Below are 285987 nucleotides of genomic sequence, written 5' to 3' on the forward strand. Positions count from 1 at the left end.
AAAGCTACATAATGCATCCTATGCTGCTTAGCTGTTAATTATTTCGCAGGGAGTTGACAATAGCTTTTGCATTACGGAGGAACTGCTGGATTTAAGGAGTTTCAAGGGCACAACAACGGGGAAGGACAAGTTTGAAGCTTTGTCAGATCCACCACAGATAAGTTCATGCTTTCCTGTTTGATGATGAAGCTAAATACAAATCCATTCTCTCACTCTGAGGTCGCTGCTCAATTGTAGTTTCGGTTTTATAACCTAAGATCAGAAATTGACCAGTTTTTGACAGAGAAGGACCGAGTCACCATCTATGGTTGGCAGATCTGGTATTTCTAGGTGATCTTACTCTTATAATTATGACGCAACGTCAATAGTGTGCACTTCCCCACGCTGTCTGAAATCAAAGTATTTTTTGCAGAAGTCAACCTTTCAGCTAAAATGGGGGAAATATGTGTCTGTCATCACATCTCATGACAGAATTCAGTCAGCGCTTCCCTAGATTTTTCTGTCATTGAGAAAGAAATCAAGCCGTTCTCGACTCCTTTCCTGATGGAGGGAGAAGATGTGGAAGTGAGTCTGCAATTAGAAATGATGGAGATGCAGTGTGATGATGAAGAATCAGCATCAGCTTCTCTTCCTACCTGACTTCTACCGGAGCTTGGAAAAGGCAAAGTTTCTTCTGTGTGTTTATATATATATATATATATATATATATATATATATATATATATATATATACACAAAAAGCATAATTTTTCTATATACCACTATAGACTTTTGTATATTTTTCTGTTTGTGGCCTTCAGTTAAAAATGTGTGGCCATCCCTGGGTACCGGGTGCATACGGTGCAAGACGTGCGTCTCTCTATTTAATCAGGTTTTCACATTGTGAATAGACAATGCATGCATGATTTAGGACTCTCAGATGCAATTATAGTAGCACTGCCATCTGTGAGAGATTTGACTCCCATACACTAAATCACAGTTTTGACAACAATTACAAAACACTACAGAACTTCAGAACAATGTGAAATAAAACAGCTGGTAGTTAAGACCTACTGTCAAATTTTCCTTGGCAAGCCAACATTTAGTCAGTTTGAATTGAACTCTGCTGTGGTTAATTTGGGCAGTTGAGAAACATTAATTGACTTTAGTGAGCACCAAATCAATCGATACGGGTCCGCTGGTAGGAGGTTGTCCTCGAACCACTTCTAAGCAAATCAAAACGCCTGTGTGTGTAATTGTTGAGCTGGATACAACATTTTCTCTTTGGAACACAGACGTCAGCTGCTCACCTGCTTTCATTTATGCATTGTGAAACCAAACCAGACTAAATATAAAACGACCCAAAAGTATTGATTTCACTCTTATCTCGACAAACTAGGCACCACATTGCCAAACATTCTCCTTTTGGAAAAGGTTGAAGTTATCGGCATTGACGGCAACATGTGGAGTGATTGCTCATCATGATAAAGTGGAACAAAATAGCAAAAGAGCTTGTTCTTGATTGAACGATTCACAGAGACTTCCCCCTGCATCGTCAGTGCAGGCTCAAATGGCCTCCTTATAAAATATCAACTAAATGGAATGTGCTTTGTTTAGTCAACTTAATTGAATAGATTACATTTAATCCCGGTTATCATGGGCATTCAAATCATAAACAACATCTTTTAACGTAATTACTGTATAAGAGAACATGAGTAACAGCCAGCACATACAGAGTTTGTGTGTTGGTGGGATAGGTCTACTACAGACTGAACTATTTCAACTGTTGGTGTGATTGCCATTGGTAGCATTGCTATTGGTGGGATTGCCGTGACATGTGATGTCCCCCTCAGAATTTATTGTAAGAATTTTGGTGAGCGTGTTGCCATGCTAATTTTAGCATGTAGCTCAAAGGACTGCCTCACAGAGAAATGTTGAAAATATATTTCTGCCTACCTGAATAATGGCCCCAAACGTAAAATAATTATTGAAATCATTCTCATAATTTTGTATCTGTCCATAAACTAGAATTCAAAAATACAAACTGAATGTCCAACACAATGGGAGTTCAAAGATACAACTGAGCATCATCCTCTTTACAGAAATGTATTTAGTTTGGTCCAGTAGTGAGGACACCTGCTCTGCATGGCTGGAGAAGGAAATGCTTTTATCAGCCATAAGATTGCTTTTTTTTAATTTATTTTTTACACTGTGGAGGGTTCAGCTGTTTGCGGTCACAATAATATCCATCAAAGAATGCATTTGAGGTCCAAATTCAAAGGGAAGGAGTTTCATCCTCGATTTGGTTGAGGGTAAATGTATGAATGCGTGACAGAAGTAGAGGGTCTTATTACTGTGTATATTGCGCCATCTTTCAACCCACCCTCCCAGATAGCTTATGTCATGCTTTGCAGCAAATGGCCTGCTCACATCTCCACATCAAAAGACCTGCGAGCACCGACACTCTTCCACTCTGAAAACCATGCGATACTCTGTGAATTAGGCTCTGGCATTGACCCAGTGTTGAGGTACATCCACACTAGCGAGAGTTAACGATGTTAGTTCAGTAAAGGGTTGCATAGACTGTGTTACACCGTTAATATCATCCACATTTGCTTATCTATGGTATTGAAATAAACCGCAAAGGGATTTATTATTATTAATAGTAATAATAATACAATAACGCTACATGTTTTTCTCCACAAGCATTAATAATTAAAATGAAATGTGTTATACATGTATTATGACTGTGAACTGGATTTTTCAGTTGCACCCCAAACATACCAAGAGTTAAACATTTCTACACTCTTAATTTTACATTTGTGAATTTCTGAACTGTTTCTTAAGTCTAACAGGAAATGATAAACCACATAAGTTTATATAACAAATAACAACACAAGCAATTCAAAACATAAAGAACAAAGGCACAATGTATTATCTGGAGCCGCATCTGAACCATATGCACTGTTCAAATGAAAAGGTCTGTAAATCTGTAATGTCAGCTTTCACAGCATCCTTCTCTTCTCCATCTAATACTTGGTGTGCACTGAAATGGCCAATCAGAAGCTTAGACATCAAAGTACAATATCAGTCATTTTATAGACTTTCCACATGGATATGTTTCTGTAGAAAGGCAAAATATTCACTAATCTATACTCGCATGGCTCTTTGGAGAGAAGAGTTGGAAACAACCCAAAAATCCCGAAAGCACACCTCTCCCTTTAACCTCAGGTTGGAACAAAAACCCTGCATAAAGAGAAGTGGACAAATAAACATTCAATTCACTTCAGTTTATTTTGTATAGCCCAAAATCACAAATACAAGATTTGCCTTGGAGGGCTTTACAATCTGAATAACATCCCTGTCCCAGAACCTCACATCGGATCAGGAAAAACTCCCCCAACATACAGCAACATACTAGCAGCAATGTACTTGTTCATTATGCACAGTTTGAATGTCTTCTGTTTCAAGACATCCTGACCTCCTGCGTCATCAGCAAAACATTCAACCATCTAGCACCACGAGAGAGGCAGTAGGCAAGATGTCACAGTTCAGCTCCACACCCTCCTCACTTTATTTGTCCCTCACTCCCTCCTCGTTAGTCTAACTCCCTTCACCTGTTCCCTCAACTGCCTCTGATCATTAATCAAGCCCCTATATAGACTTCCCCCTCCCAGACACACCTCGCCAGTTTGTTTTTCGTCTTTTCATGCCAGACTCACAATGCACCCGTTCACAGACTGATCTCCTGTTGCCGTACCTAGTTAATAACCCGCTAGTCTGATTGAGAACAAGTAAACACATCACATTTAGTTGCTCAATAGATTTTATTTAATATAAATACTTTACCCACAGAAATGACCATTTGTATATCAGTTACTGCATCAAATCTCTTACGTCTTGCACTGCTTTCCCAATCGCAGACTGTCTCTTTCACTACATACTGCGGCTGCCAAGTGTGTACTGGTGTATGTAGTATGCATCCAATTGGGCAGGCTACCTCATCGTATAGTGCAGCTTGAACCTTTATTCTCTTGCTTTGAAAGCTGCTGCGCAGAAGATTGTGCGTCGGAATAGCCAGAGTGGGCTTCCACATTAGTCGACACCTTGAATCTCATGAAGTGCAAGGGACCTCCAAAATGTCAGAAGACACACAAAATGGATACTATAGAGTAAAACTAAAGGTGAACGCTTGACGGAGATCTGATCAACTGCAATGGGCACCTGAGTGCAAGATAAACTGTTCAGGAGTTGGCCTTTCTGTATCCTTCTATGAAACAAAGGTCTGCTGAACCGCCTCGCACTCTTGCTCACTTTTGTTTCTCTCTACCTACGTGTCAGTTGGGCACACGCCACAGAGATGATGATTAGTAATTATTAAAGGTCAGTTGGAATTGCACAGTGGTGGCCACTGGGTATTTAAAGTGGTTTGGGATTGACATTAAGTGTATTTTATTCTTATCAGCAGACTAACCCTAACACCTTTGCAGACATTGTTATAACTTTCTGTGTGCCTGTATGGGAAAATTTAAGAACAATACACATCAGAAACTTCATCCTTACGAGGTTCCTCCTGCAGAGTAAATTAATGGAGTAAATTTAGAAGCACCATGCTGGAATAATTTATATTTGAACGAGACAAATGTTTTTTGTTCTCAAAATGGCTTTAAATCTTTAATGCTTTAGGATAATACTAATTGTTACTCATTTATGTGCCTAAGTCTGTATTATCTAATGTCATCCATTGAGTTAAGTGAAGTGATTATGTTGGAAAATGATTATTTGCCGATTAATATATTATCACCTTAATGATCTCAAGGACTGGTTAATATACATCATGGTGATTATGGTGTTTGATTAGGCAGCGCGAGCATCTCATTCCAAGTGGATTAATTCCAATTCCTCAACAGGGATCATTAATGCCACAGGTAAAGGCCGTATGCATAAGGTTTTGTTTTTCTGATCCATTCCATGTTTGTTTCTGTGCACTCATAGGTCTTTTTACCCTGTCGGGGGTCAGCATCTACATCAAATACTCCAACCTTGCCATGGAGGAGTTCCAGCGTGTGGTTCCCCCAGAGAACCTCGCCCACGTGGACGTGTCCTTCGGCTGGTCCTTAGCCACGGCCTGGCTGTCCTACAGCCTGGAGGTGGCCACTGGCCTGCTGCTCCTGCTAGCTGCCAGAATAACTCAGATGAGGGGCCGCTATGACTCTGGTGTAACCATTGCCATGTTATAGATTGATGTAATATGATGCCCAAGTGAAGCCAAAGGCATCCACAGGACAGTATTGTATTGCTGTTGGTATGTGTTTTTTCATTACATTTTTTTAACATTATTATTGCAATGGCCAAAGCAACTGAATGCAGATTAGAGTTGGATTCACGCTGCAACCATAGCTACATGTTTGCTAGATGAGTGATGCAGTGTTGAACGGCCTTGTACACCAGGTGCCTTTCATCCTCTCAATATAATTTTCTGTCTATTGTCCCATTACAGAGTGATATTCCAAATGTGACCACACAAACAGAACACCCATTCATAATATAACTTGTGTAATTCAATGTTTTTCAGTCTTTTGTGTCATATTCCAGCCATATGTGCAGTATGTATAGATGATAACATTGTCCACATTAGATGCAGCCATGGGGTTTTCTGTGAGATGTGTCTTGTTAAATGTGTGTGCAGATGCACTGCCCTGCGATATGAACGCAAGCAACACAAGAAGTGAAGCTGTATGGGATAATTTCCTTTTAGGATAGGATGTGTAATCCTATATAAAATATTTTAAGGCAGACTTCTGCACATCCTCTTTGTATTGCATTTACATATTGTTTATATCCGTGGATCGGGGGATTTCATTCAAGTGAAAACATAGCTGATTCTGCAGCAGATAACCACCAGGCAATGGAGCCACCTCGACTTTAGCACAAGCAGTCTAGCACTGGTATAGTATCTTGTATTTCATGATCTTGTATTTCTAGCACTGGTATAGTATCTTGTATTTCATGATAGAATATTGGCTGCATTGTTGATCCATGTGTTAGAGAAAATTAGCATTTCACAGCAATTGAAAAGCAACTAGCCTTTTGCTGATGTCGAAGACAACATGTTAGTTAGTGCCTCCAGCTTTCAAACTTGCTATACCACCTCACTGGTGAAAGCATTTATCATGGAAACAGGGTTGAAGATAAGTGCACTCTTGGGGATCAGTAAAAAAAAAAGAATATTTGCACATGTTTCTGCATGCTTGCGGTAGTTAGAGGCAGGATATTGTAATATTTGTCTGTGGTGTCCCGTTCTAGAAATAGGACTTCACTCTGCACACCGGAAATAAAAAGACTAAATACAACGTTTCTCTTTGCATAGATGTGAAAGTGAACTGTGTTCCTGTTCCCTTCTCACAATCGTAACAAACTTTATGTATAACTGTGACAGAAGAGCAATGAAACATAAATCCAGCTGAATTGTGAACGCATACAGTAAGTAAGCAACAGAAAAGAAAACCACACTGATCAAATGATGCCTGCGACAATAATAATGTGTAATCGAATTGTATAAAATGTATTGAGGTTTTTTGTGTTGTGAGATAAGATCTTCTGAAACATCTAGAACGTGTTCTCACTCAAGCGCTTAGTTTTTGACGTGTTCTGGATACAACACAGATCTGAGACAACGAGTGGTGTCGACCTCCCCACAGAGCTATCGGTTAAATTGGGGCCGCTTGCCCCTGAATGTAAATGAAGCGCATTAGGAGTCAGACCAGAGGGGAAATCACATGTGTTAAGAATTACAAAGACTACCTGGGAATTTAGAAATGTCTACCAATATGCTGCAACAGAGGATGATATCGGCATATTCCACATATATTAATAGGAAAATGCTTTGTTTGGAGTAAGGCGCAATTTTTAATATTCAAACGGAATATGAAGTTTAGATGAGCCATATCACATTCGGAATATTATGTTCAGAATAATAGTGGCATATGAGTGTGCATGAGTCAATGGTGTCTATAAATGTGACTGGAATTGAGAATAAACCATTTAATATATATTGACAACAGTCACTAAACATAACATTACTACTTTGTATTACGACCTTAGTAATAAAAGGTATGAATGTGCCAACGCATAACATAGGTGACAAAACACAAGCGAGGCAGTGTAAATAATTCAGGTTGCAAAGCTTCAAAAGTAGGCTTTGGAAATGTTTTCTTTGTTGCAAAAAAATTACTTTGACTTTATTTAAAATAAACACGAAGAAAACACAGCTTTTCAAGAATGCCACTGTTATTTACCAAAACAACACAACCCAGATGTTTTTGTCGAAAAAGGTTTATGAGTCGCAGGCCAAAATGTTAGATGCACTTTTGACTAATCGTTTTTTTAAGAATAATTTCCGGCCCTAAAATGTGTACTCGCCACACTTCTCTGCACTGACGGGGGAAAATAGTGCAACGTCTTTGCCGAGGATTAGCATGGCAAAGATAAACGTTACACCATTAAAGGGTGTGCTTATGTTTGCCTGCATGCGATTTGCAACGTGATTTACCGTGCCGCAGACATCAAAATCCAAACCATGAAACATTGTGTCCACTCAGCTGTTTGTTGCCAGCGTCCTGACTTTAATCAGGTCTCAGAAGGAACAGAGAGTAGAGATCTATAAAGGAAGGACTAAAGCACAGCGGCTCAATCTTGAAGCCCCCTTTTATATATTAGGCCTGCTGAAATCCCATTAAACTTTTATGGAACATAATAATTCAATCCACTCTGGCAGAGGAACACCAAATATGGTGGTAAGCCATAACTCTGTGGTTTGTGCTCTTGGCCTTGACGGAGTGCAGTCATTTTGACTTGGACAACGTCTAGGCTCCTGGTTTTAAGAATTTATTGAAGAAACACAACCTGTTTTCATCAGAAACACTTTCCACACCCAAACTATCTCATTGGGAAACTTCCAAACATGCGATCATTCAATACATCAACCCTCTTGTTTTGTGAGATGGCTTTTCAGTTGTGTGAAAAATGTGGCCTTTTCTTGAATCTTCGACTTTTCCTCACGAAAAAGAGCCTCTTCAAACTGTGTGTGAAACCAGGCTTAATTAGGCTTTCAGCTTCACTGTGTGATTGCTCAAACACGCGGGGATACTTGTACTCGCCTCAACAACCGTCGATGGGCAATGAACCGTCGCTTTTTCTCCATTTGTTGCCATCAAGGGTTGATTTTTTTGACACATACTTACACACATTGTGAAAGCTCAAAGAGTCAATTGGACCCTAATGTGTTCATATTACAACATACACAGCACATCACATCTTTTACGGAATAAAACATTGCCAGAGGGAACATTTAGAAGCCATGTTATTTTAAAAAAAAAGGTTATCTCAATGATGATGATGGTGATGGTGGTGCTTATAGAGCACTATGCCAAAAAGCTTCCGCTCTTGAGTTCGCTGTATGAAACAAGTTTGTTGTACAACTGCGGTCAAATCCATCAGATCTTTCTTTTAAAACCACTCACTCAGATGTGAAGTGAATGTATCACCGAGTCCAAGGGCAACAATCTCTCTTTCTGAATGTAAGACTGATGATGAAGGACGTCACCCTTGTGGTGTGGAGAGCCGTGTATTGATGGAGCTTCCTTAAATGAAAGCACAAAACCGTACAGAAAAAGATTGATATGTGTAGTAAAGGAGGATTTCAGATGAATAGGTCCATTCCAAGTTTGGACTCTTTAGATTTTTTATCAGAAAATATGACATCATGTTGTATGAGCCAATACGGATTGTGAACTCACATCAACACTGACTGTGTTTGTGTTTATGTTAATTTCACATAAAATGCTACAAAAGATATTCAGCTGCCAAAATTGATGATATCTAAGGGGTCACTGAGATTGCAAGGATATCATTATGAATAAACCAAGTATATTCTTTTTGATGTGGAAACTGCAGTTGTTACATAAAAGCCTCTGAACGCTGGAGTATACATTAGTGGAAATCATAGAACAATACCTGACCTCTGGACAGAGAACTAAAGGAAACCTACATGCATTTACAACTTAATAACTCTTGAATGTATGTTTTGTGTTATATATTCTTACTGGAAATTAAGAATGACTGTAGCATGTGTCTTTTGGATATTTTCACACCTTCTCCTTCCAAGGCAGCAGGGTTTCAAGAGTCCAAATGATTAATCCTCCTACACGTTCATCCCCGTGTTCTGATTCAGACAATCGTTCTTCTCTGTTGCGCTCATTCCTAAACCTTTAACCACACTTCACCACACAACATTCATTCGGTTCAGAGGTGTATGGGACTGAGATCTCAGGATTGAGTACTCTCATAAACCGAGGAGGGACTCAATCCGAGAGAAACCTGAATAAGATGTGTTTTCTCGTACCTGGGACCCACTTGAAAAGTTAATTAGAACTGTCCCTTGCTCAGTAAGCATCAATAGTAATGGCATCATTCTAAAAATTGAAGATGCCATGGGTCTCGTTTTCATTTGTTTCCTGCAATGAAAGGGATGAAATGAGAGGAGCTCACACACAGATAAATGCGTAAATCATGCGACACATACAACACAGTGGAATCTATTAAAAATGAGGACTAAACAAAGATTTGGACTAAAGCATGGGGTGAATGGAAGGATGTGAAAGAAAAGCTTGATCAGGTTTTTTTTTCCCAGTAAAATTACATATTGTCAGGCGGGCTTTAAAAATGTTACCGGTGTCACATGGATTCCATGTTTGTATATTTAGCCTTGAATTAAAAACACTCCAAAGAAGAGCTTGATTTATATATTTTTAATAATCTTTCTGTCTGCAATGTTTAGTGATGTTATCACAGCAGCCACACAACTTATATACAGTGATTATTTTTTTTTAAATTTCAGTCACTGATGTTCCTGCATAATTCTAATTATTGTATTGTTGTGATTTCTTTACTTCAGATTACTACAAATTATTATTGACCCTTTTACAGCCATATTGTGTGCCAAAAATGAACAGAAATAAAATGTTCTCTGTCCAATTATACTTCAAAACATGAGTTAGCTAAGTACGTATGCCTATTTACCCAACTTCTACCTGTAGAGTAAGAGCAAAGGTTTAAATTAAGATTTTGAGCATCTGTATGTAGATATGTATCTAGTGTAACAGAAACTATATATTGTCCCTTTCAAATGCATTGAACAGACTTGGGTTCAGCTACAGGATGCCCTTACAGCAGGAAAAGGTTTTAATGTTTCAGGGTTGTATTGGTTGGTATTTGGAGACCTGAATGTCTTGCATCTCGACAATTTTCTGATGAAGTCAGACTTGGGACTTGGATTGAAAAGCTTTACAAACAGGTAACAAAAGAAAAACATTTCAATTACTTCAGCCGAGAGGGAGGAGAAGTGGAGAGCCTCCGTCGTGGGTCTAGTCATTGCAAATAGCAATCAGGACAGAGAGAAATGCTGAGAGTGGAAGGAAGGATCACATGTTCTCCTGTCTGAATAGAAAAGTGACACATCCTGTGCAAGAAAATGGAGAGAGGCCAGTGGGGAACACATATATTTCTCCACCTTTGTCTCCCTCTCTCTTCCACATTCCCTGTCTTACTGGGTGTATTCCAGTGGAGAATGACAAATTGTTTCCTTGGAAGCTAAATGTATTCTTATCTCCACAGCGCAGCTTTCTTCAAGCGCTACCAAATTGCCAGCGACCACAGTCCGTATGAACTTACTCAGGTTAAATGAAGCCGACACATGATACAAAGAGGGCCTGAAGTAAATTACCATGAGAAACAGGCATTATGTCTTCCTGCTTGCTGCCTGGAAATATCATGCAGCGGGGTTGCATCAGCTGTAATGGCTTCATGCCTTCCAGAAACAAAACCCCAAAAAACACGACACACATGGCCGCAAATTTGATCCAAGGCACCACCTGAATCCTGAAATTCCCTGCCTGAGCCACAGAGCCAAAACATTTGAAATACTCCAGGAGAACCTAAAATGTTTGTTGGCAGCTGCAGATAAGAAGATGGAGCAGGTAGTCTAATCGAATGCATGCCGAATTATCCCAGAGCAAGATACTGAACCCCAAATTGCTCCAAAAGGTCATTGTGTAACAATTATGTCCGCGTGTGCGTGTGTGCATTTAGATTAGATCCTGATCTGCAGGTTGACACCTTGCATGGTCGCCTCTACCATCAGTGTATCAATAAATGTGAGTTTTGAACAAGAGCTGAAATCTTGCTGAAGCGCATATAAACTATTAAACTTTTTTTTTTTTAATGAATTCATTAAGATTAAATGATGAATCATTGAGGTTAATACGTGCTGCATGCACATTTAAAGAAGTTACTTCCCAAACATAAGAGAGACACAAAAGAGGAGGGAAGAGTAGATCATGCCAACGTGTGTGTTCACCCAGCAGACGAAACATTAAACGAGAAAAGTTCATCTCCAGGAGCATAAATATGCAAAACAATACAGAATGATGAAGACTTTCTCCTTCAATAATGTTGATACTTGGGCTGCCTCAGGCTTGTGTTGGACCCTCGCCCTGAGACGTGCTGCTATAGGCCCAGACCCCTAGAGGACTTCCTGTGACACTGAACTCCTCTCTCCTCTCCACCTCATGCATTCTTTTCCCATGATGCATCTCCCTACTTTGCTTCTTCCCGGAGTCTCTGTGGTTTCTCACCTCACAGGTTTCCGTGGATAGTAGTTATAGATGTACTACTGCCATGGCCCTGCCTGACAACCACTGCTACTGTTATTATTATTGTATTTGTAGTCATATTTCTGGTACTTTTACTGCTCCAATTACTTTATTATTACTCATTATCCACTGCTGCTGTTATTATTAGTAGTCATCATTTTTTATTATCATTGTGCTACTCCCTCTAAAACTACTTGCATTATGTGTATCTATATCACTTTGTCCTGGGAGAGGGCTTTCATCTCAGTTGCTGTTCATATTTTTTTTTCTATGTTTTCTTTCCCCTTTAAGGGTTTTGTTGAGTTTTAGTTGTTTTTTTTCCGATGAGAGGTTTCAAGGCAGAGGATGTTGCATTGCCGTACAGATAATAAAGCACTCTGAGCCAATATTGTGATTTGTGATATCAGGCTATACAAATAAAATTGAATCCCATTATATTTTAAACTTGTGCCAAAATGTTGTGTTTTCCTTGACATAAATAAAATAATTTCTACCAAAAACAAGTGCATAAAAATTCATGAAATGCGGTTTGATGCAAACAAATCCTTGGTGACTGAAATTGTAGCAAAAGCCTGTAAATATACTCATTAAGAATCAACCCAGAGGTAAATGTACCACAAATGGTTTCTTTGTGATGAACAGGAGCTCAGCCGACACTCATCACAAACTCATTATGCATGCAGCGAGCCTGTGGGCGAGTAATCGTTCATCCAGATGTAAAATAGTCACACTGATGCGATCCTCCTCCTCCTGATCTCACTGTCCGGGTGATTCCAAAGTCCACTAGGTGTCAGGATTTGCCTATTCTCTATAAATCACACTGCACAGGCGAGCCAAACCATGACGTCTTTGTTCATCCACATCCACACTTTTATCTTGTTGGTACACACTCAAGGTGCATGGGAGCTAACTAGTGTTTGGCATGTTTCAACTATTTCATAAAAAAAAAAGAAACTGATAAATAGCATTTTTTGAAACCTATTTTTTTCACTTGTACAAAAGATAAACATGTAAAAGAACATTGTATCATACTGAATGTAAGGGGTCACACTAAATGCATGCTTATGTTATAAAGACTTCTGAATTAAATGATTGACTACTTTACAGGAACAGTGTGCATGTAACGTTTAGTTGGTTCCTGCCTGATTAAATCCACACCCTGTGTTGTTTAGGCCTCTATTACAAACTGTTCATCTCGGCCTGCCGATTACAAAACTCCTTCTGGCTGGCATAAGGTGATACATGTCAGGTAAGGAAATGCGGAGGTCATTATGCTTCCAGTAAGGCACAACAGGGCGTGTGCATGTGTGTGCGTGTACTGTTTCCTTCTATTATCTTCAATCACAGTAAGGTCCTGTGGCCTATCCTGTGGTGGCTGCAAGTGTAGTGTTTAGTGTAATTAATCAGCATTCCAACAGTAAGTTTTCTTTGTGTGAATGAAGACAACTTACTTAAGTCATTTTCGGATTCAGAACCAAGTCAATGCACCCATCAGGCCTGCGAATGGGGACTTTTGAATTGTCGACCATCTGTTCTGAACCTTCTCTGTACACTTGGATTTTTGTTTGTTGGCTCGCACTCAAATGACCCGTCATTCATTTTTGCTTCCTGCTTTTTTAGAGAATTACCATCAAATATGTCACTGTCGAACAGAGAAGTTTTGTCTGAAAAGTTTGAGTGTATTCCGATCACAGATACAGTTGACTGAGGGTTTTTCATGTGGAAGCTGTGAACGTCCACGTCTCTCAGGAGGAAAATCCCTTTGTTTGGTGTTTGGAATGCCTTTCTTTTTTTTTTACTCATCTAGATGTGGATGCAGAACAAAGACCCACTCTGGTCCTTTTTCTGCATGAGTGGGTGAACAACATCTCCCTCTCAAAGCCGCTTTGAGTCATGTACTTAAATGGTAAACAAACAAACCAAACTATCATGCACTGTTTCCAAGTACAGAACTCCTTTCCACTTACACGGCTAACATCTTCCGACTGCTACGTCTGCTGAGGGCCAATTCTGGATGTGTGTTAATTCCGGCAGACATATTCCTGCTTCCAGAAGCAACACCGCTGTGGGATGGTCGCTATGTGCCCTTTACCGTCTTGTTCCACTCGGGCTGCGCCCTTCGGTAGCAATGCAAGGTCATCCTCACTGCCATTCAAAAGAGGGTCCCTAAACACCTCGCACTGCCTCTCAAGCCTGTCGTACTGCTTTTCACACGTCACACTCATCTTGTCAGGCTTTAAGTAATGCGGTTGTGCCCTTTTCAAAACGGAGCACAGAAAGTGCCCTTTAAAGCGTTTCTCTACAGCCGTGACTTAGGCGTCAGCGCGTCGACATATAGAAGAAGGTAAGTTTGTTCAAAACAGGTGAGCCTGAAGAGCATAGATGCTGCGTTAGCATCAGTTATATCAAAAGCACAGAACAGTAAGAGTTGTTCTTGATTGAAAGAAAAGCAAAGAACGGCACTGAAGGCTTTTCTTGATGGAAAATATTATGTTTTTGTTTTTTTTTCCGAATTGGCTTTGGCAAGAGTTTGATTGACGGATGGATCTTCCAATCGCCTGCCATGTATTTTTTTTTAAGCGCCTGCCCTTTTTTCAAACACTTTCCAAAGACGGCTGATCAGATGGTTCTGGGTAAGAAACCATCTGGCAGGTCAGGTTCAGGGTCACAGGCTTTATGAAAATGCACTCCATGGTGCAGCCAGATGTTAGAGTAAAGAAATATGGATGCCAAAACATTTAAAGTTTGTGTTTCCACATAACTTTCCAATTTTTCTCCCTGCACTTATTTCCTCCTTTCTTTGAAACAGAGGAAGCCTGGCCTGAGTGTATTTGTCGAGACAGCAACATTTCTTCCTACAACAAAAACAAGATGGGGGTCACAACAAAGACAGTAGAATAAAGTCTTTTTGAGCAAAGTGGAGCTCGTCTGCTATGATGAAAGTACAGATCAGTGGGTCAAGGTTGACTCAGGCTGCGCACACTCAACCAATCCTTCACTGACTCCCACTATTTAGTCAATGAACTCTGATACAAATACTCTCACAGATGGTAGAAGTAAATGATTAACCCTGTGTCTTCCTGTTAAATTCGTCCTGATATGGTGGGAACTCGACATCTGCTGATATGACAGGTCAAACACCAGACCTGACGCTCTTGTCTGGTTGCTCGGAAAGAGGAAACAGTTCAAACGAATCATTGAAGTTGTGTCACTGACAAAATTCCACGTTACAGTTTCTTATCAGGCAGGTGGCCATAAATCATGTGACGTTGATAACTGGGTTTTGTAAACCGAAGCCATAAGTACAGTTTCTGAGCTTAAATTGAACAGAAGTGTGTTTTGATTGAATCGAAATCTAAAACATATTCTGAAGAGGTCTTTAAAACGAGACCATTTTTTCGAGTGTCTGTCTCCAGTTTGTGCTTGTATTTCATACTTATGCTCCACTTCCGTTCAGGTACTATAATATATATATATATATATATATATATATATATATATATATATATATATATATATATATATATATATATATATATATATATATATATTATTTTTAAACAAAAGAAAACATGATGTGTTATTCAGCAATGTGTCTACTAAAGTACTTCAAATTGGCCTCTTCTCAGCAGTTTCCCAGCATATTATTGATAATTTTGCTATAACGATCAGAGCTCTTTTCCCTTGCTGCTTTAAATACAAAATAAACGAACTATGATCCATTTAAAGTGCCCCCAGAGGTTTATGAAATGCTGATCATGCTCAATCTCATGTGACAACTTTATTACCCCTGTTGGTGAGGTTGGGATAATTTTGGAAACTACTTTACAGAGAAGGAAATAGGCCAAAGAAAAAACAGATTCTAAACAGGCTTAGAGTTAAATTTACCTCTTAAGTTCTTTCCAGATAATGTGGAAAATGTTTGCCCTTTGATCTCCACTCAAAGTGATGCATCCTGACTTCAATGTGCTGCACCTTTACACACATAGTACCACAGCATGCCTGCATAGTATTTGTGTGTATCAGGTGAAGTACTTAGGTGAGTGTGTCCTGAAAGAATCACATCATTCTTGTAAGTGCCTGTGACAGTCTGTCTGTGTCTTGAGGGGGTTTTACTCAACAGGTTACCAGAAGAACCTGTTTAAGCTTTAATATTTACATTGTTCTGTGGTAGGACCTATATTTGCGGGAACAGATCTATATACCTGTTTATATATGTTTATTGGTGTTGGCACCTGATTTATATTTGTTTTACACATGTGTGATGTGTGAGGATGCTGCAGATTCACTGACATGTTTTGTAAGTGTTGAACGTTACGTTTTTACAAATCTACGCTCTCAGTAGCAGTTTCTCTGTTGAAGAGGCCGCTACTTCTCCATTTCTCTCTCTCATACATCAATTCTACATTAAGTGTCGCTCCTCAGTTCTTCAGTTTGTCATTGATGAACTTTGCTCAGTCGACCACTCTGTGCTGCAGAACTTGGATTTGTAAACACCATTCTTCTTCTTCTTCATCAGGATTACAGTCGTCCTGACAAAATGTAGTTTGATACATAGACCCAGGTTGCTGTTTGATATTTTCAGTGCTAGGACATGTAAAAATAAAAACTATCAGCGTGAAAGAGAGGGACAATAAGTGACAGTATGTGTGTCAGGGAGGTGATTAAAAATGAAAGCGCCTCTCCCTGGTCTCCCAGCCTGCCGTCATCTGATCCACTCATGCAGCTGTCTGTTCACACTATACATTACCTCAGAGCAGAGGAGCTTGGGTTTCACACAGTGTGCACCAGGATAAATAAGGTCTGCTCCATTCATTGTGCAACAGCAGCTCTTTCTTCACCATGTAGGACCACAGCAATGATTTAAAAATGTGCTCCAAGAGTTTCCAGCTCAATGCATTGTTCAGGCTCGGTCTACTGTTCTTTCCCCATCACAGGGTGCATTTACGACTATCTACTTTTATCTCAGTGTTCCCGACACAGTGACCCTTTAAGATAAGATAAGATAATCCTTTATTAGTCCAGCGGTGGAGAAATTTGCAGGGTTAAAAAAGTAATATAAATATATTAACATACAGGTAGATTTAAAAAGCTCTTCCAGTTTGGTGTATTCAGGGTAAATTTGACATGCAAAACTTTAGAGGTTGGCATTATACCCTCAATTTGATAATATATAAGCAGTTTTTTTTAAACCAAACGAATGTTCAAAGATTATCTGTGTCAAGCAATAATGTGTTTGAATTCTGTGGTGACAACCTTGACAGTGTAGAAAACATATTTAAAATAATGTAAGAAACGGCATGCCCCGGAAAATAGCAGTACAACTCAAACAACATATACAATATACTCATACAGAAGGAACTGCACGTTTGAGCCCACAAAATGAAACCCGACTGATGTGATAATTGGACAATTGATCAACTGTCGACCGAATCGAGTCTGAATGCGTGGTTTCTTTCTGCAGGCTAACTGCAGCTCAGATCTCAATTCTGACTGGAAAAAAAACACAGAGCTGAACATCATTTACTCCAGCTGGAGGTTCTCACTCCTTTGTGCCAACCTTCTACTCCTGCCTGCGAGTTGTGGGTCTTCACGTGTGTGTGTGTGTGTGTGCATAATTTTATCTGAGCCTGTAACTGACTAAAAATGCTTGAATGACTCAATAAGAGGTGAACACGGGGCTTTGGCTGGCGTCACTGCCAATCTGCTCTGGTCAGGGTCGGGCACTGTGCTCGCTGTACCCTGTCAGGCGGCCTGTTTGCTCAGCGAGTAAGGGCGACCGCATGCTATGTCACCTGGTTGCCATAGTAACAGTGTGGTCAGGCTTTCCTGTAAAGAGTGAAAAAACAGATCCATACCCTGCTTCGCAAAGAGCCCCGAAGGGTTTGGCTCAGAGGAATTGCTCCTTTTTTTTTCCTTGTGTTTAGACAGTTTTTACTTCTTCATTCTCAAAGCACCATGTAGCCGTGCTTAGTGAACTCAACCAAATAAACATCGTACTGTTGATATTGCAGTGACTTCGTAAGCGTCTTCTTCTTGATCAGAAAGGTAACTTACATGTTCCACTGGTTCCACAGAAGATGCAAGATCGAGCTGCCCCTGTGCACACATTCAGTGTTTACATGCTCAGACTTTTCTCACATGGACTTATACTGCAACTTCTGAGGTGCCAGTTATCTTTTGTTTGTACGAAATTATCAATCGGAAGCCAAATATCTGAAAATTTGTCCTTGTTTGCATCAAATTTGCTACAAATTAGCAGCGCGCTACTTATTACGATATACATTCCTCATGATATGATCATGTTGTGCTGCAGCTGCACATGCAGTGTATTCTGTTCTGCCTGTGTCTGACCTCATACTTCATAATGGAAAACATTCTGACCTTTTCCCACAATAAACAAATGTTATGTTATCCGTGTGTGCATAATGTGGAAACAGCAGCCACAGCCTCTTTTGATCGTCAGACACCTCTGCAGTTTGATCGTCTTATGTGTCTTTGTTTGTTTTAATCTGTAAAAAAACCCTGTTTTAATATTGCTGTTGTAGGAAGGATGATTTGTGAAAAAAAAAGAGGTTTATCCAAGATAAATATCAACCTGGCCTAACCTTTAAATGTCAAGAATTCCAGAATGTTTGATAGTATTGCAGTATTTCTCAACATAATATAAGAAAACTAACTACAAAAGCAACACCTGCACTGTACAATAAATTCATGTCAAAACCACTCAGTGTTTAGAGATGTATAATTGTTCAGTGATTATGCAAGGCCAAAATGAGAGCTGGCTGACTATCATGTCCCATTTGTAAAATATTTCTCCTTTTTTACGATCTCATCTCCATTTAAGAAGAGCTGCTCTATCTGTCTGTGAACTGCTGGACCAGCAGGCAACATTCATAGTGATAAGGACTGAATATAAGACGTGACATTTATATCCTATTATGGGTATAAAGGACAGATAATGTGCTAATCTTGTGTACATCTGTTAAAAAAAGAAGAAGAGAGGTGACCCATGGAAGAACATTCTGTATGCAATGTGCAGTGTAATGAGGCATTTCCCTATGTCATATCTGACTTACTGTAATAAGGGACATTTGAATAGTGTTATATGGCTTCCAAATAAGGTTACCAATTTGATTTCCTGGAAGCCCGGATCAGGGGAGGCAGTGTCCAAAAATATATCGAGACTTTTATCAGACTGTCTTGACCCAGTAAAGCAACTTTTTCTTGGGTTGGCGTTTCGTGAGAGCTGAGTGGCTCTGTGGTGTTGCAAGCCTGTAGTTTATGAGAAGCTTCTGGTTGTTGTGATGTGTAAAGAAAAAAACGAAGTTTTGCAACAGACTTTTCCAGGAAGCAGGGAGAGGGCTTCTTCGACGCAGCTCACCTGAGTCAGATTAGCATGAATATATGACGCTTAAATCTTTGATGCCCAAAGTGTCAAGTGTTTCACTCTCACTTCACACACTTGCCGTGTGAGATCATGTCACCGTATCGGTCTTTCTCGCCACCTCCTTTGTGTCTTTTTTTTCTGTTTTCTGCCTCCCTAACCACACACACACACACACTAACACACACACGCACACACACACACACACGCACACACACACACACACACACACACACACACACACACAGTTTTGTTTTCATGACTTTGGGGACATTACATTTACTCATTTCCTGGAGACTTACCCTAACCATATAACCGCCACCAGCCTAAATTAAATAATCTTTATCTTAATCTAAAACTATTCGTAAAGTCTTCACCCTAAAATATAATGATTTACGTAACGGGGACGTGCAATTTGTCCTAAAACACATGGCCTTTTCCCACTATGTTAAGAGGTTTATGTCTCCACAAGATGGATAGAACTCACGCCCACACATGTTCACACACCAGATGAAGAAGTAGCAGACGTGAGAAAAACTATGCCAGACAGGAAGTGAGTGCATCTCTTGTCTCAACCAAAAAACTGCCATTCTATCTTGGAATTACATGCTCTTCTACTATTCTTCTAATTATAAAACTTTACTGTATTGTTTATGGATGACATAATCAATATCTATGGCATATGTGAGAAAAAAATTGAAAACTATCTATAAAAAAGGTAGAGACTGAAATGAAAAGCAAAAAATAAAGATGTTTCCATGAGGGGGATGAATGTGTTATCATTATATGTCACTGTGTGTTGCTCTTAGTAATGTCATGGAAAGAGTCTGTGTTCAAGTAAAAAAAAAAAAAAAAAAAAAAAGTTAAACTCTATTTGAGGGGCTTAACCACCTGACGTTGATAGACCACCAAATTCCACCATAGTACAATTGAGTAAATCTTACAGGAACTGTGAGGACTCATCGCCATGTTTCCCTCCATCAAAGAGATGGACTCATTTAATCTGACTGGATGCTGCTTTTTACCTTTATCTGACTAAACATGACACAGAGTTTAGAGGAAACTAATCATCTGGCAGTCGTGTTATCATAACCGCCGCAGCAGTTCATACACAGGAGTCCCAACAGTGTCACTTCCTATCACTGCTGTGGACAAGAGGGGGGGGGGGGGGGGAGGGTCTGTTCACATGCACGTCATTAAAGAAAGAGAGAGAGCTCTTTCAACACCAGTTTTTTATTAGAAATAGACACACTTAAAGACTTTAATTTCCAATGAATGTTCAGTTAACTGTGTAAACTCCTCTTATTACTACACTGGACACACACACACACACACACACACACACACACACACACACACACACACACACACACACACACGTATAAATTCCAGATGAGTGATTCAGAGTTGCATGTTCTTAAATCCTGATTCATTTGTTTTTTCCAAGCACATGTTTCAGTTGAGCTGCCTTTAAATTGCTTTTATAAGTCTGTTTATTTTTTTTAATTTTTAAACGCACAAGAGCAATTTAGGCTGACTTCAGCTTGTGTCTCTGTTATCGAAAGTGGGGATGAGGTTTTTGAACAAATGTAAATCGCCCGACGTGTGAAGTTATATTACTGTGTTGTCACTTCCCATCACACGCGTGTCAACGCTCTGCGTGAGCTTCAGAGTGAAGTCAAACTGCTGTGGGGAGATACGCAGAGGGTGAGGGGGCAAAAGGTGAGGCTTGCTTCAAAAGAGAACAAAAGAGAAAGAGAGAGAGCTGAAGAGAAAGGTTTTGCATAGAGCTTGCATTTGCCTAAGGCACACAGGTTGTGACCGACATGTGAAGGGTTTCCTGACACACCACAGCATGAGTCACACTTCTCAGAGTCCACAATCAATTCCTTGAATTGTTACTAAGAGAGCTACTCCCCTCCCCGTCCCTCTTCTCCTCCCATTCTTCTCTCTGTGATCATCGTTTTTTTCATTCATACCAAGTGTGTCAGACCAGCTATGCTGATAGCGGCTAACCCTTCATGTTACCAAGAAAGGTGTCGCTGCTTTTCATCCCCATTTCGAATAACTCGCTGCTTTTCATCCCCATTTCGAATAACTCGCTGCTTTTCATCCCCATTTCGAATAACTCGCGAACATGTGCAGTTTTTTGTGACTTGTATCATGTCATTTTCTCTTTGATTTGATGAGAATTCCTTTTCCCCTACATTTGCCCAGCAAACTGATAACGTGGGTCTATGTTACAGAGCAGCAGTGGTGGTAAGAGCCAAGAGGCTCACTCACGTGCACTAAAAGCACGGCTGACCATGTAAACAAAGCGACACACACAGAGGGAGAGCTGCTCAGGTAGACATTACTGCCATATTATGCTATTAAGTACATTTTGAATATGTTTACCTTAACTTGGATACAATGTTGAATGGAGTACTTTTACTTGTCCCATGTCACTAACCCTGTTTGTGATTTTCATGGACCGGATTGCAAGACACATTCTAGTTTGGGGACCTCATATTTGAGTCCCTGCTTTTCATGCAGAAGATGAGATTCTGTTGGCTCCTTCAGAACGTGACCTTCAACACACACTGGGGCAGTTTGCAGCCGAGTGTGAAGCAATCGGGACGAGAGTCAGTACCTACAGGTCTGAGGCCCTGGTTCTCGGCCGAAAATAACTTGCACTGTTCGGGTTGGGAGTGAGTCACTGCCGCAAGGGCGGGAGTTAATTTATCTCTGGGTCTTGTTCACGAGTGAGGGTAAAGCAAAGCTCTCAATTTACCAGTCCCTCTACATTCCGACCCTCACCTATAGTCATGAGCTTTGGCTGATGAGGATGCCTCTCTTAAGAGGTTTTCCAGGTACGTCAAACTGGTTAGAGGCCCTGGGGTAGACACAGAACATGCGAGAGAGACTGCATGTCTCATCTGGTCTGGAAACGCCTCTGGGACCCCCGTGAGGAGCTGGAGAGCGTTGCTGGAGAGAGGGATGTCTGGAACTCCCTCCCCAGGTGGCTGAGTACTTCAACTACTACCAGTTTTTTAACAACTAACACTATTCCCTCATTTACCATGCTGGGATGAGACAGAAACTACCACATGAAAAAGTTCCAGTGCCTTGCAAAAGCAAGACTTTGATAGTATCTCATAAAAGTATTAAGGGTTTCCTTTTTGCCAAAATCACCCCGTTTCATCAGAATGGAAGTAAGGCTCAAATACAACACAATGATCAACTTCCAGTTAATTACAGCCCCACCAACACAAAGTGACCATTCTGGAATATTTTGAATAATTTTCAAAACATTAACGGTAAAAATCCTCTACTTCCCCTCTCTGCACACAGAATTAAAAAAGTTCCAAAAACGCAGTACAAACCAGTGCATAATCCAAACCACTTGTCATATTCAGGGTTGCGGGGGTGCTGGAGCCGATCCCAGCTGACATTGCATATAGAGACAGACAACTATTCACACGTACATTCACACATACGGCAATTTAGAGCCTCTAATTGTTCTAAACGGCATGTCTTTGGACTGTGTGAGGAAGCTGGAGAACCCTGATGGAACCCCAACAGGGAGAACGTGCAAACCCCACACAGAAGTGCTAGCCACTGCACCACCGCACTGTAAGCCAAATACACATAACGCAATTATGTGCATCACTGAGAATGATTTTCCCAGAAAACTCACAGTAGGGTTGAACATCTACCGCTGTGTTTCTCAGTAATCCGTTCACTGATGATTAGAAAGATTGACTAGTCTTTCAACCTTCTGCACCTGTGCAATCAGTCACACTCACAATTTCACATGTATACACGGAGCGATTTCAGCACTTCCTATGCTATGCAAATTGAGCAAGTGTATTTCTAGTTAGAGGCAATTTGCAAGAGTGTGCACTGTGCATTATTAGCATCGTTGTGCCGGAATATACTGCAAATGCGGTATTTTGAAATAGTATTTCCTATTTTGAGCAATTATTGCATTTGTTACAGCAGTTCCAGTTTTTCTGTTGTTGCACTTCCCACATGGATGGATATTCATGACGACTGCAGGCTGTAAGTGGACGTGATGTAAGAGACAGTGACGAACTCGGAACATTTTGTTATGGTTACAAAGGACTCATTTGAGTGTAAAGACTAACTAAGCGCTGTTAGAGATAAGCATCGTGGCAGGATGTGTGTGTGTGTGTGTGTGTGTGTGTGTGTGTGTATGCAGATGATGGGAATAGTAATCCATCCCTGTTAGTCACTGTGTGTTCTTTGTGAATCAACCTGCAGCAGCTTAACAATGTACTTTATTCATTTGATGATTTCATGGGATATTTTGCCGCAAACACGAAGACGTTTCCTCGGAGTGCGATAAATAATTACCAATTATAGTTACAGACCCATTACTCGCCTTGATGATGCTGTACCGAGGGAGCTATTGGACCTCGCACCCGATCCATGCTAATTGTTATTGAAACATGGTTTTGTTTGTCAAAGAAACAGGAAGACTGTGATTTTATGACAGACTGGTAAACCAACTGGAACAACCACCGACACCACAACGCAAACGAGCAGAAAAACCAGAAACACTATTATGCCATTATGATAATTGCCTAACTATAATTACATATAATGAATGCATACAGTTATCCTTACACCCAAGAAGATTATTTAAAAAAAAGTTAATAAAGAAGGAGAGATGGTGTTTTAAATCCAAGTTTCCAAGTCCTCCAACTCTCCATATATTAAACATATGCGTCATTCCAGTGAAAAGGAATCTGCCTGCGTGTATCCGGTCCTCTTCTGACCTATGAGCTCATTTTTCTAAACTGCGTGTTTACTAACCATCATCGCCATGGAAATAGCATTCGGCAAAGTTGAGCTATTCAACACATATTGCTTAAGTTAGATCTGTGCTTTTTATTTTCTCTCAGTTTGTTATTGAACAATATTTCCTCATGTAGGACCGTGGTGTTTCCAAGACTATGACTCAATAATGTTTTCCAGGAGAAGTTCAGATCCTTTTCTTTTCCTTAATTTAAGGACATTAAAGCACTTTAAATGTATTTACAGCAACACTATGTGACTTTAATACTTCACTGCTATAGTCCATCTTTACTATGAGGCCCACTTTCCCCTCCAGAAAAGACCAAATTCCTAAAAGCTTTTACTCAACGAGGCCCAAAAATATCTTTCCAGTTCATGAAAATCTTTCAGCAGCACAGTCGAGCTGTCAAGTCTCATTCCCCCTCTGCAGGAAGGTCTGCGCTGGACTGGTGAGAAAAAAAACAACACCAGTGATGTTTTGAAGAAGAAGAGTTAGTCTCTGTGAGAGTTGATCCCATGATGAGATTGCCCCTGGCCGTTTGTATGCTTCATTAAGCTATCACATTCAAATGAAGCTCAGGTCATAGCCATTGGTAAAAAAACACTCCCCTATCCATTGGCCCTCCCATTGGACCTGCACTGACAACTGGAAAGAAGAGTCTGTGTTCTGTTGGCATCCAACTGAGCCAATTTTAACATGTTGCGTCAAAAATTCAATTTGTTTGAAAGATAATATATTTTTTTTACCTGTGGTAATCGTGCTGTCCGCGCCACATTTTCTTGTTTTCAGATGTTAAATATGAAAAGTAAAAATGACCTTTTTCAATCAAACTTAACGAATGTATTTGATCTTTTGCACATTCCTATCTTTTCCCAAACTTACAATGCTTTCCTTGGCGCCACTGCCCGGGTGTTTGTGGTGGATAGCACCATTGTTAATAAACCTTTGCTACAGAGTAGTGTACATAAATCCCACTTTACCTGAACCTGCACGTCAAGCATCAACGTTCAATTCAGCTTAAATCAAGCATCTTCTTGTAAAGCTCAATCGGAAACTCAACCGCTTCACCCTGCCGGCGTGCTTCACGCCGACATAAAGCCGCTAACATGCGCCGCACACTTTGCTGTGGTTAAATTCATTAAAAATTCTACTACTGAACACGCTCGTCATAGCGAGGCAAAGCACCAGGATTGGAACCCATTCATAGTAGAGTTTCCCCACCAAGAAAATAGTAGAAAGAATCAAATGTTTCCTCCTCAAGCCAAGCGGGCCCATAATGGTAGCTTTTATTGTCATGGCAGTGACATTTGAGGTTGAGGTTTGTTGTGTTGTGAGAGTCGGCGTGCGGCGAGACGCGCTTTGGAGTCGGTGTGTGGGCTGTGAGGCCTGCAGGGACACGGCCAACAGTATCAGATTGTTCCCTGCTCGGCGTGCTGCGTTTCCAATGGAAGTGTGCAGGAGCTGTTTCTGTAGCGCGCTGTGTGCCGTGCGGTTTCCTGTGACGCGAGAGAGTGTCTTCAATGGACATCTCCATGGCAGCCGCTTGTTTTTCCTGGGACAACTTTCATGTCCTGACAGGAAGTCTCTACTGAGAGCAGAGTGCAGGGGTCTGCCTCAACTCTTATTTTTTTTTAGTCTTGTGTTGGATTTTCCAAAAAGGATTAGAAATACAACACCGGCTGGTTTTTTTTCTTTCTCGTGTCTTTGCATAGGATTTATCTGAAGATTTCTCCACTGTGACTTACTGCGTGGGTCATTTGTAATCATGAGTTAAAAAGCTCATATTTTTATCGGGGAAAACAATCATGAATAAATGTCATCATGATTCCCAGGTATTTCCCAAGCCTCATTGGGTAAAACTCCTGAGTTGCATAATTATTTGCATTGTTGTTTGCAGATGTACCTATGTTTAGATACGGGATGACACTTGCACACAGAGTAATCACAAACCAATACATCCACTTGTCCATTGCATGTATGTTCCTATCCTCCAATAATGTCATAAATTATATTCAACTTTATTAAATATTATACAGATCCACTCACTGAACACTTGTGAAGGATGTTTGTTTGCACTTCTAAATCAAATTTAAAATTGGAGGTTGAGAAAGCACCAGTGAGGCTTTGCGAGAGCTTTGAGCTCAGGTCCTTCAGTGTGACCACTGAAAGGATTAATAGCTTATCAACACAGGCATTTTATTTTAAAAGAGTGTGGTTATGAATTAATCTTTGAATGAATACAAAATCGTGCCTCAGGTGGTTCTTAACCTCCACGTCATCCATTACGATCATCGACTTTACATTAAGCTGGGTATTATTTCTTACTTCAAACATCTATACAAGTCTTATTGACATAGTGAACTGTACTGTTTCACACACGTGAGTGGTGGAAAGTATCAAAGTACATTAACTTAAATACTGAATTTTAATAAAAGGTTTTGACACTCATCCTTTACTGGAGTTATTCTATGTTTGGTGACTTCATAGATTCATAGAGCCCTACATCTTCCTAGTAACGGAGTGTTTCTACTCCGCGCTATTGCTACTTTTAATCTGAGTTCTTCTACCACCGTTCCGTTTGTCTTTCATATATCAAATGTACAATACCCTTTCCTTTGGGTTTTTATTTGTATTTTTTCCAGATCCAGTAACCTGCCGCACTATTTGCTGACGCACCAGTCAGGAACTCCTGGAGGTTATTCGGGTAATTTCAGGTCAGCGGATGACCTCTATTACAGGAAAGACCTGTTCTCTCTACCCGGCTGAGCTCCGGTTTTGGTCTTCTGTTGTCTTATCTTAACATTTTTGGCCAATGTTTACACACACGCACAATTAGAGGTCATAAACACACACACACACACACGCGCACACACACACACACACACACACACACACACACAGAGTTGTCATTGTATACTAAGTAAGTGGCTTGATCGACTGAATGGTTCAACTGTGTGTCAAATGATTAGACGGTTTCCAGTAAAGCTTCTGCTGCTGGCTTATGATCCTCACGTGATCCGAGAATGTGGTTTTGGAGGATTGTGTTGTTTTTTATTTCAAATGGCCGAGTGTTTAGTCACATCATGCATCCTCACATTATTGCCACACGAGACAATTAAAAACTTTGTTTGAGAATTGAGCTGAAAAAAAATCTAATTTGACGAGTGCAGCTATAAATCTTTGGTTTAAATGCCGTCTGATTCCTTCTCTGTCTATACACCCAGCCCGGTCTCACCACAGTATATAAATGACAACAATCTGTGTCATATAACGTGCAATTTCACGCCTTCTATTCTGTACTGACTGCAATGTGAACTCATACATGTGAATATGCTACGCTCAGTCGCTTCCTGAGAAGATTTACATAGCGCGTCCTTCACCTGATAACAACATGATCAGGTGGTAAAATTAAATTGAATATCTGTCCAAGGATTTGAAACATATCTCTTATTCTTCGGACAACACGTTGGTTGATGAAGGCCAGGACTGCTACAGCTAGCTAATACAAATCTAAAGGGTTGAAGAAAAATAAAGAGGAAACAAAAGACATGAGATCAGATTAACTTTGCATATTAAAGGCTAAGTCTGGCATTATTTTAAATTGTTGTTACTGTCAACAAATGCTATGAAAAGACAGAACCATTTATTGCCATGTAAGCTTTCACATACAAGGAATTTGTCCTGGCGGGAGGTGCATCCATTTTACAAGTGTAAAGTATTTAGTATTTAGCAACAGAAGTAAAGAATGTATTTGTTGGGGATTGTTTCAGCAGCAGATTTCTACACGAGGAAAGGAACACCCAGCGCAACAGAGGGGCTGATTAATGTGTTTTTAATAGTTATTGGATAACAGTGGAGCTCAAAGCGAGGTTTGGCTGTACAGATAATACTTCTAGTTGGTTGAATTCATTGTTGGTTTTGGTCTTTTCATGGGGTTTAGCTACAATAAAAAAATGTACTGGAAATCCCACTTCCACCTAATACTGACAACACTTTGACAAAATACAGCTGAGTATATTAAGTTTGGCCATAATCAGCCGTATCATATCGCATCAACATGCATATTTTACATATTTAATCTGCTATTGTTTGTGTGATTCGGGCAATGTGCTCGATCGACCCAGCTTCTTGGAAGTATATTTGTGTCTTTTCAGCGGCACTTTGACGTCTTTACAAACGTAGCATATCTCAACACAATAATCACTGTGCATAACACATTTAGACGCACAGAAAGAGACAGAGATTACAGTGCATATTAATTCGATAGTGGCATGCATGCAAAATCAAATTCAAAGGAAACTTCTGGGGAAACACGAGTCATGCCCCCAGGGTGATGATTGTGTCTGCCAGCTGTTGCTTTCTGTTTAACTGGGTTTGCCACATGAAGACCATTACGTCCAGGAGTATCAGAGTGCTTTTCTGGTGAGTAACCTTACTGATGCCCAAGAACCATCAGAGGAAGTCCCTCAAATATCGCTGGAAGTATTTGAACGTTTCTGAGGAACAAATGCTTGGCTACTCTTGCATAACCACAAGGTTTAACAACAAGGAAGTTCCTGTGCTCATTTTTTTCCTTTACATTTTCACTTCTCTTTAAACATTAGGGAAGTACTTTTAATAAAATAAAATACCATGTGTCGTTTCCAGCCTGTAGTCCTGAACGTTGACTTAACAGACGCATAAGGCGACTGCGTTATTTGGTTGCCATGGTTGTGGACAAGCTGTACTGGATGAGGACAGCAGCAGCGTAAATGATGTCGTAGTAAAACCCGGAGCAATGACTTGACAGAGACACACCCTGTTCCAATAAAAGACTCTATTACACACACAGTGGTGTGATATTACAACAAAAGAAAAAACGGTCATGCGTAGATTATGGTTTGAAAAAAAATGCTTGCCACTGTTGTCAGTCAAAAAAAGTTATAAAAATAGAAATGTTTTTGACACGTGAGGAAAGTTACGGTTTTATAAGTCAACAGCTTTCCCATATACAGAGTAAAAAATCCCTGCAGTGTATTTTATTGCTGCTTATCAGTTTAAATGTATGACAAAAAGATAGTCAATAAATGTTAATTGTTTGAAGTGTTTTCCACTCAGATAAGATGAGCAGGAAGTGAGTCAGGGTATCGCCACAGTTATTGTAAGAAGTTTTTAATATCAGCTTGGTGCTATTTGAGAGCAGACTGCATTTCTTTGTGCATCTTGTGAAGGCGCTGCAGTGTGTAGGTGCCCTGTGCATGTTCATGTTGGAGCTACAACCCTGTGTTTGCAGAGTGTTTTGAAGTATTCTGTGGAGTAACCATCCACCATAAATACGTCATTTCACTGCGTGACTCAACGGGTGTTTCCCGGCAGTGCAGCAGGACTGTGAGGGATTTCTCTTCAGCTGGCATTGTTTACATTTCGTAACCGCTCGACAATTACAAGCACTCCAACTGTAATTTTTAGTTTCTGGAAATGCAGTAAAGAAAGAAAAACTAGCAGCGATTTACTTGAACTTGCAGGACTTCAGTAACTTCCCGGTGTTGTATTATTAGATGAAAGCTAAACAAAAGAGCGTCATCTTTTCACAGTTTTTACAAATCTCTTTTGCACCTTCCTACGAGCTACTACTAATATGAATGAACTACTATAAATGGTTTGTAACATTAGTTACTGTGTAGGAGTGGAAGTGTGACGCAGCCTGATGTGGCTTTTGTGTGACACAGAGTAGGATTTCTACGTCAAGCCCATCCTCAAAAAGTACAACGTGTAACATCGATGAAATTACCAAGGAAATCAAAATATTTCAAAGGGGCCTGTTGCTCCTTGTGTGGCTGGTTTCACTTTGATGACTCAAAGTATTTCTACGTTACTCCATCCTCTTCTTGTGAAAACGCATGTTACCACTTGTAAAAAGTACACTCAGTGTCCTCTTTATTAGGTAGACTGGTAAACATGAATTCCAATGTAACACAACAGCGCTGCCATGAATCCGTTTTGTTTGACACTGTTAGAGAGGTTTTAATTGAACTATGTTTATGATTGAAGTTGTTGTTTACAGACTGCGTTATATTGAGAGGTGTTTTCATTTGCAGTATGACGGGGGAATATTAGAAAAACATGTCAATAGATCACTCTACCATGCATTATGAAAACATCTTTTTCAATTGTATCACAAATGTTTCAGATTTGTGTATTTTCATCACATTTGCGGTCACAGTTGTGGTAAATAGGCGAACACATTTAGTTGCGCATAATGGTGATATTGCCTTTGAAACATAGATCATGAATTTTTTTGCATCTCCTTTTACTTTGGAGTATTAATAGAAATAGATTTACTAATAATGGTTCAAACTTTGTAGCTTCTTACTTTTCAAAGGGGAACAGGAATAGACATACAAGCAGTGTCTAGTAGAGTCTAGGATAATTCAACTTTAACAATGCAAACATCTTTGTGAATTGCTATTCTGAGATCTGAGATCTGTGAAACTATAAATAACCATAGTCATTTTTAGAAACTGCCTGAAAATCTCAAACACAATACTATCAATGGTTTCTAGTTTTGTTACATTCATATTCATTCCAGCTGCATCTGTTGTTTCTCTTCTCTGTTTGGAGACTCGCCATCTGAAGCAGAGCAAATATAACAGTCAGCACAAAGATCCACGCTCAAAGAATACGGTGAAGATGGAATAGCAGATTTATAGTATTACAGCTGGGCAGAGGCGTGGAGCACAGGGAAGTGGAGTGCTAACAGTAAATCTGGAGGCCTGAAGGAGGAGCGTGCCCGTAGAAGCGTCTCAGTGGGGGCGGGACATGCGGGCCATGGTGACTCACTGCTACTCACTGGTTGGCTCTCAGAGCTGGCATCTGGAGCTCGTTGACAATGACTCCAAGGCAACCAGAAGTTGTGGAATTGTAAACACACTGAGAGACGGGAATGACGGGCAGGAACTAGGCTTTCACTTTTTCTCCGTCACACGCACAAGAGCCGAACAGGGCTGCCAGCCGCCTCACATGTTCGGGTTCAAGGGAGCAAATAAGGCAAAGTACACACGGACACAAAGTCGTATACAGAGAAGAGCCTTCCCCTTTTACACAGTGTGTGTTTAATATGCAAGTTTCTGCAGCATGAAGAATTCATCAAGCTATCTATTCCAGATATCAAATAGTCAGAGTTTCAAAAGTGGATAAAGCATAATAAATGATCACAATACTTTCATTTATTGCAAATTGCGCACTTGGTCAGGTTCCTGTGAGAATGTTGTTTTAGAATATTTGAGACGGGAAAACTATGAGATAATATGTCCCCTATATTGCAGAAAGCTGCACTTCATTTTGTTAAATCTAACTGGCTCTCACAGTGTGGCCCGCAGTAAGTTGTAAAGCCTCTGTGACCTTCCTTGGTTTTTGCATAATAAACATATTGGAAGAATTGCAAGACACCGTAGCAGCAGTTCTTCTGAATAACCAGAATAACAGAATGTGCTATCAGAAGCAGAAGTTTCCCCTAATTTCCCTTTCAGTTCCGATGTGTCTTTGACAAGTAGTCAAAACCTTGAGGAAGCAGATGCAAAGTCTTGCAAAGACCTACGTCTATGTAAATCTTCTAATCTTATAGATGTAGAATCGTAATGTATCTGGAATTGTTTTGAATATAAGTTTTGCTACATTATCTGACCTTTTCTTGTCACTGTCTTTGTTTGAGTTTCTTTTAAGCATGCTTCCTGAGAAATACAAGTAAAGTTAAACAAGTGAGTATAATGTGTGTGTATCAATATCTTTCTGTAGGGTTTGCCATCTGTGGCAGTGTACACAATTATTTGTGCTGTCTACTTGAATAAACTGGGGTCCACAAAATCCAACTTCCTGCTTGGAATACGACCAAGAGATAAACGTCAATGGATTTTGACAGTCGTATTTTATTATGGATTGTATTATCATAAATCCATTACAATAATATACACTTCATTGTGCTAAACTAAGCCTGATTAAATTTAGGGGCAGTGGCTCTGGGACCTATTTTTTGGGAAATGATCTAATCTATGTACTCTTCATTTGTACAACCATTATACTTTAAAGACTCAAAAAAAAACCAAATTAATCTTGCGAATGATAAATGTAGCAGATTAACAAAAACTGGCTGACAATAAGGATAATTTATGATTTCCAGAAACACTCTTTCAGGTTACACAAACCACAATATAATATATTTTTAACATTGTAGCAAAAAAAAGGAGACAGGTTCAAATGTCACCTTCTTGACATTATACACTATTTAGACAATTCTGATGTACTTCATGAAAAAGTTTCTGCTTCAACCTTAAACAGTCTTTGAATCACCTCTCCTGAAATAGAAAACATACGTACAGATTAAAGTAGCATGTTATCATCCCAGCATCAGCTCTGTGTTTTGTGGCAACTGTGTGTATAAGAGGAGAAAATGCTCGTTCTCTAGAATCACGTGACAAAGGACTACCAAAGAAATTCTCATGAACAAGTCTGCAGTCTTTTAATAGGCCGCCACTGAAGGTCGGACTAGTTACAGCTGGCTTTGAAAGTGTTACAGTCTGCCTTTTAAAAGGTTGTTGGTATTTCTCAAAAACCTTATAACTTACAACAGAGTTGATTGACATATGCTCCCAACAGCTCATTACATAATAAACTCTAGAAAGTGTGTTTATAAGAGTGATTTATTGTTGACTGCAGTTCTGCAGCAGCCTGCACTCAGGTTGTTTTATTACACCAAAAGGAATGCATTCTGTACTTCCAGTCGAATCCTGCACTCGTCTCCTTAAAAAAAACTTAACCAGAAATGCGGAAAAATTATGTTTACAAAATCCTTGGCGTGTGGGGTTCCATGTAATTCAAGGAGGCATGTTTCATGTTTTAAAAGGAAAGCAATGGATCATATCTGTCTGTTTTGTCGTCCTGTTGATGTTACGTTTATGTGTTGTCTTTATTTTGTTTGTGCAATAAAAAGTTTGTTTTTTTTAAATAAAAAATAAAAAAAGAATAATGTAACATGTGGGACATTATGATGAAGTTATTGTGAAGTAAATACGGGAATATTATTTCATCTAAAAAATAAAAAAAATAAAAGCGATGGATTTAAAAAATGGCCATTTTCTGGAGGATTAATTACATTTTTAAAAGAGCCTCTGTATTGAAGTCGAAGGTGCTGTCAAAACACTACTCAGGAAAAATAATAATGCCGGACCACTCACAGAGCACAGATCCCCTCAGAGACCCCTTATCTCTCTGAAACCTGCTCATTGAGCTCCTCTGCCCGAGAGGAAAGAACAAAGTGCTGTGGAAGCAGGTAGACCAGGAGCTGATTCTCAGAATGATGGTGGAAATGGACGTCACTGCAGATTCCTGTTCATCCATAATTTTAACAGTTTGCCCGAAATGTGCATGTGTTCCTGGCTGTAGCTGCTCTACATGAAGACTTGACAGGATTGTGTGAAAGAAGCCACATCTAGGGTGGTAGTTAATTAATAAGTCTTAGTAGAAATCCTAATCAATAAATACATTTTTGTTTGGATTGATTCGTGACCACGTTTTGTTTGTGGTTGCAGACACGACTGATCAACACTGTCAAATACAGTTTCAATTCTGACCTTACTAAATCTTTAGAAAAGTGTTGAAGTGGTAATCACGTTTTTGCTGAAGGTCACAAAAATAACAAAAATTACCATACAGCATTGTTGTTACGCCAAATATGGAGATGTGACATGATTTATATGACAGGAATACAGTATGTACAGTATGTAATGCTACATAATGATGCCAGAGAGGTTTTAGACATCTTATGAACAAACTGTTCATAGCAGACTTATTTGGGGTTTGGGAAGGGTAATCATGCTGTTTAGAAAGCACAGCCAACACTGGTCACACATGTCGATCACATGTGTGACCATGCATCATTTTCAGACTTCTAAAACATGTCATTAGTTTAAATTCATGTTTACAAGCACTTTGTATATAATTAGTCAAAGTCATGAAGTATCAAGAAAGCCCGGGGTCTCCAGGAGCCCCACACAACATTTGGATAAGAGATACTGCCAAATTAAATCATACCTTTGACATAATAATAGACAAAATTGACACATTTGTTTTTAATAAAAGCAATTACTTATGCCACGAAGAAAACCAGGCACCCTTTTTTTGTTATAAAGTAAGAGGGCCATGGAGCGCATGCTGTGTTGGGAAAATAATAACAATAATAAAGTTGTTGTGTGATTTGACATCTTTCCTGATTTGCACTGCGTACTAATTGGCATGAAAACAGGTTGTTGAACATGTTGTTCTAGAAAACTGGCAGCACCCAGCATGATTACCAGCAGTAGCCCGAGGTAGTTATAACCGGCCTCAATGCACGATATTATGACGGGCCCTCGTGCGCGCTACTTACTAGTTATGAGCAATACCCTCATCGCCTGCATTGTGTATGTTCACGCCCTACTGGTTTACCTAACAGGTGAAGGGCCAATGAGCCAGACTACAATTACAAAGGGATGCAAAATGACAATAAAGAGATTTAAAAAATGGACAAAAAGAGATGGAAAGACATCTTAAAATAGGAGCCAAGACGGATGGAGGTTGTTTCCATGTTTTTGCTCAGGAGCAAATGGCTCATAATAAGGCCATGTGTGCAACAATAAATACAACTTCTCTGCGCTGAGGAACACATGTTGACACGTTTCTAACTATATATTTATCTACAGGGCGGGGGACATTTCTGGGAAGTTCTTGTAAGAGGCATGCATGTTAAAAGCACATATTATTATGAATGTGCATGTGGGAGCATGTTAGGTCACGCTATCACCTAGAAGCCATTGAGTCACAGCAGGATAAAGGAGTCAGCTCATTATTCTCTAAATAGCTTTTTACAGTTAATGTGTGCTGAATATTGTCCTTAAGTTACTACTATCATATAGATCTGCGGTTTGAAGAAAGTGACATTTAGACTTTAAGAGGAGATCATTAAATACAGTAAACCTGTCGCCTGAACTCTGTAGCAAGTTAATAAAAATAACAGAAGGTGATGTTATCTGAACTTAACTAAAAGACCCATGCATACAATGTGGAGTGTGATTCAGTCAGTTTGCTCGGCCTGTGGAAACAAGGTTTCAGTCATCATCCAATAAATCAAGCAGTGAGATCTCATTTGATAGAAAAATAGTGCCCTTTTATTATAAATTAATGAAACATTCATACAAATATAAATAAGTGCAAAGTCCTATTAGTCTGCTTGCTTCGTCAAACACATTTCTTCAAGCATCCACAGCCAGTGGTTTGGCTAGCAAAAGTGCATCTTTATAAAAGACAGCACAAAAACATCTTCACTCATGTAAACTCATGAAAATAAGATACATTTGGACTCTTCTCCTTGTTGGGAAAAGACACATACCATGTTTAATACATTCATTTGCAAGTCATGGCATTTATTTCTGTGCCACAAATACTACTACATCTTTTGGCATATGGATATATATATATTTCCTCACCACTGAAGGCGTATTAAGCAGTGGTACTGTTCTCTCAAGTAAGATCCTCTAGGATTCAGTCATGTTGGTGTGTCAACAAGCTGCTGTCTAGTTCAGGCAAGTTTGGCGTGAACCCTTCCTCTCAACTAAATATCAGAAACATGTCGTCGTTTTAAAAAAAAAAAAAAAGTTTTCCCATTGTGGCTGGTACAAATATGCACCCAGAAGGCCATCAGTGTCCACTGGCTTTGCACTCTAAGTTTCCATTGTCTGTGGATTTCCAGCATGGTTCAGAGCTCACAGGATGCTGGAAGGACACGTGCAATGTGTCCACGATTATCATCGGAGGTCAGCAAAAAAGCCAGCCTGGCCGTAAAAGCCGGACCGGCTTTTAAAGATGGATGATTTTTTTGAGGCTGTGTGTGTGAGCCCGCCGGCCTCACAGCTCATTTGGGGTTAGCAGCAGCAGAAGGAACATGTGTGTCATCAGACTGCAGACTGCTGACTGAGTCTCACTTGGGTTTTCAGTAAGTTGTCTGTCATCGGTGAGGCAGAGGAGGACGGCGGGGCTCTCTCTCTCTCTTTTACATTACAGCAGTGTTCTCTTTCTCTCTGTTTCTTGGCCGTCTTTGTGAATCAGGCCCCGAGTCTCTTCCTGAAACACAGACCCGGATGCCCACTTTTCTGTGAGGCCTACACGTGTCCTTTCAGTACAAAGAACTGCTCCTTTTCACAAGCTCGATGTCGGTCTCAAACCTGCTTCACTGATACTCCTCAGACAGCGTGTGTCATAGCTGTGCTGAAACTCATCCGGTTTCTTTAAAGTCTTTGCTCCTTCAAGAGCATCAGACCAACACCTCTAGATAGGAGCATCATACTCTTGGAGGAACTCCTTCAGAGGATTAGGAAGTTGGTCTCTTTTAGTAGAAATGTCCAAGTGTCCGTTGACTGTTTTCCTGCACAAGTGCTGCAAGGTGGATAAGCTACAGGAGAGAGGTTTGACGAGCTCCAGAGGGATCTTCTCCCCTCCGGAGAAAATGTAGTACATATTCCCACTGCGAGTGTTCACTTTGCTCTGAGGCATGTAGAAATGGACCAGCTTGAGGACGCAGTCAAAGTGAGGAACAGAGTGAATGTTCTTAGGGTCTGTCTGCAGGTAAAAAGAGGAAGTGTCACATTGGATGCGCAGGTTCTTGGTGCCCGACGCCGTCTTGACGCTGAGGGCGAACAGGTGTCGGTTGTCGGAGCTGTCCCTGACCAGGAACGTGCCGGTGGTCTCGGCGGCCAGCATGGCGTTGGCCTCCTTCCCGGTGATGGCGGCCCAGTAGAAGCCGCTCTCCTGGAGTTTGTGGAGCGTCGCGAGAACCATTTGGTACTGCGTCTTGGAGGTGAAAGTCTTGTACCGTTGAGGCAGCCGCATACCGGAGTCCAAGAGGCTGCTGCTCATTGCGGTGTTAAACTTGCTGTAAGTTACCATGGCGCTGTGCCCGTTCTCTAGGCAGCCTGGGGAGCACTGGGTGCCACACAGACAGGAGAAGAAGAAGGCGGGCTCAAAGGGAAGTTCAGAGGGTGCTGATGAGGTCAGTCTGAAACACCTGAAGAGACAAGAGAGGGCATGTTAGTTTGAGCTCAGGGCGGAAAGCGATGATAAACATCAAAATACAGTTTTAAAGCTTTAACAGTGGCAGAGCCAAGATGTGTTTCATTCATGTTGAGGACTAACACTCCTCGGCTCCAGCAGCTCTACTGGAAACGACTTTTCCAGATGTGGAAGATATGTACATCATGCACTTACACATCAGCGCCATGACTCTTTTTTTTTTTTTCATTTTCTTTTTCATGTAGAAAACAAAAGATATATGACTCCTCTCGCCACTGCTTTAAAGCAATTGCGGCATTAAAACTGCGTGTTTAGAGAAAATGTCTCTTATGTAAATTCCATCCATTTCGGGGAAACTTTGTGCGTGTAATGTGCCCTCGGGACGCGGTCACTTCCAGTAAAGACATTACGCAATTTAAACGCCACGAACGGCTTCTCTGAACCAACTCCCTCTCTCCGAAAAACACGCAAAACACGATGTATCCAGGTTTATATCGTGTGCATCGATGAGAAGTATTTGCGTTTAAGAAGAAAAGAAGATTAAAAATAAGATCCTCACCTCTCAGAAATTTGCTCCGTGAAAAATGAATCCAAGTGGAGTCCCCGTATGTTTACAGTCCGGACAATACAGATGTTTTGTACAAACTTCTGACTTTTAAAGTAGTTTTCTCTGAATGTATCAGCTCGAGCGCTGCTCTGTGGAGCTGTGAGTTTATAGTGGAGAGGAGAAGAGAGGCGTCATTATAAATGTGAGGAAACTCCTCCTCTCTCTTGGCAGATTGACAAACGTGTTTTCTTTTTTTCCTTCTCCTGCTACGAGAAGCCTCCTCCCCCTGCTGTTTTCACAAAATGAAGTTAAGGAGGAGTTCCAAGCAATACTTATTTACCATCGGTAACCTAGACTCTGACTCCTCGGGGTCTAATAAACACTTTAAATAATACAATCTGGTTGTATTATTTTATTTGAAGAACCAGCTATAGAATTAGATGTTTTATTATACGCTCTTTTCCTCTTTTTTTTTTTTTAGAAGTAGAAGTTCCGCTTCAGCGTCATGTATGAGGGAATGATTCAGGTCTTGTATTCGGTTTCCGAGAAATTCACAGCAATAATAGCTCACATGCTGAGCAGCAGTGCTCCAGAGAGGGCGCCAGATCTGTATTTCCCAATAGCAATGGTTGGTTTCCAGGGGCAGCAGACTATTATTTAGTTCGAGTTGTGAAGTTGTATGCCTATTATTTGTTGCAGTCATTCTGAGCATATTTTATGATTGTTTTTAAGTTATAGCCTAAGATCCATAACCAAATCAAGTAAGGGCTCTTTGGTAACATGTCGTTAAATATCTAAAAGTGCTTTAATATTGTTCCCAGTTAGTTAGTTAACTATTGTATTTGTGGCTGTTGGAAGAAAAAGGTATTTACGCTTAATCAGTTACTGTTTCACTGTTATATTCAGACTTATGATTTGAACTATCTCTGTTTAATATTACACACAAACGTGGCATGTCTCCTGATAGCCATGAGACGCTGGAATCTGTATGTCTCTGTCTGAAAGAAAGTGCAATTCCTTTGTTATCATATCATGCCGAGGCCAATCTAAAGACATCATGGTGGGATGAAGCCATGAAGATGTCATGGTGGCCTCGGTGTATTGATAACCATATGCTAGATGATATGAAATTTGTCTATCATGTTGTACTTCTGTCTCTGCTCCTTCCTTGCAACAGATGATGATTTCACCACCAGGTGTCGAGTACATTTTTCTAACAGTGTCTTACACAAACAAGTGCCTGCACAGCAAACATTTCTCAGACAAAAACATACATAAAGCTTACATATAACATTAGTAGAGGCTGGTGTATACACAGGTAATGATTGGCCATGTTTCAAAAACAGTTGATGTAAAGTAGTATTTCTGTTATAGGGGAAATTCAAATTGTTGATACATACTATACATTAATAAACACTTAAAATGTCCTTATAGGTGCTTAAAACTATATTAGTATTTTAAACCATTTATATAGTATGTATAGAAAAGTAGAACCACTAAATTAGTGTGTATTATAATAATCCAACCAGAAAAAAAAAAACAGTTTTAAGAAGTGAAAAAAGTAGTATTAATCATCAGGATTTTTTATTTGATTTCCTGGCGCTCCTCGCCCACGACCCCACCCGTATAGTGAGACTTTCTTTATCACCACTTTATAATAAATATTGTATCAGCATGAGCCTTTTTAAAGCAAGCTGACTTCAGATCTTCAGTTGAAAGACTATATAGTCCTGTCTTTTTAAAGGAAGTCTTATCTTTGACAACGGGTGTGTGACTGATTGAGTGCTCATATCCACATCAGATCCCTCCCCACTGACTCAGCTATGACCCCCATACGCCCCAGGTGCTTATTGTGCGGCGCTTTAACTCCATGCTCTGGTGAAATTCTGGCTTCTCCATCTTCTGACCAACTCACTCGTTGCAATCATCATGTCGACGACGGCCTGTAAGTGGAAATCAGACTGAGCTCAGAGTAACTCTGAAGCTTCTCTGTGCGTTTTAACAAAGGCAACAGACTGATGCCACAGAGCCAGATTGGGTTCTGGTAAAAGCCAGCTGTCTCCACAGAGGTGAGTCAGGTGTAGTCTGATTCAGGAGCCCAGCAGGATAGGGGGGGAGGGAACTCACCGGGATCGCCTCGTAACGGTCCGCTTCTTTTCCAGAAAGTCTATTGTGTCATCAGCGTGAGGCATGTATTTAGCATCCAAAGTCTCCGCTGGGACCATAATGTGTGTCAATGAACGGAAGAAGTGAGGGAAGAAAAACCCCACACCATGCTTTGGCTCGCCATCTCTAGGGGAACCACTACTATAATACTGTGTATTACAGTATGCTGACTTGACTTTTAGCATCTATCCTGTAATTTCCAGAGGCAGTTGTACTTTTCATACAAATACACTTCAGTAAGGACGAAGGCACTGGAAAAAAAAAAAACACCTGTAAGTGCCCCCAGACGTCATGAGACATATAAAAAAGAAAAAATCAAATACACAAACCGAAGAGAGTGTGTACTTAAGCAGAAGTAAACCCTCACATGGTTGTTTAGTCGAGGCGTCCGACAAACTAAGTGACCTGGAGCTGAAAAAGCTGAGGCTGAGTGTGTGAGTGTTGGCAGTAACAGATTTGTCTCTGTAGGCGATGCCTGTGTGCGTGTGTGCCTTTCTGTGACTCGTCCAAATATACATATTTGTGTCCTAATACTCCAGGCTTGGCACGAGAAGTGGATGAGTTTCAATTCACACTCAAAGTCAATAAAGTTGACTTTTATTTAGCGGATGAGGCCTCACATGACAGCTTTTTGCTCTTGCTTTGTACAAAAGGCAGCTGTTTAGGTTTTCCCACACTGACTCAGAAATGGACTCTAGCGCACGGTTCTCGTAAACCCATCGGGTACATGGGGGTAGAAGCGGAGCTCTCGATTGGATAGAGGGGGTGAAAGGCATAAAAATGTTATTCAAGAAAATATTAGGGAGGTCCTCGGTCGAGTAGGTTTTCACTGAACAAGGAGATCTTCTAAAAACTCTGCGCGTTTTGCCAATTCCATGGAATTGTTTTGTGGTGTTGGCAATTACACAGGCGCCCATTATTGTTTGAACAGCTGAATATAGTGATGAACACTGAGTTCAGGTTGAGTCAACGACGTCAGCAAATGTTATTTATTGAACCTGCCCCTACGGTGGGGTGGAGAGGGAGGGGGGGGGAGGGGCGGTACACAATCAGTTTTACTAGAAACCTTCAAACAATACTGAGTAAATGAAACGGCTGAAAGAGGAAACAATATGTTGTTAGTATGACATGGGAAATGAAACTGTACTATTCAAATCTTTTATATTACTGTGGAACTGCTACGGCTGATTAGAGATATGCAGGTAGGTTCCTGGCATATCATCCAATCTAATTCCTGTTAACCCTGTCATTATGTACAGTAGCTTCACATCCTGCCCGTACAGTAACTGCATAATGTTACAATTTGTCCGCTATTGAGCATTTCCTCTCGCAGCTGTATTACTTTTAAACTTCCTTGTTTCTTGAGCAAGACCACGACTGTGTGATTACCAATCATCCAGTAATAATTTCCTGGTAACACTCTCTTTCTCTATTTGTGTTGCTCAATGTCCTTCTTTGTGTAATTTCTTTGAATTATGGGAAATGTCATGTGTGACTACCACAGATGAGAAGCCATGAAATCCCAAATGGCAAAACAGTGTTTTACAATTCATTCTTGAAAAACTATTCACAACCTCAAACATGTCCTTTTTGTCTCAGTATACACTGTGTTCACATACTTTGTGTTCATGGGAATCTCTTTGAAGTGTAATCTCTCTCTGGTATGTCGAGTGACATGTCCTAGGAACACGTTGTCACTCTATTGTAGCAACACTTTGTTTTTTATTTTTCATTTCTCAATTATCGCTGAGCAGGAAGTGAACACACCAGTGTTTCAGAATTGGGAGGAAAAAAAGTAAAGTGAAGTAAACGAAAAAGAGATGATTGACATACTATTCTTATACATTGTACTGTGAACACTGCTGTATTTTGTGTATGTCAGGCTGATTAAATATGTCTCCACCCCTTATCTGACACAGAGATTTTCCCCCAAATCCATAAGTGGAGGATTTGTATTTAGTGGTCATAAAAGAAGTGAAAGCTGGCAATGAAGTGGAATGTGAAATAAGGCGTGATATGCTTGGCATGCTTGGCACATGCCGCACTGAGAATGGACAAATGAAATCTATTTATGAGACATCTCTCTTCCTGGAAGAGCAAAAAACAGAACACAAAGCCCTCAAATGAATGAACCTTTGATGCCACATTGACCTTCAACAATGACATTGAGCAATCCCAACGAGGTTATTCTCGGTAAATATGAGGCCTTTTGTTTACTACCTTAGTTTATATCATCTGTTTTCAATATTTATTCATATTTTACAACTGATACTTATATCATATTTAAAAGCATTTAGCTAACTAAAAGAAGTAACACTTAAAAAAAACGATATGTATAAGAAAAATATACTTAAAATATCACAAGTACTCATTTTTCAGAATGATCTCTATCATTTTTGTTAATAAAAATGTATTGGATGATTAATATAGATGTCTAAATACGTAAGAAACACTTTAATGTTATATCTGGTCACGGTGGAGCTAATTTTACCTCCTTCATTTATTTCAAATGTGTTCTTGAGAACCGGACTTGAGTACTTCCCATTACTGTCAATGTGTCAATCTTTCTCTCAACAGCCGTGGATCTTCTTGAAAGGAGCATATTACACTGCCAGGAATGCTCTTTGAATAAATTACTTGATTCTTGATTTCATGACGTACTTTCTGGCATTGTTTGTCACTGGGCCTGCCAGCAAATGACCAGCAGACTTTTCAACTCTGGGCATCACTCCAATATTTGCATATCACCACTCTGAGGCCCATTGACGGGGCCAGCGCAAGTTCTGCTCCTCTCAAGGTTACCAAGAGGAGGAGGAGGAAGAGGAAGCTTTTGATGTGACAGGAAAGCTGCGATAAAGCAACGGTCTGCTGTCTTTCCTTTGTTGTGTTTTCCTGGCATAACCTGCACTGACAGGAACGCCTCGTGTTGTTGTGATAAGTTGCAACTGGAAGAGCACGTGGGTCAGTTACCAACATTTCAGCCATGTGACAGTGAGCTGGGAACTTCAGCCGGGGCTATTATTGAGACCGACATCACAGGACTAACCCTTTCTTTCCAAATCACATATAGCTGACACAATTGGGACAATGCCTATTATACCATTGAGTGCTAACTCATGACAATTGAAACAGGAATTGCGCAATATGTATTTAGTTTGACTGCACAGTCATGGTGTTGAGGAAGAAGTTAAAGACAGAAGTGAACACCACAAAACGTCATTGGGGTCTGGCATCCAGTGTGTCATTATTTTCCACCATGAGCCGGGTTGTGCTAGATGTGGTTGCTAAGCACATGGCACTTCAACATTTACTGGAAAGTTCAGATTATAGTGTGTAAATCAACTGATCCACAGTCACACATCTCATTCTGTCTAAAATGATAGATTATTAGTACATTAAGTACGAAGTATTCTTCTTAGCTGTTGAGATCTGTGCAAAGCCTTTATTTACTTTAAGAGGAATAGTTTGACATCTGGGAAAATATGCTTAAACTCTCTTCTGCCGAGAGTTAGCATGTATACCACTTTCATGTCTGTACAATAAATATGAAGCTGGAGCCAGCAGAAGTTTAGTTTAGCTTAGTTTAGAGTCTTAGACTGGAAACAGGGGGAAACGGTTAGCCTGGTTCTGTCCAGAGGTAACAAAACCGCCTGCTAGCATGTTATTAATCTACTAAACAGAAAACTAAGTGTAAAAGCCATAACTTTAGGGTTTGAACCCGAGACAGTATATTAGTCTGAACCAGTCGCCAAGCATCTATTGAATAAAAAGGAAATATTCCCGCACATAAGACATGTTGTTCACATACTGGCTGTGGATTTTGTTATCTTTGGACAGAGCTCGGCTAGCAGTTTCCCCTGTTTACAGTCTTTGTGCTAAGCTATGCTAACTGGCTCCTGGCTGCCGCTTCCTATTCACCAGACAAGCATGAGACCTTCTCATCAAATTCTTGGAAATAAAGTAAATGAGCATCTTTCCCACAATGTCAAGCTACTCTTTTAATGCATTTTCCAACTTGTGAGTCATGTGCAAACAAACTAATTTAAACCCTGAAGAAAACCATCACGCGCAAGATTACAATCTGCAGCTCTTGGATCTCTGCCCTTTCCAACTGAAATAAGCACGTGAAGTCATACCATCCATGGTGTTACAGGCTGCATCTGGAAAATGCACATCTGCCACGTTCCCCGAAAACTGACAGCATCCTGATCGTGATCAACTGCCTCCTGAAACATTCAGATTGCATCATGCCAGATAATATGATTGATTAACGCTGCCCGCCTATCTCGGCTGGCCGGCCGCTGCCGCCTCCATCCCTTTATCAGTATCAAATGCTTGAGACAAAGAGAGCCAATGACATAATCGGGATCTTAAAAATGGACTTTGATTCCCACAAACCCCAGAAATAGCTGGCTGATGTCATTGGGCAGATGGTAATGAATCTGTCTCCACTATTATAGCAGGTTGGCTGAGGGATGCTGTTACACACACACACGCACACGCACGCACACACACCTTGTTTAAATGCACTCCAGCAAGACTGCACACAGCCAAATAAACTACTTGAAATTGTTTGCATGCATTCAGTATTCATGTGCATATAGAATAATACGCTGGTTATCCATATCTGCATCTACACTCGTGAGCACATGGAAACTCAGAGACACTGAGTTACTACACTTCCTCTATAACACAGGAGTAGTAACTTGATCCTGAGCCGTGCCAGTAAGTCTGACATTTCCGGATAGATTTAGTGTGTATGTGCCACATTCACACAACGGTTTTGTGGTTACTGTCCAGATAAGAGTGCTGACAGCAGCCTGTGATGTGTGCCAGGCAGAGGACAAGGACGTTTCAGAGGCTCAGAGAGGATTTACCTGGAAGATGTCCTGTAATCCCTGAGGAGCCTGATCTTGATTTAAAGCTAACCCCCAATAATAAGTAACCTTTTCCTTCATACTCCACATTGTCTAAAAGGGCCTGACTCAATCACAGATGTTTAAAGATACTACCCAGGATGCATCAGTTAGAGAAAAGCTTTGATCCTATATTATTCCCTCACTCGGTAAATGATTCCACATGCCTAAATGACGAGACCTTCGATGACTTTGCACGAATTGCCTTCATGGCAGACACAATGAAGTCATATGAGGGGACTATAAACTGTGCAGCCTTTTGTTCCTGGTGCAGGTGTGTTTCTGAGGGCGCTCTTTCATCTCAGTCATCTGCAACTGTTTGTGATAGCTTTTACTAAAATTGCAGCTGTATAATTGGTCAGTATATATGCATATGTATTTCTTCTTATTTTACAGCCCAGCTCTCGTTGTTTCAGATGCAATAATCCCATTTTCATTGTAGATGAAACAACTCCTCCACATTGAGGTTTGTGACCTCTGCAAACAGCAACTCAGTGAGCCCAAGAGGCCTCACAGAGGGAGCCCCTGTCTTAAGAACTTCACGTACACTTCTAGATATGTATTCTGATTGCAAGCATCACACAGAAGAGCTCAATGCAACGTTTTACTTTCTCTCTGAGACCCAAATGCTGAGGTAAACTCCTGGAACCGAGATCAGAAAAGAGCACCGAAGGTCTCTCACACTGCCTCACTTATCAAGGCATTTAATTTTGTCCCGTTCCAGTCGGGCACTCCCTGTAGACAGGAAATTCTTCTGGAGGCGCTCCAAACCACGGCCTCCTTTTCCATCTTTTACTAGAAATCTTGGAAGGAGAGTACACTCTGTCCCAACCTCCGACCTGCATGTAAACAAACAATCTGCCTGTTCCAGAAATCGCTCGAGGTTATCCATCTACAGCAGCTCTCATCTGAGATTCCTGCAATGCCTGTAATTACTTATCAGCAAAATAAGATAATATACAGGAAAATCATCAAGACATGAAATAAATCACACAAAAATAAAGAAATCTGCCTCTTTTCGCACCACATTGGGAAAGTTTCCTAGAATAAGAGCCACCCACAGTTCAATGAATATGCAGAAGAAAAAAAATCCCACAATACCATTTTCCCACTGGGACAAAGAACCTTTTGTCAGCAAGTTCACAACCAAAAATATTGCACACAAGAAAAAAAGTTGATTCTTCTTTTCCAGTAAATCTAATTGATGTGGCACTCAGACGGCGTCTGTCTCTCGCCTCGATTCAATTCAGGAACAAATGCTTAGATTTAAACTTAAGGTGGCTGCTTTGTTTCTCATTTGTAATTTAAGAATGCCAGTAACTGCAGTTACAAGGCTCTGTCTATCTGCTAAATCATTTCCAGTACTTTGTATTTGTTGCACATGACAGTGTACAACTGAGTCATGAATCTGAGCACGCTTCAGTTCCAAACAAAGAATCGTAACAAAAGGTTTGATAGAACCGGTTTGTTTTTAATACTTTAACACGTTCATATTTAGGTCACCATGTCAGCCACTTAAAGGTCCTCGGGCAATTGTGATAGCTTTTAAATTTGCATTTGACAACAACAGAGATTCAGAATGTCTTAAAGTTATCAATACACCAGAAAATTAACATGCAAACAGCAGCTGCCTCTTTTTTCACAGCTGTAATGTTCTGGCGTACAAATCAGTCGCATATTTCAAAATAAAAGGAAGTGAGGCAATAAATCTTCATTTTCTTTTCTACTCCATCCAGTTTTAATTACATGTTTTGCAAGATTTTGTATGCAGGCAATATTTTAAAACTTATACAATAACTTGTTTGTGGGAAAATTCTTTGAACCAGATCAGTAAATTATATATATTACGCATCCCAGCAGTATTTTACTCGCTGCACTGAACGCAAGCTTTTCCTCACTCTCAGCTGACTATGATGCTGTGATATACTGTACATATGTTGCACAGTTATATGAGTGAGTGTGTGAAACACAGAGAGAGAGAGAGAGAGAGAGAGAGAGAGAGAGAGAGAGAGAGAGAGAGAGAGAGAGAGAGAGAATCAAAGAGGGAAAGGGAGGGCGGGTCTTTGTTGTGGTTGTCTTTATAACTCCCTTTCTCAGAAACCCTTCCGAGAGGATGAATCCAGTGTTCCTCGCCAGAGCAGGAGATTCCTAAAGTGATTTCGGCAGGATTTATTCTTCCAGTAAAGCAACAATGCGTCAGTCAACACAGCAACGGAAATGTGCGTGCACCTAAAACACTCTGATACGCAGCATCTCATAAGAGTTTGAGCTGCACTTGGCTCCAGTCTGTCTGTGTGCCGTGTTTTTTCGTATTTGTATGAACATGACAGAAGTGTTCAGGGAAATCTAATGGGAAGCTGTTCTCTGAATCGGCCTGAGGGCTTGTTGCGAACACTCATGACTCACAGCATAAACACATTTTATCCTTAAAATGCCAACTTCAAATTACCGCTCTTCTTAAATGAACTTGTGAGTTGAATGCAAAACTAAAAATCTGAGAAACCTGCTAAAGCAAACGTCATACAGCTGTGAACTGGTTTGAAAACGGCCACCATGGCTGTGTTGCATTACGTTTTGCGTGTTTGTGTGCGCACACACGCAAGCCTGTGTGTTACATTCCATGCCTGCGTGAGCCCCATACGAGAAAAGGCCCTTCTCGTACTAGCTGAGGTCAGGTCCGGACACCGTGGGGTGCACCCTTCTCCCGCTGCGGTGGGCTGAGAGGCAGGGGGAGGCCTCCAGTGCTTCTGGGAAACAGTCTGGGCCTAATTGGAGCCTGACTGGTCTCACATGTCTCCACTTACTGGAGGAGACAGAGGATCCCACTGCCTGGCCTATAAGAGCTGCAGCAGGCCCAGGCCTTTCCCCCTTCATCAGCACAACCACACAGTAGTGGATTCAGCAAGCAGGCCTGACATGACAGCATGACTGAGTGGTGTGGTCGGGGCTGTCTCAGTGCAGTGAGGTCAGGTCGGCTATATTGAGCTTCACATTATAGTTTTTTTTAAAGAATATTTGACCTTTATACAACCCTTTGGGTACAGCTTGTTCCAAAGACATCCCTATTGTTCCTTTTCAACTCATCCTGGTACAACTGTGCTTCAAGAAGTACATCACATTCTTCCTTCATATGCACAAAAACCTCAACCTCAACCAAAAAGTCGTAAAAAAAAGTACCCCGTCTCTTCATGCGCCGGTGTGTTCACGCTGCAGCGAGAAATACGAGAAGTGAAGAACAGCGCAGATGGTGAAAAACAAAGACTACCACACATTCTCAAAACTTTTTTTTTCTTGCTTGCTGTGGCACACTGCCTCTCGTTTCCCATCAGTCACGGTCACCTCCCTGGCCCCACTGCAATTCTCAAAAACGTCATTATCATCCTGTTTTACAGCAGCAGTGCAAAATATTGTTTATCTGTGCAATAAATTTTTTTTAAAAAGTACGATCTACTTCCAATCCACCAAAATGATACTAATTTAATATCTGAATATGCACGGCGGTGATCAAATTTGACAAACACCTCGCTATTAAAGCATTTCAATGCAGACTTTGGGCCGGACAAAAATAAACTTGACTTCAATTTCCAGCATAATTTGGTTTTGCTGGGAAAAAGGATATTCTAATCTTTCAAAAGATCAAAGGGCTTTTGAAAGCAATTCTCTGCTCAGATAAACACGTCTTAACTTGAATAGTCAGGTATTCACAAGACGGACACATTTCACTTCATCACTACCATTTCAATATTACCTAGAAGCCTCTGCAGCTACAATGTATGTGTCAGTATGATTTGAACCATTTACCCAAACTACTTGTCATTTCTGTTTCCTCGGTGTGCCAGTTACACATGTAAGATGCTGAAACACTCGTTTGTTTGCGTCAGTACATTTGTGCAGACTGCTCAACATTTTATAGAAAATATGAACATTTTCACAACTGAGATGTTTCGACAGCTGCCGCAACCAAGTGGTCCACCTCTTGTTCACATTGTACAGACGTTGTGTGTTAGTGTCTTAATAAGGTGTTTATTCTTTTCCATGTTGGTGACAGCAGCAATAGACAAACCTCCACAAGCTTATGGAGATTTATTTAATTAAATGTAACCCGTAATGTCTGAGTGAGGCTCAGTAGACACAAAGATGCATGTGTCGGTGTCCTGCATGCCTGCTCCATTGAGAAAAAGTCATTTCTATTGATTGCTTTTCCAGGCATCATTTAATATGATACACATTCACTTGTAAATATCGACCTTTCCCTGCTGCCTCGACATTTGTGCCATAAATACTTTAAAAGAAAGCTTTTGAAAAGATATGAAATGTTATGAAGCTGTAAATAATGGCTGGACTGAAACAATAACTTTTTTTTTTTGTTAAGAGGGTAAATGTGGTTGCAATAATTCAAACTTCCGAAAGTTGTGCATTTTGTCAAAACAGAGGGGATGATTTAAGTGCAAGTAGTATTCAGTATTCATGGGCATACCGCCTGTTGGCTACACAACCAAAAATTTAATTGGCGATTAATTGGGCTTGACTGTAATTTGACTTTAATTATTAGGCAGCGCCAAAAAAAACGAAGCAGAGCATTAAACTTTCTTGTTTGCTTTCATATTAAGCAAGATGCCTCGACAGCGTTATCACATACTGCCACCTGCTGGAGTACCTTTACTACTGAAACATGAGCAGATGACATGCAGTTGTTTAAAAGACATTCATAGCCAGCATTGTGACAAAGTTGTCTTTATTTCAGCTTGATTAAATGGCAATGATACAAACCTCAAATCAAACATTGAACAGAATACCAAAAGAAAATGGACAACTAATAAGAAACACAATGAAGACAAAAACACCCACTATACATATAAGTATGTACAACTTTGATAAATAAACCAATACTGTCTAAAATGATGATTGTTTTTGCATTTTCTCTTATTTCTCTAGGATTAGAGCGCTGAGAGGAGCAGAGAGAGGAAGAGAACGAGGAGTGAGGATAACGACCAGCAGGCACACGCGAGACAACTGTGGACAAGAGTAGAAAAGACAACTATTAAGGGCTGCGCTTGCAAAATTGTACCTCAACGCAGTTTTTTTTGGCTACCTGACAAAATGACATGTCACTGCCTCAGTGCGACCGACCGTCCCGACCTCCATCTTCTGGTTCACCACAGTACATTCCTCATATGACTAGTAGTTCTGTATCGTTTCACATCACACTTTGGATCCTGAGACGGGGACAACCCATTCTTTTCCAGGCATAGCGTCACGTGTATTTGTGTCGCTTTAAAGCCTCTACAACAATATGTCATATATTATGTCTTATGCATAAACAACCTGAAGCACACAGTACAACTATGAATGAGGTCGGGCTGACGGCTGGAAATTACATGCGATTTGTTTTACCATTAAATAGGTAACGCTCCACAAAGAAAAGATGAATTAAAAAGGGAATAAACAAAATATTACATTGACTGGGAGAAGAAAATGTTGTATAACTGTCGCTAACCAGCAGCTTTTCTCATCACATTTCATCTAGAGTGCCGGCACCGTGCAGCAGTGAAGTAAACCGTCCCAACAATGAAATTCGGGAACAGTAAGCAGTTTTCTGTTTAAAACAAAATAAGAGAAAATGTAGGGAAAGAGAAAATATAAAAAGGGGCCACCCGTTCTAATTTCCAGACAACCCAAGACCTCGAAAAGATGCCCAGGGTGATGAACACTCGTCCTTTTAAAAAGACACTAATCACCAGGATGCATCTCTCCGACCTTCAGGAAATGAACAGTAAGAGCCAGATCCAACCCGGAGACCCCGTCCAGACACCGTCATCGGCAGCCGTTCGTCCCCACACTCGTCACATTTACAAAAACAGTTCAGTCTGGGATACAGATGAATGAGGCTTTCATTCCTCACACGGCTGTCGCGTTGTGAACAGAAGCCATGTCAACGCCGACATGGAAAGATTCAGAACATCGTAACAATCTCCTGAGTGGCAACTTTTTTTTTCTTTTTATAAAAACAAATGTTTTTTTTTTCTCTATAAAATAAGAAAACGTTGGCAAATCAAGACCCTCCCTCCCTCCCACACCCTCCTTTGCAAGACCAATTTTTCTACAAAAGCACACGTATTGCCCTAACATATTAAAGCACATGAGAAAAGATCTTTCTTTTCTTTTAGAAAGCGAGGAATATTTTGGTTGGAGTGCCACACTTGGTCAGACCTGCTGAGTTTAAAATGATGTGTGCTACTGGGGAACGGCACGAGTGTTTGCGTGTTGTGTATGTGCACAATGTATATGGGAATTGTGTTAGTTTTTTCAAAGCATCTTCAAAGAGGATTTTGCTGAGTTAAACAGCAAGGATTCCTTGAGAGAGCACACAAAGCTGAGAGAGAAAGAGAGACAGGAGGTTAAGAAGACGCTTTGGCCACAATGCTCATCTAGAAACCCAGCATGCTTCCTGTTTTTTTGGCCTGTTGAGTCCCAAAGCCAGACTGAAGCAGACCTCAACCACGGCGTCTGCACCGACCCAGACAGGGCGAGCAGATGCCTGGACCCCCTGCTCTGTCAAGAGCAACATCTGGAGTGCTGAGCAGCTCTAGTGCCTCTTCATGGACGACACCTTCTTCTTCCTGGCTGCCAGCATCTCGTAAAAGGGGTCCCTGCTGATGGCAGCTCTGTGGGCACAGATGCAAAAGGTTAATGTCAGTGAGCGACGCATAAGTGTGCAAATTGCTGCACTTACGCGGCTTAGACATGGCACATTTGCATGCAAGTAGAAAAACTATATATTATTCTAATTTATGTGTGAACGTGTGTGATTCAAGTGCAATTAGGTTGTAAAAATAGCATATTCAATACCAGACTGATGACTAACGATCTTTATTTTCACGTATTTAAGAGGAAATTCTCTGGATTAGCGGCACTTGTGCTTTTATCCAATGTTTTTCTCTCTACGCTCTTGAACCTTAAAACCTGTACTCTAACAGCTGGTGGAAGTGTGAGACAAATCAAAGTCAAAACTTGTTTGAACCAGTCTGCTCCAATTAATAAAGATCTCGGATTTTTGGAAAAAATTGTAAAAATCTACAACCATTGATTTGAGAAGGACGAGCGGTGGATAGACGTGAGGTGAAGACACTTATGTGTGTGGTTGATTACTGCAATTTGAATCAATCAGTCTCTCTCCGAGTCATAACTCTTATCTGACACAGACATTGAAAACGCTTCTTTTGGCTCCAGAACTTGCCTGAGCATCACCTAATCCATACAGTTGTCTGTATCTATGGGTTCACTGGGTGAAAACAACAATGGCTAATAGATAAATCTGCTCATTTTTAATGGTACCAAGTTGCCAGAATGAAAAATAAAACAGGCTTACTCAAGTTGTAGCAACAGCTAACTAACTGATTAGATGGAACCATTGTACTTCCTGTTTGCAACCCCCCAGATTTCTGGGAACTGTAGTTCCAACACTTATACAAAGACTACAAGTAGGATTATCCCCCAAACATTTAAGCAAGACCAAATAACATAAGAATTACTTTGAAAATACAGAACGGGCCTTACATGCAGGTCACAAACATGCACTGTATCAAACTATCCCGTCAAGAAGTGAAAACCATTCATTTAATTTACTTGATGCTGTTCATCCATTCCTCTTTTTCCTCAGCAGTGGGGGCAGAGATACGGTAGAAGGTGTGGTTGCCCTCCACAACGCGCCCGTCAGCCTCAGTCTTGCACGCCTTTATCACTTGGTCCTTGTTGTCAGGAATGAAAAGCTCAAAGCAGTTCTACAGAAGGATGCAGTGAAGAGGATGCAGGTTAGAAGTTATAGAAAGTATGACACTCCCGAGAAGCATTACAAATGCTATAAACTGTTATCTCCTGTAGCTGCAGATCCATATAGGTCTAACATCGAGATTTATAAATCCCTCCTTATGCTATACAGCGTTATATAATGTTGTGAGTAAGTAATGCCAACAAATAAGGTTGTGTATGTAAATGCAACTGCCTACTGAGCAGCCAGTCAATAAATGTCTATCTATTAAATACATCAGTTTGATTGATTTCTCGCTCAGCCTCAATGGGGTGCATTGTAAACACTACAACAGCGGAAGTTCAGCTAAAATAATTATAGTTGTCAATTTAAAAAAAAAATGTACCATCCATTTAGAAAATGGGAAAATCGAAATGTCCGGCCCGACCGGGTGTGTAATGACAGGAGGAACCAGTAGAGGGAGCTGTACTTACAGGCTTCTTATCCTCCACCTCCTTGAGGCTCAGGTTCTCCAGTGGGATGATTCCTCTGGGCTCTTTATCCTGCACAAACATACAATATGCTAGTAACAGTGTGCTGCACACCGGGAACGACCAGAACAGAGGGCGCAGATGACTCTCTGGGGCGGAGGAACTGAGCTGTACTCACTGTGGTGTACTCAAAATAGTAAAGACAGTTGTCTGTGAGGATGAACCACCTTCTCTTCCAGGTTTTAACTCGTCCCCCTGTGGAGCAAACAGCAAGCGTCAGAGAGGCTCAGCAAGAGAACAGAGAGAGAAACGAGCACCGAAGCACCAGGTCGAGCAGCAGACAGGCAGACAGATGTATGTGCGGACAGACAGATGACGGCTCCACAGGACTCCTTTTACCCAGAACATTCCTATTCACCCTCATCCACCATCGCAGCATGCTCTCACCATCACCACAGCTGCAAAGCCTTCGGCTCTTTGGTTGTTATTTCAGTAACTGGTCCTGGCTACCTCACAGTTAAATCTAAAAAGTTAATAGGAGCCCTTTTAAAGCTAATTGAAGTTGATGTGATGTGATACAATAAAGCTATGTGTCTATGAATGTCTTGCTGTGTCTTGAAATCTTTATTTTAGTTGCTGACTCAGGAGAGCGATGATCAATACGGTATAGTATATGTATCTATGAAGGCGGCTTTGAGGAGGTTTACATACATAGCCACACTTCTAGTTACTCTACTTAAATGGTAGTTTTATAAGTTCAGTTAGCGCAGAGCACTCCAATACGAGGGGTGAATGTGGAAAGTCAAGAAGGCTCGGGGATTAAGTTCTCTTTCACGTCCAATGGGGGGTCTCCGGTTAACTCTGCTCCCTGCTCATCTGCAGCTGACCTCTGACCCCCTTTGACACCCATACTTCCTGTGAGGGGAAACCTGATCACAGTGGCAGATGGCACTGTCACACTGGGAAGATGGGATGCCAACAAAATGAGAGTGACAAGAAGACGAGTGCCTGGAGCTATGCACGGTTTCTCTACAGGCATCTCAGACTTAAATTTCCTGTTTAGGCTTTAAGTAACTTCTCAGTCATAAAGGAGAAGTGTCCAGTGAGAGGGGGTGGGGGAGACAAGCTTTCTTTTGATCATGACATGAAGACCTAAGCCTTGTCTAGACTAGGCTATCCCACCACCGATGATGGAAAAAAAGCTTTGTGAAACTCATCTACCAGGATAGAGGAGGCTTTGAGGAGGTTTATATACAGACATGTAGAACACACGTGAATCATCATATAACAGCAGTAGCACTGTATATGATACCCCATCATATCACCATGATGGGTCAAACACTTCAATCTATGCTTGTTATAATCTACAGACGTCATCGTCACACGTTTCACTCGACAAGCGGAGATGGAGAGCCCCTCTCCGCATCTCCACTCGTCAGTGTGTTGCAACAAAAAAGCAGACGAACAGAAAACACAAGACGCGATGGCAGAATCACACAGTTGACTGGCTCGAGGGTTGATTGGGTTGTTTGGAGTTGTGAGTGGTTTCATGGTCACGTGTGTTGATGTCACTCTCAAGAAGGAGAGGTGACCTCCTCCTGTGCAAGAATATCTGGGACGAGGCGGGACGTCCCAGCTGATTGTTGCAGAGATGTGTGCACGGTGCTGGGCCGGAGTGGAGCTGAGCGGATGGGGGAGAGGAAGGGGGCACCCATGGAAGACGGGACTGTGGGAGGCTGGGCAAGTAGAAGTTTGAGGGAACAGGCTTTTAAATCAGATCTAGTTGTTGATAGATGTATGATTCCTTTGTAAATTATACATTTTTCATTTTCGGATGGATTAGCAACCGGTTCTCTACTTCAGATGGATTTTCTTTTACTTCTACCAGGGCTTTTATTTTGTAATTAGTAGGAATTATTTGTAAATGACAAGAATGCACAGTCAAACTACTAACCATGTGCACTTCAAGTGTACTTTAAGCATGCCTGATTCCTGTTTCTGCACCCTCCTCTGCCCACGCTTCTCTTCCACAGTTTGGTCCAGTCCGGTCTAGCACCACACCGTTACCCTTCAGATCCATTTACAGCATAAGATAAGAGCAGAGCCACATTGTTGAAAAGGTGCAGTATTCCCTTTCCATGCAACCAGAGAACAAACAACAATTGACCAATGGGTAAAAGGGTTCATGATCAATTTGGATTGTCAAGCAACAGTCCTTTGTTGTGTTCGCTGTATGGAAAAAAGGTATAATGCAGCTTCCAAAAAAAGAGAGATCAAAGAGAATGACCACCACAGCAGAGAGAGAGAAAAGGGTCAAACTGTTCAGTAGAGTGGTCACAAAGCATCAGCTCCCCGAGCCGAGCCCACAGGGTAGCAAATGAACCCGGTGACCGCCCGGCAACCACCCACAGAGATAAAAGAGAGTGGACAAACCACCAGCTCAATGACAGACTGAACAGACAAACATCTGGAGTTCAAATGAGTCGATGGAGAGAGGCAAAATTAAAAAAAACATCTACACACAAAAAACCTGCGTGAACGTATAATAAAAAAAAAAATAAATGAGGAAGAGAACGAAAGCATGGCCGACCACCAAAAGCACCCGAGAGCTGAGAGATGGACTAGTGTTTGGGAAGAACAGGTGTACATACCTCCTGAGGAAAGACAACAGCCAAAATCATGGGAACAAACAAACAAACGAAGAGGAAAAGAAAACAAAAAAAATAATTAAATAATAAGGAATTATTGCACCACAGTCGTGTTAATCTAGTTACAGGGAGGCTTTGATGCACTGCTTTACAGCTTTCATTTTATATTTTCTGTATTCAGACTTTACATCTGCTGTTATTATATCAGCCCACATGGGGGAGTTCTTCTCAATGTCACTGTAAAGCACTACATGAAATATCGCCTCCACTTCGGTCCATTTCTGTTGTACCCCGATTGTTTTACTCAAATCTGCCAATTAAGAGTCATTGGAGATAAAGACATTCTTCCCTTTCTTGTAGTTTGTTGTAAAGATTCACAATGATTCAATTTTACTTTTAACAGTCAGGCTTTTTTTTTATTAAATTCATTGTGAATCTGTACAACAGAGAGAGATCTTAGAGGAAACGGAGGATGAAGAGTTCAGGGGACCCGGGTTGTGCTTTTCTGCTTGTAGCGTGAATGTGTAACCAGTAAAAGTAACGACTCACATCCTGTGAATCACTTGAAACGATACAGGTACGTGTGTGTATGTCTTTGTGCCGGCACACACGTTAAAGTCAGATTATCGCAAAAGGTTTGGACAAAAGGGCATTAAAACAAAACAAGAAAAACAACACTGCTAAAAAAGAATTAAGAAAAATAGTTATAAATACTAAGACAAATTCTTTATTGGTAAAAGATTACAAGGTGTGCTGGGAGTCTCCACAATGGGACAAAATATGCGTTTCAAATCTCCAATAAATTAAGGATCAAACCGACCACTGTTTAAAATTTTTATTTTTTAAAAGCCCTTTCATGTTTTAGTGCATCGTGCATGTTTGTGTGTATGCATACACTTTATTTACAAACTACAAAAGTTAGTTTTTGTGCGTGTGCCTGCACGTCAGTGTATGAATATGCTCCGTTATAAATATTTCAAAGGCCTCCACATGTCTCATGGCTACATTCATAATACATGAAAGCCAAAGATGTCTTCTGATGTCTCGGATCTACTGTGTACAAACGTATCCACACATGCTCACAGACACCTTAATACACACACACACACACACACACACACACACACACAACCAATATGAGCTGCTTGGAAAACACAACACAAGGTAATCTATTGGCACTGCCAAGTTGACGAGAGCTCTATTATTTTTGGCAGATCATCATGTGCCCAAATAACTGTGTTCATGTATTTCTAGTCACTCACCCAGTTTTAGCAGCCAGCCCTCTCTGTCTGGGTTGAAGAATGTGTGTGTGAGGTCGTTGCCGTCATCCTCTGGGATTTTGAACGGCTCATTCTTGATGCTGTCATACAGATTCTACAATAAAAAATGTTAAAAAAAAAAAGAAAAAGAGTTGACCATGAATCCAGAGCAAGTTTGAGATTGCAGGAGGAGAAATCCTTCACAAGGAGAAAAATAACTTGAGTTTTAAAGCCATACTGACCCTGAGCAGGTCCTCGGGTAAGTCTCCGCCATCATTGATTCCTCTGTTCATGGAGATGAATCGTTCCACGGCAGGCTTGTCCTTAACATTCGGGTTGTGGAGGCTGGTGTTTAGCATGATGATGGCAAATGACAGGATGTAACAGGTGTCTGTAACACACACGCACACAAACGAGATCACACCATAAGACAGGGAGGAGAAATAGGTTGCCGTTTATCTTGCAAACTTCTGCCAGTGTTTAATTTTGTGATTAAATATGAATGTAAATTAGCTGAGCTGAAAGGACTGCACTTAGGGGACCACAGTCCAAGTGAGAGGCACAGATAGGCGAAGCTTCGTTAGCGAGGAGAGTGGGTGGGTGGGAGTGAAAGGCTGCGAGTGGGCAGCAAAGTATGCATGTGCGTATCTGGATAAGCACTCTAATTGTGTGTGTGTGTGTGCGCGCGTTTGCTAAAAGACAACGTGGCCAGCACGCGGCTGACGCAGCAGCACTTTATCTGGCCCGTTAGGCTGTTGAGAAGACCCATGCATTATTCACAACCATCTGCATCTATGTTTGAGGCTGGCGGCTGTCGGCTATGGGCATTGTTTCCTTAAAGCCAGACACCCTTCCAGAGCACAGTTCACATCAGCAGACTTTCTGTCTGCTAAACAAAGCAGTTGAGATGTGATTTCCTTTGGCATGCCATTAGATCTCAGTGCAACATGGAAAATGAAGTGCATCAGGGAGACAAAAGTTTATCAGAGTCCAACAGAAAGTTACAACTAGTTATTATTTTCATTCTAATAAGAAATTTGAAACTCTATTCATTGATATTGCTGACAAATGTGGATATACTTCAGAATGTATCAACCAACAATTGAGGCAGAAGACAATTCAATACATTGAAAGTTGGGCGGTATGGCGTGATGGTGCTACCTGTGGACTGGAAAACGCCAGGGTTGCACTGGCAGTAGCGCTGAGCAAAGGACTCCATCATTCGGTCGATCTTCTGAGCTTCTCCCGGGAGCCGAAAACTCCACAGGAACTGTCTGTCAGGGGAAACAGCTCAGTAGTCAGCAACAGACTACGAAAAGGCTAAATGAGTTCTCTGAAAAGCATGAGACTGGAAATGACAGCTGCATCTTAAGGAGGCTCCTAAGATATTGACTGTATCACACATCATTTATGTAAAGAAAAGGAGGGGCCACGCTGGGAATTTCTCGTCAAGGACTTGGTGAGTACGTAGCAGACCTGAAGATGCTGGCTTACCTTAGGGCCTGAACCAGGTTGAGGTCTGTGAACTCATGAAGCTCCACGAAGGCATGAAGGACTTCGAGATTAAAGTCATCTCTACAGGAGACAAAACAAGGCAAATGTCTTATTGGTAAACATGTATGAAAGTTATTTTCAGATTATGTCGTGTTTTTATAAAATGTCAGAAAATGGTTAATAATGTCCATCACAAGCCCAAAAGTTTTGTCTGACCCCAGTTCAAAACCCAAACATTATCAATGGCCGATCTTAGGTGATAAAGAAAGAAGATGGGATTGGGGAATGTTTAGCACTTTAAAAAGAGTACGACACTAATTTAGCACTGCACTGAGATAACATTGTCAGAAACTCTAAAACGATCATTCTCTACAAGGAAATCTATAAAAAAGTTGATTTTAAGGAGTCATTTGGTGGATGCTGAGGGAAGCCCAGACTAATCTATGCTTATAAAAGGTGCTGTGTGTCTGAGGACTGAAGTGTGATCTGACTCACATGGTCTTAAAAGGTCTGCGATACGCTTCATACTCCACATCGCCTCCCTTTAATTTATCATCTAATCTCAATCATGACATCATTCTCAACCTTCATGCCCTTCAGAGTAAATGATCCGCCCTGTGGGATCATGTGGAGGCTCTAAGGGGCTCTCGCTGACAGAGTCATGTCCAGTCACGAGCGTCATTCCCAGTGGACGAGTGACCAATCGTGTTTCAAGGCTCTCACGCTGTTGCGGCCCCTCCTCACAGAATCAAAAACACGTGGAGAGCTAGATAATGAATGAAACGAAGAGCATCCATCAACAGCCAGGAGTCCATTTCCTGGTTGGACCTCAAAGACCACACCCTGGCTTTAACCGTGCCTGCCCTGCAGCCCCTTTTGTACAACAGGCCAAACACCATTACCTGAGTTATGTGTTCCCTCTATCGGGGATGGCCTCAGCTCTTGAGTAAAATCTTGAATTACCCTAAAACATGCATTCTTGAGTACTGAGTCTCTTGATCCGTAACTTATGAATGAGTGAGATAATCATAGACAGATGGAGGCGATTAAGTAACGGACATCAGCTTGAGAGAACGGTCAAAATGTGGGACCAATAATCCGAAAGGATGGGCGTGTGCCTGACTAAGAGGAAACGGCAATCCGGAAAATATGCACTCGCTAGTCATGCTTTTATCAACAACATGGATGGGTGCTGGTGAGTTACGATGGTTAGATAAGAGGGAAAGTCTTCATCCTGACCTCTCTCCGAGGTAATCTCCAATGGCTGTTTTGTTGAGGCCCTCGCCCTTGTAGAGGAATTGAGCAATGTCGTCACTGGTATTCTTCAGCAAGTCGTTCTCAATAAGGAACTGGATCCCCTAAAAAAGAGACAGGGCCCCAGGTCACTTCCTGCTACTGAGAACATGTGGGATAAATTACGTTTCTGAAAAATCACAACAATTTCTTCCACTTACCTTTTTGGGGTCCATGTTAAATTTCTTACGCCCCATGGCCACCTGTTTATTTCTCTGCATATTTTTTCTGGAAAAAAAAAGATGTAGGTTGTTGTTGGTAGATCTTAATAATGTTGTACATTAACAAAAAGGGCTACAACTAACATTTCTTCAGTTTTTTTCAAGCATTTGGTCTATAAAATGTTATAAAACTGTACAGTATATTATCACAATTTCCCCAAACTGAAGATAATCTCCTTAAATAGCATTTTTAGTCTGACAAATGAATATTTTGATTTCATATTTTTTTTCCCCATTAACATTTTCCATTTGTTTGGCAGTGGCCGGCTCTGCCTCCATATTGATGACAAAGCATTAAAACAATGTTTAACATCATGCATATGGGAACATGTCATTTCTCAGGCCTCAAGTTATTCAGGGGTCAAACTGCACTTAAAAGAGTCGGCCATCACCATGGTTACACCTCCATCACCCACCGGTGAGAGGTCAGGTCACCATTTCTTCCCACTGATTCACACGCAGAAACATTCCTCCGGCTCTCGTCTGCCAAAAGTTCAACACTCGACAGCAGCGGCAGAAACTGCATGTATTTCATTCAAGAAATGGATCGAAGAAAGCTTTGATTGCAAGAAGCTGCTGCTACCGTTTAATGGCTTTTAGATCCAGGAAGGATTATTCGGTAGCTGATGGGATCCCTATCCACTTGAGTAGACCAAACATCAGCCCTCCCTCCCCCGGGTCCACCCATTGTCTGCCTCTGCCCGTACACCCGCTGCATTATTCAATGAGGCCTCCCGTCATGGGGGTGTGCCTGATGAAACATTTAAACTGCCTTAAAAGCAGAGCCAATTTAAGAAGCGTATTTGGTGAGACGGGATAGCCCGACCTGCCCATCAAACATTAATAATTGACAGTTTAATTTGCTAAGTTAATAGAAGGCAAACAAGCCAATTTTGGCAAGACAGGGAGGGAAATCTGTCTTTTTTTTTGGGTGGGAGGGGGGCACATCCCTTTTTCTTACCTCTCCTCCGTGGATCCCAAGTTCTCAATCTCACTCGTCACTTCTGCTATCTCATCCTTCAGCCGCTGCAGAAAAGACATAAATGTTAGTCCTAAAATGTCGTGATAATGAATTCAACATCTGCCTTCTGATTTCCCTGACACCAGCAGGTGTGGGCGAGTGTGACCAACACAAACAGCATGCAAAGTATTTGTATTTGCTCTAACGAAGAGTGCCAAGGGAGAGGCCATCGTCTCTGAATCACCTGTATTTATCTACGGGCCAGGTGGCCTTTTTATCACATCCAGCAACAACAAAGAGAGCAGAGTCACTTCCGATGAGCTGGAACATCTAGTTCTCCTCAGTTCCCTTTCACCAAAAACAGACAGCAACTGTCTTTCTCACATATCAACGCATGCGTTTCCGTATGCGTGTCCTCTTGAACAATCCTCTCAGCCTGAATTCGATTAGGCAGAGAACATTCATGGATAACCTCAATACAAATGGAGTAAGAAAGCGGAAAAGTGGATTATATTGTGTGTAGCGTTTTAGTGATTAATGGCCTTAAAGGCAGATTTAGTTGATCAAGCCAGGACCGCTGGTGCCAGACTGGCGCAATAAGGGCATTACGGCGGGTAGAGGATGGAGAGGGTGACGTCAAAGTGTGGAATAATAAGAAGCCCTGTATACAGAGAGGGTTTATTATTGACCATGTGAGGCCGCAGCTCCTCACGTAAAAGGCTACAATCGTCGAGTCTCTTCATTTAGATCCAGCTACAGTGTTAGTTTATTATTCATGCATTATGCACTCGTGCATAATATCAATTATCTTTAAGCCAAACCACAAAGGGAACATCTGTGTTTTCAATGCCTGCGCAATCACAACACATTCCTCAGATGCTTGCCTCCGCAAACAAAAGGCGGTGTTCATACAGGGAAGTGGGTGGTTGTGTTGGTGGTAGGACCAGCCCAGGAGGGTGTAGGACTTGAGAAGGACGAGAGGGGTTTGTGTGCAGAAAACAAGAGGGGAGGAAAGGACCGGGACAGCAGTGGTGACCGAAGAGGGGGGAAGGGCATGCTCATAAAAGAGAGGGTGTCGGATCATGTCTCTAATGTCGGTCCGTCAGTCCACTGGAAGTTAAAGTTGCCCACTGGGACATCTGGAAGCCAACTCTCTGCCGGGTCATGACAGTTCTGTCAGCCATGTGTGTCATTCGCTGACAGAGCCGGTTATTGAGTGACAGAACCGACCTGAGCAGCCTGCTTCAGTAATCAGCTCTGCACTTTGGTCCAGACAACAGCCAAAAACATGATCATGGGCCATGGACAGGAATCAAACAAACCCCTTTAGGGAAATTCGCGCCAAGCTGATTTGAATCCTGGCTCTCTTTGGAAATCGGCGAGTACAAGAAGGATATTCGAATGGCTGCAATGAGCATTCTCCTCATGAGAGCTTCATTCTATTTGATCTGTGTGCTTATCTTCATTTTATACTTATGTTATGTTCAACAGCACATTTCAAGAAAAGAAAAACACCCATAAGAGACACAGAACGTCTACAAAATGCAAACGGCTAAACGGTTACCAGAAATGGTTTGCTTGAAGTGAGCCTTTAGCAGGAAATACCTCACATTCCACTTGGGGTGAAATATTTTCAGGACTCTTTTTTTTTGCTTCACCAATGTTGTGTCATAAGATTTGTACAAACAGCCCCCATATCCCGTTCCAGTAATACCTGAATGTCCTCCATCAGCTCCTGCTTGCGCCGGCGGATATTCTCCAGCTCCTGCTTCTCCTCTGGGGTGAGGTCGTCCGGCACTGGGGAGAGATGAGAGAGAGTGGATAAAGGGTTAGTCGCCGGAAATGTAATGCACCTTAATCCTTCTCTATGCATATCTATCGCCTGAGGCGTGTCTCTCAGGGTATCTCAGTGCACAGAAATAACATCATAATTCCCCTTGATATCAGAAAGGGATTGAATGCCCACGGCAAGCGGCGTGGAGCCACAGAGGGTGTTTTGAAGCAGAAAACAATATACATATACTGTATATATGGGCTGAGGAGGAGGGACCGATTTGATAGCAAACAAACACTGAGCGTATGAAACATCGACACCAAAATAAAACAAAGTTTGCAGCAGGAAGGAGCACTTTAAAAAAGACTTCACTTTTGTGAATGGATATAGTAAAAATACAAATTTCTATATAAGCTTTTTTAAAATGTCTAGAGGGAAGTGATTTCTTCCTCTTAGTGTTTACAAAAACGTGTTTGCGTTGGCTGAAAAAATACACAATCTAATGTTCTCACCAACTTTTTAGTGAAAGGTGAATTCTCCTGTGAAATATAGAAAAAAGTGTAAGGAGCCAACCATTTGACCAGTCTGCAGATAAATAACTGCTGCAAAGCGCTGTTTGGAGGACGCTTGCACTGAGAAGGTGTTGCAGTAACACAAGACAAGAGATATTTAACACAAATTGCAATCAAACCCACCGAACCCCGACAGTGTCATGAGTGGCTCAAGTCCCAGCGGTTATGTAGGAAAATCATTCTACTCTTTCCCTGATTGCCCCAGTGGCCAAGCACAAGCCACCTCCCGTGACCTCTCCTCCGCTCATTACTTCAGCAACAGGGGTCAAAGGTTAAAGGGGTGGAGACCAGGGTTAACTGTGTGGACCTCTGCAAACGATTAACAAGGTAATGGTTATAGAGAGATGGAAGATGAAGACGGAGGATTCTTTAACACATGGTATTATATTACTTATGATGCCAACAATGACCTGAAAAACCACCTCTGCCTCAGACTTTTTCTTTACTCTCCTAAATTAAAACATTCATTCAATATTGGGCTTTCAATATCCCAAGAAAACTGCAAAAATTCTCTGATTAAATGTGAGCGGCTAAACTGTGAACGCAGGTACCTGCAGTAAGAGGTCAGTGGTTACAAAAGCTAAACAAAATCTGGCACAGCAATCAATAAAGCGAGGGAAGGCCAGCCATCCGGAAAGTATGAGCTTCGTTGTGCATTCATAACTTGAAATTTAATGTAATAACTTCACAATTAGCAAAAAACGCAAGATCAGCTCGTTTCATATTACCATAAAGAAGATTTTATCCAAGCGTAAAATCCTAAATAAATGACATCCTCGAAAGAAAATATGTGATGCATAATGGAGAGCACTTATTGTAATAAAAGCAGGTATGCTAACCTCAACATCTTGAGGAAAACACCCATGACATTCACTGCAATGTCTGCTAATATTTAACAACAATAGAAGAGCACAAGAGCATTATAGCCGGCCGTTTAGGAGCGACAAAACAAAGCCACATTGTCTTCCCGACTCGTTTTCAGACGGCTGGGGAGCCAGCAGTCCACTCGAGGTTGACCTTTCACAAATACCTCACAGCCTACAGTTACCGTGACGAACCGGCCTTGTTCATCGGATCCCAAATGTTCAGAGTATCCATGGAAACTACGGTTAGATTTATACAACTGTTCTCATTTACGAGGAGAGCGGACGCCAAAATAAATATTTGTACAACCTTTGTTTCCTTGATAGCGGCTCATATTGGGCAAGACATGAATGTTTTGATACAGGCCAAGACGCACAAACACACACGCACGCACACACACACACACACACGACAGGTTTGAGAATACGGGTTCTTCTAGCATTTAATGATCTCGCCTCCCGATTGACTGGACAAGTAAACCCAGAGCAAGCCGCGAGATCAACGGCACAAACAAGAGCAACGTGGAGGATGAGCTGAAAGCTGGACGTTTATTCCTCTTTCTGGAAATGTGATGTCAGGTTCGGCGGCGAACGAACGCTGAAGGGAGCCCCGCCAAACAAAACAAGACAGCCGGACCCAACACAACTACTGCCTTTAAACAAAAAAAAAAAATAGGACCACAAAGTGAAAGACTGACAGGCGAGAAGAGCGGCAGAAAAGAACTATACTTATTTAGCAATTTAGCAAAGGAACGTTATCATTTTAGGATGGAAATTATATGTTCCCTTGCATCCTACAAGAGCACAAACAAGTAGCTTAGGGAATAAGTATTTTAGGCCATCGGCCTGTGATTAAAGGACATTTCTAACTTGACACCACATGTCATCTGTTGTCCCCCACACGATCGAATTTACTTGAGAAGCCAGCCAGCTACACACATCACTCCCTTTCCGACTGCACCCAAAATAATCAAGACCACTTCAAGAAACGCATGTGCCAAAGGTGGGCACCAAGTGGGTGTCATTTCCCAGAACACAGCAGATGAGGGGGAAAACCCATCCACTTGAGTAAATGATGAGCGCTGCTTGGTTCCCTTCGGTCTGGGCGAGCTGCTTGGCTGTCATTTGGTAAATGTCTTGCAACGGTAAGGCGAATGAAAAGAGGCTGTCATCGGTAAACAGACAGGAAATGGCAAAGACACAAGACAGACAGAATAAATAAAGTCAAGAAAGAGAGATGGAGAAAATCTGAATCTGTGGTGGAAGCCAATCACCTTCAAAAAGATAATACATAGTAATAATAATACATAGTATCATGTCTCTCGGATGCAGTGACACGAGTACGAGGAGCAGTTTATAGGAGAGGAAATGTGGTGTTTTTTCCCCTCCACATGCACAACATGAACCACTCCTCATCTGCCCTGTCTATATCCGACTTCAGGAGCCTCTCAGAAGCAGAGGAGGCCTACGGCGATGAGACAGGTGTTGTATGTAGTGATTTCCACGAGTTGACAAGAGAAACACCGGGCGCCCACATCTTCACTCCTTCAGGGATTCACGATGCCCGGAAAGCAGGTTATTCAGGGGAATCACATGCACACGGAGGCGTGCAGGCAGTGAGTGCAGCCAGGCACATAGACCACGCTACAGTCACGTGCACGCACATACACATACATGCTTAACACCCTCACACACACCGACGCTCGTGGGCCGACACAGTGCGTCTCCCGTCGTGCCTGGCGCCGTGTCAGCTCTAAGAAACTTGCTTTTTGTTTTTAGCATTCAACACTAACACTATCTGCCTGGAACTGTCCAGATTGTGGTGTTCAGACTATATCCATTATATTCTGGCAAAATGCTTCAAATAGAGAGACCATTAACCAAAGTAAGGTTTGGGAAGCACGGCAGAGCATTGACAGTATAGTGGCAAGAAAAGTATTCAGAAATGAACTATGAATAAAATGGTGTGAAGTGGTGCAAAGTGCCTCCAAATCCGTTCCAAATCCGGGACAGTGTAACCTGATCTTTGGCCTGCTTTGCATTGTCCTGGACCTCATTACTACTAAGTGCTGTTTTACCTAAATTTACAACTCAAAACACTCAACACGTTCCCTTTGAGTATACTCATGGTGCCCAGTCTTGGATCGGCAGATCCTTATCCCACTACTAGAACTTCTTACAAACCATTTGTGCATTTAACATTAACTCACCACAATGCTTCATTTGAGCCCTAAATCCCATTTAACATTCTAACAACGCATGTCCTTTATCGTTTGCTTTTAAGAGAGTCTGCCGAGTTCCTAGATGGGCAAAGTAGTTTTTAGTGAGGGCTGGGTCAGCGGAGAGCTCAGGGGAGGTGACACCAAGGGAGATACCAATTATAGCTCCATCTCCCACAGCGGCAGAGCCCACTAAAACACATTGCCATCCTGGTAGAAGAGACAGACGTCTCATTTCCACCCAGATCACTGAAGAACTCTCTTCGGAAAATAAGGAAATTAGAATTCTTGAGTGCTTAGGATCCCCCCCTCCTCCCTGCAGATGTGACCCAATTTAGGGAGCTCTTCTCAGCTAAAAAAAAAAATCTTATTACCTAAATAAGCTCCTCACCTATGCGCCCACTGACAAATACTGGACAGGGTCCCAAGATACACATTTAGGTGAACTTAAAAGAGACATATCTACGTATGCTTCACATAGATCAGAATAGGGAAATGACACAGAATCTATTATCTCTACATCTATTGGACCAGATGGAAATATCAATGCATATGTTATGCTACAACACTGTCGATGATTTGCTGACTGAGGGAATATGCATAGAGATGCACATGCCACGTGTCAGTGTGCCTGTACATAATTACATTTTGATGAAGTGCATGCACCAATGGAGGCAGATGAATGACACCGAGAGCAGAAATATCTCCCTGCACATGGTCCTTCATCTGTTCTGTGTCCACAGCTTGTTTTTCTCTCCTTCATATTTTTGAGAAAGAAACAGCATCCATTGGTTTCTCACGCTTGACATTAGGCCTGATTACCCTGATCCCTTACTCTTCATCCTGTAGATTCTCACCCCTGATTTTCTCCTTTGTACTCTCTTCCAGTTTCTAGCCAATCCAACCATTTTTTTTCAGCCCTCCTTCCCTCCCCTTGTTCCCTGAGGTTGTTGTTGCTGCTGTACAGCTTTTGTCCTTATAGTTACATGGATAGTTCACGTTAAACTGCAAAATGCACCCTCCACCCTCAAGGTCCCTAGAGGCTCCAATCAATCGACCCCTATCCTAAACCAATGAGAGTGCTAGCTGTAACAAGACGCAGTCTACTTCATGATGAGGTTTAATGCATTCAGCACAACACACTCACACACAATCGATTATATGAGCTGGGTACAGACAAAAACAGACTCACAAGTAAACTAAGGTCTATTAAAATGGCTCGAATCTTTGTGATCTTTCCTGCTGTTTGAACAACAAAGGGTGGTTTAAAACGTAAACATCTCATCCGCTGATCTCTGATCCGAGACTGAATCTCATTACTAAAGAAAACCCCATGGGGACTCCCCTCATATATACTTAAAATGTGCGCGCGCGCACACACCCACACACGCACACTAACAAAGGGCAGCACTTGGCTGTAAAGGAATGCCAGTCTTTAATGTGGGCACAGGCCCATACAAACTTGTTCACCTCTGACCTTCAGATGCTTTGCTGCCCATCACAAAACCCAATACTAGCCCAAGATGGACCACCAGTTATGGATCAAAAAGCCACAACAAAGCATCCAACCCGACCTGGCCTGAGGGTAGGAGAAGGTGAAGGGCGACAGAGGAGAGGTAACAGGAGAAGGAGCCTTGTGTTTGGCCACGGAGGTGTGGGACGGCGAATGGCAGGAGAACACAGAGACAGTGGGAAGAGCAGTGGGACGATCACAGCTTCCCCTTTGTGTCTGCATTTGGCCTCTCAGGACATTCCTCAACAAGGCCCAGGCAGGGGGACTGATAGCTTCAGCATCCTTGGCATTTACTTGTTACATTATTTGTTGGTTATCTCAGTTCCCTTTTTGGCCACTGACGTCCATTATAAAGTACAATTGCAGTTGCTGTTCATAAAGCGACATCATATACAATCCTGAAGAGTCAAACAAATATATATGCCTTTTTACCAATTGGTAGAGACACACCTGACCCCCCCAATGACAGCAGCACACTGCCCAGTCGTGCTCAACCATCAATCAGTGGAGCTCCAGTCACCGGCCTTAACCACAACACAACAAACCAGGCTGCAGAAAGAGAGAACGGCCAAGCTGACGATAAGTCAGACCACAAGCACTTTAAATTATTTTAATCCTATTTTTTTTCGCATCTGGGTAGAATGCATTATGCCCAGCCTCGCTAATTTAATCTTCAATACTGTCAAAGTGCAGTTGGGGTGGACACATAGTCAATGAAATCTGACCAAAGCCTCACATCACAGCAGATGACGAGCTACACACCCAAAAACCTGTGGAAAACAACGCAAGTTCAATTCAACAAATGAAATAAACACATTCGCATCAGCAAACTTAAGCGCTAACCTGTGGGAGAAATCCTCCAAAGTGTCAATCTTGCGTCCTTCCAAAGAGCTCCCACTCTCTTCCTTGTTATACAAAAATAAATTTAAAAAAAATGACCCAGTAGTCCGTTTTTCTGTCAGCCGCTGTGGCTTAACGCAGGCCGGCCGGACGTCCACATGACAAGTAGCAGAGAGAAGGAGCCTGCTCCTCCAGTCAGAGAGATACTGCCGGGTTTCCTTAACTGTACAGCTCAGCTATCGGCTCCCAGCATGCTGCCGGCACACTGACAGTCCATTTGGGGAAGGAGCCTTCCTTACTGCCTGCCTCCCTCCCTCCCTCCCTCTCTACCCACTCTTTCAATTTTACTTTCACTGCCATTAACATGGAGGCTCCACCCAGTGGTCATTCCTTTTTCTGCTTCCACACACACAGAAGAGACACACACCATCCATCCATCCATCCATAGACACCCACACACACACCAATATAAAAAAGGTCTATATCACAATTACCACAACTTTACTTTCAATACACAGGATTAAATATGTAGAGTTGAAGTTGATCAAAACATATTGCTGTTTGACACCCAACACTGCTGCATGGATGACACATTTTTGTAAGCCGCCAGGGAAGTTAGCATGGTACAAAACAATAGGATTTGTCCATCAGATTCTGGGTTAACACAGAAACACAAGTTATTGATACTTACACGTTCTGAAGATAACATGAGACTATACGCAAACTACACCACAGTCCCATTAGTATAAACACAAAGGGGCTGTGAAGGCGGACTAGTCGGAATGAAGACGTTTTGTAGTCTCATTTAGCCACAGTCCTCATTAAGTAAAAGCTTTAGATTTTATACCGCAGAGCCGTTAAAATCTCCTACACTCGCTTTGACCACAGACCTTATTTCAGGCCTTTAACCAAAAATCCATTCACAAAACACACATCAACTTTGAGATGAGGTTTTAGGACTCATTCTCTAGCACTCTCGTTAGGATTACAAGATTAACCCCCTGCACAAACAAACAGTGTTTCAGATGGTAGTATGTATATCATGAGACCCAGAGGCCCAACGGAGAAAACATAAAAGTCATAAAGGGGCACATTATTCAAATAAAAAAAACAACTATATATATATATATATATATATATATATATATATATATATATATATATATATATATATATATATATATATATATATATATATATATAAAACCACGTTATTTTTAGAGATAGAGACACACACACACGAACTTGATGGTGATCACAGTCTGAGCATTTACTCTCTTTCATGTTAACACCACAGTGAGGAGCTATGAGCTGTTTGGTATGAGTCATCACTTTTGAGCCAGGTCTCCTCTCTCCTGACCCGTCATGTGAACAGTCATGCTATCATTATCACCTCCAAACCTCCATCTTAACAATGGAGCGCGTCCTAAAGACAATTCTGTAATTTCCTTTTCCTGTGTTCAGACTACTGCATGAGCGATTCCAATGAGGCACGTCGTAACAATGCAGCATTCCTCCTCATTGGGGCCCGAGTGGCTTGTTTTTACAGCATGAGTGTGAACACAGACACACACATACTTGCCCCGGGTGCGTCTGCATCACAGAGCAGATGTGAGCACTTGCCTCATGTCTGTCTGTCTTCATGAGTCAACCTGGAGCCCTCTGCTGTGCAGGCTGCTCTCTGCACCTCTGACTAGTGTCAATATGGGATTCATGTGTTCACAGGGTTTTTAGCCAGCAAGTGATGATTTATAGCCTGCATTTGACTTTTAGGAAAGAACCATAATCCAATGAAACAGGAAAACGTGTAATCTTGTAAAATATATTAAAAACCCAGCAGATCTTTTTAATGGGGAATGTATGAAATCCCAGAGCAAAGTTTATGTGCCAAAGAAAATCTAACCATAAACATAGATGGAGCCCGTATTCACTTCAACAGCAGTTCCCATCCCTTTAGGCTCGTAAAATGAAGCAATGTGTTCTCATTACTCCGCAATATAGGTTTAGGCCTCAGCATTAGCAGTACAACCAAAGAGGGATTTTTCCTTCTCAAGTTGCTTAATGAAAAAAATATTTAAGTCCTTAAGCGCTAACCGGTACTATAAAAAACCTTCTAAAATTTTTTGTTTTTTAAAACAGATATATTTGTTCCTTCTTATCTCATCTTTTCAACCAATGCACTCCACAGTTAAAACTGTCCCTAATTTTGGAGTGTAGTCTGTCCCACAAAAACAACCTGGTAGTGCGTCATTAACCTGAGCCCGGTCAGGTGTACGCCACACGATTGAGTCATGAGATTCAAATGGCTGTTGCTCCCCTGAGAAAAACATCAACATCCCATTAACAGTTCCCAGTGAGTGTCCTAGCTGGTTCAGGGATGATGGGACCAGAGAATGAGCTGGAGAGCGTATAGCAAGGCTTGTGACCTGTACACACAGCTTCATTGTAAAGAAAACATACAGACGGCTCCCACAGCATAAACATCCTGCAGCTGCACACACACACACACACACACACACACACACACACACACACACACACACACACACACACACACACACACACTATGAACACAAAAGACCAGCTTATTTAAATAATCTCCATTCTATTTTATTGGAATTATCAACATTAATTGTTTTAATAGGAGGCTTCTCAATGTTTTTCCTCAAAAGCGGAAGTGCTATTTCTACCCACAATGCATGCCTTTGTCCTCCAATGTTGCTGGCCTTGATTCTTATCATGGCTATCCTAATATCAACATCCTCTCTCGCCACTAAAATACACAGACACACGCACACACATCCAGAAACACATGATGGGAAAAGCTGAAAGAGACACCAGTCTTGCTTTTCTCTTTATTTCTGTCTCGGTGTTGAGGGCAAAGAGATTGAGAAGTGAAGATAATATAGCCCACACACAAACCGTGGGATGCCATTTCCTGTCAAGCATATTGTCAAACTCCTGACTTCCTGTTTGCGAGCTGTTCTCATAGTTCAGAGGAGGCGTGAAAGCTGTAGCTAGACCCGCCCATCCTGTGAGAAGTGAAATAAAATAGCCATTCCTCCGTCTTCGTAACTTTAATTCGTAAGCTCTATTACAACATTCATGTTCAACCGAAACCTGACTGGTGCAAAAAACAAAATGTCGATACTACTCAGCGTCTATTGTTGACCTCTTTAACGAAGTTTCTCTGGTGCCAGATGTTTTTCAATAGATGCTTTGTTTTTTCAAGGAAAGAAACAACTAACTATGCCAAGTTATTTTTTTGACATGAGATGTGATAAACAAGACTAAAACCTGCTTTTCCACATCAGGAGCAAAGTGTGTCAGTAATATGCGGATGTCTTCAGTTTACTACAAATAATGCTGAGCAGACTATGCAAGCACAACCAGACCCTGCACCAGAGGTTTGGTAGGCAAATTAGCACACCCTCTCAAAATGCTTTCTATATGAAGCTCCTATCAGGTGCCATTTTGAATTTCTGGGCGCTATCAACAGGACTGATCACATAGTTTTGTCCTGCATGAAGAGAATGACTCCAGGCGTGCCTGTACCTGCTGCAAAGAATCCAGCAAGTCACTCGAATAAGTGCAGGGAGAAAAATGTACTGAAGGCTAAACTGTCCAAGAAAGAAAGAAAAAAGCAGCAAAATTTAATTATTATCCAAACGAAGCAGAGTGGCCATGCTCTCTGCTATCTACTGCAACCCCTCACACATTTTCAAGTTCAGGAAGAGTTGAGCTATTTGTGGCACATGGAGGATACAGCTTCTCACAGGCCTGCGTGACGACAGGCTTATGAGAGCAAATAAAGCCCCTGTGCAAATACCTGTCAGCTGTGTTAAACATGGTGATATTATGGGCTAGTTAGGTATCAAGGGAAAAGACAGCGATAAGTTTATCAAAGTGATTCAATGTTAGTCTATTATAAAAATGTCTGAAAACAGTGAAACACACACACTCCAGAGGCCCATGTAAAGTACTGAAACTGATTGTTTTGTCCGAATAATACTTTAAATTCAAAAATATCAAACTCACAAATGGCATAAAAGAAAGAACAGCAGACAATCATATTTGAGATGCTTGAACCAGCAAATTAGGTTTTTTTTTTCATTGATTAATGTCTTAAACAATTACTAAATTATCAAAACAGAATAATAACCGTTGAATAATGATTTAATGGTCTTTTAAAATGAATTTTCAACTAAAACATGTATTTTTTTATTACACTATGCCTTCCTGATTTTCTTATTATGAAATAATATGTTTTTGGGCTGATGCCTTCTTTGGAAAATGTTTGGCTTTAGCAAACTATATAGACAATTAGTATTGATGTTTTTGACATCTTGTCATATGATTATGTCATCCATAAACAAGGAAACTACGCATTGGTTGCAGTGTTAAAAGTTACTCTGGCCGGTTGCCAGTAAGCCATTGTTTTTCTGCCTCCTTCATTGACTGGCATTACCGCCCTAAAACATTTCAGCAATGCAGCCTATACAATGTGTTGCTGAGCTACCAAACCAGACTCACAACACCACCTCTCTGACGGCACACACAGTAAACACACAAACGTTTGTCCCATTGCATTACAGCCGTCAGTGTGCAAAACAATCACCGGCTTGAGAGGAAAGATGGGCTGCGAGCGATTCAGAACGAAGACGAATATATGATTATGGGGAAGAGGATGACAATTATCAAACCACTGGGGCCTTAACGCCAGGCGGGGCACCTCGTTCTGGAGGGCCCATTAGAGCTCTCAGCGGCCCTCATTAGGGACCCATTAGTGACGACTACTTAAACTTCCCAGACCTAAGTGGCAGAGACAAATGAACTAGAAGAGAATCGACTCTCATCCCCGTCAACACAATGCAGCTGTGTGTCGGCCCAGGATTCCTCTGCGGGGCCACTGAGGCTGAAGAGTGTGCAAGTTCTCACTCTCCATCAGCAGAACAAAAGAGCAGCAGTATATAACAGGATCAGTCAGTCAGATGTTCACTGTTCTCTAACGAGATTAATAGTGACGTAAGGGTTGCTAATTAATGCTGGCAGGCTGGCCGGGCCAAAAGAGATGAAAGCACCCGCAACAACGGATTTATGTCTTGACTACAAAGGCTGCACACTCATTAACATTTATGAGTAGCAAAACACTCTGTGGTGACAATTAAAAAAAAAAAACAGTGACCGCAAGTAAAGGAATTACAACCGTCCACATTTCCAATTAAAACAATAGTACAGCTTCTATGGGGAATAATAGGCTGATTTAAAACTCATAACATATTCAGAAGGCAGGATGAAACACAACTTCACATGAATGACAGGGTACTTCCATGCTGACGTTGGAGAAGTGACGTCAGCTCTCACACCTGTTGCTGCTGATGGCTCAGCAGTCACTGAAAAACGACACTGAGGCAAAAGCTAGTAAATTGTGTTCAGCGTCAGAGGCCAAGAAAGTGTTGCTCAAGTGTGTACACATGACACCCACTGTGATCACCTTAAAATGCACTTTAGTATTTCTTGTAGCAGACCGACACATTAAACTGAAGCAACTGTATAATAACAAGTCAACTTAAACTGGCCAATAGTTTTTTTCTTTTCTTTTTAATGCATTTAACTCAAAATGAAGTTAGTTTGGGTTCATCTGTTTTTGTTTTATCTACTATTGCAGACTGACACTATATAATGTACTTCATGTTGTGGGCTACTTCATGTGTGTTTTGCAGTGTACAGTATTTTTAGAATACCTCAGGGGCTGATACAATATGCACCAAGTTGACTTAGTGACTGCTACAAATGGCAGAGTAAACACTGTAAACAAGGCCACAGCACTCACTCCTCACTCCTGAGATTCACCTTCACGCATTCACCCTGAACACTTCTCATAAAAAGTAGAAGATATTCACACGAAGAAGAAAAACGTAGTTTATTGACTGTTTCACTCACCGACAGCGTCTTCTGATTTTAACACCATGCTGCTCCGTCTGGTAGCTCAGAGTTAGAAAAAAAAATACAAAAGTCTCAATTGATTTTGGACCGTCAAAACTTTGACCGGACACAAGTATCGACGAATATATTGACCCTTTTTTCTGGAAGCCTTTTTAAAGCTGAGTTAACGAACACTCTCGGGGCTGGTTTCGGCGGCTGTCGACAGCTCAAGGGAGCGGTTACAAGAGACAGAGGACTTTAACCAACCGATCCTTTCTGCGCGCGATCTTCCGCCAAGACGAGCTGAATAAAATCAACGAGCTTCCGGTGAAGCCCTTTCACAATAAAACCGTTACGTACGAATCCTATGCAAACGCTTAACCAGGCAGATAGATAAACTGATTTCTCCTGATCTTAGTAAAGACCAAAAAAGATGGGCGCTCTCATTAAGTTTCATTTATTTTTGTATACTTACATAATATATTTGTTGTGTTTTGCACATTTCTGACTGGGCTAATTAGAAGATATTCTGTTTGCATTAATACTGAAATTGTACTTACAACCTCTTGAATGTTTTTTTTTTAAAGATAGTTTAAAAAAATATATATATATTTTTTTTAAAGTGACGTTACATTGGATTTAAATACAGGCACGGGGATGTGGCACATGCACAGTAAGTTGAATAGTGTCAAATAGTTGCGTTGCGTTACGGTGCGAGTTATGCTCACCCTGTGTGTATTACACATACTACATCTCAAATAAGAATTTAAATAAAATACTGAAATTGCCAAGAATTCATCTTTCATTGTCACATTCAGGCTCAAAATCAAGCAAACACATGTGTCTTCTCGGGAAACTGGAGATACACATCCTCATGACTTACAACCAGTAAAGTTAATTTAGTGTTTGCCTGAATATGATCATACCTTTAAGCTCTTATTTATTAAGGAAGGGCTACTCCCATTCCGGTAACAATGTCCTAAACTGTTACTCATAAAGAAGGTGCAGTAAACGAGCCAGATGACGTGCGTCTGTCGCTTGCGTCTGCACCCTGTTGGCCTCTCTCTCTCTCTCTCTCTCTCTCTCTCTCTCGCGCGCGCGCGCGCGCGCGCGCACAAACACGCACGCACAGAGTTGGGACAGGGTTGAGTGGGGGCAGGGAGAGATTGTGATTGACACACACAGGCACTGCGGTTCACTGGTGCTGATCTTGCGCTTGTTGCTGCGTTTGATTCGCCACATCCGCTGAGAGCACACGCACAAATACAAACTATTCTCGAGAATATAGCAACAACACCTTGCTGTGGCGAACACATAACAAACTCTTTGAAACACGTGTTGAATATTCAAATACAATCACTGTATTTTCCAGATAAATCTGACAGCAATACAAAAACGTGTTTTTGTCTGGCCAAAATACATGCAGATATATTTGTGGTTATGTGGATGTGTGATTAATAGTGAAACTGGTCATCAGCATGTTTTAATGTCTGATTTAACTTGCCAGGTCCCAGCCTCTGCTAAAAAATAAAAGCCTCATCTTCTTTTGGATGCATTACTCTCGTTGTACAGTATGCCCGTGAATAAAAGGTGCATCTGATGGCTGTTCTCAGGAGATATTTCTTGACTGCATATTTTAGGAAAACTGATAGAGCACACATGCAGCATAGCTGCCCGGCTGTCCATTCCCTTGTTAAAAGTGAATAAATCAGCCTGCTGTTTGTATAACACCTGCTGGACTGTGCTCCTGTCAGATAGGAAAGGGCTGAGCCTGTCCCTGCCTGTTGATGAACACAGGAGAGCCAGGAAGAATGTTGCGCTCTCAGCCAAATAAAGAGGCCAGGGGATAACACCGCCTCTCTGTTATTCTTTTCACCTCTCCACTGATGCACAAGAACAAAAATATGTGGCACCACATAAACCAACACAGGACTCAAAGACCAAATACTGTGATTCACCCCTTTTCTGAAGACCATATTGGCAAACGACAAACACAGGACACCTAAAGTATAAAAGCACAAACGCAGTAATGAAAAGGCCTGAGTCTGCATGGCCACTTCATCTGAGGGGCTTCAAGCTGTGGCTCATGAATGCCTCAGTTGTGCTGCCCAAACTCAACTGACAATGCAGTCTGTGTGAAGTGAACCCCGTTCACACAAAGTTCCAATTCATTGTTAACAGTTCATCCATTCCCCCCCGAGCACTGCAATAAATCTTCGCTAAAGAACCCAGAACAAGTGAAACCAGAGAGCCGTTTGACCTTTAAATGAAAAGATCATCGGTTGATATCAACACATTGTTGTCTGCAGCTTCCTGGTCCACACAAAGACATGTAGAACTGATGTCAATGGAGAGTTCAAGTCAAAGCTCGTACTCGACTGTGACGCGTAACCAGGGTTTTGTTCTTGCTTAAAAGATGCAGCTGATTATTAGATTTAATGAGATGGAGAAATTCCTCAAAAGGACAATGTGTTCTCCTGTATTCATCTCTGTTGTTTATGAGGGTTTAGTTCACACTTTTCTGGCTGCCTCAGTTTGAAAATAACACAAACACCTGAGTTATTAAGTTAAGGTTACACATTAAAGTAACACCTCAAAAGGTAACAAAAACATGCAGTCAACACATTTCTGAAGGTTTGAATAACCAATTTTGAACTGGATTTCATAATACTGGCAGGCGATACTATTATTTTGCCCAAGTCTGTATTGTTCTTTCAGGCCATGGGCATTTTGTTGTTGTGTTGCACCTCTTTGTGGTTGTTAGGCACCTCTTTATGTTTTTGTTGTTTCGAGACAACAAAACATAGAGAGGTGCCTTTTGGTAATTTTTGTAAATATTTTGGTATTTTTGTAGTTTTTCTTTGTGTGAGTGTGATTGTCTTGCCCCCTTGTTTGTCATTTTGCCATCATTTTTCGTCTTAGTAGTTGATTTGTGTCTCTCTCTCTCAAAGCCGGGGGAAAATGAATGGTCAAAATGCATTAAGCAGAGGCCAAGATATCATAACTTCTAGTCTACTTTCAGTCCTGTGAGCCAAACTCCAAAAGCAGTAGATCCCACACTTCACTTTGGTGTCTCTGTTAGATGGCTATATTTAATAAACCTCCATGTCTTTCAAACTCCAGGCCCCCGGTTTATAACGCAAGATTTCTATTAAAAATGTGTCTATCATTCTTTGTCCAGGCAGAGAAGACGTCATGACACAGATAAGGTGATGTTGATGTGAAAACTTTGTGTAATGACCCAGTGATGAGAATCTTGACTGGGTTAGGGTTAGGATTTGTGGCAGGATCAATGTGTTTAAATAGCCTGGAATAGATATAAATAAATAAGTCTTTAACCATCCTATCAGAAGGGATGCCAAGACTGACCCCTGCTGATCATCTGCTGTATTTACAAAAACCTAAAAAAAAAAACCTTAACTGCAGAAAAACAAAAAAGGGCATTGATGAATTACATCGAGACACACATTGCAAAAGTATGCCAAAATGATAGTGATAGTTTTTATTTTGTTCTTCACTATTGTCCTCTTTCATGTTTTGTCATTGCTTTTATTGTTTGTCTTTACCACAACATTTGTTTTATTATTATTATAAATGCTCCTTAACAACCAGACAATATTACATACTACCCACACGGATGCCTCATATTTACCCCATAACATAACATCTAGTCAAGTTAATTCCTAGTAAGTAACTTATTGAGAAATAGGAGGTTAAGTTGTGCACACCTGCTTGACCCACATTAACAGCCGGCCTGAAAAATGTCTGTTACCTTTAAAATTACGACATACAGGGCAGACATTCTGTGGCAGTAGCTGTGGCTGCCGTTGCATAATGATTCATTGGAGCTAATTAGACCTTTGGATCAATCCATCCTATAATTTTCTAAGAGGGAGGAGTGTGCAGAACCGATCGAATAATTACTGACATGAGTCACAATACAGGACTATACTGTAGCTTGCTCATGTGTCACCTTTCTTATGTGACTGCGAGAGTAAAAGACTGTGTGTGGCCTTGCAATTACAAACACAAAGCTCTATTTAAATAAACAATATGCTTGTATCCTCGACAGCAAAACAATTCACTCTCTTATCTTTTCTTTTGTAGCAGCCTGCAGCAGAACTCAGACATTAACATAGTATACATAGATAAATATGCTCTCAGAAGATGTGACTACGCATATCAGTTTTAGGTGAAGCGCGTGAAATGTAGAGAGCTGAAGTAGGACAGCCTGTCCAGAAGTCACTCTTCCTCGGACTGGACTCGCATCATTCTGCACTGCATACATTTCTGCAGTTGACATCACCCCAATCAGAGCTTGGTAAACTAGGCTGACAGAGCATTGTTCATCCGTAATTCATAATGCATTAGGCCTGACGAACAAGCAGTCGTAGGGAATGCCAAAATAAAACCCCTTCTGTTCAGATGGAGAGTGTCCCCGAGGCATGAGCGCTTGACGAGTTGGATGCCAGCGTGTCTACACATTTACAGTACATGAATAGTTGGTCATAAATACCAGAGATTGTACTGAAACACAATCAAAAACATTGTTTTCTATCGTTCACCAGTGAACTTGCAACCACGCCTGTTCATTTCATGGCATTTCATCAAGATAAAAACCAAGAACTCAGAGAAGAACAAATCCTGCCATGCAACCATGAGGATCTTATTTGGCTTAGAGAGCAGTGTGGATTTCATCTGCCTCTGTCTTGATTCCCACACACGCCTCTTTGAAGCTTCTCGCTGGCAGACACTGTCTCGTTACGCATCTAAAACACGCCGAGCTGTGCATTGCTAGTGGAATGCAGCTCACACGAAATCTAATAAATCAACATTATGATGATGAATGTACACAGAAGCTTACTGATCAACAAGGCCTTGTTATCAGTGAGCATTACTTTATCAACGTTCAAAGTTAGAGGTTTAAATCACGTAATCCAATAGCTCCCAAATTTGGGTTTGCAAATTAAGTATATTTCTTTTCCATAATATTCAATTTTTAGTTTTATATTGAAACACTGAATACATTCTTACATCTTTGTGAGTATACAATAGACATACATAAGTCTATACAATATATCATAACATTTATAATGGTAAATATACATACCATATAGTAATTTATTTGTATTATGCCTATATAATATGCTATCATAACCATCTAATATCATAACTAAGGGATAATGTCAGACACAGAGGTGGTCCTTTGTAAAACTATTTCGTGCAAATAGGGTGTTACCCTTTTCTGTGGAATCTTGTGGTTTTCTGATCTGTAAATACTCCCATTGCTGCCCAGTTCTGTATTCACAGTTTCACAAATACTGACAGTAAAAATCTCACAGGCAATCCGCTGTCTTCCGCCTGTATTTGAAGTGTGCAATATCAGTCACAGACTATGAAATGCACAGCATGTGATGCTACGCAGTGATGCCAATCAGGCCCTGGAAACGTCAAACTCTCTGTTCGACCTCTACAACTGATATAAAACTCCAAAAACACAAATCCAAGTTAAATTAGTTGGGATTTTGGAGCGGCATTGCTGAGCAAAAGGTACCTGCCGCAGATCAATGGCATGTTTTACGGTTTTGTAATGAAACAAGTTATCAGTTTAAAATCACGTTTACAAGCACATAGTCAGTGACAAAGACAGTGACTTGACTATCAAGCTCACAAAAAGAGCCCAAACGTTATAATATATGTTAAATGGCACAAGCCAAACAGCTTGGGAACCACTCCCTTAATCACATTAGCATTAACACTCACTGCCACTGTACTGCATCACAACCTCCTTTACAACAAGCTGATATGGCAAATATTCTCTACACTCTCTGCGGCTGACGGGCTTGTTTGTGCTCCCAAAAGAGATCCCTTTGTCCTAGGTGGCCTCTTGAGTCCAAATGGAGTCATTTCTATGACAGAAAAACCAGACGTAGCCCTGTGAGCACACCTGCCGCACAGCGCAGACGGCCCTTGTGGGCGCTCTAAGATTAATTGGCTAAATTACTATCGGCTACGCAGTCCATTATCAGTCCCCAACTGTGCCCTGTGAAGATTAATTAGGCCTGTTGAGTCACACTCAGTGACTGTGAAAGTAAAACTCACAGAAACATTTAGAGTCTGGAGGAGCGCTGACAAAACGCTGGAAATGTGCTTGATTCATTTAGATGCAAAGGGAGAAAGGCTGAGAGGGCTGAAACAATCATTATGTGTCCCCTGAGGAGCACCAAGACCTTGGGAAATAAAATGTACACGAGGTCAGGCAGCCGGTGAGGCAGCTCAGTGAGTTTTTCAACTTCTCACTCGCAGGGCTCTCAAGTTTTGAAGACAGGTTAGTGTGACATACCGAAATGCATGACAGTCACGCTCAATGCGTGACACTTGAGAGCCCTGCACTCGTGTTTGCGCTTGTCTATTTCTCAGGAGTGATTTAATAATCCCGCCGATACAATGTGAACTATCTGGACAACCATTTCATGAGTCACACATGAATCACTCGCATGATTCACGATTAAAAACAGAAACACCAACACGAACAGAACACTGCCCAATCTCTTCCCACCACAAGGGGTCGAAAACACAATGGCTGCTGTCACGACATAAGCGTTATTTTTTTTTATGATAGGCTCAGCAAAAAACTGACAGCTGGAATTAAACCTTTGGGAATATACTGCTCTCAGACTGGAGGCTGAAAATTCAAATGACAAACGAGTGTCATTGCTAACTAGAACTCTTCCCTCAGCTCTTTCTAATATGTTAATGTTTTTTTGGTTAGCTTGAAAAATATCAGTGAACCTCTGTCCACATTCTTGATAGCAGAACAATCCAGATTACCCCGCCACACTTGAATATCCCAAACCCAAAAAAGTTGCCTCTTTTCCCGCTCGTCTGTGCTGATTCATGAGTTTTGAAATCACTGAGACAGCACCGTTTCCCCTTGCTACGCACCCAGTCAGCTGATTCACCACAACCCAACAAAGCTGCTTTAGTCCTGTCAACACGGTCTGCCAACAACACGGTCCCCAACACTCCCAGTGGCAGCCAGTGCACCACCCTGTAGTGGAGTGTGATGCAGTTGCAAGACTTAACTACCAGCCCTAAACAAACAGACAACACACACACACACACACACACACACACACACACGCACACACACACACGCACACACACACACACACACAATCCAGATCCTGCTATTACTACAGTGTGAAAGGATACATTTGAGAACAGATGGTGAGTTAAAAAAACAAACTCCTAAGGAGGACAAGGTCTCAGCCAGCTTGTCCTCCGTCGGTCATTAAACTGGGAAGCACTGAGAGTTGTGTATCCCGGTGAAAGAGGTGATCTCCAGTAAACACAACACTGCCGTCCCAGTTACCAAAAGGTCCCATCGACTGGGAACAGGGACAAGAGAGACATCTTCATGGATATTGTCACTCTGTGTGGTCACCTGAGGTTTCAGTGCTGCGATACGGGCGTGGACCTGCTCCATGTGGGATCACCAACAACATTAGCTTTCTCTTTCTCTCTTCATGAGCGCGCCTCCTTAACAAGAAGCTCACTGTATTTCCGCTCAGCTGTTCTCATCTCTGCTGGTAGGAGCGTGCACGCACCGTCAATCAACAGGTTTATATTGACAGTGAGGGAAGTCTTCCACAACTAACGGTAGTGACTTTCTTCAAATGATCCATTTTTAGCCAGAGAGTTCAACGTAATGCAGAAAACTAGTTCTAAATCATGTGCTTTACCTGGAGGCGGCTGCAGCGGCTTCACAGCTGGACATAAGAACGTCTGAAGGCTGGACACGCACAGCTCACTCACAGACCCCATAGCTCCAGCGTGTAGTATATATGTCCGCGTGTGAAGGTTTCTCTCCCTTAGTGCGAACGCTCCCTCCTGACGACTCAGGTCGACATAAAGAGAAAAAGGGAAGTATAGCGGAGGCCCAGGCTCCCTACTGTGGCTGCCGAGAGTCACTCCGAGCTCCCAGTTCTTCAGTCCATGCAGATCCTCCAACTGTAAGGTCCTGTCCTGTCACTCTGCTTGACACAAACGCCCCTCTCCAGCTGGACGAATCCTCCACTGCGCCGCCGATCTCTCAGACTCACCTACTTTCTCTTCCCCCTTGAATAGAATGTGCAACTTGCTAAGATGCTGAAATCACTTCTGCTTTCTCCCAGTTCCCCTTTTGTGCTGGTGTCTCAGCCACCCTCTATCCTCTATCCTCTATCCTCCTCTGCTCTCTCTCTCTCTCTCTCTCTCTCTCTCTCTCTCTCTCTCTCTCCCTCTCCCTCTCCCTCTCCCTCTCCCTCTCTCTCTCCCTCTCCCTCTCCCTCTCCCTCTCTCCCTCTCCCTCTCCCTCTCCCTCTCTCTCTCGCGCTCTCTCTCTCCCACTTGCACTCCCTTGCTACTTTCCATACTAATTCAAGCAGATATTCTTAGACATAACACAATGCACACACACACACACACACACACACACACACACACACACACACACACACACACACACACACACACACACACACACACACAAATGGAACAGTCTGATAATATTCCAAAGTGTAAATTACTGCAATGTACCTTCGAGGCAGATATCGGTTTTCAACTACTTTTTTTGTTGTTGATGTAACCAAGTTTGCGTTATCAATTTCAGAAACAAAAGAGGAAATCAATTAAAGAAGCAAATGAGGAGAAAGTTTCAGTGTGCATCAGGATGATGGCGAGTTTCAGCAGCACTTTGCTCTGTCTGTGCGTTGCAGTGTTTGAGGTCCATCTCTACCCTCCGCTACTTTTTAGCTTCTAGTCACTCATCATTTTTGGCTTCAAAAGCCCTGTACATGAAATCAAGATTGCATGGTTGCTTGGCAACGGGGTGGAAGAAATGATTTGCTCCTAGGCACAAAACACTGTGAGCCATTTGTTTTGATTAGATGATATCTTCATACCTATTGACACCACACAGTCACATTTTTGGGGTCTTGGAGTCACACACACACACACACACACACACACACACACACACACACACACACACACAATTTCATTTTCACACCTCCCATGAAAGAAAGCAGAAATGTTTACCTCCACTCTAGACCCACTGCCCATCTGAATTAGTCTATCAATTACACAAGTGTCTCTCGCTCTTTAACACCATCCTCTCTCCATTTTTCCCAGTCCGCTCTCTCTGCCGCCGTCAGGGTCATGCATGTCCCGGACTCAGGCGGCAGATCCGACACGTACTGCATTGCTCCGGTCTGCATGGTTATGACATCGCCGCTGATCTAACAATCATTGCCCAGTTCATTGGCAGAGAGCCGAGTGCCTCACAGTGACCCCTGCATGAACTCTGAAGTCAGTCCTGACCGTTTGATTATGCTGCGACTGCACATCACCCGGAGGAGCACCCACGCCACCGGAGGAACACGGTGAAGTCAGCACAAGTGTTTGTTTCCTCTTTTTTTCAGTATGCATGCATATTCCTCCCATTTCGCTCAGCTCCATCTAAACTCTATGAATAAATGTGTGATGTCAACACTGAGCACCTGCAGAGAATAAAGAAGTGAACAGGTGGGCAGACTGACTGACAGACAGCCAGATTGATTATGAGGTGTGTAGAGAGCTCTTATGAGCCTATACCTGGTCCTCCCTGCTATCAAGGTCAAAAATATACATCAGTTCATTTCTGTAAAATGGAATAATGGAGTAATACATTGAACTGTCAAGTGGCCATGCATGAGTCCACATAGCAAACTGTAAGTACTCTCATGAAAACCATAAAAGGCAAAGTACCCGAAGCAATAACAGTCCATTTCAATTAATTATGCCTGATATTGCCCCACAAGGTCTTGCGGGTTAGTGCAACACACAGTTCACAACCAAATGCAGCGGCTGTCAGCCTTTCACTGTGAATGCGATCAACAGTCAGCAGGCAAGCTGCTGGGGAACCAGGTCGCTGTCTGCCGCCGTCACGCCACCAGGTGGTCAGAGTGTGGAGCAACCCGTTTACGCTTCAGTCACACGTCAAGAGAACCTCATCAAACAGCAGATTGAACCCTCTGTGAAATGCATGTATAGGTTGAGCAGCTCATGCTCAAGCATTGCAAGCAGAGAACCTTCAGCTGCTTCGGCAGACAGTCTACTTGAGGTTTCTGGGCGAAACCGCTCATATGTTTGTCTTCAAGAATTCAGGGAGGAAGACAAGTCTCCTGTGTGATGAAAGAGTTTTCACACTTGGATATAAATGCCACAGAGAGCTTGCTGATCTGTGTTGGTGAAACTCCTACATGGCAGCGAAGTGTTAGCATCTCCTCCAGTGACTAACTAGCTGGGTGGGAGCAGAACAAGCACCTATATGCTGGTGCAACCCAGCTGAATGCTCTCTGGAAACAAAGCTTTAGAGGCTAAATATGGATTGAATGCACTAAGTAATATCATCCGATAGCCCATTATTCTCTTCAGCTGTCTCAGGGCTGCAATAGCCTCTCTGTCTGTGCTTCTCTTGATCTACATCTCTTTGGGATTGATGAACATTTAATGATGGAAAACAAAGGGAGGATGTTTTTATCAGCTTTTTTTTTATGACAATGATTATTTTTAGGCTGATATATCTTACATGGAGAAAGAAAAAAGACTGCAAGAAGAACTGCAGCACATCTTTTGATTTTCGCGTCACACTTTCTTTTCTTTTTTTTTACACGGCAATATGATATGTCTGCATAAATCCACTGAGATTTGGCCGCTGCTGCTTTGACAGTTTTTCACAGAGTGCTTTAAACGAGAGAGGAGCTTAGTGTTGGAGTAAACCTGTCCCATCCCATGGATAGAGAGTAACAACGTACAGTAGGAGAAAAAGAAGGGAAAAAATCGACATATAACAGGACAGTAAAAGCAACTATATTACAAACTGAGAGTAGACACCCTCGACCACAGCAACCACACGTACCTGCCGCTCGAGTACTGCGCCTATGAACCGGCACACGTTTCCTTTGTGTGCACAAACTTCATGATGCGGAGAGAGACTGAGCTGCATTGACAGGTGCAGGCAGATGGCAAAATAGCACGAAAGGAAAAACAAAGATAAAACAAAGTCATTTTTGACAAGGTGCAACTCAAAGCCTTTGAAGTGAGTCTTGAAACAGAGCAGCACCCAATGAATCCTAAAACAGCTGGCTTAGGGCTGCAGCATCTACAACGTCACAGGAATAGAGTGCAAAACACAGTATGGCAATCCTGTCATACGTTTTGGTAGGTGACGCTTTTAAAAATACACAGATTATGCTGCAACGCTACAAATGCTTAAGTCTACGTTATCAAAAAAGATGAAGGAAACAGAGCGGTGACAAAATAAAATATTTTTAAAAGTCTGTTTGAGTCGAGTCTTGACAGCCAATGGATTATTTTTATCCTCTCTCCTTTGCGGACCTCAATTATGCCAAACAGTCACGGTGCTCAGGGACAGAAGAGATGATGTGATTTATACTTGCACATTCAAGTCCACAAGCCGCTGATTTGACTAAGGAGGTGTCATGGGCAGTGAGAGTGATATTTGAATGCACTTGAAGCTTCGGCATGTGCCCTCTCTTTTGCCTCACTTTAGCAGATGATTACATAATCGTGGACTGAAAAATATCCTTCCTGGGAGCCAGAGCAAACATGCTGCATGTCAGGAATCACTACTGAACGCTGTCTGATGTATTAAAAACAAACACAATCAGAAGAAAAGCATTATGGATTGGTAAGCAAAGCATTAGTACACGATGCATTCTTTATTTAGATTAGATTTTAACTTTAGATTTTTTTTTTTATCTCTTCTATGTGACTCACAGAGAGCGATGTGGGGATCAGCAACCCTCCCTTATTTTTCGAGAAGAGCATCAGTTTTGCAATGAGGCCATTGCTGGTGGTTCTATTTTGAGATGCATTAAGCTCACAGAAAAACTAAACTGCTAAATAATTGAGATGAAGCCTCTATCATCACCTAAACTGAGCCATCCAACAGCTCATCGTAGCCTGAGATCATCAGAGGGGTGGTCACCCTGTGGATGATGTCACAACTTTGAACTTCCTGTAAAAGCTTTTTGGCTTTATGTTGGGTTTTACAGGAAGGCATTTTGTGAAACTGTGTCATTGAAAGAGCCAATATGTGCCACATGCAAGGATAAATATGTCAGTCGTGTGTCTTTATTACAGGAACTTTTCCATCTTAATTCGACTGTGTAGACATGAGGATGTCTACAGTGTCCTTCGTGCTGTCAAAGCTGCAGTGTGATACTTAATAATGCATCACACATAATATGTCTTTTTTTTTATCCATTTGGCAGCAAGCACTAATGAGTGTACTTGTTCTCAAGACGTCTTATACACCCAACTAGTTCCTTTTCCTGTGAATACTTTAAGTTAATCAACATGAGTATCGAGCACCTTTACAACATGTCATTATAACATGTGCTGAGCAGTCAGCTATGCTGCAATTCTGGTGCAACTGGTGCAATATAAATACATTTTATTCTGTCTGTGTGTATGTATATATATATATATATATATATATATATATATATATATATATATATATATATATATATATATATATATATATATATATATATATATATATATATGATTGCTATTGTGAATTGTTTATTGTTTATTACATTACTTTCTATTTAACTGTCTCTTGTGTGCACTTTACCTGTCTGCTGCTGTAATCCTGCATTCTCCCCACTGATGGACTAATAAAGGAATATCTTATTTGATCGTATTCTAACAGTCCCACCAGACAGTCAGACTGGCAGCAGTAAGAACATCTAGCAGAGCATGAACACTGTAGACAGCAATGCTAAAAAAAAAAAATTTAAACACCCCCACACACACACACACAGGTAGCCTACTGTCTGCGTCGGTCAGGGTTGGAGACGTACCGTGATTCTCCCCCTCCATCCTAGTGGTCCTGATGCTGCTGCAGGCGTCGCAGCCCGGGGAGGTCTCTCTTTCTCCCAATCCTCCCGGTCTCGTTCCCTTTGCCTCTTCTTCTTCTTCTTCGCTCAACTTCCACGTCTCAACTTGCTCGCAGGCTCTCCGGATACTCGAGCTCACTCCAGGAGGTGGTACTTTCTAGTGTGTTGCAGTGTCGCTCGTCCCCAGCTGCCTTTCAAAAAAAAAATGTGTCGATGTTTGTTGGCTGGCTGCTGATACGCATCCGGAGAAGCCGGTGCACATGTTAGCCCCGCCCACCCCAGATGTGATGTCACGCTCCAACTTCCTAGAAACAACTTGGACACGAACACTTCACGTGTTATGCTGTTCATTAGTATTTGCATTAGTGGATGTGAATGTGCTAATATTGTTGCAAATATACCTGAATGTGTCTTTATGATATCCTAAAACGTTGTACAACACTGGTATTTTTATGCATACATATACAATACAAATATATGTATGAGGTTGTACACAACGTCAGTTTTATGCCTAGCCTTTTTGTGTCATTTTTGGGGGGGAAATGTTTTTTTTTTTTAAAGTCCCCTTTAATAATAATGTTGTTTTTTTAAAGCTCAAGAAAGAAACGCTGCTCTTTAGACCTGCAAAAAAACTATTTTCTGGCCACTTGGGGGAAGCAAAAGCAAGCTGTGAACACAACATTTCACCAACTTCTCAGTAAACAAGTTTAACAGCTATGGAGCAACATTTCAGTTAATTTGGAGTTTTGTTTCTGGCCATAGGCGAATTAAAGTCCAATAACCACTCCAATAGCTCCACTTATGTCTCCACCGACAGCTGGGTGAAATATCTGGCTCTTAAGCTGCTAAACGCTCCACTATGTATTGTTCACCAGCTCAGCGCCAACCGTGTCAGTCTGCTGCTGAGCGGATGGTATACAAATGATGGTTCCACAAAAAGCTGCCTGCTGTGTTTGAAAACCCCCATGTGAGCGGTGGATGTGAACCGCGACAGAGTTGTGGGACAGAAAGCGGAGCAACGAGCTGGAACTCACAATAAAGCGCCGTAAAGCCGAAGGAAGCTGCAGATTCTGCTGATGATCCGTAGGTTCATCACTGCAAGTGACCCCTATCACGTTATTATAATTGTTCTAAGAAAAATATTGATTGCAGCTGCTTGAATGTTTCTGCATCTCTTGGCCTCTGGCTAAGCAGTAATGTCACAGGAGGAGTTTGGCCTCAGCTTTCAAATGTATCACCAAATGCAGTGTAACCTCTAGACAGCAGTTAGTTATTTCAAACTTTTTGTGAATCACTTTTTGTTTGTAAATGTGACACAAGTCTGTTGCAGCTCATCTATCTCAAATATGCATGTGTATGATTTACTCCCCTCCCTATAAATCACAGTAACAATGAACACATGTGATTTAGCTGATCATTCTCATAGGATGTTGATACCTACATTGATGCAAAACATCAAATGTCCTCCTTTCGGCAGTGCTAAAAGCTATCATAACAAGATATGAAACCACAAGAAAAACAGCAGGAGAGAGAAAAACACACAGCTCACAAAAGTCACAACTTTATTGCACCTTTATAGTTAACTATAGAGTGGCAAGAGCCACTTTCATTATGAAAGATCTCTTCCCTGGTCAGAAAAGGTGGTGCAAAATTTAGAGCCATCAATGCAAACATGTGAACCGTCCATTCACACTGATAAATGTTCCTCTATGTCAGTTTGAGAGTCGCACTGTCGGATTTCACAGCCCACAAACGCGTTCTATGGAAATTATTTGACTGTCCTCGTCTCTCTTGTACTGTACACACTACAGTTACATAGGGAAGCTCTTACAAACACATTATCTAACACATGTGCAGATTAATTCTCAAGTTAACATCGACCAACCGATCAGAGTATTAGTAGCACATTAAAGATCAGTGTCTTTTCTTCTTTAAATTATATATTTATAACATTAAATCTCATACCTTTTTTTTTTTTTCAATAGCCAATTCAAGGCAACATCTCTAGAATGAAAAGAAATGCATGGGCAAATCTTTACAGCGTTGGAGGGAAACTGGTAGCACAAGATGGACTGTACAGGCTTCTACGCTGGCAAAGCATTTTGTCATAACAGTTAGTTTTTCTACGCATCTGTGCCTCGGATTGGTGCAAGATGTCCACACCTGAAATACTTTTGTATAAAAAAGTTTCTACAGGATGTACAGGATGCAAAATGTTGGTCCCGGGAGAGGGACAACTCTGATATGAAACAGGGGAGTCTGGGATGGGATACAGGATGTCTGGGTTCCTGAGTCTCCGCCCAGTTTCTAGGTGACCAGCGTGAGGATCAGAAAATTGCATAGAGATATAAGATACAAGGGGGAAAGAACTCATTGTCATGTGGCAGTCCCATCAGAACACAGTGTATAAAATGTAACCCCTCTATTTCAGTACATTGGTGAAGAACAGTTTGTGAACGGTCAAATCTCCACACGGAGCTTTTGAACGCTGAACTGATGAGGTGAGCTACATAATTAAATAGCTGCACAGTAGAAAACAACCGCTCCCGTCCGAGTTTCTCCCATCGACCCCGACTCTGCAATGCACATTGCACTAGTTGTCAGAAAACAGTAGCGTCCAGGTACACGGAGATAAACTTGTAGCGTCCAACTTGTTCATCAATGACAACACTTGCACCAATGATACAATTCGGCGAAGCATTCTTTTGTAGTCTAAAATGTATCCACATGAAATCTGAAATGAACTGAATTTGTTAAGCAAAAAGGGTCATAACCAAACGAGAACAAAAATAAAAAATGCGCCTTAGTAATTCCTTTAAAAAAACAAACAATTTAGACATGCATCTTGAGAAAGAAAAGTGGCAATTTTAAAGCTTGATTTTACCAATATGAATGTAAAATGTGGTCCCTAAAACAAGCCACGTGGCACAGACACTGCAGCAAAATAAAAATATAGCGGATAATGGTATAAAATAGGAAGATCAGTAATCTAAAATAACATGTTATAAAGATTCAACCCCTTTTTCCTCCAGGTGTTACGGACCACTTGCTCCGCCTGTCTTGGACCTTCTGGAAGATGCTGCCGCCGCTTCTCCACTTCTCTCTCATAGTTTTTTAGATCTTTGCAATTTAGTGTAGAATAATTTCAGGATACGGTTAAAATGTTTTTTTAAATATCAAATTAACTGAGCCCTTATGTCGGCAGAAGTATGCTCTGAGAGTGTACAGTATCGAATACAAGACAGCCAAGGTATAGCAGATGTACTCTCATCATTAGCCCACCCATTTCATATAAGGTACACTGTATATAAATGTCGTAGCTCAAGATTGATGGGACAATAACCAAGACTCAAATGATGTCAACATATACATATTCATTGGCATGGAGGTGTAGGGGTTTCAGTTAAATATTGCATGCTCGATTTACCTAGTCTCCTATTTGGATTAAAACGGGAACACTGAAGCCTGAAGATAACATTTTATGTTTGTTTCAAATTGAGCTAAAACGGGCCATCTGACTCTCAATGCGCTGCTTTTGAACTCTTATTGTAATCAGAAATTTGGGTCTCAACTTAACACAAGACGGAGAAAAAAAAAAAAAAAAGGTTCAGACATTTGGTATACAGTATTGTTGTCTCCATTTCCAATCAGCACAACCTCAACAGCAAACTGGATTCTCATCGACGGACTCCAAAACCCCTTTTTCCTCCAGGTGTTACGGACCACTTGCTCCGCCTGTCTTGGACCTTCTGGAAGATGCTGCCGCCGCTTCTCCACTTCTCTCTCTTATAGTTTTTAATTTTCTTTACCTGTTAATTTGCACAAAAACAGAAAAGTTGAAGAAGGACATCGACAAGGAGCTTAAAGTTGAGCAGACCGAAGGGAAAAACTGATTTAAGATCACATTATTCGTATATTTTCCTCCTCACCTTTCCCCTGTCAAAGTCTTCATCCCACTCATCGATCACTGTGTCACACCTGGCGTGGCGGACATCCTCAGCTGCATCTCTACTGATAGCAGAGACCTCTCCATCCCAACTAAGAACTAGAGACGACAAAAAAACTATAAAACTGTGTGTAAAAACATTTGTGCGACACATTGTCACAGCATTGCTGTACAGGAGGTCAAATCCACACTGTCTCACCGTTGGCTCCGTAGCCCTTATCCGAGGCGTTTTTGAGCAGCTCCTCCACCACCCCACTTGTCTTTTTCCCGTCAAAGGCTACATGAGGAGCGAGGGTCGGGGCGTCTCCTGAGTCGCATCCATCAGCCGCTGGCACCTGGTGGCGTTTGTAGCCGTCCTTCACTTGGCGGTCCCAAACTACCACTGAGGCTGGATTAAAATAAAAAAATCACAATAGTCACATTAATGAGGCTGTAGTGATGCAGCAGGTTTTGGCAGCTGACTAATCAATGCCTATTATTTTTGCATTGTATGAATGTGTGTGTGTGTGTGTGTGTGTTATTGCCTGTGCACGCTCACATACCTGTGCTTGGTTTACTTATTTCGCAGTTCTCCATGACCTTTATTTTGGAAGGGGGCTCCACTGCTTCAGGCTTGTCGTTCTGCCCGTCTGAGCATCGCCTGCTCTCCTCCCACAGTTTGACATCTTCTTTTAGCCGCCTCTTCTTCCTTTTCTTCATCTTTAATTTCTTTTTTAATGTTACCAAATCCCCCGTATCATTCTGAGCGACTGCGATCTTCATCTCAGGAGTGCTATTGGATAAAAATGTAGTTAATGCACGTATTGCACTCTCGCTGTTACTAAGTTATGCATGTCCTCTTCCAAATTATGAGCTCAAAATTTACTTCTGCCAACAGCCATACATAACTTTAAGAGTTGTACACTTCAACCCACCTCTCTGGTGCAGCGCATGCTGAAGTCGTCAACTGCGTAGCCTCCATCAGTTGCCTTCGCTTTTTCTTTTTTTTTTTCAACTTTACAGAGTCCCCTCCCTGTTTCTTCTGATTCGACTCACACTGCGTTGAGGTTGTGGCAGCTGACTGAGGCTTTTGCTTAGACTGTTCAGGTTCTGGACGGGATGTAAGACTCCATATGCCACTCTGGCACCAATCCTCTTCCTGGTTTGATGTATCCAGGTGAGACAGGACACACTCCTTCTCCTTGACAGTCTCGCCAACTTCCGGCTCCTTCTTTCGCTTTTTCCTTTTCTTCTTCCGCTTCTTCTCGCTGGCCGATTCCACAGGCTCGGCCTGTTTTACGGCAGCTGGGGATGCCACTGGCTCTGCGTCGCCCGCCACTTCAGAATGCCGTCGCTTCTTTTTCTTCTTCTTCTTTTGGTTGACCTTTGGATCTGGAGTACTGTTGAGGTCTGGTTCTTGGACCAAAGAGCATTTGGTGGAAGACTTGGGGCCAGGACTGTGAATCCCATTGGTTTTAGAAGAAAGGCTGGCATTTGGTTTTTGCAGTGTAGGGGGAGGAAGGGACTGTTTCTGAGGGCTGTGCTGTTTGAAGGATCCACTTAAGTGGGCAAAAGGCGATGACTGGACTTTAGATAAATGGAATGGACCAGCTCTGAGAAGAGAACAGAAGAGTTGGATTTACTCTGCCACTTTGCATTTGAGGAAGACCATTGTGTTTATGCATTTCCTACATGATGTTCATACCTGTGAGTGTGGGCAGGTGAGGCAAAAGTGAAGGGGTTAAGTTGATTTTGATGCGTGAGGTCACTGGACAGCTGGCGTGGTGAAGAGGGCAGAGCATCAATGCTGCTCGGTCTCCGTTTGCGAGCCTGCAGTTATCGACATAAATAAAAACTTGGTGGTCTAAAAAAAATAGCCATGAATGTGACAAAAATAAGGAAGAGAATCAAAAAAGGAAGATTTAAAAAAAGGTATGGCAGGAAAAGATGAGGGAGGAAAACAAAAAGGAAAGGGTATGGCAGAGAAGAATTAGAAATGGTTAGAAAAAAAGAACAAACTGAAGGAAAAGAAGACAAACTCTAAACAAGTGCCTCCATGTGGTTGATTTAACAGGAACACTGGAGAAGTTACACACTACATACAGCTGAAGACCTACTCCAAAATGAGTTTACTTGCCTTAATAAAATCTACCTATTGAAACAAGGGTCAAATTTGGGATTGCAGTGAGGCAACAGGAAACCAAGGTATCATGAACTTTCACGAAGACAGGCGGTGCTGCCGTGGATGGGAATGAAGTTCACCTTCTTGGCTGAAAGGGCCAGTTTCTTGGCAGGTGGCGGTGACATGGTGCTGGTGGCTTCAGACGTGATGTTGTTGAGAGCCGGGGTTTTTATTTTCGCCGTCTTCTGCTCCTCTGTGCTCTGAGAGCGCTCCACGCTCTTGGCTGGAGACGCGGTGCCATTAGAGCCTTTCCTTGGGGTGGAGGGAGTCTCTCCTACTGGCGCACTTTTGGTACCCACGGAGTCCTGGCCGAAACAAAGGCAATCGTGCTCTGGTTATCTTCTGAAATCAATGACTAACATTGATTTTGAATTTTCTTAGTATACAATATAATCCGTTTTTGTCAGCGTAGCTGTTTTTTTTTTTACATACTTTATATATATATATATATATATATATATATATATATATATATATATATATATATATATATATATATATATATATATATATATATATATATATTTTTTTTTTACAGTTTAACAATAAATAAATTCTTTCAAAAGTAAGGATGAATAAAATAAATTGACCTTGCTTCTTGCCAAGCATTGTCATAAAGAAAAACAAATGTTTAAGCAAGTAAATAACTTGCAGACACTATGTTTGAAGGTTACAAAGAGACTGTAAATTTGAATAAAATCAATTTTTCCTGACGTTATCAGATGACAAGAAAAACTTCGATGACGCTGCCTTTGAACCAGGATGAGTACGAGTCTGTGCTTTCCAACGCAAATGTTACCTTCGAGTCGCTGGTGTCGGCAGAGGAAGAGTCAGACAAAGACTTAAATGAGGTAGACGCCGACATGCCCCGGCCCTCGCCACCTTGCTTCTTATCTCCCTCCGCCCTGCTAAGCCCGTTGTTGGAAGGGGTCGGCGTGATGCTGCGGGACTGCACCTGGCTCTGGGGAGACGGTTTCTTCAGCTTCTTGAAAGGCTCATCAATAACCGTGGGTCCACCTGGCAGCTTGGGCGGGCCATTGGAGGATGACATCCAGTTGGAAAGTCTGGGCTGTGGCTGAGAGTTCACACCGTTCCTGGAAATGGGCATGCCCAAACCACCGTCCATGGACTGGATCTTACGCAGTTGTGCAGGCTCCAGTTTCTGAAAAGAGGAGTACTGTAATCAGAACTTGCATTAAAAACTGGACGTGCACCTTCAGCCCATGTCTAGTACACGTCTTGTGTAATACCTTGGTGATCTGCGGGGAGGAGAGCGGCCCGTTCAGGTTGGCCCTCTTTATCTGTTCAGACGACACGCTGTTCTTCCCAGGATGCAACATCGCCTGCTTGGTGGTCTGTCCATCTGCATTTTTCTTGCCTTCCGGGATCCTTTAATACACAAAAATAGACTCTGCTTTATTTAATTATAAATCCAGACAACACCTTATTTGATCTCTTGCAGCCGTCCCCAGCGTCTTACCTCAGGTAGAAAAGCACGTAAGCCTGCTGGTTCAAGACCACTTTGATGTTACTGCAGTGCACCATTGAATCATTCATCTGGTACCACTGGCCGTTGCTCGCCTAAGAAGAAACAAAGAAGCCATTCCAAACTTTAAAACGGAGCAGGCTGTGAACTATATTACTAAAATCCTTATTCATTTACACTTATACCATAAAAGTTTACATTTCTTTCAATTGAATTTCCAAGAAATACATTATATTTTGTTGTCTTGATATGGAATAAATGACATACAATGCAATATACCAAAACAGAAATTATTTTGAGCTAGAAGGTAAAAAAGATACAAAGTAATGCTACTGAAGTCATGTAATATATGGAATATTTTCTTCTCGGATAAAGTGTAGTGACAAAACATTACATTTCAATTAACTGACACTTTTATCCAAAGCGACTTTGAATAAGTGCATTCAACCATGACTACAAACATATAAAAAACAAGTTGTTAAGCCACTAGGTTTGGGCTTATTCATTATTTATAACCATTCAACATATACATTGGTTATACTACATCGGTTTTGCATCATTCCTGATTATAATCTACCAGGTTAAATGCAAGAAAATGTTAAGAAACTTATTGGAAAATACATTTATTCTGACGATTACAGAACCTTCTGTGTTTTATTTGTCTATTTTATGCATTTGTGACTTCGTTATTTTTTTTTTTACATTTCTGAACTCACCTCGTCTCGCGGTGTTTTTTGTCAGATGTCGACATGCATATAAAAAAAGATGTGCATCTGCTCTTCTCACCTTGACATAGCAGTAGTAGTGGCCAGCGTGACAGCTGTAGCCAGAGTGCACCAGAACAGCGTAGAGCCCGTACATTACAGGATCGCCCGAGCTCTGAGACATGTAGGGGCGGATGTTCAGAAATTCTGGGTAACCAACATCCTGAAAAAACAAAGAAAAAGACAGAACGATGAGGTCACTGAAGAAACAGACGGCTCTTTTCAAAACCGTTGATGCTGCGAGAGTTCTTTGCTAACCTTTGTTATTTTCCCTCCGCTGAAGTTGGCGAACCTCTTGAGTGAAAGAGTCAGTACGTTGGATGTTCGATGGACCGTGAAGCGCTTGGTCGCTGGCACTTTCTTTTTGCACCTGGCGAGAAAAAAAAAAAGGAAGTCCAATTTTAATTGTATTATTAGACAAAAAAGTATTTTTGATGTCCTGTAGATTGAAACTTTGGCTGCAGTCAGAACAGATAATGGCACTTACTTGGCACACATGTAGGCATTCTCTCCACATAGTACGTCTGGTTTAACAAACAGTTCCAGGGCACGCACAATGTTTGCCGCTTGCTGACAGACAGAAACAGAGATGCATGGTGTTGCTGAGGCCAGTTTACACAATATATATATAGATTATATATTTCCATGGAAATTAAAGTTCTATTGAGATCTTGAGTAACATACTCGAATCTCCAAAGCGATGTCCAGGTAAGGGTCATATGTGTCTGACACACTTTTACAAATAGAGCACTTCACTGAAAGACACAATTAGAAACAAATGTGATTCTAACATTTGTGATCCCTAAAACGTATTTATTTGAATAAAAATTAGAAAAACAAAGCATTGCACTTGTCCTCTAGCAAATGGCATTATTTACACCAGTGTTATCGCACATTTAGTCAGTCTTCACAATATGTTACGTGATCACACGAAATGTATTATTTGATTTGGTAGCAGTAAAGGTACATTCAGAATAACTTCTTAGTAACAGAGACAGCCTACTACTTTGGATCTGCATGTGTGAACGCAGTCATTTCTCTACATCAAGCTGTTTTAGCAATATAAATATAACACTGTCATTAGTCTAGTCTGACAATGAATCAAATATGCAATACCAAAAGCAACAAATGTAGAAATTGTAGAAAAATGTAGAAATTTTTAAAAAAAAAAGAGAGGAAAAGAAATATAGAGGCAATATTTTTCTTTCTGTGGAAAAAAAAGTCAATACCTCTTGACCTGAGGTAGCCTCCAAAGATCTGGTGAACCAGCGTTGTGGCCTGGGTCTGCCTGTCAAGCCTACAGACAGGAAGAGAAGGCAAAAATCATTAAAAACGACATTCAGAAAAACACAGACATCGATCCATTTTCTGCGCTTATGGCAGCAGGCTAAAGCAAGAAAGTCCAGATGTCCGACTTCACTCAACTGTTCGGTGCTCAAATAGCGGTCAGAGCTTTCCTCTGAGCAGCTCCCTTACATTCTCCTGACTGCTTCCCAATGAGCTCTCGCCCCGGGCCTTGGTCCACTAGTGGACCTCAGTAAAAACCAGGCAATTAAAAAATACTCATACTTTTAAAGCTTTTAAGAAATACAATAAAGCCTTACTTAGGGTAGCCATTGAGACAGGTTTTCTGCATTGCATCGATGGTGTACCGCAAAAATTCATGGGCATCCTCTTGGCTCCCAAAGCGAAAATGTCTGGCAATTTCTGTGGGGGACAAGAGTTGACGTTAAAAACGTGTAATTAGCACAATGCTAACACACATTTTTGTTGTGTGTGTGTGTGTGTGTGTGTGTGTGTGTGTGTGTGTGTGTGTGTATGTATGTATATATATATATATATATATTTTTTTTTTTTAATTAGTCATGTTTGACAGCCATTACTGAATTCATTGCATAAAAGGTTATAATCCGAAGCCTTGTGACCATTTGACACTCACGCACCTCAGACACGTAGTTCAATGAACATGACATCATCAGCAGCTTGCAGTCACTTAGTGACTTCATCTCAAAGCCTCACATTAGTACATGAACACATTACTGTAGCTCTGAACCCTTTTCTGCTACTGTTATTTCTTAATGGAAAGATGGGAAAGTGTGAGCTGGTAGAATAATGTGGTCATACCCGCATTCCCAGGATAGCATCTCTGCGCATTTACAACAATGAGTCACCCCTGATTGGGAAAGAGGAATAACACACCATGCTCTAATGGCCAGCGGGCCCCTTCTGGCAGAGACAGCATCTTGATGATATGAACTCCGCTGGCATTTGATTGGGTGGTTGTGGTTATATTTTGTTTGTGAGATCCTGGGGAAATTTCAGGATCAGTTGCAGTCAGATCTTTTGATTTTAGTGCAATGACATTGCGCTCCATTTGTATTTTTTAAAAGGAGGCGTGTTGAGCAAGAGGCAGGTTGTATTTTCATAATATGATATTGTTCTCACTGTGGATGGGACATTTCTAACTGCTTGATGGATGTAAATAGAAAGCATAAACACACACACACAACATCGCTCAGTCCTGGTTACAAGGAAGGGAAACGGTGGACTGTATATTTTTGTGCTAAAGCTGCTCCTCTCAGCCCGCAGTCACAAGGAGACAGAGAGGGCATCGGGGAAGGGTGAAGGGGGGGGAGGGTGCGATAGAAAAAAAAAAAAGAGGCGCAGGAGGTGGAGACATGATTGCAGCAGCCCATAAGGAAGAGGCAGGCTGGTAGGGAGGGAGTGCTCCTGTGAGACTACAGCACAGCACAGCACCTCACCATGTCAAGGTGCAACTCACACTTCATCTCTACTCGCTACATGGTGTTCGTTCACAGCCTGCCTCCTCACCGCTCCACTTTTGCACTGCAGTTACCAGCTGTTGTCACACGGGACACTGTGGCCAGTGTTGCGTCATCATGACTCTGGCAGTATTAAAGTCCAAAATCAGGCGTCTGTGACCCACAAATCGCTCAACTACAATCACACAGGGTTGAAGGAAACGGGTGGCCTTACTTTTCAGGTCTCTGATGAAGGAGACAGGCTTGATGGCATTGCCCGTGTTGGCAAAGGCTTGAATGATATGGTTCTGCATTATACAGATCATACAGAAGCCCGACTGGTGACCTGAAAACACAGACAAATGTATCAGAGACACTCAGAGATCCAGTGTAGGAATGTGTTATTGTGACGGTATTGGGATTCAGAAAAAGATAATTGTTCATAACAAATGCAATGTAGATCACTTTTTTTTGTAAAACTTATGTTCATCAAACACAATGATGAATGATTTTACAGCTGGTAAAATTCAAATATAAATGTTGGATTAAAAAACAAAGTTTTGCAGAATTAAGCTGATTGTATTCAAATAAATATTACTTAAAAGCACAGCTTATTTTACATTTTCAAACAAATATTCAGTATTTTATTAGTCTTTAAAAGTAAAAACAACAAAAAAAAAAGATTGGAAAAAAGGATTTGGGATATCATATATTTTAATCAATTTGAAAGACATTCTTTGCTTTTACTTAAAATCCGAGTGAATAAATAATTTTAAAGTATTTCGGTAAGCAAAATGATACATACAGTTTGTGAATGACTACATAATGGATGTGGAGCCTTTATTGAGTAGCTCATAACGGTTAAGGGCAAAAACGGTGCTGTTTTAAAGGCTTAATCCTCTTAATGCTTTAGTCACCTGTAAAACAACAGTTCCTCAGATAATAAGCCTTGATAAAGTGAAAACATATTTAAGGATATGCAACTGCAGCATGCTTCCACTAGTCTGAGCCAACGTGTAATTTAGGGAATTACTATTTTACAATTTGACCTACAGCCCTAAAACTTTGAGGTCAGCAAGTGTTTGCCTTCTTGGCTTGGTAATGTTGGAGAATCACAGACTGCTGAATGTTTCAGAGCTGAATAAAAGTCTGCATGAAAAAAACTGGCCAACCAAAGCAGTTGTTTTTGTTTTGCTTCTGCAGCTGCTTTGTTTTGCAATCGACATTCAGCCACATGTGTCTGCACAGAAGAGTGACGAGTGAGATTAGAGCAATAGTAACTTTGTGGGTGTGCGTAATGTTAATAAAATATATACAATTGAATGAGTGCAACTGCTCTGATTGCAGCAGCATTAATGGGTATGTTTCAAATACTCACAGGCACGACTGTGCTCCTTTGAGAGTAAGTAGTTGGCGAGTGGCGGGGTGTAAGTGAGACACTGTACTGTGGAGTTGAGGAAGCAGGTGTTCCCGAGGTTGTGGAGACCGGCTCCCACCCTGTACACACGCTCCCATTTAAGGGTGAGCTTGTTTCCTGAAAAGAGCATCTTCTGTGGTGCAGGGATCCCATCGCTCTGACCGCCAACTGTGTTCTCTGAAACTGAAGGAACAGTGCAGTCACTCATGTATCAGGACAATAACACAGAAATATAGCTTTTATGGCTAGCAGGCGAGGACAAAACGGTGAATATGGACAATGTCATAATCTAAAATTGTCTCCAACTTGAGAGCTTACCTTGCCTCTTTATCTGGGCAGGCTCAGTGGCCCTCTGGCTCGTAGCACCCTCATTCCTGGGATTGAGGATGACATACTTGTTCTTAAGGCTGTCCAGTTGATAAGAGAAACCCTTGCTGGCCGGCTCAAACTCTATCTTCTGCAGGAGGACCTTCTTGGCAGAAGAAGCCAACAGTTTGTTGAGGTCACCCTCATCACCCGTCTCCTTTCGACCAGGTTTTAATGCCTCTTTGAGTTTATCCACTATCGGCATTGTTGGAACATCACTGCAGAGAAAGTTGGATTGAGTGTCAGTGTCATGAATAAAGGAAACAATCATAAATCATCCTATTCGGTTCACCAAATACACCTCAAATGACTGTTGTTTTCTACAACATGGTGAGTGTTCTGTGAATCTGTCACCATGATAGTGTTAATAGCCTTTGAGCTGAATTAGAGCAAAAGTTAACCTACAGTTGATCCCCCCCCACCGACCCTCCAAAACATGTTTTAATTTATCTCTCAAATAATCACTTAAGTGCCCAATAACGCCCTCTTAAGGCCACATATCCTGTCGCGACTCCACAAGAGATATAAGGACTGTGTGCATCCGAGGTGCCAACTGGGTCTTGGCAGCTGTCCCCACAGTTATGAAAGACAGCAGGCGCTAGTAACATAAGGGAGCGGCGGGTGAACGAGATGAGAGGACAAGCATTAGAGCACATGAGGCGTAAACAGTTGCTGTTAAAGGCCAGAACAAGTCTTATCATTTACTTTGATTGCATAAATGTTGTCATTGTTATCTTCCACCAATTAGCATGTATGTTCAGTAAAGCTGTGCACCATCAAATGTTGTCACCTGGACTATCAGTGATACGAGAGATTCCAAAAAATGACTCAAGATAACAAAAATAAAAACATTTGCATTAGTTGTCTGCTGTCACTTTAAATACAGGAGTAGCTGAGCGCACCAGAAGGACCGTTTCAGTGGAGATAACAACAACAACAACAACCATCTGCAAGAGTCAGCCCATTGAATGACTTCTGATGCATTACTTTCTACAAAAGGCAGCAGACTGGCAAAATGTGTTCGATGCTGACCGAGGAGTGAGGCGATAAATCATTCAGTCTCCCGTTGTCTCCATGTACTCAGAACGCAGCCGAGATGCCCACAAACACAGTAGACCATCCTCAAAAGGTGAAAGCATTACATCATGAAGATGTTACAGTAGTACGACATGAAAACACCGAAGGCATGGAGCACCATGCTCATCAGAGTCAGCAATGACGTCATGAAGAGGGAAGGATGGCTGAACATGCATTGTATGCACAAGGGCATGCTGACCTTCATGTGCTGCTGATCCAGATAAAACTAAAAACGACACAGCCCACATGGACACAGATAACTGCAGTGATGCAACTGTGAAACCAGGCAGCAATATTTATACATTGACCACGACGCAGGTGTTTGATCAGATTATTATGTCGAGACATTTAGCTATTTCATTCCTATGTAGCACACAGAAACTTTGTAATGTTTATCATCTGGAATCTTACAAATGTTTGTACAACATTTTGACAAGTGATACTACCCATTCACCCTCAGTGTTAGATGGATGTTAGTTGAGGCTACAAGGGCTAATTTCCATGCGTACGGTCTTGTCGAGCACAACTTTCAGATCCCCACACTGACATGCTTATTTACATTGGTTCAGTTGTCAATGTTTTCTTTAACTTACACAAACATCTGATAACATCACAAGCCAAACTTCAGAAAAAAACTGCCATTAGCCTAGAGTTCCGACAAAGAAAATATTACTAAGTGTAAATAGCACATCATTTTAGGACCGATACATAGAAATTGTTGGAATAAAAAGTATTCTTGCAATGTTGTGGTGCATCAACTACAGTAATACAGCAATATTAACAAGTTATCATCATTCTTATACATTTTGGACTTCATTTCAGACCAACCTCTTTTTGAGACAACATCGAGCAATAAGATACCTACTGATCCATGTGGACAGGCGACAAAAAAACAATAGCTCAAATGACTGGTCAGTTACTCGATTAGTTGATCAACTGAAAAACAAATATTGAACCATTTATGCTAACTGATTCACCTTGAAAAGACATTTTTCAAGTAAAAACAAAAACTGGCTATATCGTCAAATCTGTGAGAATGTATCACTTTTCTGTTTTTGAAACATTGTATTATTTTTTTCGCGTGATAATAGACTAAGTCATTTCGAGTTTTCAGAAAAGACGTGTAATTAGAAGACCTAAAATTTGTAGACAATTGTGCAGAGAATTTTTTCTATTTTTTTGGGTGGGGGGAATTATGTAATCAACTCAATTGTGTAGCTGACACAGATGAAGCTGCTGGAGAAGGTAACGTGTGAATGCAAACGACAGCGTGCAAAAAAAGCAAAGCCTATTCGTATCCAAGCTCAAATCACAAAGTACCCAGCCGTGGACGCATTTTATAAAGAACACCTGAAGGCAGCACAGCTATTGCTGTCAGTTCTATATAAAAATAAAAAATCCCTCCATTGTTGTTGCTCGATCAAACAACTAACGGTTCTTCACTGCTCGATGTCAAGTGGTTTACGGTCTTCCTGGGTCGCAGTTACCGTTATGGACTCCAGCAGCAGCCGAAGTCAACTCTTAGGGCCACTCATCGTAGCGCACATGCTAGGCGGCTAACCTCGATCACAGCTAACGGTAAAGTCAACTTGATCGGTCTCAAGTTTGGAGACAAAACACCGGCGTTGCTCACTTTACTGGATATCGGTTTATCGAAGCAACGACGACGCTGCTCGTTGTGTCGTTTGCGGTCTTTTTCACGGCTTTGACACGAGCGGCGAAGACAGCGAATTAGCCACCAAGCTAACTTAACGTGGCGAGAGCCTCAATGTGGGTTAGCGCCTCAGCGTCCGGGTGGCTAGCAAATCTCCCGGCAGCCATATCCTGCCTGTTATTTACACGACCTCGTCTTGTAAATAAATGACAACAGATAATACGGACACCACACATGCGTTTGTACGCTCACCTTTCGTTCAATCGCGTTAAAACGTTGACAGTACAGGGGTCCGCTTCCTCAGCTGTAGCTCTTAGGTCTGGTATTTTCGCCCATGCTGCATTGTCAAAGGGAGGTGACAACAATGATTGACGGCGATGAAAGTCCAATCGCAGAGCAGGTCACGCCTTAGCTGAAGGGTTCAGCCAATCAGCGCTTGAACTGACGCAGCGCTGTCGGGAGAAAACCACAAGCGACTTTCAAGGCAGCGCTGTTTACCATTCATGCTATCGGCGGGATATATATGTTTACAGTTTTTTTAATGTAACAACAAAGAGCGCCCATAAATCCTCAATTGTGGTCTGCTGTTGTGTATGTATTGAGACATTCTCTCACATAAAAATACCTCGTGAATGAAATCGCTTCCTAATTCCCCTATTGATCCTGATTTTACCAACAAATAAAAATATTATGGTTGCAGATTTAATCCATATTTTAGGAAGCTTATGCAGACCTAAATTGATGTATAAATCGTGTATACATAATCTATAATTACTGTTGATAATAATACTATTGGAGTAAACTAACACAGTCAGTCCTCTTACAGTAGCATCAGAGAAAACATCGCGGTTTGTTTTAATCTTTGAACGTAATAAAATAAACGCTATTTACTGTAATTAACTTGGAAGAATTTCATAATCGTGATGTCCCGAGTGTCAATTCGATAATTGCGTATTTGTGCACATGGAGAGGCTCGTGAAGGAATGTCTGTGAAATGTCACGGGTTGTTGTCTCCACTAAGCGGCAGCAGATTGCTGTTTTAGTCTCACAAAGTAGTCGCTATCCCAGCCTTGATTAAGTTTCTGAAATATGAAACTGAAACATGACACGAACCTGTGTTTCTCTTGCCTGCTGTACTTTGTGTGCCTCCCTTTAATCTTGTACCCGTCTGTGTATTGTATACAACTAGCAAACGAAGCTATGCTGATTTTTTAATGAAGCAGAGTCTTGTCAATCTGCACACAATGATATCAATGTGGAAATAACAATGCAACGCATTGAAACAGGGTTTGACATTTAATGTAATAGTCAAAATGCACAGTATTGTTTCAGCTGGACATGCATGCAAAAATCATCTCAAATGTCTCATGTGAAACCAGCACAAGACATCATACTTGACTACAGTTTCAAATCAAATTAAAAACCCTTTTACATTCTCATATTAATTATCAAAGTCGCATGGCATTTGCTCAACACTTTTGTGGTCACATCAAAGGCTCTGCAAGTAAATGGATGATTGGTTACAATATCTTTAACCAGCTGTCCTAAAGGACAAGCAGTCAGGCAACAAAATGTGTATTTTGCTTATATTGTTAAAATACTTGGTCTTCTCTTTCTACAATACCAATGATGTCACAAAAAATATCACAATGTAGGCTTTTTTTTAGATAGAATATCAATAGAATATGATGAATCATATAACCTCCTTAAATAAAATAGGCTCTTGAGCTTAAGCATTACAAAGAGCTGTAATATAAAAAAATACAAAATGGAAGATTCAATCCTCCTCAGATTTTCTTCATTAGAGACAATATGACTGTATGCTGTGACAATTGTGTTCAAAGTGCATTCTTGTCTATTCAGGATTATTTAAAGAAAACTTTAGCATAAGCGCGCTTAGTCGAAACAGGTTTGTCACATTTAAAAAAAAAACAAATAAAAAAAAAACACAACAACAAGGGGAGGAAGACGTTTGTATACTCAGCACAAGAAGTAATCTGAAGCAGGACAGGCAAGAGGTGGCCGTTCCTTGTGAGAGCTCTGCTCTCACAAATCAGGTAGCCAATTGCCACTTAATGTTAGTTATGAACAAACCGATTCACAGAATTGTTACACTTTGAGTTAAAGGTATGCAGTGTTGCATTATAGAAGTAAAGTTATACAAAAAATATACCTTTGGTTAAAAAGGTAACATAGCTCACGAACAAAAAAATGCTTTGAACAGTAATACTGAATTGTGATGAGTATCCCCTTATTTCAGCTGAAGGAGAAGTGGTTTTTGAGGAAGTGCTTTGGATTTAGGGGTAGAAGTGTCTGAAAGTGCTGCATTCGTAAGACTGTTGATTAACATAATGAGGCCTGGAAATAAAAACAACCTCACCAGAGAGCACTGGCCCAAACTTTTTTCTTAACAAAAAAAATTAAATGAATTTATTTGTGTTTTTGGTGTTTGTATCTTCTTATATTTTAGACATCTTTAGATTATTGCACAGTGGTGGAGTTAAGGATCTTCGATGTCCAGGAAGTCCCTTTTCGGCGGTGCTGCCCCTCTGTACCAGGCACAAGAGTCATCACTCCTCTTAATACAAGCAAAGTGTTTGGCCTGCCCGCCATTGACCGTCTTCTCGATCACCCAGTCCGTCCACAGGCACTCGGCCGGGCTGCTGATCGTGCAGGGGATGGAGGTGCAGCGGGTGATCTGAGAATTGGAGAAGAGACAGACATCAGGGATTTAACTTACCACAAACGATGCATCTTTCAACATTACTTAAATTTGCAGTCATTTTCTACCTTGCATTCGCAGCCCATTTCATAGCGCTGAGGCAGGCTCTTCTTCTGTGTGGGACTCAGGGTCTCCCAGGGCTCAAGGAAGTCACACAGGGTGATGTGCATCTTCCCATCAGTCTCCAGTTTGCCTGAAGAGGAAGAAAAGTGCATTTGATGACATGTAAGATAATGTGAAAATGTATTAAGGAAAATACTCGTTATATTTCATAATGTGTGATTTGAAATGTGGTAAAAGTTGTACCTGTGATAAGATACTCCTTGCCATTGTGTTCCAGAGACACGCCACACACTGCGGACGTGGGAGCTGTGTAGATGGCGTCAATATCCTGGGTGGGACCTTTGAACATCTGACAATTCCAGCAGAGAACAGAGCATTTAGACTCATATTGCACAATACGTTTTTAACGCGGAAACGTTAGCTTCATCCAACATACCTTGATTTGTTTGACATCATACTTGAAACGCTTCACAGGGTTCCCGTAGATGTCATTGCCGACGTCAACCTCCTGCTTTCCAACTACCTTTGCCCTGATAACTGGAGAGAGACAAACAAAAACACACATTTACATGTATTGTATTTATAGCAAAAGTTTAAAAGTCAAACGCCATTGTCATCTAAAAAACGAACAGGATCTGGGGCCGTCTGTATCCGATCCGGGCCCTGCCCAGGTTTGGCATGCTGCAGTCGGCAACAACACATTGCTGTGGCTTGGATCTGAGGAGTGTTCATGTGCCAGGTACTGAAGACAGAGGCAACATGAGTGTTTCATCAGCTGCAATCAGAGGGAGGAATGTGTGCTGCCTTTCCCAGGCTCCTGGGCCGACGCAGGAGGAAGCCAGTCAGCAAACTTTGAAAAGCTGAACTAGAATGCTCCCCTTCGCCCCGAGGCCTCTCTGCCGGCCTGCCTCTCTGTCTGGTTAGAGGTGCTGACATGCAAATCAACCTCTCTCCTTTTCGTGTGCAGTCTTTTCCCCCTCGCTCTGCCTCTCTCCCTCTGAGGTGCCAGCTTCCAGCTTCAGAGAGGTTTGGACGGGGGGGGAAAAATACAACAGTTGAAGTGGAAAAATATCTTCAGAGCCATACCGAAGAGCCTTTGAGCTGAAATACTGAGTATTCAACACAAAAATATGTTGTTTCACAATCACTGCTTCTGTCATGTGAATCCAAGTGTTGAAGAACAGTATAGCATTAATCATAAGTCAGTCATAGCTAAATACCTTGTTTATGACATTATTATGCAGTGATCACTGCATGGTCGCATGACTACTACACTGACAAAATCATATTAAAATCAAGCTTTTAAGCAGAGGAGATGAGTGACAGAGTTAATGTTCACCATATGTTCTCCCTAAAGTCCCAGTTTAAGTCCTTGCTTTCTCAAGGTGGCAGATACCACCTTAAGACCATCACCCATTCCTTACCAAATAAGATGAAGACTTTTTATTTGCTTTTTATATGCCGAAGGTATGAAGCTGCGAGCCACATGTGCCCTAATTTGATGACAATAGAGGCTTACAGAACATCTCCTTTTAAGGGTCTAAAGAGTCACCCCTTAAAAAAAGAGAAAGGAAAACAAGGAAAAAAGGAAAGTGTGTTTGCACGGATGGAGAGAGTGATGGAGTGATGAGGATGGTTGCAATCTACGAGCACGGGAACAGAGGAGAGAACCGACAGGAATAGTGGTCACATTGCAGAGGTAAAGCCTAACAGTGTTACAGGCAGGAGAGTGGGAGGATTTTGTTTGTGCAAAATACTGACTTTTGCATGCTTCTGTGTGCTGCAGAGCTGGTGTGAAGTAGCAGACATACCGACAAACAAGCTGTAAACACTACTGGCACAATTCAGAATGACAAAATGCACCATGTGGTCATCTCCACCAGGGAAGATGGTTTACAAATCACAAATGCTAAACTTAGAGCGAGTTGTGCTGAGAAACTCTCCAACTTCTCTGGCTACGAAAAGGATTAGTGGTAATCCCCTTCACCCGAGTGTGCAGGATCACACACACAGATCACTTCTCCCTCTACTAGTGTAAAGTAGGGCAGGTGAAAATATGCACAGTACTTCTACTCCATATATTTGAGCACTTAGGCTTTGAAAACAACTTTGTGAGGGTGCGGGTCAACTCTTTAAATTACAGTCAACATGCTAGAAATAGACCCTTCCTTCAAACATCATGAACAATGAAATCTAAAACAAGCTCTGGCGCCCATTGCACTGAAGCACTATTATATTACGTTTTGCTTGAGGTGGCGTTTTTGAAGTCATTTTGACCAAATTGCCTGGACTGATATAGAGTCTAATTCTCACAAAACATGATTAACTTTTCCTGGAACAGGCTGACAAAGCCCAAAAATAATCATATGTTTCATAAAACTTGGGCCTAAAGGAACCGTCTAATTTGCTAGTTACTCAAACAATAAACACATTATTTTTTATGTAGTATCGTGGTCATTGGAGCGCTTTATAAAACAGAAAGAAAAAGAGAAGAAAGCAAAAACATGCCATGTAATTACAGGACCTGTACATCCATTTACCTCTCTGAGAAAAGAAAGAAAGAAAAGAAATGGAGTACAGAATCAAAGTGCCTCCTTCGCTGAAGTTTTATCCACATTTGTGTACTTTACAAGATGTACAGATCGATCGGTGCATTATCACCAGTGACGCTGCAGTTCAAGGCAGCCACACACAGTCAATCTGGTTTTAATGTTTACACAGCTTGCAGCGCAGGGCTGTTTATACCAGGAGTTACGCTAGAACCCGGGCTTCATTTCAAGATCTCAAATTTGTAACTTTTCTTGTTCACAAAAGTGGCACAGGTATACTCTACGATGACAGAGAACCGAAATAAAGTGGAAACACATAACGAGCGCAGCATATGACCGTCTGCATTCCTCTGCCTCAGCCAGGGACCCAAGGGATGGATTTCAATTTATGAGGGGAGATTTTTTTAGGGTTGCTGCTCCATCTGTTTTGAACAACACAAATGGAACTACATGTTTACATCAATAGCTGGTCTGGTAAATTGTTTTAGTTTACTCCAGTTGATAGAGAGAGAAATAAGTTAGGCTCTAGCAAATGTAGAAAGCCGAGGTCAACTAGGGCGGCGTTGGAAACTGAGGCGTGTATCTTTTCCTCTAATCTTCGCTGCATTTTTGATGTTGCCTTGCACAACGAGAATACTTCATGAAGTACAACAGATCTCCAAAACGGACGTAGCAAGGGGCCTAATGATGCAATGAGCTCGCACAAATGTGTAGTTTCAGCAAACATTGACCGTACTTCCCCATTTTTAAAAGACACTGTTCTTAAGTAATTTTCAACAGACACTCTGATGACCTTATGGTCAACTTAAGTGACACTTTCACTTCAGTTAACTGTCTGAAAGTGAGTATGGGTTCCTCAAGGCAATGGCTTACTGTGCATGGAAATGCCATACATATCATTGTATATGAATACCTACATACATACATACATACATACATACATACATACATACATACATACATACATACATACATACATACATACATACATACATACATACATACATACATACATACATACATGAGGCTATGTATATTTTTCCTAAATCTAAGTGTTGTTGACTAAACCTAACCAGGTGAAAAGTCCTGATACATGCATCCACCACAACCTCCTCCCTACACATACGTTGTCGCTCCTCCTCCTCATCCTCCTACTACTACTACTACTATACTGTAACTTTGATTTATTGCAACACAAATGCCAGTTGCCTACAGTCCAGAGATTAGACAAGAAACAAACATTTTAAAATAAATTGGAAAACCAGAAATAGTTCAACTCAAGTTAAATGTCATCCTCCGATAACTTTCTTCACATTTTAAGTGTCTTTCATGAGCTACCTTGCGGCCTTTGAGTAGTGCCAACTTCTAATTTATCTCAACAAAAAAGGTAAAAGGAACGTCTGATAAATCAGGACTTTCCTTTACAGTAAACGCTCCAGCAGGAAGGATGATGTGGTTTCTTCACCCTCCAAAGCAACGGAATCCCATGGTAAAGAGAAACCTTTGAATAAGTCAGCGTCTGTATACATACCACACGCACACTCGGCCATGCTCACAACCGAGAAAAAAGACCCTCAGCAAACCACCAATTTGAATAGCTGCACAAGCTGGTCACTGTTGAGACTCTCCTCAGCTTCAGGCCTGTGTTAAAGGCAGCAACAAGCAGTGTTTTGTGATAGTTACAAAATATAAGAGAGGGAGAGGATTCATGTGACCTTTGAGAACGAGCACATTAAATTGCTATCTAGTTAGTAAGCAAGTGCACCATAAACCTCTAAACCCGGAGTTGATGATGGTAATTTATTTTCCATAATCCTGATGCACATTACTTGATCCACAGTGACTTTGAGGCAACAATGTGGCAAAGATGGTTTTGCAAGCAATCATGTAAAACCTGTTTGTGATACTCAGTGCTGGAAGAGGTGTTCAGATCCTTTATTCAGCCCTGCATTTAAAAGCTTACTCCGGTAAAAGTGGTTATGTATCATCAGTCAAGTCAATTTGTATGTATGTAGCGACAAATAATAACAGAAAGGGTCTATGAAAAGTAAAAGCTATCATTCCCCGTCAGTGTTTGACTTCTATGACTAATATTTATGATTTTGTGGATAACTGTTGCTGATGTATTAATGTGCATGAGGCACTTCACTGCTGTAGGTGTTTTAGGTTGTGCTCCTCTTAATACTACTATATTATACCATTATATATTGTATTCTATTAGATTGCCATGTATTTGTAGTGTCAGCATCTTATGAGAACTTTGTATTACTTAATAGCTAACGTTTTATGATCGGAGAAAAACAAACTTGTTTTCAGCTTTGTGATGCATTTTCCAGCTGATACAAGAAGTTTTGTTTTTTTTAAGTAGGAGAATTTTCTCACCACACACACACGCACACACACACACACACACACACACACACACACACACACACACACACACACACGATTACCTTCAGTTTATCGCAAACATTCAAAATCGTCACATCTAAAAGAAACACGGTTTCCACTGGAGAGGAAGAGTACGATAAATTGTAATCAGAAAAGTAACTTAAGCTCTCAGACAAAAGTATATAAAGCCCTCTGAGATGAAGAGTGAAAGTATAAAGTAGCATAACAATACTCAAACTGGAGTACAGTTTTTGTGTAAATGTACTTATTAACATTCAACCACTGATTATATTAAAAAGTAGGCAACTTAAATGAAGTAACAGATACACTTCTGTCACTAGCATGACTCAAGATTATCACCAGATGATTAGAGAGCGAGAAGGAGGGAAAAGAGAGGAGGGCAGTGGAAAGAAAGACTGAGACAGAACATTCCATCTTCCGATCCCTGTAATTGTAAACACGGGAGTATGGGAAGTTTCCACTCTCAGCCTCCACGATGTCTTAGTCAAACAATGCATGAAACGATCCTCGACATCATATATTGAAACGAATTAAGGCTGAATGCTTTATATTATCGAAACTTACCGACGTCTGAGTTGCAAAACGCCTGCTGAGGATGCGCTGGGGAGCAGCTGCAGGCTTCTGCTATTTCTTCCACTCGCCACAGAAACAGGATGGCCAGAGTGACTAAACAACTGTTCGCCGTCCAGGTCATCTTAGAAAACTGAGGTGCGGGGGATCAAATAAACAAACGAGGAAGGAGCAGTTGAGCGGTCCGTCCAGACTAAAGGAGAGGATTCAGAAATGTCCGCAGCTTCGAGCGAACGAGAGACGGCCCACTTGTCAGAGTGTGAGATGCACAAGGCGTGCGAGGGTTGTCATTCCTGTGAAAGAAAAAGACTGCACTCAAACACTGAGACTTGCTCCTGCAAAAATCTGTTTTCCACTACCGTCGGGAGCAGCCGCGTTTTATGAGCGCAGGCAGGCGGCAGACTCCTCCCCCCGCCGCGGGCTCAGCCAGTGAGCTGCGGCGGTCAGGGGCCCGGGGCTGTGCGGCCCACCCGCACAACACACCGTCACCTTGTGTCACAATAGGTTGGACACACACGCGCACACGTATCCCCACGAACGCGCGCACACACACACACGCACACTTTCACGCATATTTTAGCAACTCACTGAGAATCCCACCCAAAATAACATTTAAATACAACAATAACCTAAATAAGTTATGACCTCACATCAAAACCTATCTAGTCAAAGAAAAAAATCATCTAAAATCAGCTCGGAAAAGGTGTGGGCTAATTGTGTCATCATTTCATGTCTGAGGTATTTTCTTATTTTACAATCCTTGGGAATATTTAGTCATGGATGTATGCGGTTTTGCCATTTCAACAAAATGGGAATGTTATACTGGTGATGGATCATCTGGGTCTGGGGAGTAAGGACTCAGAATAATTTCAATCAATTTCAATACCATTGTATTTAGAAAAGTCAACATCACAACTCCCAAATTTTACAGAATTACAATGTGCACACCACACAACATCCTCTGTCGTCAGACCCTTGATTGGAATAAGGACGCCCCTCAATATGTGCTTCCCAAATACTTTAACATTTAGAAAATCTTCTTTTAATTGTATTCTTGCCAAGTTGGATGACAAGATTGACACTCTCGTGTTTAATTAGTGAATATGAATCTACAGCCAGCAGCCGGTTAGCTTCGCATAACAACTTGACTGGGACCAGTATCTTCCGAGTGGCCTTGCAACTGCTCAGTAAGAACTAGTCCACCATCCAACCCAAAGAGAACCGGCTGCTCCGGATAGCTTTTACCCAACATACAAACCATGAGTAGTGCCAAGCTTCTCCATTCCCTCTCAGTGTTCTCTCGATGGAAGTAGATATCAGGACTGACCTCCGTCTGACCTTCAACTGTCAGCCACACTGTCTGTTGTAACGGTGGCTTTACAATGTCTTACGACACTTGTGGTGACACTAAGTTGGACAATCAAACCGTTTTTCGTCCGTCATTTCTCGTTCTTCCCTTCTTTTTGTAGCATCTCAATGGTGTTGCAACGTAATAGCCTTCAACCTGATTGTTTTGTCCCCTCGGCGACAGCAGAAACAGGCAGGAAAGATAACCCTGACGTCTACATGTCGGTAACCCTGTTAGCAAACGGCAGTTTCAGACATTTAGACTCAGCAGTTATGGAGCAACACAATCATTCACATGGGGTCGTGTTTCTTGCCACTGCTGAGATTAAACCCAATTCTCGGGCAGTTTAAACTCTACCAACTGAAATATCTGGTTCATTAACTGTTATGTGTCACTAACTCTGTCTGTCGTTGAGCAGGTCGTGAGCTGTGGGAATTTAGAGCTTATCCATTGAAAACAGCGGCTAAAAGTCTTGCCATGAGAGCAGTGACAGTGAAGAAAACAGTAAGGCTGAGAGCCAAACAGCAAAACAATAAGCTAAAACTCTATAAAGCTCCTTAAAGCCGTTCTGAGCTGCAGATTCAGGTGATAATTCCCTGTGAATGTATCACTACGACACCCCCCAATGTTCTCACATTGTTGCCACATTGGCATTTGATACGTTGTTATTTAAAGTTAATTAAAGGGGCTTTAAACATATATGTTGTCACTTGTTTTAACATTTAATGATGACTCCTAGTTATTAAAATACTGACGTGATTCCTGCGAAGTAATCGCCAGCCCACGCCGCACAGTTATCTGCGGTTTTTATTCAGTGAGAGTGTTTATGCATGCAGTTTCAGTAACTATTAAACACTGTTTGTAACAGATGATGGAAGTCGGAGTGGAGGAGTGGAGCAGTGGAGAGAAGTGACATCATCCCCCCTAAATTTAATAGATTCAATCTGGCGGCGATTCCCCTAAGCTTATGCTACCTAAGCCCCTCCGCTCTTGTGTGAGAGAAACATTATGCTATAGTCAAATTCTTTAGTTGTTCCTCATCCCTTACTCATGCACAAAAATAGACGGCTCTTTAGTTGGAAAGTTCACCGCTACAAAAGCACCGCAGGAAACTGAGGATCTCAAGAGTTTTGGGTTTTGTGGCCTTCCGCGTTGAAACGAGAGATCACAGCGGGGGCACGGCGCTTTTGATAATGAGAGCTAATGATGAATAATGAAGAGGGAAAGAGAGAGGACTGTATCTTCTGTGGCTTCCTCCTCTCCTGACATCATATTTGGCCATCGAAAGTCGGTCTTCTGGCCACTCCGGCAAATATTTCCACTCTTTTCCATAGTTGAGCATTTTTGCCTGGTTGCTTTTCCACAGGTCTCTGTTAGCCCACTTGATGTCTGTGTAAAAACAGGCGGGGAGAGAGAGAGAGAGAGAGAGAGAGAGAGAGAGAGAGAGAGAGAGAGAGAGGAAAATGAATCAACCAATTAAGTGTCATCTTTGTATTGGCCAACGTCTGTGCGTCATCTTGGCGTACATTCACTTTTAGGAAAAGAAACAGTCAGATAAGGAAAATTACTAAACTGTTGGAAATTTTGCAACCCAGTATGACTCGCAAGCTGAGTGGAAGTCACTCGAAACAAAAGACGTTTACGATGACAATAACACAGATGTGGGGGCGTGGAACAGGAATTAAGACACATGAAAGGAAGTGACACATCCAAGACCAAATGAGTAGAAATATGCCTCCATCTCTTTCCACAGTTTACTAAAACCATCAGAGGAACAGCAGACGCCTTCTTCTTGGTAAAACCTGCCGCCCCCTGTCCAAACAGTCGGCTTCCTTTGCACTGAGATGCTGACTGATGTGGTGGTCTCTGCTCAGATCACCGCCGTGTCCCCGGCTCCTGAACACATTTCAAATGACCTCACAGCATGACCATTCTGAGCTATTTCCCACACTGCAACTCTCCCTTTAGGTTTTTTACTCACCAGTTAAATTCTGGATTATTATATCAACATTTGGTTTGAATTTGTTGAGAGAGGGCGGATTTTTCAAAGAAGTGCAATGTAAGCAGGCCCCCCTGTGTACTTTACCCACTACAGACTCCAAAAGGGGCTCAGGAATGGCCATACATCCCCTAAATTACAGACTTGCAAGGCCAGGAATACTCTCAAAAGGAAGTGCCCGGCAAGACAGAAAAAGAGGGTCTCATTGCGGGAATTGGTGGGTGCTGTGGCAGTGACCCACATCCTCTGACTCCCACCCCCTCCGCCCTGTGCCTGTACACATCCCACATGACCTGACCAACCCATAGCTTTTTTGACCATTCATTCCCTACTGCGTGTCCGCCCTCCGTCCTCTCGACCATCTCTGTTGTAGCTCAGGGGTAATTCCCATAATTTTCCATTCATCAGTGCATTCGTATTCGTATTTTATTGAAGGCTATGTGAGACAATGAATCAGCTATAGCAAACTCACCTCAGGGTCAGGAGGGAAATATCTAACACAATACCATAGACTCTGAGGTCAAATGGTCTTTAGTATGTCACAATGGCTGCAGTTAGTCACCATGAGTCTGCTGCTAACGTCCACCGAGCATCATCAGTGTTTGAAGTTGGTTTCAGTGGTAATGACATGACACCGGAACTTTCACTTTTACGTAACAGAGCCATTTGGGGAAGCAACATGTCCATTGTTGTACAGTCCTTCCCGCTACAATGCTACCAGGGAACGACTTGGATGCGGATGAACAAATTATACAGCGGAGCAAAGAAAAAGATTGTCGCTGATCAAGCCAGGTGGACGTTATTGTTGATCGTAGTTAAAGCAGCAGTAATATATTTTTTAGGTATGGGCTGTTTGGGAAATATATCTACACAATAACCAAAAAAATATATAATCTTTTGTATTTTTGAATCAAATTCCAATTATCTTTTCTTCCTGTAAAACAAAACATAAAACGCGTTAACGTAAGCTATTACCAAGCAATTTCAACCAATTACATCCATCCATCAATCAATCTGCAAATTTATTGATTAAAGTCACACTTTTTAGCATATTATCTTTCAAAAACTCCAAAAATCAATCAAGTCTTGGTCTTCTTTGTGCGTCACTCTGCATCGAGCACTTTGATTGGCTGTTAAACCCCACAGGAAACAAAAGTACCGGCTTGCTAACTTTGGTGTGTATGTGATTTAGTGCTGGCAGCGTATAATTGGCTTATCAGTGCTTTTTGTTGCCGAAAACAGCTGCCTGCTGCTACTGGAAGAGCCGGATGAGAGTAATTGTAGGCCTTAAAATCAAAACAATGAAATTAAAGACGCTAAAACACTTGGCTCGTACGAGGGGAACTGCACAGTTGGGTAATAATTATATGTTTGCTCAACGCTATTTGTTTCACACGCCATGTACTCATTTGATCCTTCGTAGATATGAACATAATTATCAGTGTGGATTTAGTATATAGTATAAAGTACGGTAAAAAGCTTCCATTGTGTGTGATCACAACACACTTCATGTTTTCAAACATGAAGGGAACATTTTGGGTGGGCGTTGGAGTTTAAGTTGTTAGATGAGATTAATACTTCTTCATGAAACTCACGATACTGAATTAAAAAATGTGGGACAAACCATACAAACAAAGCATTTGCGGGAGACAGGGCAATTATTTGTGGGCTAAAATGACACAATAATGAAAATACAGCCAGATGTTACTCGCAGCAAAACAAGTGATGACATTGCGCACTTTCCCTCCGGGAGGAACACATTGTGAACGTAACCTGGCATGAGATTTACTTATGAATCACTCTGGCTATGCAGCACTCTCTCCTGCGTCTAACGAAGCCATCGCTATGAGTTTGTAAGATTCTGAACCGTGAGTGCACGTGGGGGAGTTGTCTTTATTAAGTACACACAGCGATAATGTAATATATGAACTACGACGCATCTAATCAGTCATCTTTTGTCACGTTATGCTTTGGCGCGCACACAGTCAGTCACACTTCTCAGAAACCGTGTCACCGCGTGGCTGTTTCGCCCACCTGTCCAGGCATGCAGGCCTGCATGTTGTCAAAGTTACTGTCAGTTGTGTGTGTGGAGACTTGAAGACAGTCGGAAAACCACATTTCCTTTGGAAAGATTCCATGATTCACGAAGAGGAAACCAATATCAGCATGTATCAGATCCCTGTATACACAAACCTTTCCGCACGATCCGACATGTTTTAAGTATGTTAACTTGTTTTCATTCTGTTGGGGAAGAGGTTAAAGATGAATGTGACTTTAAACTATCTTCACATAACGGATAGCCAAATCCGCAACGCTGAAACATTCTGACAGGTCAAGAGGTCAGGACAGATATCGTGTTAATTAAAGGAGTAGCTCAGCAGTTTGTGGTATAGAACTCGTTCCCCCGAGGAGTCAGGTAAGGATCAGTATAATCTCATGTTTGCATTTTAGTTAGAAGGCTACATCAAGCATGTTGGTTCCTCTCATAAACAGGGTGACACAGCTTGCCTGGCTTCGTTTGAAGGTAACACAACCTGATCACCTCTTAAAATTCCAAATTATCACATATCTTATTGTTCTATATTTAGAAAACACAGGATGTAAAAATGTAATTTCAACATTTTACAGTGAGTTATGTGCCAGAATATGTCTTGCCAGGAAACCAGCAAGTCCAGCTGATATTTACCAAAATGTTCCTTAAAACTGGATTAACCAGCTTTAACATTTAGCAGAAATACCGTAAATTCTAATCTGTAACACATTTTATTTCCTTTTTTTCTTCTGCACAAATACATAATATTGCTCACTGACACGCTTCCATTTCACTACTCGACTTAATAAATACAGATGAACTTCTCTCCTGCAGTGAGCTTTATAGCAGCAACATGGCAACATGACAGCAGACATAGATCATAGATAAAGCTCAGGAAAGAGAGCAATGTTCTGCATATCCAACAAAGTGGAGCTCTAAACCAGTCTGATGATTAGTCTAATTTGGCCCCCTTACACTTGGACGAACCCAAAATTAAGATTTGTATTTTCTGAAGAGAAGACATGCAGAAACGGATCTAGATATCACTTTATTTATTTGCTGTTAAACAAAAGAAGAAGGAAATTGTACTTGATATGAAATAAATCACAGTGAAGTGAAACATTTGTAGCTAATCAATGATAATTTATGGAAAACAATTATAATAATCACACAGTTAATATTGTAGCATCATTGCAATCTATTGAAAAATAAGCAGACAACATGATCAGAATACATTGAGCCTGGCCTGCATTTGGATCAGACATACTCCGGTCTCACGACAAAGCGGTAGCTGTACTGGTCATCAGGACACGGATAGGCAGGAACCTGGGTTGCATTCACAGCCATGTTGTTCTTGAAGTCCTGAACCTGGAAGATGTACTTGCCTTGGCACATCAGCAGAAGACGATTATGAAAGACAATGTTGCTCCATTGAGAGACAACGCTTTGAGGCGCCAGCCTTGCTGAAGGGAACGACTCGCATCTCACTCCTCGATTTGAACATTCCTGTTGGTTGCTGAAGACATTTGACGCCCAGTAAATCTTGTTGGTCTTAAAGATCAGACTGTTGTGGACAGGTGTGTTGAGAACGATGGTGGTAGGATTGTATTGATTGTAATGATTGCGATTTCTATTGTCGGTTTGGAGACGAGGTAGAGCAGCGCTCCATGGCTTAGCGGTGTAGATCCTCGGTCGGTAATCATCGTCTTCTCGGTTGAACTTTGGGTTGGATATCAGGTTGCTGAAAAGCAGAAAATTAAACTGGAAGGCTTTCAGGACGTTGTCACGATACACACTCCTATGAGTGCTGTAGAGAGAAGAGTTGGACTCCAGGTCATACAGGGCCTCAACAGGAATCATGGGGAAGCGAATGAGACTCAACAGGTCCACCTGGGTTTCCAAACTGGTCGAGTTGCCCTTCTCTGTGATCCAGCTCTCCACACTCTGAAGCACAAAATATTCATCGGGCACCACCAGGTCTGAGCGCAGCAGAAGGGATCCGAGAAGCTCAATGGAGAGTTGGGTCCAAGCAGGGGACATGGTCAGATTTTGGTAGTTCCAGGCTAGATACTGAGCACAGTTCTCTTGGAGGACCCAGTCCTGAGTCTCCGTGGCATAATTATAGAGTGACACCTGCGTGTGGAATGAGGCGTCCTCTGGGAGGATTTTAGAGAACAGACGGCCTGTGTCCTCCATCAGCTGCTTCACCCCAAACGTATACGCCATCCAGTGGAGGCACTGCGCAGAGGAGGAGTTCACATCCACCTTGCGGGTATAGATGTACCTAATGAGATTGTAGAGTATTTGTTAGATTCTTCGAGATGTATTTGTGATTGTGCTTTACGTGCTTAAAAAAATAAAAATAAAAATTGTAGACATCATAGCAGTTGACTTGTACCTGATGAAAGAGGAGAAATGTGGTTGGCAAGACTGGGCGATGTCGACCGTGATGCCGGAGATCCCCTTTGAAGCGTTGAAGAGTGGGAATTGCAAGAGGATCGACTTGTGCGCACAAATTGTTACATTAACCACCTCCGGGGTCCCGTCTTCCTGCGTGTTTCCAGTCAGACTCTGGACCGAGATGAAGAAGTCACAGCTGTTCCCGCTGTCAAACATCTGGCCGCGCTCATCCGACAGGCTGATGCTGTGGTCCAGCGAGTACAGATAATCAACGTTGGTCACATTTGCGCCTGCAACCACAAAAATCAGTGGGATGAACATTTGATAGAGCAACGAAGGGCCCGAAAAGAGTTCCCGTACGTACTCGTTTCACAAAGAACTCCAACGTCCTCTTTGTGGCTGCAGTCCGTGGCTCCCCAGTTTGTGAAAGCACACGTAGAAAGATACTTCTCCGTGCCTTTACATTTCAGATCATCCAGCCAAATAGGTCCTGACGCTATGATGTAAATTGAAAGGGAACACGTTTGTTTTGGCAGTAACACATTGAACAGTGACTTGAGTTTGTGGCGTCGGTATCAACTCCCATTACAATCATGTCACTGCCCTCTGCTGGGGGATGAATGGAAGTAGAAAGGCACCTTTTTTGTAGATCTTCCCGAAGACAACGGAGTTGGCTCCGGGGAAGCCGAGCTGACGACACACCACCTGGGCCTCCGCCATGTCCCAGTCGTCATCACACACCGTTCCCCATGTCCCATCGTGGTAGATCTCCACGCGGCCGTCGGCAGCGCCGCCGTCAAACAGCCTCACGTCGCCTTCCTGCGGCACAGGGTTTCTTTGTCTACCTGCATGAACACACAGACCCTGGATATTAAGCAAGGCCGGGACAGCAGAGAGGTCATGTAAACATTTTGGATAATCTAAAATCTGTGTTGAGCGGGCATGGGCTGAATATATTTGTAAAAGCACAAACAGTTCTATCATGAAAACTAGTGTATTATTAAGACTGTGTCCTTTCAATGATATGCATTTTTGGGTAAAAGTGGAAGAATATTTCATCGAACACATGAGATAGGCTTCAATTTGACTCACCAAACAGTTGCCTCTTCGCTGCACTTCCAGAGACGTGGAGGAGCAGCAGAAGCCACAGAGTGAATATATTTCGATGCACAAGCATTTTCAACCCTCGCCGTCAGAGTCTGATGACAAGGAAGAGGCAATGAGAGAAATATGCACTACTTTACCTTGCAATCTAAGATTATGCCTGCGTTGGTTTTGAAGGCAACAAGAGTAGAAATGTAGTTTGGTTTTTGGTCTTTTTGCATATGAAGCAATTCATTCATTGAGATGAAATGCATGACATTTTAAGTGGCAATACTAAATGACTAAACCCTTATATTTAATGGAAACACTTTACCTTGTCCCCTCTGGTTCCAAAGCGATGTCGTCCAAAAAATGTGCTTTCCTCTTCTGAAGTCTGTGAGACAAATATCACTCTTTTAAGTCCTGCTGAAAACTGGGTTCACTTCTCCATTCCCGCTGCTTTCCCAAAGTTTCGTTTTGCATTAAGCAAGAGTGGCTGTTGCGCAACGATTTGAGGTACGTGGAAGTGTCCCAACTTGTTTGAAGACAGTGTCTAATTCAATAACTACTTTCTTAAACAAGGTCACATGACTTAAAACGACAAGTCAGAAAGTAAGAATCAAGCTTTTTTTTTACTTCGTCATCCCACCACAAACATGATACAGTAAAGTTTTCACCAAAATGTCCTTCAAATAATGTTTATGCAGAATAAAAACGTTTTAGTTATTTCATTGAACATGTTTGGTGTACACAATGTTTAACATGAAACAAAGAGGGGGAAAAACCTTTTCAGAGTGTATGTGCATGTATTTTTTAAGAAAAGAAATCACAGTCTGATAAATCAATTGTTTGTACATTCATCATAAGAAAGGCTACAGTACTGTTGAGGGCCACATCTGTCCCTGGAAGGAGACGATCCACAGACACACTGCAATTGTTTGTGCTGACTGGCACTTTCTCAAAACAGGACCCTATTTCGCAGTCTCAGCCAGTTGTACTTCTACTTGTACTGAAGAAGACCTTTAACGGTTGGATTTGTGTCTCGATGAGGAAGCAGTGAGTACAGTTACTTCAACAGTGACTGGATTGTAAACAAAATAGAACAGTGCAGTGGCCTCAAAAGCGAGTCTCTCAGTCTATATGAACTCCACCCCCTCATATTTCACATCTCCAATCTTGGTTTCAGGTAACAGGATGCGTCCTTTGAGCGTAAAGGCCATGATGTACGTCGCAATCTTTCCGCCGTTTTCCTCCGACTTGAGAGCCAGAATGATCTCGTCGCTTTTATGTGGGATAAATTTGAAGGAGGAGAATCCGTGAGTGGGGTTCAGTGGACCCAATCGGCTTACAACGATGTCCTTGAAATCTGGTGAGCAGCTGAGGGCGAGGTTCGTGCCACGCCGCTCGTCCGCAACCTCCTCGTAGCGCTCCGTGCTCGCCCGGCGAGGGAGGAAAAACCAACGCTGCAGGGTGTCGCTCCACGCTGCCGACTCATGGATGAGATACCCTGCGAAGATTTTGAAGAATACAGTTAACTGTAAGCAATGAGAAACAAAAAAAGAAAGCTGTTGTAGGCGAGAACAGATTTGCAGCCTCACCTGGAGGATCTATGCCTGCAGCAGTCTTGAGAGATTTGTACACGGGAACCCAGTTCTCGTGTTCTACGTCCCCTTTGAAGCCCACTACCTTGACCCACTCTGGGTTGTTGTTAACGAACTCGCCCTCGGTGGTGGTCCACTCTTTCCCCAGACCGCCGACATACAGTTGTTTGTCCTTCACCGCGAGCCACTCCGCCTTGAATCCTAAAGGGAGAATAGCGATTAACCACAAAATGAATAATCCAATTCACGCAAAAGACCTGAATTTAAGTTCAATTAGAAAAGTATTAATCAGCAGAATACATTTAAAGTATCAGTCACAGCAGAAAATTGCCCCCTGTGAGGGAAATATTATCATACCTTGTATTATTAGATTGTTAATACCGTAAGAAGCAAAATATCACATGTATTATTAACACTTAAATTGTGATACTCAATCGTTGCCATTTTTATGAACAAAAGGATGACTTTACCGTGAAGGGCCTCAAACAGTCACATCAAACTATGTGAAAAGATCTCTCTGCTAAAAAAAATAGACATCTGAAAAGTTTCCTTAAAAGCTATCAAAAATACATAGGGGTAAAAAGTATCGTATTTCCCTCTGAAATGGAGTAGAAGTATTAAGTTGCATCAAGTTGAAATAATCAAGTAGAGTATTAGCTTGTGTGTCGCGAGTAATGCTGACCTTTGGCAACGCTGCCGTCGCCATCTGGCAAGATGACCCAGGGCACAATCTTGTTCCCATCAATGTGGTAGACAACGCCCGTCCTGTCATCGACAGTGTAGAGTTTCCCATTGAACGCCACCAGCTCAGACAGCTCCATGCCCCTTCCCTTCTCCGACAGGTGGCTTTCCAGCAGCACCCTGTTCTCATCCCATTGCACCGCTACATTCTCACCACTTTTGGACACCAACAGATGACCCTTCTGCATGTAGCTGAACCACGTGAGGTCCTTGTCACTACGGGATTTTGTGTCCAGGTCGGCAATGACTGCAATGCGGTACAGGGTGCCCTGTGACGTGTGCTCAGGCGGACTGAGAGGGTAGGTGTCATTGTAACGGGAATCAGACTGCTGGGTGGTAGTGTGACCGGCCCTGTGCGGGTCATAGGGGCGGGGGCCCAAACCCGAGGATAAGTGCATGAAGAGCGCCAGGAATAGGGCCAGGAAGAGGGCCACCACCACGATGGGCTTCCATTTAAGGCGGATACGAGGGTCAGTGGTGTTGGCCATGGACGCCAGCATAGGAAGGCCTCCGACAGAGATACGCAGACTGTTCATCAGCTCATTCTGCTCCGGGGGAGTGACGCCTGGGGGAGCAGGCATGGAGGACAGAGGCCCTGTCTGACCTAAAGCAAAAAAGAGAGACACTGTGTCTGAGAAACAGGGCAACAGGCAGTCAAAAAGGAAAGAAACTTCATCTATTGATACACTGACAGTTGATTGATAGATGATTACAGCTTCTTCCTGTCTTCCATCTTTTATTCAAGTTCCCAACATAGATATACAAACCAGCTAGACTGTAAACTGATTAGCTTGTTTCACTATTTTGGCCTTACTTAATTCTCTTCATCAAGTTGCTTTGAGATGTATTTTAAACCCACTTAAACATATCTACAATCTTAGATACAATAGTTTAAGGTGCCACCTGTGCACACTGAGACTGGATAAGCGAGGCTATTGTGTTACGGCTCGGTCTAACTTGCAGGAGAGACTCAAACCAGAATCACCAGTTTAAAAAAACAACAAAAAAACACACACAAAGAAGATTTTATCACAACTGTTGTTATAATGCACAATCATTTTGTATAGTTATACTACTGTGTTATGTATCAGTTCTTTTTGTGTATTCATAAAGATAATCAAAATATCTCTTATGCTTTCTATTCTCTCCCCTCTTGCCCCGGTCTCCCTCTCCTTTAATGTGTTTGTTTTCATTCTCATATCTGTGTGAACGATGTGCTTCAGCTTTGTCTCTTGTGTACTTTATAACTTTTATAATACTGTGTAATTTGACTATGTTGGTCTAGTCATCATAAAACTGCTGCGGGTCTGTTAGTTCTGAAAGAGGATCCGTCTGTTGTTCTTTCCACTGAAAAAAAATAGAAATTTCTCCCCCTTTAAAAGAGTTTTTTTAAAGGATTATTTTATTTTTTTGATTCTTTGTAACCACACCACTGAAGCTAAATACGTTTAAATTTATGTTTCACTGTAACTTCAAAGTCACACGATGTAATTTTTGTTCATCAGCAGCCACAGCTTTCAAAAGGATCATGTAACTTCTTAAACAATGGCAACCGTGTAGAAGAGTCATAAAGTCAACAACTTTGCATAAGTTAGGCAAAGTTTATCATCTTAATCAGGGGTGTGGTTTAATATGGAAATGTCTCCTCATATATAGGTCCCCATTCAGGTTTTACTAGATCCTTTTGATAAGTAACAAGTCAAAATGGAGCTGTATGGACAGAGCTGCAATATAAAGCAGAAGAATTTCCGTTGGCAGTAAAAAAGTTAAAATAATACCTGCTTAGCCCTTTGAGAAACCCAATGGCTTGATCTAAATGTCCCTTAATCCTGCGACACACAACATGAGCAAAAACGAATGCATAATTAGGCCGTGACTTGGGCCTATGTGTCCACAAATAGTTACAAACTAAAGAAAAGTAATAACATAGAAGATATTTGAATGATCCGATAACTTGTCCAAACACAACTCTGACTTAGCCTACAACATTAAGATGATACAACTTAATCCAATGAGACTCACATACTCTCCATGAACTGTTGGTCGATAAAATCTGTCGTCCCGGTGTCAGGCAGATCTTTCATTGAAGCCTATAATATGAAATCCGGTATAGCTCGTAGGAGTGACCACATGCCAGGTTAAACATTACTTTACAGGAAGCAGAAGCTTTGGGTTGGGTGGGTATCAAGTGGCCACCACGTCACCGTGGAAGTTGGGAGGAGCCCAGTGAGTGACAAATAGGGGAAGGCGTCTGTGAACAGGTATATCAGGAAATGCACAGCGGGCTGGTGTAGCACATGCCAAAGTCCTATTTTTATTAGATATAAACCTCAAATTATAAAGACATGCACTTTACAGATAAATTGATTGACAGAGAGTCAAATCTGTGCTGTTTCAAGCTTCTTAAATGCACACATTTGCAGGTTTCATTTGTCTCACATGACAGTATAATAGCTTTGAGTTTTGGACCGTCGGATAGACAAAAGAAGACATTAGAAGACAGCTCTTGGGTTCTATAGAATTAAGAGTGGACATTATTCACTATTAAGGTAATCTTAAATAACCAGCAAAAGTACGCTAATTTCTTTTTAAATGATCCAATCGGAAAACCCAGACCAAAGTTGCCAACCAACAATGATACGATATTGCAAAAACTGTATTTCCTAAACACAGGTATTGGATTTTTGATGAAACACACAACAAACAAATGTGACCTTGAGGGGGTCACCACCAGGCTCTGTGGAGCAGTAAATGTTTACTCCCAAAATAAATCAAGGAAACCTCTGGAATCGGCTTCGGGAGCTCGACACTCCTGCGGCCTAAACATGGCAGCATTTCTCCAAAAAGGAGTGCAGAAGCTGAAAGGCTCTTTCATAAGAGGGGCCCCGAGCCCAACAGCAGTCCATTATGGCAGAAACATCGGGGCCCGCACTCTGAGGCAAGCAGCCCGTCCTCTCTGGAATACACCAACTAACTAGTGGCCATTAAGTTTACAGTTCTTGATCACCTGAAACAAAATACACTAACAGAGCAAGAAGAGGCTTACCCCTTCGTCTCCTCCTGCCAGAGCGTTGACCCTGTGCCATTAGATTTATCTAACCACCTTTAAAAGAAGACCACCACAATCTGCCTGGGGTGCTTTCTGCTCACAGATTGCTTGTGGCGCAACCATGACTAAGGATTGTTTTTACGATGCTCGTGAACTTTAACTAGACTCTGAGGATTATGTTTGAGTCCAAAGGGCCAAACCAACACAATTAATTAAGTCTTCATGCATCCTAGCAACCGAAGGCTAGGCACTAGAGATTAGGGAGCAAGGTGGGATGACCCAAATCATGCTACCTTTAGAGGTAAGAAAGAAACCTGCGGCCACTAAAGTATTTGATTCCAACATAAGCCGTTTCTGTGATATGATCAGTAATCTGAATCATTTCTGCAACTTTTATTCCATTTTAAGCTTTTTATTAAACAGTTTTAATGAATGTTCTTAATTGATTTTAAATGTTCTTTTTTTGCATTGTGTTTTAATATTGTTATGTGAAGCCCTTTGAATCGCCTTGCTGTTGAAATGTGCTCTACAAATAAACTTGCCTTACACCGAGTACTGTGACTGGACTGAGATCAGCTCGATAACACAAGCCGAGCGGTTACATAAACCAAACGTACTCTCAATTGGGGTGAAATCTGTTAATAACTGATTTAACTCCTTTTGAGCACAAGTCCAACAATATGTTTGGAGTTCAGGAAGTTATTTATTAATCAACAAGCAACTTCTGAGCATCTGAAAGTAACTCTAAATGGTTTTGAATGGTTTCCAGTTCATGAAAGGGCATAAGATACACATTCAAGAGTTGGGACATATGACAATATGCGCAACGGGATACATTACATGTTGTCAACTGAGAGGGAGTTTGCATTACAGTTTGTATGAGGTCACTGTCTGTGTAATATCTCTGGCATTACATCATTGTGGGCAAAATTATAAATCAGTGAGCAATATACTTCAATATTTAATTCACAGGATTATTGTTCTTTTAATTCACAAGATTAGCCCTGTTATTTTTTGCGAAATGTCTCAACTTAGTTTTCAAAAGCTTTGTTCTTCTATTATATATTTGATATCAACACTGCAATCTAACATTATACACTCTCATATACTCTACCTATCCATTGCTCAATAAAATAAAAAAATGCCCAATGTCCAAGGGGACATCTGTTGCATTTCTATTGACCCACTAATTATTCCACCAAATGTTCCAGCTCTAGTATGAATTAGTGAACGTATGACTTGATTCTCAAGGTCATTCTGCAGATGTTTTGCCTCCCTGACACCAGTAGTCCTGACCCGGTCCTGACATGCGCCCCTCTCAAAGCTGCTGGTTCCCTCATGTGAACATGTGAGTGTCTCTGCTCTGAGCCGCCTTTAAAGGATGACATCTGGGGAGGTTGGCTTCAAAGGAAACAGATCAAGGACACAGAGAGTGTGTGTTGGGCCCATAAATACTTAACTTATTGCTGCAAGTCAGACTCCCACAACCTCTGCATGTCAAGGCACACCCAAACAGATGTGCTTTAGACTAAGAACGTCATTCTAGCTGGTGGTATCCAATGAAGAGACACAGTATGGTACATTGATCTACTGTGGCGACATTTAAGTATTCATTGTTTAATCTGCAGAGCAGCTGGGGCCATCTCAGACCCCAAGTGGCTCTGGGACATTCCCACTTTGCTATTTGAGGGCCTTTAATTCATGAACCACCGCGTACAAAGTAACAGAACACAACGAAAGATAATGTAAATATACCAGAATTGTTAGTTCTCCCTCTCCTCCTTCACACCCCCACCCAAACCTCCCCTCTGCGCGCGTGTGTGTGTATGTGTACGAGCGTTAGCTCGTCACCCTGTCCTGCCAGCAGCGCAGAGGTTAACGCGGATGCCATCACCAACGGCTGCGTTCAGGCGCGAGCGGAGACCGTCTCGAGCTGCCGCTCACTCACCGCAGACGTTAGATGTTCCGCTCACAGTACGCCGGTGGTTGGAGCTCAGATGTCATTATTTTATCGCTTCCTTCTTCGGCTCCTTCTCCTCTGCTCCCCGTTCACCAGACAGCCGCTCATTACTTCCTGTATCTGCTGATGACGACGGCAGCGTGCACCGCCTGCGCGCGGTGGATGGAAGAGGGACTGTCTGACGGTGCGTTCATGTGCTGTCAGATATTCGATGACCACTTTATTGCTTCGCGATAGACACAGCATACTATTCCTGCATGTTTTCATTTTTAAACCTGAAATACGATTATAACTTAAAATGCATTCAAACATGTTATATTACCACAGCGAGGATTTATAAGATTATCCCTAAAACTGCCAAATGCAAAAGCAACGAAGGAACACGCACCATTTTGTCAGTGACAAAAACAAAGCAGTTCTTGTAAAATATGTACGCTTTCACCAAATAGATACTTAGGTTAATCACGTGAAGGGGGTGTGTGAAACCGTTGAACCTGGACGTCATCAGAAGATGATAAGAAGGCTGATGAGCCCTTTGTCTTTTGAACAAAGACATGCAAGGTACTAACTAAAAGAAGCGTTGAACAGTCAGGGTGCACATTTCAAACTTTGCCACCCGTTTCACGGTCTGATCAATACAAATGTGACAATACTGAAAGAGATATGTTTGTGTTGTTGCTCGAGGTCAGTATGGGATTACAAAAGTGCCTCAACAGAAGACTTAAATGTTTGTTATAGTCTGGATAGAATATGCTCAGGAGAACTCCTCATTTGTAAAGTTCTCCTGTAAAATGTGCATTGTCTTCACACAAGTACAGCACAATCTCCAAAGTACACAAGCCTCTCAGCATTCACCTACACAATCACTACTCAAATATTTGCCAAGGGGGCACGGCTCTGCACAGACTCCGGTTCTCTCATCAGAGGATGTAAATTATGAGCCGACTCAAGAGGTCCGAAACAAAAACAGTTTTTATTTGGCAAACCCCTGTGTGATACAGAATACTGTACAAAAGGCATTGGGGAATTATCGTAAAGCCATCGAGCAGTGAAACTGCAACACGTGCAAAAGGTACAACTACAGTGTAAGAAAAGCAAGAGCAGGAAGTAATGTAGAAAAAAAGGGTTTGATTGTCATGTAAAGGATTAAGAAAGATAATAAATATAGAAATTTACCACAACATCACTGAATTCCTGAAACATTTGCTGAATTAGATATTTGAAAAGAACTGTAACTGAACTCAAGGAAGGCACATTTAACTCCTACAGAGGTAGCTGATGCAAATTAATGGTTTGGCTAGTTTAAAACAAAAACACCCTTAAATACCAAAGCCAATTAATATCCGTGGCAGAATTTATTTTAAAAAAAAGAAAAGAATTGACAATCTTAGATCAGATATTAGCAATTAACTGCCCTAAAGAATTTAACTAAGCTTTTCAGTGCATGAAAGCCATTTAAGTGGTTGATTATTAGGAAAGGAAGAGAAACATGGCATTACAGTAGTTATAGAGGGCTCATTTTCATTGCACCCATTGATTAAATAACATGGAATTGTCAAAATAAACTATTTACTGAACTGTATCACAAAATTATTGTGGTTGAACTGCCATATATATGAATCTGACAGAAATAAGAAAAATACTTTTATGTACTTAACAGTAACATATTCCAAAATGTTCATATTCAAAATACAAAGCATATTTCTTGGCAACTCAGTGAATTTTTTGTTGATTAGTGCTTTGATATAACCAACATGCACTCATCAGTTAAACAAAAGGGGCATAAAAATAACTTTAGTCGGTTTGGCACAAAGACAGTTCATCCGATCTCTTACCATGACAATCTCCTAACCATGACAATCTCATAACCACAAAAAAAAAATATATATATATATATAAATATATATCTTTTCAGAGTTCACCTGCTCTGTGTGGCACTTTGAACAACACAGCAAACAGCCACCACACACATATGCAAACACGTTCTGCAGGAAGTATTAATGGGAGTGCAGAGAACAGTTGTAAATGAAATCGTTGGCACATGTTAAAAAAGCAAACTCCCCTGTTGGACTTCAATAAGCTGGAGGCTGGTAGTCTCCTGGCTGCTCCTGGTTTTGGGGAAAAGGCGACTGCTGGTAGCCGGTGGGGCCGCTGTCGTACGGAGCGGCCGGGTACGGAGTACTGTGGTCGTTGGCTGGGTCTCTGTACTCCTGCTCAAAGTCACCGACGCCTTGGCGGTACCTTCCGAGCGCAAAGTAGAATAACAGACCCTGTCGAGAGAAGTGAAGAGTGAGGAAGTGGAGCTTTTACCCGACTCTCTGGCACATTTTCAGCCAGCTACCCTCTGGTTTTGTTAGTCAAATGCTGGTCACATGTGGAGGCTCACCCAGGTGACGATCGAGAAAAAGGAGAAGGCCACAACGGCTCGGGCAGCGTCAGCAGGGACCACGGTATGGTCGATGGTATGGGACCACTGGTTGGCCAGGACGCAGAAGCAGATGAACCACAGGAAGGTCCAAGCACCTGTTAGATTATAAAAAACTGTATTAATTCCCAGTGGAGAAACTCATTTGTCACCAAAAGCCATGCAGACAACAACAGACAAAATTCACAGCAGACAAGAAACACATTACAAGGAACAAAACACCAAAAAATGCCATATGAAACAAGACATCAGAAAGACGCTGAATCTAAAAACGACAACTATAAAGGTGTCAAAAAAAAATCTAATTGCTGTGGGAACAAAAGACCTTCTGAATCATTCAGTAAAACACTTAGGAATCCTGAATCGCTCAGTGAATAAATTTCTGAGTCCTTTAAAAACACAGTGTAGTGGATGTCCTTCAAAAGAAACAACTATTCCCACCCAATCAAAATTATTTGAAGCAGACTGACGAATAGTCAGGATTAATATGAAATAAGATGACAGAATTACCCTCAACTATGTTGCACTTCCTGTTTTGAGGCCCAGTTCCTGTTTTTTTTAGGAGAAGCAGAATACAGCGACTCTCACCTGAGAAGACCAAATCTCCTATCACAATAAATTTTCTCTCTTTGGCATTGCTGATCTGCGGGAAGTACCCGTCCAGTATGAGGAAGATGACACAAGCCAAGAAGGCCAGGACTCCGATTCCAACCCCGTAGCTGCAGGCGCTGTCGTTGTCGTTGAACATGCATTTGCTGTTTTCCGATGTTATTGTGTTGGTGTAGCCTTCTGCTGTGATGGTTGCAAAGACCACAATGGAGAATACCTGCAAAGAAGGGACACACAGGGTTAATGCCAGCTGGAGGTGGTGAAGAAAAGCATTTCAAGCAGCAGGGGCCGTGTGACTCATCACATGATTCTCATTAGAAGAAGGCTTGCACCATTGTAAAAAAATAAAGAAAATCTAATTAAAAAACATCTGTCAAGCCCGTTTCATGTCTCAATCTATCTTCACACACTAAGTAGAAAACAGAAAAGAGTGATTTAGTTTAGCTGAGCAGATCTTTTTCAAGCTTTAAGCCTGAGGTTGGACAAACAATCAGGATGCTGAGCTGCTTTATTTTGTCGACAAATCCAGACTCAACACAGGACTCTGTAAATATAAAAAAAAGACTCGGAAGAGATACCAGCTGCAAACTTTACATCTGCTTTCAAATCCCAACTTAAAAAACAAGCTTTTGGGTAAATTCTTAATCATTTTTTATTGTTTTGTATGTTTTTGCTCCCCCCGTAGTTTTAAACGTGTCTTAGAGTGAAGCACGTAAATATGATAAGTTGTCACCATAACGACTTAACGTTAATACAATTGACTTCTCAATTGACCGTTTGTAAACAGCTGGATGGCAACAGGTGACACGTTTAAATTCCTCTCTATCGACGACATTAAAAGAGTTGTAACTCTCACTGGTCCACTATTTTTACACATAGCTAGTAACATATATTTATATTTAGACCATTGTGCAACAATATTGCCAAACAAAATCGTCCATCACCGGTTAGAAAACGGTCAGCAGGTGAGGTGACACAGCACAGGGCACGCGCGCTACCACGAGCTAACGAACATCAACAAGCGCGACCGAAGAAACATAAAAGTGACACTTTCGCTAACTTTAATTCAATGTCAGCTTCGCGCCCACTACACGTCCGGTGTTGGCGGCTCGCGGAGCAGTTCAGCCCCATGAAGGACTGCTTCGTGGGGCCCCTGTCCGCTCACATCTGTTAACTCGGCTAATTTTATGCTAACGTTTCCGTGGAGTCACTCACCCAGCTCAGGCAGCGCAAAATGGTTTGAGGCTGTTTTACAAAAGTGGGTAAATCAAAGGCGCCGCCAGCCAGCGAGGCCCCGTATGCGCTGCCCTGCATGTCGGTCGCACACACACACACACACACAAAAGCCTCTAAAAAAGATCTAAAGGCAAGCAATGAGAAGAAGTCTTCCTGTCAAAGTCGGGACAGTTTCGTTTTGGCAAAACAGCTTCCTGAAAACTTTTCAAAGACCGCCCCCTGCTCTGGTGCATTCAAAGGCTCCTCGTGAAATGCGGCTTCAATGTCGAGTTATAACTCCGACAAAAACACATTTAAATGGCGGTGGTGTTTTTTTTCGGTAACTCTAGGAGGCAGTAGTGATTTTAAGCCATCAACGCGTGATGAAAAAGCAATACTTTGCAGGGCTCTTTGATTGGAAAAATATAACTTAGTGTTGCAGTTCTTCAGTGCGACCACTGGAGGGCAGTGAACACTTATTATTCTATATTCACTCAGGTCAGACAGCACCTCCACTTTTCATCAAAGGTGACACAACATACCATATTGGTACTTCTATTAATATATTTCCCTTTTAGTAATGAATATAAAATGTCACCATGACCCCACTATACAACGTCAGTCAGCTATGTTTTACTGATTGCACCTCATCAGCTGCAGGCAGATAACTTAGCACCAAATGCAAATTAGGCACAGCTGTGTGCTGAGAGAGGGAGAGAGAGAGCGAGACAGAGAGAGCGAGACAGAGAGAGAGAGAGAGAGAGAGAGAGAGAGAGAGAGACAGAGACAGACAGAGAGAGAGAGAGAGAGAGAGAGAGAGAGAACGAGAGAGAGCGAGAGAGAGAGAGAGAGAGAGAGAGACCCCGGATGTCTGTCTGATGTGCATCGACAATCAGACAAGAATAGATTGCTACAGTGTGGTAACACTGTTCTGTGGGTGACTGATGGTGAAGCTTGAGTTTCTTGTGTGTTTGCAGTACAGAGATCATCAAGAACCATGGCATACAGTGTCAACATCTGTCAAATAGATTCTGATTCGGAGTCTGACTTTGAGTGAGTCCTCATCAAGACTTTATTTGAGAGTTGCTTTACTTTTTGTTGTCTTTTGAACTTGTACCTGATTGCCATTTCCTTTGCATCGTTCTGCTCGAATGGGCTAATGCACTTAGTTCATTTTGTCTCTTTGTCTTGTAGCTCTTACCTTGAATCAACATTAATGTCAAACTAAGTTTCTTTTATCAAATTGTGTTCCTAATAAACTAAATTGTAGTTTTTATTTTTTATTCTAACTTTAATCTACACAAGTCATCTTGACAGACAGAGAGAGAGAGAGAGAGAGAGAGAGAGTGAGAGAGAGAGAGAGAGAGAGACCCCGGATGTCTGTCTGATGTGCATCGACAGTCAGACAAGAATAGATTGCTACAGTGTGGTAACACTGTTCTGTGGGTGACTGATGGTGAAGCTTGAGTTTCTTGTGTGTTTGCAGTACAGAGATCATCAAGAACCATGGCATACAGTGTCAACATCTGTCAAATAGATTCTGATTCGGAGTCTGACTTTGAGTGAGTCCTCATCAAGACTTTATTTGAGAGTTGCTTTACTTTTTGTTGTCTTTTGAACTTGTACCTGATTGCCATTTCCTTTGCATCGTTCTGCTCGAATGGGCTAATGCACTTAGTTCATTTTGTCTCTTTGTCTTGTAGCTCTTACCTTGAATCAACATTAATGTCAAACTAAGTTTCTTTTATCAAATTGTGTTCCTAATAAACTAAATTGTAGTTTTTATTTTTTATTCTAACTTTAATCTACACAAGTCATCTTGATGTCTGTTTTAAGTCCATGCTTGTGAGGGTTTGGAGAAAACGTTCTTAGTGCTTTCAATAATGTTTTATTTTTGAGGCCTCTTGCTCTTTAGTATTTTTAACTGGAAAGCATTAAGATACTTTCATGCATCTGGTTTGCGGTATATGAAAGATGTTTTGTGAAACACAATTGTAATTCACCATGAAAAAAAAAGATTCTCTCCTGTACTGAGGGTGCTCGAGCCAAATCTTTTGGCTCTCTGAGTCATTATGGTTTCCCTCCCTTAGGAACATAGGAGAAAGCGAACCGGGTCTGGACTCCTTCAAGCTCTTTGGAGAGCCAGCCGCCAGCACCCAGAGGTGTCTTGAAACCCTTCAGATGAGTGTTTTTAGGGAACGTACTGACACAAATACAGGATGTCTGCCATTTCCTGCAAGTGGTCCCATGAGAGGCGAGAGACTTGACGGGAAGCAGATGAACCCTCTGCAGAGGCATCACTGGTCGGCTGCCACCTTAAAGGTCCTCTCCGCGATGCCCAGTCGCACTGCGGGTGAGATAAAACCGCCTTCTGATTATTTGTTCACAATGTCCTTATACACACAAGCAAACTGATTGTCATTGTCCACACAGGGATGAATAAAGCTGCAGGGATTCCACGGCACGACGGAGAGTCTTCTCAGCTCCGTCGACCTGTGACCTCTCGTGATTCTTCTCACGCCTCCAGAACAATCCAAGAAGACCTTGAACGGGCAGATGTGGAGGAAATCGGTACCGAAGGTGAACAGAAAATGCCGAGCTGTTAACTATTGCTTCCCGTCGCTGAAACGCGTCAGGACATTAGTTGTTTTCTTCCTTTTGGTTCACAGAAAACCAGAAGCAGCAGCAGCAGCAGCAGCAGCTGGTGCTCAGCCTCCGAGGCCTCCCGGTGAGCGAGCGCATGCGCAAGCTGCGGGCCACGCCGCTCAGCCTGGCTGATAAGATGGCCATCAGGTACATGTGGCCCTGAACCCATTGGATTGTCTGCAAAATAAAGCACCGTTGTGGTAACTGTTTGGCCCATTTGCTATCAGGCGACTTGCTTTCAGAAACGCAGCAGAGAGTTCCCTCCTCCGCAGGAATCTACCGTGCTACAATCGTGTAAGCGTGTACATATCAAGGGTGAGTACACATTGTGTGTCACATGAGGCATGAACCCCGTTTTGTTTGTGTGCGTCAGTCCATCACTCTTCTTCCCCTCAGACGTGGCGTCATTTCCTGTTCAGCTGCCTCCCCGTCCTCCCTTCCCTCCAGTTGTGGCATACACCCATGAAGAGACTGAGTGGGCGTTTCGGAACCGGGGTGCTTTCCTACTTCCTGTTCCTCCGGACCCTCTTGCTCTTTAACCTCCTCCTCTTCGTCATATTCGGCCTGTTCCTGGCCTTGCCTCAAGCCGTCAACCCCACTCCTCTTCCTCACGGCTCTAATCTCGACACTTTCAGCGGCCTCCAGCTTCTCACAGGGACGGTAAGACCCATCACAGCTGAGCATGCGTGAGACTTTCTGTGGCTGCCTCTTGAGTCAAGAGTTGTGTCCCGCAGGGTTACATCTCCCACAGTGTGATGTTTTACGGCTACTACACCAACACCATCCTCAAAACCTGTCGGGCGGCTAAGTCCACTGCTGAATCACCTGATCTGCCAGTCTGTGATACTGACGAGCTCCAGGCTGTGCCATACAGCATACCTGCAGCCTACTTCTTCACCATTGCCATCGCCTTCTTCATTATCTGCACCATCCTCGTATACAGGTTGGACAATAAGTTAACTACTTACACCCAAATACTTGGGTTACTCCATCTGTGTTGTGTCTGATGGATATATTGTTCTCCTGCAGCATATCCAAGTCCTTGGGGAGAAGTTTTCAAGTCCTCAAGTGTAATGGCAACCTGGCTGTAAAAGTGTTCTGCTCCTGGGACTTTAAAGTCAGCAAGAAGATGTCGGTCAAACTGCAGTCTGAAAAAATCAGCACTCAGCTCAAAGTAGGCAATGTCTTGAATATTAAACTAAGCTCCCTAAAGTGTGACAGTGATTTTTAATATAACAAACTGATTATTATTCCATGTTTCCGTTCTGAACAAAACCATCAAGGTGAATCATTTAAAATGTGAACAAACTGGCCATGATTACTTCTTCAAAAGCACTTCATTAAAGCAGGGAGTAACGTTTGACCCTCAACAAATTACATGGTTGAGTTCAATGAGACATGTTTGGTCATACGATCTCATTTTTGCAGAAGTTGTTCATGCACAGGAAGTTTTGATGCATTTTCACAACCCAATGTGACCGCTTAACTGCAGCATTCACAAAGAGGCTGAAACATGGCACTCTCTTATGAAGGAAGGGTTTCCTAAACACAATCTATAGCAGGGCTGATCACATTTTGAAGATCTTTTAACGATGCAGGCTCGACCTTATAGACTGCTGCTTTTCCAACAGGAGCTGCTGTCCGAGGTGATTCGTGGAGAAGATAGAAAAAGCTGCACGCAGCGACTCCTCCGCCTAATGGTGCACCTGTTGACGTGGGCTACATGTCTGGCCAGCATCTTTCTGGGTGCCATGGCAGTCCACCATCTCTCAGAGGTTAGAGGGAGCTGTGCAGCCAGATGTGACGTTTTCTCAAGACTAGCTTGCCACAAAACTACCTCTGATCTTTATCAGAGCACTTCCCCACCGCAGTTTACTTCTTCTTTTACGTTCCTGCAAGATGTTTAACACTTTTCTTTGTCATTCTGTTATTCTTCTGCTGCTATACAAAACTGCCATGCATGACAATTGATAAAAAAAAAAAACCCCATCCTGATTGAGATCTCAGCGTGTTTTTAAATTAACATGCAACATCTTCGGATAAATCCTGCGACCTATTCTCACATGCCAACTTCAATCAACTGGTGAAAACACTGAGAAAACTCATGGTTGTATTTCCCTGACGTAACATTATAAATAATTTACAGCCCTCCCCATAGTTCATTCGATCCTTTACAGGCTGCCGTCAAGCAAAGTCCTACTCCTTTCAAAGAAACGGAGCTGCTGGTCTTGTCGGCGGTGGTGTCGGGCTTTAACCTTTTGCTCCCCGGCCTCTTCAACCTGTGTGCTTGGATAGAGGACCAAGACTCACCCAGTGTTCGCGTCTATGTCTCCATCTTCAGGTCAGAAGAAGAACTGACAAAACAAAACAAAATGCACAATCAACAAGACAAGATATAATTCGAACAAAGCTAAATGTGTCACGCAAAGGCCACAAATAAGCATACAACTTTATTATGTACTGATAAATACAACTTTAATAGTTACACTGCACTAAAAACTATGTTTTGGTAAATGCTGTATACATTTTCTCTTTAATAATTGTTTTATTTATCAAGAATGTAATCTTCTCTTTTCTGTCATTTAAGTTTCAAGGAAAATAAGGAGTGCATTCAAAAGTGGGGAAATCATTTCATTGAATTTTTAAAAAAAGTCCCAATGATCTTGTCTGTGCATATACTCACACAAATCTTATCTCTGGCATTTTATTTACTTTTTACGTTTTTAAATCTGGAGCGTCCGGTGCCTTCTAGATATTAAAAATGGGCGCTTTATTGATCGCTTCATTAGTTTCACTGTCCTGTGAGAATATTTATGTAACCTTGTGAAGCTTCATTTTTCTCAAATAGAATTTTTTTTATTTTTTTATCATTTCCTCAGAAATCTGTTGTTGAAAGTCAGTGTTGTTGGCGTGCTGTGTTTCCGCTGGCTGGGGAGAATTGCTGTAGAACCAGAAAGTCGCGGTTTACAGGTAACAAACTTCTTGTCAAGTGATACAAACTCATGCAATGTTCTTCATTCCTGAAGCACAGAACATTTCTCAGGTCACCTGGCTGCAACTGTTTCTCAGAAATGAGGGTTATCATTACGACAGAGGCGAGATTGAACTAAGGCAACAATACATTATTATGAGTTCGTTTTTTTAAGTATGGTGAATATTTTGGTTTGAAATTCAATTTAGTGTCCATTACTTATATTTAGGATGAATATATATTTATATTGCACCTTTACTCATTTTACCCCTCACCTGGTTAGGACACTGAGTGTTGTGACCTAACGATCCCTCATATGATGTGATCTTCACATAAATGTGTCTGTTGTCCTCAGTGTTGGGAGAACTTTGTGGGGCAAGAACTGTATCGCTTGCTCTTGATGGACTTTGTCTTCACAGTGCTTTACACTTTTTTTGGAGAGTTCCTGTGGAGGCAAGTCTGCGCTTTGCCCACAAATCCTTTTAACTTGACTCTTTTGTTGGCGGTTAATAAAACCTTTCACTGAAAGTTGAGCGTCTTCCCTCTGTAGGCTCTTTTCTAAGAACATTCTGAAAAGAAGGAGGCTGCCGGTGTTTGACATTGCTCGTCATGTGCTGGAACTCATATATGGACAAACCCTTACTTGGTAATGATGTCACATCCTTGAAACCCATCACACATTTAATCAAAAAGTGAATAGAACGTGAATGGTCTTTTTAAATCTTCCCAGGCTCGGGGTGTTGTTTGCACCACTGCTTCCTGCGGTCCAGATCATAAAACTGTCTTTGTTGTTTTACATGAAGAAGGTTGGTACAGGCATGTTTTGTTTCATTGTCGTACACACACTTATTTGCATACACAACTTCACATTCTTCATCTACTCTTTCCAGAGAAGTCTAATGCTCAACTGTCAGGCATCCAGAAAGCCCTGGAGGGCCAGTCAGATGACGACGCTATTCATCTCTCTTTTGTGCTTCCCCTCGTTTCTTGGTGCTGCCGTGTCTGTCACTTACATAGTTTGGACGTGAGTGCAAGAGAGAGAGAGCACATTCCTTTTTCTTTTTTTAAAAAACCTATGTGTGAGTTTGTTGAATTTGGATCACTTCTAGAACATTCGCTTCAAGCATATTAACCACCTTACTCCTATTGAATGTTAGCTTTAGAATCCAACTATTAGGTTATTCAGTACTATTCAGTTGTAACTGCGGGGTGTTTACGTCATAGTCCGACACGTTTCGCCAGGTATATGGTACATGTCTGGGGATACATTCTGTGTGCTTTTAATGTCACAAATTCCAAGGACCAGAACCAACAATTATCTTTAACTACCAGCGAGTGTTTGCTAAGCTTATTCCTATGTATACCATAGACATTGATTTGTATCCTTTTTTTTGTGTGGCAAAAACATCAATTAGCCGCACAGTCTCACTGTCAACTCATCATAATGAATGAACATGTCAGCTAATGTGTGTTTCTTGTTTTAAAGGATTATATGACATTTTGGGTGAGAGGATTGATACCCTTCATCTATGGTTAACATCAAACTATTCCTTTTAAAAAGGAATGTCTCCAGTACAAGTAATACTTTTGGACTAACACATTGTTGATTCTGGTCTTTTTATGTGATCAGTTACACTATGTTTTATATAGAATATAGAGCACTAACTCGAGCTTTGAAGCCAATATACTTTGAAAAATTAAGTGCTATTGTTTAAATACATCGTAACTGCGAATCGGTTCAAAATCCATCCGTCGGATGTCCTCAGGATTAAACCCTCGGCAGAGTGCGGCCCCTTCAGGAATCTCACCACCATGTTTCAGTCGGGGCAGCTGTGGGCCCGGGAGTTGGAGACCGCCCACCCGATCTTGTCTTGGCTCAGCTGGGCCTACAACGCTCTGCTGGAGAACCCACTGTTCCTATTCCTCGCCGCTGGAGTCTTTCTGTAAGCGGTGACATGATGGTGATGATGATATTGTTTTCAAGTTCTGTGTATTGTGGCGATAACGATGTCCACAAAGTGTCGGCCTTTTAAGAAACACACATTGTTACTGGGTCTGATTTGACCCTTTTATGCTTTCTATTTTCTCAGATTGGTGATGTATTTTCACACTCAAGTTGTTGATGGCCAAAGGAGAATCATCAGCCGGTTGGAAAAGCAAATTGAAAATGTACGCACGAGTGTCTACACTTGCTGTTACGTCGGCATGCGTGCTCACAATGACAATGCTGATGTAATGTTTAAAATGTTCACCATCGTAGATTTGCATGTTACAATGCTAATATTGTCATGTGCGTAGGATTCAGCGTCTCAGTAACATCAACGTCTGCACCAAATGTCGTGGCAATCTATCAAATAATTGACTTTTGCTAGAATGTCTAAAAATCAGTGACACATGGACAGTATGTTGATATTTAACTGAATCTCTCTTGTGTACATTTAATTTTGTGTACAGGAGGGTAAAGACAAAAAGTTCCTCATCACCAAATTGCAAGCCATTTATGAACGGAGCGGTCTGGTTTCCCCTCAGAGTTTATAAGGTGGGTCGCCTCGATACTGTAACCTCTCTGTGGTGGGAACGCAACGCTTTGCTCACTTTTTCATGGCCTCATTTATCATCCGTGATAACTGTCTTGTATATTAAAAGTGTTTTGTCTTTATTTCTCCCCCCAGTCTGTGCCTGAACAACATTCACAACAACAGCTTTATCAATGTAAAGATAGCATCTCATATCTCATCAGTGACACGCATGTATGCTGCGATACATAGTTGGCAACATTATGAGGAAATGTAGTCTTTTCAAAATATGTCATAGAGTTTGGATTTTAATGTACTGGAAGAAGACAAACTACTTCTGGCAGTTTGCACTGTATTAGATTTATTTATACATAAAGATTTTGTACGTGTAGTTTTTTCAGATTTTGCGGATTTGAAAAATGACTATTTATGAAAAATGATCTTGAACTTGTTGTATGGAAATAAATTGGTTTGAACACATCCGCATCTTTTTCGGTATGAGGAACTCTCTGTGTGTTTTTGGCAGATTTGACGATTAGCAACCGTCCTCTTATCTGAAAACATTGAATCTGAAGTATTTATCCGTGTAATTCACCTGAACAGACAGTACAATCAGCACTATTGCGTGTCCTGTTTCCTTTGTTAAAAAAATATATAAAAAATGAAATAAAATGGGTTGCCACAATATACACAATGTACATAATGTGCAATATAAGAAAAATAAACAAATCGGTAGTGATGCATTAACATCCCGCAGCAAATCCTTAAGTCTCAAATTACTATTTAGCTGGTGTTTTTTAAAAAGATATCTCAGAATGGAGAGTAGGGATCCTATTGCATATGTTTGCAACGTCTGGTGAATTGCTTAATGTTTGATCAAAAAGGAGTTTACAAAACATAAAGCGGTTCAACTTGAAGCCCCATACCAAGATGTGATGTCACACGTTTAGTCTGCAGCTCCGTTGGACGTCAACGATTCACAAATAGCATGTTTTGTTCGTCTGATTGGTGAACAAGTTAGGTAACTTTTTGACGAGCCAGTGTTCCAGTCACTACTAAGAAAATAAATAGGAAGTGAGGGGCGTTCTTGTTGTGACTGACAAGGACAGTATTTAAACCCATGGGTTCAGGTTACTCTGCACTTTGAGACGGTCTATCTGGAAGAGAGCACCTCACTGAAGATCTCTGGTGAGTTTTCTTGATTTCTTGATTTCATTTGCACATTGTAAATCATCATGTTCCTCTGGACATGTAAATTCAATTTAAATTGTCATGCAATAACACTTGTTGTTTTTGTTTCCCCGCTGCTTTCCTCCAGATAACATGGAAGTAAAGTCTAACAAAAGAGTGTTCATCAGCCTTCCAAAGAAATACTTTGCTGATTTGGCTAAAAGTTATGAACTGGTAAACCATTTCTCTTATATCTATACTTGCAGGCAATGTCACTTTTTGATCTAAATTACAATATCTTATGAAGCTCATGACTTTCTATCGTGTAATAGGACCATGGGTTGCTCATAACAGGACTGAACCCCCACATAAATGCAGGATATGTACGAGCTTACTTTAAAGAGTATGGAGTCATCACATCATGCAAGGTAAAGAAATACTGCTTCATTCATGTCTTTTGTTAACGTGTTATTGAAAAAAAGTATAAAAAATATAGACGATTATATTTTATTAGTGAATAATAACATTTTTTGTATCTCTTGAATTCAATCCCAGGTTAAGAAGAACTCTGATTCCAAGGAAAGTACATCAGTGGCCTATGTGAGGTTTTCTGCAGAGGATGATGCTGACGGAGCAGAATGGGCCGGTCCTCACTACATCGGAGGCGATGTGGAAGTAAAACGAGTTGTTAGTCCAAAGGTGAAAGTTTTTCTTCTCTCCTGTCGGGAAAAAAAATGTTTTTATGCCTGTTTGTTGGAGATGAAATAGAATACTTGTAGAAAATGAACATGTTCATTTCGCAGCAATTCATTTTAGAAGTGTAGTTGCTGTCTGACTCTTTGGCTGACAAAATGAATCTGTCTTTCAGATAGAGGAGGAATCAGATGAGGAGGTCTCCTCAGCCATGACTGCGTCTCGTCCACGCCGTTCAATGGGCTTGGGCTACATACTGGAAGATGCTCAGTGGTTGGATGATGAGGAATAAACAAATACACAGCAACTTTGTCTGAATATGTTGAAAAACATAAATGTATGTGCTCATAACAATCTATGCACATATTGAAACTTTGATGACTAAAATCATGAATTAATTGTAAATACCAGATGATCCTAATCTGGATCCTTTTGGATTTTTTGCAAAAAAAACAACATATAAATCACAAGAAAATATATTGATGTTATACACCAAATTAAACACCAAAGCCTTTGCTACAAGAATCAGACAGCCATTTCAGCATGTTTCCAGAACCAGCAACCCTTAGCTTGGTGCTATCAGAGAAATCCTGATGTCCAGAAGAAAGACAATTCCACACAGATTCCAGACATGCCTTCAATATCGAGGGAGGTATGAGCAAAACAACACAGGAAAATGAATTGCTTTATTTGCAGTATTTGCTGTATTTGCTGTAAAATCAGCAAATACTGCTTACCTTTTTTTTTTAACAGTTTAATAATTGTTAATTTGTGTGCTTGTTTTATTTTAAAGGGAAATATTGGTTGTTTTATAAATTTAAAAAAATTAAAAAATAAAAAATAAATCTGAATTTTTTTATTTTTTCTTCTCCTCAAATGTGAAAATCATGCTAAAAGAGCTTTTTTTCTAGGCTGACCTGAAACTTTACATTTCTTTCTGTGTCATCTTCATTTACTCTTAACCAGTAACACTTAGACTGATATTTACACATCTGAGTGTACATCTGAGCGTGATACAACATTGTATGTTGTATAACATTAACTGTATAACTGTTGCCAACATAATTTTGTTGTATGTTTTTTTTTACAATGACAATAAATATATCCTTATCCTTATCCTTATGTGTTGTTTAATGTTTGTCTGGGTGTTAAAAACAATAGATTTTATGTTTACTTCTTTTGTGCAGCCACTGTTGGTGAATGCAACATAATTTGTAAGAAATGCATGCCTCATATGGCAATGGTTTTGACAGCTTCAATTCACTATTTTCTTTTTCCGTCATAACAAACATCAACTAGTTAGATTTATAGAAAATATATTGTTTAAATTGTGTCAAGCCTATATAGACTACAAAATTAGGTATTCACAAATGCCATGATGTAAATGTAAAAATGTAACCATATTTATTCGAAAATACATCTAGAAGAAAACATTTATGAGTAGATAAAAATGATATAACTATCACAAAATCTAAACAAACGTAATGTATATATTAGGCTCCAGCTTATTGTGTTTTTGTCTCCGGAGGGCGGTTCTAATGACGTCACAGATCAACGACCAATCGCTAAGCAGAGCGCCAAGTTTCTCCCACAGCGCTGAAACATGGCGGAGAAAGACGCAGAGGTTGGATTCAAAAAGGTAGAAGGATATTGCTGCTTTGATTGTGTTTATTCGTATTTCGACTGTGGTTTAATCAAGACAACTATCGCCTCTTCTTTGCAGCATTTATTCGTTTCCATTAAGCCTTCACGCCGAACGTGTTCACAGAATTCACGTAATGTTCCTAAATTGTCTGTCAGGCGATTCAACTATAGACTTCGCGAAGATATTACTCAGTGAACTTGTATATATGTATATAAATATGTATGTCGAATGGAAAAGCGGTTTATAATGGTAAAAAAAAACAAAAAAAAGTAGATCTCTGTATTCACTATTCCAGGCTAACACGAGCGTTAGATACGTTCACCCATTCAATTACCTTTTTTTCGAAGGTAGTTTGGTATGAGGAAGTCGCGCAGGATCACGCGTCATCAAGTTTTAATCAGTTGGTTGTGTTATCTGGAAAACCCCGTGAGGAATTTTCTACATGTAGATAGCAATCAAGTTTTATTGACACATCTTTTGGGTTCACAGCTATAAAAAAAAAAGAACTAAACTGCTTTCTTTGACAACTCACGTGATTAAAAAAAAAAAGCCTACACAGAGTCCATCACATGCATGATACGTTATTTGACTTTATTTATATGATGGTAACATCATAGTGACATTTTAATGTATAACATACATATTTGCATAAAAACAGATTCACTGTGTTGAGTGTCTGTATCTAAACGCTAATTTCTAAAACATGTCCACATGAGGCTTTAATAATAAATATAATACAATGTGATAAAATAGAATAAAAAAGAGAATACACTCACAGACACATACATAGATACATACACACAGTCAAAGTGTGTGTTCCCTGGGTGTTAAATGTGAGAACAATGTTGTTTTTCCTCTTAACCATGATTTAAGATTCATGTTCTCTATTGTCCTCACTTACAGGAGACAGTAAGCAAACTCTTGTCAGAGTTCTTCAAGGAGGACAAAACCAGGCGTGAGTTGGATAAATATTGTCTCTCTCTAAGTACCGTCTTCAAACTGTTTTATTTGCGATTCTTCGGCTTAACACACCTCTCTTTGTTACAGTAAGCGGTGATGCGACGCTGCTCATGACAGAGTTGCTCAAGATATTTGTCCAAGGTAAGAAGTTTTGTTCACTTGCACACATATTGTTTCAGTCACTCCCCTGCACATCCTTGTACTTCATATTTAAATACATTTGTCACTTTCACATTAAACTTGTTTAAAGTACTGTTATGTTTGTGTGTGCACTTCATTTTATATTATATTGTACATTTAATTGTAGATTTATTGTCTAAGGTTATGCACCACCCGCCGTGACAAGATCCTTGTGAATCATACTTGGCAATAAACGGTTCTGATTCTGATTCTGATGATTCATGACAAAATCCTTCATGTGTCCTCTCATTTCCAGAGGCTGCTGTGAGGTCACTGAAACAAGCTGAGTCTGAGGACTGCGACCAAGTAGACGTGGAGCACTTTGAAAAGATTCTGCCTCAGCTGGTGAGTACAGCTCAGCAAAGTTAGGGTTTTTGATTATTTGTTCTGCTGTAATACATATATGTTGCTCAGACCACTGAGGCATTACATAGCGTGGTATTTATTTGTCCTATTTGGCTCCTGAATTCTGAATATGTGATGTATTCAGTTTCATATTTACATTATGAATATCTGTGCAATGGATACAAGCCATCTTCAATGCACAAGCAGTTTCCATTATTAATCTCGCTGCCTTTTTTCTCTTTTCCAATGCAGCTGCTGGATTTCTAGCACATTGATTCCACAAGATGGAGCCAGAGTGTTGTCTCCGTGTTCCTGCTCAAATCCACCGTGATTATTGTTTACTGTATTGTAATTGTAATTTTTTCATCACTAAAATCTGAGACGACATTTCAATTCTCACCCTGTATGTATTCGAGTTGTGTGATTTTTAAGTAGAAAGCAGCGGTGCTGTCTGCACGCCTCCACGTCACCACCAATAAGGCCCACCTGTGCTCCTATGTGCAACAACAGGTGCTTCCAGCATGCATAGGACCCTTCATCAAAGCCTCCTGGAGCAGTTGGAAGCAATTAGAGTAATAAGGGCAGCAGCTAGTCCCTTAGATGATGACAAGTGCCAGGAAAAAAGGAGTACCCCCTCCGGCCACTTTGAAGTTCCCTTTTGCTGTCCTGCGATGTTTAGTTAGAGGTGGGGTGGGGGAGGGCAAAGGGGACCTCTGGCACAGGGGGAAAGTTGAATGGGAGTGTGCGCGCACAAACGTGTGCATGTGTTAGCCAAACATGGCCAGAGACCACACGCATAGATATTCTGTTTGAAAGGAAACATAACAAAACACATTGGAACATGGTCCAAGAAGAGCAGGGTGTAATTCTGAAGGTAAATAAACAAAGGAGGCGAGTATTTGAGGTGCTTTCTCTCTTCTCACCACAGCAGAGGGGGAAGTTGGGCCTCGGGAGCGGGTAATGTGGGGTTTCCTAACCTGAGTGCCTCGGATGGTTTTCCACCAGTGGTGTATTTCACCAACATGTCTTCAATATGAGTCAGCATAACTATACAACACCTCACTCTATTTATTTGTGTGGCTTGTGAGTGACTCACTACACTTACAAATGCTGCACACATACAGCTGGAAGCAACTTGGGCTGAATTCAAGCATCCAGGCTCACATAGGTGCTCAAGGACACGGCACATGGAATTTGACCTGGCGCCCTTCTTAGTTGAGGGCCCAGGTTGGATTTGTGTTTCACAGGAGAAACTTCCACAGCAGGCCTTCAGGAGGCTGTGTGTTTGGTTGAGATGAGTTTATTTTAATGATGCCATGAGGAACAGGTTAATAATTACAGTTGTTCACAGCAACAAGTCCTGCCTTCCTGTTTTGAGTATACAGTACAATGCAGAACTACTTTGACGCCTACTCACTACTACTACTACTACTACTACTACTCACATTAATAATTTTATTACCAGATGTAACGGCATGTTTTTATCCTTACTTATTAACAATGTAAAAAACATAAAGGTGTATTATATGGATATAAGTTAGCGATTACTTGGACCTCCAGCTGTTGATCCTTGCAGAAGAAATAAAAACAATAATTGTGTTGGATCTCCCAGCTTTCTCCTCCATAATCTGAGTTGTTGGAAGGTCTCTGTCCTTTTGCACTACTGTACAACTTTTCTCCTGATGCATCTTAGTGGAACAAATTACATCTGAAGGCAGTATTATTAAACATGCGAAAGCAGTTAGGACAAGAATGGGGAGGGGCGTTAAAGAGAGTAATGAGTTAGAGCTTTTCTTGATCATACATTAAAGGCAGGGAGTGTCGACAGCCACTCCAGACGCTTCGGAGGAGCTCTGGAGTGAGAAGCTTTTCCCTGGAGAAACAGACTGATCCGTCTCCAGCCTTTTGGCTGGTATTTGGACATCGCTGCACAAAGCCCTCATTAATTGAAGATATTTGCCCGATTGTAGCCATCAACATCCACAAAGATTTCTTTAGATGCACTTGGAACTGCCGGGAGGATTATTTCTGATAAAATGTCCTTTATGATAAAATAAAACTAAAGGCATGTATACATTCTGGGATTATCCTCTTTAGGTTATCGATGTTTTAATACAAATACAAAAAGCTACAGATAAGGCTGTGAGGTAACTGTAATTTTGATTTTAGGGTGATGATCGTCAGTGGTGGCGTCGCCTGCATCGGTCAGAAGAGTCCCTGTGAGCTGTGTCTGTTGAGATTATGTCAGATTTCACTCCTTTGTTCCAAATCCACTACTCTGTGGTTGTTTTTCCCTGTTAGACTGACACAGCTTCTACCATCTTTCCAGCTTTCTGTCATCTCAAAGCTCCTTTCTTCTCGGGGCCCAGACTGGCTTCCCGTTGAGGACAAGTGATCATAATACATCCGTCTCCCTGGCTGTTGGATTTTTTTTAAGATGGCAGTAACAACATGCAAGCAGACAACATTTGAAGTGGATGAGCTACATCTAAGTTTCTGGGCTTATGAGGCAAATTAAACGTCCACTCTGACAGTGACCGTGTACATAAAGCATGTACTATACTATATACATCATTTTCATTCGTAATGCTACTACTAAGTCCTTGCTCTTTTTATCTGACAGACCTTTTACTTTTTTAAATGTGGTTTAAACCTTTGTTTGATGGTATGACGTCTGGGAAAAACAAACAATCCAAGTCAATGTATAATTCTTCCAAAGGCCGTAGACAACAGGAAATCTTAACCAACAAAAAGTTGCAGGTGCCATCTGCCATTAGTGCCATTTTGACCCCCAACATTTCAATTACATATGTTTATGAGTTCTTATGTAATACATTTGTGATGGCATGCATCTGCTCTCAGATGTTTGTGTGCATGTATGTGCTTGCATGCATGTTGTGCTTGATCTGGGGCTGTGATGCATTAGTGCCGAGGAGACAAGAGGCCCTTGTGGCCCCCTTATGGGCATGGAGCTGTCTAACCATGGAGGAATGCTGCTGGGGACACAGAGCGAGTGCATTCCTCTTAAGATGCTCCACACGCAACTAACGCACACATGAAAAGTTACAAACATTTATATCTCAGTCCGGAAAAAAGCCCACAAACAAAACATTGCGGCCGTTTGGTACGCACATGCGTTTCACAGAAAGTTTGCGTGTGTCGAGAAATTGCAAATACAGAGGGAGCATCTCTGTTGCCTTGTCTGCTGGGACATGCGGGTTTCCTGGAGGCCCCGGGCCTCTCTGAGGGTCCTGGGGTCCTGGGCTAAGCTTTGTTAAGGAGCCACGGGGCCCACAACAGGGATGATTAGAACATACCTGGAAGTTTGAGCCACTTGGGTGCTCTGATGGGATCACTCTTAAGTGGTTGTGGCTCTTGGCTGTTAGTCTTAGGTTGGAGATGGTCTGCTGCTGTGCGCTGTGTATCGGCCGGGGCTTTGGTAGCCACAGGGGGCGGAAAGGATTCTTCCGGAACCATTGAGGTGGATGATAAGGTCAAAGACCTTCGCATGCTGCTGAAGGGAAAAGGGAGCAAGAGAGATGTACAATTAGGCTTGCAGCTAGGTTATTTCTGGAGCCCTGTACAACTACCCTAACTACATTAGCTTGCTCTTCCACCCCAAGTCCCCTCTCCTCTCTGTCTCCACCTCCATCCTCTGTGTGGTGGCCCGCATGGTCAGGGCACAGGCAATAACAACAGAGTAATCCCCTTACATAACACTGCACAAACCCCACGAAACAAGGCCATTCAATTATTTTTGGGAGCGTCTAAAAATAAAGAAGTAATTCGGTTAAGGTGACGTCAAAAGCGCTGTGTGTGTGTGTGAAGGGAGGTGGACCTCAAATAAGCTGCCGAGACCCGACTGGACCGGAGGTCAGCAAAGCACTCTATTTTTAGGTCGCATCGAAAGCAGTGGGTATAAAATTAGTCCAGCTCAGTCACGCTTAGAGAGGCCATGAACTTGAAGGTCGCGCACTCAGCATGATGAAAGCGCCGATGTTTGATGATATTTAAAAAGGAGCAAGTAATGACCGAAATCTCTTTAGCTGGTGGCAGGTGGCACAGTGTGAGGTTGGCCTTTGTCAGGCTTGTTAAAGGACTTAATCAGAAGACACGTGAAACAGGCTCATATTAACTGCAATATTACCGTACATATTGTTTGGACAAGTGGTGAACGGGGCAAACTGTTGCTTGACTTTGATATAAGATTTGGGCAATGCATGACCATTTGTTTGAGTTTTTAGCATCAGCCCAGCTTTTCATCAGATCGTCTCTTTCGGTGCATGTAGATAAAACAGATCTCACGCCTGAAGGAGGCTTGTGAAAACAAGAGTTAAAGGTACTGGGTCAAAACAAGTCTGGCTTCCAAATTCCCTCCACAAGTCCAGGGGTCAGCATGTTGACTGTCTGTCCTCATAGTGGTCGGGGGCACCGGAACTCTAAATTAGCCCTGGTGAGTCAACGGGACAGCTTTTATGTAGACAAGGGATCATGTCAGATTGCAGGAGAGGTCAGGATGTTAGGGTCAGAGGTCAGGATGCAGTGTTGGTCCTCGTCTTTAACAGCTTCCTGTCTGCTGTGTTGTGCAAACCTGAACGGTAATCCCTTGTGATACAGGTTCAAAGCAAAGGGATTGCCTCACCGTTCGGTACAAGTATGGGACTCATCACTCCACTCGTACTTGGTCGGCCCAACACTTTGATCCATTATGAAATAGCTCACCAACTAATGGATGGATTTACATGACATTTGGTGCAAATATTCATGTTTCTGAGTAGATGACGACAAACATTTTTTGGTGATCGTTCAATGATTTCCCCCCTAGTGACCGAGCAAGGTTGACAACTGTGGTTTTAATTTAAAAGCTATTCGATGGATTGTGAAGAAATCTGGGATTAACTTTCATGTTGGGATGAATTCTTGAACTTTCAGGAATCTCTTCACTTTTCATCTCACACTATCACCAGTAAAAAGTTGTGTTGTGATTAAAAACCTGCAAAACTAATAACAATCCCATCAGCCTCAGATGTAGTTAGTGCTAATTAGCGTGCTAACATACTAATCTCAGATGTTGAGCATCGCTGGAGACCACCCTAAACCTGATCTAGGGAATTTGATGATGTAACACAGGACGACGCTAAACATGATTGATCAAATCAGGTAGTCTTCCTGGCCCCTTTAATCTAAGAAAATCATGTTTTAATATGAAAGATGTGTGTCAGTTTACTATCGCAATGTATTTGGCAGCGGTTTCTTCAAACAAATCCTCAACCACAACCTTTCAGATTTCAAGGTCTGCCCTTACTTATTTATTTGATCTTTGACATGAATGTTTTATTTCAAAACAAGTGGCTCCAATGCTCCTGCTTACCCACAGACTTTGAAGGTGCACCTGTTTCTGCACATGTATTGCTGGGGGGAAGGTAAAACTTCAGGGTCAATGGGAGACACAGCAGGGTGCTCCGCTGCAAGGTGTCTCTTTTTCTGAAAGAGCCAATTCGGGGTCTTTGTTTCTCTGGCATGAAAACAGGGCGACCAGTGGAGGTGATTTACCAGCTTGTCTTGACATCAAACTGGAAATAAACCAGAGCTGCTGGAAGCACGCTGGCCTGGAGTTGCAAGAAGGGGACAGAGTTAATGCAGTTTCACATAACACAAGTGGAGCTTGGATGATGTAAAGTCACTGCTGTAGAGGACAGTTGGCTCTGAAATACATCTGCAAATCAGATGGTTTGATTATTGTTCTTTTTGAGAATTTCTAATAATCAAATACAGAAGAAGAGGGTGCCAACACAAGATGATCTCTGACCTTTAAAGACACAATACATGGCACAAACTCTCCCTTAAATGTTCTAGATTCATCCGACGGAAAGGAGACGGCAATACTTGTTTCCAGACATAAAATGTAACCCCCTCTCCAAAAACAGCAAAGGAGCAGATCCACTCACAATGAGCGGTAATTTAAAAAACGCCTTTCCCAGAAAAACAACAATAAATTTGAAGAGGCTTCAAAGGGCCCACTGGCGCTCTTAGTTTTCTGTACATAAAACAAAGCACTGGTATTTTCTTAAACCACTCAATCACTCACCCTGCGATGAAACACAGTGACTGAGAAAGAGATGTAGCAGGCAAAGAAAAGAGAGATATTCCTTTGACTTAATGTGCGGAGGCTTTTTTGGTGTTTGACTAAAAGCACTGTTGGCTAAACAATTAATCTCCTTTCTCTTTACCGTTTCACTTTTTTTTCTTTGACTTGGACTCTATCAAAGGTTTTTCAGTCAGCCTTAATATGGTGATAGTATCCAACTAAAGAGCAACGTTTTCAACCGAGCTCAATGTTTCTGAGCATGGTCTAAATCAGTCTTTTTAGGGCGTTACATTTCAGTAGGGCAAGTGCCTAATTTGGGCTGAAAACTCATTTGAAGTTGTATTTAAGAGCATCAGAGTGACCACCTACTGCAGTGGTGCAGTGATACACTACACTGGCTGAGGAGCTTCATCGGTGGGAGGGCAATATCCTGCATCCTGATTCTGTCAAGAGGCAAAGCCGTGACATGTCTGAGCACCCAAGGAGAAAGGGCCAGGTGTCTCCTGGCTCCTCTTCCATTTCCTCTCATCCAGCACTGATCCTGCTAACTAACAGCACCAGGGAGCTGCCACCCCTGGCACCGAAACCAGGATCACTGAGCTGTGGAGCTGCGTGGGAGTGGAGACTACCGGACCGGAGAACTGCAGATATACATTTACAAAGCATTTCAGTGTATGAGGTATATATCATCTCTGTACAGACCAAACCACATAACTACATGGTATAATCCACTGTCTCTCCTGTTTGGCACCTGAAAAAAAACTGAACTCAAATGCATGGCAATGGCAGGAGTGACAATTCTACTGAAATGTGCTTTTTATTGAGGTCTCTAAAGTGAGCTGCTGGTTTCTATTTTCTAGTTTGGATGAAGACCTTTCTAAAGGAAAACAAAACATCCAACAGAGACATGGTTCTACTACAAAAGAAACGATGCACTGAACAGAAAATGACAGAAAGATATGTCTTTACTCAATCATTTGTGGAACAAACATTTGTTCAAAACGCTAGATCTGCTAGTTATTATTGATTCATGTTTTTATTTTATTCTTTATTAAGACATTTTATTATTTAATCACCATAACTGCAGCAGAGAACCATATCACATGTTGAGCCGACCCAAAGGAATGTTTTCTTTATCATCTATCAAAAATGTTATATATTTATATATATATATATATATATATATATATATATATATATATATATATATATATATGTATATATATGTATATATATATATATATATATATATATATATATATATATATATATATATATATATATATATATATATATATATATATATATATATATATACATTCTCAGATTATGTAGTTTTTTCGAATTATTAGCATGATTCCAAGTATTTTCTGTTAATACCGCTCTTGTGAAGACCCAATGAATCAAATGCCAATTTTGTGTCAAATAGAGGTGTTTTGGGCCCAGTAGCTGAAACGTTTCCATCCCACTGAGGTCATGGGAACAGTTTACATTATTTTATGAATGGGTATCCCAGGGTGTGGAGCTGCTGACCCAGGTGGAGAAAGCACAGAAAGGACATAACGTAACATGCACTGTGCTTTTGAGGTTATGAAACCTTGTATTGGCATATCTCCTTCCTTCATCTTTCTTTGTTGAAGAAATATTGTCACAATATGAAAGGGAAGGTTAGATGCTCAGCAACAATGTAAAAACACCAGCCATCAGAGCAATTTGATTCTTCATTACATCTAAGACGCTGGGAGGGGAAGCAGAGCTTGTTCATCCACAGCTGAGTAAACTACTTAAGTCTATCTTATATGGCTGCAGACATGATTTTTGAAATGCAAAAACCTCAAAATGTGGTAATGATAGAGATAGACAAACATAGCCATGTTCGATTGGCAGACTTCCTCTTGTTATTCCACTGTCTGTTTGAAGTCTTAAGAGACTGAAAAGACTGACGAGAACTCACTTCAGTTTCTGCACTTTCTCTGAATCAAAAACTGACGATAAAATCTGCTGGACAGGATTCACAGAGGAGTGCGCTTTGACAGCACCCTATGTGACTACCAAACACATTACACGCAGCCAGGGCCTTGTCTTTCCTTGAAATCTCTTATTGTCCTCTGAAGCCAGCTGTGTTAAACCTGTATATAAGATAAGTCGTGGGTCTGTTTCCTGTGCTGCCTGTAAATATAGCCTAATCACTCTACAGCGGAGCTGATGGGACAGATGTTACAGTTGCATCCTTCCACCACGATGAAGTACATATTGATGGTTCACAGACTGTTTACACTGTCTTCATTCATCTGTGCTATGACTATTCCCAACTGGATTCATTTGCCAACACGGGTCCGGTGGTTTACATAGCAGAGCCCCTCCAGCATGTGGAGCCCATGCTCCTTACCCTCTGCTTGTTTCATGACTGCACACAAGCAAATAAACAGAAAGTGAAGATGTATGTCCACAAGTAACCCGTAGAGGAGCGGGCCTGGCGGGCTCGGGATCTAAACAGAATCTGATGACGATCAGACATTATGCTTTGATCTAGTAATTATAGTGGGAACAACCTGGCAAACAAAACTGCTTCGATCAGTTCGACTGCATTACCTGAATTTTCCACTTTGCGAACAACTAAAACTGTCCAAGACATACATGTGGAGGTCCAGCAGGGGAAACTCTTTGTTCTCGAGGATTTTTCAATTAAAGCGTTTATGGGATCACAAAAAGACTCCTAGGATTCCTGAGAACATCCCTTGATAATCTAAAGACTTTAAAGCAGAACTAACACAACATGGACAAATACTTTACTTTTACTGTAAGTTTATATTATTTACACATCCAGCAGTTATGAAACAGCATTATCATTTATTTAAAGTCATGTTTCTGGCTAGCAAGGGAAATATAAGTCTATATATTCACTCTTATTCAGCTCTGTTTGTGCTCTCTAACACCAGAGAATATACTGTACATATAGCTTAACTTTTTAGCTGCTTAATGCTCAAGCTACTGAGTGTCTGTCTTATGTTTGGTGTTGAGTATGAAGTGTACAGTGGGTTTTTTAGAGATTTTTCACTGAAAATAGCGACTTGCTGTGACTGATACGATGAGATGAGAGAAAACCAACAGTTAAACAGCGAAATATGTAAATATACAGTATAAAGCTTCACAAAATCAGGGGGAGCTGCATATTCAGGTGATGAATCTACAAACTCCTTTCGACATGCTCTTGCTTCACTGTTTTCACGTAAAAAACATTGATGACAGACACCATGTTATTTTGCGTGTTCAAACGCTGAATAAAAGGTTGACAGCTTACACAAAGTCTATCTTTCCTCCAGTGGCAAAGAAAACTTTCAATTACTGTTTCGTTGTTATGTCTTTGTGCTTCTCAAAGGCATTAATACCTGCGCCTTGGTGATGCCTTTAATTGCCATTTAGCATTAAGCTGGCTGAACAATAAAGCCCGGGCTGAGGGGATGTTGTCAGGTTTAATGAGGCCCTCGAAGAAAGAGGGCTGCTGTGTCGGCTCCACCAAAGGCTGTTGGCTGAATTCACCTCCAGTGGACCAGAGTGGTCCTGTGGGGATTTGATGGGCTCAGGGAGCACAGACTGTCTCTCCCCCACTGTTGGGGTGTGAGTCGCTGCACGTTGCATCAGTAGCCCTCGCTGTGCATGGCTAGGCGGACAGAAAGCACAGTGGAAGAGGTTATAATCGCAATGCCACAGAGCAAGGTGCTGCAGAGCCCTGAGAACGCCTGGAAGTGCCAGTGATCAGAAGAAACCTTTACTAGGTGCACCGGCAGCTGGTGGTTGTGAACCACCTGACAGCAAAGAGTCAAATATGGGCCTATTTGCCCCGTTACTTGGCTTAAACACTGAGAACATACAGTGCCAACAACTGAACGAACAAGCATGGCCACAAATAGCCATATGGAGACCAGCACAAAGAGGAACGGAGCCAAAAGAGAAACGCAGTGACAACTGTGAACTCCTGGCCCATTTTTAAGAGGGGTACATGGTTCACAGTCTCACATGGAGTCCTCCGCCTCCGAAACCCATTCCAGTTACTTTGATTCTTTATTCATCCCGCCACCCCCCATCCCCTTAACCCCCCTCCACCTCATCCTTAAATCCAGCTGATGGAGGCTCTTTTGTCCACCAGCACCCAGGCAACAACATCAAAGGGCTGCCGGGTGTAAATGCAAAGTGCCCGAAAAACAAATTAAAACTGAAAAATAAAAAAGTCCCAGAGGGGATGAGAGATATTCACAACAGCACCCTAGGGAGGGAAGGAAAAAGAGCTGCTATGTACAGGAAGAAACAAAGAAATAGGGAGAAGGGAGAGAAAGAAAGGTGTGGGGGGAGTAGCAGTCATTTGTAAGACATCCATCATCATTTACTGAATACAAAAAGGTGTGGGTTGGGTCACTCTCGGTTTAGTGACAACAATAAACAAATGAAGAAAATGACTTTGTATGAGACCATTATGACACTTGCTTTGTGCTGGATCATCAAAGCCCATTAGGGGACAGTGAAAGGCCTTCCATTGCCGTTCATGACCACTTCCTCATTCACTGACAGCTGAATTGCACGCTTGATGGATTGTTGTGTGAGACAATGTCATGCTTTTGGACTGAATGCTTTGCTTTGATCTCACTGGATGCCCTTGAAGCTTCAACAACGGCTGATATGTTAACAACCGGTCTGGTTATTCGAGTTCTAGCATCCACCTTTTGCCCTGCCAGTCAGAACCACAAGAGGAAGGGGAGATAAAAGCCTTTTTTATCTCTGCCCCCCTATGTGGGACTCCTGTCGAGTCACGCTTGGCGTGGCGGCATGCCTTGTCTCGTACCCACAAAGTATCCGCCAGTGACACGCTGACTCCAGAGCCTGGCACCAGGTCTCCAGCCAGCACAGAGCAAACCCTCTATTCAACAGAATGGAAGAAACACAACTACACCGGGCCCACAGCTTGTAATTAAAAGTCCTCAGCCTCAAAGAGCACAGCATCTCCATCTTAATGGTAGGCTTCCATCTGAGGCATTGGTTTAATACTTACTCTTTGTCCCATCAGATAGGGATGTGGACAGAGGAGGAAGAGAGACATTAGGACTACAAAGAACACATGTGTCCCATCCAGGATTAGAGGTTCACTCTTCCCTCAGTAGCCTAATTGCTGGATTGGCCAGATCAAAATCACTTCATTGAGATCAAGGCCAGTGTCTTCCTCTTGTCTCACTACTCGCACAATAACTCAACAAAAGCAGTGACGTACGGAGAGCGAGGGGTGGGGGGGCAAAAGAGTCGAGAAGTCGCAGAGCGAAGATGAATGTAGTTCATGTTTAGAGAGCATGTTGTGTGATTAAGGAAAGCCCACATCAAACATTGTGGCTTAGGAAAACCACTAGTTGAAAAACAAGATGCTTCTTCTGTGTAGAGCGGTGCAGACTGGAGATGCTGTTGTTCAGAAGACGGACCAGCCCAAACTCACCCGCATGTCTGTCTCTTGAGACAAACGGGGACATCAGAGATTCGCAAAGGAACTTTGAAGTCATCATGAGTGAGGATGAGAGCAGGATGAGCTGAACTTTAACTCAGGGTAGAAAAACACAACAGGTTATAAAGATGCAAAAACATGCAGGGAATTTGAAAGATTAAATATACTATCTCAGAGTTCACTCTTAATCTTTAATTTACTTTCCAAAACAAGTAAACGTTATATCTAGTGGTATAATTACCATTAACTTACCATGACTTATAATACCCATAAGTTATGTCAGATGTACAACCATACACTATTGGAGAATGGAAGAAGTGTCACTGAATGAAAAGGATGGAAAACGCCCCCTTTTCCCACAGAGAAAACTTCTCTGGACAGAAAAACAGCAATATTGTGGCCACATGTGTGAGCTTGTTTACTTATGCTTGGCTTTTAACTGCAGGAATGTCATGATTTAAACCACAACATAACAGCCTAAATTATTAGCATGTTACCACTCTACACACGTTTCCCCTTTGATTGGAACAGGAGAGAGTGTGCATGTGTCGACCAACATCAATGGGCATGTCGGGATACAAAGGCACGTCTCAAGACGTCTCTCTCTCCCGCTGTCACACACACAGAAACTCACGGGGCTCGATCTCTTAGGTAAGAGATGGACGGTTTATTTTTAAAACCCTAATCATGGAAATCTCCCCTTTAAACAATACACTTTCAACTTTATTTCATCTCCCCTCCTTGCCAGTACCACATCAAACAAATCCTGAGGTCAACAAGGGTCAGCGAAAGGATTTGGATAATGATGAGGCTCAAAGAAAAAGATTGAGGGTGGTGAAAGAGAGATGGTAAAATGAGGGGAGGGGAGCTGATGGGAACAGAAGAAAGGATGGGCCTGGTGTGGAGAGAGAAGGTGCAAAGGCTAGGTCTTGTAACGACAGACTCCCTGATTACATTGTTGCTCAAATAAACAGGCCTTTTGCAGGCTCCCTGGAGTCCAGCTGTGCTGCAGGAGAGGAAGGCTTTCATTTTAGGGGTATGAGGTCGAGCCGGGCGAGTGATGGGATGGGGCCTGGATGTCTACCCGCACCGTTTCCTTGCATCTCCATCAGCAAGTCAATGAAGAGGGGAACGGGGCTGCATCTCATTTTAGAATCTCACTGATTACAGTGTGGATTAATGTCAATCTCAGAGAGCTACAGAGAGGACCTGCTAGATGGATATCCCTGCTTTTTGAGGATGATGATGATGATGATGATGATGATGATGATGATGATGATGAGGAGGAGGAGGAGGAGGAGGAGGAGCCATCTGTAAGGGGTCAGATAAGTGTTGGAGGAAAGAGGCAGAGAGAAAGACAAGATTCAGAATCCCCGGAGCCACATCTGTAATCGTCTTTCCTTCACCTCCGACCATTACAGGGTCTTGGTCCTCTCTTCGCTCTATGTCCTGCAGCTCTCAAGGCCCACATCAAGGCATGCCCCTGCCAAATGTAATGCCCCACCCCCCGCCCCCCCATTAAGGGGCCATCATCAGATAAACAAGATAAACAAGTCCAATTCCTGGCAGGACTGATCAAAGGATTCAATGTTAACCCCATGGCCAATTACAAGTAGGCAGAAAAATCAAACACAGATGAGGTCACATGGAAATGGGGGAGGCTAATTCAGTGTCCCTTTATGGGCACAGAAAGCAAAAGGGACAGTGAGGTGAGTGGAGGTAAGAAGGGAAATGGTTTGAAGACCAGAAGGAGGAGAGGGAGGGGAGGGCATGTAGATACTTTCTAAATTGTGGCCTTGCATGCTGATATCCCCCAGGAAAAGCCGCCTTGTCCTCAGTTAAAAAACAAAATTCCTGGCAGACTTTTTGCACAGACAGGTGCACCTTTTTACCCCCACACATCAGGAAAAACATAGACAAGAGAGAGCAACAGAGAAGACACTTTCAGATATGTCTTGAAGGTAATACCAATGGCAGCACTCCAAGTTGTCAATGTCCTCTCGGCTCCTGATCTAGGATGCAGCGACTTGGCTGGATCGCTCCCCAAGAATGATACATACGCACCTGTCCAATTTATTTTCCTCATGAATTTCCTCAGTAGATAATTGCGTCATCCACACCAAACACTTGCGTAAATCAGGGTATTTCACAAATCTATTTCCAAAGCTTTGGTGTTGTGTTTCTTTTTTTGTTGTTGTGCAAACTCCAAACTCTTCTTAGATGCACATGTCAAACGACATGGTTGAAAGGAAAAATCTTGCTAACTATGCATACATGTAAACGCTGTCTCATTTATTTTCATATTTCTATTCCCAGACATTTGGAAAGCATTATAAAATACAACCAATTTGGGGATGAATCCACTGAAGACATGGAGCCAAAACTTCTTTGACTTCAAGGTAGGACAGAAAGGAGATGCCTGCTCATGTAATCAATGCATTCACATTCTCACAGGAGAGGAAAAAAAGGAAATGCCATTGGTTCTCTCTTAAGAGGGCTATATTGAATAGTAATCAAAAGATTATAACAGAATAATCAAACACCCCCTCTACCCCCACATGGGACCACCCACAGAGTAGAGAGAAACATGAGACTGGCCACATGCTCTGTTTTTCACCAAGACCTCCATGGCTCAGGCAATACAGGAAGCAGCAAGAAGAAGGACAACACTTTTGGAAGTTGTGGCCCTTTTATTGTGAATGGCATCAACTTGCATTGGTTGACTGATGGAAACTGCTCGAGAACAAAATCAGCACTTTTTATTTTCAAAGCACACCAGATATATTTAACTCAAGTTAGGTCATGCTCACACAATGTACTGTATGCCATTGTTTGGGTTGCTAGCTTATCACATAATGAGAACAGCTTGACTCTCAAATGATCCTGATAATGACAGGCTCGGTCTATATTTAGCTCTTGTCTCTCCGACGGACCTCTTGACTGCCGTAGCTGGTAGGGAGAGCCATAAACAAAGCTGGCAGAGCTTAAACAAGCATGTGATGGCTGCACTGCGCCGCCCGAACCATGGGGTCCAGAGACAGAGAGGGGTGGAGGGATACGTGAATGGCTGCACCACATGAAGTTTACAGACACCACCACCACAGACTCTGGTTGAAGCTTGTGGTTCATCTCGGGGCTTTGACTGACAGAAAAGTCAAGTTAAAGATGGGGGAGGCTCCATCAGTAGCCTTTGGGATGCCGGTGAGGATTGTTGGTCTGAATGAGGAGATATTTTCCAAGAGGGGATGACTTCAAGCTTATGTTTTGGGGTCAGATGAGAAGATTATGTTTGTGCATCAAAAATACTTTTTCTTCTTCGTCTGGGGTGTTGGGTGGAGGTGCCTGTGGTAGGTGGTGGGTACATAGACAGACCCAACCCAATTTTTTTTAAATCCTGGCTAATTAAAGGACCACAAGTCATCCATAGAGATTTCATGGGTTCAAAGAGAACTGGGTGTCCTCTGCTGTAATTTCAAATTGCTGATTTCCTTTGAAGAATGCTATCCTTCATCAGGAAGACATAATGTCTGGCGCACCAAAATAAAAAAAAACTTAAGAAAGCAAAGCAGCTTCAATTCATCTGCTCCCATGAATCGGAGCTTCCAAGAAAATCAGCCGCGTCTTATTGTATCATTCCTGTTTTTCTTTCTTGTTTTTTTATTTTTATTTGAGCAAAACACCCGCATCTGATGTAAGTGTATCATTGTCGTTTTGAGAGTATAGTCTTGGAAGCAGAGCAAAGGTTGTGATTGAACTCTGAGAATTGCCCCGGAGCTTTACTTTGAGGAAGAAACCACGGAACCACAGATAATGCTTTACAGTCCACTGGTCTCAACTACTGTCATCAGATTTTCACTTTTTAGGACACCAAAAAAAGATTTTTGGTCCAGTTTCCTCCAGAATGAAGGACATTGCACTATTGTCAATGACAGCAGAAGAGCCGTGTAAAAATTGCTGATTATAGAATAAATCAAAGAAACTGAAATGGATCAAATGGTCCGTAAGTATCCGACAAGACAAGTGAACCCCTCTCTCATCCAGAGGAGAAACTTCTGACCTCTGTCCTGCTGTTGAGATTATCTACTGTCATCTGGGCAGATTTTATGGACAGAAAACAAAAGCATCATATAGTGTCAGGCACACAATAAAAACGAAACCACCTCTGTTGACAGGATGAAGACGAGGAGGGCACGAGACACAAGTTCAAACACTGCAGAGTGTCTTCTTCGTCTACTTTCCACTGGTGTAAAGACTTTTCAGGAGACAGGGGAAGGCATCTCCCTTTCATCCTTCACCACAGACAAACATAGACACATAAAAACATCCATGTCGAAGAGTGGCAATAGTCCTTTTAATTCCAGACAAACCCAATGTGAAGAACTTAATTACAGAACGGGGGCAACCCAGCCCTTTTGAAAATTACACTTACAGTAAGACCTTTGAAGTAAATACTTCCTTTATCCTATTTTTTCTTTTGTTCAATGTTTTGTCTCTTGTAAAGCATGTCATAGACTACTGTGGTTTCTAGTGGGACTCTGTCTTTTCTCGTCTGTCTCCATCTCTGTCAGGCATTCGCTCATCAAAGGCCTATCTCTTGGACAAGCACGAGAGCAGAAATATCTAAAACCCCGGTTATTGTGTTGATTTTAGGCAAATTTTTAAGTTAGTTAAGCACCAATCCACACTCAGATTTAAGAAAGTTATCTAAAATAATCCAACCAACTCACAGCTGTACCTTTTATAGTATATAAAGCGTTAAAGTAACTCACTGAAACATGTTTGACAATTTATAAGAACTACACATTATTTAGCATTAGTAAAGCAAAATACTTAACTAAAGTTTACTCATGCTTTACTAATGCTGAATAGTTTGTGGTTATTATAGCGTGTTACCCAAATATGTTCATAAATGGAAGAATCTAGCATCCCAGAATGGCAACACAGTTTAGTTGCTTTTCCTCGTGGCCTTGACATTGACTAAGGCATTAATAGTTATGTGTCAGTCAGTGCTCAAAGAGGAAATTAAGTGCAGCATAAATCTCACAGCAATTCCCTTTCCCCATCTTTGGTCCTAATGCACGATGTGAATCGCCCAAACTGTTCAATCAGCGAGTTATCTGTTACCTTCATGTTTACTCCTATTGTAAAAATTCAGTGCTCTTAAGCAGCATTAGTCAGGTGATTCTTTACAAACCGCTGCAGGTGACACGAGTAACACAATCACCTATTTCAACACAAACATGTGGTAAATAAACCCACCACACTCAGGTGAAACAACTTCAAAAGAGAAGCGTGATCCCATGACATAATGCCCAGAAATGAAAAACAGACGTTTCCATTTTGTTTGACAAGAATTCTGTTAATTCCCTTCTTTGTAGCGGGTCTGTCTGATACAGGTTTGAGATTTCCCCGGCATTAGCTCATTAGTTCAACCCAGTAGAGGCATAGCATTGCGGTTAAACGGGACCATGAGGCCTGGCACCAGACCTCTACCTGAAGCCATCACGGTGAACCACGGGAAAGGGAGAGAGGTGTGTTGTTTCACTCGTCCTCCTCTCAGGCGGGCGTAGGTGATGCTCTGCCAGGTCTGAGCTATACGGTGTTGAGTTTGGCAGTAAATCAGCTGGCTCTCCGATGATCAAACGCTTGTCGTTGTTTCCCGCGCTTTCATGTAATCTCATAAAAGGCCGACCGCTCTGATGGAGTTCAGCCTGCCTGCCAAGCCGGCCGGGCCTCCCATGCTGGCATCTCAGTGTGTGTGGCTCTGTTGGTTTGTTCCTAAAAATCTGAGTTTAGAGGAAAACAACAAGACTGCAGCATCCTTATGAGGATGCATTGAAAGTACACCACATTAGGGTCACTCCCTTTTCTCATTATGCACAGAAATGCTAATTATGTCGTTAGCATTTTCAAAAGGCTACAACACAATATTAGATGGAAATATGAGGATGTGAAGGTTATTGAGATTAAAAATCTATTTTTTGAGGGAGACCTGGCAAGAGCGGCAGCAGCATAAAAAAAATCCATATACAAACATAAAACACAGAACAAGTGAAAAGAAACTAAAAGCTAAGAGACAGTGACGTAACAGAGTTACAGTCAGTGGTATCAGTTTTTTGAGATTTAAAACATTCTGCATCGTAAGTTGTGGTAAAAGGAGTCTTGATACTTCCATCTGAGAGTTTTGCACTGGGCAAAATTTATAGAAAGTCACCGCCATTTTGTCCCAGTAAAACCTCAATTTTGAGTGTGAAAAATAGGTGGCAGGAAGAGATGAAGCGTCTTGGTGGAAGACTAATAAAATGTCGGAAACCACCGCGACTCAGAACAAAAGAGACAAACATCAAAGTCAATAGACTGGCTGTTTGATCTCCCCAAGTTTTTCGTCTCTTTTCAACATCACTCTGGCCCGTTTACACTCTGGTCTTCATTATCCTCCTCTGGCCTTAAAATCTTTTAAAATCTATCAGGGTCTGACATGAGAAGGGGGGAACGTAAGAGCAGTGTAGTGACCACTCCGATACACAATATTTACCAGCCAATATCACTTCATCTCCCACCAAATTGCACATCTTATGTAGGATCTGGTGTCGCTTTGAACGAAAGGGTTGGAGTTGTAATGGATGTTCTGGTCTTAACCCCCAGTGAGGTTTACAGCTCGCTTTTTGACAAATGGGCCAGAAGGACATAAAACGCAAACACACACAGACACCCACTCGCTCCTTAAATAAAATAAATCAATAACCATACAAGGGTAGCCATATACGCATTGGAGAGCAACACGCTAGGAATAAAATTAAGATTTTGGCTGACGTGTAAAGGCTTTCAAAGACTGTGCAGGCCGCACACATCACTGGTAAATGGATGGTGGGTGCCGGTGTGGTTGGGATGTATCAGACATTTGCTGGTGAGCCAATAAAGACCAACACATTCTGGCAGCTGCAGGACAACTCATTCAAAGCTTTTTGAGATTGGGCCAGCTCTGTAACATGGACGTTACTGGTTTGCTATTGAAACATTTTCCGTGACATTAAGTATTCCTAAACACTTGTCAGTATATCTGCCTGTTGTTGTAACTGAATGTTCTCCATGTTTGTGTATCAGTGTAATTTTGTGTTGTTATGTCGTAGTATGTCGGCATATGTGCATGAGTACGAAAGCCTCAAAGAGACACGACCACTTGTGCCCATGGCGTCTGGTAGAGCTCGTGACTGTGCCTGTTTAACTCTACTAACAGAGCACCGGTCCACAAAGCCCATCACGCAACCCACAGATGTCCCACAGTACAGACAGAACTGCACCGCAACCAACAAGAAGCAGTAATAAGCCCCCAGCCCACACACACACACACACGCAAACAAAACGAACACATACACTGACACAGAGATTCTAGTAGACTGCTCTGAATCTTCTCCAGAACATTAAATGTGGTTCCAAACTTGGTCAAAAAACACATTTTCTCATGGGCCTCTTCATGCAGATAATTTGGGTTTTGTTTGTGCAGGTTTTTAGATTTTGAACAAACTTTTTTTTCTCCCAGACATAGTGCCCCTGTTACACCAGATCTATTTCATTGTTTTCATAGGGACTTTATCTTTGGTTAAAAGTAGTCCCAAACTCACTGGTAAATGTCCAAGTCAAACATTTGGCTTAAATGCAAACAAAAAAAAAAGATATAATGGAGAGAATAATTGATTGTCTGGTTGTAAAATAATGTTTAGCTATTTAGATTAGACTTCAGGCATAAAAAGACAGGCCAATGAGTTTGACGAAAGCCTGCAAATTACAGTGTAGTTATTGAGTACTTATGAGGTAATTACACAATAAATATGGGGTACAATTTAATCGTGACAGGGAACTAAAGAAGAAGCCTCAAAACATAAAGTAAAAAATGTCCGAACTTCTTTTAAATTAGAGGGTATAGTAATTGAACAGAAACAAAACCAGACCAATTGTATTCTTAATGTGGGCAAAAAAATAATTTATTGCAGTTATCGTTTGACTGAAGTAGTTACAATACGAGTCCTACTCGGGACTGTTTTTTTTTTTTGCCGATGCCTTAAAATAATTGACAACCAATGTCTGAGCAACAAAGCAAAGATTACATACAAAATATTGTCACTAGCTTAGTGGATTGGCCTATTCAATGGTCGACCACTTTATGATCTTCTGATTGAACACAGGACTACAAGCCTTATGTCTAAGAACAACACATAAGCATGTTTAAATGTTGACATTGTCAGTGAATCATTTTCTTAATACGAGTGAAGAAGTCAGTGTGCGGGAGTCTTTGTTCTTCTTTGTCAACCATCGGCATGCACCTGTCGCCCTGTGCATTGGTAAGCTTTTTTTTATTGAACAAAAGATTGAAATGTTAGACTGAAATGTGTGAAGTCCTCACAGCAGAGGTGAAATCAAGCTTATTTTCTGGGTGTCCTCACGTTCAGAGCACTTTCCAGAGTGGCCCGGGGGCCGACATGCAACGTGAGCTCTGACTTCAAAGCCTCCAAAGAAAATATATAAATAAAAAACATTAGCCAGCTTGTTTTCTTTAGTTAACATTTCAAACACAGTAACTCTGTCCCCTCTCTCTAACGCAAATGTTGATGTTGTTCATCTGATGGTCCCGAAGGCAAACTGCAGGCCCACAGCTGGAAAGTCCTGAGCTCCCTTAAAACATGGCTGCGCAAACACACCCGAGTCGAGTCAGGCAGAGCACAAGCTCCTTTTGGCCTGCGTGGACTTTCCTGCCAGCTGACCACCAGGATACAATTTGCCCTCATCACTGCATAGCCACAAGCACAGATTTCTATGTCAGGGTCGAACACACACAAACCCAGAGGTGGTGGCATCCCAGCGGAGAAGGGACAGTCGATGACATAGCATTCTTCTGCATTGGGGCCAACAGCCCTTTTTATTTGAGATAAACTAAGAACTTTATAGACAGAACCACTTGACATAGTGAACTTCAGAATCAAGGGTGATCCTCTGTGTAGACAGATTACCACTTCATTAAACAAACCAAGACCTCAAAGAGTGACAAGCCCTTGGACACGCATACAACAGAGAGAGAGAGAAACCCTGATCCTCTCAGCCACATGAGACAGTAACATGCTGTCTGTCCCAGAGGTTATTACGATTCCAAACATTTATTGGAAGGAAATCAAAAAATGCGTGTCTTTTTTGTCTTCCCTTCATACTTCTGCCCACAAAATTACATTCAAGCCATAAAATTGTTTATATGTTAGGTATATAAATGCTTGGGAATAGCACTTTGAGACTATTTCTAAACCCGCTCTGAGCTAAAATAACATCATAAAAAGACAGATGAATCAGTAAAAATAATGCTCAGAAGGGAAAAAAAAACTTGCTCTGTTTTAAGTAGCTATTATAAAAAGGCACAGACAGCTGTTGAGAACAATTCGATGTGTGTGACCGCAGCAAGAGTTTGACCGGAATAGGCTGTAAAAGCATAATGAAGCACTGGCTTCAGCAGCATGAAGGCATGCATGACAAAATCTGTAAAAAGCGAAGAAAGATATTACAATTATGGTCTGGTCAGCTAACTTTGAAAAGGGGGCATTTTTGTCAGTGAAGGCCTCAGTCTTTTAAAGCGTTTACTCTCAGCTAATATAGTCAGGGCTACATAAACGGTCATATTAAAAGGATTGATTCAAAATTTAAATTTAAAAAACTTATTTACTATCTTGCTTTAAGCGAGACGATATGATTATATCGATTGCCACTCTCATGTCTTTATGTAAACAGCTGCTGGTTAGCTTAGCTTAGCATAAAAACTGAAAACGCAACGCCTGGCTTCATCCAAATGTAACAAAATCGGCCTCCATGCACCACTATAGCTCACAAATTAAGTTGGTACACATCGTTTGTATTTTCAAAAATCAAAGTGTAAAAAATGTAAATTTTCACTACATCATGTCGATGCTCCAATCAGAGACAAAAAACAGATGAGCAGTGACTTAGTGACACCACTGCAGAGGGAAAACAGACCTCTTCTCACTTCAAAGAGCCGGGGGATGCTTTTAAAAATCACACCGGCAATAAACTACAACAGAAGTTCATCGCTTTCCACGACATGAAAGGGGTTTTCAAAGTTATGTCTCCTCAAGTGGTTCCCTCTCTCACTCTCTCCTAAACAAAGTTCATATCAGAGGGTTTGGCGCATGGCGCTGAGGGTGTTTACATGGGAGGTGTTACCATGGGAGCGGCCTTATTATTTACATATCAAAGAGAGGGGACAACACACGGCTGTTTAATGTAAGGAAGAAAGAAAAGGCCTTCACAAATCACTGCAACAACTTTATATGCTTTCTATGAATGAAGGGCTCGCGTTTTCACGTCTTTTTTCCCTGTTAGCCCTATTCTTCGGAAATGGCGGAAAATGTAAACGATAAAATAAGCCAAGGTTAACTCCACAAGACTCCTCTTACATCTAAGAGACAGCGACTAAAACCCTCTTCCCTCGCATGAATAAGTCACATAATCACGAAAGGGACATGAAAGAGGCGTCTGTCCCGTAATGAAACTCTTCGCTTATTCTAAAAGGATAAAAATAAAAAGAAAGACATCCACTTTGGTGTAGATTTGCACGTAATGCACCGAGCGAAGACTAAATGAGTCAACTTGAGGAAAATCATCAAGCAGGATGACTCTCCTGTCGTAAAAGGACACAGTGGGCCGGTGACTGGAAGGGTTCAATGCTGGCAGACTGCTGTCTCTTTACTCCAGATCTTAATTTACAAGCAAAGCTGTTGCTTACATCATATGTCCGGATTGCTCACGGGCAAATAGGGTGGCACGGAAAAGAAACCGGCGGGTCGAGAAGATAACAGGTGACAGAGCCTGCAGTTCCATAGCTGTGACTGAAATTCGAGCCGAATCCTGAGCAGTTGCAGCTCCCTCCTGAGGCAGCTGTTTGAAACAGCACATGCTGAGTGACACATCTTATATTTCCTATTTCATTTCAAATTCAGCTCCAGGGACTTACCATGTGCTAGTGATATGGAACTCGCAGACGTGCTCAGTGAGACAGCATCGTGTCTGTGTTATGATGTGGAGGGTTGTTGTCCAGCAGGTTTAACCAGATGTATGTTTACTTGACACCACATTAGGATTTTGGCTTCAAAGGTTCAGATAGATTTGTGTTGCAGAAATGCACCATGGAGTACTGACTATGCATGCAGGCAATACTATGCACTAGGTATTTTAACTTTTCCCTCATATGATCAACAATCAACCAGAGGAAACTCAAATATGTTGGTGTTTCATCTTCATGAACTGCTTGCTGCAAATCAATAATTCCTTATGAAAAGATGCGAACTGAAAATCTTTTGGGTGTGAAATGAAGAGCAGTGACGCATGTAAAAGGCCAGCAGACTGAGCAACCGTCATTCCTTCTTGTGTTCATTTTTACCCCGACGCATTCCACAGCTTCTTTTGATTCCCGCTCTTCACATGTGGCGGTCGCCATGTGCTGAAAGACAAATTAGAGGTGAAGATGACAAAAGCATTCTGCAAATTACAAGGCTTTGTGTTTACTATTCTGAGACATTCAGACCAGCAGCGTACTCGTCGTTTGGCTTTTTCTTTCCCTCAGAAAAAAACAACACCAAAAAAAAACAACAAGACTACACCGCAGCCGACTGGGAGTACAGAGTAAAAAAAGAGAGGCCGTAATTACTGCGGAGGATGAAGAGAGAGAGTGAGTCCCCATCAGGAACCCTCATCTGCTCATCTTCATTTGTCCCTCACATGAGAGCGCGGTCGACTCTGGTCTTGTTTAGCAGAATATGTCAACAGTCATTCCAGTAATGACTATATATGCTTATGTCAGAGTGTTGGGCTCATGATGGCGTTCTCTGAAGACTTCAATCCACTCGCTCAGGCTGATTTAAACAAAACATGATTATAATAGCTTTGTTTCACCGTTCTCAAAGAGTTAATCAGCTATGACAGCGGGTTTGGCTTGTGAGCCAAATGCGGCTTCAATATTTATAATTGTTTACATTTTCATGCATGTGAGAATGGATATTATTCGTGCATTTCTGTTGGATGTGATTTTTAAGTCTACCATCTGGACACGGATGAAAATGGACTTTCATGTTGACTAAATACTTATTTTAAAGATAAAAGAATGTCCGGAGAAAAAAATGGAACAAAAAATCCGCTGAATAACAAAAACAGACTTGTTGTCCCATCACAAATGCAAATGTTGAATGAAGTGTTGAATTCTCTATTTCTTCTCTTCTGTGATTCATTCCACACTTTTTTAATCAGATACCTCAACAATAGACTGGATAGGCTCCTGCATCAAAGGTTCTAATCTCAACAACCTAAAGTCTCAGGCTTTCATAATTTAGACATTAATTATTGGACATGAAGTGTTTTACAGCCTTCCTTGGGGCTAACCCCTCGAGTGAGTGAAAGCAGATCATATTTTACCCACATACAAACAAATGATGCTATTGGTGTGAGATGTAAAAAATGTATCCAAAAGAAAATGCCAAAATCTTCACCAGCACAACCTGTTATTTCTTGAGATAGAACACGTGTTGTTAAGTAGATTTTGTTTTTACGACAGAGCCAGGCAAGCTCTAGGCTATGTTTCCAGACTTTCTAAATTGTATTATTATTATTTCTTTGGACAGATATGAAAGTGGTAACAATGTATTCATCTAACTCTCCGGCAGAAAGCCACTGGGTATATTTCCTTAACAGTTGAACTATTTGAGTGTCACATTAATATCAGTTTGGTCTCTAATACATCTTCTTGGATCAGAAAAAAGCCACCAGAGGATTTAAGATGACATTAGCAGCCCTCCACAAATCTTCGAGTATTATTGTGTCACGACTTTGATCAGGTCCTATCCATGTTTCCTTGACCTCTGACATGTGGTGCCTTGTCTGTCTGTGTGTGTGTGTGTGTATGTGTGTGTGTGTGTGTGTGTGTGTGTGTGTGTGTGTATGTGTGTGTGTGTGTGTGCACACGCACATGCTAAAATGCCTGACCATCATTGTATTTCCCTTCAGGCTCAACCTCCCGCTCTCAGGCGGATATCAAAGGCCTGCATTTACAGTTATCTCTGCTTGGCTGCGCCACGGAAGTAATCACTGCAGGTCAAGGGTCAGCGCTCTGGCCCAAGACTGAAAAACAACTGACTGACATTGACTTCAAAGGAAATTGATACTCTGACAGACTGTTGTTTTAGCCTGGAACTCTGGGTATCATAATCAGGAGGGTGGAAAGGGACAGTAAGAGGAGAGAGCGGCAGAGTGTGTTGTAGAGATGGGCGGGAGGGACTTGCGTCTCAGAAGAGAAGTAGAAGAGAGAAAGACTACCTTTGAATAATTAGAGCCAACGACATCAAAGAAGAGGCTCAAGTTTGGTCTGCATAACCTCTGTAACATAGAAACAGAGCAAAGAACAAAAATAAAGTCATTTTATTCCGTCCTGTTGTTATTCCTCTGGTTGGTGAAACCCAAAACCATGTCAAACATAATGGAAAATATTTGAGGTCTTCTTTTATTAACCAAAAACTGCTTTGATGTTTGACGTCTTTATTTGTTTTAGAAGAAGAAAGAGAGGGGGCAATATGGCATGCGAGCGATGTTTTGGAGAAAGCACACAAAAGAGGAGGAGGGGGGCGGGGCAATGATACCAGAGCAAACCATGCTTGTTCATTCTACATAATCAATTAAACATCATTATCGGCCCTTTCAAGAGTCCCGAGTTCAAAGACCAGTAGAAAATGATCAAAGTGACAGCATTTTGTTTGAGCACTAACCGCTTTCTGCTTCCGTGTCCCGCTCTTCAGCGAGTTCACTGCCTCAACGGAGACACGATGAAATTACAAAAGTCAAGCAAGCTGCTTTGCTGCAGCGTGTTTTCCACTGTTTGTGTTCATTCTGCAACGAAGACAAACTAATCAATTGATTCAAACGCCCCGTCACATTTGCATGTAATCTGTGTTTTGTTATTTCTTGGCCTTGGGAATTGCAGACTTCCAGAAATCTGGCAAACTGCGTCAACCGACTGTCTTCAAAATGTCTCTCGGAGGTAAACAGCTCTGTTATTGTAGAGTAGGAATTATTCACACCAGTTGTCACAAACTGCTGAAGTACTGCGGAGTAGAGTAGGTAGGCTGCTACTTTCATCACCTAAGTTTGAGTTGCAAGGAGGCAAATCTGTGTGAATTACAGCAGGTTAAGTGGGAACACATTGGATGTGATGCACAGTCGTACAACACCGCTCTTATTCCACATGTTTGTAAAGCGAAACATTAAATTGGGTTTTGGTGCATTTTGCCCCGTAAATGCGTAAGAAAGTTCAAAACAGCATTCCGGCTATCAAAGACACCAAAACCACAGACCGCCAGGAGTGTTCGTGCTAAGCAGCGGGACACTTCAAATGCATAGCAACGGCATGAAAAGGAGCCTCTTCAGCTTGCTGGGTGTGAAAACAGGTGGAGGGCGGCGAGAGTCCTTCACGGACATCCTGTCAAGAGGGAAGGGCGCACGGGTGGAGCAGCATCACAGCGGGCGTAAGAAAAGTCAGCGATTCAGGATGGTCAACTGGAGGGTGCAAGAGGTCAGAGAAACAGTGTGTGAACTATTACACCAGGATACACCATCCGGCTCTTGTTATTGCACTCTTGTTGGCTTTGAATTTGGACCACTGACATTTAGCCGATAGTCAATCTTAGTTATTCCTCAATATTCGATTGTCCAATATCTTTTCCTTACATTAACCAGACGTCAAGAGTAAAATATGTGGTATCACGTCTTTTTAAAGTACTCCAAGTGACCAAAATGGTGTAACATGGGCCAGTTATAGTTCTACTCAACATATCTCCATTTACAGAGACTCAAGCATCATTTTTTTGTTGTCAGGATCATTCTCTGCTGTTAAAAGGATTAATACAGGAAAACATTCCTGCCCACTGCTATAAGACTTTATAATAAATCAATTCTGGCTAGTTCCTCCATCAATTGATTCAATGTCAACATCAGCAGCCTTGCACTGCTTTTGTTGTTTAGTTAGTTAGTCACTGTACATACTTCTATTTCACTGTGTATACTTAAATACAATTCCTATGCACTGCATATACTTTGCATTTTTGCACTTTCTTTATTGTTTCATTTCCTTAAATGAATACGCTCTGCTGTTTTGTTGTATATATTGAGTATTTTGTGTCTTCGATGTAACTTGGCTTGGTACTGCCACACATACATTTAACCTTGGGGTTTAATAAAGTAGACATCTATTCTGTTGAGACACCTGTCAGCTAAAAGGGTTGTATGTGCTCAGCACATTCACAAGTATCAATGTGTGAAGATATTTGTAGTATTGCTAATAGCAAATTTTAAAACGTAGCCGAAATATTAAACTTGGAGTACTATATGGGAGCCAATAACATTCATATGTATTTTGTCAGGCCTGTCAAAAGGACATTGGTTGTATAAGACGTTGGTGTATAAGCTCTCATGAACTGCATTATGGGGGCACACAAAGGGAAGACATTTGATCCAAAGCCCAAGTGGTGGTCTGTTTTGTCTGTAACAATTCACACACATACACAGCCATTCACACACATGGGGATACTGCTGAGTCATGCCAAAAAGGCTATTTGATCAGCGTTAGACCTGGGAGAGGTGATGTCCCATCCGACAGGATTCACACGCTCCCCGCTCTCCAGCACAAAAGGGCAGAACAACAATATTATGGTGTCCACTGAGTGCCTACCCCCCAGTAAAAACATTTCTGTGAGAGTGGGTTTGACCTACCTCTTCTCTCGTATAAAAACACAAAGCCGAGTGTATTCCGACAGCTGCTGCCCGGGTGCCCTGTGGAGAACAGAAGGAGAGCTTTGAAGATCTTGACCTTCTGGAACAATAAAACGCAATCATCAAACACTCTCCCGAGACAGACTGCTGACCCACAGATCCAAGTGGCTGCTCGACATAATTCATATTAAACTGTAGGGATCACTCTGGGTATGTATGCCTCTGCATGTGTGTTTGATGCTTGCAGGGGCACAGATCGTGTAGATCTGGAGCTTTCTGACGCTCCTGACTGACAGCACATGGAGTACTGCTGAATCTGGATCAGGGACACTTTCTAATGCATTTTGTTGACACACTTACTACTATAACGTCATTTTGGCATTAAAGTATTCGTTTGTCTAGTTAAACATAACTCAACTCTTGAAAAAAGCTCAGTATCCTCCTTTATACAGCGCAGACTTTGTATTGTGAGCTCACTCACTAACTAACTAACTCTCTATCTTCTTTGTTTAATCTGTACAATCAATTAATTGATTAGTACAATTCATCCATTAGGCTAAAGTGCTTGACTAAATATTCACCAAACAATACACCTTTCAATTAATAAGCTTTAGAGGTGCTGGTGGCATAAAAAAAAATCAAACATATCCTTTAAACTAAGCTAATAAACAGAATCAATCACAGATATAAACTATGGTGGTATCAGATTGATGACTCACAATCCTTGATGCTACTTCCCTGGAGGATCTGTAAACCCGGTGGAAGAGAGGTCAGAGTGCTAAAGTGGCTCCAAGGTCAAGGCAAGACGGCAAAAGGAGGAAGTGCTGCTATTTACCACCTCAAGAAATACACCAGGTGGCAGTTTTTAGCGCAAAGTGTAACAGAGGCTGTAAACATTAAAGCAGAGCAGAAACAAACCTGCTGATGGTGACAAAGATACGCCTTTCTGATCTCCAGCTCCCACGAATGTTGCCGTTTCCCTCGCAGCAAAAATAGATTCAAAAACAAGCCTTTGATCTTATATAACCTTATATTAGCATAACTGGCAAAAGGTGTTGCAGGGCAGCGATGCCAGCTGGGTCCTCTTGCTCGTCGCGCAGGGGTCCGAAGGCCCCCTGTCTCTGTCCACATGTTAATCTTTACAGGGCACTCAAGGAAGTGGCGTTGACAGCATAGATTTGAGGTCAGAAGGGGGCCAGGGGTCAAGCACTTCCTGCTGACATGAAAGCACATCCAAGCACACCTTGCTCTTGGTATCTGTCGTCCGCCCCCCTGACCATCTGTACCTACATAATCTAGGGCTCATCGGGGCCCAAACAAAAGCCATGTGTTAATTACCTTTGAAGGTGTAATGACTTCAGGGCCGCGGCCGATGTTCATCTGGTTTCAAAGCGAGGGCCGGAGAACAGGTTACGCTTCAGACACGTTACAGTTGTCCTCTCCCCTACCTGCCCACCATGCTTTCATTTTAGAGGGATGGCCGTGCCTTTCGGTTTGAACGTTTGTCCCGTATCAAATCCAGAGGCACACAAACCGCTTCACTCTTGCTTTTGTGGACTCTTAAATAAGTAAATTAAGGAGAAAGTTCTGACACATGTGGATTAGGCCTGCACCTGTCCTCCAGATGTGAGGGCATTCACTTTAATGGAATTTCATTTTATTTTCTCGGCTTAATTGTTTTTGTAGACCTCACGGAATATTACTCGATGGTAGTAGCACAGAGTACTTAGTTCTACCCTTTTCTTAATTTACATCCATCTTTTTTACAGACCTACAGTGAAGAGAAATATGTTGTATTACTCATAGATTGACTCATAAACTATCGTTCACATTTATTGCCTTCCCCGCTCTTTTTTCAACGGGGTGTCCAAAAGGAGCCCTAATTCTTGAGATTCCAGTGATGTGAATTATAAACAAATCAAAACCAGATAGACATAGCGAAAAGGTGCTGGTAGCAATCTGCTCATTAGTCATCACAAAAACAAGATGAGGTGTCCTGGTGACGGCTCTTCTTGTACCCTTTGTGAGTAAAGCCTGAGCAACACTTTCTCCTTCCCACAAATGACCACCTTCTTCCTGCCGCAGGAGAAAGGGAAATGGGTGCTGAATATTCCCAAACATATTCGTTACCGTGTTTTGAATAAACGTTTCCACTGGCCAACCACGGGTGAGCTCATGAGCAAAGATGAGGTGGGAAGAAACCTCGATTTCAGAGGCTAAAGTGGTACTTAAGTAATATTCTACCTCTGTTGAATTGGCTTCCATGTGTCTCAGTCAGTGTTTCTAATTAGATCACACAATGTAATTATACCTAATGGTGTTTGTAAGAGGATATGTGCTGTATGCATCAGAATACATCAAAGAGCAGCGCAGCCGCATGAGTTATGTACGGTCATTCTCTACATCCTTTCTGCTGAGAATAAACAAACACAGTCTCTAATCCTTTGAAACACTTTTCTTTTTTTTCTTTTGAAAACCCTCAACTCTAGTTTCCAGTCAGCGGACGGTCAGGGGCCCCGCAGACACCTCTTGATCCTCGGGGCATCGACAGGAGAGTCTGTATGATGTGGGGAGGAGCGCTCGTTTGACCTTGACCTGCAGGTGAAGACAGAAAGTGGTGCTGTGAAGCCAACGCTGGGCCAAGAGGCGACGCTGCCAGCCAGAGAAGTTGGATATAAATATCCACCTCGCGTGGCAGTTTCCTCCAAAAACAAACTTCAGATTCTACCTTGTAATTTATCACTTCACCCTCCCCCATGGGGATAAAAATCAAGAGCAGGGACATGTTGAGTTCAAAGATTGCAGTGTGGAGTTTTTGTTTTCCATATTTCATTTTGTCTCTTTATATTGTGTATTAATATTTGTTAAGCTCGATCCGGATTCACTAGCATCACTGTATTAAACAATCTTCAAAAATACAAGGCCGAACTAAATCTTAAAGGCAAATATACCGTACCTCACAGTGCCTACAGTTAAAGGCCTGTTAGTTACTGTGCGTCTGCCACACCAACTTATGAGTGCCTCAGATGTGTGTTTCTTTTATTTTGAGACGGAGGGTGTAAAGGCGTGGGACGATGATTCAGATTCCTGGGAGAAAATTCCCAGGCCTGGAAGAGCCTGTGGAAATTAATCAAGTAGTAGAGTGATGTCATTCTGATGAAAGGCAGCCTGTCAGACAGTTGGCGACTATGGGTGCTCTTTGGCATGGGCCACAGCCCGCTATACACCAAAATATGACATCAAAGCAGGTACCAGGCCAGGCCAAGAGGCTGGCACTGATCATTGTCTTCTTTGATTACAGTAGCCTCATCTTCTTGCTTGAGAGGATAAAAGAAAACGGCTGCTTGGTGTTACGAGAGTGTCAAAAATAATGAGGCACATACCATACGCTAATAGTGTCCCAGCGGCTCGGTGGATGGAAGCGCATACTGTGTACATACAACATTATGAGCAGAGTTCCCGGGCAGGGATTAGGTCTAGTCCAAGACGACGTGCTTTTCAGTGGATATTTCCACTGAATGTTGGTCTTTAGGCTCGGACTAGGTTCAAATCACTGTTCACAACTCTTGGTGCCATCAGATTTACTCTGCATGTCAACAACTCTTTCCTTCTTCGTGTTGTGTATTCTTCATAAAATACAACATCTTTCAAAGAAAACGTATGCTAACCCCCATCTCTCTACAGCAATTCTATAAGGTCTACAGGCTCAAAACAGTTTCAAATACAGCTCACACATAATTGAATAATGACCATGTTTTATAGCAGGGTGTGGACTTCAAAAGAATTTCCTCGTAGAGACTACCAGGTTAAAGGACAGAAAATGAATCATGTGTTGTGACTCTACTGTCATGACCTGTAATAAGGTCTTTTCCATGTCCTTTGGCAAATCTCTGCTATAAATAAACATTTCCGGGACAAAAGGGCCTGATTCTCCGTGTGTCTCGGTGGAGATGAGCATAAGCGCAGGGGAAGGAGGTCTGCCGCCTCTCTGATGATAATAATAGCGGGTTTCGAATGGTAAGTGGTCCCTGCTCCCTCCTCTGTCGCTACCTGGCAGAGGGCAATGCAAAGGGTGATTCAGGCTGGAGGCATGAATGGAAAACTCCTCTGGGAGGAAGGCCGCACGCTCACGCACCGGTACATCCAAAAGGCCACCAGTTCACTCATCTTCCTGTTCGACAACACATTCCTACAAATGTGCATGTACGTCCATGCTAACACACGAAAACATCCGTCTTGTTTAGCATGAATGACGGGACGGGACTGTTTACAGGCAACAGCAGCCGTTTAGTAACCATCATTCCGATGAAAGAGCAACAACAAACAGCTGACCTGAACTATTTGATTACCCCTTGGTGCTGGAGAGAGCCTTAATGCAAGCTGTCCTATCTTGAAAGACTTCATTTTTATCAAACAGGGCATCATCTGTAACCAATAGACGGCCTCCTCTTACAAAATGAGAGCCTGCTCGACAGATGTCTCCTGCCTCTCTTACTCTGCCTTGCTCCCCATTTACATCCACATCTTAGATGGCACCTCTTGGCTTAAGTCAGGATCAAGGTTGTTTACCGATTCTCTGGATAATATCAGAAACATGTGGCGGGGGGGCACATGAAAGGAATTCAACAGTGTGTTAACACCCAAAACTTCTCTCCGTGTTTGTGTGGGGTTTTTAAACAATAGTTGCAACATGATATTAAGGGTACCTGCTTACGGTTTGCCTCAATGTGACAGCACAGAAGCTGAAGTGTTTTCAGAGGGGACGACAGCCTAAAACGTCAACGCTCTCGAGCATTACAGTCACATCAACTTGTTCATGAAGCTTTGATTGAAATAAAGCATGAATAATATCTAAATATATACATGTTTTTTTTTGTTTCTAAGTGAAGTACTTCCTCGATTCTTTCCATGATAAGCAACACACAAAATGTCAAAGTCTTTATAAAAAACAGCACAAAAGTGTTAGCCACAGGAGAAATTATTACAGTTTACACAACTTTTCAACAAATTTTTAACACCAGAGTAGTATTCCATACATTTCCAGGTCCATTATCGTCTCTGCTTTTCACAGATCTCCACACTTAAACACTTTGTGGCATAATACCACTTAAGTCTCAGGCTTTGCTGTTGTGACCTTCATGGGATTTAGTGCTGCGGTTGAGTCACACAATCCTTAACCTGATATCATATGTTTTATGCTGCTGACGAGTGCTAGCTCTCCGTATAAGAGAGGGTGGCAATTTTAAGGAATTTCTATGAATTCTAAAAGTTTTATAGATGGTGATCTCTCCTTTGTTCTTCCAATGAGGACCTCCACCTGTTTCTGATGATCTGAGCCAGAGTCTGTCCCTTTCAAGAGGCTGATCCCTCCTGATCTCTTTGATGTAACCTGACCTAACAGTTCCAACTAGGATTTGATGATCTCGGATGGACCCTCGACAACAGCATGTGCAAATCAAAACTAACAGGCATGAGGAGACGGACAGTGGGGATGTGTGAGTCGAACTGGCAGGCTGCGCAGACGGAGAGAGCGCTCACGGAGCTATGATGTGTTCAAACGCCAGGCAGGCAACAGTCACATGATCAATGCTGCCAGCCCAGACTTAAACAGTAAAACCTGTGGATCTGTGAGGGCACATGCAACTGATCGGAGATGAAAGACAGGCTTTGACTTTCACAGGAGGCCTAGAGTCGGGGAGGGGCCCACGGGGGCACTTCTGAGGGACTGCCATCAGAACAGCTGGGTCATTTTCAAATGACCTAATTCTAGGATTAATCCATTCGGACTTGCATGGTTAAATTTGTGTCTAAGCCACACGCAGACGATGGGAGGCAAAGAAAAGGGGAGAAAAAGAATTACCAGTAAAAGCCAGAAAGGCTTAGCACTTGGAGTTCAAACAAGGTGCAGGGCAGAGCACCACTGTGCACCAACAGTAGCAGAGCCGACCAGTGCTGTCTGTCTCCAGACTCGCACTGTCAGGTAAATTTAACAGAATCTACATATTTAAATCACTCAACGCGCAAGTGTATGCGGCTCAGGCTTGGGTCAGAGGATGTTTAGACACACCGCCGGGGCATCTCTTCATGGTAGCACGTGTGTCAGAGGCCAGCGTCCATCTGCGAGTGATTTAAGGGTTACATTTTTTGCGATGACGTGGGATAAAACAGGGAGGTATGGGTCAAAGTGACCGGACTCAATCTGTGACAGAGCCTCTCCTCCTGGGCCCTACCACATGTTTTAATCTATACAAGCATCTGTTTGAAGTTCACAATGAATACCATCAGTGCTGCTGGTGACTTCATATCCATCCTACCTGACTCAGAAGACTTCGCCACCCTTTAGGCACACGAGTTAACCACAGGGCTCGAGGATAGAAAGCAGTTCTCACGACGCATGTAAGCATTTTCTAAATTTTAAAACCTCTAAAAACCTGTAAAAGTCACAGCCCCTGAAGAGTAAGGCGTCAAGCTGAGCTCAGAATTATAATTTATAGTATATGAAGGTGTCATTCGTTGGTTCTTACAAAAACAACATGTGATATATAAAGAAACCCAGCTAGCGGAGTCCCAACAAGAGGCCAATGAGTTATCTCCAATCTCACAGTCAAAGATGATCCTGCATCAAAAAAATACAGTATCAATAAACTACCTCGACATGTAAGCTATCAATGCCCAGTCCCTTCAAACCAAACTGAATTACAATGTCAGTCTGCTTCACTCGGGCATAATAAGCTCAATCAAAGACAAAAGTCGCCATGAAGTGTCACCTCGATGAATAATCACTGTTATTCTTGTGTAATCACTGCAGGCTATACTTTCATTTAAATGTGTCCTTAGAATGAGAGATTGTTTGAGGGAAGCCTATCAACCGTAACGAGGCATTCCTGTGTGAAAACGCTGGCTTCCCATCAGAATGCTCTGCTCGACTTAAAATATACAGTAGACCAGGAAAGTTTGGAAGAGACTGAAGAGGGAGTGAGGAGGCGAGGCCAGGGGGGAGAAAGAGTGATGGGTGCTTTGATCTTTGGAGGCCCCGTTTGGATTAAAAAAAAAAAAAAAACAAGTGTCCAAGTCCTTCTTTAAACCTAAAAAAAACCACGAGCAGCTCAGTCAGAAGTGGAAGTGATTCCTAAAAAAGAGATATGTGTGGAGTTTTTTTGTTGTGGGCTGGAGAGGATACTCTGAAAATGTTATGTTTTTATTTGTCTTCTAAAAGTAAATATAAATCCTATAAAACAAGTGAACTAATAATAACAAAAACAATGTTCGCTTATTTAAGGTAAAGTCTTCCATCAAACTGTATTTTCCTCAACAAATATTGTTGTTGAGTTTTGGTCGTGTTGTGTTTTTTTTCCCCCCGCACTTGATTTTCAAGCAAGCAAGTGTGTAACAAGATGCGTATTCTCACTTCATAAATGTGTGGTGGAAAGGGAAATGGGCATTCCGAGGCCAATAAAAGCCGCCACTTCAAATAAAACATCGCGGATCAAAAGAACCAACGCATGGACATTTTTTTCCCTATATAAATTTAAAAAACGGGGGGGGGGGGGGGGGTAGTCTTCCACGCTTGATTATGCCCGAGTCCTGCCCCGCTCCTGCGATTGGCTGGACGGACACTCATGGGGGGAAAGTTTGAATAAAATACAAGAGCATGGCACCAGTGTTGTCGTTCAAGCTTGTGCGCTTGGTCCAGAAGGGCTGGAGTTGGGTTTAGTAGATGGACGGTTGTACTCGCACTCTTTGAGAGATTATAATACATCCAGAGAACTCAGCGGATGTCTGTGATTCATTCAAGTGGACATTTACTATAGTTGATATAATATTTAAACGTTTCTAGGAGCGGGTGCCACGAGGTGTGGCGTCTTTTAAACAACGCGTAATTGTCTCTCTTTCTCAGCCATACATCAGTAAAAGTTTGTGTTTCCCTGACGGGACGTTGCATTTGAAGAAAGACCATATTACAGCGGGAGAAGATGACATCGATCAGAATGCTTTCATCAGTGCTGGTGCTGGTGCTGATGCAGTCCGGAGCTCTTTGCGCACGGAGGTTTCGGGGTGGCCGCAACCCACAACCACGACGCTCACCACCTCCTCCCACATACCGGGCGGATCGGGGTGACACCACGGAGAGCTTCCCCCTGGATTTCACCGCCGTGGAGGAGAACATGGATAACTTCATGACACAAGTGAAGAACCTTGCGCAGTCCCTCTACCCGTGCTCTGCGCAGAAGCTCGACCACGACATGAAGCTGAGCCTTTTGGAGAACACGTCGGTCACCTGCAACGATGGAAGTCCTGCGGGGTATGTACCAACTGAGAACACACGTCTACAGCGTGATCTATCGTATGATTTGATTGTCAGGGTAAGCTGTGCAGCAGTGCGACCTGGAGTTGTATAGGAGCAACTGTTATGTCGCTTCAGCAGGGCGCCGCCCGTTCTGCGGGTCATCCAGCTACCCAAAGTAACCCGCATGTAGCTGGCCTGTGGACAGTGGTCGTGGGCTGGTTGAACAATGATTTTCCTCTATAAACGATACATATCCAAAATAAATGTGGAGCTAGCCTTAGGACAAAATAACGGGATGAGATAAACAGCTGCTTTGCGTCAGCGATGCGTGAAATTTGCAGATAGCCACATGGCCTACGCTTCATTTCCTTTGCTTCAAATGCAGGATTTGCTCTGCAGAAAGTTTAGATGTACGTTTTCAGACACCAGCCCATCACTCTCTGTGTGTGCATATGTCTCTCTGATGATGGCACCCATACGCACACTATTGCAGCTTATGGTTGAACAGTATGTGCTGTATACTTGGCTTCTGTAAAACGTGTATTTGCAATTAATGGCTCTTTGTAGAAGATATTCAAGTCTATGGTTCATGAGGTAAACAACAGTTTAGTCTATATGTTTGCCATGATATCCACTGTTACCATGTTGTAAAGCAGAAATCCATTTGGCAGCAAAAAAAAAAAAGCCTGAATGATTTAAAGCGATAAGCCATGGCACTAAAAGCACATTAATATCGGACAGATCCACTGCCTCTTATATTAATACACAAACAATCCTCAGTCATATGGACCCTTTTGAGTTCAATTTACAGGGTGTCAAGTTAAATACTGTCAGTTACACTCATTCATGTCCAAATAATACTGATAATTAAGGCAGGTGGGGATGAATCAAGTAAAGGTTAATTGGAAAAGGTGTTATTTTTTAAAATGATAGCTACACAGTCCAATGACAGTGTATTTCACTTGTGTCTCATATCATTCTGCATAAACTGTACCACAATGAAATAACAGTGTTTAAATCGTATGCCAATAATTGACGAGGAGGCAAAACTATTGAAAAGCACAACAATACTGTTGTGCATTCATTATTATATAAATGCTTTCCTGTCAATGCTGTCTGTTCCATATCAAGAGGCTTTGATGACGTATCTGTGCAGAAGAACTTATCTGGGACCAGTTCAGTGATGGGCAGACTTTTTAAATACAGATCTCTTTATGGATTTACCATCCTGTCTAATTCCTGTAAAACCCTGAAGTGCCTGGCGGGCAGAGCTGTCTGCTCGGGCGGTAAAGCTCTTAGCTCTTTAGAGATGCAAGGGACAGTTACTGGCAGATGGCCGTTTCATTCACTACAGTGGCTGTTGTCCGTTGAGATGCTAATCCACCGGCTACCAACAGTGTTTTCCACAGAGGAATTGTTACAGTAACAGATGAACAAGGATGCAACAAGTAAAATCATTCACAGGACGGGGAAGGTGGAAGTGTGTGATTCATCTTCTGGAAACACATGTTAGAGTGTGTTGACGCAGCGCCTTTCCCCTCTTGGCTTGCCAAGACTGCCTTCACTTTGTTGTTTGGAAGCAGTGAGTAGAGTGCACTGTCTTCAGACTAACATCACTGACGGTGCCTCGCATTAATAGTATAAGACATTCACTGTAGCCAAAGTGTGATTCAGAGTCTGAGCAAACAGCTCAGAGCTTCAGCCAAGTCTGTTTGTGAAGTTATTTTGGCAATCCCTTGAGTTTAGTCATCGGTACAGTCGGGTGGATACTGATTGAATTATATATATATATATATATATATATATATATATATATATATATATATACAAAAAGTAAATGGTTAAGCTCCTCAGTAGCGCATTTAAAAATCCTGTTGAAAAAGGATGGTGAAGCGTCAGACATGAGAACGTCCAGCAGAATGTGCATGCCCTCTTCTGGACTGACAACATACAGCACACATCTTATATTCTAGTCTGCATTAACCTCTGATTAAAATTTCAACATGGCACAAAAACATTCACCCAGGGTGCAGCATGGGCATTATTTTTGGACAGATATGGATCGTAAATAAAAAAGACAGACGTCAATTGAGTTATTTAATTTCACCTTCTCGCTTTATCATTACTGTGAGCTGGAGCCTCGATTGTACACATGACGTGTGTGTTGATGAAGGCCTTGATTTTATCCATGACGTGTGCTGATGAATGATGATCAGAGTGATGAGTCTATGATGGATTGCTACATTAAAACATGTGGAACACTATCAAACTACAAACAGGACAGGGGAAAGTTGATCTCCTGTTTTATCCTTATATCAGTTACCTAAGTGCAACCATAAACATAACCTCATTGTTCTCTCTTGTGTACTCTTTTGATTTATACTGGCAAAATTGAATGTATTGCTGTCAGGAATCACCAGCTTAACAAGACATCTTTGTTTGGCTTAAAGTGATGTCGTCCTATGTGTTTATATTTCACTTGGATACCGTCACTGATGGTAGAAACACTGAGCACATTATTTTTCAGTGTTTATCTCATGTTTCTGGGAAGAAGAAAAAAAGCGCACTGTATCACAATTGTGGAATGTGGTTTTTATCTATCTGTTGTTTAGATGTATTGTTATTCAGTCAGTGTAAAATAAACCTTAAGGGTATTTAGTATCACATTCTTATATATGTTCAAGCGTTATCGACACGTCTGCTACGATGTGTTGATTTGATGTTCTTTGGTCTCTCGTAGGTACTACCTGAAAGAATCTCGCGGCAGCCGGCGCTGGTTGATATTTTTAGAGGGTCAGTATCAATATATATCCTGTCATTATGTTTCTCTTTCACATGCTCAAATTGAGAATGATGAATCATTCTTGACAATGTGTGTGATACACTCTCTGTGTTTTCTTTTCTTTCTCTTGTGTATCTATGTCCAGGCGGCTGGTACTGCTTCAACAAGGAGAACTGTGACAACCGATATGAGACGATGAGGACACTGATGAGCTCATCCAAGTGGGCCCAAACTAAAACAGGTCAGCTTCAGCTATTTTGTGTACTTTATAAGCACCACTGTGACTCCACCTGTGGCCTGAAGCAAATCCTGACCCTGAAACATGATGAAAAGTAGCTAGATCCTAATGTCTCAGTAATTAAAAGGATCGGATGCATCTGTCACCCAGTCATAATGTAGCTGCGGTGCAGAGCTACCTGGCGCCCGCTGCTGTAGGAACTGAGACGCTTCCCTCTTTCATTGCAGTGTAATAACTGTAATCCACGTGGTAATGATGATGAGGAGGAAGAGGATGTGTCTGGGAGTGCCAGGATGGCTAATGATACATGTTGATCTGTCTCTGCAGGCACAGGGATCCTGTCTCCGCTGCCTGAGGAAAACCCTCACTGGTGGAATGCCAACATGGTGTAAGTTGACTAATGTGTGTGTGTTTGTTGAAGCTCCGTTTTTAATCACAGCTGGGAACTTAAACTGTATGTTGATGGTGCAGGTTCATCCCGTACTGCTCCAGCGATGTGTGGAGCGGCGCTACAGCCAAAACAGAGCAGAGTAAGACATTAGTGAATCATCCAAACTAACCCGATGTGTAAAATAAACAAATGATTCTACAGTTCTACTCTGTGTGTGTTACGTGTAGGTGGATATGCCTTCATGGGCTCACTGATCATTCAGGAGGTTGTGAAGGACCTGCTGAACAAAGGTCTGGAAGGCGCAAAAGTTCTCCTACTAGCAGGAAGCAGGTATGTTCATGTGTGAACATTTTGCTTGTGACATGTCATTCATGTCGTGTACAGGTGTTTGTTGAGAATATGTCATATTTATGCGTACAGTGCGGGCGGTACTGGGGTCCTTCTGAACGTGGACCATGTGGCAGAGCTGCTGGAGGGGCTGGGACACACTGGGATACAAGTGCGAGGCCTGTCTGATTCCGGCTGGTTCCTGGACAACAAGCAGTACCACAGCACAGACTGCCTGGACGCTGTCAGCTGTGCCCCCGTCGAGACCATCAAGAGAGGCATCAAGTATGGGAGACAGTGAATATTATCGTAAAAAAAAACAAGGATTTGTGAGATGGATTTATATTTGTACGGTGACGAGGTCATCAGCTTGCTAACCTTGACACTGTGTATCCTATATTTCCCCCGTCCCATCAGGTACTGGGGAGGAGTGGTACCACAGAGGTGCAGGCAAACCCATGAAGGAGAGGAGTGGAACTGTTTCTTTGGATATAGAGTCTTCCCATCAATAAAAAGTGAGTTTGGAGTCTCATTCTGTACCATTTAATACGCACCTGTACATTCAAGCCCAACATATCTGAGTGCTATTTTGGCACAGATGTTATATATACACAAAACTATATGTATATATGCATAATAATCTTACTTTAATCTTTGTCCATTCCCCCTTGCAGGCCCTGTGTTTGTTGTCCAGTGGCTGTTTGATGAGGCCCAGTTGACAGTGGACAACATCCAGCTGACAGGTCAGCCTGTGCAGGAAAGCCAGTGGCGCTACATCCAAAACTTGGGGATTGAGCTGAGGAACACACTCAAAGACGTCCCGTAAGGCCATGTTTCTTTTAGGAGGAGAATTTAAGTAGCATTATTGCATTGAATTCTAATTGGTTTTTGTTTTCTATTTGCAGGGCTATGTTTGCTCCAGCATGTCTATCACATGAAGTTATCACCAGAAAGTGAGTATGATGTCCTTTTCAATCCCCTGTCTTCTCCTTTCATCATTATCTGGGGACACTAAACTTTGTGTCCAAGACTCTCTACTTGTGAGCTGACAGCGCCCTCTTGTGTTGTGTTGTAGTTACTGGATCGACATCCAGGTTAAAGGCACCTCTTTGCCCCGAGCCCTGTACTGCTGGGACCGCAGCCTCAACGACAACAGGAACAACAAGGCTCCACCCAAAGGCTGCCCCGTACATCTGATTGACAGCTGCCCGTGGCCACACTGCAACCCCACTTGCCCCACCATCCGAAACCAGTTCACCGGACAAGAGATAGATGGCGTTCAGTTTCTCAAGCACATGGGCTTTGATGTGCAGAAGATGGCCCAGCAGCAGGGCATGGACCCCAGCAAGCTACTGGGCATGCTCAGCAGCGGAAGCTAAAGAGACACACATACAAACAGCATCTCCAAGCTAAACCCACAAAGGGCTGGCTGGTCTCTCTGGCCAGTCTACCATGGCTGATACCTCCAATTCCTCCTTCACAACTCATTCTACCTATAGTCATCTCCCCCCTGACCTCTTGGTTGCTTTAGTTTGAGCCTCAGGGCCTTTTATTTGTCCAATTTCTTCAAACCCTTTTCCTCACAACAGGTGACATGTACAGGGGCAACACGCCACCACGACAAGGCACAACTCTCTGCTACTCTCCATTTAAATTATCTTTTGCTCTGTAAAAGAAAAACATATCACAAATGTAATCCAGTTTTAAGGATGTTCATTGTTGTTTTATCATTTAATTATTTTTACCCTTCCATAGATTATATTTAGTCATTGTTTAAAAAAGAAAGAAAACACCACAATGACGTGAGGATACTATCTTTGTTCAGTAGTCACTAGAGTATATAAGGGTCTAATTTAAGATAACACAACTGTTTAATAGTCTCTCATCACACATAAACCTTCATCGAGTAACAGATAACAGATGAGGTGAGAAAGGCACTGGATCAGAAAGGAAGTTTTGCATTTACTTAAATAATTGCAAAAATAGTAGCGAGAGACAACTACTCATCTAACCAGTATGAATTGGATTAACATTAATGTTTTTTCCCCCAATTCATTATGTCTTATTGCTACAAATGTAAAAAAGACACTATCGCCAAAGATCAAGTAATAATGAGATTTAAAAGAAAAACTCATAAATTCAAGAAAAACAGACAAATATCAAATGTCATTCCAAGAAAGTAGCCAAAAAGAACAAAAGACAGAACAAAATATATGTTGTTGTTGTTGTGATCAATGTGGGTTAATTAAGAAAAAAGATTTAAGGTAACTTGAACGTGATAGTGTTGAAATCTAAGCACCATGTTTTCAGTCTGGACAGCTGTGAAGATGCCACAAAGGCCGGTTTGAAGTGGAAAAAGTGGACCGAGAAACACTTTACAGATCAATCATATACAGTGCCATGACATCTAGTCTGTACGTCTTTCTCAAGAGGACTGTTCAAACGCAGACATAGGCACACATGCATGCTAGGTCAGTAGCTCAGCAATCCTCAGATCAATACAATCAACATTTAAAGGGAGACAAATTAAGTGTATTGTATATTTTTTGAGTATTTGTATAGGTTCTTTCAAGTGTTCACTATTGTAACTCCCTTCCTATATTTCATAATAGAGATCACGTTTTAATATAATGACAATGTTGTATGTAATGATGTCTTTATAAATGATGTTTTTAAAGGACCTCTATTTCGCATCACACCAGAGAAGGAACCGTATTATTACTACTTGTAATTTTATTCTGTAACATATTTTTTAACAGAAAAAAAAACTCAAGCTACATTGGTAATTTACATATTTATTTTGTTATGTAAATCATATTTATAAGTGATATTTTCACAGAGAAGTGATTCTTTGTAAATTGTAAATACATTGCTGTTTTTCTCCTTGTGTTGATTTCATGTCTTTGTATCAGACCGAAAAGAAAAGACACATTACATATACTACGAGGTAAATATTGCTGTGCAGTCTTGTTGTTATTAATTGTTTGTAATATTATTGATATTATTTGTATTATTACAGAGTAGTAGTAGTAGTAGTAGTAGTAGTAGTAGTAGTAGTAGTAGTAGTAGTAGTAGTAGTAGGAGGAGGAGTAGGAGTAGTAGGAGTAGTAGGAGTAGCAGTATTTGCTCAATTCTCATTCACATTTTACACTCACCACACAACAACCTTTAGCAGGAGGTAAGGTCAACAGCTCCCTCTGGCTCCAACATAGTCTGTCACCATTTTGACGTATCTGATAGAAGATATGAGGCTTAGTGTACACAATCTGTCAGTTAAAGGTTTTTCCAACACCTTATATTTTTGCAGCTTTTGTTGAATCTCAAGAACTATGGTAAATCTCCTAAAATGAGTAAGTAACAAGTAGGTAATGTGAAAGTGAGACATGCTGATATCTTTATTTGATTAAAAATTACCCTTAACTAATAGGAAATTACCTGAATATCAAACTGTATAAAACCAGTTTACAATACGTCTTCTAACATTATAATACATGTCAATGCAAGGCACTGGCCTAACCACCAGGAGCGCTTGGTTTCAGTTTCCTACTAGAGGATGGTTTAATATGTGGTCAGGAGGAGCCAGTAACTCTGAGATTAATGCTCGCCCCGCTCTACCTGCTGAGCCACAGCCATCTTTACACATCAATTACGTCACGTTCCTAGTTTGAGCCACGTCGATGTGCCGAACGCAGTGCTAAAATTCAGAGAGAAACAAGGGGTCCGTTGACTGGATACAGGGGATTTGCAGCCTATAACAGACAGATTACATGTTCGACATTTTGCTAAAATTACTGCTGAAATTGGTTATAGCCATAAGGGAAACACACATAGAACAAACTACAACAGGTGAAATATGATTATGATTTCAAACCTATTGGATAAAGTATCCCAATGTCTGTAACAGTAAGCTTCTTTGGAGTCTCAGAACTGGCCAACAGGAATATTGCAGCTGTTTTGGGTGATTACTCTCAGCTATTAAAAGTGTGTAAGGGTTGTCGATAGATTGTAGTGTCAATATTACTGGTGTTTCCCTTGTAAAAGCGTCAGGTTTAGTGAGCAAATATGACATGCTGTTCTATATGAGAGAGATAGTTTGCTGTAGAATTCATATATTTCAGGAAATCCATCAGCTCTAAACCGCTCCATACCACCATATTATCATCAATGTATCATTTCTTCAAAGCGATCATGCAATAATGTGTTTTGGAGCGAGTAATAAATGAATTCCTGAGCATAGGAAGCATAATTAGCATAATTATCTCTAAGCATAGGAGGAGACATACTGCCCAATGGGGGCTTTTAGAGGTTGGGCAAGACATAAAAAAGGTAATATAGGACAAAGAAAAAGTAGGAACTATTTGGCTGAAGTATACTAGACTTAACATGCTGTAACATAATAAATATGTTCACCTGACACACTGTAGATCAAACATGCCAGCATACTAATACCTCAGGTTAAAGTATTTTAAGTAACTACTAATTTATTCCCACTTCTCTTACATGCATCACTCAAATCTGCAATCACATAATCATAATCATCCTTCTGGACCTGTATGTAATTTCTGCTTCTAATGGGAGTCTAAGCCTTGCTCCCTGTCATTACACCAGTATAAATGCCAGTTTCTTACTGAGGGTGCTCTGACTCAGCCTCTCTGGGTTCTCCCTCGAAATACGACTCCCATACTGCCTGCCACATGTAGCCTCCCACCCCTCTGTGGAATATAGACCCCCTATTTATAGAGCTGGCGAGGCCTGTGTCCTGGGCTCGGCACAAACTTTCATTTAACCAACCACCTCTTGCAGTCCACTGAGTGCACACACACAGGAGAGAGAGGGTGTGTGTTTGTGAGAGCAAGAAAGAGTGGGAGACCCAATCCAAGAGGCAGAAGGAGACTGAGACAGCAGGACAAAGAGCAAGAGACAGTTTGAGTGATTTTGACGATCAGTTCAGGGCCGACAGTGAAGAAATTACAGAAACCGAATCACTGAGTAATGGAACTTGACTGACAGGACAACAAACTAGTCCACCTGTTCGGCACTGGGGGCTATTGTTGGAAGATTGATCACTGGATATGACTTTTAGAGGACCTTACTCCACTTTGGACCTTTGATACACTGGACAACTCGGTGATTGAAGAGTGCAAGTAAGGGAAACCAAGATTTATGAGGACGTACACTTCAGCTTTAAGTAAAACCAGGATCCAGAACTTCATCTTGAAAACATTTTAAAACTATAAAGAAGGACTGATACCAGTGTTATGTGATTTACTGGAATTATATTCTGTGTTCATAGTGTATAGACTTGTGCAGTCACGTAGAGATATTACTTTAGAAACACACAAACAAAACGTACACAATGTATCTTACTTCAAGCTCTAATTAAATACCCTTTACTAAAACAAGCTACTCTCGTAACTTCTCCATAGCAGTGTACAAATGTGACTTCATTTTACGCCGCCTACTGTAATTACAAAGCAAGCTCAGGAAAGAATTACAGACATTTGTAATTAAGGACCATCTATAAAAAGGCAACCAAGGAAAGGGTGAGGTCTGGGAAGAAGAAAAAAAAGAAGAAAAAAAAGAGTCCGCCACAAGGACACTAAGACCGAGAACAGGACGCTAAGAGTCTCCTCAAGAAAAGCAGCTGCCTCTGAGAGACAACGCACACCATGGATTCTCATGGCGGACACTACCTCAACAAAGAAGCTGTGCTGTCACCTTTAGGTGCATCCCGAATATGCCAGCTGCTACTTGGTTGCACCATAATGGCCCTTGTGTCCCACGGCGCAGACTACAGCGCCAACTATGGAACCTTCTGCATGTTCGTCTGGTGCTTCTGCTTTGCCGTCACACTGGTTGTGTTCACCTTGGACATCACGCGGCTCCACGCGTGTATGCCCATTTCCTGGGATAACTTCACCGTGGCATTTGCCATGCTGGCAACCCTCATGTACATCACTGCCTCTGTGGTCTACCCGGTTTACTTCCTCCAAACAGAGTGCCTTGATGAGGACTGTGAAGCCCAAATCTACCGCATTGTTGTCACCGTCTGCTCCAGTGTCTGCTGCTTCCCCTATGGTGCCGAGGTGTTCCTAACTCGAGCCAAGCCAGGGGCTGTGGTGGGTTACATGGCCACTGTGTCCGGGCTGCTCAAGGTGGTCCAGGGTTTTGTGGCCTGCATTATTTTTGGAGCCCTGGCCAATGACAGCGAGTACACCCTCTACATTGCCACCCAGTACTGCGTGGTGGTTTACAGCCTGTGCTTCACTATCACGGTCGTAGTTGTCGTACTGACTGTTTCTGGTCGGACATCTGCCCTGCGGTTCCCCTTTGATCGGTTTGTGATCGTCTACACCTTCTTCGCTGTGATCCTCTACCTCAGCACTGCACTGGTCTGGCCCATATTCAGCTTCGACAAAAAGTACGGCAACACTACTCGTCCTGAGGACTGCCCCCGCGGAGAATGTGCCTGGGACAGTAAGCTAGTGGTGGCAGTGTTCACCATCGTCAACATGATCCTATATTTTGTGGACCTTGTTTACTCCCAGAGGATTCGCTTTGTCTCCAGCTCTGCTGTCTAAACCCCTCCTCCTCTGAAGACTGTTTAGATTAAAAGACAAACAAAACACTTTGAGTCCACATCATGCGCTCCACAGTCAGGTCTCTCTGAAGGAATAATTCCCTTGGATTCATAGATGGTGTCGTATCTGTGTGCGGTATTTTATTATCAGTATTTTTTATAGAATTTTGCCTGTAGGCAACAAAACTGAAAGTATTCCCCCCTTTTTTCTTAGCCTAAAAGGCTTTTACCCAGTTTTGCTGTGACCTACCAGGGAGAGACTGCCACGTGCGCCGGTGGGCTGATCTCAGCATCTTTGTCCACAGAGGACCCTGGGAGGTATGGCCACCTCAGAGGCAAATACGCTCCACAAACCTCGGGTGGTGGCATACAGGACGGACCTATGGGATTGTGGAATAATGTTTGAAATATGAGAACAGTGTTATGTCAGTCAGAGTACAGAGGCTGAACAATTTATTTATGTATTAATATATGCATTCAAATGTATGTAAAAAGTAAAAATTATGATTTTTTTTCATGAATGGCAAGTCTACAGTATGCACTGAACTTTGCTTTTGGTTTCGGCTTTCTACACATTTTTGTATTCTTTCCTCCACAGATGTAATGCCAAAGATTGAAGTTCATTAGGTTTTTTCCTGTCTTCCACTGAATGTTAAATGTGTCTTATACATGAATTTATTTCAACAACAGTATAATTGTATTGTATTTAGGATAAGCACAATCATGTAGTGGTCGTCGTGGCCATCAATCATGTAGTCGTTTGCTATATTTCTGATGTGTTCCATGGATAATAAAAATGGAATCAAATAACACGTTTAACTGGTCTTTTTGATTTCTGTACACTTTTCATGAAGTAACATCCAGTCAAATTGAAAGGCAAATCGTAACTCTCAACTTCCAGAACACAGAAGACTCCTCTATCACAAAGACATCATAAATCTCATTTGTATATTGGCAAAGGTTCAAATAAAAAATTAAATTGGTGGTTATGTTGATTAAAGTACATGTGATTTATAGGCTGATTAAATCAAATGAATGTGATACTTCAATATGTGCACTAGAGTCAATTATAAATCTGTTAAATGACATGTACTCTACAGTGTTAGAAAACAGTTTCCCGAGAGGCATTTTTGTTGGTTGCACGCTTCCACACCAAACTGGTGAACAATTTAGCAAGTAAAAGTAGACTTATTTATCATCGTCAATCACATTCCTTTTGCTTCATACCTACTCAATGTAAATGTTCTTTCTAATATGTTTCATGATGACCCTGGTGAAGGACACGACCCAAAAGGCGTTGGTTTCTAATCTACAAGTGTTGCAGGAGTTCTTCATGCACCTTGAAAGTGAATCCCTGCTTTACTTCTTCAAGTGTCTTTGATTGACATAAATGCAAAAAAAACAAAAACGACATGACATGTTGCTCAATACAGGCGTTGAAGATAACAAACAACAACATGTATAACTTACTCATAACTGGGTTACAGGTCACGGGGTCACTCTCTACCATAACCTACAAGGTATCCAGGTAGAAAAGCAACTTCCTGGCACTCGCCAACTTTTCTGCGTCACAATCTGACGCAACAGGTTTTTAGAACCCGCCTCGAGGATCTTGTCAACCCCGCTGTGATTGGTCGAACGTGTGACGCGTTTCCCAAAACATTTACGCTCATTGGCTCGCTCGCTTGTCAGTTACTTTTCTCGCAACAGGTACAGTAGTGCGCGCGACAGTCTGCCCACGTAGGCAGTCGTCGTAACCGCAGGTGTTTGTGTGAGGAAGCCGATGCTGTATCGGTCGACTGTGGCCTCCTTTAGTTTATTCGTAAGTCTTTCCTTTGCGAATGTATTTACTGTACAACAATATGGCCGCTGCCGCCGTGTGTTTAAAAATGTCGTATAGCTTCGTTTATTAACCAGAAAGTAAAATTGTGTTTACCAACAACTGGCGTTACACAGCACAACATATCCATACGAGTGGACGCAAGCTGCACGCGATTTGAAGTAAACCATCTGTCTTTGTTGCGATGCCGTGGATTCAACCCTGCTAACGTTAATGTTTTCCACCCTCTACACACACACACACACACACACACACACACACACACACACACACACACACACACACACACACACACACACACACACACACACACACAGGTAGAATGAGTGTGGGCTTCATAGGAGCAGGCCAGCTGGCCCACGCTCTTGTGAGAGGCTTTGCAGCATCAGGTGAGTTTTTAAATTGTATTATTCCGATTTGTGCTGTGGATCTGTTGATTGCAATCAGACACTGACATTATTTCTCGACGTGTTGTCCCCCTTCAAGGCGTAATTGCCACCCACAGAATCACAGCCAGTTCCCCAGACACAGATCTCCCCACAGTACAGGGATTGCGGGTAGGTAGAGAGTTAGGGATCAGTACTGACCTCAGTGACTTTGTTTAATTCTGAATATTAATTGTAGGTTTCCAAACGTTCCTTTGCGTGCAGGTTGGGAATTCCTGTGAATACTTATTTTAGACAAATTACAAAATTATTGTCATTTGTGCAGAAATTGGGAGTCAATTTCACCACCAGCAACAAAGAGACGGTGAGCCAAAGTGATGTTCTCTTTCTGGCCGTGAAGCCCCACATCATCCCCTTTGTGCTGGATGAGATTGGACCAGACATCGAAAATCGTCACCTCATTGTGTCCTGTGCTGCAGGTGTCACCATCAGCTCTATAGAGAAGGCAAGTCATATTGTTATTGTAAATAACGGAACTAGACAATATTGACAAAATCATATATACATTTTTTTCACTCAATACTTTATCATTACACTCCGATATGAAATAGTGCATGTATATATTTAACTGAGATGCATATGAATATTGTGGTTTGTATGCTCATTTACAAAAGTTTGCATAACTCCCAAAACATGTTCACTGAACCTCGCAGCTTTAAACGATTTGTAAATTGTTTATAACATTATTATTATTATTATTATTATTATTATTATTATTATTATTATTATCAATCATGTCTTTACATACCTCTGTGCTCAACACGATGGCCACTGTTCGTAAAATTCTGGCTTTACTGTAGGGATGCACTGACACTGATAGCAGGCCGATACTGACTGAAATAGCTGGACTGTAGGAAATTGTCCTGGGGATGCAAGTGTCAAGGTCAGCAGGGTCCCAGGCTTTATTGATGAGCCCGACTGCAGTTGAAAAGAAAAAAATGGGGTTCCTTTAAAACATTTTTACACTTTATTTATACTTCTTTTGTTTAACTTTTATTTGTTACCAAGTTGTTGGTGTGCAATTTAGTATTTTAATAATAATAACATTTTGGTCAAATTTAGACCCATGTATGTATTCGTTATGTTTTGTTTTGAAAAGGTAGGAAAGCAACATCTAGGTCAAACCTAATGATCTCAATCTATTCAACTTATTTATCAAACACTGTTATTGGATTGGTACTTGTTATTGGCGCAGAAAAATGGTATCTGGACTAAAAAAGGTGCAACCCTATTTTTGAGTTATTTTCACACAAGGCTCTCACTATATTTCAGCACTCACATTCTGCTGAACACTTGCATGTTCTAACATGTCATTGGCTGCCTACTTGAACTTGAAACATTCATTCAATTCCAAGATATGTTGTCTTAAGTAAATGTATGTTACACATCAACTATTTTATCTACCAGTGTATAAACTTTGATTCACATTGGTTTCATTCAAATTAAAAGCCATCAACCATCCTCTCAGTCCCATCACAACCCCCCCCCCCTTAATTTGAGGACAATTCCGTCAATGCATTGCTCCATTCCCCTGCAGAAGCTGCAGCAGTATCGCCCTGATCCAAAGGTGATGCGGTGCATGACAAACACTCCGGTGGTGGTGCGTGAGGGCGCCACTGTGTACGCTACAGGCACCCATGCACAAGTGGAGGATGGAAGGCTCCTGGAGCAGCTGATGAGCAGTGTGGGATACTGCACTGAGGTGGAAGAGGACCTGATTGATGCTGTAACCGGCCTCAGTGGCAGTGGTCCCGCTTACGTGAGTCATTAAAAAAATGTTGATTGTGCTTTACCATTTTTCCTTCGCTGTAGCAACTGTGAAAAAAATTGTCTTGTGTCTTTTTTTTCTTCCTCACAAAAATGATTGTGGCCTTTCAGGCGTTTACTGCTGTCGATGCTCTTGCTGATGGTGGAGTGAAAATGGGCCTGCCAAGGAGGCTGGCTATACATCTGGGAGCCCAAGCCCTGCTGGTATTACCTTTATTTTTTGTTTAAATACATGTATGTGTTGCATGTCTGTTCCTCTTGGTTCAGGGAGCTTTGATTATGTTTTTTAAGCTTTGGTGTGATAGATTCATATGAAAATGAGTCAATCTTCACTCACTCTGACACAATTTAATTCCCATGTTACCCGGTATATTGTTTATCCTCAATGTGAAACATATCAATCCAGACACAATTTGTGTTAGCTGCATAGTTTGTTAGCAGCTTGGTTTGTTCTGGGCACAGTCAAAATCTACAGAATCCTAAAAAAAATGATGAAAGTTGGATATGACAGCAATACTGTGTCAGTCTCATGTGGATCTTCCTTTGTGTTTCTTTAAAGGGGGCTGCTAAAATGTTGTTAGACTCAGAGCAACACCCTGGGCAGCTTAAGGACAACGTGTGTTCGCCAGGGGGCGCCACCATCCACGCCCTGCATGTCATGGAGAGTGGTGGCTTCCGAAGCCTCCTCATCAATGCTGTAGAAGCCTCATGTGTTAGGACTACGTAAGTTGATAAGAAGACTGTGAGACAAACAAACTAACAAATCATTTTTGCTGTCACAGGGATACACAAGAAATGCTTTCAAGTTAATTGTCATATTCAAATAGCCATGTGTTGTATTTCTTTTGAAGTTTATAATTCTGACAGTAGATGGGGCTATATGCAAATAATGTTGCAATGAGAGCTGTTTCCTTCTCATGTTACTAGTTACGATCAGATTAAATATGCATATTTAGCATATTATAAAATATGCTAAATATGTATGTTTCATACTATGTAGTACATGTCTCTTGTGTTTCTGCACTTCCCTAAAAAGGGAACTTCAGTTTTTGGCCGACCAAGAGAAAATCTCGCCAGCCGCCATCAAGAAGACGACTCTGGACAAAGTGTTGCAGCAGCCAGGAGTGACTGCAGGGCCTGTCGGAGTCCGATCTCAGGGGATTAGTATGTTCAGCAGTAACCCCAGGACCAAGAAGAAGTGATTTTTTTTTTTTTGTCAACGCACAAATATTTTAATGTCTGTCATAACGGCAAGGATACAATACATGCTGTGAATAAACCACTACTGGCTGATGACTGTTGGAAGAGAATCTAACCGAGTGGATTACGTAGAAGAATAAAAAAGACCCTGCTAGGTTGAGAATCATGAATGCATGAGCCATATTTCCTTTTTGTAATGCAATGACTGTCTTTTGTCAGGCGAGACTAGAATAATAATTTGAATCTCTTTCTATATCTTACTTCAATCAGTCCTTTCTGATGGTAGTTGGCAAAGTACTATCCAAACTAAATGGTAATGCAACTGAGTGGTATGCAGCAACGCAATGAGCTCTGTGCCATGATTTTCTGGAAGTAGTGTTACTGTTCAACTTGCATTTATGCAATTTCGAAATTATGTTAACCTTCCTTACAGAATGTGCTAAATGGTATATTTTATGATGCAATGAAAGTGAAGATATTTTCAAAACATGTTAAAAATAAATATTTTCTGGATGTGATTCATGTGTGTGCGTTGATTGACGGCAGTACCGATTAGCAGTCACCTAACTGTTATTACCAGCTACAAAGTAACAATAGGTGATATATGTTTTGGTTAAGATTTGTTTTTTTCTTGCGAGGAAAGAAGATCCTTCATGAATGAAGGCACGTGACCAAACACGATGACGTCTGGCTCCGATACAAGAGAAAGGAATCAACAAGGAGAGCACGAGCTGGCATTTGGAAGCGCTGTCGCTTCTGTCAGTGAAACCGAAAATTATAACTGTGCCCCCGATGTTTGGTCACCACCGTGACGGAGTGAGAAGAGCAACTTGACGGCAACAACTTCTGAGAACGTCATTTTTTTTTAGTCAGGTGAGTCTGTAAACCAAACAGAGTTGGTGTTGTTATGCTGAGTGTGCATGCCTCCGACTCGCCGCTGACAAGCTGGCCGCCGCTACTAGCTTCACGGTGTTAGCATTCCTAGCGTCTTACATGTCTCCTCGTCAAGTCCGCCGGATTTATACCAGTGCTTGCTTTTCAAATTAAGAGTATCCGCATCACTCAAGCCGTTAACACGGACGTGTTCCCGCGCGTGTCGGTTTTATTGTGAAAGCTCCCAACCGGAAGTGCTGGCGCGGCCGCCGGCAAGTGACAACGGCCAGGGCTCCTACTATGCTGAGATGGCAGCTAAAGCTTTTGTACACATGAGCGGCGAATAAAACATGTCATTCAGATTTGGGGGTTTGATGACGCGCGACGGCCCGCCGGTTTGCGCTTAAACTGTTATTTGTATTAATTTATTTGCCCTCCCTTCCCCGAGGTTGAGGAAATCGCGCCCGTGATGCTGAATTGCTACGGTTGTAGTAGGAAGGCTGAGCAACGGGGATTTCCTCGCCTGCTTGTTGTAGGCGGGCAGTTGTTTGCCACTTTCACAAGCGGGCGCTGAGAGGCTGAGGGACGGAGTCGCGGAATGTCAAAACTGTGCAACTAGGTTTGCTTTTTTCGAGATAAATACTTTGCCAAAAGGGTGTCCCGCTCTCTCTCTCCCTCTTTACCTCTCCCTCCCTCGCTCTTTCTTTCTCTCGCAGCGCGTCTCGGCGGGTCTGTCAACTCATGCGCTTCTTGCCGTTCAAACCTGCTGCTTCATCACCTCGTTGTGAAAGAGGAGCGAGCCGAGGCGGCTTAGCGAGATCAGGTCGGTGTTTTCAATATTTCTCTCCCCGTGACGTGTCAGTCGAATAATGAACGTGATTGTAAATTCGGGCTTGTGTTGTCCTTTTTTTAACGCAGCTTTTTCTATTTTTCTTTAAATGCATGCATGGATTTTTATATTTTTATCATGCTTCCAAAAAGCTATCGTTTCGGATTGAATTGGTTTCACCTGAAGTGACAATTCATTTAACCACTGGTTACATTGTAACAATGGCAGTGCCGAACCCGCCGTCCTTGGTTTTTAATATCACAGCCAGCCAGTTAATGTTGTTTTATTATCACAGCCAACAAACAAGCAGCGGTATTTTTTTTGGTTGTTGTATTTTATCGTGCTGAATCATCACAATGATGTCTTCAGAATCCACCCCGAAATATGGTACCACCGGACAAAGGTCTGCTCGGTGGATAAGGGTCGATGTTTATCAGCGAGCCGCCGTAATTAAGGAGATGGATCGAAATGGTGCTGATCTGTCGTGCAAGTCAGTCATCAAGAGCCATGAGCATCAAGTGATGACCATCATGCATTTATCTATAGCCTCATCTACATGCAGCTGAGAATGGGCATTTTATTGCAGCGCTGTCATGATGTACATCAACAAACCAGGGTGTGAGTACATTTAGACTAAGTGCTTATATGTCAACTGCGATGTCAAATCCATTTAAGAAATGCATGATAAGCAATATATTATGCTTGTGTTGGTATAATGGAGTCCTGCAACGAGTGGCTGTTAAAATTGGGTCATTGGGATGTATGGGAAGTTGAAAACAACACCTGGTGTAGGTATTTGAAATACAATGCTGGAATAGGAAATATGTATTTTATTGGGGGTGAGAGGGGGGGGGTGCTGTAAGTGCCTTGTTTATTTTTTATTATTTAATAGCATACTGAATACTATAGTGTGCTAACTTGCATGTGATATGATTTACTGCAGTGTGACACTTTATTTCTTTGATTTTTGGGGAGGCAGATGCCCTTGTTTCCCTGTGTGTGACATGATGAAATTTGCTGCCTATTAGAGTGTACGCTTATGGAGGGCAGGTAATGAATTATCCATGGAGAATCTCTGTGCAATTGGAAAAGTCACCTTGGAAACTGTTGAGCATATATAGGCAGGGCTAAATGGATAGAAGTTGCCCATTCTTGCTCAGATATCCCACTTGTTTCATCATCTCTGTTCATGCGAGCAGGGCATTGAAGTGTGTTTAGCAGACAGGCCAGCCCTACATCAGAAGCTCGGCTTTGCAATAAAGCGTAATGCCCATCCCTGCCTTTCTCTGCAGGTAACAAGAACAGATGAGGGCCCGTACAAGAGCCCGATGGGGCCGGCAGTGGTGTATGTGGATGGAGGCATGGAGTGGTGGAGCTCAGCGCTGAGATTTATCATCTCTTGCATTGAGGTGGCGAAGATAAAATAAGGCTGGGTACAATAGAGGTGAACCGAGTGCACAACTCCTACCCAGTGGCGTTTCTCAGACTGGGCAGGCGGTGGAGGGTGGAAGAGGATATTTGAGGTTGATGAAACACAAGGCAAGATTTTACACAGAATACAGTCTGGCCACCAACACCTCTGTATGGCCAACACAGCAGTGCCTTGGGAATAGTTGTGCCTATTCAGGACAATTGATAGCCTCCAGAAAGAAACACAAATGTAGGATTTGTCCACAAAAGTGCTGCTTAAGCTGCACAGGGAAATGGGAATGCCTGGAAGGAAGGGAGAAAAAGATCAATATAGTTTTTTTTCCCTCTTTTTTTTTTGCAATAGGGAGGGAATGTTGGTGATGAAACCTCTTGCAAGTGTAGTGCGGATTATGATTGCTTAGCATTGCGATATGCCCGCTCCACTTCTCAAAGTATTACTTTCATCCAGACGGAGTAGCAAGTGTGTTTGATGATTTTCTGTTTGGAAGTGGAGTTAGACTTGGCATGTTCATTACGGCGCTCTGTGTGTTCATAATTTAGATTTTTCAATATCGAACAGAACATGGAGAGCATAAGCGTTGAGTCGTGCACTGGCTGCTGTTTCTCATGTAACCTACTTTTATCTTGCCTGATTAATGTTTGAGATGTATCAGACGTGAAAAGCAACCATACCCATGTTTTTGTAAAAGGCTGAGGCGAAGTGAAACTACTGGATAAGAAATAGTCAGTTTCTATGCATTTCTTTTAGAGTTTTGGGAGACTTGTTCTTGGCTGGATATGTTTAACATTTCCTGAGGAGGTTAAAGATAGCAAGACCTTGTTCTAAGATAAGCAGTGAATAACCCACATTGGAAAGGAACTCAGATCATTAGACAACCATTAGTACTGTATAAATGGGTTCTTGATCAAATTAACATGTTTTTTTGTAAATACGTTTCTTGAATAAATGCAGATTATATTTTTACTCAACCTGATTACATTATGCTTTACATGCATCTAGCGTTCCTTTTCTGTAATTCTTGCTTTGTCCAGCTTATATTATATTTCTGGCAGATAGAACATAGTCTAAATTTAAAAATGTACGGTATTTATTAGGTACACAACATTAACTATATATATTTGTTTTTATATTTATTCACTAATGTATTATTTAGTTGAAGCTCCTGGTGCACAGAGGGAGCAGCTCAGTGTTTAGTTTCATGCTGAAGAAATACAGTTTCAGCTCATCTGTGGACGGACACACTGCACTTCTGGGATCAGACTTATGACCTTCCTCTTACCTTAAAACTATTTAACCGTCTTTTTTCCTCGTCTACCTTTTTGGAAATGCAGTTGATTTTGTCATTTCTAAGCTTAAGTTGAGCTTTGGCTAAAATATGTGAGGATCTGAGAGGAGGTTGACATTATTGAGCTCTTGAGTTAACATTCTTGATACTGAATGCAAGATTATTTATTCCGACTGCATTCCACGAGTGACGCAATTGTAATTTTTTTAATACATTTTTTTGTTGGACAACCACATCGTGTGAGGCTGAATCAAATATCCCGTCGACAGACATCATCAATCACTTGCCGTAATTTGAACTGAGCGGTGGCAATGTTATTAATAGAAATTAGCATCTTTGTTACTTAGTCCAGGTAATAACTATGAATCAAAGCCCTCTGCAGGGGAAAAAAACAACAGATGATGAATTTGTTTTCCTCCTTTTTCTTTTTTTTATACACTGCTGCTGAGCTCTGTTTGTTTGATGGCCTTATCACAGAGTTGTGTTTTTAATTGAAGAGAATCTACCCCGAATCAAAGCTGTGCAGTGAAACCAGTCAAAGGCTTGAATTATTTCAGTATTATTTTACTTTGAATAACATAAACCTCAAATGTGTTGAACTCCTCTAGTGTAGCCTATTGTGCTGCAAAGGTTGCCTTGTTGCTGTTGGGTCAATGCAATATGCATTTACTGTAATATGTATGCAACCAGTGTAGTAAAGCTCCTGGATATTTTGCCAGTGTGTGGGTTGCCTGCAACCCTTACTTCCTCTGCCAGTGCAAGGCCGAAGTATCAAGAGCTATTCTCTTCCTGTTTAATCAAGTCCTCCAGGCAGATACTCTGGAAAGCCAATGAAGTCTCTTCTCCCGTCGTTCTGCTTGTACTAACACAGCAGCTCCGAGAGTAAACATCAGCTCCTGAGCTTGGAAATAGATTCTGTATGTATCGAAACATTGCTTAATGCAAACCAGTCTAATCCGAGTCCCTTAAATACGCTTCACATTATCAGTGACTTCAGAACATACTAAATTCCTCGAGGGCGGTGTTTCATATTTTTCACTTTAAACCACATGAACTGGATGCAAATTGCTGACATAAATGTACCTCATGCATGGTATAACCTACACTGCCGGCTTCCATAGGACGTTGGCAGAGCCAGCGTTTATCATAGTACATTATCGTATGGTGTCTATCACCTTGTGACAAATAATCAGGGTTCAGTCATGCATGTAAACTGTTGTAGGAAAAAATATGATTGAATGTATTTTATTTCAAATGTGAAATGTTTTGCACCAGGAAACGGCATAAAATTACATAACTGCTTTCGTTGTCTCCACCGTAAAACTGTAAATATTTTATACTTTCAGGTATCAAATAGAGGTCATTAATATTGACAGATAAATTATCAATAATATTGATGAATATCCTGAAGGTTTACCAATATTCTGACAGCAATAAATGACAGAATTAGCACACATTGACAATAGAATTAAATCTATATTAAATTCTTAACTTTTTATAATTTAATCTTAAAACCTTTTAACCATAAGCGTAAAATGTTAATTTGATCTTAGTTTAGGAATAGCTGAACTATTTAGCTTGTTGGTGCTTTAAATGTAAATATCACTATTATGAACATTTATTATAATCTCTTTACATTACCTTCTCTAACTAATGCAATCAAATAAATGTATTACAAATAAAGGTCCATAATTAGGGTTGTCATTGTTATTTTCTGATCACTTTTCTAAGACAAAACATTTACCCTGCTCTAGTTAATACACTTTGTTAAATTAGAAATGTGTAGGCTACCAAAGCTAATGTCCCAGTTGGAGCTACAAATAACAATAATGATAAGCACCGTGCAACTTTTCTCTGGTTTCATTATGCAGCAGGTAGAAAATCTGTCAGTTTTTTTTCCTTTGTGTAGGAAAAGGGCAATTCTTCTCACTAAATCCTTTTTGTTTACTGATCTATTGATCCTAAAAGTGGCATATTCAGCATCTGTATTGATTTAGTATGACATCATTTGCAGATAAGGACAATATCAGGACAGTGTGCCCTGTGGAGGAAGGTATCAAGCAATGTTTGTAGGGGTGAAATATGTAATTACAACTTCAGGACCTGTCTTGTAATGCTGTTGGGCCCAAAGAAACTTTTTCCCATAGACTTGCATTGGGAAAAATACTTCTGTAACTGAGCAGATAATACATTTTTTGGTGAATTGACTTCCCAGTACGAACACTTGAATAGCCCTTATTTGAATGAATAAGTCCTAAAACATGTAAAAATGCACTAATAGCTGAATCCAGAGTAGTTTCCTTTCCTCCGTTCATGTGAATGAGCCCGAGAACGAGGGCTTGGAGGTCTGATTAATGGGAATGCTAGTGCGCTCCATGGGCTCATAGACGACGTAGATCGCGGGAAGATCCCGGTAATTTTATCACCCTGCAGTTTGGCTTCATAGGACGTCGGCACGTTAGCCGGCCTCTTCTCTTTAGCCGTGCTTTAACCTTTCAATTACACTGTTTATTCTCCAGGGTCAGTCCTTCCAAAAGGCGGTCATATAAGATTTTGCTTAACTGCTATTTTAGCGTTGCCCCGAACCTTCACTGGTCAAAAGTATTAGCTTAGTATTTCCCCTCTACTACAAGCGTATCACATTTCCCTCTGAAAGCCGCTGAATGATTTCCCCTCTCCCTCTTTTTGTCACTCTTATTTCACGCTCTGAATACTTAGTAGTTAATAGCTTCCCTCCCCTCTTCCCGTCGTACCTTTCTCTCACACAGACACGCTCGCGCCGTGTTTTCGCCACACACAGGTTTACACCAGTCTTCCAGTAAACTCTTCCAGAGCTATCAGAGGAGTCTGATTTTTAATTTGCGGTTAAATGGCGCCCAACATATGCCGCTTGCTTGATAATTGACTTCACTCAGCTGAAGGGAAGAATGATTAGATCTGAATATTAAGACGATCTTCTAGACTCTGAATTAGATGGGAGGGAGTAAAAGTAATGTCCCTGATCAGGCATGAAGTGTTGAGAATGGCTATTTATGGCATGTGGGGTGAAAATGATGTCTGTCTGCGTTAAGCAGCGCAACCCTGAAAGAGCAAGTGGACAAAAAAGAAATAAGCACAACCTATAGTGTAAATAAATGAGCTCAAGCTTGATGAGAAGGTGCTGACATTTATTACATGTTTTACACACTTATTTCCTCATGTGCTTTTCAGTATCTTTGTGGTTATAGTCATTCTACTTCCTGTGGAAAGTCCGTGATAATGGAGCGAGAGGCTACAAGTCTCATACATTATTGATCAGGTGAACTGAATAGGTGATCATACTGATTTCACAACCAGCTCTCTTCTTGTGCGACTTGTTAATCGTCTTAAGATGTGCGGGTTTAGCAAAGACAATGAATTGATGCCGGTGCTCCTGTGTCCCCACTCGTGACTCTACAATCCTTTACAAGTCTCGACAGGTCATAGCGGAGCAGAGACATTTAAACAAGGCATATGAGCAAAAAGAGGCATTTTTCTGCTCTTTTTGAGTAAAATTGGTCTGGTGCGAGATGATATTCAGCTGTGAGTTTCACAGAACTGAGTTGCCATTGTTGGATGCTGCCTGTGCTTTCCTGAAAACAGTCTTTCATCAGCATGCACCTCCACTGTCTAGTTCTATTCACTTCATTAGCAAACTGCCGGTGCCATGTGCTCTGGCATTTATTTTCAAAAATTGGCCATCCTGACGAGTTAAATGTATATGTGGTTTTGGTAATCCGTCTGGTGTGAGGATACATGTGCATTTGATTAGTGTCGTGATAAGCAATCCGCTGTCATGTCTCAGGAAAGCCGGTGCCCCGTTAGTCCTCCCCAGCCATGTTTAGTATTCAGAGAGCAGGCGCTGTTGTAATCTGGATTCTGAGGCAGGTTGCTGGGGTTTTTTGTTTGCTCTTGTGGCCCTGATAATCTTGTTACACCGCTGTCAAGTGGAGCTGGCTCTCTCTGCAGCCCTGAACCCCCATGCATGCCACCTCCAGTCCCAGAAAATCCAACCCCCTCCCCCCTCGCCGCCCCCATCAGCCTGCCGCCATTTTGACACAGCCGTTGATGGAAGAGCCTTGGATGTATCCTTGAAGAATCACCTCCTGAGCATCTTTATTCAGCCTCCCACCCCCGCCCCCCCTGTCTCCCACCCCCACCTTAGGCGGTGAACGACAGTGATAAATATTCATCAGGGGACGCAGTGCGTGGATGCTGTAGTCTCGACTCCCCCTCAACAAAGGGTCCCCTAGCTAATGGTGTCCATCCTTGGCGGCCCCCTTGGAGAGATCCTGTGGAGGGGATGAGATCATTAAAGCATGACACGGGCTCAAGGCCGGACCTATCATGTCACATCAGCATTTATCCCACCAGAGTACCCCGCCCCCCACCCCCCAACCCCCGAGTCTGGACCTAAGCCGACCCCACCTTCGCGAGCTGCCCTCTATAGATTTAGATGAACACAGACAGCTTTTGAAGGTTGGCTGGGTTGTTCTCATCGTGTTAGTTCAACTTCACAACTTCCTAATTGGCACCTTGGTTTTGGTCCTTGCTGAGATCAGTACATTTTTTTTCTCAACCTGTTCTTCTCAAGCTCCTCTAAATGTGTCGAGCGTGCATTTTTCACAAGGCTGTTTGCGCTCTCTCTCTCTCTCTCTCTCTCTCTCTCTCTCTCTCTCTCTCTCTCTCTCTCTCTCTCTCCCCGTCTCTCTCTCTCTCTCTCTCTCTCTCATCCTCTTTCTTCTCACCCTCTCTTTCCCACTCTCTCTTTCTCTGTCCGTCTCTCTCACCATCCCCTCCTTCTCTTTCTCTGGGTGACCACACTCAGCGATTTCTATTTCCTGTGGGTGTGATGTCTTTCCTCCACAAGCAATCAGCTCTGATTTGTCAGCGTTCTTCCAGGCGATTCATAAAAATTCAGCAAGCACCTACAAAAGATGCTTGTGTCCCTGCACTTGCTCCCTGCCTCTGCTGCCCCTGTTGCTCCGAGCTGCAGCTTTCGTCTCCTGCTCCTTTTGCCAGGCGCGCACAAAAGACGTGAAATCATTAAAAGGTGTGCAAAGAGGACATCGGTGTCTAGTGTCCTCGGTGGCGTCTCTTAAGAGGGTGAACTTGTGACAAAGCAAGGGCATTCTATTGCAATCAAATCAGTGCAGCAAGCCTAAAAAAAAATCCCCGTCACGTATTACTTTTTTTTTCGGGCACAAGTATGACTGTTTTTTTCTTTGTGCTTGTGTGAGCATGCCTCTTTGTCTCTGTGAGGTATGACATGCCTGGTAGTGGAAGGGAGCAGCTGTGCATTGGACCTTGTCTGTGTTGAGCTGCCATGCCCTGTCATTGGTAGCCGTCTGTTGGCAGCAGCCTGCGCTGGAGGGTTGGAGCCGGGGCTCAATCATTCCACAGTGTCATATGGTGAGCTCGTAGCCATGCCAAGCCGTGCCTACTATGTCACCCTACACAGCTGTTTGACAGAAAAACGCCCCTTCAACCTGGACATTGTGCCATCTCGCTCCATTTAAGATTGCAACTGTTTTTTTTAACAATGTTGCGTCGAGGCGGCTGAGGGGAAAATGATCGGCTTATATGAAATTTGGAAGAAGCAGCCTTCTTTTCTTTTTTTTGGACACTCATCCCAGTAGCTATTAGTGGAGTACTTTCCTGTCTATTTGTCCATTATCTGTGCATCATCAGGCAGACCATTATCCCATTATGTTTTGCATCTGTGGTCCAAATGCTTACTGGAAATGAGTCACCACAAAGGCCAGGGAAAGGTAGGTGTTACTATCAGTCAGCTATTCATAGCCAGCCCAACAGGGATGAAAGTATCGCATTTAAAAAGTCCTCCGCGGAACGTGAAAGGCTTTTTTAATATGGGCATCTACAGCGCATGGAAACATTGCTGTTTTATGAGGAGCCAGAGGACTTTTTTGAAGTGAAAGCATCAAGAATGCGTGTCACAATCTGATCTCATGTTATGTCCCCAGCCTGTGTGATAGTGTCGTATTCAGGTCATTTTTAACAAGCGTCTGTCTCTGCCTGTTTGGCTCAGGTGACCGGTCCACCTGTAGCAAGCACCCTTTTGTTGCCATGGAAATATCCTGCCCATCTTATTGCACTTCACAGCTACGACTCATCTTTTCTTCCTTTTTCCCCCCTCCTTAATTCATTATACAGACACATGATGATTCTCTTAGTGGGCGTGTAGGCTTTGAACACATGCACACACCAACAGCACTTTCTTTCTTGGGGGATTCTTTTGTTTTACGGTTTTGACGCGAAAAAGTTGTAAGAACCCACATGCATTTGTTTATCTGCTCAGTACAAACACACTGCTGGGCTGCATAAATCAGCTTACACAGGCAATGTGCTAGCTGGGCTCACTGTGGTGGGTGCCTGTGTCGCTGACGCAGCATTTTCTGTGTGTAGTGTAAAGCACCCAGGGCCACAACTGTGTGTGTGTGTGTGTGTGTGTGTGTGCGTGTGTGTGTGCGTGTGCGTGTGCGTGTGTGTGCGAGCCTATCCTGTGTCAAAGCTCACACAGTGGAAGGCACCCAGCCTTCTCTCTGTCTTAACACCAGCAGGTTAGATTTCTCGTCGGCACAGTTTCTCGGGGTGTTCCCTCAGTACTGACGTGACAAAATAAGCTGCAGTGCAGCCCTGTTGTTCTGGACGGGAGCTGAGGCTCTGCAGCAGTTACAGCATATTCCTTTTTTTGTCCATTGATTTTACGGGATTATACTGTAGTCGCACACCAGACAAATCTAGACAGGTGTGACTGTCTAGACTGGATAGCTCGGACAGTAGGTGAAAGCCTGCCCTGTGTCCCTCTGTGACATAGTTTGGATGTACAGGAGAAAGGCTGAAGCCTGCATCCTCTGCTGTTTCGGCTCCACAGAACAGAAGTGACTTCACCTTCAGTTCTGAAATCTTTGTGAATTGCTGCGAGCCCACTAAATGTCATCCTCCTTGTGTCTCAACACTCTGCTGTTTGAAGGCAGTGCAGGATTCAAGTGAGACGTCTATGGTGGAGGGGGAAATGCATACCACCAAGGTATTTGCTCATAGTGACAGGTGCAGTAATAGTCCAGACACCACTCGCTGAATGGAATTGGCATCACTTGCGGGGAGGTCATCCTTGACCCACTTTGTGCTTTGTGTATTTGAAGGACGTTGTCATGCTGTAGCCTCTTTGCCAGGAAATACACAATGGTGTATTTCACAGAGATGTTCCTCCTACAATCTTTTTGTTGTGTGGTGGTTTTGTTCTATATGCTGATGGGGATTTTTCTTCCCCACAGACCAACCAGCAGCACAGGTGGACGCGGCTCTCGTGGCATGACTACCACACACAAGGGAAACAAGGCCTTGAAGGTAATTGACATGTGTGACACTGCATTACTGTTGTCAATGTTAAATGCTAATATAAAGACCAACACCTACTAATCCCCCATTCACAGGTGAAGCGGGAGCCAGGAGAAAATGGCACCAGCCTGACAGACGACGAGCTGGTGACCATGTCGGTGCGGGAGCTGAACCAGCATCTACGGGGCCTGACGAAGGATGAAATCCTTCAGCTGAAGCAGCGGCGGCGTACCCTGAAGAACCGGGGCTACGCTGCCAGCTGCCGGGTGAAGCGTGTCACCCAGAAAGAGGAGCTGGAGAAGCAGAAGTCTCAGCTGCAGCAGGAAGTGGACAAGCTGGCCATGGAGAATGCCAGCATGAAGGTGGAGCTGGACGCTCTGCGTTCAAAGTACGAGGCCCTCCAGAGCTTTGCGAGGACTGTGGCCCGCAACCCCGTCACCTCAGCCAGGGGACCTATGTCCTCCGTCATCGGGCCCCTCATCCCTGGTAAAGTAGCTGCCACCAGCGTCATCACCATCGTCAAATCCAAAACGGGGGCTAGGTCGTAGTAGCAGAAAACGCGGGAGGAAGATGTTCAAGACTAAACTAGTCAGTGCATTTTAACATGCCAGAGGATTACCTGTGTGCGCTCTCAGTTTTAACACTAACGACATGCTTCCCAAATTCACTCCTAAAGTATGACTCAGCAGTCTGTACCAGTCTACAGACATCTTGTGCTTTCAGGAGGACGAAATCGAATTGTGCGGTTTATGACATTGCAGTTGGTTGTTGAAGAATAGCGACATACTTGCAATACTAACACATTTCATTTAAAAAGCAGATTGTGGTTACCAATAGGGCAATATTTGGTGCAAAAAGTAAAATTCGGACTGTTAATTGCTCGTTGATGTTGACGTGTCCGTTTCCTTAAGACTGAGCTCTTAAGAAGCTCTTTTCCGTCCTGAGAATTGGCACTTGTGGAGTCTCACAACAGATATAATAGTAATAATAATACAGCTTAGACAAAAAACCCTGAAACCCCTTTGCTTGTTATTATGCACTGACTTGAATTTGGATAAATAACAAACGGTCACACTCTCTTGGTGTGAATGCTACAGATGTCTTCATAACAGCCTGACTAACCCAAAACTAGTAATTGAGTCCAATTTGTGATTTTATCTATGACAGGCTTTAATGAACTTGTCATTATCAATATGACTGGTAGATGCAATAATATATGTATGCACTGAAAATACAAAGAGGTCTTGCATATTTATGGTTAAGTGGAAATGTTAAAAATGATCAGCAGTTCTTAACGATAATGTTCCAGAGCTGAGTGCCATTCCAATATGACAAGATTCTTCTACAATATCTGAGTACCTGAATGTTATAACAGTAATATCCTCTTGTTTTGTGGGGCGGGGCGGTGATATCCACAAACATTTTGAAACATCATTTTTGCTCATAGAGAAAATATGTTCAAGTCGTTTTGTTTAAAAGATATATATATATTGCATTTTTTTTTGTTTGTAATTACATGTCGACAGGGCCGTCAGATATTTCCAAAAGAAAATCTTTTCACAAGCTTTACTGTTTGAATTGTTAAGGTGTAGAAAACTTTGTCTAATGTTGAGTTCTTGGTTTTTATTACTAGGTAGATTACCTTCCATTGTTTATAGAAATACAGATAAAGAAAACGAAAAAAAAAAAAAATCCTGTGACATCTTTTTGCAATTGTACCGAAAGTGGCTTACTATTGAAGTCTGATAGCTTTTTTCTAGTGACTAGGCGCGTACTGTGGGGTAGCGCGTGATGTGATGTGTAAGTGACAAGTTGGCAGTGTCGTCACTGTATAGATGTCAATGCTGTGCTATTTAAAACAAATCTGTAGAGCTAAACTAGGTGGTGTAAACAAGGTCAATTGTCTTTGTGCGTATTGGCATCTGTGATATCCTCCGCTTCCTCTGTGTTAGTTCCAAATCATATCGTCATGAAGAGTTCACCGCATTGAGCCACGCAAGACCGGATTGGGTGAAATGGCATTCGTGACTTTTACCTGAAGCTGTATAATGGTTGCACCTGGTGCCGGATAATTGTCTTCATTGTTTGGAAGATTACATTATCGTATCCATTCCAGTCACTGAATTGGGTTGAATTAGATCGCAGGGACAGAAACTATTAACCTTTCAAATTTCGCTTTTGACTAAATGAAATGTGAAGTTAACCGTTTGTTTTTTTTCCCCCCCTCCAAATGTTGTTGAGAAGCTTTTCTCAAGACTACAGCGATAAGTTTGCGTTAATGAACTTATAGGGTAACCCGCCGAAACGTTGCAGCATCACTTGTGTACATTTACCCACCGGTCTTCAGATTGTCAGATAAAAAGCGGTGTGGAGGGTTTGTATGCACTAAGCTCCTGCTTGTTTTGCTCAGGACAAAACAGGTCAACTCTCTGAAAAAAATGAACAAACCATTCGAGATGAGAAGCAGGGGATGGCAGCTCTGTTCATTTTTTTTTTTCCTGCTTTTTAAAAAAAAAAAGAAAAATGATAAGCATGTCATAAAGGGCTTCAATCCACACTCCGAAAGAGACACAGCGAGACCATGTAGAATTACAATCAACAACAACTGCTGCCAGCAGCGCGCTCCCTCTGTGCCAAGCGGCACATCACTTTCCTGGTGGTCTAAAAAAGGATTTGAACAGTGGAGCAGTTTTACACCTCAAGGTGAAAGATGTTGTGTAACGACATTACCGGGATGCACTTCATCCAGATCTCACTCTCCTGGTGGTCAGAATGTCTTCTGGTGTCGGCGAGGTGTCGATCTCAAAGCTACGCCTCAGCAGAACTCCACGCCAGAGTGTGCAAGTGTCCTCTCCTCGACCATGCTTAGCTATCTACATTGACTGGTTAACTGTGGGAAAATATATATTTGACTCTTGACATAGCCCAGTATTGATGTTGGCGTCCTTATTGCTGTGGCAGTCTTGTGGAGTGAATCTTTTTCGTGTCAAGTGTCTTTTAAGGTGTTCAAGCGGCACCGGCGACCAATCTCTCAATCTCCGCTCGAGGTGATCACTCTCTCTTTTTCACACATACAGTTGTATAGTATGTAGCTACAGTAGGTATTAATGACCATTGTGAAAAAGTGACCCTTAATATGCAACTCAGTGGAAAGGTGTGAAAGAGTAGATGTACGAGTAATCAATATTGTCAAAGTGACTATGGTCTGTTATTTAATAATTCTTGCTGTTTTGTAGGTTGTTTTTTTTAGTCAAATGTGTTTTGTTTTGTTTTGTTTGTTTTTTTTGCCCTCAGAATTTGAATCCCTAAATGGAAAAGCAATTGGCCCTTGTTTATAGTAGCTGACTTGCACTCAAGCCTTATCACTCATTGCTCCGGTCTTAAATGAGCTGAATTACCGGATCCATAAATTTGACTTGGATATCTGACTGAAAGATATTGCTATTATATAAATGTCTGTGCACTGAGTGAAATAGATGCTACAGTAGATTCTGTCTCAAGGGCCACTTGCAATATTTTCTTTTCTTTTGTATGCGCGTGTGTGTGTGTGTGTGTGTGTGTGTGTGTGTGTGTGTGTGTGTGTGTGTGTGCGTGCGTGCGTGTGTGTTTTTGTACGTTCGAGGTTCCTCTGCTGCTACTCCAGTCATTAATGCTCGTTGTTTGCTGTCGCATCATCTACAGCGATTCTGTTCTCATTACGTGTTGAGTGTGTATTTGAAATTGATCTTAACACTGGAATTTGTTCTGCAGATTTATTTTTTAATTGGTTATGGCTTCTTTTTTGTTTTGTTTTTACAAGCAACATGTTAGAGGGGATAAATAACAGCACTTGTGTGGCAGTCAAGACATTGGCTTTTTTTCATGGTATTCTGCTTTGAAAACAGTTGACTGTGCAGGTTTCTCCATGGAGTGGGTCTGTCTTTTAAAGGTATAACTATCTGACTAAAGCGAGTAATACACAGTAAATTATCTGTTTTGTTATTTTTCTGTATGGGTTGTAATAAAATATTGCAGTACTTTGTATGAAAACAAACGATAGTTAATTGTAACTATTTATAAATTAAATTATTGTACTTTTTGCAATCTGTAGATAAGTACTATGTATTCATATATACAGTAACAACTGTGGATTTAAATGTGATTCTCTGAGGTGTCTAAGTTATTGATGTATATATTGTATGTTTGTTGATACAGCTTACTTTATTTTCTATAAGACCAATAAAATGTTTTGAAAAAGGATTTCAAGCACCACTGCGCTCTTTGGAGGCTTTTTAAACACTGTTGAAATAGATTTTATTTGTCATATTCTGTGGCGTCATTGACCCAGTTTGATACTTGTAAAAATAAACCGGCGGGGAAGGCTCTTCGCCGTCCAGGGTGGGTTTTAGAAGACAGCGATCATTTAGATGGCACGATTTCTTTTTCTGTGATCCAAAAAAAGCTGTTGGGCGACCCACTTTGGCTAACCTCGGTGGACGTATTTTTGGCCCGACACAAGTAAAACATTAGAGTCATGAAGGATGTCTAGGTGTGCTTGTCCTAGATTAGGAGGAGTGGTGAGTTAGTCATCTGTGCTCCCTATGGGCCTCCTAAACCCCCTCTGTCTCGGCGCACCTCATCAAACATCACCCTCCTCAGCAGCGTTTCAACCCAGCACATTCAAAACGCATCTCGTGAGAGAACATGCGGAAAGAAAGAGACAGATGGCTGTAGACGAGCTCCACGCTACCACTCCATCCTGCAGGGCAACTCTAACCCCCAGTGCCTCTGCGACGTTGCAGCGTGCTATTGTAGACTCCTACAGGTCTGTGTGACCTGTGCCTTAAAACGCCTCCTCTCCCTCCTCTGGATGCCTGCCCCAGACAACCGGATGGCCTCTGAAGAGTTGATTAATTTGGCGGGTTGGGCTAAGGTGATTTGGTGGGCAATCTAGGACAGCATTCTTCATCTTCACCCACTTCTGCAGCAGGTGCCTGCCCCAGTTCTCCGACCACAGCCCTGCTGTACAATTAATGTTGCCATCCCCATCAGCAAGGCCGTTCATTTAGCACGTCTGCCCTGCCAAAGCGTGCGTGGTGCTCTGCAAAGGTCACCACGGCAGAGGGCATGCCTGTTTACGGGAGACGATCCACTAAGGGGTGTATTTATTAGCAGTTAATTGAGTCGCATGAAGCTGCTGCAGTTGTGTTTATGAGAGATTTATCCTCATATCAAACAGGGATTTTTCAGAGAGCCAGTGACATTCCAGCAATGAGGAAAAACACACGACCCGGATAAAAGCCACTGATGTTAAATATTGCTGCTTGTGAGGTTTTAACCTTGTGCTAGCTTCCATGTGATATGTTGGTCCGGGGTTCCCTCTGCTGGCACTTCTGTGGAAAGACTTTGTGTGTTTTTGTTTCTTGCTTTTCCACAAGATGACGCCACATACTCTTCACAGAAGGATTTCCCCTACAGTGCACATCTTTACTGTAGCAGAAAAGTAACTCATTTCACCCCACTGGTTTGAGTGTGAAACTATAAAATGTTTCCCAAAGTGCCACATTATATTCTCATTGCAATCCAGGGAGGGTCAATAGTCCATGTACTAATACCAGGAACACATGTACAATCTAATGCAAACTAATGGCATTCATGTTTGTGAGTTCAGAACACGTTGACACTGAGAGTGAGGCATTGATTAAACTTCGTGCTTGAAGACCTGATTGGTGATGTTGTATTTGAAGGGTGACACGTAAACAGCACACCGCAAGATTATCTTCTAACGTCAGCCACTGTGAGCAGTGCAATCTTTACTAAACTGTACTTTAGGGCTGTTGGGTTGCATCATTATAAGTAAGTGGTGAGATATTTTATTCTTGATCGTGATCTTGATCGCCACCACAAATATGCAATCATATTTTTAATAGATATTGTTGTATTGTGTATGCATGCCAAATGAATGCATTTACATAACACATGCATACAATACATTTGACTTTTTCTTTTGTTTTCGTTATATTATTATTATTATTATTATGAGTATACAGCTTAACCAGGAAGAAACTCTTCAATGTTAATTTGGTTATTTAGATAAGCATGTTCAAATACAAAATGAAGGATATCTAATCTTTCTTCCTCACTTGCAAGACACATTGAAGTGAACGTACAGTCCGCTAATGGGGGAGTCATCACAGACATATTTGGCAGATAACCTGCTATTTCTGTGGGAATACAGACATAGTCACATGACAGTGGAAAACGCCGCGATTATGTAACACCACGTCGACTGCGTGCACCGGCGTTTCATCGTACGATTCCCCATCTGTCAAGTCCGCTGTCACGGACCCGCAGCTTCCTGTTTGGTCTATTCAAAGTAAAAGCCCCGACTACGGCGGTGCAACCCAACGTATTTTACGTCCAGTGCCTCATTTCCTCCGTGGGTCACCTGCTTATTTCGGCCGACTGGACGTAGCGCGCCGTGCGTCGCTGCGTCGCCGGTGGAGGAGGCGTTGGCGCATCGCACTGCGTGCTGCCGCTGCTGGAGCTGCCGCTGCTGGAGCTGCTGCCGCTGCTGCTGCTGCTGCTGCTGCTGCGGACACAGTTAAACCGGCTGTCCTGCACCGAAACGGGGCACACAGCGGACACCGTCCCTCCCACTCCCCCGCCCCCCCCTCCCTCCCCCGTCTCAACTGGAGAGAGTCGCTCTATAGCTACAGTTGAACCTGAAGGGTGACCACTCACCAGCTTCGACATGATCAAGAACGGACATCACCACCCCCAAGTGAGCACGGCAGCCGGTAAAGACGCAGGCACGACCCCCGGCGCTGCAGCGTGCAGTCCCGAGAAGAGGAGGAGAAGAATCCGGGTGTGGTGCGATGGCTGGTGAGTAACTTGCTTGCTTGATTATTGATGGGGTGTGATGAAGATCCTGCAACGTTGTGTTTCTATCGGTCGTGGTCCGTTTGGGTGAACGTGTCTGCCTGCATGGCACCGAACCACCGGGACAGGCCCGATGCAGGTTACAGCTCTCACTGCTTCATTCTCACGAGATACACGAAACTTTTAATGCAAAATGATGTTATATCTCTATTCAACCGGGACAGGGGTCAACAGCCAGAGACATAACCACTGCTCCTGGACTTATTACATGACACATCTTGACATGACATTACTGGGACATCATCTCCTTTCACATCTACACATAATAACATCAGGGCTGACTTTTGTTGATTTACTGCTGCAATTTATCATAATTCACTGTCATGTAGAGGGAGCCAAGTAGTACACTCTGTATAATGCTGACACTGACATTGACATGTTCATGTTATTGATGTCATGTTGATAAAAGTGTCTGCTGGGTTACTGTAGTGATATATTGTAAGTATACGACTTCACTTAATGTAGTACTTTACTAAATGTAGGGGTACATACATTTGTAAGTTATTAAACTTATGTTAATCACAATTATCAAGCAAGGCATCAGCTAAGTTTTGAATTGATGTGTAAAGTTTAAAATCTGCCCAAAATCATTAATCAGTAAATGCTGCACTATTTCATTGCCATCTTCTTAATTCATAAATGCAAATAATTATTGACACAACTACTGGGATGACATTTCTATATGCTTTTGGACAACATACTATTATACTCCATAACACACAGCTCAAGCCACAACCAAGGTCATACCGCCACCAAGATGGCAGACATGATGTTTCAATGTATCCTGATTTCCAAAAGGCACACACATATAAGTCTATACTGGTCAATGTGTCGCACCGCACACACTTTAAAATATATATTTTTTTCAGGGCAAAGTTATACATAAATGATATACATAATTATTGTCCTGGCATTGTGGATGCTGGCTCACTGTGCGTGGGACAACCGACTTAAACAAACCTTCAATAATGTTACTACTAACTCATTAATGTTACTACTAACTGCTTCTCTTGCTGTGGCAAGACGAAATGTCAAAATGAGTATTTACTACACCACAGCATTAATACATTTTTTTTTTGGAATTAAACAAACATTTTATAGTTGAGTTAAGAGGCAAATGAGTGTAAGGTGATGGTTTAAATCCAGTCCATTGTCGTCACACATTATGCACCTCAGACCACTTGGTGACCAGGTCCTCTCTGAGCACACTTAGTTTGACTTTTCGTGGTTTTACGTCCATGAAGATGTAATGACACCTCAATGAACAAGGTGTCTTCTTGCAGGACGGTGTAATGAAATAAAGAATTAATCACATTAGAGTCGAGCAAGGCGCTCACGTAGGCACGACCTTAAAAGCAACACTGACAATTCATGTGCACACAGCTGTGGGAAGGGCAATGAGAAAATAGGCTCTTGTGTTCACATCACTTAGCAAAACAAGAAATGTTTGAAACAAAACGCTAAGACGAGCTGAAGGTCTTTACTATTACCCAATATATTTGGTTTTACTTTGTTTTTGGGGGAAATTCAGTGTCCAACTAAAACACTTCTCCCGTCACCCAGCAGCAGGAAAATTCTCCTTATTAATAGTACGATGTACTCTTTATGTGACAAACAAGCCTATTGACACTAAACACACTGAACAGGTTTCATGGACTGGACTAGGAGTTAAAGGTTTTATTGCCATGGCAGACTCTAGTCAGTGTACTAATATTTCATTCATCTCACCATTGCGAAGGGCTCCCTGTTGAGGATCAGCTACAGAATACGTATTTGCTTTAGAGAACAACATCGAAGACAAACAAAAGGACCAATGTCTAAATTTCAGTTCTCAGTTCATCTCAGACAAAATGTTAATTGTCTAAACCTTTAAAAGTCACTGTGTGACTAGGCTTTTGAGGTTTTGCCACCACCTCAAAACATTCAATACAAATGAAATGTTGTTTACTCTGTGTTCTGGCATTTGAAAAATTCAACAACAATCCGTCTCTGCAGAAACACTTTAGTGCGAACTGTTTTTATTCATATATATATATATATATATATATATATATATATATATATATATATATATATATATATAAATATATATATATATATATATATATATATATATATATATATACAAATTCATGTCTACACTGAACTATAAACCGATAATGCAAATAATTTTTGTCAGCGCTTGAGCTGCACCTTTTAAGATAAGAAGCACGAAGCCCTTAGTGAACAGAGTCTGGCTCCATGGTGCAGCGAAAAAGCAAAATGTTTTGAATTTCTGTGTATGAAGGCCAGGCTTATGGTGGCTTTCTCTAGTAGAATTCCTATCATTTAGGTGTGGCTGCCTATCCACGGTTTGATGGAATGTTGCAGAATATTTGGGATGCCAGAATATTATTCGGTGGGATGAGCACGCAAAGAGAGCCAATGTCAACAGCGCTCATTTCATTAACCCCGTATAAACCCCTTCGGCCCACACCTGCTGCGGCCACTGTAGTCCGTGCGGCCATGCCCGTCACTGAGTGCATTGTTTCCCAGAAGCCCCGCTGGACTGACATCCAGCATTGTCAGCGGAATGAGAGGAAAATTCCAAGGAAAGAGCACAGTCACTTCGTTTGTTGAGACATCATTGACCCTGCCCCTTCTTCACCGCACAAAGGCGCTTATTTATCATCTGTTCTAAAAAAGAGGTGATGGGGGTCAAAGATCAGTTGTCAGTGAAGCATCATAACAGAAGAGTGTAAAGTCCACTTCCACTGTGTTTCTGCTGAGCATGCTACGTACCCACACGAGGCTATAAACATGCTATTTAAAGCCTCAGGGGGGTGTTCATGATTCATTCCAGCCTTATCTGAGACTACTCATTTCCCTATGATGATTCAATATAAAACGGTCATCAGCTCTACGTCTCCAGGTATTTATAATGTTGGTTCAATGAAACCTCACCAAAATGTCAAGGTAATCATTGTTCTACCCGCCCCAAACTGGTATTTCCTACATGTGTCCCATTGTACTCACTCTATCTGTGCCCGCTGATGTCTGTCTATCTTTATTCCTGAGAAGTGTTTGGGTGTCCGCTAACAGGCTAATTAATATTTCATCATCTCACGTTAAGGATCCAACCCCTGCTTAAAAATACAACAGGAATACGGTAACACATGTCAGGCATCGAATGAGTGTGACACCCCCAAAAGCAGCCTCCTTGTCTTATGTAACTCTGTCTTTGTCTCCAGAGTTCTAGTCCCTATTCAATGACCTCTAAATGCTCCCTCCTCTTAAATTCTTCTGGCCCTGCACGATCGCCTCACAGCCACCACACGTGGGTCCCATTTCGAGGATTGACAGCACAAGACATCTTGCTTCCTCGACAATAAGCCTTCTTTTTTTTTTAGGTTCAGTAGTGGAAACATCCAAATCACATAGACAAGCCCTAAGGTCCGGTACTAGATTTAGTGTTGCCATATCATCAAGTGCAGTCTCGGCGGTTTCCAGCCAGGCTGTCTATAGTGACACAGATGCTGTCTTTCATTGGCTTAGCCCAGGGGCTGAAAACATCATGGGATTCTGTTACTGATGTGGCTGCGTGGATACTGTAGGTCTGAAAGTGCTCATCTGTTTACTTATTGATTTTTTTAAGGATGCTATTTATAGTGCTGTTTTGCACCTGACCCCTAAGAGAGCTGACGTGTAACTTTATGGACTAAAGAAGACCCAGATGCCAATTTGAATGTCACATCAGCCATCAATTATGTCGTCATTGTTGTGATTCTCCAAGTTAATTGCTGTCAGGTTACTGCTGATGGTTGTAGCTGCTGCTGTACGAAATTATCCTGTGATTGGATCCTAATAACCTCGATGCATCTTCAGTAACACCTGCAGTCACTTTCATCAGTCAGGGCAAATTCCTCTCTTTTTTTTGTGCATAGTCGACATCAATATCATGTTCCAAGCAGAGCAGAAATAAATAAATGTCAGACTGTTGTTGGCAGTTGTAATAGTGATGGAAGGATAATGCCCATCTGTTCCCTATTATTATGCTAGATTACCATGTAACAATCTTAGTCTCCAATCTGTGTCTAATGTAATTATCTACAGATGGGATCGTAGCCTGGGCGGAGCAAAGTGGGGGAGAAAACACACTCTGCCGGGGAGGTTTTTTATGTTGAGACTTTGATCAGATATCCAGCAGATCACATGAAGTGGGTGGATTACATTGGTGGAACGATAATGTCACAATCACTGTAAAAATAATATAGGATCATAATGATTTTTCTGCATGTTTTAAGCCATGAACTAAACTTACATTGATCTTCTATACTCCAGATTGCTTTTCATTTATTTCAGTTCAATCAACTTTTTTTTGTCAAAGTGAACATCCAAAACACCCAAACATCTGTGTGATGAAGAAGAGGAGCTGCCATGTCTTACCTTGAGAACAGTGTGGACTCGCCACACAACTCTAATCGAGCACACCATGCTTTATTCACCAGACGTTTTTGACCCACTTGCTATCATCCGGAATAAGACATGGTGTACTGGAGAAGAGTTTTGTGACACTTCAAATTTGATGAAAGAGTGGCTGCCAAACCGTATTATTGTAATTCAAGAAATCCTTTATCCCTTATTTAATTTTCCAACGAAGAATTTAAAAAAAAAGAAAATCTTCTCAGCTTCTCCTGTACCTCACTAACCTCACTACAATAATGCAACTTCTATAACTTCTTATATTCTTTTTCTCCCAGCTATGACATGGTCCATTATGGCCACTCCAACCAGCTGCGACAGGCCAAGGCCATGGGAGATTACCTCATCGTTGGAGTACACACAGATAGTAAGGCTCGCAACCGCTGACTCATTGTCCTTATCACACACTTATCAGTACATCTTCAGTGGAAGCCGTCTCGTATCATGCCCAATTCTGATATTTGTCCTTCCTTTACCATACATAAGTCATGCTGTGGCACCTGTAGCCTCTGTGAAGGCTGTGCCCACTTTGTGCAATTTAGTGCAACCACTCGAGCGATTTTCTTTTTGCCTCATGTAGCACACTGGAGCATTCTGACACTATGATAACCCAGCATGACTTCATAGTCAGGGCAAGCAGAGATGCCAGCAATCTTTCCCTCTGCTGAAGTTATAAAATACATCTCAATGATGAAGGCGATGCTGCGTTCTGTCACTATAAAAACAGCTCAGAGTATCATCCAAAGGGAGATTTCTATCTCTCTGTCAATCTATAAATCTCAGTTTATTTGTGCGTGTCGACAGTATCACTTGACTGTACTTGTTTTGTGTTGAAGGTGAGATTGCGAAGCACAAAGGTCCGCCCGTCTTCACTCAGGCAGAAAGATACAAGATGGTGCGGGCCATAAAATGGGTGGATGAGGTCGTGGAAGGAGCGCCTTACGTCACCACCCTCCAGACCCTCGACAAGTACAACTGTGACTTCTGTGTGCACGGAGGTACAGTTTATCACGACCTCATGTCCTTATTTAGACACACAGATGCATAATATTATGCATTAATATTTAACTAAATACTGCTATTAGTTGATACAACAGGGTTAAGTGGATTGATCACGTATGCTGTGGTTTCAGACGACATAACACTAACAGTGGATGGCAAAGACACATATGAAGAGGTGAAGAAGTCAGGGCGGTACAGGTGAGTCTCCTTTTGAAATGTGCAGAAGATTAAAATAACAGTCGAGGTTATATGTTGTGTGTGTGTCTGAAGTTGTTATATAATGTTGTTCCAGGGAGTGTAAGCGAACCCAGGGAGTTTCAACCACAGATCTGGTTGGCAGGATGCTCCTGATGACCAAAGCACATCACAGCAACATTGTGAGTACAGCCGCATTGCCCCTATGCACCCTTCAGAACGCAGCACACACCTAATTTGATCCTCTCTTCTCTTTAGGATAGTTCAGACTATCAGCAGCACACGGACAACTTTGGAAAGGTAGGTACCAAACATAATTACAGCACATTCACGTCAAACCAAATCCTCATGTTTCAACCAAACTCTTAAATGACAGATGCACAAAACAAAATTCTTGACTCTTTGGCTTCCTCCTTCTTAACTGTTTTGTCATTCAAGTAGTTGAAGTTGCTTTGTGGGCCTGATTATTAAACAAAAGGCCTTTACTGTGGACCCACTTTATAATCAAGTTGCAGGCCTTGCCAGTGAAACAGTGAAGGCTGCTTTTTGTTCCTGGATGGAGCAAGTAACTCAGAGTCAACGTGCTGGGGATTTACATTTTCACAAGCAGACCAGCGTAGTGCTGTGAAGTTATCGAGGGTTGAATTAATGGGCAGGGGATTTGTTTGACTGCCTCAAGTTAGCTATTGGCATTGCTAGTCACACCACTAGGTGGCGATGATGCAGCATCCTGGTCTCTAACACAAACCAGTGGCCGCTACTGAATCCATACTAAAGTGCATCTGTCTTATTGCTACACTGTTTGTACTCATTGTGCATGTTTCTGGATTACGGGGGTCACATGGTCAGAAGGGCCACAGTCCCTGGACGGGGGTGTCTCAGTTCCTGCAGACTTCACAGAAGATCATCCAGTTTGCTTCAGGCCAGGAGCCTCAACCCGGAGACACTATCATCTATGTGGCAGGAGCCTTTGACCTCTTCCGTATCCTTTTTAGAGCCTCACTGACAAGACCGCTGGATTTTTTTGAAACATAAAACTTCATCAAAAAGTGTGTGTGCAGTTTACTAAACTGAGTTTCTGCCATTTATAAAATGGTGTTTTAAATGAATGGTCGCTATCAAAGAGTCAACCTTGACTCCTGTCAGACATCGGCCATGTGGACTTCCTGGAAGCAGTGCATAAGCTCGCGGAAAAGCCATACATCATAGTGGGGTTGCACTTTGATCAGGTGAGACGGCTGCGCGAGACATTCGCTGCCTCCCAGAGTCGGGTGTTGCCAATGTACTTTACATCCTAATTTGTTAATTTCTTTCAGGAGGTGAACCGTTACAAAGGAAAAAACTACCCCATCATGAATGTCCACGAGAGAACACTCAGCGTCCTGGCTTGTCGAGTAGGTTCTTCTTCTTCTTCCTCCTCCACCATCAATGCACTGCACTGCACATACATACATCCTCTTTATCTGCAGTGTAATTGATTTCAGATTTTTTTTCACAGCATGTGTCAGAAGTGGTGATTGGTGCGCCCTTTGCAGTCACAAAGGATTTGCTGGAACATTTTAAGGTTAGTACAGGCAACACAATTATCTCTCACCACGAGATAATAATCTTCTCTGTAATAAGAATATGAATAAAGTAGAACATCTTTTTATCTACAGGTGGATCTTGTATGCCATGGAAAAACCGAAATATATCCTGACAAGGATGGCTCTGACCCTTATGCTGTAAGATCCTATGCACTATCAATTACAGCTGTATTTTTTGTTTTTAAAGGACCCTTACTAAACACTGTAATCCACAATGATGAATCACACTTCTCTTGCAATGTTTTCTTCATATCCAGGAGCCGAGGAGGAAAGGAATCCTACGTACCGTTGACAGTGGCAACAGCCTTACTACGGATGCCATTGTGCAGAGGATAATCAAAAACAGGTTAAAAAAACAAAAGTATTTGTTTCATATAACCTCCACTGGGCAAAACTGTATCTTTCTAAGTACAAATAAATGTGACACATTTTGTTTGCTACTGTAATAAAAAGATTAGATACATTAGATTCACTCTTTGCAATCTTCTTGGATTCCTTTTGATTCAGGTTGCTATTTGAAGCAAGGAACCAGAAGAAAGAGGCCAAAGAGATTGCTGTGATCCAGGCCATGAAGAGACAAGAGGAGGAGAAGACTAAAGAAATATCCCAGGCTGTGCTGTAGGAAGGCCCCAAACAAGCACTAAGTGTCGACATAACACTGACAAACTCACTTAATCTAAACTCATGTACAGTCAAATCAACCCTTTTATATGTATGATATGACACCCTCCACACACGATCCTGGCTAATAACAGCAGTCCTTACAGCAGCCCGTTTGAAGCCAGGGCAGCATAGTTTGCTGTGGGATCATCAGGTATACTGCGGGTGTTCTTGTGTGCGATTATGTGTGTGTGGATCTTCTGTGTATTAATATATATTCGGCATATGCAAATACATGTTCACGTCAGTCAGAAATCACACAAAACAGACAAAGTTAGAGCAAGGAAGATATCATTATATCTTCAAATGTCAATTTTATTTCTTTGGATGTTTTTAATTCCTCAAGCACTCTTATTTATGTTTTGGCTTGATGGGATATTATGGGATTTAGACATATGAAGGGCATGTGGGGGTACATGAGATGCTGGTCAGGCATTACAGGAAGTGACGTGATTAGTCGCTTCCATGGTGTTATTGCTGCTTTCTGTCCAGCATTGGGTGTAGCTCCACAACTGATCTATGTACAAACTGTATGTATTGTATCTATGTATTATAACGTAATACCAGGATTTCCGGAGAACTCTAAAACCACAAGAGAATTAGTGGAAAAAATACCCCACTTTTCTTTGCATCTAACTTTGGTTGTTTGGATGTGAGAAACTGTTGAAAACCTTTTTTTTAAATTTCTTTTACCTATGCTACAGATATCATCACAACTGTCCTGTTTTACTGGTATAGCAGGTTTTTAACTAAAAAAATGCACAGATCTGTACATCTGGCCTTTTGAGTGCAAATGTATATTTTTTTTTAACCAACACTCTTTGGTTTTATCCTAATATAGAGAACGCTACAGAATTTTAACAGACTGCTTTTAAGCTTTAGGTTTCTTAGGATAACTATGACAGATGTGTGGTTGACTTGATCATAAAATAGACCTCTTACTGTCATTGAGCCCTAAACAATTAAACCTCTGTCTCCAAAACAAATGGGATTGAATAATATATTTTTTGTAGATGAATATTTTACTCACCGTATCTCCATTAACTACTGTATAGATGGTTTCATATTGTATAAAGATGCATAATTATATATCTGTATGTCAAGTTGGAATGTATTCATTGTAAACTATAATGTAAATGTTATTGACAACTCCCAAATACTGTAGAAAACTGATATGACTACAGTATATTGCTGCTGATAATAATAATAACATTTTAATCTGAGAGACTATTTGTCATCTTTTCCCTAACACTGAAAATATCTGGGCGTTGGAGGATATTAGCTTCATTTCTTAAGTAATTTATCCAAATGAGCAAGCTGTGCATTACTAACATGATTAAATCTTTATATGCCCTTGTTTTGGACACAGATAAATGGAAATAGAAAACATGAATTTTGCAATATGAATGAAATACAAAGAGAGTTTGTTAAATGTCAAGGCATTAAGAGTGTATTATTTTAAAGCAGAGTAGTATCCAGAAAAGATCTGTACGCTTTTTCATAAAAGCATGCTCATGGTTTTCAGTTGATGAAATAATAAATGGGTAAGCCATTGGCAAGATCACTCATTTGTGGTCACATAATGTGCTAAAGACATTTACAGTTGTGGAAGAAGTATTGAGATGTTTTTTTTTTGTTTTTTTTTTACTGAAGTGAAAGTAGCAACAACACATTATACTATGACATAAGTAAAAAGAAATTATGCAAGATGGCCCTAATCAGTGTTACTTACATGAATCATATTATTGGAATATCATCACAGATTCATCCACATAAACCGCTTTTCAATGTGGTCAGTTGATAAACATTTTACATGGGTTTTTGAATTTTATAAACTAATGTAAGTATAAAGTTGTTTTTAAAAAGTAACTGATAAGTTTGCAACTAAATGAAAGTACAATATTTCTCTCTGTTGAAGTATTGCGCATCATAAAATAAATGTAGTCTTCTTTCATTTTGCCACTGAAACCAGCGATGCATGACTGCTACTCTTCAAAAAGTCCATTATGGGAAAGGCCACGTAATTATTGATCCTAATAATTCAACTACATGCGCTTCTAGTTTTCTATTATCTTAAAATGACACCACAATTGTAAAGGGAAAATTGTGCTCTTATTTTGAAGGAAAAGTGTTTTTCCCGTTCCTCGTTTTAAAGGCCCGGCAGTGCACACGTGCCCCCAATTTAGGTAATTAGCTTTTCCGTGTCTTGCTAACTTTCTGTGAACAGTTCAGGTTGTGAATCCAGCAACACCGGTGTGAAGAGCAGAAGCAGAGAGATGTTTTGCTGTCTTAGTGCGATGCCAGACCCGCTGCAGGTAGAGCATTCAGTGAAGTGTACAATTAATATTTATTTTGTTTCTTGTACCACCCAAAGTGAGAAAGGGTCAGTCTCATGAGAAGTTTACGTCACTCGAGTTTCACCGTTAAAATATGCAAGACTAAATTGATTGTAATTTTGAGATTAAGGTCTCTAATAATCATTGTGTGAAACAAACAATTACCTTAGCGTCTAGTCACAATATTACAAAATGACTTAAAATTACAATTATAATGTTGGCTTGCTGACCTTAACTGGACTCTTGTCTGCTAACCAACATGTTAGTAAGTTATGTATATTTAATCGGATAAAACTCCCTCCTTATGTATTTATTATAAACTTAGATATATTTGTTTTGCGGTCAGTTCTTTACTATAGTCCAAAAACGTCCATGTAAAAACTGAGTACTTCCTCAGCTCTGCTTGGGCATGTGCATGCACCAGGATATCACAGAAGAGGATAAAAAGGCAAAACTCCGGAGCTCTAAAATAGAGCAAGACCTTTGTGATCATGCCAGGACCGAGGTGAACGTGGTGAAAATCCTCATGCTTGGTAAATCAAAGATATTTCTGTAATTCATCTGGTTTCCCTGAAAAATTGACATTTTGAAGCGAAAGCATTTCTCTGGCTTGTGTGTGTCAGGAGCTGCAGAGAGTGGCAAGAGCACCCTGATCAAACAGATTAAGATCATCCACAGTCAGGGCTTCTCCAAACAAGAGCTCCTCAGTTTCAAGGTATTGGAGAGCTGCAACGCAAGCTTTTATTTTAACACCCTGGAATATTATGAAATCCTCATTTCTGTAATGCAGTGGTTGACTGTCATTCCCTCCCTCCACAGCCTGCAGTAATGGACAACCTGCTGACTTCTATGAAGTTTGTTCTTCATGGTATGGGGATGCTGAGGATTAACCTGGCTAACAAGAAGAACAAGGTGAGGAGGGATAGGACCGTTAAGGTTTTTTTCTTTTCTTGTAGCCCTCTTTTTTTTAATTGCAGCCCCTCTTTGTCACACTAGATGTCAGTCTTTATCATTGCACAGCACACGTCAGTAGCGATGACTGATTCTGATCATTTTAAATTATGTTGCGAGGCACAACCTACTGATCCAATTGGACCTTTTAGGCAATGCATTCCTTTTAATTTTTTGGGGAGAAAGCATGCATTTACTTTAGAATGTAATTGTATTTTTTGTGTGTGTCCTTTTCTGTTAACTTTTCTCATGTATTGTAGATGAGTGCCCGCTCCATCCTGTCCTGCAGTCAGTGTTTAGGGGACGACCAAGAACTGCTTCCCTTCGTGGCTCATGCCGTGTGTGCGCTTTGGGCCGACCAAGGTGTGCGAGCAGCTGCCGCCAGAGGTTACGAGTTTGAGCTGAATGACTCTGCACTGTAGTGAGTAGAACGACCTTAAGTGATCTACTTTTCACAACACCGCCTAATGACGGTGGGCAGTGGAAATGTCATCGGAAATTGTGCAGTAAGAAGCGCGTCGCCGTACCTCATCGATGTAAAGCAACTGCTGAGAAAAATCCGTCTTTAGGAAATGATAACTGTGACATTTGTGGAACGGGAGGCTTAATTGAAACCAAATTAAAAAGCACGATTTGCAGATATACAGGAAAGTGGAAACTAGGGTGAAGCAGATAAAACTGACTTGATTAGTCGTTTTTCTTATTTAATGACTCGGAAGTCAAACATTCATATGTGAGAGTAATTGCTGTCGAGGTGTTGCAACCGTGACATTATCTTTTAATTTCAAGCTTTTAATCTAACTGCCCCCACCCTTCCCCACGCACGCACATCTTTGTGGGACTTTTCTACATTTATGTGAGCAGAATTATATCTTTCTTTTATTTGCTGCACTTCAGCAATTGTGCCCTTTTGAATTGTGCATGAAAAAAGCAGCCATGAAATTGTCACGCACCACTCTGCATAGATACCAATGAGTGTGTGTTGCATAATCAGCTGAAGTGTGGATCATTAATTGAAGTGTGGAAAACCTTTTGCCAAATGCCATTATTCATTATGTAATGAAAAGGTACGCCAGACTGCGAGATGATGTGACGGCACCATTATTGGAACTCGATAGGTTTAAGAGCTGGAGGATGATATGAAACTCACCTAGCTGTCTCGCGGTGTTCTCACTCTGCTGGACCCGACGTCGATTTCTCCCTCCGGAAATATTGGCTTAGACTCTGTCGTGACACACTTGACTTCCCCAGGGCCCGAAGGCCCTTCAATGTGTGAAAGGACATCTTGGACATTAGCTTTTTGGCTTGAACAAGACTTTTATTGACGCAAGAAATATTTATTTTATAGGAAGTAGACTGTGGCTGTATCCTCATTTTAGGAATCTACTCTAATCAACGCTCGCTTTATTAACCAGAAGTTACTGCTGCAAGTAATATAACATTTTTATCATCATAAAATGTTAAAAAAAAATAATTGCATGTCCAGGAACCTGCCATTTAATAATCTGATATAAAGCCCAAACATTGTCTCTCTTGGCCTGATATTTGAAGAAAACACATGTTCGATAAAAGCAACAACTGGATGTGTTTCTGCTCACGATTGACTTTTTTAAACGCTCGTCTCGTACGCTAGTGACGTTTGTTGTTCTCTTCTTTTCCCCTCCAGTTTCTTTGAAAACATTAGTCGAATCATCTCTCCCAAATACGTTCCCACAGAGACTGATGTTCTGAGAGTGAGAGTAAGGACCTGTGGAATCATTGAGACGCAGTTTCAACATAATGAAATTGTCTTTCGGTAAGACTTATTCAACTGTCTGCACAAATACAGCCGCGGCTGCAACATGATATAGTGTCATGCACGCAACTCTAAGCTAACGTAATGCTGTTAATTGAGTTTAAAAGTAAAGACTTTAACAATTCACAATGGGCTCACTGAAATCATTGTATTGTACTTTTTGCTTGATGGGCAATTACATTCCTGAATATTGACACAATATTTTACCTTTTTAAGGTGCAATTGAACACTTTAGAGTTTAGATTGTATACCATTACGTGAACAATAATGCCTTGGATGTAAATTGTTGGCATGAGTGCATTTCATGAATTAGTTGTTGGTTGTTTAGCAGAACGCTATGCATTGCACATTTTTAGTTGCACTGTAGAACAATGTTTTGATGGCGGTTTGCTGTCTTGCTTATTATGCACTATTTAACATGCTGCTGTCATAGAAAGCAGCTTGTTTTGCCTCTGGAGACTCAACACCAATGCGTAAAGGGTCCCTGACAAATGCAGAACTCTTCTCAGCTGAGGGACGTATAACTCAGACATGTAATATTGATGTCACACTGCTTGTTTATTCCAGGTATAATAACACAAATATAGTGGCAGCGCACTGGTGAAATGATAAAAACCCCGCACTCCTTTCCCCTTTGACCTTTTTTGTTTTAGGAGTAAGCAGCCATTCATGATTCTCCCAGTGCCCTGTCCCTGTGAAATATAATCCATATGAAGCAGGACTGCATTAATATTGCATGTACTGTAGCTTCCTAAAGTTTGAACTGCATACAAATGCTTCAGTGGGAAATTTTAAATAATATAAAAGTATCACGTTTTTGATGATTTTCAAGGAATATTTTTCATTTAAGGATAATTTAATGAAATACCATGGATCAGGGATGCTCCACGTTTTGGTGACAATTTAGGTAACATAATTGAGGGCCTCACAGGAAAAGTGGACACGTAAAACTAAATAGTTGTTCCTTCGCATTAATCTGGCAAGTTGTCCACTGAAATCGCTTACTCGTGCTCATAGCACCAGCATTGAACACCTCACATGGAGCTAACGGTTGTGATCGTCTTTTCCAAATGCAGAACACGTTTGGTTTGCTAGTGTCCGCCGTCGCCCATGTTCTTAATGCTCAAAAAGTCCTCTGGGGGAAAAATACTTGATCTTTGCTGATTTTTATAGATGAAACTGCACATAGCAGATTATGAACCATCAAATATTTAAGGTAGTTGTAAAATGTATTTTTTGGTTACTTGTTATTTGTTACTGTAGATGTCCTATCTTTTTTTTTATACTTTTAGTGTTAAATACAATCACAGTGATGCAACGTGTATCGTTTATTGATCAGATTATCCGTCTTTGCTTTCCATCTCCATTTTAGTAAATTCTAGGCACAATATCTTTTTTTCTTGAAAACGTGCATAATGTAATTCTGAATAGGACGGCTAAAACCGTTTAAAAGTGAGCCGGTCTCGACAATCCTTTTTTGATTATACTAAATACTTCAATTCAATAACGTTAGTTCCTCAGAGTGGGCGAGCTGTATCAGTTTACAGGTTGGATCCTACTTCTTTGCGTCAATGAGTGATGATTTTCTTTTCTGCAGCACAGAAACTGCTGCTGTCAAATGCCACAGTTACGGTTTATTGTCACTCAGCTTGTTACAACTGATTCTTGACCCAGGGGCATAAATGCTTCATTGCCTCTGACATGAGTTCTGCAATCACGCACCTGGAGACCATCTGGCCCAAATGGGAAGTCATTACCTGTGTCACCAAGACCCTCGACTTCACATGGTGCCAGATCACATTTTGAAATGGATTGCCCCAATAATATGAAATGGGTTTGACGTAACATCAGTATTTAATATCAAAAATATTGTCTATGAATGTTTATTTATAGTATATTTTACAAAAAGGATTTATCGTTTGAATGTTTTATCCATCAACAAAGCAATTTCTCAGTGTATATGCTTTTAATTACTTAAATGATCCAATGTGACCAGTTTGTGGTGAGTTTAGCACATTTAAGGTGTTATTAGTTTTTATCATGTCGCGAATCGAGATTACAACTGCATTTGTTGTGCAGTCCTACATTGTACAATGACAATTTAACCTCGAGTCATCAGGTTTTTATAGATCAATTTGATTCTTTCTTTTTTTTTGGCTATAGAACATCTGTAATTTGTACATATGTTTTTATGTGACCAGTTGGATGAATAAAGTGACTGGGTTGTTTTTTTTTCTTCTTGACAGGTTGTATGACGTCGGGGGCCAGCGGAGTGAGAGGAGGAAATGGCTCGGCTGCTTTGACTGTATTCAGGCTGTGCTCTTTGTCGTGGCTCTCAGCAGCTATGATATGACACAGACTGAGGACCCTTCACGGGTATGTTATGAAAAAGACTTATTGTAATCGCGTGAATCAATTGTGATGCTGTTTCTTTTCTTACTAGGCAAACTAGAGTTTAGCTGAAATTTACTGCAAACTATCTACTTTCTCGACCTCTTTTTACATTACTGTTGCATATTTTCCTTTTCATTAGAATCAACTGCAGGAAAGTCTGCAACTTTTTACCTCTATCTGCACCAACACAGTCTTTATGAGCACGTCACTGGTAAGTTGATTGCACTTATTTTAGATGGATGTTTTAAAAGATAAAAACAATACTTGTATAAGGCATCACTGTAAAGCTTTGTGTTCGTTGCCTCTTCATATAACTCAGACCCGATGCAGATGGTCTGCCAGGTCTGGTTTAAAGCTCATCTGACTGTGTTGAGGCGACAAAAGCTGAGTGGAGCTTTTGGTAATCATTCATGCCAAGCAGATGGGACACTAACTGGCGTAGAGTGCGGCTGACTGAGACATACATAATTAGCATACAAAGTTTAATTGAGATGGAGGGCAGGTAATTCTGTTTTGTAAGTTGCGTACAAGCACTGTTCAACACTTTGTGAAATTAATTTGTTTTTCTTTTACATTGTGGGGCAATTGGAATTGACATGAATGACGCACTTGTTGGTCAATAGCGTGTGTGTGCGAATGTATATTCAGTATGTAAGCTGTCCTCTTTAGAGGATGTTGGGATGGACTGATTACATACATATGGTGACAATATTTTATTCATCAGAATTTCACAATACTCGTGACTTCACATGCCAAATAGTGTTTTAAAAAAGCAACACTTCACAGTATTGAGCGTCAGGTAGATGAAGATACAGATATTTAAATGTTGTGACTGATGCACATGGGTTATGTGAAACTGCACTGAAGGCATGAACTTCAAATGTAATTTGAATATTGTTTAATTTTCACAGTTCACATTTCTGTCCCTGCAGATTCTGTTGATGAACAAAACGGACCTTTTCCGGGACAAGATCCTGCACTCTGGGAGACACTTAAGATTTTACCTTTCTAGTTACAAAGGTGAGTCGTGGCTTTCATGTTTGCATAATTATTTTGGGGAAAACAAAGGCATTCATTTTGTAAATTAAACGAATATTATACATTTCAAACTTTTAAGTTACATTATGTAACTAAAAAAAGGTCAATCTGTTGCTTCTTGGAATCTGCCATTTACATTGCAACGGCCCCAATGTTGGGTTCTGACTGCAAACTGACAGAATATTATGTTGTTGGAACGTATCCACTTCTTGCTCAGCTATGGAACAGTTGACAACTTTGAAGTAGTTTCAACAATCTAAAAATTCCTCCATGAATTGGGTTGAGTCTCTGTTATTATTTTCTGGATGGGGCGCTGCAGCCTCCTGGTCCGTTGGGTAATCTATATTCCTCCGTGTGTGTTTCAAGCCCGCTCCTGTCATACATATTTCACTCATTTACATCAACTCTTGTCACATTTTATTTGTGTAGGTGTCGATCGAGAGGGGAAAATATATACACAGATTGTCACCGGCTGCCAGATTTTGATTTGATCAATATTTAATGACTGACTAACTTTAAACCAACTCTCCCTTTACTGAACTTAGTCAGATGTCTCCAGATATGACTTTTTTTTTTCTTCCTTCGTCCCCAACCAGGAGCAGATGCTGAAGTAGACGCTGCAGCCCACCACATCACCGCCATGTTCTCCTCGTGTAACGGCAGTTCAGACAAACCCGTGTACCACCACTTCACCACCGCCACAGACACCACCAACGTACAGGTGGTGTTCCACATGGTCCTAGATCAGGTGATGAAGGGGAATCTAGCAGCTGTCCAGCTCCTGTAAAGTCCCCTAGAGACTGTTTTAGATTGTATGTTTTGTCATTTTTATCAGTTGTTTTTAATGTCGGCAAATTGTTGCCCATGTTTTTAAATAAGTTGTTTTAGCAGCTAATAATGCTGCACTTACCCTAAATTATTTTTAAAACTTTTTTAAAATAAAAATATTTATTGATATGCCGCGTCCTTTTTTTTAAAAATGGTGTTTATTTATACCCTCCTGTTTATACAGCATTTTCTCCAGGTACAATTTCATGTTCAGCATGCACAATTATCCTTTACCACATCAGTGAGCTGTTTTTAATTCATTTATTTTAACTAACTTCGAAGAATGCACCAATTGTAATAAGTTTTCCTGGTTTAAATATTACATGTAATGTGTTTTTTATTTGTCCATACCTAAATTAATTTACAAAGTGATTGCAAGTTCAGCGTTTAGGATATGTTCATGTCGGCCAATCTGCAGTGATTTAGTTCATGTTGGTAAATGAGAAGAAACACTTTTCCTGTATGTTTTGCATTCAATAACTTCAAGGGGTTGCATTATGACTCATTTATTAATGAATACTCAGATAAATTATGTACATTTATAAATTACTTTGACAGTGAAAAGTTTAAAACAGGTTTACAATAATTTGGTGAAATGGGAAAAGTATCATATCTTCTAAGTGCATTAGTGTTAAACTCAGACATGTACAGTTTTTAAAAATGTAAAGCCTTTAAGAAGAAGGCTTCATCTTTCAGCTCAGCTGTCGGCTTTACTGTTCAGTCTCCTGCACAGTCGTCAGAGTCCAGAGTGAGGAAGACGTCCGCTTTGCACTTAAATGACCCCTTGATTTCCTGGATGAGTTCACAGCTCTCCAGGTTTGGCGTAATGTCTTTGATGCAAACAGGCTGGAGACAAACGGAAGTTATGTTAGACAAATGTAGTCTTTAAATGCTGTTCACTTGAATCTGACAAGGTAATGTTTGATGTCTCAACAAATAACAAACAAGTGTACGTGGACCTCATCTCAACCGTGTTTGTGTTTAATGTCTTGCATATCAAACACACCAATGACAATTGAGTACATGACTACCTCTGTTCACAGTTGTATTTACTAATAACTTTGCAGATTTCTTAGGATGTTGCATTCACGAAACATTCAGGTTGTACATTATTACCAATTAAACTGCTAACGAGTATATAAAGCAATTCAAATCGGCTTGATCTCCACCTGTTAAAATGTTTAACTTCACTTACTGCTGTGTACTGAACATTTTTTTTTACATGCTTACCTTTACTTTGAGAACTTTTTATTGTAGTTAAAAACATGCATGTACGCCTATTGCTGTGGCTACTCAAGTAAATGATGAATATGATATATATGAATATGAGAGATATGATATATATCATATATATATATCATCTATATATATATATATATCATCTATATATCATCTATATATATATATATATCATCTATATATATATATATATATCATCTATATATATATATATATATCATCTATATATATATATATATATCATCTATATATATATATATATATATATCATCTATATATATATATATCATCTATATATATATATATATATATATATATATCATCTATATATATATATATATATCATCTATATATATATATATATATATCATCTATATATATATATATATATATATCATCTATATATATATATATATATATATATATATATCATCTATATATATATATATATATATATATATATATCATCTATATATATATATATATCATCTATATATATATATATCATCTAGATGATATATATATCTAGATGATATATATATCTAGATGATGTATATATATATATAGATGATATATATATATATATAGATGATATATATATATATATATCTAGATCATATATATATATATATCTAGATCATATATATATATCATATATATATATCATATATATATATCATATATATATATCATATATATATATCATATATATGATATAATATATATATATGATATATATATTATATCATATATATATATATATATATATATATATATATATATATATATATATATATATATATAGTGCTAAAAAAAACAAGTGTGGTCCTTCAATTAATTAATTGGCACAATCCTAATATGAGCTTTAATGAATATTAATATAAAATCGATCGCCACTAACCATCGTCTTCAAGAGGAATCGCTGCGGGGTGGATTCAGGAAACGCGCTGTTGGTCGCCAGCTCGTCGCTGCCTGACGGGTCCGGCTCGGCTCTCCTGACGTACGGGGTCCTCCGGATGCCGGACAGCAAGCCGGACGCCCTGCCCACCGAGTAGTAGCTTGGGCCGGCCACCTGCTTGTACCATGCCTCCGTTGGACTGCAAGCCACCAGCAAGGAGACGAACACGATGGGGAACACTACTTTAGCGGGCATCTCTCCACGTCGAACTGATGGTCCTCCAGACTGAAGCGGTCTTTATAGGGACCCGATCCTCACCTCCTGGTGAGCGTCTGTTTTTTTTGGGGAGGGGTGACTTTTTTTTTCCTGCTCATTCATAATGTTAACAGCGTCACCAATCTGACTATTGGTTCTCTCGAGACTTACAGAATAAATATGTCCTTTTAAATAGATCACGTGAAAGTAGCTCCTTTTTCAAACGTGTACAGACTATTGTGACTTAGAAAATAAAATAAAACTAATGGCATGATTATGTGACAGTGTTGAGAGAGAATTACGTCAGCTTTAAATGGTCCATTTTTTCAACAACTAAAGTAAAAAATGAAAACTATTAAAAAAAAACATTTAAAAAAAGCACGTCATCGCGTGCAGTAACAAGGTCTGTGCATTGTTTCAGAGTGACGCTCTGACTGTACTTTAACCACAACAAAGCAACAAAAGACGGGCATATGCACACCGCATATGTATATCTTTATGTCTAGTCTCCATTCAGAGGCTTCAAAGCACATTAACCAGAATAAGCTGAAGCGTCTGTGACCTGATTCACATGCCAACTTCGTCAGGACGACGAATGCCTCATTTTCCGTCACAGGAAGCATAGATGAAGAAGACAATACAAAAAATAATTCACTGCGTATTTTCAGTGGAAGATCATCAACACTAGCTGCAGAGCCTCAGACATTTTATAATTATAACCATTTGACTTGTTTTGTAACATGCACATTGCAAATAGAAACTTGACGTGGTCTCTGATGCCACTCTTTCTAGCTGGTGAGTAAGACATTTACATCTCATCTAATGTTTTATTAAAATGATCAAAAACCTCACAGGATATGACTAAATCCATGTTTTTCAGGTGTTTTCTGCAATACATGGAGCGTGGTTTATCACCAGCCACACATCTGTGCAGTAAAGGGCTCGTATGTCGTCATTCCGTGTTCATTTTACTATCCTGACACCCGGAGTGTGAAGATTGTCCAGTGGCTTCATGAAGATACTCATCATGGCAGGGTTTGTTTCATTTATGATAGTAAATCAAACAAAGTCCCTACCAGAATCCAGTACATTGGTGACAAAAAACACAATTGTTCTTTAAAAATACACCAAGTGGAACATAGTGACGCAAAAATGTATACCTTCAGATTTATTACAAACTACAAAAAGGGCAAATGGACTGGTAAAGACGGCTCAACGGTAAAGGTTGTTGGTAAGTTTTATTTTTCATAAACTGTGACTCTTCCCTGCACCTTAATCTGTAAAGTTTGAAACTGAAGCTGTACTTTGCACGTCTAGATTTGAACATTTCCATGACACAACTCGATGGAGACGGAACGACGAAGGAAGGCGACTCTGTGAATCTGACCTGCTTAAACGTCTGTGACGCCGATCCCCTTTCATCTGCTTTCACCTGGTGTAAGAATGGAGAACGCATCCATGAAGGACCTGTTCTTTATTTACGCAACATGTCCTCCACAAACTCTGGAAACTACACCTGCTCTCTAAAAACACACACAGGAACAACTTCAGGAGTCATGAATATTAATGTTGAATGTGAGTATTGGGAACAAGATCCACAGTTTACAGGGTGAGAATGAAATGGAAATGGTATAATTTAGATAATGGAAATTAAATATATTGTAAGTTAAGAATAAGCCACAAGTTTATCTGATCACAAACCGTTTTCTTTCAGATGGCCCGAAGAACACGTCAGTGTCCGTCAGACCATCGATGGAGGAAGACGGCGGGAGCAACATCACTCTGATCTGCAGCAGCCATGCAAACCCTCCAGTGGAGAATTATACTTGGTTCAAAATAGATGATGAGGACTTTATGGATGTTGGTCACTGGGCTGAGTTCCTCCCAGCTGATGATGGCCAGTATCTATGCAGCGCCACCAACAAACATGGAAGCCAAAACTCCTCTGTTGTGACATTAAAGATGAAATGTAAGTATCATGTTGATATTAGTTGTTCAGTGGCTTTGTGTCGTGCCAAATAATGTGTTACATAGGCTATGCATCAACTGATATGTATTTCTTGTTTGTCAAAAAGGCATTATCATACAAAGCAATGTACCGTATGTTATAGGGATGTTACTTAATGTTTGAGAGGAATAAGACCAAAGAGAGGTGGACTTCTTATAAACACATATTATAAAACAGGATTGGATTGATGCCTTTTGTTAATAATACCATGTCACGTTTTGAGATTGATTTCAACAACGAGGCACTACAATAGCTGTACCACTCTGCCTTTGTTTCACAGCATATTGGGCAACATTGACCACATATGTGCTTATCGTTGTTACTGCTGCTGTGCTTCTGATTGTTACCACCGGCATTGTCCTCAAAAGGTAAGCTGTGTTCATAACGCCTTTCAGATATGCACCACTCCAAGTATTCAGATGCTTTACTCAAGTAAAAATAGTAATACTGGATACTCATTACCTAACTCAACATGTTACCTAAGTACAAGATAAAATATACTTGTATTAATCCAGAGATTGATCAAAATGTACATTATGTCATGATATCACAGAAAAACCGAGCATTGCTCCACTTGGAACACCTGCCTAGAGATCCAAGAGCCAGGGGAATGTAAAACACTTGTGTGGGGCTGCAGAGCCTTTCATCTGCAAAGTAATTTGCTAAAGCTGTCAAATAAATGTCATGGAGTAAAAGGTAGTTTCAATATTCCCCACTGCTACGTTACTCCGACGGCCATTCAAAATGGCGTCCCATGTCTAAATACACATCCTTTCTTTACGTAAAAGAAACCTAGTAGCGACAATCATTCATGAATTGTCATTGGATTGAAGTACATATAAACATGTGAAAATGCAGACGTGCAAACTAAATGAAGTAGTTAAGAGCGTTAACATTGCCCTCAGATTTTAACTCAAGTTTTGCTTTTTCACTAAACATGGCCTAATATGTGTGAATGACAGCAAATAAGATGCATGCAATGTTTTATACATTTTTTTTCCGGAGGGTCTGCGGTTGTATATCGTGATTATTATGTCTTATTGCATATTGCACTGCAACCTTTATTGTATTCTACTTTAAAGAAGAAAACAAAGTTTTAATGACTTCCAAATTTTGTTTGATGCTTTTAATGGTTTTATGTGAAGCGCTTTGAATCACCCGTTGTTCAAATGTGCTGTACAAATGAACTTGCCTTGCTTTATAGCAGTGTCATTATTCAGTTTCAGACTCCTCAAAACAAGGATGTGGACACCGAAGACAGACAGCGAGGAGGACTCAGAGGTGACCTTTTTATGGCATTCATTGGAGACAGTACTCTCCATCTATATTATAACTAAAGGCGTCGGTTGCACACAAGTTGTCTGCATCAGGGTTAAGCGTGTGAAAGGTGAATCAAACCCACATCCTAAATCTCTGTTAATGAAGGAGAGACAAGAAAAGAAAACACAGAAGCTCATAATGAGCTGAAGACATGATTGGATGAAAGGGGAGGACGTCCTGCTCCACTTAACATTGTGTTATTTCTTTACGTTTGCATGCAGAACACTGACTATGTCAACTGGCTGGCATGTGACAATAACCAATCACAAGAGGTAAATCAGTGGGAGGAAGGAACAGCAGATGTCGTCTACGCAACCGTGTACTTCCAAAACAAAGTCAAACATGTGAGATGTGACTTTACACTTCATTTCATTTATTTTCATATTTATTGCATTGGAGGCACATGTGCTGATTGACTGTATCACCTGCAAGGAGCAGCAGACGGACTCCGATACTCATGAGGAGGATGATGATGATGATGATGATGATGATGATGATGATGATGATGTGATCTACATCAGTGTGAAGGTAAACCCTTGGAAATATTTACAGATTTATTGAATGATTATTTACATAAAGCATCGAAAATGCAAAAAAAACCGTATATTTTTCAGAAACCAACTGTTGAACCCTTCGTACATTGAGCCGCCCCCAGTGGAAACAAACACATGCTGTTGCAGCATTAAATGTGGTGTCTATGGTTTTGAGGGTAAGATGTATTGCAAGTGCATTTTGTGCTTTTGTCATTGTGGAAGTTAATGTATTCTCGGTAGTCTTTAGTTCCAGAGCGTCTCAGGAGCTGCCAACAATCATGTTCCTAACTGTAAAACAACAAACATTATACTGACGAGTGCTCCAGTCAGCAGGCTGTACAAACTGGAAATATGTTAAACAAATGACGTCAAATAAAAAGTATTATATTGGAACAAGGAGAGCTAAACAAAAATTGAACAATGACAGTAAAACAAATGTTTTCAAATCTGTTCAGTGGTCTTTCTGTCAATGAGTTGAACTCCATAGGTCTACACTCGCTTCCGTTTGCATTTTAATTTAATCTCTTTTAATTTAATTTAATCTCTGAATACACCGCAGTTATTTGTTATGTATATGTTTCTATGCATATGTATATATGTATGTATGTAGACCACGGGTATGTGTATGTATATATATATATATGTGTATATGTGTGTGTATGTATGTATATATATATGTATATATGCATGTATGTATGTATGTATGTCTGTATATATTCATTTCATTTGCTTACATATATATATATATATATATATATATATATATATATATATATATATATATATATATATATATATATATATTCATTTCTTATTTTTGTATATATCTGTTATCCCTGTTCCTGTTATTATTTATTTTATTTTATTTTATTTGTGTGTTTAGCTTAGTTTATTTCATTGGATGTCTAAGTGTGGGATGCTGCTGCTATGACAAAAAAATTTCTCCTTGGAGATTAATAAAGTACTGTTCAGTCATTTCATTTCATTTCATTCATTCATTCACAGGTGTTTATATTCTGCATACTGGGTCATGCATGCAAGTCTTTACGTCAAAAACTTCTAAACGTTATACTAGAAACAAGAGAAGTCATTTCATTCTCTGAGTACATTTTGTTGAACAGAAGAAGGCCGCACCGATTCAACGTTGTACTCGGACAACATATATTCATCTTTTTAATATATATATATATATTTATATATATATATATATATATATATATATATATATATATATATATATATTTTTACAATTAAGTGACCAAAAGTAAAAATGTATAAATATAAAAATGTCTGAATTGAGTACAGGCCTGATTTCTTCTGTATTCATCTTTATACACACACACACACACACACACACACACACACACACACACACACACACACACACACACATACACACACACACACACACACACACACACACAATTAAGTGACAAAAAGTAAAAATGGAACATTTATAAATATAAAAATGTACCGGCCTGATTTCTTCTGTAGCCTAAACCACTGAGGTTGCATCACATTTGTGGTGTGGGTGACCTGCTTTCATATAACCTTGTGAGGATCATCTGACACTTTGCCTCGCAAAGTAAGAGGAGAAACATTAGAAACATTTAGATCAAATAGAAGCTGAGCCGCGTAAAAAGGCCATGCAGCCGTTTAAAATAGAATTATGAACGGAGAACTGATATATGAGGAGGATTCTGTTTCTCACTAAGTTATTGTTCTAATTATATTCAGACTACCTCCACTGGCCTGTTTTTACAATAACTATTCACAAGAGAGACATCAGTGTGAGGCAGCAACACGAGAACTCTTATGTTACACTGTTGACTCTTTTTTTTCAAAAAGAGGAAGTAAAACATGAGATATTGCTTTAATTGTTACAGCTTTTTGAAATCATACATTACATTGCATCAAATGCTCATGAACTGGCTCTCTTTTGGGGAGCAGCAGTTAGTCGCCCATGATGATGACGAAGGTGTGATTTACAACATGGTGTGCAGGTAAAGCTCAACAAGCACTTCGTCATGTCATGAAGAACGGTCGTCTCAAAACAACTGTTCCCCAACTTTCTTTTTCCGGGACTGTGGAAGCCTTTGTATATTGAAACTCTCTAATCTGACGACAAGCCAGCGCTCTTTTACAGGAAGAGGAAACGAAATATCTCACGCTTTTACAAAACCACTTTTTTTTTCCAATACTCATTCTTGTTGCACAGACTGAAGTAAGGTGGTGGAGATTTGCCAAACTGCCTTACAAGTGAATATGAATCCAGTTTCTTTCTGTTGATCCACACCGGCCTGGTTGTCCTCTTCAGTGAAATATGTAGACGAAATAAAACACATGTAAAACGCAAACGCTCATCATGGATCATTTATCACTCATAATCACGCAACAAGTTACATGCTGAAGACATTGTAATACTTTTGGATCTGACACTCTGTGAGTGCAGTCCAAGTTACCATGTCAACGAACCTCGCAAAAATGAAGCGGAAGAACTCATGATAGGTGTTTTAGAAAGATGACTCAGGTGCCTGATTTATTTTTTAGAGCACATTGTCCATGTGTGAAATGATTTTATATATATATACACACACACACACACACACACACACACACACACACACACACACACACACACACACACACACACACACACATATACAATCCTGCCCTCTGCTGACCGTTTCAGAGCAAAGCATCCTAAAACAAGTTTGGCGTTAAGCCTCTATTACTGTGCATAAAACACATCCTCAGTGGAGAAGTGGGTGTCATGTGAGAGTTGTCGAGAGACACAGTAACAGAATAAAAGGTCATCCCAGGTCACTCAATGTGTCACAATCTGCAGGTTGGGCACGCTTCCCTTTTCTGAGAACTCAGTGTGTGTCTCCTTTCTCCATAGTGAGAAAGAAACACTTTAACTGTACATTTACTTGTTAAAAATAAAGACTTTTAAAGGAGAGCACAAACATAAACTGTAATGTGACGAGACAAAATGCGACCAATAAGTCACAGAGTGTAAACAAACGTATTGCTCTCTGTGGGTTTGAACATTCAGGCTAATTGTTGCCTCGAGACGTTGCCAGAAGTCCTGCAGGTTTCAACGCAGAGAGAGCAGAGCAGTGACTACTAATCCTTAGAAACATGACAAGAAGCATGCATGCACTGCAGGTATCCCTAGGTCAATTTTCTGAGATTTATCCAGTGATTTTTCAACAAATAACATAATTAGCAGAGATAATGTTTCTGCTCTTTATAAATCAAAACCAATTACCCAAATACATAATTCTGTTGTTCATAGTATAAATATGGCATGTATTGTTTTTGTGGTCTACTGGGTTGTGCCGCCTGACAGCACTCAGTCATCGTCAGTACTTTCTTATTCTACACCTGTGCATGAAAACCAGCTCCGTACATTCCCCCAGTACATAGAAATACTGCTATCAGTCATTCAGAAAGTGAACTTATTTTAGATGACGCCCATTTCTGACTAAACGAAACTTTCCAAGACACGCGGAAATGAGAGGACAGCGGGACTGCAGATGTCGGTTGGTTCGCAGATGACATGAACGTCTGGGCTTTTTTTCCTTCTACGAAACCTGAAGAAAAGGGGTCGCGACGCTGTCAGCCTGAGGTAGGACTGCTGGCATGTTAGCGACAGCTTTATAGACCGCTGGAGGCGATAACGTTGGAGTGACACAATTAGCATCCAACTAGCTGGAGCGGCTGTCGGTCCTTTCTGTGACTAACAGCGGCGTATCAAACGCACTTGGTGTCAACACTTGGTTGACACGCGTCATTGCACCTGACATTTAGTATTTATTTGTTTTTCTGAAAAACGAGTCCAGTAGGAAACAGACGGCTAATGTTTGCTAACTGAACTGTTACGCAGCTCAGTAAACCGGCTGTTATAGAGCAAGTTGGTAAACCTCTCGCGAGACACAGCTGTAACTGTTGTTAATACACGTGTTGGTTTTACTGCAGCCACAGTGACCGCTACTGTGTGTCTGTTTAGTTCACTTTCTCAGTATTGCTGCTGTCAGGTGAGGGTAATGTTTGGCACGGGTCGAAGCAGGAAGTGACATTTATTGCAAACATGTTATTGGCTGAACTTTGGAGCCAAAAGCCAAAGATCGTGACAGGAGGAGGAGTCACTTGGTGCTTGAAACGCGTTGTCCCATCATCTAGTTTGGTTTCTATGAATATTCTTACTATTGTTGGTTTTCTCTACAGTTTTCCACGCACATTAACATTTCCACAAATAATACATTATGCTTATTTAATAATGTATTTAATAATTACGTAGTTTGGAACATAACGATTTGTGTAATGAAGTTCTTCTTGTATTTTGCATTATTTCCTGCACACCAATATTAACAGTAATGATTTTCTGACATTCAAATTGTGTGCATGTTCATCAGAAAAATAATCTTAGAAATTCACAGTTTAAAAGAAAGTTTATATGTAGGAATAGAAAGAATAAACAAAATGTAATGTGTCTGTAAACGTTTTTTTGTTTTGCCTGTCTTCCTACTAGTATGGAAGCACATTTTTCTCAGCTGAAAAAAAAGAACATCCTGTAATTCATCTCATAAATATGACCTTAGAATCATATTGTTTTGTTATCACAGTGAGGACATGTCCTTTCATATATTCGTGACCCCTGAAGCTCTGGATTCTCGACAGTTATGAAATATGTGTTTTGTCGCGTAGTGAGACCTCTTCGTTTTTTTCTTCTTTGGCGGAAGTGAGTTTCTTATTGGATGTTTGTCAGCGGCTCTGACGCGGGGCGTGTCGTGCAGGGTTCACCGTCTCTGAATGCAATATTTTAACCACTTAACGAAATGTGGACAGTCCAGTTTGTTTTATAAGACTGTTCTAAGTCCATGTCAGTAAAAGGAGCAGCAATGTTCAGGGATGTTGTTTTGCCGAGCTGTGAACGCTGACTCATGAGGCCCCAAGAGGCAAAACTGAAAGTGAAAGGAATCTTCTCCATGGGAGGACTTCATTGCAGTTCAACTTGTTCCTTTCATTTGCAGAGATCACTGATGTCCAAAGATGAAGTGCCCAGTTTGTAACCATACTATTTTGGAGAAGAAAGCCAAGTTCTGCAGTGAGTGTGGCCAGAAGATATCAGTCCAACCTGCAGTCCAACCTGCAAACCAACCTGCAAACACACAGGGTACGTTGATTCATTTAGACATGTGGTTTAACATTCTATATTCACCTGCAGGATTTGATTAATGAGATCCACACAATGTATAAAAGAGTGATTGTTATGTTTACAACATTGAGGTATACTGTAGATGAACAGTGATTTTCTGTGTGCCATGGAGTGCTGATGACAGTATATATTTATTCTATATATTGTTATGACATGAACCTACGTTACATTATAGTACTATTTAAAGCAAAATCAGAAAGTGGTTGACATTAATGTGAATAAATGTGAATGTGAAGTGTTAGTGTTATTCTCTTACCTCAAGATGGCATCGTTTCCGCACTATCTGTCCACAGACAGTAGGGCGTGTTAAACAAACAGCATCTTTACACACTTAGTGAGATTGCAATTAAGAACAGAGTCGTTGTGATCTACTTTGTGAAAAGCCTATGTTGAAAAATGCAAACTTGAGCCACATGACATAATGATCAAGCTTATGTGTTTTGTTTGTAACTGATCATAAAAAAATAGTTGTGGATTTGTGAAAATTAGCATTTGGCTGGATTGCAATTTGGGTTTTGGCAATATGCTGCTGTTGCTTTGTCGTTGTTATTTGCACTGTTTTTCACATATTTTAGATGCAGGTTGATTTTTTTAAGACTGCACTTTTTGTATCTAGATACAAGCGATCAGCCCAAACACTTGGTAGTAGACTCGAAAGGTACAGCTGAGAAATCTGTGTCTCAAGAAAACAACCCACCTGCGAACCGCAAAGAGACCAATGAATCCCCCCAACGACCAAATAATGAGACCAACAACCCAAAGAGAAAAGTAAGTGTTACTATCACTGTGTTAAAGAAGCAATGGAAGCTCTAGTGCCATCTAGACGTCAGTTTGTAAATTGCAACCAACTGACTGAATAATGAAAACAGTTGTGAATTCTAACTTCTAATTGCAAATAAATCCCCCTAAATTCGACAAACTGCTCCATCATATCATTCTATTATTTACTCTTAGTAGTTATCACAAGGATTGTTCTAACAGTAGATTCAAGTGGACTATTCTCATAATCATATGCTAATTATTTTTGTGTGCTCCCATCATTTGAAATAGCAGTGAGAAGAAGTTTAGTTCTTTAGAAATCTAAAATGTTTATCCGTCAGTAATATTGATAATATGTTGATGGTTTCACATTAGCACTAAAACTGGTTTCTACCTCATGGTCTTCATAGAAAAAAAACAAGAAAAAGAAAAAAAAGAAGAAAGACAACGAGGGGAAGAAGACGCAGATCGGGAGAGACTCTTCTGACAGCGAAAGCTCAGATAATGCAAAGGATGAAACACTGGACTCGCTGCAAGATGGGCCCGCCTCTCTAGAGAGCCAGCTCAGTTCCCTAACAGCTAACATACCTGCGGCACCAGCTGAAGACCCACAAGTGGTTCAGAGTGAAACATCTGCTGCCGCAATAGAAGCAAGACCTGCTAAGCAGCTTGAGGACGCTCCGGATAACCCCGATAAGGAGGAGAGCAATCCACTGAAATCAACTCCGGATCAGAAACTCAAGACTGCACCAGCTGAAGACCCACAAGTGGTTCAGAGTGAAAGAAGTGCTGCTGCAGTAGAAGCAAGACCTGCCGAGCAGCTTGAGGAATCTTCAGGTAACCCTGATGTGGAGAGCAATACAGCGAAATCCACTCCGGATCAGAAACTCAAGACCACACCAGCTGACACTCCGACAACCATCTCAGAAGACGGCAAGAGTGCCGCTTCTCAGTCGGGTTCAGGCAAAGGGACGCAGTCCACCAACCCTCAAAATCAAAAGACTGACAAGAAAAACTCCAAGAACAAGAAAGACACGTCCGCCACAAAACAATCCTCACTGGACCAGAATGCCAACGTGGAGCAAAATGTCAAACAGAAAGGACAAAGCAAGCAGAAGGAAAAGACTCAGCAAGATCAGACACAGAAGCCGCCTGTGGCTGCTGATGCAAAGATGGTTTTCGGGCCTCAAAAACCATCAACGGTAATTCTAAATATAATTAATGAAATTCATTATTGACAAACAGAAGCCATAATTTTATCCTTTTTAATGAAGAAGGGGAATTTGTCTATTTTCATGAATTAAAATGTATATTTAACATGCATGAATAATGCTACTTATGCAGGCTGACAGCGCCGGCTCCAGTGTGGACCCAGAGGGGACAGTAGAGCCCCTCGTGGGTCAGCAGTCTGGCAGCGAGCAGGACTCGACCGCAGCACAAAATGCAGATGCTGACAAGGGAAGTAAACATGGCGGCAAGAAGCCCAGCTCCCCAGCTGCCCCGCCACCCAAAAGGTAGTGTGTGTGTGTGTGTGTGTGTGTGTGTGTGTGTGTGTGTGTGTGTGTGTGTGTGTGTGTGTGTGTGTGTGTGTGTGTGTGTGTGTGTGTGTGTGTGTGTGTGTGTGTGTGTGTGTGTGTGTGTGTGTGTGTGTGTGTGTGTGATTAGCTTTATCTGTATTGATATTATGTTTCTGCTTTGTAGGACTACCCAGAACAAGAACATTGCTCCACGTGACAGACTCACAATTTACTTCCATGCAGTTCTGTCAAAGGACTTCAAATTTGATCCAAATGAAGATCGTATTTTCATCTGGGGCGGGCTCATCTTTGGAAATTGGGAGGAGAATAATTCAGTTGAGCTGTCAGTTACCAGGTACGTGTTCTTAATTTAACTGACTCAATTCAGCTAAAATGGCGGCTTATTTCATGGGCTCATCAAACATTGATACATCCAAATAATAATTCTTCCAAAATCTATTTTACTCTTGACAAAAACTCTTTTTAGTTTGCCCATTAATTCTCCTGCATACACTCTCCCCACACAATCACTGTACACATAAATACTTCATACTACACATATTATGCTACTTGCTCATTGATAGGTTAAGCTGCTTCTTCTCGTGGCAGAGTTGGGAATGGCGGTGGCTTTTGATGTGTCCATGGAAAAACTGGGCAGCTCCTAATGTCATATCTCACTGACTTATTAACAAGATGCACATTTGACGTCTTTTTTCTCCTTTTTCACACAGGGATCTTGGAGAACATGGTTTTCTGGTCGAGGGCAGTCTGCAAACAAGCAAAACTAAAGCTGAGTCTGTGTCGATACCATACAAATATGTTGTCTACAATCATAAAAAGAAAAAATATGAGTATGAGTACATATACAAACTGGATTCTACACATCAGATCACCAACAGATGCTTGTTTGTGAAACACCATCTCGTCAATGTCGAAGGTAAATGTAATCTTCACTTGGTCCGAGTGTAAACATGCGTACAAATGGCATCAGATTTTTTTATTTTTTATATTCGGATGCATTTCACACATTTAATTATAACTGTATCTTTTTTGTGTGAAGGAGACTGGCATCAATATGATGACATCATCTGTGCCGAGCCATCGAAGAACGTGTTAAAACGCTTTAAAGAAATGATCTGGCCTGATCAAAGGAAGAAACTGATTGAAGGCAGAGGAATTGCAGGGAATATAATGCTGGAGTCCATATTCGATCATCTCCGGAGCTGGACGGATACCAACTTGACAAGTTTTCTCATGCAGCTGAATCAGTTCTGTCAGGTTTATGGGGATCCTTTTGTGTTTGAAGAAAAACAAAAGAAATGGGGCTCTTTAAACTATGGAGAAGATGATGTAAGTATATCATCTTTGTGCACAAAGTCTAGATGCTCCCGTAGAGCCAACCTGACTTACTCTGGTATAATTTCCTAGGTGAAGCAGATGATAAAGGAATTCATGCTGAGAAAGGTGATTCCTCAGTTGCTGAAGGATGAAGAAGGGAAGATGCTGTATGTGAAGGATCCCATGAGAGCGGCTGTGATCATGCTCTGTGTATGGAGAAAGCTTAAATTAACACTGGATCGTGGTGAGCTCCATCGGCTCTGCAGTGTGCTCTGTTTACCCAAACTAGAAAAAGACGAGTTCCTCCAGTATTGGACAGAGTTTTCTAAGGATGTCGCTATCTTCAAAAAGTAGGTGCCTAATTTTTTCAATAATTCTTTAGCCTCATGTATATTAATAATCTGAAATGACATTCACAATCTACTGACTGCAGAGGAGCCAAAGGCTGTTATCTATTCAAATAACATTTTCTTTGTTTTAGTCTGCCAGAATTATTGGTGAATCTGATCACCTCTGTGAAAACAGAGAAAATGCCCAAATGGATTCTGGTACTACCGCTCCTCCACCTCCTCAAAGGCCCCATAAAGCCCTTTGAAGCAGCAACTTTTGGAAACTCAGGTATAATATCTTGGGCAGGTTTGCGAGACCTTGGAATTACTTCCTCTACACACATGAGCAGTCAAGATAGGAAGTAAGTACCTTTTGTCAGAGTACAGCTGACGTAAACATCTTCCAGTGTGTTTATTATTAAATGGATAGATGTTGCTCGACATATGTTTATTTATTCTTATGTTTTCAGGGGATTGTTGAATGTGGTGAAAAGCCACAGTCACTTGCTGGAAGTGGATGCACTTTTAGTGCGATGCTGCTTGCTCTTGATGCCATTAGATGGCCTGATGGACTGTGTCCTTAATGTCAAGACGGAGCTTTTGGACATACTTCACGTGTTCACCAACAAGGCTCCCCAAGACATTTCCTACAGTAACTTTCAGGTGAAGGAGGAAACCCGTTATTTAAATTAATACATCTCAGGGTTATAGTAAAGTTGTATTAATCTTCTTGGATTTCTGCTTTTCAGACAGTATCTGACATTCTCTCACACATCCAAGAACAACTGATTGAGGAAAAATACAGGTGATTGGCTCTTCTTGGTTTATCAGATTTGAAATGTAATCTTCATCAAGTTCCCTGGTTTAATCTTCTTCTCCTGTTTTGTTCGTAGTCATTTTGCTGTGGCTTATAGGAAAGATTGTCTAGCAACAGCAGTGAAACTGTTAGAGAAGATCTGCAATGGAGTTAAACCAGCATCGTATGGCCCTAACTACCTTGATATTCCTGTCGCTTGTGTGAATCTGGTTGCATCAGTGTCGGACTTTGTTCACTGTAACAAACAACAGGTATGTGAAGTGAATCTTATGAGGCAAGATGTTCGCATTTCAGGCCTAATTAAGTTTTGCTGATCTCAAATACTGTCCTATTTGTTCTCGTCTAGGAGATTCAAGAAGGAGAAAGAGAGCATCAATATGCAAAAGACTTGATCTCTCAGGCAAAGCATACGATGAGAGACTGGATCAGTCAGTCCTTCAAGCAGAGATTGCTGAACAGGAGTTTGTTTTCCCTGTTACGAGAAGTTGAGGCTACATCAGAGATTGTGGTGAGCGTTTTTTGTTGTGTTTTGTAACTAAAATGCAAAATGTACATATCATTGGTAGAAAAGGCTGGACAATGGTTCTTTTGTTTGATGTATTTTACAGATGTGGAACAATGTAATCTCCATCCAATTCAAAGATGAAGATTGCACAAAAGATTGGAGACAGACGTTCACAATGGATTTTGAGGGCAAGTACAAGCAGGTATGGGAAATCTTCTGCAAATCCCTGTTAATTTTTGTATTGAATTTTTGAACTATGAATAGTTTTTTAATCTTTAACTTGATTTTAGGAATCCACTGTGGATCAAATTGAATTCTACTGCACAAAGATGGAGGACCTCAGTGAATCCCATCCACACATTGCTGCGAGTATTGAGAGATGTGCTCTTGAGGCTGTTACATCGCTGTGCCAGGTATGAAGGCTTCTCATTCCCTTACCTTAAAGCAACGCAGACCTTCCCCCAACCACTGAACCAAATCATGTTATAAAGTTATTCCTATTCATCCACATACTGTAAATACCTGTACTTAATACAATCCTAATAAGGTTGAGTCTAATCTAATAAGACATTGATGAAATGCACGAGTAACAGATTCACTTCATCATTAAAAAGATGCACAGTAATGTTTAATGCTGTTTCATCTCAAATGCAGACTAAGTCTGAGGGAAAGCTGTTTGAGAAGTTCAAGGTAAACTGGAAGTTTGGGAAACTCATCTCGGCCATTATTGAGAAATCCTGGCCAAAGGACAGACAAGGACATTTTCAGGAAGATGAAGAATTGGTCCTTCAGCATCTGCTCTCCTGGACTGCCGCCAAAGACTATTTCCAACTGCATGGTATTTCTTCTAGAATAAATAAACTATTAAAACATCCAACCATTTAAAAAAAAACTGTGTAGTAAGGAGGTTGAATATATAGAGTGCTATGATCTCTAATTCATAAGATGAATAACCTTCCAACAGTAGAAATCCAGGCTTCAGTTTATTACTGAACTTTATTGATGTGACTTTAGAAAAACAACATAAAATATAATTTCTATCATTGCAGGTGCAGACGAAAAGCTGATTGAGACGCTCTCCCAAGATGCCAGGGATAGAATAGCCATAGCCATATCCTCATTCTCAGCCATCGTCAATCGACTGGTCAATGGAGACATCAAGATCAGTCTGCTCAGTATTGTTTTAGAGAAAAGAAATTCCTTCTTGGAGCTGCTGAAGATTGGTAATCTACTTGTCATCAAAAACTTCCCAAGAAATGTGTTAAACAAATTAATAATAAGTAACGTTATAACACGCTTATTTCTTAAGATTGCAAGTATTGGCCTAATGTATATATTTCCATGTGTGTGATTTGATATGCACAGATTGCCTCTCTGAGAGTGAACAATACAAGGATAATGCCAAAATGAAAAGGCTGTTGCAGTGCAGACAAGACGAAATGAAAGCTGTGTACCATGAGAAGGAGCTTGTGGACGTCCTCTTAACAATGAGCAACATACTTGGGGGATACATGACAGGTATGGCGAAGGAGCTGTCAGTATTGTTTGATCAAGCAGTTGCATAACATTTTAATGACTGCTTTTTTCTTTTCCATGATAGTTGATCTTGGCGACATGCAGGAGAAACAGCAGGTGAACATCGAGGTCTTGCCCCTGAAGGATTTCATGGAGGTTCATCCATTTGAACAACTGCCCTCTCCCCTGGCCGGTGTCGTCACATATTTTGACTTGGAGGAAAAAGTCAGAAACATGGCGGATGTCCTGTCTACCTTTAAAGACAGCCATATATTCAATCTGTGTTGGGAGAACAAGGCTAAATTAATGGCCGCTGCAGAAATGGAAGACAACGACCAAAATGAAGATGAAGTAGCAGACATTATGGCAACACCACAAATGATACATGATGACATTTTCGAGCCTTGCTTTGATGACTACAAAGACCTCTACACTCGCCTGAAGAATTGCAGTATTAGGCTCGAGGAGGTCAACAAGCTCTTCAGAGATTACAAGGGAAAGTACTTAGAGCTTGCACAAGACCTGGACATCATGTGCAGAGTCGATAAATCCACCGACAAACACTGGATCCACAGCCGGGTTCAACAGATCGAGCAGTATCATGAGCTTCACCTGGCTGTGGCTTCGGCTCAAATTATCATGAAGGTCAAAGACACGCTTCGTCTTCAAGGGGACTTCCGAGTTTTGGAGACACTCACAGGAGTTGTAAGTGGCCATGTTTTCAACTAAAGATATTACAGCTAAATAGGCTACACATCATGTGAAAACAAAAACCGGGCTAAAACCTCTCTCTTCTACCTTCAGAGTCATGCAGACTTTCAGACGGAGCCGCTCAATAGGATCGACAATGACTTGATGCAGGCAAAGATGGTCCTGGTGGACATCACTGAGTCCCGCAGACAGTGCCTAAATGAGCTGGCACTCAGAGGAAACTTTGTAAAATGGGTAAAAGATGCACTTGAAGGTAATTATTATTATTATTATTTGCTGTACTCCGAATGACAATTTATTTTAATCCTCATTCAGTTTAAATTGTTCAACAAAATTATACTTCTTTTCAGATATCAATGAGTTGAAGGTGTTTGTTGACCTGGCTTCAATTTCTGCGGGAGAGAATGACATGGACGTGGATCGTGTCGCCTGCTTCCATGATGCCGTCCTCGGCTACTCTTCAATGCTCTATGAGCTCAAACCAGACTCCGATTTTCTTGTCTTCAAAGAGGTCCTCAAGAAGCTCTGGAAAACTTTGGAGAATGACAGCAACTTACCAAAAAAACTAGTAAGCAGACGCTTTGTAATACTACTACTAAAGATTAAATAAACTAAAGATTTTAACTATACTGAAACCAGAGAAGACTCCAGACATTGACATTGTTTTGCTGTTATTCATTCATAATTCTTTAATGACTGGATAAGATAAGATTTTACTGAATGAATACATCTCTGAAATGTGTGATAATAGAGAATGCAAACAAATAAATTCCACAAACCCTCATATGAAAGTTATTATCATACAACAAATTAAAATTAAACTGCACAATTAACAATGCTACCTTTTTTATCTTTTGCAGCGGGACAGTGCTCGCCATTTGGAATGGCTAAAGACTGTGAAGGACAGTCACGGGTCAGTGGAACTGTCATCGCTCTCTTTAGCATCAGCTATCAACAGCAAGGGTATCTATCTGATCAGTGCACAAGGTGTAAAAAAGGTAACTAACAAAAGTACAGATGATGGCATCCCTATGTTCTTGCAGCACAGAGGTTGTCTCTGGGAAAGTTCCTACAAAATCAGGTATGAGAGTGTATTTCTGTTGTTCCATCCAGTTGAGTCTCGACACCGCCCTGAAGCTCCAGATTCCAGAGGAGCAGGATGAGGGTCAGCAGATGCGCTGCTATTCCCTTGAGGACCTGCGGGAGCTGCAGAACAAACTCATGCTGATGTCCGGGAAAGGAGATCAAGGGAAAAATGAAGTCGATCACTTTGCAGAGGTATATTGAAATGTATTCCTTTTTATGTCGTGGACTTAAGTCACTTTGTTTAGCATAGAATCGGAAGTTCTACTTTGAAGACTGCTAGTGTTTCTGTTAGTTGTACATGTACTGCCAATAATAACTATGGACCCTAGATTTTTGTTGCTTAGATGTTTTTTTTGTTTTTTTAATTTTAAATGATGATTAATGTAGGAAGTTATGAGCACATTTCTGGTAAACACCAGATTTAAAGCAGTGCTTTTGTGTGATTCTTTGTGTTGGATCTACACAACTAATCAATTAGTTGACAATATTATATAATTAATCAACCATTCAAAATATCTTTATTTGATGCCAGCCCAAGAGTTTTTTTTTTATCTTAACAGATTAATCAAATTGTTTACAAAATTAACAAAAAACACAATAATAATGATGATTGAAAAAACAAATAAAATGCTGAAATAAATATAGTTTTGAAAAGAATGGAACATAACTTATAATATCTATTGACATCAGCAGTAGCTTATAATATCTATTGACATCAGCAGTAATGGTTTACTTAATGCATGAATTGTAATTATGGAGTCACGCTCATTAGCTCAGTGTTTGACAGCTATCCTGCTGTACACAGTATTTATCCTAATGCATAGATAATAAATATAAAAGGATTTGCATCTGACTGTAGGTTTGTATTTCTTTTTCAGGTTTTTGCCAGTGTTCAAAGACTAGCTGAAGCATTCATTGCCCTCTACACTGCTGGGAACCCTCTGTTCAGACACTGGGAAGCTCAAATCAACTGTAGTTTAAGCAGTGATGAACCCAGCATTATGATGGACTTCAACCTGGGCAGTGTTCTCAGTGATGTTATTGTGGAGGGCAACATAGAGGAGCAGCTTCCTGAGTTTTGCAAGAAAATGGAGAAGTGTTTGGACTATTGGAGGGTTTTTGTGGACAAACAGAGGTCCCAGCATTACTATCTGAACTACTATACAGCTGAACAGATTGTCTACCTCTGCAGCAAGCTGACTCAGGAAAATGTGACCAATATGGAGGACCAAGTTCTCATGATGCTCTCCTTTGTCAAGCCAAATTGCACAGCCTCAGACTTGAGGCAGGTCTGGCATGCACTCCAGTATGAGATCCTCACCAAACCACATGAGCAAAATGAAGACATTGAGTTCCAGACTTTTGTAATGGTGCCAAGTGAGCTGGGAGACCCAGACTTCACAAGCGAGTTTGCTCTGCTAAGTCTTGTGGAACAAGCAAATGGTTCGCACAAATTTGATCTGATGTGGAATGCTTATATGAAAGACATGAAGAACTTTCTTCCACACATTCTTGATATACACAATCTCGGAAGACTGTTAGAAATACTGGCTAACAAAGAAGATCAGTGCAAAGAAGACATTTCCGACAAAAACATTCAGAATCTCGTAGTAAGGTTGCTACCCAAAGGCATGGCCACTGGAAATCCTAACCTTATTGTTTGCCCACATGATGAGGTCCTGACATCTTGCATCTCTGTTTACATGAATAGCGAAGGTGAGACACTTCCCACATATGACGAAGTCCTCCTGTGCAACTCATCAACACCATATGAACAGGTGGAACTATTCCTCAGACGTTGTCTCGGCACAGGCTACGACGGAGAGAAGATATACTGTCTACTGTATGGCGATCTGCTCACTTATGATGTGAGCTCTAAAGTTGAGAACTTTTTTCAGCGAATAAAAATGCAGAGTAGGAAAGACTATAGACTTGTTATCATCTGCAGCTCGGAGAGAGAGCATGCCTACCTTCCTTCAGCCTTCAGCCAGTACAGATTGCACATGGTTCCCCAGGAGCCATTGGCAAGGATCCAGCGGTACCTCTACAAACACTATGTTGTGCCAGAAAATCAATGCAATGCTGCAGCTGCATTCAAAGAACGACTGTTCGTTGGTGTCGTCTCATCCAAAAGGGCTGGTGTTGGTTAGTATATATGTATTGTACTCAGCTATTTCAAACGCATGATGGTGAATATTTCACTCCCAAAATTATTACTATCTTTTAATTATTACTTTGTTTTTAAATTGCAGGTAAATCTCTGTTTGTCCAGAGGCTGTATCAGAAACTTAAGCACTCAACCAAAAAGCCATCAATGATGAAATGCATTCGCTTGATTGAACCAAATGTTGATGAGAATGTCATCCTTCAATCCCTGTTGGACACCCCGAAGAGGAACAAAGAGCTTACTTTGTTCCATTTTGACATCACATCAGTGGTAATAATGAGTTTCAAGTTATTGTTTAGCTTGATGTAATGTAGCATTGTTCACAGGAAATGACTTGACATCTTGCATACGATGTTAATGGGCTGTGTTTTTTTATGATTTGAAAAGGTGCAGAAAGGTCTCGATGAGTTTCTTTTCAAATTGTTGATTCTACGCTATTTAATGGACTCCGAGGGAAAGACTTGGAAGTGCAGTGACAAGCAGCTGTATGTCATAGAGATTTTGGAGCCAACTGTCTCAACCAGAAATGATTCACGGCAGGTAAGAATTTTTACAGGTTTGTCTGTATTGCATATAATTTGTCATCGGAATTTAAATTGTTGCTTACTATGTGTTTTCTACATAGGCTCAAACTGTGAACAGCACATTCGTGGATGTGTTTCCAAACATTTTCTGCCGACCACCCAAAGAGGTGCTAATGCTAGAGATGAGGAAGCAAGAAGATCCTACCATTGTAAGCACTGACGACCCACTGATGGATGATGAAGAATTCAAGAGTGCAGCTTTTCAGCGGCCATATCAGTATCTCACACGGTTTCATAACCACAAAGATCTTGACGTGTTCAGATATCAGGATGTTGAAGGTTCACATGTAGAATGTCTTCAGATGCTTCTCATGTACTGTGGAATGATGGACCCATCCTGGGCAGAACTGAGGAATTTTGCATGGTTCCTTAACCTTCAGTTGAAAGACTGTGAGACATCTGTGTTTTGTGATGCCACGTTCACTGGCGATACGCTGACTGGATTCAAAACCTTTGTGGTGGACTTCATGATTCTGATGGCAAAGGACTTTGCCACTCCATCACTCAGCATCTCTGACCAGAGTCCTGGCATACTACAGATGGACTTGACGGGTGTCCAACATGAAGACTTGGCTCCTTTTCTGATCAGAAAGAGATGGGAAACAGAACCACATCCATACATCTTCTTTAATGATGACCATGTGTCCATGACCTTCATAGGTTTCCATCTTGAGCCCAATGCACAGAACTCTGTTGATGCCGTTGAGCCCACATCTGGAAGGGTGATAAAAAAGAATGTCATGACAAAGGTACTGTATGAAGGTCTAAAGCTTCAGAGAGTCCCTTTCAACATCAACTTTGATTCCCTTCCAAGAGGGGAAAAAATAGAGAGAATCTGCAATGTTCTTGGTATCCAGTGGCCTCTTGATCCAGATGAAACATATGAGCTTACAACTGATAACATACTCAAGATGCTGGCAATCCATATGCGATTCAGGTGTGGCATCCCTGTCATTATTATGGGAGAGACCGGATGTGGCAAGACACGGCTCATCAAATTCCTTTGTGAGTTGCGGAGGAGTGGAGTGGCCACTGAGAACATGAAACTGGTCAAGGTGCATGGAGGGACAACTTCAAAGATGATTTACTCCAAAGTCAGAGAAGCAGAAGACATTGCTTCTATTAACAAACAAGACTATAAATTTGACTCTGTTCTCTTCTTTGATGAAGCCAACACTACCGAGGCCATCAGCAGCATTAAGGAGGTCCTCTGTGACAAGACAGTTAAGGGAGAAAGCTTGACACCCAACAGTGGTTTACAGGTTATCGCAGCATGCAACCCTTACAGAAAGCACACAGATAAGATGATTCGGAGGTTAGAATCTGCCGGCCTTGGGTACAGAGTTGGAGCTGAAGAGACCGATGAAAAGCTTGGGTCTATTCCTCTCCGCCAGTTAGTCTACAGAGTTCAAGCATTACCACCAAGTATGATCCCTCTGGTGTGGGACTTTGGACAGTTAAACGATGACACAGAGAAAATATACATCCAGCAGATTGTGCAAAGAGTGGTTGAAAATAATGACATTGCTCAAAGTTACATCAAGTGCATCACAGATGTCCTTTCAGCTTCACAGAAGTACATGCGGACAAGAAAGAATGAATGCAGCTTTGTCAGCTTGAGAGATGTGGAACGCTGCATGCAGTCCTTTGTTTGGTTCATCGACAACCATGTCATGTTGTTTGCAGAGCTTGAAGAATTTGAGAGTAATCAAAAAGCTGACAGGAATGAAAGGCATTCCAGACACACTGATGGCAGAGACCCAGTGCTCTGGTCTCTAGTCATGGCCATAGGAGTGTGTTACCATGCCTGCCTTGAAAAAAAGGATAAATACAGACAGAAAATCAGCAAAAGCCTACCACCACAATACTTCCCAGCAAAAATAATGCAGGAAATCTCACTCATGCAGGATTTACTTCTGAATGGTGTTCCAATGGGGGATACTATTGCAAGAAACAGTGCCCTCAAAGAGAACGTCTTCATGATGGTTCTCTGCATTGAGCTAAGAATCCCTCTTTTCTTAGTTGGAAAACCTGGAAGTTCAAAATCTCTTTCCAAAACTCTGGTGGCAGATGCAATGCAGGGCCAAGCTGCTCATTCTGATCTCTTCAAAAAGCTCAAACAAATCCACTTGGTGTCCTTCCAGTGTAGCCCTCACTCGACACCAGAAGGCATCATTAATACATTCAGGCAATGTGGACGCTTTCAGGAAGGAAAGAACCTGGACGAGTACATTTCAGTCGTGGTTCTTGATGAGATTGGACTGGCTGAGGACTCTCCAAAGATGCCACTGAAAACCCTTCATCCACTGCTAGAAGAGGGATGCATTGATGATGAGCCACAACCTCACAAAAAGGTTGGATTCATTGGCATCTCCAACTGGGCTTTAGACCCTGCAAAGATGAACAGAGGCCTTTTTGTCTCACGCGGTGACCCTGATGAGAGGGAACTTGTTGAGAGTGCGAAAGGCATATGCAATTCTAATGCAATGGTTTTGGAGAAAGTCAGGCTTTTCTTCCAACCCTTTGCAAATGCCTACTTGCACATCTGCCGCAAACAAGGCAAAGGCTTTTTTGGTCTACGAGACTATTACAGCTTGATTAAGATGATTTTTGCTGTGGCCAAGGCTTCTCAAATGAAGCCCACTGCAGAACAAATCGTGAAGGCAGTGTTGAGAAATTTCAGTGGAAGGGATGATGTGGATGCAGTAACCGTCTTCACTAAAAGTCTGAACATCGCACCCAATGTAGAGAACATCAGTGCCATTGAGTTTGTGAGGGAAAATATTCAGGCAGTTGGCCAAGAAGAAGAATGTCGGTACCTGCTGGTGCTAACAAAAAACTATGCAGCCCTCCAGATCCTGCAGCAAACATTCTTTTCCGAAAGTGATCAGCCAGAAATAATCTTCGGATCCAGTTTCCCGAAAGACCAAGAGTATACTCAAATCTGCCGCAACATCAATCGCGTAAAGATCTGCATGGAGACGGGTCACACAGTTGTGCTCCTCAACTTGCAGAACCTCTATGAAAGTCTCTACGATGCCCTCAACCAATACTATGTCTGCTTGGGAGGACAGAAATATGTTGACCTTGGACTTGGAACACATCGAGTGAAATGCCGGGTACACAAAGATTTCCGGCTAATTGTCATTGAGGAAAGAGAGGTGGTCTACAAACAGTTCCCAATACCTCTCATCAACAGGCTGGAGAAACACTACCTTGACACCCACACTGTCCTTACAACTGAACAGAAGAGGATGGTGGATGATTTGGAAAAATGGTTGAAACTTTTTGTGCGTCTCAGCAGTCAACATGCAGCAGTGGCTCAGACTTACAAGTACCAACCGCCAGACGTCTTCATCGGCTATCACTCAGACACATGTGCCTCTGTGGTACTTCAAGTAATAGAGAAGCAAAAGGACAGCATGGAGATCCCAGATCCTGAGAGGAGAATACTGGATGAGGCTAAACTCATACTGCTCAGATGCGCCACACCAGACTCAGTTGTGCGATTGGACTGCACAGGCCTGCCCAAAGTGGAGAGTGAAAATCTGGCCAGAGTCTACTTTGAAGAGCAGAATAACAGCTGTTTAGCTGACTTTATTATTGCTCAGACAATGCATGAAGTCCACTGCTACTCCTCCTTCACTGAGGTAAGTGTTCGTACAAGTTTCAGATATATTCTAAAGCTCTTTGTGTTAAGTATTAATGTATTCATTTTAAAACATAGGTGACAACATTCTCCAGACTTCTGACAGCATCTGACCTGGAACCACTCGAGCGAGTGTTGCATAGTATTGAGCTTCTTTCACTCCAGCAGTTCGACACAGAGCACTCCTACCTAAAAAAGATCAGGTTTGTGAAATAATTATTCACAAGAATATTCTGAGCCTTACTTAAATATTTAAGTATAATCTCAGTCTCAAGATGAATTCTCTGTTTTCTTGTAGGAACTTCCTTATTGCTAAAAATGAAAGTGAAACTGGACCCTGCAACAAGATCCTCCTCATTCAGTGTGATTTTGATGAAGCCTCTCACAGTGCCAATCTCATTGCATCTGCAAAGTAGGTCTAAGGCTTCCTAACTGTTTGGTAAGCACCAGTACACTTTGGTTTTGCCATATTTAGCTTTCTATTGTCCTTTTTTAGGTATTCATCCATAAATGAAATCAACAAGATGGCTCAGGAGAGCAGAGGAAGCCGGGTGTTTGTCTACTTTATCACCAGACTGCCAAGAGTGGAAGGAGGGACCTCCTATGTCGGCTTTCAAGGAGGTAAGGCGACCACAACTAGTGATGCTTAACTTGTATTATCACATTGTTTGAAAAATAATCTGAGGCAAGTTAATATTTGCAGGCCCCTGGAGATCAGTTCACATTGATGACCTCAGACGGTCAAATGACATTGTTTCAGACATCAAAGTCTTGCAGAGCATGACAATCAGTCAACTGTTTGAAACAAAGATGAGCGAGTCTGAAGGTAACTGATTGATGAATAATTGAGATCAAATTATGATGTCATTGACTTGTATTTTGTATCACATCACAATATTCTTGTCTACAGCCATGGAGCATGATTACTTGTACACTGAGAATGAGCAGGAGGAAGCGGAGTCAAAGGAAAATGTGAGTACAGACAACATGCATGTATATACCAAACATTTGCTACTGTTGGAGAATCACAAATTTGCAATTTGTTTTGCCTGGAAATGTGAAAATCTACACCTAAAACAGGGAACGTTTGTGCTCCCCTTCACACTCACAAGTGACTCAAATCTTTAATCAGTGTATCCTCCTGCTGCAGGGCTGCTATAATGTTGTGGACACAACAGCACTGGTGCGAAGCTGTGTGCAGAGTGCAGTTGGCATGCTGAGGGACCAGGTGGAAAGTGGCCTTCGTAGTACTCAGAGAGTTGAGATCCTGCTGACACTCCTCAGTGACAGTGACGAAGTCAAAGGTACAAACAACTTATTTTTTTCTCCAGTGTTTTTGTTTCAGCAGTTGCAGTGCTCCTCATGTTATCTTACTCTTGTCAGCTGAATTTCTACAAACTGTGAAGAGACATCTTCATTTATTGCTGGCGACTCGTGATGGCAACACCTTCTCATCCATCAAAAGCAACTGGGTCGTTAAGGAGGCTTCGAACATTGATGCCTTGCAAGAAGGAGGAACCTTCAGGTAAATTCTTCTGCCACACAGGACAGAATGTCTGTTTGCAATTATGTCTTTTTTAGTGGCTCTGCTCACATTTTGGGAATCATGACAGGCACACCTTATGGAAGCGTGTTCGTACTGTGGTTGTCCCCATCTTGGCGCAACTGCTTTCAGTCATTGACCGCGACCAAAACTTGGACATTCTTCTCGATGAAAACTGTGGTGAATTTGTCAAGAGGCTGTGGTTGGATATCTTTGGCAATGATAAGCTGCTGGAAATCCCACACCTAACACTGGACCACAAGTAAGTGGTGGCGATATTGCACTTTGCATAAAAAATACCAAATTCCTTTTTCTAAGACTTAACATACTTTTACATGCATATTTAAACATTTTGTTATTTTCTCTTTTCCAAGCGCTGAGACGAGAACAATCCTTGTACAGAACTACATTGCCCAAGACAGGAACGTGAGCTGCAGCATGCCCTTCAGCTGGAGGATCAAGGACTACCTGGAGGAACTCTGGGTTCATGCGTTTCAACATGAAGGTATGGACTGTTACTAGGTACTCTTGATAAATCGCACATTACCGCCGTGATAGTATGTACATTAAATGTGTATGTGTCTCAGGCCAGACTCAACGAGAGTTTGATGAGATATTTTGGAAGACACCACTGGGACGATACATCGTGAAAGCAGACCAAGAGATGCAGACTGAGTTTTTCCAACGCTACCTTCAGGATTTCATCGCTATGACAATGAACATAACTTGCCAGGAAGATCTGACGGTATTTTTCATTCATACTTGAAGCCATAAAATTGTCAGGCCGTCTGTCTTGTGGTGTGTGGATGTACTGTATGTACTAACGGACATTATTTGCGTTTCCAGCTCCTGTGTGGTGCCCTGAACTGTTGCGTCAATGAGCTGCGATTGCGGCTCAATACCACAGATACAGCAACGTCTCTTCCATGGGTCCATGCTGCCTATCATGAGTTTAAGAACAGGCTGCAGAACCTCTCCAGAATGATCTGCATTGAACCCCAGGTGACCCAGCACCTCTTGAGGAATCATCATACAAGAGACGGGTTTGAACTGGTGAGCCTCTAAAACCATTTAAGTCTTTTCTAAATAATACTTCAAGGTTTTTGAATTTGGCATGCAATATTGTTTGGTACTTAACTATATTTTACGTCACCTTTTTAGTGTTACATGTTGTGATAATATTCCCCCTTGTCTCCAAGGTACTGGATGTGTATGCTGCTGTGGCATGTGTGGAGTACCTGGAGCCGAGACTCCTGGACACAGAAGCCCAAAGACGAGCCTGGCTCAGACGGGTCAAGAAACTCCAGGTCCCCATTGAGTTGATCTGTTCAGAGGACGGCGTGAGACGCTATGGAGAGAGGAGCAAGGTGATGGTCTGTCGAGTCCAGTAAGTCCAGCTTAACTAAATATATTCAAATGGTTCAAGTGGGGCAGTTGGCAGTAATTACTCTAGTTGATGTGTATGGTTAATTGTTTGTGTTTCTCTGTTCTTAGAACTGGATGGAGTCGGATATTCTCTCTCTCTCTATTTGTGGAACACATGTTGTTGGGCATTGAGCAGGTGGAGAAGAAGCTGACTCCTGTAGTTTTGGAGCATACAAAACGGCTTTGCCAGGTTGGTCTGGGTTCTTTGAACTAACCAAAAATGTTATGAGTTCAGTCAATTGTCACAAAACTGCATCAACAATAACCACAATAAGTCCTTCACCAAAAAGAAAATGTACTACATCTACTCTCATAGATACTGGAAACAAATTCAGACCTCAAAACCAAGCAATCATTTGAGGCAGTAATTGGTTTGCTCAAAAACTGCAAAGATGAAGCCATTGAGTGCATCTTCAGGTAGATATTCAGTTTTCTATCATTTGCATTTCATCAGAATGTGCTGTTCTTTACCTCCACCCTGTGTTTTCACCTATTTCTGTGTTTTTCCAGGTTTGGTCTTACGCTGTGCCCGGTGTGTATGGGAGACCCCCGAGATCCGATCTGCCTACAATGTGAACACATCTTCTGTGTAGCCTGTATCAAACAGTGGTTGATCCCTGGTCAGATGTACTGTCCCCTCTGCATGCAGGCAGTGAACGACAACTTCCCCTTGACCCCTTCAGATACCATAAGGTTGGTAGCTGCATGTGGATTAGACCTACAGAATACATTTTCACTCTTTTTAACAAGCACAGATATGATGTGCAACACATACGCACACACACGCACACGCACACACACACACACACACACACACACACACACACACGCACACACACACACACACACACACACACCATTTTTGAAAGCACCCTGTGCTGTTTCCTAGTTCCTTTTAAAAGGACCGAGGTAACTGCATGCTCTGTGAATATGGCATGTATTGAGTTCTCACAAAAAAATCTTTTTAAATTCTTGTGTCTCTCGTTCTGTGCAGGATTGTCATCAACCAGCATGCTCAGTTCAGGAAGCAGTGCAATGCTTTCTTCATTGATCTGGTGTCCACTGTGTGCTTCAAGGACAACTCTCCCCCTTGTTCAGATGTCATTCTCCATTTGTTGTCCTTTCTCATGGTTGAGGCCAACACTGTTTCCATTCTCGGAGGTGGGACACTGCTCTGAACATGCCCACACAATCTTGTCTCAAGTTTTGTCAGCTCTTAATATCCTTTTTTTCTCTCCAGGTAATCGACAAATTCTGACAAAGGTGCTCTCCCCATTTGATGACTCTGTGGATAGAAATCCAGTGGTTCGGTCCGTAGTGCTCAAACTCCTGCTGAAGTACAGGTGAGGTTGTACATTGGATAAAGCCTGCTAACGGGAGATTTTACGTTTTTTTTCTGGGTTTCTAATTTTTGTATGAATTGTACCGTTTCTGAAGCTTCGACGAAGTTAAAGATTACCTCCAGCAGCATCTGGTGGCAGTTGAGCAGAGCAACATCTTGGAAAAGACGGACAAAACTGAACTCTACTTGTTGTACATCAACTGCCTGGAGGTAAATATGAAGTCTGACTCTGCTGTATATTTGAAATAAACTCCTTTGTTCAGCAGCACTCGTCAGGATACATTAAATGCAAATCTTCTGATCACACATGTGGATTCTAATGATAGAAAGATGTGAATGATGTGTGATTGTGTTGTGATCGAACGTTTATAAAATATATTTTCTTTTCTCTAGGATTCCATGTTTGAACGGTTTCAGTTCAGGTCCATTGCGTACCAACGGGTGTGTCTGCAGGATGAAAGTTCCTTCCTGAACGAATACTTGCAATCACATGGCCAGTCTGCTGACACAGCCACTGTTGAGTATCTGCAGCAGATTGCCAGAGTGCGCATGGACCTGGATATGGCTGCAAGCCTCATCACAGAAAACCTCAGAGCCACTGGTGTGTAATTCTAATTTTGCACATACTGTACACTCACCAGTTACTGAAAAATAGAGACATTTGTCATTGGTTTGTGTCTGATAATTCCAAAATGTCCTTTTTCCTTTCTCTCTTCAACCACAGCTGAGTCTCAGGAGACTAGTCAGAGTGAAACTACAGCCCTCCTCCTGACCAGAGTGGTGAACTTGTGTAGGCGCAGTGGAAACGACTGGTATCGTGTCTACTTGATCCGCAAGATCTGCAGCCAACATGGAGTGGAGTTTGTCCTGAAACTCCTCAAAGTGAACGAAATGCGCTGGCTCTTCCCTGAAGAAGTGCTGCAAAAGGTTTGATTACTCGCTTTGTGATTTTCAGTGCCCGAATAAAGGCACGGTTGTAATCAAAATATAATGCAATGAGTAACTAAACAGTTTGATTCAATTTGCATTACACCAGAGTGAGCAAGCCACTCCAATAGACCCATTCCTTGTGTGTGGGGAAGACTACAAGACCATCAGAAATGCTGTTGCAAAGGGAGTTATGGAGGGAAATGTCAATGGACTGGACAAAATTTGTGAGGTAACGTTGCGTTACTTTCTTTTTGGTAACCGAGCATCAGGTCTCTGTTTCTGAATGCATGTTTACATGGTTGTCTTGTTGCTCTCTTTCTTTGTAGGGGTGCAGATGCTTACCACAGCGCACAGCAGTGTATCTTCTCTTGGCACTCTACAGAGAAGTCACCACTCTCTACAGAGAAGCCAATGCTAGCTTCCATCCCAAGCCTGAGGTTGATACTTTTACATTTGCACCTTATGAGCTCTGAAAATATTATTACTAATGTTACCATATAGTATAGGCCTACACAGAATGGATTGACCATTATGGTCAATTTATGCAAAGTGGTTGTATGCAATATTACTGATATTTAAATATGGGTATTCATTATCTACATAATGGAAATGATTTATCAGGTGATATCAAAATTAGGGAGGCAAATATTTCAAAGGTGAAATGGAGAAAAAAGACCAATTAAAGTCCACAATATCAACAAATATCATTGAGTCACAAAAAATGTGTCATTAATGTAATGAGCATCGTCAAAGGGAGATACTTTTATTGGTCATATTTTGCTTTTAATTATGGATTTTTTTTAAACTTTACTGGTAAACTACTGGTAAACTACAGTAAACTACATATCCATGTATTTATGTATCTTTGTACTTACAGCAATTAGAAGCCTTGACGACCTACATCCAGAACTCCAAATTCCTTGCCAGCCAACAGATGAAGGCCTTCGCAAGGGCTTTGGTGAGCAACCAACTCAAGTCGTTGGAGGTTTGTCCCGGGGCGTCTGGTGCCCAGTCTGTGCTGGTGGACCTAACCATTCACATGGCTGCTGTCATGCTCTGCGGGAACCAGGGGATCTTTGCTCCCCTGCAGCAGCTGGCAATGGACCCTGCCAACATGCAGGTATGCATATCGTCAGCTGCTTTCAGTGTTGGAAAAATTGGCCTCTGCTTTTTTTTCTTTCTCCTAATTTAATATTTGTTTCTGTTGGCACAGGCAGCCTTCTTGCCAACCATGCCAGACGACATGTTAGTTGTGGCTCAACAAGCTATGGGACCGGTGCAGTGGTACTGTGAGTAAACTGACAAAGACAAATATTTACTCTCAAATTTGAAATATTGGATATTGTTAATATTATTAATATAATATTGTAATTATGTAATTTACTCTTCTCATAGATTGTCCGAATGGTCACCCCTGCACCATTGGAGAGGTATGTCATGTTTCGTCTGACTCGTAGTAAGATTGTAATGAGTCTCTTTCTTTTGTAGCATTTTTTTCATGCATTTTCTTGCACCCTATTTTTTTTCCCTAGTGCGGCCAGCCCATGGAAAAAAGTGTTTGTTTGGACTGTCGTGCTGTAATTGGAGGAGAAAACCACTTGCCTGTGACAGGGTTTAAAGTTGGTCAGCTGCAGTAAGGAGGCTTTGGACTTTATTTTGGAAAAATATATTATTCAAATATTTGTAATGATGCATTAATTGTCTCCTCACAGGGGAGACCGCACTCAGACGGGCCACGTCCTCGGCAACCCCAGTCGCAGGGACAATCCAGACATGTTGGACACAAAGAGCATCTCCCTTGTTCCCTTCACCATGGTCCGCATGCTCACTCACATGGCCATGCTGTTGGGTGCCTGCAATCACCCACAGGTAGTTTAAATAAAGAGTGCCGTTCTAACGGAGATCCTTTCTCCATCCAACGTGTTCTTGAGTGTTTAGGTGCAGCAAAAGAAAATAATACAAACCCCATCTTCCACACAAACACTATTTGTGTTCCTAGATTATCTCTGCCATCATCAAGCCTCCAGTACATGACCCAGGTGCATTTCTACTTGCCCACTTGCAAGAGGACATGAAACATCTGATCAGATCTCTGGGAAAAGGGACGGACGACACAGTCAGCGCCGTCCACCTGCTCATCAGCAGCTTCCTGGAACCTAAACAGCCTCTAACGTGTAAGGAACAACAAACCTTCTGAGAACTGTTATGTTGTATGCTTGGAATAACATAATGATGATCAGAAATAAAGTTATGTGAGTCTGAGAACTAGCCCACGTCCACAATGCAGTGCAGCCGTGTTACCGTTTTCTCCTACTGAAAGCATGTTTCTGAAGTGTGTTGCTCTTGGATCTTCTTCTGTCTCTTTACTGTAAGTTAGGCTGCAGGACAGTGACAGAAAATAGAGAAGAGAGATGTTATGGAGAGTAATTTGCTGGCTTACCTTCTACTGTTAAGCACAGCTGGTCTTTCCTTTCAGGGCCCGTTCCTTATGACAATGTGCTCTCCACCAAAGAGCTTAGAAATGGATGGGAGATGGAAGTTAGCAACGTCGTCATCGCACCTCAGCTGAAGGTAGAAACGCTTTTTGACAGTTTGTTCTAAAAGAGAACAAATGGAGCACATAATCTAATTTGTGCATATAACACGTCCTCCTCCACAGCACTTGGATAGACAGCTGAAGAACGTGAACGCGTTCATCCGGGCTGATTCCCGCATCTCGGCCAACCCAATCATGAACCTCACGTTTGGCGATCCTCGTCTCTTCTTGGCCTCACTTCCCCAGAATTCTCTGATCCACGGTTCAGCCGTGTGGAGCTGCAGGGAGAAAGTGTCTCTGCTGAGCCTCACCCACATCGTGGAGCAGAATGATGGCAAAGAAACCGTGCCGGTGCTCTGGAGATTTCTGCATAAGGTAAGAAAACAGTGACATGGCAGACCACTTTTGAAAGCCAGCAAAAGAATTCTGTGTCCTACTGATACCCGTTTTTTGAGAAGTTACTCCGATAACTGCGTCATAGTGGTCCATGTGTACACTGAGTTCCTTGTGTTAAGCTACTTTTAGTCTATTCGGCTTGTATCGGCTCTGACTTAAAATGTTGCATTTTCCTTAAAATAAGGTTAGAATGTTAGTCGATTGCGGCATTTAAAAAGAAGAAAAAAAAGTCTTTATTTTAACAAACTGTAAGTACATAAAGGGTCTTAGGAGTGCTGAGGGTGTAATTTCCACTAGGGATCTTGTTTTTCCCCTAATTTTCGCAGTTTTGGTTTAAATCATCCACGAACAGAGAACTACACTTACAGCCAAGAAGCAGATGCTAGAAACTCTGATTTGATCAAAATGCTTATAAGTCAACTTCAGTTATTAGCGTTTGCTTACAGCATGTAAGCTGCACATGCAGTAGCGAGTGAATAACAAGCTTTAATTTGCCCCAGATTTAGTTAGCGAAAGTATTTTAAATAATTAATAACTCGCTTTGCGACACCATTTCTGATATTTACTTTTAAAAATTTTTTATTTTTTTTACAGACCTCTGACTTTATTGTTTATGGTTCCAGAATTACCAGAAATCATGTATATGATCTTGTTTGCCAGTAAAACTGCACTGATGTATTGTTATACTGTATATTTGCTTTACCAGGTCATGAAGAGCATTTAACAAGCAATTATGTGAACACGACACGCCTTTTAATTTCAGGAAGCAGAGCTCCGAGTGGTGAAGCACCTTCCTGACATCCTCACACTCCAGAGAGATCTGGTCAAGAAGTTTCAGAACATCACCGAGCTGACTTGTGGCACCATTGCCGAATTCCTCGACGGACAGAAAACAGGTACTGGAACTAACTGCCTACGCCGATGGTTCCTTACTTTCTTTGTAACTGTGACTCACACTTCACAAGAGATTAAAAAAAAAAGGAAGTTCCTCGCAGTTCCTAATTACCTCCTTCTCGGAAATGTCATAGTAAAGTAGCTTAGTGGCTTAGTCGAACAGTAAAACGTGCCTGCCAAGGAATGAGTTGTTTTAACTGGGACAAAGACAATGATTGATTATTCCGAAAAGAGCTACATTTCTTCCACACGTCAGTCTGTCCAATGTGCTGCGAGTTGTGTTTCTAGTTGACGCGTCAAGACATGGGAGGATTTTTATTTTTTCCTTCTTCATCGGTGCAGTTTCGCTGAAAGACTGGTATGATAAATACATCCAAATCTTCCTGACGACCTGGAATCAGCTCAGAGTGTCTTTGGCCACTAACGGTAAATAAAAAAAAACACACTTTAGTACAGCAATGCTGGCCCGTCCGACATCTCCATCCAACTTGAATTGAAACGTTGTCCTTCAGGTGAAATCAAGATCCCAGCCGAGTTCTGCCAAAAGGACCTGGACCGCAACAGTGACTTCAAGGTGCTGTTACCACGGCGACAAGGCCCGGGGCTGTGCTCCACGGCCCTCGTCAGCTACCTCATCGCGCTGCACAACGACTTGGTGTACTGTGTGGACAAGCACACTGGAGAGGAGACCAGGTGGGGGCGCTCATGCCACATTTTTTGCTCACTTGCCAACGTTTGGCTGGAAGAGCGCATTGTGTAAACTTCTGTCCCCCAAATATATGTATACACTACATTCTCATATTGCTTTTACTGAGAGATTGTTAAATGATAGAAAGATAGCTTTTTAAATACCAAGTCAAAGATAGAACGAGGTGAAAGCAGAAAAAAAGCATGTGTGCAGATATATTTCCATCATTCATGCATACTGACGCTGGCTGACTGGTTTGTTTATCCCTCCCAGCTACAAAGTGAGCCCTGCAGATCTCACCGACCTGCATGTGATCCGGTACGAGCTGGAGAGGGACTTGATGCCCCTGGTTGTGTCCAACACCCAGTACAGCATTGAGAGAGGCCAGGAGACTCTTCACGAGTACGACTTGCACAAGATCCAGCAACAGATCGTCTCCCGCTTCTTACAGGGAAAACCTCTCATCACTCTTAACGTAAGCAAATTGAAAGCACCAGCAGAGCACAGAAATAATGATAGTAATTGTATTTATTTAGCACCTTTTAAATACAAAGTGCTCTACAGAGAAGCAAAGCATAGTCATACATAATGTCAAAAAGGACCAAAAGGACCATACCATAACGGCAATTAATACAACAAAACAAACAACTAAAATAGACCAAAAAAAAGACAGGGGAACAAAATGACTGCATAAAAGGACGAAATCACTTAAAAGCAGTTCTAAGAAAATGGGTTTTAAGAAGTAATTTAAAAGAAGTTACTGATTCTGCAAGCCTTAACTCCTCAGGCAGGTCGTTCCAACGTCGAGGGCTCCTGATGGCAAATGACTCTTTGTTTGGAACATTGTTAAACACCGTATTCTTCTGCCTCTGTCCCTTTTCCACAGGGCATCCCGACGCTAGTGAACCGACATGATCGCAACTATGAGATTATCCTGAAGGATGTAAAAACGAAAGTCCATCAAGTAAGTTTTGGTACACGCATTACAGTCCTGGAACTACCTTTCATGTGTCACATGGTACACTAAACATGCTGCTGGAGAAGACCCCTCATATGAGATGGGTGTGTGTGTGTGTGTGTGTGTGTGTGTGTGTGTGTGTGTGTGTGTGTGTGTGTGTGTGTGTGTGTGTGTGTGTGTGTGTGTGTGTGTGTGTGTGTGTGTGTGTGTGTGTGTGTGTGTGTGTGTGTGTGTGTGCCAACAGGAGCCTCTTCAGACTCTCACCCTGTCTGCCGTGTCTGGGGAGCTGCACTCCTACAGTGAGGTGTGTGAGGCCTTGTCCACGCTGGAAGTGGCCCTTGGCTTTCTCGCCATGACTGGGGGAGAGCCTCTCATGCAGCTGTCCAGTTACCTGGAGGAGGTGCTGCAGATGGGAAACCAGATGGCTGCGCATATCCTCAAGGTCAGCCTATCTGAGACCGCGATTATTCTATCCTGTTGCCATTTCTCCCACTTCCACTGTACATTTCGTTTCTTTTTATACAAACAATTTGCCAAATTGATGCCTAAGTGCAATCACACGATACTTTTACAAACGTGGTTTCAATGTGGGTCTTTTTTAGGTGCTAGGCGTGCAATAAAACATAATGTTCTCCTCGTTTTGCTCACAGGCCCTGAGCATGTGCTGTCTTAAGCATTGCGTGGCTCTGTGGCAGCTGCTGGTCTCACTCAAATCAGAAAACATGCTGCGGCTCAAGAGGGTAAGGCATCAGATACAGTAGTGCAAATGGTATTTGGTATTGTTATTTGTAGTAGCATTTTCTTGATATATGTCAAACTACATTTTACTTCCTCAATACTTTTGCATACAAGTGCAGTATTATTTGACTAATTCATGCATACTTTGTGTTCTCAGGATCCCTTTGTGGAGGTCTCAGAGACCTACAAACAGGCCCTTGGTGAGGACGATCAGCGGCTGCTGACCGGCTTCTTTACTAAGAGCAGTGCCGACAATTTCCTGCTGGAGATGCACGAGTTCCTGTTGCTGGTTCTTAAAAAGCCCAATGCACCTGACACCTACAAGCCTGACTGGAGGTAAAACAAAATTACCTTTGCACGTGTCTATTAAGGCTAGATCATTTAAAGACTAAAAACAAGTTTCGCTCTCAGTGAAAGAAAGAGGTTGTTCCATTCCTACTTCGAGACACTTTGGGGGATTTAGTGAGCTGCACGCTTACAAACCTGAAGCTAACTTTGGTCAGATTCGGCTCTCTATATATTAAAGTTGGTTGTCTGAGAAAAGCCAGAGTAAAAAGGTTGTTTTGCAAAATTATTTGATCAGGGCTCAGGGACAACCCATTAAGTTGAAACATTATGCCTCCAGCTTAAGTAACTAATGTCCTGAATAATTAAAAAACTGTACCTCTCGTCCTGACTCAGTGCGTCATGTATTCTAGCTACTCTAAAGTGTATGTTTTGTCTTTTTAAAAGCCTGAAAGTCACGCTGGTGTCTTACATGGAGCACAAAGACCTGGACGCCCCGTCTGATGTGGAGGAGCATTTCCCAGAGAAGATCCTTCTCTCTCAGTATGTTGAAGCCTGGAAGTTCAGTATGGCCATCAAGCAGGAACGCGGACAGAGATAATGAAGACGTAAGGAACGGGTTGTTTAACTTCTTCATATTATTAAATCCTTTGGGTGAAGTTTACAATCATAATACATCAACAGTAGCTGTATGAATGTCTGATATGATATTTGTTCACTCCAATTATGCAGAGGAGTTGTGCCTTTTTAGGAGCACTAATGTTTAGGCTTCAGCGTGCCACAGAAGACAAAGTGCAGTTCACATATACAACCCACCTGTGTGAAAAGTTGAACTTTTTGCATTACCTCTTCTGGTTTTGTTTGATTTAAAATCTTCTTTTTATGTGCTTCAACATGAACAGCATTTCCGTACAGTTGAAAGTTTCCTTTCTAGCACTTTTTGTGTAATGTGAAGGCAGAAAATACAATCTGAATACTACTCAGGTAAAATATGTGGTCTAAAAATTACATTGGAGTCACTTTCCTCAAAGCCACTTGTTTCCATTCCTTCTTTGTATTCATGTCTTATGTCTTGTGTATGTTAAAGCTGCACTGGCCTTGCTTCCACTTTTTTAAATTCACTGTCTTAAAAAATCAATGGATATATATAAATATATATTTAAAAAAACATGTCTTTCTTTCTGTTTAATTCCATTCCAAATTTTCATTTCATTTTCTGTAACTTTTGATTTACTGTTCATCATATTTACAAAATACAGTATTGCCTCGTCAGTTTTGTTTGTGTGGCAATAAATACGGCTTACAATAAAGCATACGTGTCACCTTTTGTGTGCCTGTTTTATCACATTTTATAATACATACATGTTTCCAATGTGACATCTTCACCTCACGCAGGTGTGGCTCAGTGCTGCTCCCGTCCCTTCATGGCAACATTCTGACTAATTTTGCAATAACTTGTCGTTTGTCAACACATTATGGCAGCAAAAAATGTTTCCATCTGCCATTGTAGGCAAAGAAATTGTGGGTAATTTCCCTAGTCCGCTCTGAATTGTCTTAAATCCTGTAGTCATAGCGGAGTGTGACAGTACAATATTTTGCTCAGCAGGGGTTTGGCAACAACAACAGTAAAGAAATGTGAATGTCGTGCTGAGATTCCCCTCCTGTGAGACTAACATCATTTATGGGCATAAGCAGATTCCATTGTGTGCTTTGTGTTTTTTTGTTTGTCCTGTAACGTTGCTTTGCAGCTTAAAGGGCCCAAATAAAAACAAAACATATTTTCTCACTTATCTTTACTGGTATCTGCCCAAAAAGATAATTATGGTTTTACGTTACTCTCACATTTCTGTTGCTGGTCCTTTTGTAATGCCTTCTGTGTCTACAGTTGTAAAGAGGGTTTTACAGTGGATTCTCAACAGCACTACTAGTATAGGTCGCAAGGAAATTGCTCCTTATTTACATGTTACATCACTGCCAAAGACCAAAAGAGGCTGTCCATGATGGAGTGCTCAGGAAATGGCTGCCTGCCGAAGGTTACGTGACTTTCTGACCCTTTGTTGGTGGGAGCGCAATGTGTTTCTGATCAGGCTGATGGAAATGATAAGGACAAGACCGCTGTTGGATGGCTCCTTAATTCAATTTCCTCTATACCAAAGCAGTGTTTAGCATAACAATGACAAATGGAAGCATGCGCCTATGAAAGTAAACCATGCCAGCGACCACCCTCTAGGAGTCTGCAGTCAGTATAAATGATAACCATAAGAGGAGTCAAAGTTGCCGGGTTTGCAGATTTGACCCAAAAGCCACTTCTATTTCATTTTTCTTTACTCAGTGAAAAGATGATGCATCGATTATGCAAGTCTACAAATCATGATGAAAAGTAGTTGTGATGACGGACTGACAACGGAGCTGTCACTGCACCAGGCCGAGGTGTCATGTGCTATCTAGCCATGTCCTCGCCGCTCATTAGCAAACCCGAAATGTGGAAGTACAGTACACGAGGTTAGTAAACACACCCACAAATGGGTCATGAGATGTGATTTGCTCAACTCAGTCCTGTAGAACAAGCTTCACTGAGCAAGTTCAATTGCTTTCGCTTCCACTTGTGTTGGCTTCAAAGCCACCATGCCAACAGTACAAAGGGAGGAAGAAAGAGGCCACATTATTTCCCCTGCTCTGTGTTTGTTTTTTTTGTCTTTGTTGATGAGGAAGAAATGGGGGCAAAATTACTGTGCATCGTGGCTCATATTTAATGATAATCATGGTTGATGGACAGTTGGGATCAGGTCACAAGCATAAGGGTTTCCCAAAGCCGGATAATGATGTGCAGAAATGACCTCTTTTGGTGTACAGCTACAGTATGCTGGGGGATTTGACTGTTCTGGCTGAAATATGGACATTTTGTCTCCACAAAGTAGCTGCTGGGTCATTGATAGAAAAATTCATTAAATCAAGAAAATGTATTCTTGGAAGAAGAAGCTGTCAGAAGTACAACATGATGGACAAATTGCATATCCTAGACTGCTCGTCGAATGAGCAAAGAGCTACCTTCTTAAATACATGTGGTTATAGACAGAGGCCCACATGACGTCGTCATGGCTTTATCCAGAGCTCCTAAATTATCTACCATATTGAATACAAAATCTATTTTCCTAGTGGCAGGTTGAGTACATGTTTGGTTCAACACTAGGACTCGTTTTATAACGCTTTTTACAAGCCTTTTCAGCCCACAACCTAAATGGGTTTTTCATGTTGCCTATAAAAGGTATTAAATAAAACACATGCAAGGCCTCTGAGCATTTGTTCTTCATACGTTGTCGGTCTGTTTATAATCTTCAAAACAATGAATATATTTGAAGAAAAAAAAATTACTTGGGACTATAACCTCTGATTGTCCGACGATCAGGAACACAGCCCTTGATTGGTCGACAGGTATTAGTTACTAGTGGGAGGCTAACAACAACACTAACTATTTTCAACTTGGGACAAATTGATAAATAATCACAGAAAACATTCAGTGTTGGATTTATTGTTATGGATTTACTCGACAAAGTCTCTGTACTGACACAGCAGGTCAAGGCTGGATTACAGCTCCTGTCAGATTAGCACAACAGTTAGCTTCACGGCTAACAGTCACATGTAAATTTCGCATGCAGCTTAAATATATTGAGTATGTCATACTTAACTTACGTTGACAAAAACACCTACAATATATATTAACGGTAGGCTACAGGTAATGCATATGCATTAAGATAGGAAACGTGCAGCAACAGTAATACCGTAAATTAATGCCAATTAAGGTCAAATCATTGTCAACTGGCAAAGGACAACTCTGGTTCTGCTCTATGTTCAGTGAATATCTATTTTTGTATTTTCCATTATCATAACTTCATCATCAAATGCATTATTGAGGAATGTGTCGCGTGGTGAGTAATTATTAGCTTTGTCTCCACATGATCCGTATTGCTCTCTCTCTCTTCTGTGAATCGTTAAGTAAATAATTCCTCATAATATTTCAAATGTGACTTTTAAATCTAGGTCAGCAATCCTAATCAATTCTCCCCTTTGTACTTGCCTTGGGTTATACTTTTGTTTCTACGAACCCTTCAGAGATGCACTCTGAACTTCACGATCCAGTGAAAATAATATAAAGTTCAGCTTTGAATCGTCACTGTGCCTTGATCTGTGGAGGGGCTTCAAACTTAACCCTTTGCAAAACAGCCTCAGATATTCATCAAGTGTACACCTCGGGGATCCAATATCATTCGCAGGCACCGTCGCCAGTCAGGCGCTCTCAGTCAATAGGGAGCTAAGATTTTAATGATTGTGGTATGAAATCAGTACCCTGAGATACCCCGGAGACCCCAAGAAGCACACCAACAGGCTACTGTATTTTCTATGGGGCATTACATATGCTTTACTGGCGGTCTGGGAAAATGTTTTCTTTAAATTAGCCCTTCAGGGTGCTGCTGTTATTGCATTATTATCAAATTAGTGTTTTTTAATTAATACGTCATCTGAAATGTATGTGCAAGTAGGTCACAGTGGGGTGAGCGCAGAGAGCGTGTCCAGACTCTCAGGTTGCGCAGCCCGCTGTGCAAAGCTTAGAGAGAGAGAGAGAGAGAAAAAACAACCTCGCTGAGCACATCTGTGAATTATATTAAGCTAATTGTGTGCACTTCTCCTTGCACTTAACACTTGGGTTGTCCTCCAAGCACACGGAAGAAATTAAGAGCACTGCTGCCATGTTGTTCTATTAAATACGTGAAGAGAAAATACAATTACTAGTTAAGTGGGAACATACCACTTGGGATTATGAGAGGTACAACATTTCAAGATTCAAGAGGTAGTTTATTCATTTTGCCATGCACATGCAGGTTTACCAGCAACACCGCAGTAAGATTTACATGCAAGCAGAGCACAGATAACAGACAATATTATTATTTTTCTCTAAGTCATATGTCTCATTTTTGCAGTAAGTAGTTAACCTACACAAGTATGGGCTTTCCTTAATGGAAAATGGCTGTTTTAGAATAATACCCAGTCCAACTGGAGCCTGCTCACCTTGGGCAGAGACATCCAAACTGTACCTTTTTCATAACTACAGCTTGAATTTCAATACCAAACGGTCTGCTACAGGCAGACAGCTCAGCCTTTGCGTTCCATAACAATAAAACCACATGTTGAATCTGATTGTTATGGTAACATTTCCCAAATACTAAGATGAAGCAAAGGCAAGGCTGGGTTATGTGTCAGTTACTGAGTTACATTTACATTGTTAGAAGCCCCTGCTGCTTTCCCTGACTTTTGTTTCGGGGAAAAAGCGCTGTAAAAAAAAGTAAAGGCACTGGCTGCCAGCCAGAATTGCTAATCGTGCATTTTGTTTGGGAAACATTTGGAGCCGGTATACTCGATGGTACAGAATAGGGTTCTGCCGTGTTCTAGTTCCAGTGTCTTCTTCCTTCAGGTGGTCATATTTGCTATCAGGTTCTAGTGATCCAACTTGAACTTCAAGATCTACACCGAACCTAAACAAGTCTCCTGCTAGCCTGTCAACCACCATGCTTCAAAGCCAACTTTTAAGCTCGGCAGCTCTAATCATTCTGTTACTCGTCAGCAGATCCTCAGCTGTGCCTAGAATTATCACTTCACCTCATGTGCCTGGGGTTGAGTACCAGCCACCACACAGAGGAAAGTATTATAGGTGGTGCTTAGAGTGCCTACCTCTCTGGCCTTTGGCTAGGATGTCTAGATTTGACTGAGGAGGACTTAGCAGACCTGTCAGGTTCCCACCCAGGTTTCGCCTCTCCGCTCTGATTGTGTGTGTGCGTTTGTCCCTGAAAGCCCTGTTTCTTTTTCCTGCCAAGAGATGGATGGCTGTTAAATACGGGGGCGCTTGCCATCTTTATACTTTTAAGGCTTTAGTCATACGTGTCACTAAATTATTGTTATGCAAGACGTCCAGAAGTTTGATGGTGTAGAGTTTTCTTTCTTTGAGGGATTTGGATTTTGTAACATCAATCACACAACAGAGAATCGGTTTACATCAAGGCTGAGAAATGCCTGGAGCTTCTACAACACAAAACTCTCCTTTTGAAAGATAGAAAACAGTTGCTGCCTGGCACACAGCAAAGAGTGTTACATAATACAATTAAATACTGCTCTCTCTCTCTCTCTTTCTCCTCTTTGTCCCATTGTCTTTTCCCCCATTTGCTGTCTCTCACACTATTCTTTCTTACTTTCTCTCCCGCTTTCTTGCATCTCCCTTCATTCAGTCTCGTCTCCTTGATGTGCTTTGTTATCTGACGGTCTTTGGCTGTGAATAGATAATGACTGTGCAAGAGGTCCTGTTTACCATGGATACCAAAGGATTAGCGTGATTGCTACTGGTGCCAGTGTTGTAACAAGCCGGGGAAGCCTTCCACAGTGTACGGAGGTGCTGACAGTTATCCTATACAAGATTAGAGAACTTGGATTATGGGTCGTTTTTCTCCACCTGGTGATGAGAGACAAGGAGAAAAGGCCGAGCGTCACAATGCCAAGACTCTGAGGAACAGGGCTGTCCTGGGAGAAAGTAAACCACGGCCTCCATGTTTGTTTTGAACCTTGCCTTGTTCATTTTTCGGAGTTGTGCGAGCTGTAGCCAACGATACGCAGTCTTAGTCGTGGAAACTACGTCACTTTTTACCTTGCCCTTTCACCTTGGTTTTCCCTGTGGCCTGTGGCGGTCCACAGAGGAAGATGCCTCCAACTAAGCCCTCCTGTGGTCAAGGCCCAAGCCGGTGTTCAGTTTCACAGCGCCTCTCCTCTCGGCCCCAGCACAAATACACAACACCCTCTCCGATTGCACTTGATAATATTTATCCTCAATTATAATTCCACAGATATAGATTATTGAGGGGAGTACAGTGGCAGCAGACAAAGCAGCGTGGCCTTGAGCCTCCAACTAGGTCTTGCTGAGGTGGGTTCCTGCATGAACCCCAGACAATTCATGTTCTCTTGAGCCGTGGGGCAAAATAAGCAATGTAGCCATTAAGAGCTCCAATGCATTGGAGAAACACGTTGCTGTATATTTGTCCTCGTGTTGAGTGCATACATCGTTTTAGTGAAATGTGAAACCAGCTAGAATACACACAGTGTCACACGTGAGGGGTGGTCACAGTTTAAATAAATGAATCCAGTGTGTCATATTGCGCAGTCTTGCCCGCATTAACCCCCAAAACTAGTCAATGACAGAGATACGTTTTTAATGACAGTTTAGTTGAACAGAACAAACCTTTATGAAGTTGTAAATCAGTCAAATATACATAAGGTATGAGAAACACGCTTGGAAGCAAAGACTCTCCTTAGTCTCCACAATAAGATGATTAATAATAACCAGATGACCCGAACCCTTTTGCTTAGAGATGAGTGTTCGAATGAGTTTGAGGGAAGAAGGGAATCTCAAAATGGTGAAGATTAATCGTTTGTATGAAAGTGAAGAAGGGTTTAAGTTGAGCATTAGTCAATTGTTTCCCAAAATCATCTGGACAAAATGTATGTTAAACCTGCATGAATGTAATTTTTTGCCACTTGGGGAGGCAATCAGTGAGCGTTAACACAAAAACATTAAAGTTGTGTGCCGGAAAACCAAAACAATTAGCTGACAGACAGCACTCCTTACCTCAGGGGAACCTCAAACTCCAGTGATAATTCTTTGGGGGATTGTGCCCTTTAATGTACACATAATCATTTGATCTATTGCTAATGTAAAATTATTATTTGTAGCAAATTGAGATCTAGCATTTGTCCGGGGACTAAGCATGTGTTAAAAATGCTGCAGGAAACTCAGCGACCTAAAAAAATACAGTTAACGAGCAGCTCTTTACATCATTCCAGCTAACCTGTGACTATGAATACTCATAACATTGTACGCATTTTGGATTTAAAAAAAAAATCAAATTTCAGTACATAAAGAGCAATATTTAACTTGACCAATCAGTAAGAATACATATTCCTTTACCTTTGGGCCTCATTGCATCAAACTATGGCACCCCATATGTCTCGAGATCATCTGTCTCATTTCAGGTCTGCCAGCATCCAGCTGGAGCTCTTATTGAGGATCAGCCTGTGATTTGTTGGTTGTCTTGGCTATTAGAGATGGCATCGGAGGATTGAGGATTTTCTTGCAGGGGAAGTAGATGGAAATAATGAGGGGAAGGAACTGCTGCCAGCCCCCTGCTTTTTTAACCTGCGCACACATAGAGAGATCTGTGTGTAATATTGTTGTTACTGGCAGGGCCTATTTTGGGCAAGTCAGGACTACCCTGTGATGCCCAGGAACGACATGCATGTCATTTCCTGCCAGGGCCGGTCATTTGGTTTCTACTGCTGCTCACTGGCTGGCCGCTCATGTTCTGTCTCTGGTTTCCAAAATTAAACGTGTATATTTTTCTTTTGTCGACAGCAGCAATATTTCCAGGCAAATGAAGTTCGAGAAAGTTTTTTTTTTTTTTAGAAAACTTCAGTTTATAATGGAACGTATGAAATGTCTGAATTGGACCATTTATAAATGTGATCCTGAAGTGCTCGTGGCTTTGAAGAATTGCCTGTTTACTCTGCCTTGTAATGCCCCGTAGGTTGGATTTCCAAACTGTATACATAAAGCTTGCACAAACAATGCAGACTAATTACAATGTATCTTGAGTTACATGATATTTAGCTGGTGATAACAGGAAGGTCACATGTAATTAAATGTTATTAATGAGCATGCTGACTTATATGAATGTTGTTTGAACGTTCAATATCTAAAGTAAATCAGCTACGCCTTTCTTTTTGAATTGATTGGTGGAATCCACTGGCGTGATGGGGCCACAGTCCGCTTACTTATCTTCAACTATCGACAGAAATATGGTTTATGTGCATTCTGAGGCTCGTTCTCAGTGAGATCTATTCCTATTTTCTTCGACACGAGGGGAAATCCTTCGATTGGAAATTAAGCTGTTAACAATTACATTTTTGGAGAGAATTTTGTGATTTTGATTCCTAATGCCAAATTCACTGATTTGATCAGCCGTGACACAACAAAGTAATTGAAAAAGATCAGACGCAGAGTTTGAAACCCACAAACAATGTGAAAGCCTTGACTCATTCTGGCAATTTATTCCGCCTTGGTCTCACCCCGTTTGGGAAAAAAAAACTAAAAACAAAGAGGACTGGCACAAAAATAAAAAGAGGCTTGAAGTTTTTAAGAGGCAAGAGTTTCACCCTCACCGGGCCCCACAGCTGAGCATCAGTATTCCACAGCCACAGAAAGTTGGCTTTATTGATAGCACAGCCGGTGTTGAGGGCTGTTCGCCAACAAAGGACTAATGGCTACAAGCAGCTGGGCCTATCAACCGATAGACACAGTGAGGGTATATGTGTTTGGACTCGATGCACTTTATAATCATGCTGACGGACGAGGCGAATTGGTGATACTCGCTGCGCTGTAACATTACGTGGCATGACCGGAGACATACGGGGACACTCCTCGCGGTGCGAGACAGCGAACAGCCCTGAGATGTCAGAATACACTCAAACTGTTTTAAAGGGGAGGAAGGATCACGCTATAGTCTCTTGACCTCAGGGTCTCCGGTTCAGCTGAGAGCTTCTGCCGTGGATAACAGTCATGAGCTCATGAAAAGCGAAGATATCGTAGATGAAGTCTGAGCACGTCTCATAACGCCTCAAACAGTAGCAAGAAGGGTTTTGTAATCCTGCAACTTCTGCATTTTGCACTATTTTTGCTCTAGATTTTATGGTTCTTGATCGTTTGCAGCCAGGTGTTCTGTATTTGACAGAGTATGAGCTATTTCAACAGTTAAACCAATGTAGCAAATTGCACATCCGACACTCTCGATCTGTGATTTGTTATCTCAAAGCAGACGGAAACGCAGGTCGCATTGTAGTTTGTCTCTGCCCCCCTGACTAATTTAATGGACTTGTTATCAGTGGTGCCGGGGCTCCTTGCAAACTGTTCGAACCTCCTAGAGGATGAGAAGGAGGCACAGGTGATAACCTGGGATGGCCTCCCGCCCACACAGATATCACACAACTGTCTCCTAACTGAGAGATATCCAAGGCCAGCACAATGTGTGGAAGGCAGCTTATTGTTTCACTGCAAAATGGGCAACTTTGAATAAGTATGAAACAGGGAGTGGTTGTTGTGTGATTTACTATGCACACAGGATAAAAAAAAAACACTTTTACATCCAAGCACACTGGTGGGTGACGTTTTTTGTGCCTTTACTGTACCAATAACAAATATGAACTTTCTGAACTGGTCGTACTGATCAGTATTGGTCATAACCAATGTTTATCTTGTAGATGTAGTCCATAGTGATATTGATGATCAATTTGGAGCAGTGTGTCAGTTCACACCATAATCTGCTGTTCACAAACAAAGAGCCCTCTCTTGATTGCGCTTTATATAACCATACTTGTTTCCTTTCATGCCCTCACAATTTCCACATCTTAATTCTTGGTCAGGTTTAAGGAGATCGGAAAACATTTATTTCAATGGGGGGTCAAATTACAGACAAAGTAGACGAGGGCCCCCTTGTGGCTTTTTATCGATGGATGACAGACGTTAAAATATACTCTATATTCTCGGATCGAAAAAGATTGTCATAAGAAGATCTGTTTTTTTTATTGTAAAATGTAAATGCAACGGTTCAATAGGTACTCAGAGGATAATTTGCTGGGACAAAGGTCTGAAAATTGGCGGCACAATAATTTTACCGAATACTGTAGTTGTACCCCGATATAGTTCTATCTAATCAGTTGTGATCATGAGATCCATTCTCAGTTTATATCATATTTTGCCCGTCAATGTTTAATGTACTGAAAATAAGTTTAAGATTCCTCAGGGAGGAGACAAGCAGTTTGTCGGTATACGGACATTTAGACTCGTAGATCCTTTTCAATCCTCTGGGTCAAACTAAGGACTCAGCAGCTCTCTGAATCAGGCTTACTTTGTCAGACCTTGACATCGAACCAAAATCTGGTCAGCCATGTAAATCTCTGACATACCTTATGCAGACAATCTGAAGAATAACATTAATAAATCTGGTGAAGGGCAGGAGGGAAAGGAAGGCAGCCGCTTGGGGGAAAAAAGCGAAAGTAAAATCAAATAAGTATTTCATTTCCTTTTGAACTTCAAGTGGAGGAGTCTCGGCGTGCGCCTGCTTTACATCCCAGTGTGATTACTTTACCACACAGCCTTCGTCCCCCTTTAGACTCATCCATCTGCAGGTATTTAGTGCAGATAAGCAGACAATGCGGAATCAGAGTTCATGCCAGAGGTGTTCCTCTGTCGCGAGGTTACAGACAGAGAGACAGGCACAGAAGCATTGCTCATACTTATAGTATTTATGTTCTGCGTGGCCCTCTGAGCTGGAAAAGGATATTCTGTTGATCTGTTTCTACCTTGGACACATGTAAATCTGTCATTTGAATAAAGAACCATGAGATCTTAATATTTCAACAGAATGTTCCCATTTGGGACACTCGTCTGAGTTCAGAGGAGCTATCGGAGATTTATTCCTATCCATACATCTTCTCTTTGCACTCCTTATGATCTTCAACCATGATAACAGGCCATTTATTTCCGAATTTCTTCACTGACAGGATCCTTTCCTCCCAGCACATTAAATAAACCTCACAGCTTTGTTAAGTTTCTGGAATACATATCAAAACAAACAGAAGGTGATATATGTATCACCATGGCTCTGTTTTGTTCCTTTTTCAAAAAAGCTATTGAAGATATTAAAAAAAAAAAACATACGTGTTTTAATGATCAGATCTTCTAAATTACTATTTTTGTAAACACCAATGCAGCATCTTTCTTGCATTACATCTGTGGAATTCAAACTTTGCTTTTTTGTACTGTTATTGTTTTTTAAACCTTTCATACTTAAGCCAACAGCCCCCCCCCCCCCCTCCCCTCCACACACACACACACCGCGCCCCAAACCCCACACAAAAAAAATCTGTGTCTATCTTTCAGAAAGAAATGACGCAAAAAGAACGAAAACTACAATGTAGAGCTGATGAAATGCATCTAGCTGAATGCCTTCTTTTAATACTACTTTAATACTTTTAACACATACCTTACTAGTTCTACTCTTGATACAAATAGCACATGCATACAGAAACACAAAACAGTAGTGATTTATGTCATGGAACGCACACACACTTTGTTATTTCCGACCGGTGGCTCATATTCCAGTAAACCAGCTTCTATTAACAAACAAAAAAGACATTTTTTCTTGTTTTTTCAGACCTTTTGTCCAGTAATCAGCAGAGATGTGGAAAGGTTGTTGATACTAATGCTGTACGGCAGAGCTTTCCGACGCGCTGCTGATGGACTGTTTGCTTGGACAGTTCTCCTGCGATTGAGAGGTGATGATGGCCAGAGGGAAGTTGTCAGTCAGAGTTGGCCGGTGCTGCCGGTGCTAACAGGTGTGAATGTGTCACCGTCTCCATGTATTTAGCTGATCTGCCTGGAAATACACATGTTCAACAGCTGCAGGGAGAATGTGTTATATGTGTCTCCCAATGGTAGGGTGGTGGGATTACTCTGAGGGGAGGAAGCCCTGTATCCCTCCCCGTATTTTCGGTGAGTCTGTCAGCGCTGCAGCTCCTCAGGGTCTCAATGGTGAACCAATATGTCAGCTAAATTCTGCTCCTAAAGGTGAAGGTATTATATTGGTCCGGAGGTGACCAGAGAGCTATTGAAGGCTTGTGTCGCTCTTATGTCCACTATAAAGTATATGTCAGTAATATGTGACAATGCCTGTGTTACTGGTTATTGGAAAAGCCAATTTCACTTCCTCCGTGTCAGCTCCAAGGAACTCTGGGTTTTCAGCGGGTTTTTGCTAATTTTATATTGGCCAGTCATATTATGTGCTGCAGTAGAGCTTACAGAAGTAGCAATCTGAGTTCTATTATGTGCAGATTTTGGTCCTAGGCCCTTAGCTTGTTAATCTATCATCCAATACAGTGCTATTCATCACGATAGCATTTAAGCTATTTACTCTACAGACTAACGGTCTAAATACAAAATCATGAAGCTTTGTTTAAGAGGGAAGTTAGATACATTTAAGACCCATTGAGATGGCTAATTTTTGTCATGCAGATTGTGTACACTCTTTCATTACACGCGATGTTGGAGTGAGATTGTCTCATTCCATTGGATCTGTCACCAACATGGACACAGAAGCACTTAGCATAGCATTTGCACTGCCTTTGCTGTTATTTGCCAGTGGTATATTGACAAAGCATCTCACTTAGCCAGTGGTCTCTGAATATCTGTCTAATCCCAAAATGTCATCCTTCCTCATCATCACATCATATAGATAGAGGACGGTGGCAGATGATGGCGAGCATATTGTCACAGCATGGGACAGCATGAGGTAATCTGTCTTAGTCTGGGGAACTCCTCCCTGTGCTCTGCTTTATAGGCTCGACAAGGAGCCCGTAATAGAGAGTGTAACAGAATGACTCAGGTCTATTTTTTGCCTTTTCTGCTCATGTGTAAACCACTTTCATTTCTGCCCAGGCGTTACCGTAGGCATCTGCCAATTTTTGCTTCTTTGACGTCAATATTAGTTTTTTTCTTTGATACCATAAATGGCTTATTTAGTTTTTGCCAGAAGTGTGGAAATTCAAACATTATGCTCTGCCACAACTAAGTTAGCCAAGCTAGGACACACACGCCATCTAGTTTTGGGAGCTTAAGATAAGTATGTATGACAGAAGAAGATATTTGTTTAGTTTTTTAAATTGTATGGTTGATATATTTACTTTCTGAGTTCCCTGAAGACTTCATCCTCCAATTCTTTCCATTACCGTTTGTTTTCTAACTATTGAATGAGGGACGCAGGTATTTACATAGAAAAGCTCTTTTTGTGTATCTTCATTTTTTTAAGGACCTTGAAATTCCAAAGGCGTTCACTGACAATGAAGTATTCTGCTATTAATCCCCCCAAACATCTGTTCAAGTTAACTTTGATCAAAGTATTGGCTGCACAGATAGCCATTGTTATTTCTCTTACTTAGCTTTGGAGGAAATAATATTCCGTGCAAAGCACGCCCACTAAACATGAATGGCATTGTTAAAGGCTCAATATAACAGCTCACAGAAACAACACACATTCAGAGAACATGATGATTGGAAATTAACCTAGTTGAATTGTTCTTGCGACATGTATGACAGTCAGAAAAACTATAGGAAATTGAGCTTTGAGCCCAAACTGTAATGCCACAACTTTTTTTTAGTTAAATCTCTAAACTCAAAAAGCCAAACATTCACATTTATCCTGCCTTCAAACCAATGAAAGAAACAAAACCTTTGTTGTTGTTGTTGTTGTTGGTGTTGTTGTAATGCACAGACACAAAGGAAGCTCAAAGTGCAGAAAATGAGGAATAATATACATTTAAAACAACATTTAAACGGACAATAATTCACATGTGTAACACACACTTATATGGATTTCTCACACATCGGTTCACAGGTTTCCTTTTATCTTTTTAGGGGTAAGTAGAAAAGTATAGTAAAATAAATTCTATAATATTTATAAACAAATGCTTAGCACACAGTGTGATTAATGGGCTTGTATTAGACCTTTTGGAATTTTAAATAGAATCTACATTAAAATAAATACCTCGAGCATGAAGCCCAGATGTGCCATTAAGTGTGCAAATGCATAAAATCATTTCTTATTATATTTTTCTCATTGAAAACAAAATTATAAAGTCTCTCTTTCCTTCCACAAAAAGGTAGGATTTTAAAAGTTGAGCCTCAGCTTTATTGCCTCGTAAAATTAAAGGCAAAAGGTAATTTGACTCACCTGCAGTACCTTTGCCGATCAAGTGATGGCAATCTGGCTCCATTCAAACAGCTTGACAAGTTTTTTAACTAGGCCTCTGTCCCATGTTCAGTTCAGGAAAAGGAGAATTACAATAAGTTATTAAGATGTATTGACACCAGATGTGCCCTGCCCCTGTTCTCGAGATGGGGCAAAAAGGTTCGAGCACTAATTGGCTTTCTGACCGGCCAACATGGTTCATATGCAGTCAGTTGACACATGCACATATGAATGCATACATGTATGTATGCACACACTCATTTTTGTGGCCTTGCGCTTGCGGGTTTCACTCAGACAGGTTTCATAGAGTAGCCCTTGATAATGCGAACAACTGCAGAAAATAACACACATACAATTTACGCATCGAGGGAACACAGTGCATTTATACATTTAAGTTTTGAAAAAGTGTTACATGTGTGATAAATCACTATCGGCCAATAAATGTCACTTTTTTCTCGAGAGTACTGGCTACATTTACAAATAAACGAGAACATTATCACAAACCTACCATCTTCTTTTGTGGCAATTTTAGATTAGGAAAAATATGTTCTAGCATCTAAATGTACAGGTAACCCAAATATTAGAAACATCTTAATAATATTAAATCGTACACAAGCTTATTGCAAACTACAGCCTCATTAAAGGCTTATCGTGGTATGGTAGAAATATAAATTGCATTGTAGTACATAGTCCAAGTTTCTATACGTCTGGTCACTGATTGTTTTGTTGTTTTCCCTGATTGAGTGCTGGTTGTTTGAATATGTACACACTTGGCTGTTTCAGTAACTGGCAACGGTGCATAGGGTCAAAGGTTA

At 41.4% G+C, this 285987-nt stretch overlaps 18 protein-coding genes across 32 annotated transcripts in view; 10 read left to right on the forward strand and 8 right to left on the reverse strand.

Annotated features, from left to right (window-relative positions):
- The window catches only part of LOC137786793 (transmembrane protein 235-like), a 10457-nt gene extending 4151 nt beyond the window's left edge, over nt 1-6306 (forward strand). The window contains exon 4 of the mRNA XM_068578891.1: nt 4975-6306. Coding sequence (XP_068434992.1) covers nt 4975-5219 — 245 coding nt within the window. The 3' untranslated portion in view covers nt 5220-6306. The remainder of the gene's footprint in view (nt 1-4974) is intronic.
- Nucleotides 6307-35064: 28758 nt separating this feature from the next.
- Nucleotides 35065-37663, reverse strand: socs3a (suppressor of cytokine signaling 3a). The gene is made up of 2 exons (XM_068578749.1): nt 37515-37663; nt 35065-36950 (listed from the first exon to the last, which is right to left on the reverse strand). The coding sequence occupies exon 2, from the start codon at nt 36830-36832 to the stop codon at nt 36215-36217; it is 618 nt and encodes a 205-aa protein (XP_068434850.1). The 5' UTR covers nt 36833-36950; nt 37515-37663; the 3' UTR covers nt 35065-36214.
- Nucleotides 37664-50664: 13001 nt separating this feature from the next.
- On the reverse strand, nt 50665-87568 carry cyth1a (cytohesin 1a). Of its 5 annotated transcripts, none has more exons than XM_068578106.1 (13): nt 87322-87568; nt 62413-62495; nt 60699-60763; nt 59678-59744; nt 59463-59581; nt 58224-58304; nt 57891-58003; nt 56972-57120; nt 56732-56844; nt 53001-53079; nt 52826-52894; nt 52211-52365; nt 50665-51249 (listed from the first exon to the last, which is right to left on the reverse strand). In XM_068578106.1, the coding sequence occupies exons 1-13, from the start codon at nt 87338-87340 to the stop codon at nt 51171-51173; spliced, it is 1191 nt and encodes a 396-aa protein (XP_068434207.1). In that variant the 5' UTR covers nt 87341-87568; the 3' UTR covers nt 50665-51170. The 5 variants fall into 5 exon arrangements, with proteins under 5 accessions (XP_068434207.1, XP_068434205.1, XP_068434206.1 ...); XM_068578104.1 differs by lacking the exon at nt 87322-87568 and adding an exon at nt 82150-82592 and having other exon boundaries at nt 53001-53077; nt 56733-56844; XM_068578105.1 differs by lacking the exon at nt 87322-87568 and adding an exon at nt 74423-74676.
- A 1334-nt stretch (nt 87569-88902) lies between these two features.
- Nucleotides 88903-103353, reverse strand: usp36 (ubiquitin specific peptidase 36). 5 transcript variants are annotated; one of them, XM_068578238.1, is made up of 20 exons: nt 103243-103353; nt 100212-100477; nt 99855-100076; nt 98712-98822; nt 97319-97421; nt 96944-97011; nt 96399-96469; nt 96202-96284; nt 95973-96084; nt 95737-95877; nt 94945-95045; nt 94715-94853; nt 94264-94626; nt 93545-93769; nt 92988-93112; nt 92218-92895; nt 91846-92075; nt 91503-91691; nt 91287-91402; nt 88903-91166 (listed from the first exon to the last, which is right to left on the reverse strand). In XM_068578238.1, the coding sequence occupies exons 2-20, from the start codon at nt 100462-100464 to the stop codon at nt 91035-91037; spliced, it is 3462 nt and encodes a 1153-aa protein (XP_068434339.1). In that variant the 5' UTR covers nt 100465-100477; nt 103243-103353; the 3' UTR covers nt 88903-91034. The 5 variants fall into 5 exon arrangements, with proteins under 5 accessions (XP_068434339.1, XP_068434341.1, XP_068434340.1 ...); XM_068578240.1 differs by lacking the exon at nt 103243-103353 and adding an exon at nt 102824-102843; XM_068578239.1 differs by lacking the exon at nt 103243-103353 and adding an exon at nt 102165-102303.
- A 914-nt stretch (nt 103354-104267) lies between these two features.
- timp2b (TIMP metallopeptidase inhibitor 2b) lies at nt 104268-111646 on the reverse strand. Its single transcript, XM_068578677.1, has 5 exons — nt 111301-111646; nt 106212-106312; nt 106019-106124; nt 105781-105905; nt 104268-105688 (listed from the first exon to the last, which is right to left on the reverse strand). Exons 1-5 carry the CDS (start codon nt 111428-111430, stop codon nt 105491-105493), a joined length of 660 nt encoding a protein of 219 aa, XP_068434778.1. The 5' UTR covers nt 111431-111646; the 3' UTR covers nt 104268-105490.
- Nucleotides 111647-117740: 6094 nt separating this feature from the next.
- On the reverse strand, nt 117741-120644 carry LOC137786654 (galectin-3-binding protein A-like). The gene is made up of 6 exons (XM_068578676.1): nt 120503-120644; nt 120178-120284; nt 119724-119930; nt 119450-119581; nt 119084-119375; nt 117741-118969 (listed from the first exon to the last, which is right to left on the reverse strand). The coding sequence occupies exons 2-6, from the start codon at nt 120260-120262 to the stop codon at nt 117943-117945; spliced, it is 1743 nt and encodes a 580-aa protein (XP_068434777.1). The 5' UTR covers nt 120263-120284; nt 120503-120644; the 3' UTR covers nt 117741-117942.
- Nucleotides 120645-120797: 153 nt separating this feature from the next.
- On the reverse strand, nt 120798-127642 carry cant1a (calcium activated nucleotidase 1a). The gene is made up of 4 exons (XM_068578612.1): nt 127508-127642; nt 122452-123114; nt 121767-121970; nt 120798-121675 (listed from the first exon to the last, which is right to left on the reverse strand). The coding sequence occupies exons 2-4, from the start codon at nt 123089-123091 to the stop codon at nt 121305-121307; spliced, it is 1215 nt and encodes a 404-aa protein (XP_068434713.1). The 5' UTR covers nt 123092-123114; nt 127508-127642; the 3' UTR covers nt 120798-121304.
- Nucleotides 127643-128473: 831 nt separating this feature from the next.
- On the reverse strand, nt 128474-131985 carry syngr2a (synaptogyrin 2a). Its single transcript, XM_068578613.1, has 4 exons — nt 131769-131985; nt 130533-130770; nt 129906-130042; nt 128474-129789 (listed from the first exon to the last, which is right to left on the reverse strand). Exons 1-4 carry the CDS (start codon nt 131865-131867, stop codon nt 129592-129594), a joined length of 672 nt encoding a protein of 223 aa, XP_068434714.1. The 5' UTR covers nt 131868-131985; the 3' UTR covers nt 128474-129591.
- On the forward strand, nt 131461-140214 carry LOC137786614 (transmembrane channel-like protein 6). 2 transcript variants are annotated; one of them, XM_068578610.1, is made up of 20 exons: nt 131461-131518; nt 133255-133330; nt 133859-134121; nt 134202-134348; nt 134438-134561; nt 134642-134729; nt 134811-135074; nt 135149-135357; nt 135444-135588; nt 136046-136189; nt 136592-136755; nt 137294-137384; nt 137741-137838; nt 137936-138031; nt 138116-138191; nt 138276-138409; nt 139152-139328; nt 139476-139554; nt 139840-139924; nt 140058-140214. In XM_068578610.1, exons 2-19 carry the CDS (start codon nt 133275-133277, stop codon nt 139921-139923), a joined length of 2439 nt encoding a protein of 812 aa, XP_068434711.1. In that variant the 5' UTR covers nt 131461-131518; nt 133255-133274; the 3' UTR covers nt 139924; nt 140058-140214. The 2 variants fall into 2 exon arrangements, with proteins under 2 accessions (XP_068434711.1, XP_068434712.1); XM_068578611.1 differs by lacking the exon at nt 131461-131518 and adding an exon at nt 132767-132821 and having other exon boundaries at nt 133260-133330.
- Nucleotides 140215-143345: 3131 nt separating this feature from the next.
- Nucleotides 143346-145300, forward strand: cenpx (centromere protein X). The gene is made up of 5 exons (XM_068579374.1): nt 143346-143403; nt 144313-144364; nt 144457-144510; nt 144806-144894; nt 145147-145300. Exons 1-5 carry the CDS (start codon nt 143368-143370, stop codon nt 145159-145161), a joined length of 246 nt encoding a protein of 81 aa, XP_068435475.1. The 5' UTR covers nt 143346-143367; the 3' UTR covers nt 145162-145300.
- A 34941-nt stretch (nt 145301-180241) lies between these two features.
- On the forward strand, nt 180242-186998 carry notum1a (notum, palmitoleoyl-protein carboxylesterase a). Its single transcript, XM_068579046.1, has 11 exons — nt 180242-180570; nt 183296-183348; nt 183483-183578; nt 183903-183963; nt 184047-184105; nt 184194-184296; nt 184387-184578; nt 184711-184808; nt 184968-185115; nt 185199-185246; nt 185369-186998. Exons 1-11 carry the CDS (start codon nt 180242-180244, stop codon nt 185670-185672), a joined length of 1491 nt encoding a protein of 496 aa, XP_068435147.1. The 3' UTR covers nt 185673-186998.
- Nucleotides 186999-189122: 2124 nt separating this feature from the next.
- LOC137786906 (myeloid-associated differentiation marker-like protein 2) lies at nt 189123-191666 on the forward strand. The gene has a single exon (XM_068579045.1). The coding sequence runs from the start codon at nt 189963-189965 to the stop codon at nt 190872-190874; it is 912 nt and encodes a 303-aa protein (XP_068435146.1). The 5' UTR covers nt 189123-189962; the 3' UTR covers nt 190875-191666.
- A 950-nt stretch (nt 191667-192616) lies between these two features.
- pycr1a (pyrroline-5-carboxylate reductase 1a) lies at nt 192617-196628 on the forward strand. Its single transcript, XM_068578858.1, has 8 exons — nt 192617-192695; nt 193031-193102; nt 193200-193270; nt 193425-193604; nt 194697-194918; nt 195038-195130; nt 195486-195649; nt 195963-196628. Exons 2-8 carry the CDS (start codon nt 193036-193038, stop codon nt 196126-196128), a joined length of 963 nt encoding a protein of 320 aa, XP_068434959.1. The 5' UTR covers nt 192617-192695; nt 193031-193035; the 3' UTR covers nt 196129-196628.
- A 655-nt stretch (nt 196629-197283) lies between these two features.
- LOC137787073 (transcription factor MafG) lies at nt 197284-212133 on the forward strand. Of its 3 annotated transcripts, none has more exons than XM_068579309.1 (4): nt 197284-197618; nt 197716-197822; nt 207862-207934; nt 208021-212133. In XM_068579309.1, the coding sequence occupies exons 3-4, from the start codon at nt 207899-207901 to the stop codon at nt 208471-208473; spliced, it is 489 nt and encodes a 162-aa protein (XP_068435410.1). In that variant the 5' UTR covers nt 197284-197618; nt 197716-197822; nt 207862-207898; the 3' UTR covers nt 208474-212133. The 3 variants fall into 3 exon arrangements, with proteins under 3 accessions (XP_068435410.1, XP_068435409.1, XP_068435411.1); XM_068579310.1 differs by having other exon boundaries at nt 197375-197394; XM_068579308.1 differs by having other exon boundaries at nt 197284-197822.
- Nucleotides 212134-214578: 2445 nt separating this feature from the next.
- Nucleotides 214579-224232, forward strand: LOC137787222 (ethanolamine-phosphate cytidylyltransferase-like). 2 transcript variants are annotated; one of them, XM_068579553.1, is made up of 13 exons: nt 214579-214789; nt 219586-219674; nt 220144-220305; nt 220441-220507; nt 220602-220686; nt 220763-220804; nt 221354-221486; nt 221651-221733; nt 221821-221898; nt 222003-222068; nt 222163-222228; nt 222348-222436; nt 222598-224232. In XM_068579553.1, the coding sequence occupies exons 1-13, from the start codon at nt 214659-214661 to the stop codon at nt 222710-222712; spliced, it is 1206 nt and encodes a 401-aa protein (XP_068435654.1). In that variant the 5' UTR covers nt 214579-214658; the 3' UTR covers nt 222713-224232. The 2 variants fall into 2 exon arrangements, with proteins under 2 accessions (XP_068435654.1, XP_068435653.1); XM_068579552.1 differs by having other exon boundaries at nt 220763-220803; nt 221338-221486.
- Nucleotides 224233-224982: 750 nt separating this feature from the next.
- LOC137786940 (guanine nucleotide-binding protein G(o) subunit alpha-like) lies at nt 224983-232086 on the forward strand. The gene is made up of 10 exons (XM_068579087.1): nt 224983-225065; nt 225484-225619; nt 225710-225801; nt 225906-225998; nt 226298-226458; nt 227704-227832; nt 230079-230208; nt 230366-230437; nt 231159-231246; nt 231861-232086. The coding sequence occupies exons 1-10, from the start codon at nt 225027-225029 to the stop codon at nt 232049-232051; spliced, it is 1131 nt and encodes a 376-aa protein (XP_068435188.1). The 5' UTR covers nt 224983-225026; the 3' UTR covers nt 232052-232086.
- A 551-nt stretch (nt 232087-232637) lies between these two features.
- LOC137787010 (neuropeptide B-like) lies at nt 232638-234484 on the reverse strand. The gene is made up of 2 exons (XM_068579194.1): nt 234233-234484; nt 232638-232938 (listed from the first exon to the last, which is right to left on the reverse strand). Exons 1-2 carry the CDS (start codon nt 234482-234484, stop codon nt 232810-232812), a joined length of 381 nt encoding a protein of 126 aa, XP_068435295.1. The 3' UTR covers nt 232638-232809.
- Nucleotides 234485-241861: 7377 nt separating this feature from the next.
- Nucleotides 241862-271594, forward strand: rnf213a (ring finger protein 213a). Of its 3 annotated transcripts, XM_068578023.1 has the most exons (67): nt 241862-241979; nt 243385-243527; nt 244186-244337; nt 244739-245530; nt 245673-245842; nt 246030-246200; nt 246577-246782; nt 246906-247195; nt 247274-247533; nt 247665-247874; nt 247983-248175; nt 248262-248317; nt 248406-248580; nt 248676-248837; nt 248938-249036; nt 249125-249247; nt 249489-249672; nt 249884-250057; nt 250200-250352; nt 250435-251054; nt 251154-251313; nt 251411-251628; nt 251921-252058; nt 252174-252338; nt 253025-254291; nt 254399-254583; nt 254701-254853; nt 254939-258547; nt 258625-258749; nt 258845-258958; nt 259043-259167; nt 259250-259372; nt 259457-259518; nt 259697-259850; nt 259930-260071; nt 260160-260351; nt 260464-260594; nt 260677-260834; nt 260936-261142; nt 261289-261476; nt 261584-261704; nt 261831-261931; nt 262025-262207; nt 262509-262675; nt 262755-262857; nt 262952-263066; nt 263250-263457; nt 263581-263783; nt 263893-264015; nt 264113-264223; nt 264664-264906; nt 265000-265075; nt 265182-265216; nt 265319-265419; nt 265499-265655; nt 265786-265960; nt 266263-266357; nt 266446-266697; nt 267482-267614; nt 267955-268038; nt 268125-268305; nt 268574-268775; nt 269187-269264; nt 269503-269700; nt 269909-269998; nt 270154-270332; nt 270729-271594. In XM_068578023.1, the coding sequence occupies exons 2-67, from the start codon at nt 243404-243406 to the stop codon at nt 270880-270882; spliced, it is 15798 nt and encodes a 5265-aa protein (XP_068434124.1). In that variant the 5' UTR covers nt 241862-241979; nt 243385-243403; the 3' UTR covers nt 270883-271594. The 3 variants fall into 3 exon arrangements, with proteins under 3 accessions (XP_068434124.1, XP_068434125.1, XP_068434126.1); XM_068578024.1 differs by lacking the exon at nt 241862-241979 and having other exon boundaries at nt 243161-243527; XM_068578025.1 differs by lacking the exons at nt 241862-241979; nt 243385-243527; nt 244186-244337; ... (3 more) ...; nt 246577-246782; nt 246906-247195 and having other exon boundaries at nt 247438-247537.
- Nucleotides 271595-285987: the final 14393 nt, after the last annotated feature.

Source organism: Clinocottus analis, unplaced genomic scaffold (genome assembly GCF_023055335.1).
Source record: "Clinocottus analis isolate CAN_PGR_092001 unplaced genomic scaffold, fCliAna1.0.p SCAF_16, whole genome shotgun sequence".
Lineage (NCBI taxonomy): Eukaryota > Metazoa > Chordata > Actinopteri > Perciformes > Cottidae > Clinocottus > Clinocottus analis.

Excerpts from the sequence above, each read along its gene's own strand:
- LOC137786614 (XM_068578610.1), top strand. The coding sequence starts at position 133,275 with ATGGCATACAGTGTCAACATCTGTCAAATAGATTCTGATTCGGAGTCT. Across the intron at positions 134,122-134,201 it reads GATGCCCAGTCGCACTGCGG|GGATGAATAAAGCTGCAGGG; the intron begins GTGAGATAAAAC and ends TTGTCCACACAG. Across the intron at positions 136,756-137,293 it reads GTCTATGTCTCCATCTTCAG|AAATCTGTTGTTGAAAGTCA; the intron begins GTCAGAAGAAGA and ends TCATTTCCTCAG.
- LOC137786906 (XM_068579045.1), top strand. The coding sequence starts at position 189,963 with ATGGATTCTCATGGCGGACACTACCTCAACAAAGAAGCTGTGCTGTCA.
- LOC137787010 (XM_068579194.1), bottom strand. The coding sequence starts at position 234,484 with ATGCCCGCTAAAGTAGTGTTCCCCATCGTGTTCGTCTCCTTGCTGGTG. Across the intron at positions 232,939-234,232 it reads GATTCCTCTTGAAGACGATG|CCTGTTTGCATCAAAGACAT; the intron begins GTTAGTGGCGAT and ends GTTTGTCTCCAG.
- LOC137787073 (XM_068579308.1), top strand. The coding sequence starts at position 207,899 with ATGACTACCACACACAAGGGAAACAAGGCCTTGAAG. Across the intron at positions 207,935-208,020 it reads AGGGAAACAAGGCCTTGAAG|GTGAAGCGGGAGCCAGGAGA; the intron begins GTAATTGACATG and ends CCCCATTCACAG.
- usp36 (XM_068578237.1), bottom strand. Across the intron at positions 97,422-98,711 it reads CTTCATCAGAGACCTGAAAA|AAATTGCCAGACATTTTCGC; the intron begins GTAAGGCCACCC and ends TGTCCCCCACAG. Across the intron at positions 96,285-96,398 it reads ACATCGCTTTGGAGATTCGA|CAAGCGGCAAACATTGTGCG; the intron begins GTATGTTACTCA and ends TCTGTCTGTCAG.
- cenpx (XM_068579374.1), top strand. The coding sequence starts at position 143,368 with ATGGCGGAGAAAGACGCAGAGGTTGGATTCAAAAAG. Across the intron at positions 144,365-144,456 it reads CAAGGAGGACAAAACCAGGC|TAAGCGGTGATGCGACGCTG; the intron begins GTGAGTTGGATA and ends TCTTTGTTACAG. Across the intron at positions 144,511-144,805 it reads GCTCAAGATATTTGTCCAAG|AGGCTGCTGTGAGGTCACTG; the intron begins GTAAGAAGTTTT and ends TCTCATTTCCAG.
- cyth1a (XM_068578104.1), bottom strand. The coding sequence starts at position 82,231 with ATGGGGTCTGTGAGTGAGCTGTGCGTGTCCAGCCTTCAGACGTTCTTA. Across the intron at positions 60,764-62,412 it reads AGCTGATGGAGGACATTCAG|CGGCTGAAGGATGAGATAGC; the intron begins GTATTACTGGAA and ends TCTTTTCTGCAG. Across the intron at positions 56,845-56,971 it reads TACCCGAGGACCTGCTCAGG|AATCTGTATGACAGCATCAA; the intron begins GTCAGTATGGCT and ends TTTTTATTGTAG.
- timp2b (XM_068578677.1), bottom strand. The coding sequence starts at position 111,430 with ATGACCTGGACGGCGAACAGTTGTTTAGTCACTCTGGCCATCCTGTTT. Across the intron at positions 105,906-106,018 it reads CAAGGAGTATCTTATCACAG|GCAAACTGGAGACTGATGGG; the intron begins GTACAACTTTTA and ends CTTCCTCTTCAG. Across the intron at positions 105,689-105,780 it reads AAATGGGCTGCGAATGCAAG|ATCACCCGCTGCACCTCCAT; the intron begins GTAGAAAATGAC and ends TCCAATTCTCAG.
- LOC137787222 (XM_068579552.1), top strand. The coding sequence starts at position 214,659 with ATGATCAAGAACGGACATCACCACCCCCAAGTGAGCACGGCAGCCGGT. Across the intron at positions 214,790-219,585 it reads CGGGTGTGGTGCGATGGCTG|CTATGACATGGTCCATTATG; the intron begins GTGAGTAACTTG and ends TTTTTCTCCCAG. Across the intron at positions 220,306-220,440 it reads TGACTTCTGTGTGCACGGAG|ACGACATAACACTAACAGTG; the intron begins GTACAGTTTATC and ends CTGTGGTTTCAG.
- pycr1a (XM_068578858.1), top strand. The coding sequence starts at position 193,036 with ATGAGTGTGGGCTTCATAGGAGCAGGCCAGCTGGCCCACGCTCTTGTG. Across the intron at positions 193,605-194,696 it reads CCATCAGCTCTATAGAGAAG|AAGCTGCAGCAGTATCGCCC; the intron begins GCAAGTCATATT and ends ATTCCCCTGCAG. Across the intron at positions 195,131-195,485 it reads TGGGAGCCCAAGCCCTGCTG|GGGGCTGCTAAAATGTTGTT; the intron begins GTATTACCTTTA and ends GTTTCTTTAAAG.
- notum1a (XM_068579046.1), top strand. The coding sequence starts at position 180,242 with ATGACATCGATCAGAATGCTTTCATCAGTGCTGGTGCTGGTGCTGATG. Across the intron at positions 183,579-183,902 it reads GTGGGCCCAAACTAAAACAG|GCACAGGGATCCTGTCTCCG; the intron begins GTCAGCTTCAGC and ends CTGTCTCTGCAG. Across the intron at positions 184,106-184,193 it reads TACAGCCAAAACAGAGCAGA|GTGGATATGCCTTCATGGGC; the intron begins GTAAGACATTAG and ends TGTTACGTGTAG.
- socs3a (XM_068578749.1), bottom strand. The coding sequence starts at position 36,832 with ATGGTAACTTACAGCAAGTTTAACACCGCAATGAGCAGCAGCCTCTTG.
- LOC137786654 (XM_068578676.1), bottom strand. The coding sequence starts at position 120,262 with ATGCTTGTGCATCGAAATATATTCACTCTGTGGCTTCTGCTGCTCCTC. Across the intron at positions 119,931-120,177 it reads AGCGAAGAGGCAACTGTTTG|GTAGACAAAGAAACCCTGTG; the intron begins GTGAGTCAAATT and ends GTGTTCATGCAG. Across the intron at positions 119,376-119,449 it reads TGGAGTTCTTTGTGAAACGA|GCGCAAATGTGACCAACGTT; the intron begins GTACGTACGGGA and ends TTGTGGTTGCAG.
- syngr2a (XM_068578613.1), bottom strand. The coding sequence starts at position 131,867 with ATGCAGGGCAGCGCATACGGGGCCTCGCTGGCTGGCGGCGCCTTTGAT. Across the intron at positions 130,043-130,532 it reads AGGAGATTTGGTCTTCTCAG|GTGCTTGGACCTTCCTGTGG; the intron begins GTGAGAGTCGCT and ends ATAATCTAACAG. Across the intron at positions 129,790-129,905 it reads TTTTCTCGATCGTCACCTGG|GGTCTGTTATTCTACTTTGC; the intron begins GTGAGCCTCCAC and ends TTCTCTCGACAG.
- LOC137786940 (XM_068579087.1), top strand. The coding sequence starts at position 225,027 with ATGTTTTGCTGTCTTAGTGCGATGCCAGACCCGCTGCAG. Across the intron at positions 225,802-225,905 it reads AAGAGCTCCTCAGTTTCAAG|CCTGCAGTAATGGACAACCT; the intron begins GTATTGGAGAGC and ends CTCCCTCCACAG. Across the intron at positions 226,459-227,703 it reads CTGAATGACTCTGCACTGTA|TTTCTTTGAAAACATTAGTC; the intron begins GTGAGTAGAACG and ends TTTCCCCTCCAG.
- cant1a (XM_068578612.1), bottom strand. The coding sequence starts at position 123,091 with ATGCCTGCTCCCCCAGGCGTCACTCCCCCGGAGCAGAATGAGCTGATG. Across the intron at positions 121,971-122,451 it reads CGACGGCAGCGTTGCCAAAG|GATTCAAGGCGGAGTGGCTC; the intron begins GTCAGCATTACT and ends TTCTCCCTTTAG. Across the intron at positions 121,676-121,766 it reads TGCAGGCATAGATCCTCCAG|GGTATCTCATCCATGAGTCG; the intron begins GTGAGGCTGCAA and ends AAATCTTCGCAG.
- rnf213a (XM_068578023.1), top strand. The coding sequence starts at position 243,404 with ATGAAGTGCCCAGTTTGTAACCATACTATTTTGGAGAAGAAAGCCAAG. Across the intron at positions 248,581-248,675 it reads TTCACTGTAACAAACAACAG|GAGATTCAAGAAGGAGAAAG; the intron begins GTATGTGAAGTG and ends GTTCTCGTCTAG. Across the intron at positions 254,854-254,938 it reads CCAGAAATGATTCACGGCAG|GCTCAAACTGTGAACAGCAC; the intron begins GTAAGAATTTTT and ends TTTTCTACATAG.